This window comes from Oncorhynchus masou, chromosome 28, assembly GCF_036934945.1.
Source record: "Oncorhynchus masou masou isolate Uvic2021 chromosome 28, UVic_Omas_1.1, whole genome shotgun sequence".
NCBI lineage: Eukaryota > Metazoa > Chordata > Actinopteri > Salmoniformes > Salmonidae > Oncorhynchus > Oncorhynchus masou.
Genome location: NC_088239.1, coordinates 35,344,271 through 35,573,529, shown reverse-complemented (window position 1 = coordinate 35,573,529; position 229,259 = coordinate 35,344,271). Strand labels below are relative to the sequence as shown.

Sequence of the window (229,259 nt, the reverse complement as noted above, 5' to 3'; positions counted from 1 at the left end):
CTAACTACGAAGAATCAAGTGGCTTCTTGCTACATCTCACAATCATGGAGCCTTTTTCCAGAAGACTTCCTATTGAGGCTGAGATGCAGAAGAGTAAGAGGTTGTGTGCATGAATGAGATGTGAATCAAAACAACAATCATATGCCTCCTGATGGATTCATATTTAATGGACGGGAATGATCAAACATCCGTGAAGTTTCTCTCTGTCTACCTCTTCTGCTCTCTTTTACTATTCTCCCCTTCGAATACGAGCCAGGTGGAACTGCAATGGAAACTTGTTTACATCGCAATGGATGGACCGCTTAGTTCTAGGTTCTAGTTCTAGGAACCAACACTGACTTCCTCCAGAGCTGGTTTCTTCTTGGTCCTTCTAATGGAGAAAGGACATTACTCTCTCCATGAACTCGTGTGATACCTTCTCCGTTAGTGCTTTCGTCACTGCCGTGTGGAATGTGGGCCCTCGGCCCTTATTGTTTTAAGAGGAACATGTCCTAGGTTCAAGGGTCAGAGGTGAACTCGGGTATGATTTCAGGTGCTCGGGACAAACCTGACAACATTAATTACACAGAGACCAAAGGCCTAGATTCAATCAGATCAGGCATTAACCGGTGATAGTAGACACCAGCGTCGCTGATGTTTTGCCAGTGTCGGAGGTGTGACTGTCAAATCGATGAGCAACTGTTCTTGATCATCGTCATCAATCCACATCCGTCCCACTCGTGTTAGAAGTTCAGAATGAGAAAGTGTAGGCTATATAGAAATAATAACTCTCAAATTGAAAACATTATTAAACTAAAGAATAAGGGTTTCTATCAGCCTTATCAAGGTATAGATTTAATCTCACATTCCACTGTTCGAACTTGTAAACAAGGCTGCGTGGGATTTCTTATTTTTTTACCCCCAACTGTGATATCCAATTGGTAGTTACAATCTCGTCTCATCGCTCCCCAACTGTTCGAGAGTCGTGTGTCTTGCAAAACATGACCTGCCACGCTGCTTGCTTAACCCGGAAGCTCGCCGCAACAATGTGTCAGAAGAAACACCATCCAACTGACGACCGAAGTCAGCTAGCAAGCGCTCGAGCATGGTGAGCCGAGGAAATCCCCCGGCCAAACTCTAACTTGGACGTAGCTGAGCCAATTGTGCGCCGCCCCATCGTGGGTCACGGGCCGGCTGTAACGCAGCCTGGGATCGAACCAGAGGCTGTAGTGGTGCCTCAGCATTGCCTTAGACCACTGCTACACTCAGGAGGCACATGCGATTTCTCTCAATGTGACTTTGTGCAGCCAATGGCAATGTCCACTTTAGGTTTAATGCCAGGAGCCGCTTGTGAATTTGACGGCTCTAAATGCAGTTCCACCTCCGAGACCGCCAAAACAACCGCTATGCGGATGTCGGCTAAAGGGGTTCTGTTCAATCAGATCCGCAAGGTCCAACACATACACGATACAAAACATCCACGCTCACGTCAACCCAAGTTTGAAACAGCATTGCAGCTTGTCAGTGTTACAACTCAAAATGCTATCAACCCCAATCTACAGACTGTGGTGAGAGCAGATAAAAAGGAAAGCTCTATAACGCTGTTGGATGCATATTTCTCTTTAATCAGAGTTAACATGTACCACAGCCGTCACACTGACTACCTCGTGTCTCCCACCTCACAGGAGAGCAGCCTCTCATGGGGGAGATCGGTAGGGGGTAAGATCAAAGACATAACTTCCCCTCCCATTCCTAACGGGATCAGTCAGATAGAGTTTACACACACACACACACACACCACTAGAGGTACTGGGGTATGCCTGTTCTTGCTACAATGCCTCAAAGCACCCCTTTCAGAAAAGAGAACATGAACTCGAGTGTTTTCGGAAAGTAATGTTGCTCTCTGTGGTGTCCAATTTTGATGTCTCAATTTTAGCACCAACCAGTTGAGTTGGTCTCAGTAGTAAGCTTGGTTAAAAATTGAGAAGTGGTAATGTGACTCCCTAAACACTACCCAGGGGGTCCTGGTCTAGCAAAGCTGACCTCACTAGGGGAGCAGAGGGACCGATTTATGGGCTAGTAAAATGTGACCCGTACTGGACCACAGATGTCCTGGCCAACACTAAGGTAGAGGGGTCAAACCTGGGAAAACACCCAACTCTTGAACTGGACAAGCCTTCTGTCAACTATTCCTTTTCCGCTCTCTCGCTCAAGATCACGGTTTATATAATGGTGGATTATTGCCCTCACATTTGTCTCAAAACGTAATATCTGTGACACACCCATGTGGATGAGCAACGGGTTGGATTTTTGAATGTTTCTGTCATTGATTATCCAACCCAGGTCTTTGGTTTCTTGAAAAGATGTCTCATAACTGTACGTGTACGTCATACACACTGTAAAACAGAGATCGCATACCTTTACGAAGGCCACTGAGGGGTAAAATTTTCCCTCTGCTCTCCTCCACTGCTCTGGCCTGCTCTGCTCCCGCTTGGTCTTGTCATGTTTCAAAGCTGTCCGGCTCGCTCCTCTCCACACCCTCCCATATTACCCAGCTAATGAGCAGCAGGAGATACCAGGTAAATAATAGATGACGGGTGAAAGGCTGGAGAGTGCGAGAGCAATGGGAAGGCTGGATGGAGAGACAGATGGATGGGGAGAGAGAGACAGAGAGCGAGATGTAGAGAGGGATGGTGTGAGAGGCTGGTGAGAAAGAAATCAGTCTACCCAGTGTCTAAATGGAGAAAGAGAGAGAGCAATGAACACTGGAGGTACATTTAGACCAGTACAGTAGACACTAGTCCTCATCCTGTATCGGGGACACACTACCCCCCTATTGATGGATTGGATGTAAATGAATGAACAGCAAGTGCACACACACACATGCATGCACGCACGCACGCACACTGCCTATTCCATGTCACCGAAACAGGAATCCACCAATCCACTAAGGGAATCTCAGTGTACTCTGATCCAGATGGTCAAACTCCTAGTGCAACATAAGTACACACACACACACACACAGTCAGTTTAGGCGCCGTTCACCCCAGAGGGACTTCAACCATCTGCTCAGGGTCCTCAGAGTGAGACACATAACTCAATCTTGGCCCTGATCTGGCACTCACTTAACAGAGGGACTACAATGAGGCTACACAATGGACTACACCGGGGCTACACGAGATTACACAGCGGCTATACAAGGGGCTACACAGGAAAAGTTTATATTTCTGTCCAGCGCCATTCCTCCCTCCCTAGCTGTCCCATCCCTTTTCAGTCTCTCGACCACCATTTGTCCGGCTGTATTGAAAGCAGAGGTGACAGAGAGCATGTTTCCCAAGTCAGAGTCAAAAGCGCTCAGGGGGCTCTACGGAGATAACAGGATGCTAATGTCTCTCTGCCTTTAGGGAATAATGTATGCCTGAGTGGTAACCTACATTTACAGAGCAATCTTACAAATAAGGTTAATGAAATGAGCCTGCAGGAGGATGAAGGAGCGGACACACACACACACACACACACACACACACACACACACACACACACACACACACACACACACACACACACACACACACACACACACACACACACAGAGAGAGAGAGTTCTGTCTGCAATGGCACAAAACTAACAAGGTTAGCGTATAGCCATGTTTACCCAGATATGGGTGCATCTGAATCGGTAATATATTTATTAAGGATGCTACTGTATGGTTGGAGGGGTGTCCCTCTGCCCATCTTCACAATGAATTCAGAAAGTCTTTCTACTTTCGACTTTTTCAAAAATGTATCGCTTTTTTTCCCCTCCTCGTTAATCTACACACAATACCACATAAAGACAAAGCAATAACAGGTTTTTAGAAATGTTTGCACATTCATTTTAAAACTGAAATATCACAGTTACATGAGAATAGTATTCAGACCATTTACCTTTGGCAGCTATTACAGCCTTGGGTATGACCTGTATTCGGGGAGTTTCTCCCATTCTTCTCTGCAGATCCTCTTAAGCTCTGTCAGGTTGGATGGGACCCTTCCACAGTTCTGTGCCTCGACACAAACCTTTCTCGGAAGTCTACTGCACTGTCAACTGTGGGACATAATGTGTGCCTTTCGAAATCATGTCCAATCAATTGAATTTACCACAGATGGACTCCAATCAAGTTGTAGAAACATCTCAATGGTGATCAATGGAAACAGGATCCACCTGAGCTCAATTACAAGTCTCATAGCAAAGGGTCTGAATACTTATGTAAATAAGGTATTTCTGTTTAAAGCTTTTAATACATTTTCAACAATTTCTAAAAACCTGTTTTCACTTTCTCATTATGGGGTATTGTGTGTAGATTGATGAGGACAGTTTTTTTTATTTAATCCATTTTAAAATAAGGCTGTAACGTAACAAAATGTTGAACAAGTCAAGGGGTCTGGATACTTTCCGAATGCACTGAATGTAAAGTAAGTGTGTGTTTGTGTGCGTGTGCGTGTGCGTCTTTGATGGAGGAGCTCTGAGCAGAGTACGCTCCCTCACACACCCATCTTCCCCCTTATTCCTCTATAAACCCCCACCTGCAATTAAACAGACAAGCTGGGAAATTCCCCTGGCTGATTTGATAGGTTAATTAGCTCCTACATGAAGTAGGAGATGTGATGTGGTGTCGCTGAATAACGACGGTGATGGCAAGGATAAAGCTGGGAGGAGGAGGAGGTGGGATTCAGTATCATCCATTTATACACCCTCACCATTTAAATCTGTCATAATTCACTCTATCAATTTCACTAAGAGAAATGTGTGACAATATAACCATGCAGCTAGATATTAATGGATCAAACGCCACTGCACAAGTCTGACCGCTCTTTTCTGTGTGTGTGTGTGTGTGTGTGTGTGTGTGTGTGTGTGTGTGTGTGTGTGTGTGTGTGTGTGTGTGTGTGTGTGTGTGTGTGTGTGTGTGTGCGCGCGCTCGCACACATGTATGACTAATAAGTGATATTCCACACCTCCACCCCCTTCCACCTATCCCTCCCCCACGCGGGTGAGCTCTAACTGGGCTTCATACACCGTCTCTCCCTGGGGAGGAGCCTGGATCCGACCTAAGTAGTCAGAATCAATTAAACTCATCCGTTTTCTCTGCAGCGTTTGGATGAGACAAATTATTTTGGCTCAGTGAGCCTCTCTCTCTCTCCCTCCCTCCGTCCACACTCCCCTGACTGCACACCTCTCTACCCCTCCCTCCTAACACCCCTGGGGGCTTCCATGGCCCTCCTGTCAGTGCCCAGGAATAATTTCCCTCCTTTCACTGCTTTTGGGAGGAAAACGCAGAGGTGATGAATATACATGTAATGGAAGAGAAGATAGGGGGAGAGAGGGAAACAAGGAGGGTTCGCTGCTGCTTGCTTGCTCAGCACAGCAGAAAAGTGCACCAGAGGGAGAGGGAGGGATGGAGAGACAGTGAAAGAGGGTAGTCACTTTGGACCCCTGGACAGATCTGATCTGAGGTGGGTCTGGGGCTGTTGGGTATATTCTCTCTGCATCCCAAGTGGTACCCTATTCACAACATCTTATGTGGACATAGCAGTCACTCTCTGGTAATAATCCCCTCAACATACAGTACATTCCCCCGTGATGGCATAGATCCAAAACAGCTCTATATCTATCCTGCCTGCCTGGGTCCTACTGAATAGAAGATACTGTAATAGAACAGTGACCTATTACCTTACAGAGTGCTGCTTCTTACACAGGCCTGACATTACAACGCTTTTTTTATTTCCATCAACATAATCAATACAATGTTATGCTGCAGAGCAGAGAATGAGAGAGGGTGTGAGAGAGAGGGAAGGAGAGAGAGAGAGAGGAACTACTTTTCAGTATGCGCCTCTCAGTGTTGTGCTCAAGACCACCTACAGTAAAGCGAGGCCGAGTCAAAACCAAGACTCTAAAAATGCGAGTCCAATTCAAGACCATGATGGTAATTGTGTCAGATCGCCACCATAATAAGACTTCAAAATGTCCACTATTTCAGAAGAACATATGGATTCTTTAGACGTTCAGAATAAAATCTAAAGGCATGCTGGGAAATCCAAATCCAAATTGTCACAAACCATTATCACTCAAAATAATAGATATAAAGATAAAATATATTAACATTTCCCCCGGTCTCCCCTGTGTGAGTGTATGACTCTCAAAAAATCTCAGTCTCCCCTACTAGTGGAGAAAGGAAATTCCACCAAGCATTACAATGTTTGATGATATCTTTCAACAAAAGTAAAGGAAAGTAATGTTACACGGAACGTGTCTGGACAGGGGAGAAACAAAATGACAATAATGCTGACACGGGGATCTACCCGAGGAACAGACAGATATAAGAGGGGCAATCAATAAGGTAATGGAGTCCAATGAGCGCTGATGCGCAATGATGGGCAGCCTGGCGCCCTTGATCGCCAGAGAGTCGTGTACTACAACACTGCTCTTCATATTAAATGGCTGACAGGTTTTAACTGCTCACTGCCGCGCCTCGCTGTAGCAGGCCATTTATACACTTTGGGGGATGTTATACCATCTCACCAACCATGTTCCCGAGGGTGAGCGAGTGAGGGAGCACCTCTAAAACACATTGGAAGCTATTACAAATATGGAGTACTACTGGTTCTGGATAATATATTACACATACAGTACATTGGGGTTGTTGGAAGAAAGAAAAAGGGTAGTATTATGCACATCCTAAGCTACACTGAACAAAAATATAAACGCAACATGTAAAGTGCTGGTCCCATGTTTCATGAGCTGAAATAAAAGGTAACAGAAAAGTTCCATACGCACAGAAAGCTTATTTCTCTCAAAAGTTGTGCACAAATGTGTTTAAATCCCTGCTAGTAAGCATTTCTCCTTCGCAAAGATAATCCATCCATCTGAAGGGTGTGGCATATCAGTTTTGTCACACAACACAATGCCCCAGATGCCTCAAGTTTTTAGGGAGCAACTGGCATGCTGACTGCAGGAATGTCCACCAGAGCTGTTGCCAGATAATTGAATGTTCATTTCTCTACCATAAGCTGCCTCCAAAATTTTGTCAGAACGTTCAACCGGCCTCACATCTGCAGACCATGTGTAACCACGCTAGCCTAGGACCTCAACATCCGGCTTCTTCACCTGTGGGATCGTCTCTGACCAGTCCATCCGGACAGCTGATGAAACTGTGGGTTTGCACAACTTAAGTATTTCTGCAGAAATTGTCAGAAACCATCTCAGGGAAGCTCATCTGCGCGCTCGTCGTCCTTACAGGTTCTTGATCTGACCTGCAGTTTGGAGTTATAAATCAACTTCAGTGGGCAAATGCTCACCTTTGATAGCTACTATGTCATTTGGGCGAGTGGTTTGCTGATGTCAACTTTGTGAACAGAGTGCCCCATGGTGGCTTTGGGGTTCCAGTATGGGCAGGTTTTTATCAATGGCAATTTGAATGCACAAAGATAACATGACGAGATTCTGAGGCCCATGGTTTTGCCATTCATCCGCTGCCATCACCTCATGATTCAGCATGATAATGCATGCCCCCCATGTCGCAAGGATCTGTACACAATTTCTGGAAGCTGAAAATGTCCCAGTTCTTCCATAGTCTGCATACTCACCTGACATGTCACCCATTGAGCAAGTTTGGGATGCTCTGGATCGACGTGTACAACAGCATGTTCGAGTTCCCGCCGATATCCAGCAACTTCGCACAGCCGTTGAAGAGGAGTGGGAGAACATTCCACAGGCCACAATCAACAGCCTTATCAACTGTAATGAAGGAGATGTGTCGAACTGCATGAAGCAAATGATGGTCACACCAGATACTGACTGGTTTTCTGATCCATGACCCCTACCTTTTTTTTAAAGGTATCTGTGACTAACAGATGCATATCTGTATTCCCAGTCATGTGAAATCCATAGAGTAGGGCCTAATGCATTTATTTCAATTGACTGATTTCCTTATATGAACTGTAACTCAGTGAAACCTTTGAAATTGTCGTATTTTGCGTTTATATTTTTGTTCAGTGCATTATACTGTAAAGCTGGAGCGCTAGCCACCTGTTCAAATTCAATTAATATACACTGACAGCAACCCACACTGGAAGGGGAAAAAACAATAAGGCAGGTTGAGTCCCAGAAGGTTGGCAGCACCTTAATTAGGCAGTACGGGCTTGTGGTAATGGCTGGAGCGGAATTTGTGGAATGGTATCAAATACATCAAACACGTGGTTTCCATTCCATTGCTCCTTTCCAGGCGTTATTATGAGCCATCCTCCCCTCAGAAGCCTCCTTGTGGTCTGTATAATTTGCATCGATTCTGTTTAAAGCAACAGTCTGGGATCTGTGAATCTGTTCAATAGTCATTTCAATTATAGTGGTGCTTTGTTGTTTTTGGAATCACTCCTCCTCCTTCTCCGAGTAAACACCTGTTAGCAGCTTTATGAAGCACTGCTAGCTAATCACTCAGGGGAAACACACACACACACACAATAACCTCCCAGGGAAAATCACACATTAACATCTTACCGTTTCATCTGCCTGATAATCAGAGCCAAAAGCTTCAATAATACAACACAGAAACCAAGCAATGTTATGCAACACTGAGTGAGAGTCAGTCAGTCAGTCAACATGCCCACTCACTCACTACTGCGAGAGGGATTTCAAAAGCGTTATAATTGTGAAGTGTTTATTGGTGCGTTTGCCAAAGTGTTTTTTTTTTCTTTTCTGAAAGCGAGAAGAGTGACTGTGAGGTTACTTCTCCTCGTCTGACCTCCTACACAGTCCTGTGTAGTAACTGTGTTGTTAATATCCTGTGTGGTAACTGTGTTGCTAATGTCCTGGGTAGTCACTGTGTTGTTAATGACCTGTGCGTGGTGAGTCACTGGAACCACCATCGAAACTACCAACAACGCTGGCCAAACAGAAACCAGGCAGCAATATCAATGATTTAGTAATCAACTCACTTCCAATTCTGGCAGAGGTAGAATGGCTGACTGACAATAGGCAGTTGTGTTGAATGGTGATGCTGGCATATTAGGACCATAATGTAGCTACCTTCTTCCCAGAATAATAATTGAGTAGTAATGAATCTTCCATGTTATGAACATTTACATATTGTTAAGAAGCTTCATTACACTGCTATGAATGTGTGGGTGTTCTAGTGGTTGGGTTGTTCTCTGGTTAATGTGCTTCAAGGCAGATCAGATTAGAACTTGTGTGAGAGACTTTCTGGTTGCCTGGATGGAAAAACCCAGCCTACCGTACCAATCCATCACCTCAACACTAGGCCTCTCTGACACCAACGTTTGCGTGTGCACGTGTGTATGTGGGTTTGCGTGTGCACGTGTGTATGTGGGTTTGCGTGTGCACGTGTGTATGTGGGTTTGCGTGTGCACGTGTGTATGTGGGTTTGCGTGTGCACGTGTGTATGTGGGTTTGCGTGTGCACGTGTGTATGTGGGTTTGCGTGTGCACGTGTGTATGTGGGTTTGCGTGTGCACATGTGTATGTGGGTTTGCGTGTGCACGTGTGTATGTGGGTTTGCGTGTGCACGTGTGTATGTGGGTTTGCGTGTGCACGTGTGTATGTGGGTTTGCGTGTGCACGTGTGTATGTGGGTTTGCATGTGCACGTGTGTATGTGGGTTTGCGTGTGCACGTGTGTATGTGGGTTTGCGTGTGCACGTGTGTATGTGGGTTTGCGTGTGCACGTGTGTATGTGGGTTTGCGTGTGCACGTGTGTATGTGGGTTTGCGTGTGCACGTGTGTATGTGGGTTTGCGTGTGCACGTGTGTATGTGGGTTTGCATGTGCACGTGTGTGTGTGACGGCAACGTCCCTTGCTGCACTCTCTGCCTGCTTCCTGGAGCTTGGCAAGCTTTTCAGTGCTTCTCGGGACTGGGCTCACAGGATATGACCTATTGTTCGGAGACAATGTGAGAAATAATGTTCTCCGGCTAGAGACTCTTGGAAGCAGGCATGCTTTCTCCCCCCCCCATCCTGAAAGCTAGTTTTTTTGCATCACAGTGAGCAACGGGAGACGCCAAGAACTAGCACCTGCCAAGTAGAGGTGTCGGGTCAGCTCAGCGAAGGAGAGGAGAAGCGAAACAGTTCTTTTTACTGTTTTACTGCAGGCCCAGAGAGGCTGAATCCCTCAGGGAGCTGTGTGAAGATCACCACCTTTTAATACAACCGTACCTCCATACAAACACACCCTAACCCACTTCCAACCAGAAACTGACTTAACATCCTCCAAAACGCTTCAATGTCTCTCACCATTCATGGGAAGCTTAAGCGATGGAGAAGGAAGTTAAGGAATGAAGAAAATATCAGATTGATAGACTCTGTTATATCATTCATTAGTCCCTCTGGGTTTACAGTTTTTTATAATCACGTTGGCACTACTTTCAGAACCTTGATGTCATTTGAAGACACAAAACTCACAACCAATGATCAAAAGTGACATTTTTCAAAACTCTAACCCTTTTTCCAATTGCTTGGGCACAATACACATACAGCTAAGATCATTTGTTCATTTAGCTAAAATTGCCTGTTCAAAATAACACAACTTAACATCAAAATAACACAACTTAACATCACACATTACATCTGAGATGACTGTCTGTTCATTTCATTACAATGATCTAACGATCAATTGATACAACTGCTCAAAATGATAACTGTTGCATTACTCTTAATGCATAGTTTTACGGAAACTGACAAACAATATTCCATGTTTAGATCATGCAAGTTTCAGGATAACGAGATCCATTGACACCAATTACCGTGGACACCAATTAACATGGACCAATTGGACTACATTGTCTATCTATTGGACTACATTATCTACATCATTATCTACATCATCATACTTTATCAGACACTGTTTCTATGGTCCCATGTACCACTTTTCCAGACCATGTTTTCAGATTTGACATTACTGTACACTCTATTAGGTACACCTATCTAGTACTGGGTAGGACCCCCTTTTGCCTCCACAACAGCCTGAATTATTCACGGTGTTGTACGTTAAGAGATCTGCACACCACTGTTTTAAATGGCTGTTATTTGAGCATTTGTGGCCTTTCTGTTAGCTTGAATGAGTCTGGACATTCTCCTCTGACCTCTCTAACAAGGTGTTTTTGCCCACAGAACCGCCGCTAACTGAATGTTTTGTTTATCGCACCATTCTCTGTAAACTCTAGAGACCGTAATGTGTAAAAATCCCAGGAGGGCAGCTGTTTCTGAGTTGCTGGAACCACCATGTGTGGCACCAACAATTACATTTACATTTAAGTCATTTAGCAGACGCTCTTATCCAGAGCGACTTACAAATTGGTGAATTCCCCTTCTGACATCCAGTGGAACAGCCACTTTACAATAGTGCATCTAAATCATTTAAGGGGGGGGTGAGAAGGATTACTTATCCTATCCTAGGTATTCCTTGAAGAGGTGGGGTTTCAGGTGTCTCCGGAAGGTGGTGATTGACTCCGCTGTCCTGGCGTCGTGAGGGAGTTTGTTCCACCATTGGGGGCCAGAGCAGCGAACAGTTTTGACTGGGCTGAGCGGGAACTGTACTTCCTCAGTGGTAGGGAGGCGAGCAGGCCAGAGGTGGATGAACGCAGTGCCCTTGTTTGGGTGTAGGGCCTGATCAGAGCCTGGAGGTACTGCGGTGCCGTTCCCCTCACAGCTCCGTAGGCAAGCACCATGGTCTTGTAGCGGATGCGAGCTTCAACTGGAAGCCAGTGGAGAGAGCGGAGGAGCGGGGTGACGTGAGAGAACTTGGGAAGGTTGAACACCAGACGGGCTGCGGCGTTCTGGATGAGTTGTAGGGGTTTAATGGCACAGGCAGGGAGCCCAGCCAACAGTGAGTTGCAGTAATCCAGACGGGAGATGACAAGTGCCTGGATTAGGACCTGCGCCGCTTCCTGTGTGAGGCAGGGTCGTACTCTGCGGATGTTGTAGAGCATGAACCTACAGGAACGGGCCACCGCCATGATGTTGGTTGAGAACGACAGGGTGTTGTCCAGGATCACGCCAAGGTTCTTAGCGCTCTGGGAGGAGGACACAATGGAGTTGTCAACCGTGATGGCGAGATCATGGAACGGGCAGTCCTTCCCCGGGAGGAAGAGCAGCTCCGTCTTGCCGAGGTTCAGCTTGAGGTGGTGATCCGTCATCCACACTGATATGTCTGCCAGACATGCAGAGATGCGATTCGCCACCTGGTCATCAGAAGGGGGAAAGGAGAAGATTAATTGTGTGTCGTCTGCATAGCAATGATAGAAGAGACCATGTGAGGTTATGACAGAGCCAAGTGACTTGGTGTATAGCGAGAATAGGAGAGGGCCTAGAACAGAGCCCTGGGGGACACCAGTGGTGAGAGCGCGTGGCGAGGAGACAGATTCTCGCCACGCCACCTGGTAGGAGCAACCTGTCAGGTAGGACGCAATCCAAGCGTGGGCCGCGCGGGAGATGCCCAACTCGGAGAGGGTGGAGAGGAGGATCTGATGGTTCACAGTATCGAAGGCAGCCGATAGGTCTAGAAGGATGAGAGCAGAGGAGAGAGAGTTAGCTTTAGCAGTGCGGAGCGCCTCCGTGATACAGAGAAGAGCAGTCTCAGTTGAATGACTAGTCTTGAAACCTGACTGATTTGGATCAAGAAGGTCGTTCTGAGAGAGATAGCGGGAGAGCTGGCCAAGGACGGCACGTTCAAGAGTTTTGGAGAGAAAAGAAAGAAGGGATACTGGTCTGTAGTTGTTGACATCAGAGGGATCGAGTGTAGGTTTTTTCAGAAGGGGGTGCAACTCTCGCTCTCTTGAAGACGGAAGGGACGTAGCCAGTGGTCAGGGATGAGTTGATGAGCGAGGTGAGGTAAGGGAGAAGGTCTCCGGAAATGGTCTGGAGAAGAGAGGAGGGGATAGGGTCAAGCGGGCAGGTTGTTGGGCGGCCGGCCGTCACAAGAAGCGAGATTTCATCTGGAGAGAGAGGGGAGAAAGAGGTCAGAGCACAGGGTAGGGCAGTGTGAGCAGAACCAGCGGTGTCGTTTGACTTAGCAAACGAGGATCGGATGTCGTCGACCCTCTTTTCAAAATGGTTGACGGTCATCTGCAGAGAGGGAGGAGGGGGAGGGGGAGGAGGATTCAGGAGGGAGGAGAAGGTGGCAAAGAGCTTCCTAGGGTTAGAGGCAGATGCTTGGAATTTAGAGTGGTAGAAAGTGGCTTTAGCAGCAGAGACAGAGGAGGAAAATGTAGAGAGGAGGGAGTGAAAGGATGCCAGGTCCGCAGGGAGGCGAGTTTTCCTCCATTTCCGCTCGGTTGCCCGGAGCTCTGTTCTGTGAGCTCGCAATGAGTCGTCGAGCCACGGAGCGGGAGGGGAGGACCGAGCCGGCCTGGAGGATAGGGGACATAGAGAGTCAAAGGATGCAGAAAGGGAAGAGAGGAGGGTTGAGGAGGCAGAATCAGGAGATAGGTTGGAGAAGGTATGAGCAGAGGGAAGAGATGATAGGATGGAAGAGGAGAGAGTAGCGGGAGAGAGAGCGAAGGTTGGGACGGCGCGAAACCATCCGAGTAGGGGCAGTGTGGGAAGTGTTGGATGAGAGCGAGAGGGAAAAGGATACAAGGTAGTGGTCGGAGACTTGGAGGGAGTTGCAATGAGGTTAGTGGAAGAACAGCATCTAGTAAAGATGAGGTCGAGCGTATTGCCTGCCTTGTGAGTAGGGGGAAGGTGAGAGGGTGAGGTCAAAAGAGGAGAGGAGTGGAAAGAAGGAGGCAGAGAGGAATGAGTCAAAGGTAGACGTGGGGAGGTTAAAGTCGCCCAGGACTGTGAGAGGTGAGCCGTCCTCAGGAAAGGAGCTTATCAAGGCATCAAGCTCATTGATGAACTCTCCGAGGGAACCTGGAGGGCGATAAATGATAAGGATGTTAAGCTTGAAAGGGCTGGTAACTGTGACAGCATGGAATTCAAAGGAGGCGATAGACAGATGGGTAAGGGGAGAAAGAGAAATGACCACTTGGGAGAGATGAGGATCCCGGTGCCACCACCCCGCTGACCAGAAGCTCTCGGGTGTGCGAGAACACGTGGGCGGACGAAGAGAGGGCAGTAGGAGTAGCAGTGTTATCTGTGGTGATCCATGTTTCCGTCAGTGCCAAGAAGTCGAGGGACTGGAGGGAGGCATAGGCTGAGATGAACTCTGCCTTGTTGGCCGCTGATCGGCAGTTCCAGAGGCTACCGGAGACTTGGAACTCCACGTGGGTCGTGCGCGCTGGGACCACCAGATTAGGGTGGCCGCGGCCACGCGGTGTGGATCGTTTGTATGGTCTGTGCAGAGAGGAGAGAACAGGGATAGATAGACACATAGTTGACAGGCTACAGAAGAGGCTACGCTAATGCAAAGGAGATTGGAATGACAAGTGGACTACACGTCTCTAGTGTTCAGAAAGTTAAGCTTACGTAGCAAGAATCTTATTGACTAAAATGATTGAAATGATACAGTACTGCTGGAGTAGGCTAGCTGGGAGTGGCTGCGTTGTTGACACTACACTAATCAAGTCGTTCCGTCGAGTGTAATAGTTTCTACAGTGCTGCTATTCGGGGGCTAGCTGGCTAGCTAGCAGTGTTGATTACGTAACGTTACGTTAAGAGAACGACAATAGCTGGCTAGCTAACCTAGAAAATCGCTCTAGACTACACAATTGTCTTAGATACAAAGACGGCTATGTAGCTAGCTAGCTACGATCAAACAAACAAACAAGTTGTACTGTAATGAAGTGAAATGAAAATGTGATACTACCTGTGGAGCTAAGCGGAATGTTGGCCGGGTTGCTAGGTTCAATTCGGTAGACGTTGGCTAGCTGTTGGCTAGCTAGCTCGCAGTATCTCCTACGTTAAGGACGACAAATAGCTGGCTAGCTAACCTCGGTAAATTAAGATAATCACTCTAAGTCTACACACTCTAAACTACACAATTATCTTGGATACGAAGACAGCAAAGACAACTATGTAGCTAGCTAACACTACACTAATCGAGTCGTTCAGTTGAGTGTAATAGTTTCTACAGTGCTAGTGGACGTTAGCTAGCTGCTGGGCAGATAGCAGTGTAGACTACGTTAGGACAACGAAATACGATAATTACGCAATTATCTTTGATGCAAAGACGGCTATGTAGCTAGCTAAGAAGAAATTGCTAAGATTAGACAAATCAAACCGTTGTACTATAATGAAATGTAATGAAAAGTTATACTACCTGCGGACCGAAGTGTAGATGCGACCGCTCGCTCCAACCCGGAACCGGGTTGGAACAATCATACCACGGTCAAAGTTGCTTAGATTACGCATATTGCCCGTTCTAATGTTTGGTCGAACAACAACTAATGTTTTCTACTCTTTATACTCTATATGTTGAGTTGGAGGCAGCCACATGATTCGCTGTTCAAAGGAGCATGCTATTTGCATTAACACGCGGGTGTACCTAATAAAGTGTCCGGTAAGTGTATGTATGCAGGCCTTTGTAATTGCTTTTCCATACTGCCAACTCGTTACTGATGATTGATTTCACATTGTGGTGAACAACATAGCGATAACATGGAGCCGGCAGGTGATCCAGGTCACAGTAGAGGTCAAGCAGTGGGAGGAGGAAGATGAAGAAGACGTGGTGGTCAAAGGAATGGCAGGGGACAAGCCCCCCTTCTGAGAGGTAGTCGTGGGCCTCGTTTGAGAGGTGTGGGGGAACGTGTTAGAGGACAAGGCCACGGACCAAGACAGCGGCAGCAACAGCAGAGAGTGTCCAATGAAATCTGAGCAATAGTTGTAGACCATGTGGTAAATCATGACAATGACTGAGGCAGCTACAATGATTCAACCAAACCTCAGAAGATCAACCGTGGCCTCAATCATCAGAACTTTCCACAATGAGAACCGGTAAGTCTTCTGCATGCACTAAACATTAGGCTACTCTCAACTATCAAATGACTGTAAATATACAGTATATATATATATATATATATATATATATATATATATATATATATATATATATATAGCATGCCAATGTGTACCAGAGAGTAGGTGATTAAATGTGCTCTTACTGTAATTTTCCCTGCAGAATTGAGACTCGTCCTAATAGGGGAGACAGAGGCAAAATTCTGACTGACCAACAAGAGTGGGCTGTGGTCAATTTGGTTCGGGACAGAAATGATACTCGCCTAATAGAAATTCGGCAGCACATCTTGGACAATGACAACATGTTCAACAATGTGGAAGCCATAAGTTTGCCGACTATTGCACGCATGCTGAAAAGGCAACAGGTGTCTCCAAAACAGCGATACCGTGTGCCTTTTGAAAGAAATGCAGACAGAGTGAAGCTACTGCGGACTGAGTATGTCCAGGTATGTTCAGGTTCAAGATGCCTGTTGTGAAAAATCCCCCCAAAAATTCAACATCATTGTCTTTCCAAAATGTATTTTTAGAGGGTGATGGAGCTGGATGCTGACGAAAACCATCACAAAAAAAGAGGAACATTTTGTATGGCCAAGACAAGGAGGAGAGGTCGTAATTTAATTGGCAAGCAGGCAAACAGCATCATGTGTGCGGTTATATCGGGAAGATGGTTTGTTGGGACACAGACCTCGTGTTGGATCGTATAATGCAGCTCTCCTTGTAACCTTCCTTGATGAGCTAAATCAGGTCATTGTGTGGGATAATGTCAGGTTCCACCATGCTCAAATAGTGCAAGCATGTTTTCAGGCCCATCCACAATTTACCACCCTGTTCTTACCCCAATAATCTCCTTTCCTTAACCTGATTGAGGATTTTTTCTCCATATGGAGGTGGAAGGTATATGATAGGCGCCCTCACGAACAAGCCAAGCCACCCTTCTCCAGGCCATGGATGACATCAAGGCAGACCAGTGTCAGGCCCGAAGATTCCTCCCAAGATGTTTGGCTAATGAAAACATCCATTGTGATGTGGATGAGAACCTGTGGCCAAATCCACAAGACAGGATTGATGGAAATATAGAAGTACAGTAATCAACCCTTTTGTTTTGCTTTTTACACTAAGCCAGGTGAGTTTTTTTCTTTTTTGTAGTTAATTATTTTTGCTTTGATTCAAGGAAACTTATGTTGTGATTTTATTGTATTTCATCAATTCATTTCAGATTTTGTTCAATGAATCCACTGTGTCTGTAGTTGTCACGCCCTGGTCGTAATATATTGTGTTTGTCTTCATTTATTTGGTCAGGCCAGGGTGTGACATGGGTTTATTGTGGTGTGTTTTTGTCTTGGGGTTTTGTTGGGTGTTGGGTGTGTGGCTTAGTGGGGTTATCTAGCAAGGTCTATGGCTGTCTGGAGTGGTTCTCAATCAGAGGCAGGTGTTTATCGTTGTCTCTGATTGGGAACCATATTTAGGCAGCCATATTCTTTGAGTATTTCGTGGGTGATTGTTCCTGTCTCTGTGTTTGTAGTCACCAGATAGGCTGTATAGGTTTTCACGTTCCGTTTGTTGTTTTTGTATTGGTCGTTTTTCATCGTCATTAAACATGTCTCAAAAATACCACGCTGCATTTTGGTCCGCTTCTCCTTCACCAGACGAAAGCCGTGACAGTAGTATTCCCGCTTCTAGTCCTTTTACAGTTATGTATTTACGTGTAGTACCATAATGAAACATGTATCACATATTTTGTACTACAATATTTAATGATTGTGCCAACAACTACACAGTGAAACTATCAGAATCTTGTGTGGGGGTGATCTAATTTTTATTTATTTTATCTTTATTTAACTAGGCAAGTCAGTTAAGAACAAATTCTTATTTTCAATAACGGCCTAGGAACAGTGGGTTAACTGCCTGTTCATTGGCAGAATGACAGATTTGTACCTTGTCAGCTCGGATTTGAACTTGCAACGTTTCGGTTACTAGTCCAACACTCCATCCACTAAGCTACCCTGCCGCCCCAAATGAATGTTCCTATGGTATTTCATGATAAAGGAGTTATTTGAACCAATGATTCTGCAAGTGCAAGGTTTCTTTAAAGATATGAATGCACAACGCAATGTTTTGAACATTGGACAGCCTGTGTTATAAGTGATGACCGTTTTGAGGTTTGTGTCTAGAGTTTTGAAAAATGACCAAAAGGTTCTGAAATTAGTGCCGAGGATCAAATGTGAGTCTCTTTCTGATCTCATCCAACCCCTCACTCAACACTGAGATACGTGCTCTTATCTGCATCCAAATGATGAAACAACACTAAATGTGTGCTTGAGACATTGTTCCTGCTGCTCTGAACTGAACTTGACTGAAACACACTCCAACTGCAGACGTGTATGTGTATACACGTGTGTGTGTGTGTGTGTGTGTGTGTTTGCGTGCGTGCGTGGCCGCACAGTGTTTTCCATGACGAGGCGAGCTAGATCGTTAGTCAGAAAGTTGTTGAAACACTCCTCATTACTCCTGTTCAGAGGTATTGCCGTTGTGGTAACAGTCAGAGACGGTTTATTTGAATACATCACATGCCACAAACTCTCAAATAACCCTGTCTTAAAAACAAGTGATATTAGTGCCAAAAGAAATTGAACTGGATTTCAAGAGATTTTGTTGCCACTGATATCTTTCTCAAATACAGATATTAAAACCCTGTTTCTGAATATGCAACAACAACAAAAAATCTCCCCTGTGCCTGTCTCAGAGCCCCACCAGCACCATTCACCATGCAGGTTGTCCCTGAACCAGCAGGTTATTACTGTCATCACAAACTCCAACAAGTATACCTTGTGAAGGGATAATTGGTGTGACTCATCCACTGATGTCTGGAAGAAGGAGGGATTCGTATCCATTAATATATTCAGTCAGAAAACCAGGGGCTTTATTCTAGGATTTACACTTACTGGGTTATTGGGGGCTTAAACTCACGCATATGCCTTCAATTCAGATAGCATGTCTCCTCTTTGTGTGTCTAAAGACGGCGTGTTGTGTTTGGTTGTGTTGTGAGAATCCTCCTCAGGGAGCGTTGTCACAACACATTGAATCCCGAGCTATATAATTGTAAGAAAGGATGTACAGTCACCATTATGGGAGGGAAATCCATAGAAAGAAGGAGAACTTCCGTTAATGAAAGAATGTCATTCTGTCAGATTAGCTACAGGAATGAGGCTATGTGGATTAACAGCAGGGTAGAGGTATGTCGAGGACTTAAATGTACCTTAAAGCAACATGTTCTCCCTACATTCAATGAGTTTGATTACTAAAAGGTGAGTTGGAGAATCTCCTCAAACAGGGTTCCTCTGGCATTGGTGTCAAACCTATGGTAGTGCCTATGAGCGCCATCTACTGTTTATGTACATTGTCTGTCCTGTTCTCTGAGAGGCAACAAGCATGCCATTCATTGTACAGAGGTGGGTACAGCAGTTGAACATCAACCAAAGGCCAATCTGAATCTATTCCATGGCAGAATCAAGTTTCCAGTTCAATATTCTTCATCAATATTCTCCATCTCTCTGCTATGATGCTTCTGCTTATGAAGGCCACAAACAGAACAGAGCTGGAAAGAAGGGTTGGTATGGAACAGATTGTGTGTGTGTGTGTGTGTGTGTGTGTGTGTGTGTGTGTGTGTGTGTGTGTGTGTGTGTGTGTGTGTGTGTGTGTGTGTGTGTGTGTATGAACAGAGGTAGGTGGTAAACACAGTGCTCAGAGTGCAGTGGCCTCTTTCTCTTTCAGATGGCTTTCAGAACTCCAATGTAGTTATTGCTCTCCACAGCGCAGTACTATTTACACCTGATGCCAGGAAATGTACTCCACACTTTAAATATTTAATCAGTCCCTTCACCATGAAGCAAATGAGGCGTAGCTCGGAGGAAAGGCTGCAGAACACAAAGGGAGGAATTAAGGGGCTGACTTAGCTGCATTGGCACATGCACACACGCACGCACACACACACCAGTGTCGAGAGAGTTAAGTGTATCATTACCCTCTGATGATAGATTTATATGCTCTGTCTCATTTGGAGGGAGCCTCAGAAGTGTGTGTGTGTGTGTGTGTGTGTGTGTGTGTGTGTGTGTGTGTGTGTGCGTGCGCGCGCGCGTGCGTGCGTGCGTCACACCTGCCCAGGGTCACGGCCAGTCAGCCTAGGGGTCCTACAGGCTCAGCCATAACAGACAAGAAGGAATTCTCCCTCACACTTAGCCAGGTTGTCCAAGCTGTTTTCAGTTAAAGGGTTACATGATAGGCTTTTCTACTGAGGCGAAACTTGATGACATGGATGAGGCCACAATGAGGAGACTACAGATTGAGGGGCAAACTATGGACCGCGGGTTGGATCCGGCGGTCCGCGAGCCCATTCATTCTGGGGGGAGGGGATTGTTTTGGGTTAGAAAACACTCCAGGCCACTCTTGAATGTCTAAAACTAGATATAGAGTATGTAGAAATGATAATGGATGAATATATTTCCAAATAACTGCCCTTTGTGTCCAATTCTTCGCAAAAATCTGTCCCAAAAACCATGGCTCAAGGGCCAAAAAGTGTGCCCACCCTGCAACAGATGTTATGTGCAGCAGAGGAATGGGCAATGCCTGCAAATTGTGAGGTGAGATGTGTGTAAGAAATACATTAGGTATTTCGTCATATATTTGGTCACACTTCATATAGGGAAAATGACGAGTACCACTGTGCCTTGTACTGCCTGACTTTTGCTGGAACACCTCAGAGTATGTGTACTTCAATCTGATTTCACCCCCCCATGTGTGTACCGGAACACCTCAGAGTATGTGTACTTCAATCTGATATCACCCCCCCATGTGTGTACATTTAACATTTACATTTAAGTCATTTGGCAGACGCTCTTATCCAGAGCGACTTACAAATTGGTGAATTCACCTTATGACATCCAGTGTACCGGAACACCTCAGAGTATGTGTACTTCAATCTGATATCACCCCCCCATGTGTGTACCGGAACACCTCAGAGTATGTGTACTTCAATCTGATATCACCCCCCCCCCCATGTGTACCGGAACACCTCAGAGTATGTGTACTTCAATCTGATATCACCCCCCATGTGTGTACCGGAACACACCTCAGAGTATGTGTACTTCAATCTGATATCACCCCCATGTGTGTACCGGAACACCTCAGAGTATGTGATATCACCCCCATGTGTGTTCAATCTGATATCACCCCCCATGTGTGTAGTGATATCACCCCCATGTGTGTACCGGAACACCTCAGAGTATGTGTACTTCAATCTGATATCACCCCCCATGTGTGTACCGGAACACCTCAGAGTATGTGTACTTCAATCTGATATCACCCCCCATGTGTGTACCGGAACACCTCAGAGTATGTGTACTTCAATCTGATATCACCCCCCCATGTGTGTACCGGAACACCTCAGAGTATGTGTACTTCAATCTGATATCACCCCCCATGTGTGTACCGGAACACCTCAGAGTATGTGTACTTCAATCTGATATCACCCCCCATGTGTGTACCGTATGTGTAACACCTCAGAGTATGTGTACTTCAATCTGATATCACCCCCATGTGTGTGTACCGGAACACCTCAGAGTATGTGTACTTCAATCTGATATCACCCCCATGTGTGTACCGGATCACCTCAGAGTATGTGTACTTCAATCTGATATCACCCCCCCATGTGTGTACCGGAACACCTCAGAGTATGTGTACTTCAAGCTGATATCAACACAGATGACATCCTCACAGCTGATATAATCACAGCCAGTATCCTCAACATCATCATCATCATCATCATCATCACAGCTTCACTTCTCTGAAACGTGTGATCAGCTAGCTTCTATTTTCGGGTATTTCACATTTGGTTAGGTATATGTAATATTGTCTGGCTATGAGTCAGGCAGGAATGTCTGACAGTTTGAGCACAGGGCACCAGTCAGAGTGTTGCTGATTTTACTATACCTGAACACTCCTGGACAGGACAAAGATGAAGACAGGGAGAGATGGGAGGAGATGGAGAGGGGAGGAGAGAAGAGGAGGTGAGGGGAGAGGAGATGAATACGGCAACCTCACAGAGAATTGCCTTTAACAGGGAGAGGTGGGGTGGAAGGAGAAGAGAAGGAGGATGGGGTAAGGAGAAGGAAGGGAGTAAAGGAGGCAGAAGGAGAGGCAATGGGGAGAGAAAGGGGAGGAGGGAGTGACTCAGGCTTACTGTGACTGCCCATGCAGCCCCTGCTCTAGACCACACCACACACTCAGCACTTTTGTACAGATTAATATTTGAAAGGCTAAGTACGGTGGGAGAATGTTAACTGGGACTGATCAAAGTAATACTAGGACTTTAGAGAGAGAGAGAGAAAGAGGGGAGAAGTCATGACAACGCCGTAGAAAAGTTGAAATGTTGACGAAGAGTGAGTTTCGAGAACACAAGTTGAAAATCCTAATGGTTGAAAAAAAATAGATATATATTGGAAATCTGGACACCTTGGTTGTTCTGCACTGCAAAGACTATAAGCTTTAAAACAGATAACGCAGAAGAGAAAGTAGGAATGAGTAGCTAAAGACTATGGTTGAGTGTTGTAGGCCAGACTGTAGTGCTATTTCTGGTGTGAGGTGCACCTTTGAAACAGAATAAAAGGAAGGAAAGAAGTTGATATCTGGCGACAATTTCTGCTGTGAATCTTCTGGGGCAATTTAAGGGAGAAAGAAACAGCAGAGTGATGCAATCCCCAATGTCATCTTAACCATGCCACGACGCTTCTGGATCAGTTACCTGCTGCCGTAACAGAGAAGAAATACCGCTGATTGATGCTACTGGCCATTGGAGAGTCGAAGAGTTGGGTGAGAGAGAAGGAGAGAGAGAGAGAGAGAGAAAGAGAGCAAGAGACAGAGAGAGAGACAGAGAGAGAGACACAGAGAGAGAGAGACAGGGAGAGAGACAGAGAGAGAGAGAGAGAGAGAGAGAGAGAGACAGGGAGAGAGACAGAGAGAGAGAGACAGAGAGAGAGACAGAGAGACAGAGAGAGAGACAGGGAGAGAGACAGAGAGAGACAGGGAGAGAGACAGAGAGAGAGAGAGAGAGAGAGAGAGAGAGAGAGAGAGAGAGAGAGAGAGAGAGACAGAGGGAGAGAGAGAGAGAGAGAGACAGAGAGAGAGACAGAGAGAGAGAGAGAGACAGGGAGAGAGACAGAGAGAGAGAGAGAGAGAGACAGGGAGAGAGACAGAGAGAGAGAGAGAGAGAGAGAGACAGGGAGAGAGACAGAGAGAGAGAGAGACAGCGAGAGAGACAGAGAGAGAGACAGAGAGAGAGACAGAGAGAGAGAGACAGAGAGAGAGACAGAGAGAGAGAGAGACAGGGAGAGAGACAGAGAGAGACAGGGAATAGAGACAGAGAGAGAGAGAGAGAGAGGCAGGGAGAGAGACAGAGAGAGAGAGAGAGAGAGAGAGAGAGACAGAGAGAGAGACAGAGACAGAGAGAGAGAGAGACAGAGAGAGAGACAGAGAGAGAGACAGAGAGAGAGGTGGGGGGCTGTAGCAGAATGATGTGATGTCTCTCAGGAGTATCTTCCATCAGTCCTGTTAAAACCCCATAGAGATTGCCATGACAGCCCAGTTAGTGTGTGTCCCAAATAGCACCCTATACCCAATACAGTGGACTACTTCTGACCAGGATCCATTACTTTTGACCAGGGCTTGCACTTTACAGAGGATAGCATGTAATTTGGGACGCACCCTTCGAGAGCTGCTTAGCCTGATGCACTGTCACTCAGGACAGAGACAGGGCAATAAAGTCTCTCGTGATCTCCTTGAGGTCCTGTTATTGTTGTGATCAAGAGTTTTTCAGTGGGGAACGTGGGCCTCTCCAACATAAGCACCTTTAACACGTTGCACTGTTTTCTTTTCTGTTTTGTTTGCATTTTTGTTTGTGGTACTGTATGTCAGAGGGAAGAAAAGGCATCGCTCTTTACAGAAATACTGTATGATTCATGTTTCCTGCGCTTTGATCTGGGAGCTCTGTTTGAAAAGGCTGAGCCTCGGGATAAACTATTTCAGGTTGTCTAAACAATTTCCAATCACGGTTTCCATATTTAGGTTTTTGTAAAGAGGGAGAAAGGAAAAAGACTCACATGCGAGCGTGCTCTTTTCAAAGGAGAAGCAGGGGGAGGAAAACCTGATTCCATCCATTAAGGGTGAAAGCAGACATTGTGCAGAGTGAGATACATTGCCCTTGTTATTCTTTTCTGCATAACACACACACACCGAGGTTCAGGTTCATCGCATCCTCCTCTATCCCCTCACACACACAAACCTACAGACACGGACACACACGCACCTATGTACACATGCGACATATGCACACACGCATGCACACATACACACATCCAAACCATCTGCTCCATAGAATCAGCTTGCAGCCCTGATGGACCCCATAAAGAGGGGTGTAATTATGGCCTTAGTGTTGAACACAGGACAGCGGGCGTGGGGGGGGGGGGGGTTTCTCTCTCCTCCCCCTCTCAAACTCCTCCACCCATGCACACCCATGCACTCTGTTCTTTCAAGTTCCCAACCTTGAAATTATTCAATACAATGATCCATAAATGCAGTAGCCTATGTCATTCCTAGTAAGCTGTACATTTGATGGTGCCGTACGATATGTAACAACTGTTCAAAGTTTCTAGCATCCATTCAGTGAGCCACAACTGAAAGTGGACAGAATTCTCTCTCTACAATACAGTTTATGACATAATTGAGCTGTTCCTCCAGTATAATTCATCAGTGTCATAAAGGAGGGAGTGGACACCACATTCCACCATCCATGAAATATTAGGCAATATTATCTCTGTCAGCCTCTCCGTCCCTCTCCTCTCTGTCCCTCACCTCTCTGTCCCTCTCCTCTCCGTCCCTCTCCTCTCTGTCTCTCTCCTCTCTGTTTCTCCCCTCTCCGTCGCTCTCCTCTCTGTCTCTCTCCTCTCCGTCCCTCTCCTCTCCGTCCCTCTCCACTCCGTCTCTCTTCTCTCCATCCCTCTCCTCTCCGTCCCTCTCCTCTCCGTCTCTCTCCTCTCCGTCCCTCTCCTCTCCGTCCCTCTCCTCTCCTCTCCGTCTCTCTCCTCTCCGTCCCTCTCCTCTCCGTCCCTCTCCTCTCCGTCCCTTTCCTCACTGTCCCTCTCCTCTCCGTCCCTCTCCTCTCCGTCTCTCCTCTCCGTCCCTCTCCTCTCCGTCCCTCTCCTCTCCGTCTCTCTCCTCTCCGTCCCTCTCCTCTCCGTCTCTCTCCTCTCCGTCCCTTTCCTCACTGTCCCTCTCCGTCCCTCTCCTCTCCGTCTCTCGATCCCTCTTTCTCTGAATCTCTCCCTCTCGTTTCTCTCCTCTCCACCTCTCTATTCCACTTCACACAACCTCTCCCTCTCTCTCTCTCTGATTAAACAGGCATGATCATTACACAGGTGCTGGGGACAATAAAAGGCAACCCTAAAATGTGCATTTTTGTCACACAACATAATGCCACAGACGTCTCAAGTGTTGAGGGTGCATGCAATTGGGAAAGGGGGATACCTAACTGAATGCATTCAACTGAAATGTGTCTCCTGCATTTAACCCAACCCCTCTGAATCAGAGAGGTGCGAGGGGCTGCCATAATCGACATCCATGTCTTTGGCACCCGTGGAACAGTAGGTTAACTGCCTTGTCAGCAGCAGAATGACATATTTTTACCTTGGCAGCTCTGGGATTCGTTCCAGCAACCTTTCGGTTACTGGCACAATGCTCTAACCACTATGCTACAATTGGCATGCTGACTGCAGGAATGTCCAACCGAGCTGTTGACATATAATTAATTGTTAATTTCCCTACCATAAGCCGCCTCCAATGTTGTTTTAGAGAATTTGGCCAACCGGTCTCACAACTGTAGACCGCATATAACCACGCCAGCCCAGGACCACCACATCCGGTTTCTTCCCCTGCTGGATCATCTGAGACCAGCCATCCGGGCAGCTGATGAAACTGTGGTTTTGGACAACCAAAGAATTTCTGCACAAACTGTCAGAAACCGTCTCATGGAAGCTTGTCGTCTTCACCAGGGGCTTGACCTGTTTGCAGTTTGGCGGAGTAACCGACTTCAGTGGGCAAATGCTCCTCACCTTCGATGGCTACTTGCAGGCTGGAGAAGTGTGCTCTTCACAGATTAATCCCGGTTTCAACTGTACCAGGCAGATGGCAGACAGTGTGTATGGTGAGCAATTTGCTGATTTCAACTTTGTGAACAGAGTTCCCCATGGTGGCGGTGGGGTTATGGTGTAGGCAGGCATAAGCTACAGACAACAAAGAAAATTGCATTTTATCGATGGCAATTTAAATGCACAGTGATACTGTGACAAGATTCCGAGGCCCATTGTCGTGTCATTCATTCGCCATCACTTCATGTTTCATGGCCCCCATATAGCAGGGATCTGTACACAATTCCTGGAAGCTGAAAATGTACCAGTTCTTCCATGGTCTGCATACTCACCAGACATATCACCCATTGAGCATGTTTGGGATGCTCTCGATCGAGGTGTACAACAGCATGTTTGAGTTCCCGCCAATATCCAGCAACTTCGCACAACCATTGAAGAGGAATGGGACAACATTCCACAGGCCACAATAAACAGCCTGATTAACTGTGTGTGAAGGAGATCTGTCACACTGCATGAAGCAAATGGTGGTCACACCAGATACTGACTGGTTTTCTGAGCCATGCCCCTACCCATAGATTAGGGCCTAATTAATTTATTTCAATTGACTGATTTCCTTATGTGAACTGTAACTCAGTAAAACCTTTGAAATTGTTGCATGTTGTGTTTGTATTCTTGTTCAGTGTATATCTGTGCTAAATATGCAGCAGGTGGCTCCGAGCTGCAAAGCCGAGGAGGCCAAGGATCTGGTTTAGTCTCCCCCTCATCTCCTTCTCCGTCTCCTCCCTCCACATCCCCACGGACGCACATTAAACATGACATCAGACTCTCTTGACAGCCGTGCACAGCTGTGGCCCGAGTTAAACCAAACGCACACACTCTCCACATTGTACACAGTATGTGATAACCACGATTCTATAGCCCATGCATCACAGTCTAGAAGAATGTGCGTTATCAAGGGTATAAAGTGGATCATTATTTTAATACATTCCCGAAACTTGCATGGTCTTTTCTAGAAACAGTTATTGGTGTGAAATATGCTGTTATTCTTCTTGAGGGCTGTTTTCAGTTTTTCTGTGGAAGCAGTGAGAGATATGGACAGGTGTTGGCTTGGCTCCCCTCTCAAACCCCCAACGTCCTGCTAGGACAAAGAACAACTGGTGAGACACAGCACCTGTTTATAAACAAAGCTTGGAAACAACATCCCAACTTACGCCTGAGAGAGAGAGAGTCATAAAACAAAACAGCTACGGTATCCATGTTATGAAGGTTTGGTCTGTCCCAGTGCAAGAGAAGATTGATCCATTTTCACATGCATTCAGTCATACATCTTTCTGCTGTACGTTCAGCTGTGCTTTTGTGGACCCTCCCATACTCTAATCCAAAATTCCTTTGACTCAATGTAGAAAACAATTTTTTATAGTCTTTTAAGACATCATCAGACTCTACCACCTCTCTGGAAAGACAGCACCACAGAGACACCCAGTGGTGACACAACAGAACCCTGAGGAACCCCAATCCTATCCCAAGTCAACCAATCCATAAGCATCATGAAAGAGCTTGGACCACATGGCTAAATTCTCAGCATTCTTTACATTATAGGAGTATTGACACCATGTACTTCTATAGTATGTTTCCAGGTGGGTTTCAAACTTAATACTAACAATTCTTCGCTGATTTCCTGACCCTCTTGTCTCTTTTCCTTCCTTCTCCTCCCACTCCTTCTTCCTCCTCCATGTGGTCCCCCTCTTCCTCCTTCCTCCTCTTGTTGGGGTTGTGTCATGCTCTCTGCTCTTGATACGGATGACCCCTGAACTCTCCCCTGGTAAACATGCCTCAGACAGTTGAACTCTGACCCTTGCCTTTCTTAGCTCCTCTGGGAGGGGAAGGGTAGACACAAGGATGGGGGCGAGGCAGTAAAGAGGGAGGGAGAGTGGTTTCCTAAAGAATTCAGTGGTCCACTTTGCTGCAAGAGGCCTACCTCTCTCTCTCCTCCCTTATACACACCACCATCCATTTATATATAAATAATTTGCACATTTATCTAAGCATGTAGACCATGCACTAAGGCAGCACCTGTTGTTTTGGACCGTGACTTTATCTGTAGTTTCAGTCTTCCGCTCACTCTCCTTGCTGATAAAGCAGTAAGGCATTGCTAGATCTCAGCTATCTGTTGGTTTGGAGGACCTGAGCCCTAGGACCATGCCTCAGGACTACCTGACATGATGACTCCTTGCTGTCCCCAGTCCACCTGGCCGTGCTGCTGCTCCAGTTTCAACTGTTCTGCCTTATTATTATTTGACCATACAGGTCATGTATGAACATTTGAACATCTTGGCCATGTTCTGTTATAATCTCCACCCGGCACAGCCAGAAGAGGACTGGCCACCCCACATAGCCTGGTTCCTCTCTAGGTTTCCTCCTAGGTTTTGGCCTTTCCAGGGAGTTTTTCCTAGCCACCGTGCTTCTACACCTGCATTGCTTGCTGTTTGGGGTTTTAGGCTGGGTTTAGGCTGGTACAGCACTTTGAGATATCAGCTGATGTACGAAGGGCTATATAAATACATTTGATTTGGATTTGATATGGTTTTCCCTGGAGTAAGGCCAGTCTCTGTGGTTACACCTGTGTGTGTGTGTGTGTGTGTGTGTGTGTGTGTGTGTGTGTGTGTGTGTGTGTGTGTGTGTGTGTGTGTGTGTGTGTGTGTGTGTGTGTGTGTGTGTGTGTGTGTGTGTGTGTGTGTGTGTGTGTGTGTGTGTGTGTGTGCATCTCTATCTCTCTTGCTCTCAAATGGCTTTATTGGCATAGGAAAAACATGTTTACATTCCAAAACAAGTAAAATAGAAAATAGACAAAAGTGAAATTAACAATCAGAAATCTAATGTAAACATCAAACTCAAAATGTTTCAAAGGGGTGGAGACATTTCAAATGTTATATTATGGCATTGTTACAATGTGCAAATAGTTGAACATTTGTGGATCTGTGTAATCTCAGGGAAATATGTGTCTCTAATATGGTCATACATTTGGCAGGAGGGTTAGGACATTTCCACATAATTTGGTGGGCAGTGTTGCACATAAACTCCTCTCTCTCGGCAGCCTCTCTCAATAGCAAGGCTATGTTCACTGAGTCTGTACATAATCAAAGCCATTTTTCATTTTTGGTCAGTCACAGTGGTTAGATATTCTGCCACTGTGTCCTCTCTGTTTAGGGCCAAATAGCATGCCAGTTTGCTCAGTTTTTTTGGTTAATTCTTTCCAATGTGTCAAGTAATTATCTTTTTGTTTTCTCATGATTTGGTTGGGAATAATTGTGTTGCTGTCCTGGTACTTTGTGGGGTCTGTTTGTTTGGCCTATATGGGTGATGTTTTTTCTAGCCTGAATGATCTGAATCTTCCATGTCTGCGTTAACAACGACAACACACAGGTCATTCCATCATTGTATGATTTTTTTGTGTGCAAATGAACTCAAGCTTACAGACAATGTCTAATGTGATACAGCGAAGCACCTGAGTGAGTTCGGTGCTCAATTACACAGGTATGTTCCCGAAACGGATGACACAAACAACTGGATTCGTTATCCCTTTCATACCCTGCCTCCAGTCCACTTACCGATATCTGAACAAGAGAGCCTCATCGAAATTGCAACAACCGGTTCTGTGAAAATGTTATTTCTGGATTGGGCTGCACTCAGAGTATCCAGCCTTGGCAAATCGCACTGTTAAGACACGGATGCCCTTTGCAACCACGTACCTATGTGAGAGTGGATTCTCGGCCCTCGCTAGCATGAAAACTATATACAGGCACAGACTGTGTGTGGAAAATGATTTAAGACTGAGACTCTCTCCAATACAACCCAACATTGCAAAGTTATGTGCATCCTTTCAAGCACACCCTTCTCATTAACCTGTGGTGAGTTATTCACAATTTTCGATGAACAAATAAGGTTTTATATGTAAGATGGTTAAATAAAGAGCAAAATGATTGATTATTATTATATTATTATTTGTGCCCTGGTCCTATAAGAGCTCTTTGTCACTTCCCATGAGCCGGGTTGTGACAAAAACTCACACTCGTTCTTATGTTTAATAAATGTGTGTGTGTGTGGCAGGCTTACAATGATGGCAAAAGAAAAGAAAAACATTTCAGAGTGCGCTGACCCTGGTGCTAGAGGGAGTACGCAGCTGGAGGTTGAATGTTTGAAGGGTTATGGGACTATAAAAAGTTTGGGAACCACTGCTCTAGGGCAACGGTGTCTGGATGGAATTGTATTTATGGTTTTGACCACTGGACCTTTTTTGGAACACCATTAAATGTGTCTTACTGACATTCGCTGATAGGGCCCAGGTTTGATAGAGTCTGTGCAGAAGACCTAGTTGCTGCTATAGGCCCTCCTTGGTTGGGGACAGATGCACCAGATCTCTTTCTTTCTCTTCCTCATCAAGCAGAGTCATTAGGCCATGTGGGGCCTGTCCCGGTCACAGCGTCTATATGACCAGCCATAACTCCTGATCCTCACGGGACCCATAGCGGGATTAAGGGATTGGTTTGTTTCCATCACCTTTCCAGGCATCCTACCATATGTCACAACTGTGTATGTGCATTCATGTGGGCGTGCATGCACTTGTATGTGTGTGTGTGTGCATGTGTATTCTCCTGTGTCTGTTGAGTGTAACCTACCCCTGCTCTCCTGCTCCCTCAAAGTGTTCTGGTGGTCTTCTCTCTGTAAGGAGAGCAGGATGAGCCCTCATCCATCTGTGTGACACGGCAGATGGCACCAGATTGACAAATCAATTACAGCAGGCTGAGGCTCCACCTCAGAGATAGCCAGAGATAGCCTCCCCACTTACACCCCCTCCACCCTGGGCTACTGCGAGGGGATCATGCCCCCGACCCACTTTCTGACTCCAATAAACTGCTTTTGACCTGGGCCCATAGTGCACCACTTTTGACCAGAGCCCTAAGGGAATAGAGTCCCATTTGGGACAGTCCCAGGCTTTCAGCCGCTTTACATGGGCAAGGGGGGGGGGGGGTAGTGGGTGAGCAGAAAACAGGGTGTGCTATGAGGCTATATAGGCTGGCACCACATGAATCGCCTGGCGTCAATATGGGTGACTGACATGTAAATGCATGGAGAGCTAGAAGAACTGAACCAAACTGCAGTGGGGGTTGTGTTGTGTTGTATTGTGTATCCACCTGGCTACAACAGAAAGGATTTAGCTTACTCTGGAGAGCATTGCTGCCAGCTCTCTCTGATTATGTCCCGAATGGCACCAATATTTAGAGCACTATTTTTGGGGTTATCGGTCCAATGTAGTGCACTATATGGGGAACAGGATGCCATTTGGGATGCAGATTCTGTCTCTGTGGAGGAGGACGGAGGTTTGAGGAACTTAATCCGCGGAGAATAAAACAACACCACAGCCCGAGGCAGGCACTGAGAAACAAGCATCTGGATCAACTGACGAGAGATGATGGTTGAAAGGGGTTCTTCATTTCCCCCTAGTGCTGAGATTAAGACATTGCAGGGAGGAGGACCGATGATAAAAGGTGATTTCTCTGGTAGGTTTAAAGGAAGAAGGTGTGACCACATCAAGTTCTTTATCATTCACAGATAAACCTACTCCCAGGCCATATTGAGTGAGAATGAAGTAGTATTGCATTTTTCTTTCCATGCCCTTAGCAACATCCCTGAGCAAAGACACCGTCTCAGACCAGAAATGTCATGGCCTTTCTTTCCTTATTACTAGCTAATGTTAAGGTTTGGTGTGCATTCAAGGTAGAAACATTCCATTTGGGATGAGAATGAGGATGCTGAATATTTGATTCAGGGTGGATATAAACACCTCGTGGGTGATTTCATTGTGACAGATTCTAGAAGTATAGATCTACATTTAGTGAGTCCCCTCTCTCTCTCTCTCTGGGAAGGAGAGGTACCCAGAAAAATGTGTGGGTGTTTTAGCTCCTATATCCCTGGATTACGCAATCCCTACCTTCCTGATCCTACTCCCTCTACTATTCATCTCTCCATCCACCTCACAGCCAGCCAGTGACAGCAGCACTGATATCCCCAGGGAGAGATAAGACCACTGACAGCACAACAAAGAAGAATTCTACCTCTTACACTGGGCCCTTCTGGTGCTGCGCTGGGTCTCCACAAATTCAAATGTCATGTATAGGTTCAACTGGAGCCAAGGAGGATCAACATAATATACGATCGACCCACTTTGTCTGTGTGTTTCCCTGGCAGTGATGTAAAAGCAATTTATACCCATAAAAATATGAGCTAATTAAGTAAGATGTTGGCACGGAAGCAAAAAGGCAATGAGCTTATGAGAGAGCTGGCATGGCAAGCAGCGCGGCACTCTGCGGTCTCAGAGGAGAAGAGACCTACCTGTGGCTGAGAGAGAGAGAAATGGAGTGGGAGAGAAACAGAGAGAGGCAGGTTCGAGAGAGAAACAGAGAGAGGAATAGAGAGGATGGCAGGACGCAAGCTGAGGGAATTGAGAGAGAGTGCTTCTGCATTTGCTGGAATCAATATTGGCTTGAATCAAGGAGGGGCACAGAGGTCAGGGTAGATTGAAGTACAGTGCCAGGTGTAGCAGTTGTTGAAGTATTGAATTATTTTTAAATAGTTGATCTACTGAGGTTTGTTTGGGCTTTCTTTGAGGATCCTGGTTAGCTAAGAAACTCACGCACACACGCACACACACGCACACAAACACACACAATACAGGTTTATCTTAAACAGCATGTTCAAAATGCTCCTCAAGGCCTAATTAGTATTTAATTCACCATAGCCACTGACTCCATCAGGGGAATTCACGTGCTGTTAGCTAACAGGTGTTGCAAGTGTGCGTGCTTGCATGCGTGTCTGTGTGTGTGTGTATGTCTTAGCCAACATATTGTATATTGTAGCCAACGTTAATGAGGTTGTAAAACATCTCCTCGGGTCTCACAAATGAATCAGAACACCATGTTCTCCCTCAGTAATCGCCAGATAACACCTGTGCTAACATGGTACCTACATCTAACTTCAGATGGGTTTTGCTCTGTTCTCTAATGTTCCTCAGGTGTACCTAATTGCAGGTGACATGGATTTTTGTCAAAAGAAAATGTGACATTTTGTTGAATCCTGTCCTTATGATGGGTTTGTTTGCCAACCATCCCTGTTAAAAATGTGGGGGTAAAGAGGAAGAAAATAAATGGAGGGCATTGATTATATAACATGTATAAGCAGATTCCAATAGCAGATCCATAGTGTGGGGGCCGAATGCCTTAATGGCTTACCTTGCTTGTTCATATTTAGGTGATAAATCACGTGAAAAGGAAGTAGCAATAGTGTTGGGGTGAGTGGGATGTGAGTGGTTGTATATGTTATGTGTGCATGGTTGTAGTTTGTACATGTTGGGGATTGTTGAGTAAGTGTGTGTGAGGAGGGCCTAATGGCAACCTATTCCCTATATAGTGCACTACTTTTGAACAGATCCCTCTGGGATATCACATTGTATTTTTCACATGCTCCGAATACAACAGGTGCAGACTTTACTGTGAAATTATTACTTAAATGCCCTTTCCCAACAATGCAGGAGTTAAAAAGTATGGAAACTTTAAATAAAAAAGGAAATAGTAACACAATAAAACAACAATCACAATATTATATACATATACACACACACACAATGAGTAAGGGTACGAGGTAGGTTAGTTAATTTAGGTATGTACATGTAGGTAGGGGTGTGAAAAAAAAAAAAAGTGACTAGGCAATCAGGATAGATAATAAACAGGCTAGCAGCAGTGTGTGTGTGTGTGTATTTGTATTTGTGTTAGAGTGTCAATGTTGTATGTGTGAGTGTATGGGTAGATGCAGCCAGTCAATATGCTCTCAATGGTGCAGCTGTAGAACCTTTTCCCTCTCAGGAGGCTGAAATGATTTGGCTTGGGCCCTCAGATCCTCAAGAGACATTGTTGTGCCCTCTTCATGACTGTGTTGGTGTGTTTGGACCATGATAGCTCCTTAGTGATGTGGACACCGAGGACCTTGAAGCTCTCGATCCGCTCCACTACAACCCCGTTGATGAGAATGGGGGCATGCTCGCCCCTCCTTTTCCTGTAGTCCACGATCAGCTCCTTTGTCTTGCTGACATTGAGGGAGAGGTTGGTGTCCCGGCACCACACTGCCAGGTCTCTGACCAACTCCCTATAGGCTGTCTCATCATTGTCTGTGATCAGGCCTACCACCGTTATGTTGTCGGAAAACTTAATGATGGTGTTCGAGTCGTGCAATGCCACACAGTCGTGGATGAACAGGGAGCACAGGAGGGGAATAAGCACGCACCTGAGGGGCCCCCAAGCATTCTCAAGTAGGTGTTCCTTTTGTCCAGGTGGGAAAGGGCAGTGTGGAGTGCAATAGAGATTGCATCATCTGTGGATCTGTTGGGGTGGTATGCTAATTGGAGTAGGTCCAGGGTGTCTGGTATGATGGTGTTGATGTGAGCCTTTCAAAGCATTTAATAGCTACAGGTGTGAGTGTTATGGAGCGATTGCCATTTAGGCAGGTTACCTTGGCGTTCCTTGGCACAGGGACTGCTGGAAACATGTAGGTATTACAGACTGGGTCAAGGGTTGAAAATATCAGTGAAAATGTCATGCTCTGAGTACGTATCCTGGTAATCCATCTGGCTCTGTGGTCTTATAAATGTTAACCTGCTTAAAGGTCTTACGTCGGCTATGGAGAGCGTGAACACACAGTCGACCGGAACAGCTGGTGCTCTCATGCAAGGTTCGGAGTTGCTAGTCTCGAAGCAAACATAGAAGGGATTTAGCTCATCTGATAGGCTCGCATCACTTGGCACTTTACAGCTGGATTTCCCTTTTTTAATCAGTAATAGTTTGCAAGGCCTGCCACATCCGACCAGCATCAGAGCCAGTGTAGTAGGATTTGATCTTAGTCCTGTATTGCCTATTTGTTGGTTTGTTGGAGGGTGGAGCGGGATTTCTTATAAGCTTCCGGATTAGTGTACCACTCCTTGAAAGTGGCAGCTCTAGAGTTTGGCTCAGTTGTTTCCTGTAATCCATGGCTTCTAGTTGGGATATGTGCGTACGGTCACTGTGGGGACGATGTCGTCAATGCACATATTATTGAAAGCCGGTGACTGATGTGGTAGACTCCTCAATGCCATCGGATGAATCCAGGAACATATTCCAGTCTGTGCTAGCAAAACAGTAATGTAGCTTCCACTTCATCGAACCACCTCTGTATTGAGCACTGGTACTTCCTGTTTGAGAAGGATAGAGTTATGGTCAGATTTGCCAAATGGAGGGAGTGCTTTGTATGCGTCTATGTTTGGAGTAAAGGCTCTTTAGCCTCCAGTTGCAAAGGTGACATGCTGGTCGAAATGAGGTAAAACAAATTTCAGTTTTCCTGCATTAAAATCACCGGCCTCGAGGAGAATTGCCTCTAGGTGAGCATTTATTTGTTTACTTATGGCACTATACAGCTTTTTAAGTGCGGTCTTAGCGCCAGCATCGGTTTGTGGTGGTAAATAGACCGCTACGAAAAGTATAGCTGAAAACTCTCTTGGAAAATTGTTTAGCTTATCATGAGGTATTCTCACTCAGGCAAGCATAACAATCGAGAAGTCCTTAATATTAGAGATAGCTCATCAGCTGTTAACAAAACATTGCTAGATTGATATATTCTATGTCCTTGTTCAGGTTGTGTGTTTGTAAAGGTTCAGGTTGTGTGTTTGTGAGTGCTGGCAGGGTGAGGTGACGTGCGTACCATGGAGAAATGTTGAACAGCCCGAGGATGGTCCTCTGGACCTCTTGTGCTGTCTGGGTGTCTTTCTGCAGTGTGCGTGCGCGCATCTGCTCTGCTTGACTGTCTGCTAGTCTGAGAAGCCAGAATGTCTCTCTGCTTGTCATGGCCCTGGGGTTAGTGTAACAGTGTTAGTATGTGTGTGTTTCTAGTCCACCTCCTGTGATCAGAACCCCCTTCCTTTTGATGTCCATTTTAGTTGGACTCCCTCCTCCTCTTGCCTACATACCTGTTAATTTATGATCTGAGGTCTCAGGTCCGCTTATAAACTTGGCCCCTGCTCTGTTTTGATAAAAGGCGGACCACCTCTGATTTGGAAAACATGTCAGAAGGAGGTACCGGTAGATCCTATTGAATCATGTGCCCGTTTGAAACTAAACCACAGCACAGAGGCTGTTAAAAACTGGGGGAGAATAAAGGGCCCTGACCCCGTGAATTTCCAAATGAGACAAAAAATTAGCTCATTTCTATAACTAGCAGACCACAGTGAGTTAGGTTACAGTCCTGGTAGTTGTCCGAATTGGCACCCTATTCCCTACATAGTGCACTACTTTTGACCAGAGCCCTATTGGGACTGGTTAAAAGTAGTGCACTATATAAGGAACAGTGTGCCATTTGTGATGCAGACCCAAAGAGGCCCGTGAAGTGCACCATATGCTGCTGGTGTTTTTCTGTCAGGTCCTGTGTGATGCCAGAGCAGCCCCGGGTCTCTTTCTCTCACAGGGTCTGTTGGGTGGGAGCAGGTAATGTGAACAAGTCCATTATGAACCATGAATCTTTGACGTCACTTCTGTGTGATCTTTATGCAGAGGTAGGCTGTTAGTGTCAGGACAGGAGCAGAGGCTTTCAGTAAGTCTGTCAGTAACCCCTATAACAGTGTAGTGTAATGTGGGCTTCTACCTACTGCATTTTCACTCACATTTCCTCAGTTATTAATATGTTGGATTTTTCAGAAGGTGATTGATAGGCATTAGTTAGCATAATGTATTTCTGAGCTCAGAAGCAGATTGGTTTCCTCCCTCCTGTTCACTGACTTTCTTCAATAAGGAATAATTGTGTTTGATTTATACTTACTTTAAAAATGATGAATTTCAGGAATGACGGATGGCATGCTTTATGCATGTCAACCGTCCAAATTCCATGACATTTGTTTGACAAGAGCATAAAAATCACCATTTGCAAACTGAAGCAGGGGACATTTTATTTGACAGGTTAACTGCTTTAACAGACCAATATATAACAGCAAACAGAGGGCTGGTAGGACTTACTACGGCTGTATTTCCCTCCAGCTGGGCAAGTTATGTAGACAGTTACGAGGAGCGATATGCCACTGGCCCCCATGCATCCATCTCTGTAACATTAGTCCTGCATGGTGCTTGGAGAGAGAGAGATGGAGTCAGAGAGAGTCAGAAGAAAGAAAGAAAGAAAAAAAGAAAGAAAGAAAGAAAGAAAGAAAGAAAGAAAGAAAGAAAGAAAGAAAGAAAGAAAGAAAGAAAGAAAGAAAGAAAGAAAGAAAGAAAGAAAGAGAGAGAGGTGGGGAGCGAAAGAGAGTGAAAAAGCACGCGAGAGGGGGAGAAAAAGAGAGATAGGTGAATCACAGCATTGGCCTTCTGTCGGACGCTAATGACATTTCTGACGGTTCCTACAAGGCAGACAGGGTCTTCTTACCTGTTCACCAGCTCACTCTCACTGCAGAGGTACAGAACTGGAGTGATGAACACTAATCAAATCAAATTGTATTTGTCACATGCGCCGAATTCAACAGGTGTAGACCTTACAGTGAAATGCTTACGTACAAGCCATCAAACAATTCAGTTAAGAAAAATACCTAAAAAAATAAGACATAAAAGTAACAAATAATTAAACAGTAGCAGTAAAATAACAATAGCATGGTTATATACAGGGGGTACTGGTCAATGTGCGGGGAACCGGTTAGTCAATGTAATTGAGGAAATATATACGTGGGTAGAGTTATTAAAGTGACTTATGTATAGATAACAGAGTAGCAGCAGCATAAAGGGTGGGAGGGGACAATGCAAGTAGTCTGGGTCATCATTTGATTAGATGTTCAGTAGTCTTATGGCTTGGAAGCTGTTTAGAAGCCTCTTGGACCAAGACATGGCGCTCTGGTACCTCTTGCCGTGCGGAAGCAGAGAGAACAGTCTATACCTAGGGTGGCTGAAGCTGACAATTTTTAGGGCCTTCCTCTGACACCGCCTGGTATAGAGGTCCTGGATGGCAGGAAGCTTGATCTGAGGACCCATGCCAAATATTTTGAGTCTCCTGAGAAGAAATAGGTGGATGAAGGGCGATGGAGAGCTTTGTATGCGTATCTGTGTGTGGAGTGAAGGTGGTCAAGTTTTTTTCCTCTAGTTGCACATTTAACATGTTGATAGAAGTTAGGTAAAACGTATTTAAGTTTCCCTGCATTAAAGTCTCTGGCCACTAGGAGCACCGCCTCTGGATTAGCATTTTCCTGTTTGCTTATGGTGCTATACAGCTCATTGAGTGCGGTCTTAGTGCCAGCATCCGTCTGTGGTGGTATTTAAAAAATATATATGTATATATATATTTGACCTTTATTTAACTAGGCAAGTCAGTTAAGAACAAATTCTTATTTTCAATGACGGCCTAGGAACAGTGGGTTAACTGCCTGTTCAGGGACAGAACGACAGATTTGTATCTTGTTAGCTCGGGGTTTGAACTTGCAACCTTCTGGTTACTAGTCCAATGCTCTAACCACTAGGCTACCCTGCCGCCTCGCCCCACCCCTGCTGTATATAGACAGCTACAAAAAATACAAATGAAAACTCTCGGTAGGTATTGTGCTCTACAGCTTATCATGAGATACTCTACCTCAGGTGGGCAAAACCTCAAGACGTCCTTAGATATCATGCACTAGCTGTTGTTTACAAATGTATATAGACCACCACCTCTTGTCTTACCAGAGGCTGCTGTTCTATCCTGCCGATGCAGTGTATAATCCACCAACTGCATGTTATTCACGTGGTCGTTCAGCCACTACTCGGTGAAACATAAGATATTACAGTTTTTAATGTCCTGTTGGTAGGATATATGTGATCGTAGTTCGTACAATTTATTATCCAGCGATTGTACTGTACATTGGCCAGTAGTACGGATGGCAAGAGCAGATTAGCCACTCGTCGGCAGATCCTCACAAGGCACCGCCGATTTCTTTCCGCGATACCTCTTGCGTCATTTTCTCCTGCGAATGACGGGGCTGAGGGCCTGTTCAGGTGTCTGGAGTAAATCTCTCTCGTCCGACTCATTAAAGAGAAATACTTTGTGAGTAATTGCTGTTCTGATTTCCAGAAGCTCTTTCCAGCCATAAGAGACGGTAGCAGCAACTCAACGGTAGCAGCAATGTACAAAATAAGTTACAAATAATGCGGTTGGCTAAGAGCCCATGAAACGGCAGCCATCCTCTCCAGTGCCATCTTACACTATTCTGGCTGACATAGAGGCACCATGTTCAGGGTAGAGAAATAAGAGGGAAAGGGGGATACCTTGTCAGTTGTACAACTGAATGCCTTCAACTGAAACGTGTCTTCCGCATTTAACCCAACCCCTCTGAATCAGAGAGGTGCGGGGGGCTGCCTTTAATAGACATCCACGGCGCCCGGGAGCAGTGGGTTAGCTGCCTTGCTCAGGGGTAGAACGACAGATTTTTACCTTGTCAGCTCACGGATTCGATCCAGCAACCTTTCAGTTACTGGCCCAATGCTCTAACCACTAGGTGTGAGTCATTGTGTGTGAAGTATTGTGCATCAGAATTGCCTTTCAAATTAATCCTGGGCCAAGATCCATTAAATACTTAAGGTACTTGGAACTCACAAACATTTGTCTGTCTACAGTAGTCACATTGATTTAGTTCATACAGTAATTCAATGCCATTCCAATCTGACTATGCAGTCTGCAATGAGCTTATAGTCCATGAGCTAATAGAAAGTGGAATTTAAACCTATTTCCGTGATATTTGCAAGAGCCAGTGCACTCCACTTCAGGCTCTCCGCATGATCAAAGATTGAGTGAGCACTTACTAGTCTAATGTCTTTTGCAGGAAAACCCATTCACTTGAAGAAATAACTCATTTGCCGGAGTACCTCATTCAAAGCTATCCTTTTTGTAAATGTGCTGTCACAGACTGCAGCAGCAGGAGAGAGAAGTTGGAAGCGGGGTATTGTAGGAAGTGTTTGCAAGCATGGCAATGCTAAGTAAGCATGTAAGTATTCCAAATGTCATCCGGCTTGTCACCGTTATTAACGAGGTTCAAGCGGCAGTAGTGGATCATTTTCCATGGAAATTCAATGCATTTTAAATAGCAGGCAGCAGAACCATTCCAGGCACAGATTTACATAAGGTAATTGCAGAATGCTGAAAGTACCATAGTGGGGCTAGTGGCGTTAGATTTTGTTCGCTCTCTCCCTTCAGTAATACAATCAAGTCCATTAAGTAGGCAATAAATACAAGGCAGACTGTATCAGCACCCCCTGACAGATAATAGAAGCTCTCCTGATATCAATTTATTTACTGCCAGTAGGCAGGCAGTGCAGTTCCTCATAGGCCTAAGACAGTGTCTGGTAGGCCTATGCTATGACAAAGCATTGGTAGGTCTTTATTCTAACAGCATCATCATCCAGACCTGGGCTACTCTGGTAGGAACACGCCCAATACAGTCCCAACCCAGTTTACCGTCCTCTCCACTAGCCCTCTGCCTCCCATTCATCTCACACTTCAAGCGACGTTTCACATGATGTTCTCAAAAGATCAGCAACTGGCAGCCACACTGACACATTGATGGGGCACATAAAGATAGACTGTGGAGCTGGGACAGACAAATAAAATGGAGGAGATGGAGAGAGAGAGAGAGGTTGAGGAAGAAAGAGGGAGGGAAAAGCAGATTAAAGATTTTAGTGCAGACTGCTATCCTATACTCACCTCTATGAACATGCCAGAACGCACATTGTTTAATTATAATACCTTTAAGTTATTGTCCTACACTCATAATCTATGTTATGTTTTCCATACTCCAGTGGAATGAACAGAACTAGTTGGCCTGGGGTAATATTTAGCCTGCATGGGACAGGGAAGAGAAAGGGGATATCTAGTCAGTTGCACAACGGAATGCATTAAACCAAAATGTGTCTTCTGCATTCAACCCAACCCCTCTGAATCAAAGAAGTGCAGGGGGCAGTTTAACGGAGGGCAGGGCTTTAACCACCTTGCTGGCTCAAACCAGCATATTTCGGTTACTGGCCCAACACTCTTAACCGCTAGGCTACTCATGTCTACATGCCAAATGGCACCCTATTCCCTATGTAGTGAACTACATAGGGAATAGGGTAGTGAACTACATAGGGAATGGGGTGCCATTTGGGACACGGATTGTTTCTAACAGAAGACCTATAAAAGTATATGCATGACCTTGGTTGCAATTGAACACTTTGGAGATTATGGGGTAATGATCAGACCAAAGTTGAGGACACACCAGTTCACCTGACACAAGACTGAATCCAAGCATTACATTGTTGATTTTATGTGCATTTTACATTTGCTGTACTTTTCACAGCATTTGTCAATAACAAAATATGAAAATCCTCTGGATATATTCGGTAACATATGACTTATTCATTGAAATGTTGGTGTAGGTGCAAGATGAGAAAGGGTTTGAATGAGAGGTGTAACTGGTGTCTCCAAGTGGCCACACACCTCTCCAAACTGTGCACAGTTCCTTACACGTTTATTACTTTATTTTTTAGATCTACTAGCTTTGCCATTGAGGACCTGATGCAAACACACTTACCGTTTTTTATTTGGAACACAGCCCTGCTGTCACGTCTACTCCAGCTTCTCCCCTCTGGCGTTCGACTTCGCCGGTTTACTAACCACCGGTCCTGGGAACCATTACGCACACCTGGCTTTCATCATTACGTGCACCTGCACTTCATCATTAAGCACACCAGGACTCCATTACCTCACTTTTATACCTCCCCTTTATCTGGCACTTCCTTAGGTTCCTTCCCCAGGCAGTATTGTTTCTGTTGGTCATGTCTAGACACTACTCCTATGTTGTATCGTTCCATGTTATTTGTTATATTAAACTTACCACCTGCTTCTCGACTCCCAGTCTACATTACAGAATACTGCCTCACAAAGTGGAAGCAGCAGGAAATCACCCAGACGGTCGATGAGCAGGGATACCTACTTCGTCAAGACCACGACCAGCTGGTGCAACTGGGGACGGCTATGGAAGAAGTTTTTCGCAGTGTTTAACGTCTCAAACATACCTGAGGCGCGTTGCCTTCAACTAACGGAGGATACTCTACTACTAGTCGAGCCAGCCCATTCAGCAACCCGCCCAGGTCAGCGATGCCGTTTGGCTTCCTGCTACAGTGCTCCCTCTACTTTGCACACCAGATGGGAGCCCCCACCACTGTGAGGTCCAAGGCTGCCACAGTTATTTTTCTGCTGACTGGGCAGGTGTTGGATTGGGCCACGGCCAACTACGGCAGGAGGACCAGACAGCTGCCGAGTACTCGCTCACCTCTGTACGCTATTCAGAAGAGAACTGCGCATGTCATGTGATCTTCCATCTCCTGGGGCAGGTGTGAGTATCCTCTTCATCACTTTCTGACAAACCCTTTTTGGTGTCGATCGCACTAGTTGACTTCCCTCATGTACTGTTTCTAAAGCATTAGTGGATTCTGGTGCTGCGGGGAACTTTATTGACAAGACCCTTGCCGCCTCCCTCAACATCACCTCATACCCGCTCTCCTTTCCTTTCCCTGTTCAAGCCCTTGATTATCGGCCATTAGGTTCCGGGACCATCATACACATCACCAAAAAGGTGTCAGTGGAGGTGTTAAACCCCTTGATGGTAAATCTACAGGTCATGGTCTTATGGACATTTTTTTGCTTCGCTGTGCTACTCCCCAGATTGAAGTTCCACTGAGATACATATTTAATTGGTCACTGGAAAAGGGGGTGTTTGCAAATGTATGGAAGCATGCGAAACTGTGTCCTATTCCGGAAGACTGCAAAGAACCCATTACTCCTGCCAATTGTCGACCAATTAGTCTACTCCCTTACACTCAGTAAGATATTGAAGGGTATTGTGAGTAGACAAATATGGGAGTACATGGAAAATAATGATCTGATTACAGCCAATCAGCATGCTCATCGCAAAAACCATTCCACTACCACTGCATTGGTTGACATGACTGACCAGTGGCTCAATGCTATGGATAATGGCAAGTTTGTGGGTGTACTATTTTTAGATTTCGGTGCAACATTTCATTTAGTGGATCATGAAATGATTTTCACAACATTAATGCATTATGGTTTTAAGGAGGTAGCATTGCATTGGGTACAGTCATATCTAACTGACAGGAAACAGTCCACCTATATCAATGGTTCATTTTCTTCCCCTCATATGTTAAACTGTGGAATACCACAGGGCAGCTGCCTTGGGCCACTTCTTTATTTAATATATACCAATGACCTTCCCTAAACTCAAGCTACTATATTTGCAGATGATACTACAATTTATGCAGCAAGACAATCAGTTCAACAGGTACAGCAAGCTTTACAAGGAGATTTGGAGAATATCAGGGAGTGGGTTTGCCAAAACAAACTTGTTTTAAACACCAAGAAAACCAAAGTTATGTTGGTTTGTTACACTAGGAAAAGGCCAAAACAGCATGGGATAAAATGAAGTATGGGGGGAGTACAAATTGAAGAAGTGTTAGAACCAAACTATTGGGAGTGCAGCTAGACAACTGCTTATCATGGTTGTCTCAAATAACTAATCTATGTAAATCGCTCTGGATAAGAGCGTCTGCTAAATGACTTAAATGTAAATGTAAATGTATGTAAAAAAAAAAATATATATATATATTAAAACAGCATGCATAATCAGAAGGATAGCTAAATATTTACCAGGAAAAATTCTCCAGCAAATAACACAAGCTTTAATTGAGAGTCAGGTGAACTACTGTTCTGTGGTCTGGGGAAATGCATCATCAAGTGAAGTTAGGAGGTTGCAGAATGCATAGAACAAAGCAGCAAGGATTGTTTTAAGGTGGAGATATGGTTCTTCTGTTGCAGTCATGCGCAATGTTCTTGGTTGGTCATCAATCGACAAGATAATTGAAAAAAACATGCTTATTTTATTTCATAATATACATCATTTAAAACGGCCAAGTTCTATTCACAACGGTATTCAGTTGGTAAGAGACAGAAATTCTGTAAATACTAGGAATAGATTGTCCACCATCTATGCGTTATCCAGACAGGAAATAGGCAAAATAACATTTCGATTTAGAGCAATAAAGAAATGGAATAAATTAAGAGCAAACCAGAGAACTTTCAATATATGAATTTAAATATTATTTTAAAACGATTTAATTATAATACATAGAAATGTTGTGGGACAAAAGTAGATGAATAATCAATATTTTTCAGATTGAGTATTTATTGGGTGATTATGTTAGTATATTATGTATGTATGTAATAGTGTGTTATATGTGAAAATGTGTTCGTATTATAAATTGTATTTTAATGTTTAAGGACTCTTGGAAGATTAGTCCAAATGGGAACTAAAAGAGATCCAAATCAAAACCAAACCACTCACCCTGGAGTTCATCCATCAGAACATCCCCCAAATCGCCAGTGCGCCAGCTCACAAGGTCGGCCTCCCTTGACTTCAACCACACCATCTCATGGTCGATGATGAAAATCAGACTGGGCACCTGAATGCCGGAGGACCTACCCCCACATCGGTTTTAGAGTCCTGTGGTCGTCCATCTTCCCGGAGGTATACCCGGACCTGCGGGAGGTATTTTCCAAAACCTGCTCCATCGGTCTCCCTCATCGCCCCTGGGACTATGCCATCGACCTGCCTGCAGGCTCTGCGCCCCCACGCAGATGCATCCGTCACTCCCCTCCCTGGATTCGGTCTTATGTAGCAACATTTGAAACTGTTTTTACATGGGATAAAAGTAGACTCAAAGCTACAAAATGGAATATCATACACGCATGAGGAAGAATGGGAAAGTACTTCTACTTTGAAAGTTTATACACTTGTAAACTCACTTTTGAGAAAAGGGCCTATAAATGTCTTGGTACCTACTTGAGAGCTCCCTTTGTCTACACCCATTCAGCATTGTTCACATGCTCTAAACCCAGCCCCACCCATCTCTTTAAGGATTCACATGTGAGATCATGTGCTAAACAGTGAGTCGTGTAAAGATTAAGACTGAAAGTGGTAGTAGCCTACAATAAGGAAAAATTCCAGGTAAACAAAGTGTCCAGATTAAAATATTTGATGACGCTTACCCAGACACACTTGTCTAAATTGATGGGTCATGTGAAAAACGCTTTAACCCCCAGCCACATCCAGTGGTGGAAAAAGTATAAATAGTTTCCTTATTAAACCAGAGAGCACAATTATTTATTAGACAGCCAGGGGCACAATGTACTTAAGTATTAAGCAAACCAGATGGCACAATTTGATTGTTGTTATTGATGGAGAGCCAAGGGCATTTGTGTTTAGTGAGTCTGCCAGAGCAGAGGCAGTAGGGATGACATCTTGATAAGTGTGTGAATTGGACAATTTTCCTGTCAAAATGTAATGAGTACTTTCAGGTGTCAGGGAAAACTTATGGAGAAAAGTATATAGTAAAAGTATATAAAAAAAGTATATAAAAATATAAAGTAATGTACAGATAACACAAAACTACTTTACACCACTGCCCAAAATGCCTTCACACCAGTACATTAGGATACTTTATATACTGTTACCATGCACTTATCACATAGTAAGCCATACAACCCAAGTTGAAACCTGAGGCTATTTGTTTTGCACATGTACAATATATTAACAGATGCATGCACCATATTTGTGTGGTGGACACGTGGCATATCAATATTTTGCAAAGTGGATGGTCTCTACAGAAGGTGTAAAACGGTACAGCCAAATGGTTACTTGCAATAGTAGCAATGTCAGAAATAGATGGTCAATATAAATCAAATATATAGTCTGTACAAGAACGATATCAGTGATAGACGAGGCAGTTATATGCATACAATCAGAGGTAAAGGTGGTGCTTTTACAGGCAGACCATCTATGGGAGGAAGGATGTCAGCGCTGCGCAGCAGCTGAAACCTGGTCCCGACAGTCCAAACGCTCCTTGGAGAAAACTCCAGGCTTCAGAGCATCGAAGCTGTAAAACAGGGAACAACAACAAAAATCAGAAGATATTACAACCCTGCACAACATCAATTAACCTAGAGTCAGGTGTGTTCTACTGATTGATGCTGAAAGACAAATTCCAGATGCTAAAATATTATACAATAGATGCGAAATAGCACTCTGAGATGTCCCTACACAGTTCATAAAGGTAATGTTGGCTACTGTAGCTAGCCAGCCATCTAACGTCAACTGGCTAGCTAACAGCAAGCTTTAACTAGCTAAAGTTAACCAATAGGTTCAATGTTAGCTAGTTATAATTAGGCTATAACTAGCATTGCGAAATGGCATTCTGAGAAAACATCACTAAAGTTACACACACCTGATACACAAGTTATTGTTAACTAGCAAGCCAGCCAGTTAACCTCAGCTAACGTTGGCTAACTAACAGCGAGGTTTAACTTGGGATATTTTGTTTAGACATAGCAAATAATTTTACTATAATCCCAATCCATAGAGCAACAACACTAGCAATACAAACTGATAGTCATAGCAAGCTAAAGTTTCCCAAATTACGTTAGGTGTAATGTTAGTTAGCAAGTCAGCCATCGATCTCCAGCTGGCTAGTTTTAACAGCATGCTTTACCTTGCAATGAAAACAACTTTGACAAAATTAGTAACGTATGATATCTGAACCTGAAGCTAGATTCTTACCTGAATCTATAGATGATAGATGGCAGACTGCAACCCCTTTTATAAGACATGTGTTGTTTCCATTTAGTTTGCACAGCGTGTTTGGCCCGTTGTGTTCCACTGATTTCAAAACATATTATTTTTTAGAGTGAGTGAGGGTCAGCATTGGTCGTCCAGAAAGTAGTCCATCACAACTTTTTCCCATTGACCTTTGTCAATAGCGCCTGATAAATTCAGGGCAGCAATGTTATTGAGAGCAGTATAGAAACATATTTGCAGTTCTCCAAGGCTAACGTTATATCTTTGATAAAATAAAAAAATATACACTGCTCAAAAACATAAAGGGAACACTAAAATAACACATCCTAGATTTGAATGAATGAAATATTCTTATTAAATACTTTTTTCTTTACATAGTTGAATGTGCTGACAACAAAAGCACACAAAAATGATCAATGGATATCACATTTATCAACCCATGGAGGTCTGGATTTGGAGTCACACTCAAAATGAAAGAGGAAAACCACACTACAGGCTGATCCAACTTTGATGTAATGTCCTTAAAACAAATCAAAATGAGGCTCAGTAGTGTGTGTGGCCTCCACGTGCCTGTATGACCTCCCTACAACGCCTGGGCATGCTCCTGATGAGGTGGCGAATGGTCTCCTGAGGGATCTCCTCCCAGACCTGGACTAAAGCATCCGCCAACTCCTGGACAGTCTGTGGTGCAATGGAGCAAGAAATGATGTCCCAGATGTGCTCAATTGGATTCAGGTCTGGGGAACGGGCAGGTCAGCCATCAATGCCTTCCTCTTGCAGGAACTGCTGACACACTCCAGCCACATGAGGTCTAGCATTGTCTTTCATTAGGAGGAACCCAGGGCCAACCGCACCAGCATATGGTCTCACAAGGGTTCTGAGGATCTCATCTCGGTACCGAATGGCAGTCAGGCTACCTCTGGCGAGCACATGGAGGGCTGTGCGGCCCCTCAAAGAAATGCCACCCCACACCATGACTGACCCACCGCCAAACCGGTCATGCTGGAGGATGTTGCAGGCAGCAGAACGTTCTCCACGGCGTCTCCAGCCTGTCACATCTGTCACATGTGCTCAGTGTGAACCTGCTTTCATCTGTGAAGAGCACAGAGCGCCAGTGGCGAATTTGCCAATCTTGGTGTTCTCTGGCAAATGCCAAAGGTCCTGCACGGTGTTGGGCTGTAAGCACAACCCCCACTTGTGGACGTCGGGCCCTCATACCACCCTCATGGAGTCTGTTTCTGACTGTTTGAGCAGACACATGCACATTTGTGGCCTGCTGGAGGTCATTTTGCAGGGCTTTGGCAGTGCTCCTCCTGCTCCTCCTTGCACAAAGGCGGAGGTAGCGGTCCTGCTGCTGGGTTGTTGCCCTCCTACGGTCTCCTGATGTACTGGCCTGTCTCCTGGTAGCGCCTCCATGCTCTGGACACTACGCTGACAGACACGGCAAACCTTCTTGCCACATTGATGTGACATCCTGGATGAGCTGCACTACCTGGGCCACTTGTGTGGGTTGTAGACTCCATCTCATGCTACCACTAGAGTGAAAGCACTGCCAGCATTCAAAAGTGACCAAAACATCAGCCAGGAAGCATAGGAACTGAGAAGTGGTCTGTGGTTATCACCTGCAGAACCACTCCTTTATGTGTCTTGCTAAATGCCTATAATTTCCACCTGTTTGTCTATTCCATTTGCACAATAGCATGTGAAATTTATTGTCAATCAGTGTTGCTTCCTAAGTGGACAGTTTGATTTCACAGAAGTGTGATTGACTTGGAGTTACATTGTGTTGTTTAAGTGTTCCCTTTATTTTTTTTGAGCAGTGTATATATATATATATATATAAACTGCAGTAGAACGAGTTATCTAGGCATGTTGAGCAGCTCATTTTATAGACACAAGATGCAACACCGTAGACCAATCCAAACTCATCTCTCGGTATGACCAGCCCAGTTATTATCTCAGCCAATCATGGCTAGTGGGAAGGTTGCTGCCTTTCTCTGTGACGAAACCAACTAGGCTCGCAATTTAACAATTTTATTTGTATTTACAGATTACATAAAGGTTTGATATTAAGGCACATGAAAGTTCATATTATATTAAGGCTCCCCTGTGAAGAAGTGATGCACAACATACCGGAATCGGGTCACATCTACCCTCTGAAGGTGGCTGAAACCCAGGCCATGGCGGAGTACATCCATGAGGCGCTCCAACAAGGTTGCATCTCCGTGGCCAAGAAGAATGGAGGGTTACGCCCATGTATTGATTACAGAGGATTCAATGAAATCACCACCAAGTACCGTTACCCTCTCCAGTTGGTGCCGGCAGCCATCAAACAGCTCCCCAGGGCCAGTTTTTTTAACCAAGTTGGACCTCTGGAGTGTATACAATCTCATCCGCATCCGGGAGGGGGATGAATGGAAGACCGCTTAGCCAATGCTCCGTCAGTGTTCCAGGCATTCGTCAATGAGGTGTTCCGGGACATGCTACTCGGCTACCTTGAGAGGATCACATTGCTCACATCCGAGTAGGCCTGGAACGCTCACAGTCTAAACAACTGTTTGTCATGGCTGAGAAGTGCCAGTTCCATCAGGAGGCTCCTTGACTACCAAATCAGCGACCAAGGAGTGCAGATGGATGCCAAGGAGATAGATGCAGTCAGGTCATGGCCAGTCCCAACCACCATAAAGGGGTTACAATGTTATTTTGGGTTTGCCAACTTCTACCGCCATTACATCAGGAACTTCAGCTCCATCGCCTCACCTCTCTGCTCAAGGGTGGTCCCCATAGGCTGGTGTGGAGTCCAGCAGCTGACGAGGCCTTCAGTCTACCGAAGGGAAGTTTCATCTCAGGCCATTGCTCAAACACCCAGATGCCACAATATATGGTGGTGGACCCTTCAGAGGTGGGCGTGGGGGCAGTTCTGTATCAACGACAAGGTAATCCACCGAAATTGTATCTGTGTGCGTATTACTCTAAGAAACTGTCCCCTGCAGAGGACCTTTCAAGAAACTGTCGCCGGGCAGACTCCCTTTCAGTGTGTTCTGGGTTTTCAGCCAGCTCTGGCTCGGTGGACCCTGGACCAGACCGAAGCTCCAGCGGTTGATGAGTGGTTCAGGCGCGCAGAAGTGTGGAGCAAGGCTCCAGTGCGCCGTCCACCGTCAGAAGGAGCATGCAGACCACCACTGCAGTGAGACTCCCATGATCCATCCTGGGGATCGCGTCTGGCTCTCTACCAGGAACCTTCCACTCCGCCTGGCCTGCAAGAAGCTGAGCCCCCTGTTTGTGGGGTCATTCGAGGTTCTCCGGAGGGTCAACGAGGTGACGTATAGGTTACAGCTTCCCAGTGACTAACGTATCCCACATTCTTTTCATGTCTCCCTTCTCCCTTCTCTGGTCCCCTGGCTGCTGCTGTCCCCCACGACACCCTTCCAACCCCCCACCCCCCTGGACACCAAGGGAGCTCCCTCCTATGCCGTCAGATCCCTACTGGACTCCCGACGTGGTGGAGGTCGGCTCCAGTACCTGGTGGACTGGGAGAAGTACGGCCCAGAGGAGCGGTGTTGGGTTCAGGTGGAGGACATTCTGTATCCCAACATCATCCGTGATTTCCATCTTTGCTGCCTCTACACACCCACCCCTCTCCTCCAGTGTTCGACTTCGCAGGTTTACTAACCACCGGTCCGCTACATCATTAAGCACACCTGGACTCCATTACCTCCCCTTTATCTGGCACTCCCTTAGGTTCCTTTCCCAGGCAGTATTGTTTCTGTTGTTCATGTCTAGATGCTCCTCCTACATTGTATCGTTCCATGTTATTTGGTATCTTAAACTAACCACCTGCTTCTCGACTCCCAGCATCTACGTTACACCTGCGTTTCCACCACCAGACAATTAGTTATTTACACAATCAAAACAATTTCAACGTTAAGCCTCCTGAGTGGCGCAGTGGTCTAAGGCACTGCATGGCAGTGCTAGCTGTGCCACAATAGATTCTGGGTTCGAGTCCAGGCTCTATTTTAAATCGCAATCTGGGTCATGTGGGCATCATTTGAAAGCTTATTCTATTGCCAACATGCCTAGCTAAATTATAAAATACAATCTTACTTCAGATATTGTAATTTGGTGTGCATAGAATGTAGTCATGAGGGCATTCAAGTGCGTGGTCTGGAGCAAATTTTCTTCACAATATGACAAACAGGCTCATTTTGTTCAGGACAACCCTGCCCCAGGGTATAACACGTGTCATCCTTGTAACTGTGGATGAAACTGTGATCATAAACGTTGATACTGTAAATGAGGAGTTTCAAATATGGAAATGTGAAGTGCACATTTGGACTCCCGGGTGTGTGGTTTGCTTGTATGACATCAAAGTGGTATTTATTATAATCCTTAATGTCTCATCCTTCAGAACAGACTCGATTTACAGCATTTCCCTCACTCAGACAACAACAAATGTGCAAAAGTTGCCCAATTAGCGGGAGGAATGGGCGCATCATCTTGTAGCGCTCAGTGCGCAAGTTCAGCTGTCAAAACCCATACAGTGCTGCGAAGTGGAGAACCTGAGCTCTGACGTCATTTATAGCATTTTAATGTACAGCCACTTTATTCCAATTCAGGCGCTAAACAATGACAATATCTGCCATTTTCAACCCGTATACGGGATGACAGGGTCTGTGTGGAAAGGGCTACCCTTTGTGTCAACTGAAAGTGAAAAAGTTGAAGTCCATTCCATTTAGTTGTAGTTTTTTATTAGACATGTCACAAACAGCAGTTAGTCTGAAAAGTACATTCAAAATGTGCAGTTGACCATGCGTCAAAATCAAGATACACTTTCAAAACCATTTCCTCTTTTGTAACAATCTATGTATTTTGTCAACAATTTACAAAACCAGTGATATTTCACTCGTTGAACCAACCACTCACCATCAAAATATACATACTTCAATAAGGAAATATTTTTTTTAATGTAGGCTGCACAGAGGCTTTTTGCATTGTACCTTCCATCACCATAAACTTAAATTTAATACTATTTTCCAGTACCATGTTCTCTCCAGTCCCAGTCCCGTTGAGATTATCTTAGGTAAGGAGAGTGATTATGAAGTTGGAACAGAGGCTTGAACCTACATCCCAAATGGCACCCTAAATAGGGTGTTATTTGGGACATAATCAGTATTCATCTGAAATAGTCATGTTAAGACTGACTGCTATTCCCTGGCTTCTCCATCTCTTTTCCCAGTAACTCCAGAAGACGAGGGAAGAAAGGACAAAAGCAGGAAAGGGAGGAAGGTGGGGAAAAGAGGACATCTCCTTTCACTGAAAAGCCAACACCTTTACACTTATAATGAAGGCCTTTCACTAGCAGAGGCCTACCATACCAAGCATGTTAGACGAGTCAATAACACACATCTGTTCTTTATCTGTACACATTAGGGAAGATCTTATGGGCATCCCTATTCCCAGGCACCCTATTCCCTATATAGTGCACTCATTTTTTACCAGGGCCTATGCATAGGGAATAGGAAGCCATTTAGGATGCACCCAGTCTTCAGATATAGCAAGTTAATTTACTGTATTATCCCCCAAACACAGGTTTGTTTTGATGCTTCCCAAAACCAGTCATGTGACATACTGACTAACCACTATTGATGATTGCACTAGGGTCAAAGGGTAGATCTGGAAGAAGGGGCGGGGCTCCAATTCTAGCAAGGGAGGTAGGATATGTAGGGTGACCTGTTCACGTCCAAAATTGCACCCTATTCCCTGTAAATTGCCTTACTTTTGACTGGTCAAAGACTCTGGTCAAAAGTAGTTCATTATAAAGGGAAAGGAGTGCTAAAATGCAGTTCCCAGATCTGATTGTGGTGAATGTTTTCATTATAAAGTCGGGAAATATAGCTAATACACATGACTATGTCCAATCCAGTTGATCCAGGGGTCCCCTCCGAGAGACCCCATACATAATTTTGGGGTCCCGTCAGAGAGCCCCCATATTTAATACTGATTCTGTATCCACACCACTGAGGCTTTACATTGTACTTCACAAAATTCAGAGGTCAAGTCAACAGTCAATGTTCCACAACACTGAGAATATCCAGTTCATAGGTTCATCTTATTATTATTCCAACACAAAGCAATGAGAGTAGTCTTTATACAGACGACCAAGCATGGTCTATATTCTACCACATGGTAGTAGGATATGGGCTTCCATTGACTTGACAGAGGGAGATCAGACCACCCAGCCAGCCAGTTATTCAGTGGGTAGTTAGTTGTTTGAATGATCTGGATTGAGTTGTGCTTCCTGTGTTGTGATGTCATCAGAGAAAGCCGGAAGTCACTCCAGCGGTTTCTTTAACGCCACATCAATGTATCCCACAATCCTCTTCTTCTGTTTCACTCCAGTCCAAAACAATGTCTTATTCACCAAGCTCTTGTTGTATGTAGTATGTACTTAATACTGGCCATAGGAATCCAGTGTAGAACACAGTTATACCCTGTATACTCAAATCCACTGGATCACGTCACACACGGCGGAAGATCCATCCACGCCATTCACACTGCACTCCGTCCGTCGTCAATGCCATGCCAAGTCCTAGATCCAGCCAGCTCACCAACCAACAAACCAACCAACACTCTCCCCTGAAGCAACTGCACCGCCCTGCTACTCACAGCAGGAATGGCAACCAAAGTGAATGACATCTGTATTTATTTACATCATACTCATCTCCCTCAAAATGTTAAGTGCAAAGTCATTCACTAGTTTCCTTAATAAGATTAATAATCAAATGAACAATATTTACATTTTTGTTTTTCTTTCTTTAAATTGCTGGGTCCACAGCAACAATGTTTCAGTCACAAAAATAAGCGGTATTGGGTGAGTCCGACCAGTCATCAGACCATCCACTTCCACAGGAGTTTACCTCAGGTGTCGTTCTTAGGTGTTTATTTTCTACCTGCCGAATATGTTCTCATACTCCAGTAAGATGAGCTCAACAATCTGGTTCTGATAGACCATGTGAACAGCGATGTTACCCGTCTCCGTCTCAGGTCTGAGCAGGGTGGGGCCGAAAACGATCGCTACGCTCTGGGTCGTCATACGGTTGGCCTCCCCATGATCAATCACCCTGGAGAGAGACAGGAAGGCAAGAGGGGGAAAGAGTGGGATACAGTGACAGACTGCGAGCAGAAATCTGCCAGGCATTTCCAACACAAAGGCACATTTATTCCTTGAGGCCCCCATTGTTCGCCATATAATGATCATTATGCGCAAAACCCCCAATTTAGACAGGCCCACTGGGCTAAAGATGGACCAGAACCATCTGGCATTTTCCCGAACTGCCCTATGGTCAGTCCGTTTTGGTGAAATAGGCATATCATTTAGAAAACACATTATAGATGTTGGTTGGTCAACAAAGGGATCAGGTATACGCTGGAGACAAAAATGTATATAACATTTATTAAGTAAGCTACTGCTAGTATTCGAAAAACATAAGATGCAAAATACAATATTAAACAACGGCAGGTAATATCGCTGCTTTTAAATGGAAATCAAAATTCTTGCATACAGAAACGCTGCGCCACACAATAACATTATTCATTGGAAAACCCAATTAAATCCCCTTGTCTCATATACATAGGTAGCATCCCAAACGGCACCCTATTCCCCATATAGTGCACAACGTTTGACCAGGGCCCTGGTGAAAAGTAGAGCACTATGTAGGGAATAGGGTGTCATTTGGGATACACTTCCATATAGACAAAATGTCACACAATACATTCCCTAGAACAAACACCAGATCTAAAGGTATTGCATTATGGCAAACACAGGGCCATATAAATGCAAATAGTGTTTAGGCAAATGTCATTCTGAACATACTGTATGATATAGCCCCGAGCTCCAATTGGCTGAGAATCTACCCCGAACCCTACTTATAGGTCCCCTGGTCCTGTGTACCTCAGACATATCAATCTGAGAATAAGTCAACAAACTAAGATAGTAGTGAGGACTGACAGGCTACTGTAGGTTATTGACAGAAAAAGAGCAGACAAATAATATAGAGTCCCAAGCAAAAGGGACAATATGTTGTAAATAAACATAATATATTATTTTACCCAGAAGAAGGCACTGTATGCTCAAACGTTTGTGCTTTTAACTATTAAATCCATGGGAGCATATGCAACTTCTTACATTTTCTTCATAGGTACAGTGGGGCAAAAAAGTATTTAGTCAGCCACCAACTGTGCAAGTTCTCCACTTGAAAAGATGAGAGAGGCCTGTAATTTTCATCATAGGTACATTTAAAATATGACAGACAAAATGAGAAAAAAAAATCCTGAAAATCACATTGTAGGATTTTTAATGAATTTATTTGCAAATTATGGTGGAAAATAATTATTTGGTCACCTACAAACAAGCAAGATTTCTGGCACTCACAGACCTGTAACTTCTTCTTTAAGAGGCTCCTCTGTCCTCCACTCATTACCTGTATTAATGGCACCTGTTTGAACTTGTTATCAGTATAAAAGACACCTTTCCACAACCTCAAACAGTCACACTCCAAACTCCACTATGGCCAAGACCAAAGAGCTGTCAAAGAACACCAGAAACAAAATTGTAGACCTGCACCAGGCTGGGAAGACTGAATCTGCAATAGGTAAGCAGCTTGGTTTGAAGAAATCAACTGTGGGAGCAATTATTAGGAAATGGAAGACATACAAGACCTCCCTCGATCTGGGGCTCCATGTAAGATCTCACCCCGTGGGGTCAAAATGATCACATGAACGGTGAGCAAAAATCCCAGAACCACATGGGAGGGGGGGGGGACCTAGTGAATGACCTGCAGAGAGCTGGGACCAAAGTAACAAAGCCTACCATCAATAACACACTATGCTGCCAGGGACTCAAATCCTGCAGTGCTTGGGAGATTGGGACAATGTCATATGGTCAGATGAAACCAAAATGTAACTTTTTGGTAAAAACTCAACTCGTCGTGTTTGGAAGACAAAAAATGCTGAGTTGCATCCATACCTACTGTGAAGCATGGGGGTGGAAACATCATGCTTTGGGGCTGTTTTTCTGCAAAGGGACCAGGACGACTGATCCGTGTAAAGGAAAGAATGAATGGGGCCATGTATCGTGAGATTTTGAGTGAAAACCTCCTTCCATCAGCAAGGGCATTGAAGAGGAAACGTGCCTGGGTCTTTCAACATGACAATGATCCCAAACACACCGCCTGGGCAACGAAGGAGTGGCTTCGTAAGAAGCATTTCAAGATCCTGGAGGGGCCTAGCCAGTCTCCAGATCTCAACCCCATAGAAAGTCTTTGGAGGGAGTTGAAAGTCCGTGTTGCCCAGCAACAGCCCCAAAACATCACTGCTCTAGAGGAGATCTGCATGGAGGAATGGGCCAAAATACCAGCAACAGTGTGTGAAAACCTTGTGAAGACTTACAGAAAACGTTTCACTTCTGTCATTGCCAACAAAGGGTATATAACAAAGTATTGAGATAAACGTTTGTTATTGACCAAATACTTATTTTCCACCATAATGTGCAAATAAATTCATTAAAAATCCTACAATGTGATTTTCAGGATTTTTATTTCTCATTTTGTCTGTCATAGTTGAAGTGTACAATGAAAATTACAGGCCTCTCTCATTTTTTTAAGTGGGAGAACATGCACAATTGGTGGCTGACTAAATACTTTTTTGCCCCACTGTAAATAGGTAAAAATCCTTTTAAACTAGCCTGATCTCCACTTTTGTCTGGGCTTGATGTGAACAGCCAGTAATACACGCATTAGCCACTCTAGCATGGCAGTGAAAAATGGTGTTTCATAAAGAAAGTATGCAAGTCTAAAATGCAAGACTTATTAAAGACAAGAAATTGTCCTAAAAAATATATATACAGTGGGGAGAACAAGTATTAGATACACTGCCGAATTTGCATGTTTTCCTATTTACAAAGCATGTAGAGGTCTGTAATTTTTATCATAGGTACACTTCAACTGTGAGGGATCTAAAACAAAAATCCAGAAAATCACATTGTATGATTTTTAAGTAGCTCATTTGCATTTTATTGCATGACATTAGTATTTGATACATCAGAAAAGCAGAACTTAATATTTGGTACAGAAACCTTTGTTTGCAATTACAGAGATCATATGTTTCCTGTAGTTCTTGACCAAGTTTGCACACACTGCAGCAGTGATTTTGGCCCACTCCTCCATACATACCTTCTCCAGATCCTTCAGGTTTCGGGGCTGTCACTGGGCAATACGGACTTCAGCTCCCTCCAAAGATTTTCTATTGGGTTCAGGTCTGGAGACTGGCTAGGCCACTCCAGGACCTTGAGATGCTTCTTACGGAGCCACTCCTTAGTTGCCCTGGCTGTGTGTTTCGGGTCGTTGTCATGCTGGAAGACCCAGCCACGACCCATCTTCAATGCTCTTACTGAGGGAAGGACGTTGTTGGGCAAGATCTCGCTATACATGGCCCCATCCATCCTCCCCTCAATACAGTGCATTCGTCCTGTCCCCTTTGCAGAAAAGCATCCCCAAAGAATGATGTTTCCACCTCCATGCTTCACGGTTGGGTTGGTCTCACCCTTCTTCTTCCTCCAAACATGGCGAGTGGAGTTTAGACCAAAAGGCTCTATTTTTGTCTCATCAGACCACATGACTTTCTACCATTCCTCCTCTGGATCATCCAGATGGTCATTGGCAAACTTCAGATGGGCCTGGACATGCGCTGGCTTGAGCAGGGGGACCTTGCGTGCGCTGCAGGATTTTATTCCATGACAGCATAGTGTGTTACTAATGGTTTTCTTTGAGACTGTGGTCCCAGCTCTCTTGAGGTCATTGTCCAGGTCCTGCCGTGTAGTTCTGGGTTGATCCCTCACTTTCCTCATGACGATTGATGCCCCACAATGTGAGATCTTGCAAGGAGCCCCAGACCGAGGGTGGTTGACCGTCATCTTGAACTTTTTCCATTTTCTAATAATTGCGTCAACAGTTGTTGCCTTCTCACCAAGCTGCTTGCCTATTGTCCTGTAGCCCATCCCAGCCTTGTGCAGGTCTATAATTTTATCCCCGATGTCCTTACACAGCTCTCTGGGCTTGGCCATTGTGTAGAAGTTGGAGTCCGTTTGATTGAGTGTGGACAGGTGTCTTTTATACAGGTAACAAGTTCAAACAGGTGCAGTTAATACAGGTAATGAGTGGAGAACAGGAGGGCGTCTTAAAGAAAAACTAACAGGTCTGTGAGAGCTGGAATTCTTACTGGTTGGTAGGTGATCAAATACTTATGTCATGCAATAAAATGCAAATTAATTACTTAAAAATCATACAATGTGATTTTCTGGATTTTTGTTTTAGATTCCGTATCTCACAGTTGAATTGTATCTATGAAAAAATTACAGACCTCTACATGCTTTGTAAGTAGGAAAACCTGCAAATTGGCAGTGTATCAAATACCTGCTCCCCCCACTGTATATCAGTTTTACTTGAGGATCAAAATATTGCCCCTGGCACCATACAGGTTGCAAGATAGTTGGGAAGAGATTTTTGATGTGCCGATTCCGTGGCACATGGTTCATGAATGGATACGCAAACAACTCTTGATTCCAAAAAATGATTATACAAAATTCTTGGCACAAATAGAATGTTATGTATATTGTGCATATAACCATCTCAGCTCTGCAGATTTAGTTACAAATAGACAGAATCACTAGATCACTTATTTTGGTATTGCCCCTGAGAGTAGCTGAGGGGTGGGTTTAAAACCTCATGTTCTATAGTTGAAGTCGGAAGTTCACATACACCCTAGCCAAATACATTTAAACTCAGTTTATCACAATTCCTGACATTTAATCCTAGTAAAAAATCCCTGTCTTAGGTCAGTTAGGATCACCACTTCATTTTAAGGATGTGAAATGTCAGATTAATAGTAGAGAGAATTATTAATTTCAGCTTTTATTTATTTCATCACATTCCCAGTGGGTCAGAAGTTCACATACACTCAATTAGTATTTGGTAGCATTGCCTTTAAATGGTTTAACTTGGGTCAAACGTTTCAGGTAGCCTTCCACAATCTTCCCACAATAAGTTGGGTGAATTTTGGGCCATTCCTCCTGACAGAGCTGGTGTAACTGAGTCAGGTTTGTAGGCCTCCTTGCTCGCATACGCTTTTTCAGTTCTGCCCACAATCCTTTCAATAGGATTGAGGTCATGGCTTTGCGATGGCCACTGCAATACCTTGACTTTGTTGTCCATAGGCCATTTTGACGCAAATTGTCCCATTTGCGACCAAGCTTTAACTTTCTTGACTGATGTCTTGAGATGTTGCTTCAATATATCCACATCATTTTCCTCCCTCACAATGCCATCTATTTTTTAAGTGTACCAGTCCCTCCTGCAGCAAAGCACCACCACAACATGATGCTGCCAACCCATGCTTCACGGTTGGGATGGTGTTCTTCGGCTTGCAAGCGTCTCTCTTTCCTCCAAACATAATGGTCATTATTGTCAAATAGTTATATTCTTGTTATATCAGACCAGAGGACACTTCTCCAAAAGTCTTTGTCCCCATGTGCAGTTACAAAACGTAGTCTGGCTTTTTATGGCGGTTTTGGAGTAGTGGCTTCTTCCTTGCTGAGCGGCATTTCAGGTTATGTCGATATAGGGACTCGTTTTACTGTGGATATAAATACTTTTGTACCTGTTTCCTCCAGCATCTTCACAAGGTCCTTTGCTGTTGTTCTGGGATTGATTTGCACTTTTTGCACCAAAGTACGTTCATCTCTAGGAGACAGAACGAGTCTCTTTCCTGAGCGGAATGACGGCTGCGTGGTCCCATGGGGTTTATACTTGAGTACTGTTTGTACAGATGATAGTGGTACCTTCAGGCTTTTGGAAATTGTTCCCAAGGATGAACCAGATTTGTGGAGATCTACAATTTATTTTCTGAGGTCTTGGCTGATTTATTTACATTTTCACATGATGTCAAGCAAAGAGGCACTGAGTTTGAAGGTAGGCCTTGAAATACATCCACAGGTACACCTCCAATTGACTCGAATGATGTCAATTAGCCGACTTCAACTGTATCTAGATGTAATGTGTATAAAAATATCAAATTACTTGATTCTTGATTTGTAACAAGTGTAAAAATAAATTAAATAAAATGCCATGTGTGTAAAATGTGTGTAGAATGTACAAAACAAAGTTTATTTTTGTCCTCCGAAAAGAGGTGGATGGGCGAAAAAAAACGATGAATATTTTCCGTTTTCTTTCTCCCTCCTTCTCGCCTCCTTCTTAGGAGAAATTCAAAGCCTTTGCAGCCTGAATGGAAAATGCTTTATGTACGAACCAGTCACAGGGGGACTTGAGTGTATTACCGACTGTGCACATCAAGCCCAGACAATAGTGGAGATCCATAAAGCCCGCTAGCGGCTTCCCAGGCTACTCTTAAACAGACTAGCACAATGAATTATGATCTGGGTCTTGTCATCCATCAGCGAGTATTGACTTTAGCTTAGCAGAAATGTAGGATGCTTTTTGCTTACCTTCTGAGATGCTTGAAGAGGCATTGCATCGTGTCGTGATTCGGTTTTGGCAAATGCTTGATTAAGTCTTTTATCATATTCACCCGCTGCTTGTAGTCTGAGCATTCTGGAACATAGGGAAAAATGTAAAACCATTAGTTTCATTGCATATGTAGAAACACAGCATTTACATGATCCTGATTAGGGTTGCAAATGAAGGGTATATTACCGGAAACATTCTAAGTTTACCAGTAAACTATTAGAATTTCAGTAACTTTCAAGGATTTTATGTAATGTATCACAAGACATCTAGTGGCCCTTTTGGGTACTTCAGATTATCACAAGTGTCTGTAATTATCCCTGGCCCACTTTGTGGCCTTATCACATGTAAAATATATAAAATAATCAAAACAAGATTATTTTCAAATAAAAAATAGAATGACAAAGCTGTAAAAACCTATCCTAAATATAAACCATCAATTTAGTGAATACCTTCGGTGCTTAATATTAGAGTTTCAGCATGAAATAGCATTTATTTATTTAATGTCAATATGTCTTTGTTTTAAATGTTCCGGAGCCAAACTAGTGGCAGTTGTAAAAGAAAAAGTCAATAGTTGGAAGAGTTAATTGAAAATAATTCCATTGTTGATTATATGTTTTTTTAATTAATTAGACTATTTTCTCTTGAACCATATTGTTTATCCAATAGAAACTCATGGACAATATATACAAAGATATTTAAAAAATGAATATTATACTGTATATGAATAAATTAAATGACCAAAGTTACCATAGATTGCCATAAATTACCTGTTAATTACCAAAATTATAGAAGATTCCGGAATTTTGGTAAATTACCGTAGCTTTGCAACCCTAATCCTTAATTCTAATACATTTTTGTGAATTCAAATGAGAAGGGTGCCATCTTGTGGATACATTTAAAACAGCACACATTTGGAATCACCAAACCAAGTGGTACAGCATATGAAGTCAATTGTGTCTTAATAAGCATTGTCTTTAAAGCAAACCATCTAACCTTGATTTTACCTCTATAAATAGTAGCTCAGTAGACAGGCATATAATGTATACGTCATATAATTAGCAATTAGAATAGGAATTTGTCATTTAATAGGATCTCTATGGTATATGTGTTGTACAGTACAGTGTTTGTTATACAGCACAGTGAAGTCTAACAGTGTAGTCAAGTGTGTTACTACTCACTGATGGCGTTGATAAAGTCGTTGAAAGAGTCGTAGGTGAAAACAGGCTCAGGCAGCTCTCTGAATAACATCTTCAGGGCTCCTGTAGTGACGTGGATGTCTTCCCACTTACTGTCATCCAGCTCTACCTTCTCATCTGGAACACACACAAATAAGGTTCTCTTTTAGTACTATTCCATTGGTTCCATGGACAATTCCACTGGTTCCAAAAGAAAACTAAAACTATTTTTGCCATACCGTGATTGACAGCAAAGCGCAGCTTCTGTATCACAGCTAGGTTTCCACTCACTCTGTATATCCCATCTATACTCAGACCTGCAAAATAGAGGACAGGGTCAGAGACATAGAGGAGGGGGAAAGAGAACGATACAGAGACAGCATTATAACTGATTCAGTGCACATAATGGAAACAAAATGGCTAATTCTAAAAAGGCAGAGAGGTCATACCTGTGTTTTCCACGTGGTCGATGCACATGGTGACGAAAGTGGGCACCGAAGTGTTCTCCCTCTGACACAGGCTGCTCAGGCTGCAGCCAAACACCTGGTCTGTGGCGCAACACAAAGCAAGAGAAGTATATTTTAAATAACAAATAAAGAGAGAGACAGGCATGTCAAATGTCACCTTTATAGGAACTGGCTTGCAGTGAGGCCAGCCATACCTTTAATGTAGCCCTTGTCTCTGACGGCCTGGTAGGTGGGTCGGCGGGTTAGGAACTTCTTCAGCTTTACTCTGGTCTTCTTCTGGTCCGAGGAGTCCATACTCACGGATGTCTTCATCGCTGAAAACATACGGAGGGAAATGACTAAACAGGTATTAAGAGGGCATTTGGTGACAAAACCTTTTTAGATCACTGACACGCAAACATCTGCACACACGCAAGCGCGTCAGTGTTAATTCAGATTTAGTCTAGTCTTTGTCATTTTGACTAAAATATCATTATGTTGTAGTCACATTTTTGTTGTCATTGGAATAATGATTTAGTCTAGATATATTTCAGTTAACTAAATGTCCTTTCATTTTAGTCACATTTCAGTCACATCACATTTGTATTGCCTCATTAACCTATAGTAAACATAAATCACTGACTTCCATGTGCACAAACATAGCCTGGTCCTATGTTTCTATTCTCTTCCCAAAAACCTGCTCATTTTAGGGATTTTCTTTATTTGACAATTTTCTACATTGTGGAATTATGGTGAAGACTTCAAAACTGTGAAATAACACATATGGAATCATGTAGTAAACAAAAAAGTGTTAAATCAAAATATATTTTAGATTCTTCTTTTCTTTTCCAACAGTCTTGAAGGAGTTCCCACATATGCTGAGCACTTGTTGGCTGCTTTTCCTTCACTCTGCGGTCCAACTCATCCCAAACCATCTCAACTGGGTTGAGGTTGGGTGATTGTGGAGGCCAGGTTATCAGATGCAGCAGTCCATCACTCTTCTTCTTGGTCAAATTACACAGCCTGGAGGTGTGTTGGGTCATTGTCCTGTTGAAAAACAAATGATAGTCCCACTAAGCCCAAACCAGATGGGATGGTGTATCGCTGCAGCCGTGCTGGTTAAGTGTGCCTTGAATTCTAAATAAATCACTGACAATGTCACCAGCAAAGCACTCCCACACCATCACACCTCCTCCATGCTTCATGGTGGGAACCTCACATGCAGAGATAATCCGTTCACCTACTCTGCGTCTCACAAAGACATGGCGGTTGGAACCAAAAATCTCAAATTTGGACTCATCAGATGGAAGGACAGATTACCAGTCTAATGTCCATTGCTCTAACGTCCAAGTCTCCTCTTCTTATTGGTGTCCTTTAGTAGTGGTTTCTTTGCAGAAATTTGTCCATGAAGGCCTAATTCACACAGTCTCCTCTGAACAGTTGATGTTGAGATGTGTCTGTTACTTGAACTCTGAAGAATTTATTTGGGCTGCAATTTCTGAGGCTGGGAAACTAATGAACTTATACTCTGCAGCAGAGGTAACTTTGGGTCTTCCTTTTCCTTGGCGGTCCTCATGAGAGCCAGTTTCATCATAGTGCTGGATGGTTTTTGCCACTGCACTTTAAAAGTTCTTGAAATGTTCCATATTGACTGATCTTCATGTCTTGAAGAAATTATGGATTGTCGTTTCTCTTTGCTTATTTGAGCTGTTCTTGCCATAATATGGACGTGGTCTTTTACCAAATAGGGCTATCTTCTGTATACCACCCCTACCTTGTCACAACGCAACTGATTGGTTCAAACACATTCAGGAAAGAAATGACACAAATTCACATTCAACAAGGCACACTTGTTAATTGAAATGTATTCCATGTGACTACCTCATGAAGCTGGTTGAGAGAATGTGTGCAAAGCTGTAATCAAGGCAAAGGCTGGCTACTTTGAAGAATCTCAAACATATCTTTTGATTTGTTCAACACTTTTTGGTTACTACATGATTCCAGATGTGTTATTTCATAGTTTTGATAAAGAAAAACCCTTTGACTGGTACTGTATATAAGAATAATATTATCCATGCAAATTCCTAATTCAGCCTACATACATATTACACATTACATACAAAACAAACAGACACACACAATCAGAGAGAGAGAGACTAGATGGTGCCGCAAACTATTGGCAAAGTAGTATGGGTTGCACCTCCATCACTTGGTCAAGTCATTGTTATCAACATTCCACAGATGCCGCTGCCACATTGATGTCCAAAAGTAGAACAGGGGCTAATGACTGTTCCGTCCAGTGATGTAGTTGAGTCACTAAACCTTGAGTCCCCTGTGCTCGAGTCCAAGTTAGAATCACCAATGCTCAAGTCAGGAATCAAGTCACGAGTCCCAATGTCTGAAGTCCGCGTCCCAGTGCTCGAGTCCTGGTCCAACTGCTCAAGTCTGATTCACTAGGTCCACATTAACTCAAAATAAAGTTATTTACCCAGATGTGGCGTAGTGGCAAGAGGAATTTAGTCAAAATATTTTTAGCTCTCTTTTTCCTTTCTTTCTGTGCCACCAAATGTTTGCATATAGACTACTGGTAATGTTACCATGACCACATTCAGTTAAAAACATTCTTGAACGTTTCAGATAAAAATTCCATGAACAGAGCCAACATTATTCCTTATTCAACATATCAGAGAGACATGTTTGCTCTACATAGCCTATTTCTTTCTGAGCATTCCAAAACGTTGCAGCCTGCTGAACGCTCCCCAGGTTGTTAGTGCTTGGTAGCTAATGAGGTAATATGATTGAACAAGGTGTAGCCTAAACAATGGTTAACGGTCAGGTCCGCAAGTAGCCTAGTTTTAGAACGGCCTGGGATATGCTTTATGAATGTAAAAATCCGCCAGTGCATGATAGAAAGAAAAAACCTTTGCGCCATGGGTCATGTCTTTGCAACAATAGCCTAAGGGCTATAATCAAGCCATTTTCTCTGAGGAAAAGAGGTGGAAATGGGAAATTAAGTGGGAAAAGTGAGAGGGTTCAAAGACAGCCTACATTTCCAGAGCCTACTCAAGGGAGAGAAAAACATAGCTAGACTGTTGTTTTACCATTTAAACTCAATGCTGCTATTGTTTTTAATTTTGTTAAGCAGCTTGTGTTCCTTAACCAGGCACAGGGTAGCTAACTAGAAGGCTGGTAGTGACTGGTTAGCTACAGGGAAGCAAGAGAGTTGCATGCGCAATCTCTAAAAACTATTGTCCAGTCCATTTAGTAGTCACAATTGTGTCTCATCTCGTTTTAGTCAACTGAAATGAAAATACATTTTTGTTTGGTTACAGTTCTTTCTGGGTCTATTATGAATTTATGAATAGTTCAGTCACTTTTTGTTGACAAAACTAACACTGACGCATGAGCGCGACACACATAGTGTGTACATAGTGTATTTAGTCAAGGAACCTCTGTTTTTCTTGGAGTCTCTGTGGTCTTTCTCCTTGTCTTGTTTTTCTGCACCAGGGGACTCAGGCATGTCCTCCTCTAAGGCTTCATCTGACTCCCATGCCTGTCCACACACACAAACACCACAAGTTATTCAAATCAGCCTGGATCACCTCTGCCGTGAAAGGAAGTGGTACTGAACAGAATACAGATAAATGCATACATTTCAGAAGCCTCTCGTTGTGGATGTTGACAAACCTGACTTGTACTTTACAGAGGTGTGGTACCGTAACTACTATGTTGAGAACTGAGATATGAGCGGTCCACTCACATGTGTACTGATGGTGTCTGTCAGGACTCGGAACCAGTCGTTGATGACGCTGTCGATCTCTGATTGGATCAGCAGCTCTGTCCCCTGGCGGGTCTTCAGCTCAATGACGTGCTTCTTGCTGGACTTATCCTTCGAGGCCCAATCAACTGACCCCCCTCTGAGATCCACAGTGAATTCCGGCTTCGACTGGTTACCCCCAAACTTCTACAAGGAAATCAACATTCAGACAATCAAATCAGATGAGAGCTGGTTTTCCAGCTCAAGGATAGTAATAGTGGTAAATCTTTCATGAGTACTTTTCCCACCGTTATAATTACAAGTTGCATTAAAAACAACAAAAGCAGTGTTAGGCTACAAGTTAGTTATAGTTATACATGAGTTATTAAGTGCTAGATTTACTTGAAGATAAACACAGATGATCATATTCACACCACTGTGTTACAAGCTGTATTATTGTGAAGTTAAATTGTTATCATATTTATCACATTTTTAAAAGCACTGTATTATTGTATGCATTTTTACACCACCTTTATTTAGGAAACAGCTCCTCTATTTTCTTTTTCATATATTGTTTTAAAAATAGAAACTCAATCATGTATTCTTCATTCTTTGGAACACTCTTTTAGTTTTTACAAACATCCTCTCTCAGGCAAACTGGGGCAACCAATCAAGACGATTCTATATTCTTATCATGATAGCAGGAAAAATAATCCAGAGTGAGCGCATGCCTGAAACTCAAAGTTCCCTCCCACCCCCTTGGTCACCCAATCAGATGAGGTTATGAGCAGCAGGCAGGGGATAGGACAATGTGAGGATGATGGACAGGCATAGGGACAGGCAGAGGGACATATGGGAGACATGCACAGGGACATAGGAGACATACAGTGGCAGCCTTGGAACGCTCATGGACAGAGTGGACATAGGAGACAGCTGGGCGAGGCTTGACCGAACGCTTCCAGTTGGCCAGCAGAGTGAGCAGCAGCTCAGGGATGGAGCCACTACGGTAGTAGGACTTTGGATGAGGAGAGGAAAGGAGGAAGGAGAGGAAGAGGTAAGAGGGAGGGAAGGATGGCAAATGAGAAATAAAGAGTCACAGACTGATGAAAGAGCAAATAGGAAGAGGTATGGTGTACTACTACTAAATGGAGATAGCCAGCCAGCCAAGTAGTTCTTAGGCACAACTACCACCCTCCTTTTGAGGTAAAAAGAATCCTGCAGGTTATTGAAAAAGTAGGGGAGGCAATTTGCTCAAATTTATTTATTTTTTAATCCAAAAATGTACTTCAACTGTACAAACTCTGCCACATTCCATCACCCAAGATGGTTCCTAACAAGGAGGCTGATGGGATACATACCCAGCTGGTGCCACTCCCCTGTCCTTTAGCGAAGAGCAGCGAGGAGCCCTGTAGCACCGTCCACGACGATGTCCAGTTCTTTCTGTTTGAACCATTTCACAACACAACCATCAACCACTTCACAACACAACCCTTTATTAACCATCAACCAAGTCAGAACACAACTATTTATCAACCACGTCCCAACCATTTATCAACCATCAGTCTGTCCATTATTTCAACAAAGAATCAATAAAAAAATATGTATTCATTGTTTTGTTTGTATGATTCTGTATTATCCTCCAATTTCCTCATAAGAGAATGATAACATTTTCTAATCTACAAGATCTTTATAATGTATGTTCTCTACCTGACTTTTTTGCCATTCTCAGTTATTTTGGTGACGTTGAGAACTCCACACTTCTCAGAGGGCTGTGGAGGGAGATAAACAGGAGACAAACATAGTCAGACCCAGGTAGTACAAACACACCACGCACTTACTGCAAATAAATATGAAATCTAAGCAAGCCTAAATATCGTATTTTATAATAATTCACTGAAAATGTTGTTGTTTTTTCGTACCAAGCTAATTTATCTAATGTCATTGGCAGATCATTTTGCTTATTTTAACATAAATTACTTTTATTAAATATTTGTTATCTTATTTCAAGATATTTTTTGTCTCAAGGTAAAATATCTTGAAATAAGAATAAAATAAACGTATTAACAATTTTTGTAGGTTGTTTTTATTCAACTAGGCAAGTCAGTTAGAACTTAAGAACAAACTCTTATTTACAATGACGGCCTACCCCGGCCCTATCCGCTCAATCACGGCCGGATGTGATACAGCCTGGATTCGAACCAGGGACTGTTGTGACACCTCTTGCACTGAGATGCAGTGCCTTAGCTTCTTGGTGACAGGGGGGCAGTATTGAGTAGCTTGGATGAATAAGGTGCCCAGAGTAAACTGCCTGCTAATCTGTCCCAGATGCTAATATAAGCATATTATTAGTAGTATTGGATGGAAAACACTCTAAAGTTTCTAAAACTGTTTGAATGATGTCTGTGAGTATAACAGAACTCATATGGCAGGCGAAAACCTGAGAAAAATCCAACCAGGAAGTGGGAAATCTGAGGCTTGTAGTTTTTTAAACAGATTGCCATAGGCTCTGAGACGCGGTCATGAGAGAGTTAGCTCTCGTTCCATTGCTTTTCTACAGACAATGGAATTCTCCGGTTGGAACCTTATTGATGATTTATGTTAAAAACATCCTAAAGATTGATTCTATACTTAGTTTGACAATTTTCTATGGGCTGTAACGGAACTTTTAAAACTTTTTGCACAACGTTCGGCTGGACCTGAATGCGCGTTTGGATTTGTTTACCAAACGCCCTAATAAAAGAAGCTATTTGGACATAATGATGGACCTAACAAACATTTATTCTTGGGGGTGCATTCTGATGAAGATCATCAAAGGTAAGTTAATATTTATAATGCTATTTATGACTAATGTTGACTACCCAATACGGCGGATATCTTTTTGGCTGCTTTGTTGTCTGAAAGCTGTACTCAGATTATTGCATGGTTTGCTTTTTTCCGTAAAGTGTTTTTGAAAACTGACACAGCGGTTGCATTAAGGAGAAGTATATCTCTAATTCCATGTATAACAGTTGTATTTTCATCAACATTTATAATGAGTATTTCTGTAAATAGATGTGGCTCTCTGCACAATCACTGCATGTTTTAAAATTACTGAACGTAACGCGGCAATGTAAAAAAAATTTTTTTTATATAAATATGCACTTTAACGAACAAAACATACATGTATTGTGTAACATGAAGTCCTATGAGTGTCATCTGATGAAGATCAGTGATCTTAGTGATTCATTTTCTCTCTATTTGTGCTTTTTGTGACTCCTCTCTTTGGCTGGAAAAAAATGTCTGTGTTTTTCTGTGAGTTGGTGGTGACATAACAATCGTTTGTGGTGCTTTCGCTGTAAAGCATTTTTGAAATCAGACACTGTGGCTAGATTAACGAGAATTTTATCTTTAAAATGGTGTAAAATGGCCTCCCGGGTGGCGCAGTGGTTTACGGCACTGCATCGCAGCACTAGCTGTGCCACCAGAGACTCTGGGTTCGCGCCCAGGCTCTGTCGCAGCCGGCCACAACAGGGAGGTCCGTGGGGCGACGCACAGCGTCGTCTGGGTTAGGGAGGGTTTGGCCGGTAGGGATATCCTTGTCTCATCACGCACCAGCGACTCCAGGCGCAGTGTGTGCTAACCAAGGTAGCCAGTTTGGAGGCGTGCTGTGTTAAGAAGCAGGTTTGGTTGGGTTGTGTTTTGGAGGACGCATGGCTTTCGGCCTTCGTCTCTCCCGAGCCGGTACCTGAGTTGTAGCGATGAGACAAGATAGTAATTACTAACAACAATTGTATACCATGAAATTGCGGAGAAAAACGGGGTAATATTTTTAAAAATGGTGTAAAATACTGGAGTCATTTTAATTATGAGATTTTTGTTGTTTTGAATTTGGCGCCCTGCACTTTCACTGGCTGTTGGCGAGGTGGGACGCTATCTTCCCACATATCCCAGAGAGGTTGGACCGCTGCGCCACCTGGGAGCCCAATTCTGCCAATGACGTTAAAGAATTTAGCTTGGTTTAAAAAAATTACATATACACTGCTCAAAAAAGGGAACACTAAAATAACTCATCCTAGATCTGAATGAATGAAATATTCTTATTAAATACTTTCTTCTTTAAATAGTTTAATGTGCTGACAACAAAATCACACAAAATGTATCAATAGAAATCAAATTTATCAACCCATGGAGGTCTGGATTTGGAGTCACTCAAAATTAAAGTGGAAAACCACACTACAGGCTGATCCAACTTTGATGTAATGTCCTTAAAACAAGTCAAAATGAGGCTCAGTAGTGTGTGTGGCCTCCACGTGCCTGTATGACCTCCCTACAATGCCTGTGCATGCTCCTGATGAGGTGGCGGATGGTCTCCTGAGTGATCTCCTCCCAGACCTGAACTAAAGCATCCGCCAACTCCTGGACAGTCTGTGGTGCAACGTGGCGTTGGTGGATGGAGCGAGACATGATGTCCCAGATGTGCTCAATTGGATTCAGGTCTGGAGAACGGGCGGGCCAGTCCATAGCATCAATGCCTTCCTCTTGTAGGAACTGCTGACACACTCCAGCCACATGAGGACTAACATTGTCTTGCATTAGGAGGAACCCAGGGCCAACCGCACCAGCATATGGTCTCACAAGGGGTCTGAGGATCTCATCTTGGTACCTAATGGCAGTCAGGCTACCTCTGGCGAGCACATGGAGGGCTGTGCGGCCCCCCCTTGAAATGCCACCCCACACCATGACTGACCCACCGCCAAACCGGTTATGCTGGAGGATGTTGCAGGCAGCAGAACGTTCTCCATGGCGTCTCCAGACTCTGTCACATGTGCTCAGTGTGAACCTGCTTTCATCTGTGAAGAGCACAGGGCGCCAGTGGCGAATTTGCCAATCTTGGTGTTCTCTGGCAAATGCCAAATGTCCTGCACGGTGTTGGGCTGTGGACGTCGGGCCCTCATACCACCCTCATGGAGTCTGTTTCTGACCGTTTGAGCAGACACATGCACATTTGTGGCCTGCCGGAGGTCATTTTGCAGGGCTCTGGCAGTGCTCCTCCTTGCACAAAGGCGGAGGTAGCGGTCCTGCTGCTGGGTTGTTGCCCTCCTACGGCCTCCTCCACGTCTCCTGATGTACTGGCTTGTCTCCTGGTAGCGCCTCCATGCTCTGGAAACTACGCTGACAGACACAGCAAACCTTCTTGCCACAGCTCACATTGATGTGCCATCCTGGATGAGCTGCACTACCTGAGCCACTTGTGTGGGTTGTAGACTCCGTCTCATGCTACCACTAGAGTGAAAGCACCGCCAGCATTAAAAAGTGACCAAAACATCAGCCAGGAAGCATAGGAACTGAGAAGTAGTCTGTGGTTATCACGTGCAGAACCACTCCTTTATTGGGGATGTCTTGCTAATTGCCTATAATTTCCATTTGCACAACAGCATGTGAAATTTATTGTCAATCAGTGTTGCTTCCTAAGCAGACAGTTTGATTTCACATAAGTGTGATTGACTTGGAGTTACATTGTGTTGTTTTAAGTGTTCCCTTTATTTTTTTGAGCAGTGTATATACACACAAAAATTATAACACTTAAGTGAATTATCACTTATATTTAGGCTTACTTACATTTCGCCACACACACACACACACACACACACACACACACACACACACACACACACACACACACACACACACACACACACACACACACACACACACACACACACACACACACACACACACACACACACACACACACACACACACACACACACACACACGAGCAGGGGAGAGGAAAAACAGCCAGCGGCAGGTGAGATACAGAAAAAGAGTAACAACATAATAAGGCCTTAATTTAAGCACACACTAACACAATCATACACTGAGTGTACAAAACATTAGGAACACCTTCCTCATATTGAGTTGCAGCCCCTTTTGTCATCAGAACATCCTCAATTCGTTGGGGCATGGACTCTACAAGGTGTCGATGGCGTTCCACAGTCGTGCCAAATTAGCTGAATGTCCTTTAGGTAGTGGACCATTCTTGATACACAAGGGAAATTGTTGAGCGTTGAAAAACCCAGCAGCGTTGCCGTTCTTGGCACACTCAAACCGGTGCACCTGGCACCTACTACCATACCCCATTCAAAGGCAATTCAATCTTTTGTCTTGCCCATTCACCCTCTGAATGGCACACATACACAATCCATGTCTCAATTGTCTTTAACCTGTCTCCTACCCTTCATCTACACTGATTGAAGTGGATTTAACAAGTGAGAGGGACCATAGCTTTCACTGGATTCACCTGGTCAGTCTGTCATGGAAATAGTGTTCCTAATGTTTTGTACACTCAGTGTATGTACTCACACACACAAAAAGTGCTCGAGGAAATGGGGTAGGGAAAGGGGTGACAGACGTCATTCCTTGTACCAGCAGTAGAGGGTGGTATGACACAGACACAAACTACTGATTCAGTGGTCCCAAAAGGTGAAAGACATTACCCTAACAGAGAAACATTCACCATAAACTAAACTATTGGACAGTAGAATGGACTTTGGCTATGGTAGCAGATAGGAGAAACAGAAAGGACAAATGCAGGAGAGAAAGAAATATGGATGCAGAGGATAGAGGATGATGGGTAAAAGCAACGCATAGAGAAAGAGGCGATTGATGTTGCATGTTGTGGAGCGAAAGCCAGGGAATACTGACGATTGATGGGTGCTTGGGAGATGAGGGGCAGGAGTCAAAGTCAGGAGAACTCAGCTTGGGGACTGTAGGCCCACACTCCTACACAATGATACAGACAAAATGATAAAGAACAAGGTCAACATGATGATGATGTAAGCTAGAGAAGATAAGCAGAAGGTTATGTTTAGATTTATGGTTAGTTAGTCAGGAAGAGAAAATTAATCAAGGATCTGGAGAAAAAAAATCCTTCATCGTACTTGGGTACTTAAGGCGGGGTATCTGACTTTCAAATTGCCAAAGGATTTCTAACTAGTTATGCCAATACAACTACTGTTGGTTATTGTGAAGTGGTCATGTCAACTAATAAGGAAAGAGGTTTGTTTGTTTAAAGGCTTTGTTGCACATTCAGATAATAGTCCAATGTATTCTCTAAAATATTTGGTTTGACACACACAGACAGAGAACAACAGAGCACATTTGATTGAGTAAGGGAAATTGAATTTTGTGAAAACCTCATACTCTGCATTTCTGGTTTAAATCAGCAATAGGTAGGTATCTTATCCTTTCCGGTCTGGATTGGTGGAGGCATGGTAAGGGGGAGGCGTGAGAGTGGGGGATACTAACGTTACATCGGAAAAGAGAGTGACAAACTTTCCCCATGTGATGGCCAGAGCCAAAATGCCTGAGTTTTTTTTTAAAGAACTGTAAAGGAAATAAGTTCAAATACTAAGGCTGCATCTGATTCACTTATCCAGGTACAATTGAATCAATGGACTAGTCCCAAAGAGAATGCTTTGAAAGCATGGTTTAGCCTATCGCGTGTGACTTGGATTTGTCAATGAGAGGAGTAGCTAGTGGATTACCTCGTATGGCTCTTATCCTCTTCACACCCACACAGAATTAATATAACTCACTGAGACCCAAGCAAGGCCAAGAGCATGCAAAGTGACAAAATACTGCCCAGACTGACCACCTGTTGTGCTGACCAGACAAACTACTGACCAGATGGCTAAGAAAGGGTTCAAGAACACTGTTACAGAGCAGCGTCAAACTTATTTACAGCATCAAAACAAGTGGTAACTGGTGACAAAACCATTCAATTCAGTCAATTCATTGAAAAGCATTGACATTTCAGTTTACTTCTGTATTTGACTAAATGAAAGTGGAATTGACCAAAACCCTAGTGGTGACAGGAGTAAACACTGCCTGCATGTAAACAGAGTTGCCGATAGAACTGGAATGTAGGATACACACAGACAGAGCATGTGGTCTTACAGTACCTTGTCGTTGAGGTCTAGTACGTAGGTGCTGTGTCTCCACTTGGTCAGGACAATGGGGTCTGACAGTTTCCTCTCCAGGCTACGACTCTTGGGGGGATCACCTGGCTGAGGGGACACATTGTACTGGATGGAGGGAGCAAGGGAGTGAGAGGGAGGGTGAGAGAAAGGGAGCGAGAAAAAGAGAGCGAAGGGGAGGGCAGTGAAGAAAGTCAGAGGAGGGGAGAGAGAAAGAGGGTGGGCGAGGGTGACAGAAAGAGGTCCAGGTTTAACTCGTTATCCACTGATAACAACACCAACAGAGTAAAGGTCCTAGAAGAGGCGTGGCTTGGGGATGTATCCAGTATCTCTTCTTCATACCTCTCCTCTGATGGCCCAGCGTATCATCAGTCACCCATCAGTAGGATCCCTTTCAGACAGAAGGCGCCCCCCACTGGTGTCTTCTTCCAGGGTTGCTAAAGGATACCACCACACCCAGTCTATCTACTTGTCTGTCTGCCTGCATCCCTGCGTGTGTCCACTCAGCCCGTCAGTTGGCCAGCCAAATGAAAGCTAATGCCTATTCTCTACTCGTCTGATCTCCGCTTAACCAACAAGATTACAGGAGAGAAACTAGCCACTACGTCACTTTCAGGTACATTAGGACACAACCTCTGCTCCATCAATGGACTACAGGTGTCCAGACCAGTTAAGGTGAAAAGACAGAGACTGATGACTAGATCACAGAGGAGGAAATAGACTGACGCACCAAGGAGTGTGCTACAAGGTAGTGGTGTCATACGAGGCAAAACCAAAATCAATTGCATATTCCTAGCATCCGCTCTCATCACCTCTTTCTCAAAACCCATAAAATGAGAAAGCCAGAGGTCCCTCCCCTCTGGCTTTATCCTCCAATGGGTTTTGAGGAGGCGAGGAGAAAGGACGCGAGGAGTATGCAATTGAGATTCTCCCCAATTGGATGATCACTAGTAGAAGTAATTCTGTGACAAATCCTCATTTACACTCGAGTACAATTTTTCTTAGTCGTGCATTTATGTCAATGATTCAATATATGTGGAAGTTTGCCCATACAAATGTGCCCATACAAATAAATTAAAGACATTAAAATCTGTTGACTTACTTTGGGTAGTTCCCATTCAGACCTGGAGCCGTCTGAGCTGTAGTAGTACGGCCTCCCCTGCTCGTCCACGTGCTTTATCCACTACAAACAAACTCGAATGAGCACTGAACACAGTTTCATAATTCATATGGACAATAATACACCGTAAAAATACAGAGCAATGGGTTATCGATGATGACCGGAAAACCGATTATAGATGGTAGAAAGTTTCAAATAAAGAAGTAAAGAAATGTTCTCTCGATCAAGTAAGAGAAATCAACAACCCAAAATCCCCACAGTCAGTCCTCCCAATGGTATGTGTAGGATAACGCACGGTATTAAATAGAGCCATGACTACATGGAGCTCTCTGCAACACCAAATAACTCAAGCTAGCAATAAAACCAGTTTTTTTTACGATAAAAGAACACCACACAAAGGGGACTGTGAAGAGACACAGCCATTATTTATAGTACCAGTCAAAAGTTTGGACACACCTACTCATTCAAGGGATTTTCTTTATTTTTTACTATTTTCTACATTGTAGAATAATAGTGAAGGGATCAAAACTATGAAATAACACATATGGAATCATGTAGTAACCAAAAAATCTAAATATATTTTTCAAAGTAGCCACCCTTTGCCTTGATGACAGCTTTGCACACTCTTGGAATTCTCTTAACCAGCTTCATGAGGAATGAAGTCTTGAAGGAGTTCCCACATATGCTGAGGACTTGTTGGCTGCTTTTCCTTCACTCTGCGGTCAAACCCAGCCCAAACCAATTAGGTTGAGGTCGGGTAATTGTGGAGGCCAGGTCATCTGACGCAGCACTCCATCACTCCCCTTTGTCAAATAGCCTTAAACAGCCTGGAGTTGTGTTATGGGTCATTGTCCTGTTGAAAAACAAACGATAGTCCCACTAAGCCCAAACCAGATGGGATGGTGTTTCGCTGCAGAATGCTGTGGTAGCCATGATGGTTAAGTGTGCCTTGAATTCTAAATAAATCACAGACCATGTCACCAGCAAAGCACCCACACACCATACCATCTCCTTCTCCATGCTTCACGGTGGGAACCACACATGCGGAGATGATCCGTTAACCTACTCTGCGTCTCACAAAGACACAGAGGTTGGAATCAAAAATCTTACATTTGGACTCATTAGACCAAAGGACAGATTTCCACCGGTGTAATGTTCATTGCTCGTGTTTCTTGGCCTAAGCAAGTCTCTTCTTATTATTGATGTCCTTTAGTATTGGTTTCTTTGCAGAAATTCAGGCCCCGAGTGGCACAATGTTCTAAGACACTGCTTCTCAGTGCAAGAGGTGTCACTACAGTCCGTGGTTCAAATCCAAGCTGCATCATATCCTGCAGTGATTGGGAGTCCCATAGGGCGGCGCACAATTGGCCCAGCGTTGGCCGGGGTAGGCCGTCATTGTAAATAAGAATTTGTTCTGAACTGACTTGCCTGGTTAAAAAAAATAAAAATACAATTTGACTATGAAGACCTGTTTCACACAGTCTCCTCTGAACAGTTGATGAAGAGATACAGTGCCTTGCAAAAGTATTCAGCCCCCTTGAACTTCGCGACCTTTTGCTACATTTCAGGCTTCAAACATAACGATATAAAATTGTATTTTTTTGTGAAGAATCAACAAGTGGGACACAATCATGAAGTGGAACGAAATTTATTGGATATTTCAAACTTTTTAAAAAAATCAAAAACTGAAAAATTGGGCGTGCAAAATTATTCAGCCCCCTTAAGTTAATACTTTGTAGCGCCACCTTTTGCTGTGATTACAGCTGTAAGTCGCTTGGGGTATGTCTCTATCAGTTTTGCACATCGAGAGACTGACATTTTTTCCCATTCCTCCTTGCAAAACAGCTCGACCTCAGTGAGGTTGGATGGAGAGCATTTGTGAACAGCAGTTTTCAGTTCTTTCCACAGATTCTCGATTGGATTCAGGTCTGGACTTTGACTTGGCCATTCTAACCATTCTATTTTTGAACCATTCCATTGTAGATTTTGCTTTATGTTTTGGATCATTGTCTTGTTGGAAGACAAATCTCCGTCCCAGTCTCAGGTCTTTTGCAGACTCCATCAGGTTCTTCCAGAATGGTCCTGTATTTGGCTCCATCCATCTTCCCTTCAATTTTAACCATCTTCCCTGTCCCTGCTGAAGAAAAGCAGGCCCAAACCATGATGCTGCCACCACCATGTTTGACAGTGGGAATGGTGTGGTCAGGGTGATGAGCTGTGTTGCTTTTACGCCAAACATAACGTTTTGCATTGTTGCCAAAAAGTTCAATTTTTGGTTTCATCTGACCAGAGCACCTTCTTCCACATGTTTGGTGTGTTCCCAGGTGGCTTGTGGCAATCTTTAAACAACACTTTTTATGGATATCTTTAAGAAATGGCTTTCTTCTTGCCACTCTTCCATAAAGGCCAGATTTGTGCAATATACGACTGATTGTTGTCCTATGGACAGAGTCTCCCACCTCAGTTGTAGATCTCTGCAGTTCATCCAGAGTGATCATGGGCCTCTTGGATGCATCTCTGATCAGTCTTCTCCTTGTATGAGCTGAAAGTTTAGAGGGACGGCCAGGTCTTGGTAGATTTGCAGTGGTCTGATACTCCTTCCATTTCAATATTATCGCTTGCACAGTGCGCCTTGGGATGTTTAAAGCTTGGTAAATCTTTTTGTATCCAAATCCGGCTTTAAACTTCTTCACAACAGTATCTCGGACCTGCCTGATGTGTTCCTTGTTCTTCATGATGCTCTCTGCGCTTTTAACGGACCTCTGAGACTATCACAGTGCAGGTGCATTTATACGGAGACTTGATTACACACAGGTGGATTGTATTTATCATCATTAGTCATTTAGGTCAACATTGGATCATTCAGAGATCCTCACTGAACTTCTGGAGAGAGTTTGCTGCACTGAAAGTAAAGGGGCTGAATAATTTTGCACGCCCAATTTTTCAGTTTTTGATTTGTTAAAAAACGTTTGAAATATCCAATAAATGTCGTTCCACTTCATGATTGTGTCCCACTTGTTGTTGATTCTTCACAAAAAAATACAGCTTTATATCTTTATGTTTGAAGCCTGAAATGTGGCAAAAGGTCGCAAAGTTCAAGGGGGCCGAATACTTTCGCAAGGCACTGTATGTATGTACTTGGACTGTGTGAAGCATTTATTTGGGCTGCAATCTGAGGTGCAGTTAACTCTAATGAACGTATCTCTGGGTCTTCCTTTCCTGTGGAGGTCCTCACGAGAGCCAGTTTAATCATAGTCCTTGATGGTGCGACTGCACTTGAAAATGTTCAAAGTTCTTTCAATTTTCTGGATTGACTGACCTTCATGTCTTAAAGTAATAATGGACTGTCATTCCTTTTTGCTTATTTGAGCTGTTCTTGCCATAATATGGACTTGGTCTTTTACCAATTAGGGCTATCTTCTGTATACACCCCTACTTTGTCACAACACAACTGATTTTGCTCAAACGTATTAAGAAGGAAAGAAATTCCACAAATTAACAAGGCACATCTGTAAATTGAAATGAATTCCAGGTGTAAGAATGTTTTAAGATAATAAACAACGCAGAGGACTAGAGGTCAATAGGGAATTATCAATCAATAGAAATTGTGGTTTTCAGTTCAACATCTGGTTAGAATCTGTGTAGGAGTTTCAGTCCTTGACTCATAGCTACCTGTGGCAAGATCTCATTGTTCTGAATCGTCTATCCATTGAGCCTGAAACAGGATACTTGTTATTTGGCCATTGGCACAATTTTACTGCAAGGAATTGTAATTGGTCAACCACAGACTAGGTTGGAGGGTTATAAATTACATCTTGTCATTTTGTTCTGTGGAGAATCACTGAGGACAGGGAAGAATGAACATCTACGTTCCAGCATAACATCTATGATGTGTTCTCTTTGAATAAACCTATTTTTCTCACCCTGATTTGCTTTGGAGTCTGTGTTATTGAAGAAAAACATCAACTGCTAACACAGGTGACTACGTCATGAAGCTGGTTGAGAGAATGACAAGAGTGTGCAAAGCTGTCATTAAGGCAAAGGGTGGCTACTTTGAATAATCTCAAATATAACATACAGTTGAAGTCAGAAGTTTACATACACTTAGGTTGGAATCTTTAAAACTCGTTTTTCAACCACTCCACAAATTTCTTGTTAACAAACTATCATTTTGGCAAGGCGGTTGGGACATCTACATTGTGCAAGTCATTTTTCCAACAATTGTTTACAGACAGATTATTTCACTTATAATACACTGTAACAGAATTCCAGTGGGTTAGATGTTTACATACACTAACTTGACTGTGCCTTTAAACAGTTTGAAAAATTCCAGAAAATAATGGCATGGCTTTAGAATCTTCTGATAAGCTAATTGATATAATTTGAGTCAATTGGGGGTGTACCTGTAGATGTATTTCAGGGTCTACCTTCCAACTCAGAGCCTCTTTGCTTGACATGATGGGAAAATCAAAATAAATCAGCCAAGACCTCAAAAAACAATATGTAGACCTCCACAAGTCTGGGTCATCCTTGGGAGCAATTTCCAAACGCCTGAAGGCACCACGTTCATCTGTACAAAAAAAATAGTACGCAAGTATAAACACCATGGGACCACGTAGCCGCCATACTGCTCAGGAAGGAGAAGCGTTCTGTGTCCTAGAGATAAACGTACTTTGGTGCGAAAAGAGCAAATCAATCCCAGAACAAAAGCAAAGGACCGTGTGAAGATGCTGGAGGAAACAGGTACAAAAGTATCTATATCCATTAGTAAAACATGTCCAATATTGGCATAACCGGAAAGGCCGCTCAGCAAGGAAGAAGCCACTGCTCCAAAACCACCATTAAAAAGACAGACTCCGGTCTGCAACTGTACATGGGGACAAAGATCGTACTTTTTGGACAAATGCCCTCTGGTTTGATGAAACAAAAATAGAACTGTTTGGACATAATGACCATTGTTATGTTTGGAGGAAAAAGGGGGAGGCTTGCAAGCTGATGAACACCATCCCAACCTTGAAGCACGGGGGTGGCAGCATCATGTTGTGGGGGTTCTTCTTGCAGGACGGACTGCTGCACTTCACAAAATAGATGGCATCATGAGGGATGAAAATGATGTGGATATATTGAAGCAACATCTCAAGACATCAGTCAGGAAGTTAAAGCTTGGTCGCAAATGGGTCTTCCAAATGGACAATGACCCCAAGCATATTTCCAAAGTTGTGGCAAAATGGCTTAATAAGGACATCAAAGTCAAGGTATTGGAGTTGCCATCACAAAGCCCTGACCTCAATCCTATAGAACATTTGTGGGCAGAACTGAAAAAGTGTGTGCGAGCAAAGAGGCCTACAAACCTGACTCAGTTACACCAGCTCTGTCAGGAGGAATGGGCCAAAATTCACCCAACTTATTGTTGGAAGCTTGTGGAAGGCTAACCAAAACGTTTGACCCAAGTTAAACAATTTAAAGGCAATGCTACCAAATACTAATTGAGTGTATGTAAACTTCTGACCCACTGGGAATGTGATGAAAGAAATAAAAGCTGAAATAATATTTTTTTTATTTTACCTTTATTTAACTAGGCAAGTCAGTTAAGAACAAATTCTTATTTTCAATGACGGCCAAGGAACAGTGGGTTAACTGCCTTGTTAAGGGGCAGAACGAGAGAAATCACTCTACTATTATTCTGACATTTCACATTCTTAAAATGAATTGGTAATCGTAACTAACCTAAAACAGGGAATTTTTAAATGTCGGGAAAGGTGAAAAACGGAGTTTAAATGTATTTGGCTAAGGTGTATGTAAACTTCTGACTTCAACTGTATCTTTTGATATGTTTAACACTTGTTTGGTTACTACATTATTGCATTTGTGTTATTTCACAGTTTTGATGTCTTCACTATTATTCTACAATGTATAAAAATAAGGAAAAACTCTGGAATGAGTAGGTGTGTCGAAACGTTTGACTGGTACTGTATATATTGTATTGTAATTTGCACTGTACTATGTTTTAGACTTTGTGTGTATGTACTGATATGTAGACTGTGTGTGATGTCTTAAATGTATGCATTTCAGTCATTGGCTAATAATGTCCTTTACTATGTATTATGCCATGTTTCATGTGGACCTCAGGAAGAGGAGCTGATGCTTTTGCAGCGGCTAATGGGGATCCTTATAAATACCAAATACCCTCCCCCATTAACCCATGATAACAACCTTAGCCCTGGAAGGAGTGACAGAGAAATGGAGAGAGTGAAACCAACAGAGGAGAGGAGAGCCCCAGTACCTTCTCATGAGTATGTTCACAGACATAGAGGGTGTGTCCGTGTACATCCAGTTCCTCTGACCAGCCTCTAGGGGGAGATCCATACTGACTGTCTGACTGACTGGAGTACGTGCTGCTGTGACAGTTCTCCTCGGAAGACAGGGGCTGCATGGGGGGGAGAGAGACCATTGTGATTTTGGGAGTACAGAGAGGTTTTTTCAGAGTCAAATGTAGATCGATTGATTGATTGAAAGGGGGATACCTACTCAGTTGTCCAACTGAATGTATTCAACTGAAATGTGTCTTCCGCATTTAACCCAACCCCTCTGAATCAGAGAGGTGTGGGGGGCTGCCTTAATTGACAATCACGTCTTCGGCGCACAGGGAACAGTGGGTTAACTGCCTTACTCAGGGGCAGAATGACATATTTTTACCTTGTCAGCTCTGGGATTCAATCCAGCAACCTTCCGGTTACTGGCCCGACGCTCAATTGCTCATTCTGCCTCTAGAATAGTAAGTAGTGAATGATCAATGATGCAGCTGTAGAGTGGGCAAGTATCTATAATAACAACCTTAATTAAAAAAGGAAAATGCCCAACCACCACAAAAAATGCAACAGCTCCCAGGAAAAGGAGACATTGGTCAACTATGGATATTTGTGTTTATTTCCCAGCATTTCATGTGGCAAGTTGGAAACAAAGTACTCAATCTGATAGTTCCTCCCTGGTTGAAATACATAACCACCTCATGGGGGCAGTGTTGTAAGCACTAACACTACATGAAATCCAAACTAAGAACACTCTTACGGACTTCGGTCTCATTTTACTACCTTACCAGGAAATATTTCCACTCATCAAAATAACACCAACTTGCTTCCCTGCCCTCAGTTACCACAACACACTTTTACAGTTATGTGGTAATCGACTATTCCTCTATATGCCTCTAGAAATACAGTACTTAATGCTTCCCATGGTAATATACAGTGCCTTGCGAAAGTATTCGGCCCCCTTGAACTTTGCAACCTTTTGCCACATTTCAGGCTTCAAACATAAAGATATTAAACTGTATTTTTTTGTGAAGAATCAACAACAAGTGGGACACAATCATGAAGTGGAACGACATTTATTGGATATTTCAAACTTTTTTAACAAATCAAAAACTGAAAAATTGGGCATGCAAAATTTTTCAGCCCCTTTACTTTCAGTGCAGCAAACTCTCTCCAGAAGTTCAGTGAGGATCTCTGAATGATCCAATGTTGACCTAAATGACTAATGATGATAAATATAATCCACCTGTGTGTAATCATGTCTCTGTATAAATGCACCTGCACTGTGATAGTCTCAGAGGTCCGTTAAAAGCGCAGAGAGCATCATGAAGAACAAGGAACACACCAGGCAGGTCCGAGATACTGTTGTGAAGAAGTTTAAAGCCGAATTTGGATACAAAAGATTTCCCAAGCTTTAAACATCCCAAGGAGCACTGTGCAAGCGATAATATTGAAATGGAAGGAGTATCAGACCACTGCAAATCTACCAAGACCTGGCCGTCCCTCTAAACTTTCAGCTCATACAAGGAGAAGACTGATCAGAGATGCAGCCAAGAGGCCCATGATCACTCTGGATGAACTGCAGAGATCTACAGCTGAGGTGGGAGATTCTGTCCATAGGACAACAATCAGTCGTATATTGCACAAATCTGGCCTTTATGGAAGAGTGGCAAGAAGAAAGCCATTTCTTAAAGATATCCATAAAAAGTGTTGTTTAAAGTTTGCCACAAGCCACCTGGGAGACACACCAAACATGTGGAAGAAGGTGCTCTGGTCAGATGAAACCAAAATTGAACTTTTTGGCAACAATGCAAAACGTTATGTTTGGCGTAAAAGCAACACAGCTCATCACCATGAACACACCATCCCCACTGTCAAACATGGTGGTGGCAGCATCATGGTTTGGGCCTGCTTTTCTTCAGCAGGGACAGGGAAGATGGTTAAAATTGATGGGAAGATGGATGGAGCCAAATACAGGACCATTCTCCTGATGGAGTCTGCAAAAGACCTGAGACTGGGACGGAGATTTGTCTTCCAACAAGACAATGATCCAAAACATAAAGCAAAATCTACAATGGAATGGTTCAAAAATAAACATATCCATGTGTTAGGATGGCCCAAGTCAAAGTCCAGACCTGAATCCAATCGAGAATCTGTGGAAAGAACTGAAAACTGCTGTTCACAAATGCTCTCCATCCAACCTCACTGAGTTCGAGCTGTTTTGCAAGGAGGAATGGGAAAAAATTTCAGTCTCTCGATGTGCAAAACTGATAGAGACATAGCCCAAGCGACTTACAGCTGTAATCGCAGCAAAAGGTGGCGCTACAAAGTATTAACTTAAGGGGGCTGAATAATTTTGCACGCCCAATTTTTCAGTTTTTGATTTGTTAAAAAAGTTTGAAATATCCAATAAATGTCGTTCCACTTCATGATTGTGTCCCACTTGTTGTTGATTCTTCACAAAAAAATACAGTTTTATATCTATGTTTGAAGCCTGAAATGTGGCAAAAGGTCGCAAAGTTCAAGGGGGCCGAATAATTTCGCAAGGCACTGTAGATGTAAACTACTGCCATGCAGAGTAGATACAGGATGCGTTTCAAATGGCATCCTATTCCCTATTTAGTGCACTACTTTTAAAACGTCCCTGGTCAAAAGTCGTGCTCTAAATAAGGAATAGGGTGCCCTTTTGGACGTACACCCTCTTTGCTTCAGTCAGCCATGGCATTACATCTGATGAATCATACATATTTGGTCTAACTGGTACTTAAATATAGTACAGCTACAGCCTGAAACCTACTTCAGTCCTGGCCTGGTTTCATTTAACACAGTCACACTCTCACCTGTTACAGAAACACAGGGAGAGAGATGTAATAGGATCTGGACTACCACTGGGCCAGGCCAGACCAGTCACCAGACCACTACCTTGACCCTCAACACCTGAACCCGGGACCCACAGCCAACTTTCAGAGCAGTTGGTTGATTTCAATATTGAATTTTAAAAGCTTGTTATGAAATGAAGTGCACACAAATATAGACCATATGAATAAAGGCTTGCTAAAGTGCCAAAATTCAGCATTTTGACATGTCCCTCCGTCAACCTTTTGTAAATTCTAGGGAGATTTCAACCCACTTAATCCAAATCTCTCCAAGTTTCACCATTATTGTAAAAGCCTAGTCATTTTGCTGCTTTGACAAAGTCATTACTGAAGATTATTATTTATATTGATGTGATTAGTGATGCATTTACGTATGTACATCATTTTAAAGCCAACCCTGTTATTGCAAACAACTTACCCCTTTAAAATAATGGACCATTAAACCAAGTTAAATTATTCACAGCAGGTGACATCGTTTGGGTCTTCTGAACAGCATGGTGGAAAAGGAAGTAAGTCTTCTCTCTTTTTTTGGCCTACAGTACAGTGCCCTCAGAAAGTATTTACACCCCTTGACTTTTGCCACATTTTGTTGAGTTACAGCCTGAAATGAAGATTGATATTTTGTGACACTGGCCTACACACAAAACCCCATAATGTCAAAGTGGAATCATGTTTTTAGAAATGTTTTTTTTTTAAATTAATTTAAAATGAAAAGTTGAAATGTCTTGAGTCAATTTGTATTTAACCCCTTTTTATGGCAAACTTAAATAAGTTCAGGAGTCAAGATTTGATTTAAAAGTCACATAATAAGTTGCATGGACTCACTATGTGTGCAATTATAGTGTTTAAAATTATTTTTTAATGACTACCCCATCTCTGTACCCAACAGATACAATTATCTGTAAGGTCCCTCAGTTGAGCAGTGAATTTCAAACACCAGGGAGGTTTTCCAAAGCCTTGCAAAGAAGGGCACCTATTGGTAGAAGGTACAAAAAAAAGAAGCAGACATTGAATATCACTTTGAGCATGGTGAAGTTATTAATTAAACTTGGTGTATCAATACACCCATTCACTACAAAGATACAGGCGTCCTTCCTAACTCAGTTGCTGGAGAGGAAGGAAACCGCTCAGGGATTTCACCATGAGACCAATGGTGACTTTAAAACAGTTACAGAGTTTAATGACTGTGATAGGAGAAAACTGATGATGGATCAACTTAGTAGTTACTCTACAATACTTATCTAAATTAAAGTGTAAAAAAGGAAGCCTTTACAGAATAAATATTTTCCAAAACGGCAAAAAAGTAAATCTGCAAAAAATGTGGCAAAGATATTAACTTTATGTCTTGAACACATAGCGTTATGTTAGGGGGAAATCCAACAAAACACATCACTGAGAACCACTTTTCATATTTTCAATAATGGTGGTGGCTGCATCATGTTATGTGTATGCTTGTCATTGGCAAGGACCAGGGAGTTTTTCTTAGGATAAAATTAAACAATAGAGCTGAGCGCAGGCAAAATCCTAGAGGAAAATCTGGTTCAGTCTGCTTTCCACCAGACACTAGGAGACAAATTCACATTTCAGCAGGACTATAACCTAAAAGACAAGGCCAAATATACACTGGAGTTGCTTACCAAGATGACATTGAATGTTCCGGAGTGGCTTAGTTACAGTTTTGACTTAAATCTGCCTACAAAATCTGTTAGCAAGACCTGAAAATGGCTGTGTGGGAATGATCAACAACCAACTTGAAAGAGCTTAAAGAACTTTAAAAAGAATAATGTGCAAATATTGTACAATTCAGGTGTGCAAAGCTCTTAGAGACTTACCCGGAAAGACTCACAGCTGTAATCGATGCCAAAGGTGATTCTAACATGTATTGACTCAGCAGGTTAAATACTTATGTAATGAAGATGTTTTTTTCTTCTTCATTTTTTATTTTAATTGTATTTTTTACTAATGTTTAGATTTTTATTGTGTCGATCATTGACTTTTTTTACAATTAAATCCATTTTAATCCCACCGTGTAACAACAAAATGTGGAACAAGTCACTTTCTGGCACTGTAGGCACTGTATTTATAATTGTTTAATCATCTTTGACTGATGTGGACGAGCTCAACATGTCAACCCTGTTTTCTCAATTAATGTTATGAACATTTTTATTTGACACAACTTACATTATGTGTGGAACATATGTATAATCCTTAATTTCATGAACACCAGGTGATGACATGCGCTTCACCACATGAGGAGTAATGTTCGATCGTCACCTAAAACCTCAACTCTGTTAGCATCAACCCTGTTCGTAACTTTATCAGTTTGATATTAAACTGTATGAGTTTACTGAACAAGGGATACTTGATCAATGAGAAAATGTTGGATTTCTCATGCTTATAAATAATAATTAGTTTACATACAGTAAGTGTCCGTAACATGGTTGACTGACAGTGTGGTACAAGTGCAGATAAAATGCTCTTAGTTCAAAAGACTTTATTGCCTGAGATGGGAAAAGGTGTTTTTCCGTAGGCTAAACATATCCTCCATTCAATTGAATGTTAGTTTAATGTTCATATCTTAAAAGTTTGCATGTACAAAAGGCACCTATTGCGTGGAACGACCCAGATGTTGACACAATAGGATACAGATAGATTAGGTAGACTGTAAATCAGTGGCAGGGGTCAACATGCTGGGTTAAACTTCCTCAGTTGGATCCAAACCAAACTATTTCCCCCTCTTTACTTACAGCTCAGCTTCTGCTCTGACTGCATCTACAACATGCCAGTCAATGGAATACGGATCTGTTTCGTTGGGGTTCACAGGGAGTGTGTTACCTACCTCCATCTCTCCCATGCCATGGGGGTCTCCCCGACTACTACTGGTACTGCCACTAGCATCCCTTGCACGGGGCGGTTTCCACGTGCGCTCCCCGGTGGCTCTGTTATAGTAGAAATGTCTACCGGTGAGGTCCTTGTGGGTCTCCCAGTCCCCAAGGATGTGCAGTGGGGTGCTGGAGGGGAGGGTGGGCAGGCTGGACTGGGAGATCTTCAACTCCTGGAGGTTGGTGTAGATAGGGGACTCGGGCCGGCCTTGCCCTATCGGAGACGTCGTCTGTAGAGGGGGGAGAGAGAGAGAGGGGAGAGGTTAGTTTCTTGTGAAAAACTAACAGAGTAGCATGGCCAGCATGCACTGACCAGAGAGGTTACATTTATGGGGAACTATGGAGGTACATTACAGAGCAGAGAAAGAGAGGGCAGTTTTAGATGAGGGATACAGAATAAATAGAGAGAAGGAGAGGTTAACCCTGAGATAACTACAGAGTACAGAAAGAGGAAGGAGGGGAGAGGGTAGATTCAGAGCACAGACACAGTGATGTAGTCTGCACGGCAAGGCAGGAAGGAGAAGGAGGATGGGTAGGTTTGGCAATCAGACACGTGGTAAGGATGGACGTTGCAACATGCTGTATCCATCTGTTTCTAGCCCAGTGTCAAAACGAAATATGCTGCATGGTATCCTATATACTTCAACTGTTGTCAAGCTAACATTTTTCTGAGGCCGGTCAAATACGTTATTTTGTGGCAAAATCCATACAAACACTGTGCAGCAACATGACTTTTTCATCACATTCAAAATAAAAACATTAGAATAAGATTCAATATTTAGCATTATTGGACATTGATTGCCCATAACTGGGTTAAATACAATGCTCACATTAGGAGATAATGATTTATAGAAGAGAAAGCAGAGGATAATGATCATAGGAACTGGAAATGAAGGGGTGTTGAAAAGAGGAAGTGTTTAGACAGATAGGAAACCCTCCTAGTGCTCTGGGTCGTATCACTCAAGTAGCCAAGAGTCTGCAGTGATATCAACTGTCAATCTCTAAACCAAAGTACCCACTGATAACGGAGTGGAGACAAACAAACCTCTCAGCCAGCAAGTTCTACAAAAAGTTCTAACCTGGAATTTAGAAAGTTTAAACAATAACGAAATTGTAAGTCGCTCTGGATAAGAGCGTCTGCTAAATGACTTAAATGTAAATGTAAATGCAAGGGGATTCCAGGCTACAAAACTCTAAAAACTACATCAGACGGTAAAAATTGGACACACAAATTATAGTTGATGATATTGTCAAGACAAGAAACAAAAAGACAGCATGTTGCATAACAGTGCTGGGTGACCCTGTATTTTGAAATAAACATGCAGAAAGCAAAATCTCCAAAACGTGCAGAAAGCAAAATGCCTGTGTATTTAGTGTGAGCGGGAAACAGAGTTGGTTTTGTAAACAGTTTAAAATGCCACTCTGTCTGGCCCATACATCAAACACAGTCAGCGAGTTTCGGTTTCCATGACTATGGAGAATCCAAATGTACCACTGCAGAAAAATATTTTGATTTTGGAGTTCGATCATGAGGTGGAGGTACAGTAGTGGTAGCCAGACTGTTGTCTCTGTTTTGAGCCCAGGGTCAAACTAACATTGTGCAAAGTGGTATTCAGAAGTCGTCGCTAGACCTCGACAGAAAACCACCTGTAAACTTGAGCTGCATTTGATTTAGTATGTACTGTACAATGGAACCAATAGAATAATCCCAAAAGTGGAAACTCCAAGTTAAATCAAGTACACCTCAAATACATACAATAGGCCAACAGACTATCACAGCTTATTGTGAAATAGACACTAATTATGTATTCAAAATAAATTTGTGACAGGCACACGAAAAAGTATTACATGATTTTCATAACAACGCATTTCATGTTTATTACACAATTTTCTTTCTTCATAACACATTCGTGAGTGGGAAAGCTGCCGTTACTGTCAACATCACTCGCCAACGTACAATCATTGGACATTAAATTAGACGAGGTACAATGATGATTATCTTACCAACAGGACATCAAAAACTGTCACATCTTATGTTTCACGGAATCGTGGCTGAATGATGACATGGATATTCAGCTAGCAGGATATACGCTGCAACGGCAAGATAGAACAGTACACTCTGGTAAGACGGGGGTTGATCTGTGTATATTTGTAAACAACAGCTGGTGCACAAAATCGAAGGAAGTCTCTAGATTTTGCTCGCCTGAAGTAGGGTATCTTATGATAAACTGTAGACCACACTATTTACCAAGAGAGTTATCATCTATACTTTTTGTGGCTGTTTATTTACCACCACAGACAGATGCTGGCACTAAGACCGCACTCAGTAAGGAAATAAGCAAACAAGAAACCGCTCACTGAGAGGCGGCGCTCCTAGTGGCCGGAGACTTTAATGCAGGGAAACTTAAATCAGTTCTACCTACTTTATATCAACATGTTTTATGTGCATCCAGAGGGGGAAAAATTCTAGATCACCTGTACTCCACACACAGAGACGCGTACAAAGCTCTCCCTTGCCCTCCATTTGGCAAATCTGACCACAATTCTATCCTCCTGATTCCTGCTTACAAGCAAAAACGAAAGCAGGAAGCACCAGTGACTCGATCTATAAAAAAGTGGTCAGATGAAGCAGAGGCTAAACTACAGGACTGTTTTGCTATCACAGACGAACATGTTCTGGGATTCTTCCGATTGCATTGAGGAGTACACCACATCAGTCACTGGCTTTATCAATAAGTGCATCGAGGACGTCGTCCCCACAGTGACTGTACGTACATACCCCAACCAGAAGCCATGGATTACAGGCAACAATCACTAAAGGGTAGAGCTGCCGCTTTCAAGGTTTGGAACTCTACCCGGAAGCTTTTAAGAAATCCTGCGATGCCCTCCGACGAACCATCAAACAGGCAAAGAGCCAATACAGGGCTAAGACTGAATCGTACTACACCGGCTCCAACGCTCATCTTACGTGGCAGAGCTTGCAAACTATTACAGACTACAAAGGGAAGCACCTTGACACGAGCCTACCAGACGAGTTAAATCACTTCTATGCTCGTTTTGAGGCAAGCAACACTGAGGCATGCATGAGAGCATCAGCTGTTCTGGACGACTGTGTGATCACACTCTCCGCAGCCGACATGAGTAAGGTCAATATTCACAGGGCTGCGGGGCCAGACGGATTACCAGGACGTGTGCTCTGGGCATGTGTTGACCAACTGGCAGGTGTTTTCACTGACATTTTCAACACAACCCTGATTAAGTCTGTAATACCAACATGTTTCAAACAGACCATCATAGTCCCTAGCCCACTAAGGCTACCTGCCTAAATGACTACAGACCCAAAGCACTCACATCCGTAGCCATGAAGTGCTTTGAAAGGCTGGTAATGGCTCACAACACCATTATCCCAGAAACCCTAGACCCACTCCAATTTGAATACCACCCAAACAGATCCACAGATGACGCAATCTATTGCACTCCACACTGCCCTTTCCCACCTGGACAAAAGGGACACCTACATGAGAATACTATTCATTGGCTGTAGCTCAGCGTTCAACACCATAGTACCCCCAAAGCTCATCACTAAGCCAAGGATCCTGGGACTAAACACCTCCCTCTGCAACTGGATCCTGGACTTCCTGACGGCCTGCCCCAGCTGGTGAGGTTAGGTAGCAATACATCTGCCACGCTGATCCTCAACACTGGAGCCACTCAGGGGTGCGTGCTCAGTCCCCTCCTGTACTCCCTGTTCCCCCATGACTGCATGACTGCATGGCCAGGCACAACCACAACACCATCATTAAGTTTGTAGACGACACAACAATGAAGAGACAGCCTGTAGGAAGGAGGTCAGAGACCTGGCCAGGTGGTGCCAGATTAACACCTATCCCTAAATGTAACCAAGACTAAGAAAGATGATTGTGGACTACAGGAAGAGGACCGAGCACGCCCCCATTCTCATTGACAGGGCTGTAGTGGAGCAGGTTGAGAGCTTCAAGTTCCTTGGTCTCTACAACACCAACAAACTAGAATGGTCCAAACACACCAAGACAGTTGCGAAGATGGCACGACAAAGCCTATTCCCCCTCAGGAAACGAAAAGATTTGGCATGGGTCCTTAGATGCTCAAAAGGTTCTACAGCTGCAACATCGAGAGCATCCTGACTGGTTGCGTCACTGCCTGGTACGACAACTGCTTGGCCTCCAACCGCAAGGCATTACAGATGGTAGTGTGTACGACCCAGTACATCACTGGGGCTAAGCTGCCTGCCATCCAGGACCTCTATACCAGGCAGTGTTAGAGGAAGTCCCTAAAAATTGTCAAAGACCCCAGTCACCCCAGTCATAGACTGTTCTCTCTACTACCGCATGGCAAGAGGTATCGGAGCATGAAGTCTAGGACCAAAAGGCTTCTCAACAGCTTTCACCTCCAAGCCATAAGACTCCTGAACAGGTAATCGGACTATCTGCATTGTGTCCCGCCACCCACCACCCGCCAACCCCTCTTTTACGCTACTGCTACTCTCTGTTTATCATATATGCAGTCACTTTAACCATACCTACATGTACATACTACCTCAACTAGTCTGACTAACCGGTGCCTGTTTATAGCCTCGCTAATGTATATAGCCTCACAACTGTTATTTTTCACTGTTGTTTTTTATTTCTTTACTATTGTTCAACTAATACCTATTTTTCCTTAAACATTGCACTGTTGGCTAGGGCCGGTAAGTAAGCACTGTTGTATTCGGCGAACGTGACAAATAAACTTCAATTTGATTTAAATTCCAAGTCATGGCTAATGTTAGCTATGCTAGCTAGATGGCTAACCAGTAGCTATGCTAGAGGTTAAGGTTAGGGGTTAAGGTTAGGGGTTAAGGTTAGGGGTTAAGGTTAGGGGTTAAGGTTAGGGGTTAAGGTTAGGGGTTAAGGTTAGGTGTAGGGTTTAAGATTAGGGCTAGTTAACATGCTAGCTAAGTAGTTAAAGGGTTAGGAGTTAGGTTAAAGGGTTAGGATTGGGATTAGGGTAAGAGTTACTTAACATGCTAAGTAGTTGAAAAGTAGTAAGTAGTTGCAACGTAGCTAGTTAGAAAAATTATAAAGCTATCCATGATGAGATTCGAACACATTCACATTATACACCCACCTATCCTCCCCGACCAACCTCCCTCCCTCCAATCGTTTCTGTCTCAAGTAACCTACTGTCTTTATCTGTAATTGAAATGCACCGTATGCAAAAATCGTGTACTGGTCATGAAAAAAAAGTATGTTTTCTTGTGCATGTCACAAGTTTCCAATAAGCAATTTGTGTCTATTTCACAATAATCTGTGATACTGGGTTGAATAGGCCTATATATTTGGACCCAGGTCTGCACCTGGCCTTTGCTGATTCACCATATAGCTCTCAGTGCCATAGGCTGTCTGCCTAGTTCTGTATTCTCTGTGTATGGAAGACAAGACAAGCGGAGCCGGGCAGGTGAGGAATTCTAGAGGAAATGGAACAGAACGGGGGGGGGCAGTTTAAGTAAAACACCAGACAGTACAGCCAGACAGACATTCTCTAGCGTGGAAACAGATGGGGATTCCTGCTGGGCCTGGAATAACAGTAATATACTCCAAAATAATGATTTAATATCCTGTAGAGCTGTGTTGGAATAGAGTGAAGTTTGCAGTGCGTGTGAGTGTCTGTTTGCGTGTGTGTGTGTGTGTGCAGCAGGAAAGGCCCTGTTGTTTATCTATTGTTATCAAGTGTTCTGACTGTGGCTTTAGTAAAAGACATGGGTAGCTGGGAGTGAATACACTGAAGGCGGCTCTTTAGGCAAAATGTCTGTGTATGATTCTAGTGAAGTACTGTACGGTGAAAATGATTTACAAATCGAAAAATGAGTCTTTTGTGTAGGGACCTACTATATTTTCTACAGCTGGGTGTCAATCACAGAGCCCTAAGGCTCAGATAATAGTAAGGCAACGTTTACATGGAAGCTCAGCTGTCAATGGCCAAACTCAGCAGAGGAACTGAGAATTAGAATTGATGTGATCTGTTATAAATGACAAGAAGAGCGTATGTAAATCTGACAAAAGTGATATGCTCAAAGGAAAGGTTAGACGGTCAAAATGAATGGCAATAGTGTAGTGTTTCCTGAGAAGGCAATTGTTTTAGTGCTCACTGGCATCTATCATATCATTGTGATTTCTATAAGCAGTGTATTGCTCTCCTCCTCAACATTTTGAGTTCATATGATCCAGTCCACATCAGCAGGGAATGACTCCAGAAATGTACTTAACAGTACACACACACTGAGAAGAGGTTTCTTTCTAGTGCCTTAAAGCTTAGCAGTAAACTCAGAAATAGACTGACTACAGTGAGAGCCAAGAGAAACGAGGTGCCCTCATTTGCTAAATGGGATGGACTGTATGAAATAAGAGTTAAACAAAGTGTTGTTTTGACGTTTTTAGCTCATAGAAGGTCCCCTACACAGTGCTGACAAATGCCATTTAAGACAAGACAAGTCAAGAAGAAACTTTACGAAGCAACAGCCTATTTAGTTTACTTATAAACAGGCAAACATTTTCAACATACATTTTAAAGAATGAGCTGAAAGTATATATATCAAGTACAAGTATCACCTACTATGTCACTACTAAGTCAAACTAAAGACCTCCCACATTGTCAGATAGCTATATCTGCTTCAGTCCGTCACCTTATATCCCGGGCTGCAGACAAACACCTCATCATCCTCCTCTTCCTCTGTCCTGCTGTAGCCTTTAAACGTACTGAAGCGGCTCATGGTTGATGGATTGCAGCGTTAGATATCCCAAAAAAGTGATCCCCTGGGCTATCCCTCTCTTTTCCTGGACTACTCCTCTCTTCTTATCTGTCGGTCCCTATCCCACTCTTTCTCTATTTCAGTCTCTCTCTATCAGTCTATTCCGAAAGGTAGAGAGAAACTTGAGATACTGGCTATGGGGCAGAGAGCCACAGGAAATAAGATATCACTCCCCCTGCCATACGAATATACATGATCGCACGCACGCACGCGCGCGCACACACACACACAACAGGAAGTGCTAGTGAGAGTTCCCTCCCCCAGGGTTTTCTCTGTCACAGACAGCGATTGTGTTTGTGTTTCTGTACGCACACACGCATGTGTATGCCTGTGTGTGTGCCTCTGTGTCTGTGTGTGTGTGTGTGTGTGTGTGTGTGCATGCATGCTTGCTCCTCTGTCTTTGTGTATGGGTGCGTCTGTGTGTGTGTGTGTCTGCGTGTGACCCTGACCGCATGTGCATGGTGTTTCTGTGTAAAGTCAAACGGGGTCTCTATACCCTGACGTTGGGTCACAATGAGCCCAGAGCAGTCACAATGTTGAGTGTTGACAGATGAACTAGCCGTAAGGGGAGTGCTAAGGACAGACAGGGGGTGTGAGCCATGCATAGATCCTATATTTATACTTCTCTATACATTCACAAAACGGTAATAGAAACAACATGTGCAGCAGTGAGATCAAGAGACTGATCACCATCCATAGAGCTGCCATTGCCCAGTTAGCCCAGCATTATCTCCTCTATAGAGCTACTACTAGTAGTTCAGCCCATTAAGAGAGAAACTTGACAAAGTTCAGTCAGTTAACCTGAAGTAGCCGAACTGTTCAGTCCCTGGTGTTTAGTAAGATTATGCCCCCTAGTGATGGGATCAAGGCAACTACAATAATTGATGAACACCAAACATCAGAATCTCTATCATCTATGAGGAAGACAATCCACTAATTTCCTTAAGAACCGCATTCAAGGTAGCCAAGCCAAGTGTCACTGTTGTGTTCTGCATGTGGACTACCAGTCAAAAGGTTTAGAACACCTACTCATTCAAGGGTTTTGCTTATTATTATTTATTTTTTTACAATGTTCTATATTGTAGAATAATAGTGAAGACATCAAAACTCTGAAATAACACATATTGAATCATGTAGTAAACAAAAGTGTTAAACTAATCAAAATATATTTTATATGTGAGATTCTTCAAATAGCCACCCTTTGCCTTGATGACAGCTTTGCACACTCTTGGAATTATCTCAAACAGCTTCAATTAAGGTGTGCCTTGTTAAAAGTTAATTTGTGGAATTTCTTTCCTTGTTAATGCATTTGAGTCAATCAGTTGTGTTGAGACAGGGTAGGGGTAGTATACAGAAGATAGCCCTATTTGGTAAAAGACTAAGTCCATATTATGGCAAGAACAGCTCAAACAAGGAAGGAGAAACGAAAGTCCATCATCACTTTAAGAAATGAAGGTCAGTCAATGCAGAAAATTTCAAGAACTTTGAAAGTTTCTTCAAGCGCAGTCGCAGAAACCATCAAGCGCTATGATGAAACTGGCCCTCATGAGGACCGCCACAGGAATGGAAGACCCAGAATTGCCTCTGCTGCAGAGGATAAGTTCATTAGAGTTACCAGTCTCAGAAATTGCAGCCTAAATAAATGCTTCACAGAATTCAAGTGTCACACATCTCAACATCAACTGTTCAGAGACTGTATGAACTAGGCCTTCACGGTCGACTTGCTGCAAAGAAACCACTACTAAAGGACACCAATAACAAGAAGTTATTGGAGTCTAAACCGGAAATTTTCGGTTCCAACCTCCATGTCTTTGTGAGACGCAGTGTGGGTGAACGGATGATCTCTGCATGTTATTTCCCACCATAAAGCATGGAGGAGAAGGTGTTATGATGTGGGGGTGCTTTGCTGGTGACACTGTCTGTGATTTATTTAGAATACAAGGCACACTTAACCTGTTGGAACTCTAGGGGCGCAATTTCATTTTTGGATGAAAAACGTTCCCGTTTTAAACAAGATATTTTGTCACAAAAAGATGCTCGACTATGCATATAATTGCTACTGTTCGAAAGAAAACACTCTGACGTGTCCAGAAATACAAAGATCTTCTCTGTGCGTGCCCTTTAACGTGAGCTTCAGGCAAAACCAAGATGAGATGGCATCCAGGAAATGACAAGGATTTTTGAGGCTCTGTTTGTCATGATCTCCTTATATGGCTGTGAACGCAAGAGGAATGAGTCTGCCCTTTCTGTCGTTTCCCCAAGGTGTCTGCAGCATTGTGACGTATTTGTAGGCAGATCATTGGAAGATTGACCATAAGAGACCACATTTACCACGTGTCTGCCCGGTGTCCTGCGCCGAAATTGGTGCGCAAAAGTCACCTGCCAGTATTTTTCCAAACAATACAGAGAGTAAAGCAAGCTTCCACGAACTGCATGTCAATGAAGAGATATGTGAAAAAACACCTTGAGGACTGATTCCAAACAACGTTTGCCATGTTTCGGTCGATATTATGTAGTTAATCTGGAAAAAGTTTTACGTTGTAGGTGACTGCATTTTCGGTTCGTTTCAGTAGCCAGGCGCAATGTAGAAAACGGAACGATTTCTCCTACACACAGACGCTTTCAGGAAACACTGCGCATTTGGTGTGTAACTGAGAGTCTCCTCATTGAAAACATCAGAAGCTCTTCAAAGGTAAATGATTTTATTTATTTGGTTATCTGGTTTTTGTGAAAATGTTATTCAAAATGCATTGCTAGCTTTGCATACTCTTATTAGTCAATTTCTATGGTTCAAAAGCATATTTTGAAAATCTGAGATGACAGTGTTGTTAAGAAAAGGCTAAGCTTGAGAGCAGATGCATTATTTTCATTTTATTTGCGATTTTCAGAAATCGTTAACATTACATTATGCTAATGAGCTTCAGGCTATAACTGTATACAGGGTTTTTTCATAGCCAAACGTTTTGTCAAAAATAATATTTTTTTGAAAAACACATTTGCTATTTTGAAAACATCTGTTAATGATTTTATTTATTTGGTTATCTGTGTTGTTAAGAAAAAATGCTATGCTAATACTCTTACACAAATTAGTCTTTCTATGGTTCAAAAGCATATTTTGAAAATCAAACAGTGTTGTTAAGAAAAGGCATTAGAGCAAACGCATTTTTTAATTTTATTTGCGATTTTCAGAAATCGTTAACGTTGAAGCTCTTCAAAGTTAATGATTTTATTTATTTGGTTATCTGGCTTATGTCAATTTCTATGGTTCAAAAGCATATTTTGAAAATCTAATGAGCCTGAGGCTTTAGTCACGATCCCGGATCTGGGATGGGGAGTTTCAAGAAGTTAACCAGCACGGCAACCACTGCATTCCGCAGTGACACGCCATCCCATCTGGTTTGGACTTGGGGACTATCATTTTTTTTCAACAGGACAATGACCCAATACACCTCCAGGCTGTGTAAGGGCTATTTGACTAAGGAGAGTGATGGTGCTGCGTCAGATGACCTGGCCTCCACAATCCCCGACCTCAACCCAATTGAGATGGTTTGGGATGAGTTGGAATGCAGAGAGAAGGAAAAGCAGCCAACAAGTGCTCATCTTATGTGGGAACCCCTTCAAGACTGTTATAAAAGCATTCCAGTTGAAGCTGGTTGAGAGAATGCCAGGAGTATACAAAGCTGTCATCAATGAAATGGGTGGCTTTTTGAAGAATATAAAATATAAAATCTATTTTGATTTGTTGAATACTTTTTTGGTTACTACATACTTCCATATGTGTTATTTCATAGTTTGTCTTCACAATTGTTCTACAAAATAGTACAAATAAAGAAAAACCTTTGACTGGTAGTGTACATATTCAGAGTTAGCTTCTCTAACAGCTTATTTGAGAACTGGCTCCCTCCAAGCTAGATTAATATAGAATGTATGAGATGTGTCAGACAGCAGGTGTAGAAATAGAATGGGGTCCATGGCAGTAAGGTAATTACTGCTCAGGGGACCTGGTTGGGGGGGATACTATAAACTGGAACGGTGGGTTGACTGTTGGAGAGTTGAGCTATTGAATGCAGAGTGGTCTTGCCTTGCCTGTCCACCAGCCCAGGCAGACCCTGATAAATGAGTTCTCCACTCAGGGTGAGTAACAGTAACGGCCCAGAAGCAGATTAGAATGCATTACGCATCCCTGTAGCAGACTGTGGTTGCATTCCAAATGGTACCCTATTCCTTTTACAATGCACGACTTTTGAGCAGGTCCTTTGGTGCTCTGGTCAAAAGTAGTGCACTATGTGGGGAATATCCATTTGTGACTTTAGCTAGGTGCACCTGCAAGGAGATACGGGGATAATTAAATAATTCTGAGTTAGGGGGTTAATTGAGAATTTGGCAGAGGTTAAACATAGGTAATTGCCTTGCATGTTGCAATATGGTACACTACACGACTAAAAGTATGTGGACACCTGCTTGTCAAACACCGCATTCCAAAATCATGGATATTAATATTGAGTTGGTCCCCCCTCTGCAGCTATAACAGCTTCCACTCTTCTGGGAAGGCTTTCCACTAGATGTTGGAACATTGCTGCAAGGACTTGCTTATATTCAGCCACGAGAGCATTACTGAGGTTGGGCACTGATTAGGCCTAATCCCAAAAGGTGTTCGATGGGGTTGCCGTAAGGGCTCTGTGCAGACCAGTCAAGTTCTTCCACACCGATCTCGACAAACCATTTCTGTATAGACCGCACTTTGTGCACGAGGGCATTGTCATGCTGAAACAGGAAAGGGACTTCCCCAAACTGTTGTCACGAAGTTGGAAGCACAGAATCATCTAGAACCTCATTGTATGCTGTAGAGTTAAGATTTCCCTTCACTGGAACTAAGGGGCCGAGCCCGAAACATGAAAAACAGCCCCAGACCATTATTCCTAATCCACCAAACATTATAGTTGCCACTATGCATTCAGAAAGTTAGCATTCTCCAGGCATCCGCCAAACCCAGATTAGTCCGTCGGACTGCCAGATTGTGAAGCGTGATGCATCATCCCAGAGAAGGCGTTTCCACTGCTACAGAGTCCAATAGCGGCGAGCTTTACACCACTCCAGCCATGGTGATGCTAGGCTTGTGTGCGGCTGCACAGCCATGGAAACCCATTTCATGAAGCTCCCGGCGAACAGTTCTTGTTCTGACATTGCTTCGAGGCAGTGTTGCAACTGAGGAGTGATGATTTTTACATGCTTTAGCACTCGACAGTCCCGTTCTGTGAGCTTGTGTGGCCTACCACTTTCTGGCTGAGCCGTTATTATTCCTAGACGTTTCTACTTCACAATAACAGCACTTACAGTTGACCAGGGCAGCTCTAGCAGGGCAGAAATATGACAAACTGACTTGTTGGAAAGGTGGCATCCTATGACAGCGCCACGTTGAAAGTCACTAAGCCATTCAGTAAGGCCATTCTACTGTCAATGTATGTCTATGGAGATTGCATGGCTGTGTGCTCGATTTTATACACCTGTCAACATCGGGTGTAGCTGAAATGGCCGAATCCACTAACTTGAAGGGGTGTCCACATACTTTTGTATATATAGTGTATATGGAGTTGTGATATGGTAGTCTATATGTAGTTAGGGGCGATATCTGCCTAATGAAGACAACTGTGATTTTTGATGAGGTAGAGCATGATGTCAGTATACTTACTCTATCCATTTCCTTTCTCCCTCCCTCTCTTGCCATATCTCTTTTTCTCCCTCTCTGTTTCTCTCTCCATCTCTCTCCCCGTCCTTTACAGCAGAAACTGTGTGCTATGTAAGCTGTAAATCTCACTGGCATGTCGTGCGGGTGGAAGGGCAGAGAGCAGTAAGAGACCATCTTGCAGTTTCTCTGTGACCACTAGGTGTCTCCCTCAGGCCTACAGGGGGGAGGGGGGTTCTATCACTGGCAGGCTGAACACATGGCATCCCACTCTAACACATTCCTTCCTCTCTGTTGCACATCATCCATCAACACCACCACTGCACTGCTTCCGGGCTGCATCCCCCCAAGCTCCCATCCCTCAACATAACACTCCAGTCACCCCATATAGATGTCTACTCACAGAAACAAACGTGACCTGGACACACACACCGATCAACAAAGAGTCCATTCCATTTTAATATCCAGATACTTTCTCTTAGGGATGGAGTGTATCAATGAATATCACTGTTTTAGTGTTTATAGTGGAACCCCATAAGCCACATTGGATGTTCAGTGTGTACTGAAGTCAGTCGCAAAGGTACAGCTAATGTAATGCAGGGCCAGCTCAGCATGTTGTCTTACTGTGACCAGGTTACACAAGAGTTAAAGGAATAGTTCGCTCAAACCACAAAATGACCCATTGTTTTTTTTTACCCTGTAAGCAGTCTATGGACAAGGTATGACAGCAATACATGCTTTAGTTTTGTGCACGTATTTCGAAAGTATCTAAAACGGATTGTGATGCTCAACGATGTCACTTAAAGATGATTTGTGCATGGGTTGAGAGAAGGGGGCTGCTGACTTGCTCCTCGCTTTGTGGCCATGACGACGCACACACACACACACACACACACACACAGTAGTAAATCACATGGATGAGTAGAGCACGGTTTGATGGATGATGCAGAGAAGGAGGGTGCAACCCCTCTCTCTCCTTCTGCACCTCGTCCTCTCTACACATTGATCCAATCTTCTCTCTGCTAATTGCACATCCATCCACTCCCTCTCTTGTTGCTTCCTTCTCCTCCATCAGCTCTTTTTTCCCCCCAATCCATCCATCCATAAAATGATCAGCCAACGCCCCTCTGTTCTGCACCTTTTCCCATGCTGCTGGACACACACACACACAGAGAGGACTAAAGGGAGGCCTGGAGGGCGGTATGGTGCCATATGACCAGATTAGCCTACATTTCCACCTCACTGGGTATCAGTCAGACCACATTCACTCATCAACCCCATCATCACATCTGTGACATTTCGCATGACACCGCAACGCCTCCTCCTCAATCTCCAGCTCTCTCTTTGAATCTCCCCCCACACACACACAGACAACTTTCCTCCTTTTTCCATAGCAACAGTGAACTCCTTTGTGTACCTCTGAAGGTACCTTATGTGTACCTTCTGACCTTTTTGTAAACGAGAATACAACACTGTACCGTAACCATACTCTTATTTTTGAGAATGTGTGACTATAAATGGTGTAAAAAACATTAGGAACACCCCCCCCCTCCCCCTTGATGTCTTACTCCCTCCCTATGTCTACCCAGGTCAAAAGTAGTGCACTGTGTAGGGATTAGGCTGTGATTTGGGATTGTAGCCTACTGATCCATTTAACCATGGGGTCTAAACCGCACTCTTGTCTGTCCGATCATTGGGTTTATCTTTCAATTGTTTTTTATTTTATTTGTATCATTATTGTTTCACTTCACTTCTCAAAAATCATGCAGTGCAACATTAATGAAGGATGGAGGGAGGAATGAAGGGAACCAACATGTGGTGAGGAAGGAGGAGAGGAAGAAGGCTGGAGGAACGCCTGGAGTGGTATCCCCCCATTCTGTCCTTGCTGATCTGTGCTCATGTTCATTGGGAACATTGGGCTGCTAGCGAGAGGATTAACTCAAATCAAAATTTTATTTGTCACATGCGCCGAATACAACAGGCCTTACAGTGACATTTTTACTTACCTAGAGCAGGGGATCAGACTGGTCAGACTCATATCTGGGACAACCCGCCCATGCTAGTTTATACACACAAAATGGAACAGTTTATATTTGGCATGAGTTGTGAAAGCAAACACTTGATGGATGAGCAGAGAGAACAGAATTGACAAATAAAAATCTCTCTCTCAAAGTGTGAGAGTCTCTTTCTCTCTCTCTCTCACACACACACACACACACACACACACACACACACACACGTATGTGACCCAACTCGCTGGAAAAAACACATGAATTTCACATGCTCTCATGTGAAATAACTGTAACATGGGATGCAACATTTCAACATGTGATACCATAAAACGGCACGTGACAACATTTGAGCACATGTGAAAACCCAAGTGTCAAAGGTCATTGAGAATATTTGACCTTAAAAAGCATAATTGACATTGCTTCAACTTAAACAGTCAGGTATCCTGCAGGTTTGATCTAGTTTCTGGTTTGTTCCAGGAACATCCCCAGGAATGCTTTTGGGCATTGTGTCATGGTCCCCTGAATTACTTGGGACTAAACCTCTCTTGAGATTTGAAATTCACAAAATCTTGGTTGCTAGCTAGGTATGTGAAGTTCCTGCTGCACCACCAGGTCTGTGGCCCTAATGGAGGCTATACATTCGGTATATTGCCAAGAATACATTTTTGCACTTTGCCTAAAGTATACAGAACAACTTGGTGTTATAAAATGATAATATTCTGTATTCAGTTCATCTGAAACAAATATTGTACTATTTTGTACTGGGACCACACTTGGGACTTTAATTGACACACGCAAACCGATGCACCTGGCACCTACTACCATACCCCTTTCAAAGGCACTTAAATCTTTTGACTTTCCCATTCACCCTTTGAACGGCACTCATACACAATCCATGTCTCAATTGTCTCAAGGCTTAAAAAAAGGTTCTTTAACCCGCCCCCCCTCCCTTCATCTACACTGATTGAAGTGGTTATAACAGGTGTCATCAACAAGGGATCATAGCTTTCACCTGGATTCACCTTGTCAATCTAGGTCATGGAAAGAGCAGGTGTTCCTAATGTTTTGTACACTCAGTGGGTGTTGTTGGTCACAAATAAGTATCTGGTGGCACTGCTGAGACGAATGCACTCCAGACCAAAAGGTTGCAAGTTCAAATCCAGAGAGCATTAATGTCAAGTGTCCCTGAGCACTGCAAGGTGTTGTCAGAAAAATCGCACAATTATTGACATGATTATGGGTAACTTTAAGCAGTGCAGAAATGTATTCTTGCCAATACATCTGTGGACGATCTCGGTCATGGCCACAGACCTGGTGGCATCGCAGGAAATTCAGATGCTGTCATTCCCCTTATGGAAAAACCACATGATATGAAAACTTTCTTTTGGAACACTTCACATGTGAAAACATGTGGTTTTGAAAGACTTCACTTAACATGTTTTCACATGTGAAAAATCAAATTTCTTCACCTGTTTTAAAGGAACACTTCACATGTGACATTTCACTTGTGAAAACATGTTTTTGGAACATTTCACATTGTGGCATTCCCATACACATTCATTACCTATAACGCATCTCTGCACTTAGCAAAAAAAGAGTGCCATCTGCATGGCTATTTTAGTTATTCGGACAATTATTTCACCACTGATTTAATTTACTTATTTGAGGGTTTTCTGTAAAGTTGTCTAATGTTGGTTGTGAATATTATTCTGTTTCAATGTGACTCCTGAATCACTTTGATACAGAATTGTTTTTCTTGAGTTTATTTTTGACAAAGCTGAGATTCCCTTTGAAGTCCAAAGTGTAAGAATACAAGTGAAATCGGTTATTAACACAGGTGTGGTGACATAGCAGAAAGATCGGAATTCCATGAACCAAGAGGTTGTGAGTTCAAATCCCAGGTGAATAATAATTACTGTATAAATAAACAATTTAGTCATGTACATTAAAAACACTATGTTAAAAGGACTGTTTATTATAACAACTTATTTTTGTTCCAAAATTAGTTTTTCCACAGTTCTGTGCTCTGTGTTTGTATGTGCTAGCAAAAGTTCATTTTCTTGCGCCGGTGGATGCTCTTGAAATTCTGGGAATAGGGTGCCATTTACCACCTTTTGAGTCTTATTGTGAAGGACTTCTCAGTGTCTCTTAGGTTAGTGGACAAGGCCTTGGAGGTCTGGAGGACTGAAGGAGCAGCTGTCTGGTTAGATTTGGGAGCCAAGTGAGAGTGGGATATCAGTGTGTGTGTGGCTGAGGTCAAAGGGTATGTATCCATCCCCAGCTGGGGCCATACTACTACCCTGACCCCTGACCCCCAGGACCCTGTACTCTCTCCAGGATCTGCTCTCCCACCCCTCCTTCAATACTCTCTGAACCAGGGTTGTATTCATTTGGGAACAACGTAGCAAAACCTTTTGCAACAGAAAACTAATATTAGCATTTTTTATGGACAAGTTCAGATAGTCCCTTCCTGTTCAGTTTGTTTTCGTTTGTTTGTGTCTAATGAAAACGGCCTAGGAAATGGTGATCTACCCTGCATCATCTGAAGACAGACCCTTAATAAGGCCCGTCAGAGAGACCAACTGTCACGGCCATTAAAAGAACTGGACCACGGTGCAGCGTGTATGTGTACATTTTCTCTTTTATTTGAAATGACGCTGACAAAACAATAAACAATACAAAACAAACCGTAAAGCTTCAGGCTATGTGCCACAAACACAGGTGGGAAAAAGGGTGCCTAAGTATGGTTCCCAATCAGAGACAACGATAGACAGCTGTCCCTGATTGAGAACCATACCTGGCCAAAACATAGAAATAGAAAATCATAGAAACACAAAACATAGAATGCCCACCACAACTCGCACCCTGACCAAACCAAAATAGAGACATAAAAAGGATCTCTAAGGTCAGGGCGTGACACCAACAGATACATACAGTACAGCGATACACGCACCAGTATCTGTTACTCAGGCACAGACACCAACTAAGCTATCAGGAATATGTGATAGATTAAGGTTAAATTCCTGAAAGGGACAGAAGGGAAAGGCTAATAAATAGCTGCTGGCTCAAAGAGTTGGATGACCTGCCAAAACCATAACAGGATCAATTTGTTTTGATTTTGTAATTCCAGCAGCGGTGACACTGGCTTCTTTGTTTCTGATAAGAGGAGAGAACAATGGGAACTGACGGTACTGGGACAAATAATACAATTTCTTTAATGGAGTTAGTTAGTAGCCAAAGATTTCCTTCTCTTAAGAACGCTTTCCCTGCACCTCAAGTATCTTTGTACAGAGTAGGTCTGCGGTTCAATCGGCACATTACACTCAGAACCAGATTGGAGAAGCTAACGCTGAGGAATTCACACCTAGGCCACATGTAAACATTCAGAACGAGAATCTGAACTCTGGATGGCCCATACAATACTTTATTAGGTCATTGTCCCAAATGGCAGCCTATTCCCTATATAGTGCACTACTTTTGAGCAGGGCCCATAGAGCTCTGGTCAAAAGTAGTGCACTATGTAGGGAACAGCCTATGTGTGCCAACAGAACACCGTAATCTTACCCACTCAGTCCAGATATAGCTAGTGCAACCGAATTCTTTAAGCCTTGAAATTTCTCCCGTCGCTCTTTATTTTTTATTTAACAACATGGAGGAGGAAAGCCTTCAGCTGGAATTACCAGCATTCCTCCCAGTCAGGGCAGGCAGACAGCTGACAGCTAAGCCACTAGCTAATGGGTAATCTATACTTAATGCCTTTGCTGTGATTGGTTCAGGATATTGACACGGTTTGAGTCCGGCCAATCTGGTGGGTTTGGAGTGACATGGCTTGTTCAGGTTTATGTAAAGGTATCAGATCCCCCATTGGTCAAAATTCTCCATGGTGGCTAGAGTTTCCCCTACTTCTTACTACTACTTCTGCTAAATCAGTGTTCTCTACTACCCCACTCCTCAATGTTGCTAGGCACTCATGCTGGACCATGGTACCTGGCCCTGAAGAGACAAAAAGTTGGGGTGGTCAGCTAGCCATCATCCAACTTTCACCCAGAGTGAATACATGTTTCAGACCTAGTAGACTGGAGTCTAAAGAACACTTTGGTAAAGGAAAGGATCCACCACACACATTCAATGCACATCACAGGAGGCTGGTGGCACCTTAATTGGGGAGGATGGGCTCTTGGTAATGGCCGAAGCGGAATCAGTGGAACGGTATCAAATACATCAAACACATGGTTTCCATTTACTCCGTTCCAGCCATTATTATGAGCCGTCCTCCCCAAGTAAAAGGACAGAACAAGGACAGCCACAGTTCCAGCCTGGCTGTATTATTATTAACGATATCTGCTGCTGGCATCTGACCCTGGTTTACTCTGTTATAAATATCCTCACTCAACTTCTCTCTTAATCAAACCTGTTTATGGACACACACATACAGTACACACAATCTTCTGTGGTAATCTAGCCTGTTTATGGAGACCCACAGAGAGGAAAGACACTCCAAAGGAGTTTGAGAGAGAAGAGTGAGGCAGGTGAAGAGCCCTATTTTCCCCAACTCCTCCCCAAGAACACACCACCAAAACCCTAATGATGTCTGACAGCATCTCTCTCAGTCATAATAACGGCTAATGGAACATAGAACATTGTGGTTCATTATAGAACAAAACTTGCCATCTTTGAAGTTCATTGAAAAATATTGAAATAGAATTTGCTTAAGCTGGCCAGCAAGCCGCCCCCTCATTTTAACTGTGACAATTGAAAACATTGTTCTCATTCAAAAATATGTATCATGTATCCATCCTCATGTCATACAAACTTATGATTCAGAAGAGCTACTGTAGCCCCTAGTTAACTATAGCCTGCTAATCCAGACGTTAACCACAGCCACCTAACTCAAGCATCCTTTCCATTTTCTGGCACAGTTAGACAAGTCTTTACATGTAACAATGTGCTACCGATCCGGTTCATCCTAAAATAAATAAATAAATAAAAAATATATATATAAAAAATCGGTCCTGTGGCCCTAGTCAGTTCAGCACATACATACAGAACGGAGCGGAAGGAATCCCGGCACGTCCACATATCTTCCACACCCACACTTGTGCTCGCATATTCCCAGTGCACGGTAATATACAAAACACAGCCGTCGAGGAGCCACAATCAATTTATTATTGTCTATCTGTGAAGGTATCCATGGACCTCGTCCATGCATAGTGTGAATACCTTTAATTTAAATGCTTGACGACAGTCAACAGTGTGATGATTCCCAATATGATGAAACCCTTAGCCCCTATAATACATCAGGTTTAAGGCCAAGAATGAGTGGGGGGGGGGGGGGATTCAGATGGCAACTAATGCTTCTCATCAGAATGGTCTGAACGTTCAGTCCTCTGACTAAAGTGTTATCCATGAAACAAATACAAACATATGACATGCTACTGTAACAGGGTAGATTATGGTTCCACTTGCCTCTAAAGAAAGGTGAATTTAATGTTCAAGCATTCTTATTGCTTGGTTCAACTCTGATGACAATAAGGCGTGTTGTGATTGGCACCACTTGCAGATAGGGAGAGATCGCGAACGTCAGGTCTTCCCAACATGAAAATGTGATGCAAGTGGTAGGTCACGTTCTGAATACTGTTTTCTATTTTACAATGTGTACAAGTTTGCTGCACATTACTGATTTATACATGTGTGGGTATATGGTACCTGTTAGGGAAGAGGGGCTTTCTGGAATGTGCTCAGTATATGATTGCTGTAAATAAGTGTGTTAGCTAGCATGCACCGATGTAATGGTCACATAAGCCCACTGCTAACACAGTTGTCTTCATGCTACAGATTTTGTCATCGACAGCCATCAATATCGGTAAGCCCTGTACAACTAACGTGCTGTTTCCTATTTAACAACAGCAACAGAAATAAATGATGCTCAACTGGGACCACTGGCTGATGTGATTTATTTGGACAAAACACAATGCAAGGAGAGTACGATTTACATCTGTTACACTACAACAGAATTCCTGTCTTTGACCAAGCCAAACAGCGATCCAAGAGATTAAATGTAAACACACACTGATATCATGACTTCCTTTACACCCGAGCCAAGATCATTACGTTGTGTGTATCTGTTTGGACAAATTGTACTATGAGATAAAGCTCAGATTATTTTCAGTTAAACATCAAGCATGTCTCAACAAATTGCAGGAATTTGGTTGTGCCGGTGTCTCTTGTTGTATGTATCAATTACGCTGTATACCGTGATCTCTCTGCATTAAGAGATTTGCCTCTGTGTAGCACAACATTGAGTTCTGATATTACTGCCCCCATGACTCCCCATGTTTATTGTTGTCGGCTTGGTTGAGGCAGTAGCCAAACTGTACCCCGAGGATGTGTAGCATACCCGTGAGGCCTAACTCAATGACTCTCCCTGTACTGTTTCAGTGTCAGATGTGGTTTCCCAAACAAAACACAGATCCGGTTTCTAAAACAGCTTCCACCGCCAGCGTGGTCAATCACCCAACCAGGGCAACCGAACCTCCACTCTACTCATTACAGGTCTACATCCAGCCAGATTTCTTGCCATGTAAACAAACAATCAAAAGAGGCAAAGTGGTAAATGCTGGGTAAATGGACCATTCTTTCACAGAGATTCTGCTAGTACTGTCCCTACTAGTTGCTGCTAAAGAATGGCAGTTTTTTATTCAACGGAGACATCTGATGAGAGTTGCTCTGAGTATTATTCCCAAAATGCTGGGCCTGAGTTTTGACAGATCAGAAGGGGTACTGTGAAGCTGGATGGCAGGGGACCAGGGGTGCAGTCAGAGTAGACACTGAGGGAGTGATGAGGGAACGGTGGCAGTGTGGCAATAGGGCAGAGGTCTATTGATTCGTGTGGCACATCAACTACGGTCCGGAGAACAACGGCTCTTGGTACAGAGGAGACTATGGCCATTCAGCCCTTACCACCAGGCCTAGAGGAACAGCTGACCATTACAAGAGAGAGGAGAGAGATGGAGGGGAGATACTGAGGGAGGGGAGGGGTATTGTTACAGGAGAGGTGTCAGGAGAAAGTGTCACAAATCCATTCAGTCATTCTGTTCCTCATTGGAGAAAATAGAGGGGCTGGGCAGGGGTGAGGTCAGTATGACTCAGCCACAGTAGGTGATCTACTAGTTTTCATTGACAGCTACTAGGACCAGGGGGCAAACACAACATGCCTTTTGTATGGAGACGCATCTACAGATCATTTAATCTAATTGAATTCCCATAGCAGGTGTGTCAGTGTGGAGGATAGGAAATGGAAACTCCGTGAGGGAAAAACACTCAAAAACACTACACCATTAATATAGATAAAATGGGAATAAATACGTATTCAAAACAAGAGTCTTATGAATGAGCACAGACGCACCACCGCGAGCCATGGGCATTTCACATTACGCAACAACATATATGTCCAGTGAGCTAATGGAAGTGCATTGTGCCCCCAGGTAAAGTGAAGGTCATTGTTCTCTTCCACTCTCTTTGTATCATCCACGGATTCCTTTAGAAGTTGAGAAGGATCACGACAATACATTGCACTATACAGCTACCCCCCCCGGGAAAACACCCGTCACTGAACAACACAACACAACCCTATAGGTGTGCAATTGCTAGCCCTGTAGCCCTATCTGCTGGTAAAGATTCTTCAACATGGCAAGAACAATCAGGTAATTATCGCTCGTTCACCTCGACCAACTAAGCCCCAATGGAGGAGAAATGTGTACATTGCATACAGAGGTACAGCTGAATGCATAGAGTAGGTACTCACAATGTAATGTGGAGTCCTCAGGTAGGAGAACATGGTTCCGAACAGGTAACCGGGCCTGCACCGGGTCTATGTCCAATGCAGCGGCTCTGTTTCGTACAGTCCAGTAACAGTAGTCCAGTCCCTGTCAGACCTGCATGCTACCAGCGTGTTGTACTGTTCCAGAGAATGACGGCCACTGATTAAAGGATCTTAAGATTTCGATTTAGAGCCACGGTGTTCTCTTTAAATAGGAGCTCTCATTAGCAGAATGACCTCAGTCACCACAGGGTGTTATGTAAGAAAGAGAGAAAGAGAATCAGAGAAGGGAGTCGAGAAAGAGCGAGAAAGAGAGAGAGACCGAGAGACTGAACGGGTGGCCATACTGTGCGCAGCCAGGAGGCCACAAAAGGTCAGAGGTTATGACCCCTGAGTGGTCAAAGTTACTGGTTCACACGCTCCAGTTACACAGACAGGCATTTTATCACCTGTACACAACCACATGCTCCTCCTAATCTAACTCCAAAAGGCCTAATCTCAGGGTGTTGTCGGACATGCTGCTAATGTTACGCTGGTCTCTTATAATCTTGTCAATTCAACGTTTGGTGAACAACTTTGATAAACCATTGCAGCTCTCTCAAAATGCACCATTGGGTGTGTCCACAATCATAAAAAAATAGCCATCACAAAAATAAGTTATTAATTGCACTCCTTTTCTATCCCTTTCTGACAAATAACATCCAGAAACGGCAATTATCAAATTTGGCTGGAAATCCATAGTGGTTTTATGTGGATGAAGCTTATCAAGAACAGCATTGGAATTGACAGCTGTGCACTGACAGCTGTGCACCAGCCTTTGAAGACAAAAGCAAGTGGCTGAACTTTGACACCCATTTAAATAGATTATCTGTCCAGAAAAAACACCAACATCAGTCAGTCAACTTTCCGACTGTAACACTTGCCATTCCCAAATCCTATCCCTGTCCATCTCTGGAATGTTGGTCACATATTCCCACGTTCCGGAGAGGTGCAGACATTGAGACCGCCTTTACACACACACACACACACACTTCATCTAGCCTTAGCAAATATACCACGACTAATGGCTGTTCTTATGCACTACGCATCGCGGAGTGAATGGATACAGCCCTTAGCTGTAATATATTGGCCATATACCACAAACCCCCAAGGTACCTTATTACTATTATAAACTGGTTCAAAGTGTAATTAGAGCAGTAAAAATACATGTTTTGTCATACCCGTGGTATACAGTCTGACATATCACGGCTGTCAGCTAAATCAGCATTCAGGACTCGAACCCCCTAATTTATAAAAAAGAACACACCAAACCACCAGTCAACCTTTTAACCAGAACATAATGTGATTTGACAGCTAGAGTTCATGTTTGACAGACAGCATATTGTGTTTCAATCCAGTGGGGGATTCACCCAGGCTTCCATGACACCCACATCAAAGCTATTGAAACATCAATACTGTACAGCAAAAATGAAAGCCATTATAAGAGTGCTAAAAAGGTAATAATATAGTCATTATGTCTGATTCAGGTTGGTTGGGGAAGTCCTATTAAAACACATATCTTCTCTCAGGAGATGTCTGAATACCAGGCCAGGGCGATGCCCACCCCACACCCTCTGTTGAACAGGGCAGGACAAGGCTTAATTCACAAAGGGTTATACTCCTCTCCTCCTCCTTACCCGCCAGGCAGGGTGCGTCTCTGTCAGTATACCAGCAGCCACACCTCTATGTTGACCCAGTGTTAGGCTGAGGATATGTCAATACTGGCCAACATCAAGCAAAGTGTCAGAGTAGAAGTGAGTAGACCTACATGCATTCAGTTTTGAAGTGGCAAATTTACAAACACCCCCACACACCCTCCTCATAGTGCTATAGGATCCCTCAGGAAGGGTATGTATGGCAACGGCTCCTCCAAACTGACTGAATAATTCACAGCTCTCTGGTTGGTAGTTACCCTCTCCGAGTACATCCCCACAGTGCAGGCTGGATCCCCATTAGATTTTGGACTTGGCCACACTGAGGTTTAGTATCTGAAGAAAAAATGCAATGATTGATTGAGCCAATGACTTTCCTATGGGGTTCATACTTTGAGAGACAACGGAGGGTACATAGGCGCCCAGTAAGACCTGGGCTGGCCTGGTTCCATACTGTATATGCTGTAGCCAACTCTCCTGTCGTTGTTTTGTTGACAGTATTGGGACTAGGCTAAGCCTGGTTATTTTTAACATGAGAGAGACGCCACGAAGGGACATAGCAACATCCGAAACCCCAAACCGCCAGTGTGGGCACAGTCTTCTTTCAACCAGACACACTCAGGAAGTGATACAGAATTGATGTCTAGAGTTGTGTAGAGGCGCTCTGGTTAAAGCTGTTTTCTGTAACATGGGCTAGTTAGCATATGTAGTTCTAAAAAAGAAGACAAGCAAAAAAGGAGGAATGGCAGAGAGAACCTTATTCTGATACAGTGGGGCAAAAAAAGTATTTTGTCAGCCAACAATTGTGCAAGTTCTCCCACTTAAAAAGATGAGAGGCCTGTAATTTTCATCATAGGTACGCTTCAACTATGACAGACAAAATGACTTCTTCTTTAAGAGGCTCCCCTGTCCTCCACTCGTTACCTGTATTAATGGCACCTGTTTGAACTTGTTATCAGTAAAAAAGACACCTTTTCTTCAAACCAAGCTGCTTACCTATTGCAGATTCAGTCTTCCCAGCCTGGTGCATGTCTACAATTTTGTTTCTGGTGTCCTTTGACAGCTCTTTGGTCTTGGCCATAGTGGAGTTTGGAGTGTGACTGTTTGAGGTTGTGGACAGGTGTCTTTTATACTGATAACAAGTTCAAACAGGTGCCATTAATACAGGTAACGAGTGGAGGACAGATGAGCCTCTTAAAGAAGAAGTTACAGGTCTGTGAGAGCCAAAAATCTTGCTTGTTTGTAGGTGACCAAATACTTATTTTCCACCATAATTTGCAAATAAATTCCTTAAAAATCCTACAATGTGATTTTCTGGATTTTTTTTCTCATTTTGTCTGTCATAGTTGAAGTGCACCTATGATGAAAATTACAGGCCTCACTCATCTTTTTAAGTGGGAGAACTTGCACAATTGGTGGCTGACTAAAAACTGTTTTGACCCACTGTAAGTGATGTTACACAACCAACAGGGTGTTAAAAAAGCACTGTCCTTCCACTTTACCAGTTCAACACTGACATGAACAAACTATCAAACAGCCGAGGAGGATAATTGGATAACACAATGGCCTTGAAAAGGTTATTTTACAACATTCACAAGCCAGGGCAATGGCATTTAGACTAGATATCACTTGTCTGTGAATGGGGAAGGATTTTTATTTTTTTATTTTACCTTTATTTAACTCGGCAAGTCAGTTAATTAAGAACAAATTCTTATTTTCAATGAAGGCCTTGGAACAGTGGGTTAACTGCATAATTCAGGGGCAGAACGACAGATTTTTACATTGTCGGCTCGGATGGAGAGATGGAGGCCTGACATAGCGAGAAGGGAATGAGGATAGGGGAGAGGATTGATAGACAGAGTGCGGATTGGGAGACGACAGGGAGACAGTGTAACAGTAGAACTAAAGCCACATATCTGCTTTTGGAGCAGTTGATAATTTAATTAACATGGTGGAGGGATGGAGGGTGAGAGGGATAGGGAGTGATGGAAGGATGTGCCAGTGTGAATCCAAGACACAGCAGGGTTTAGGATCTCTCATTTGTACTATCTCCCTTCAGGCTGTAGAAATGAGATTTTCAGGAAACCCGAAAAGGACAAAAACAACCCAGTACGATAACAGAACCCAATCTAATTCCATCCTGTCATCTTTGGTGGAATTGATATAATGGGAATGTGAAAATAGTCTACTAACACAACACATGAGGTGTACTAACTGAAAACTGATGGATGTTCCTTGATAATGGTTTCTCAACTGAAACATGATGCTTTATGAAACATTGTAGATTTGCCTATAGTTCTAGGGATTCTACGTCATGGTGAGAGGCATAGGAATAAGCCTTGAGGGAGAATGGACTCCCTATTAGAGGTCGACCGATTAATCGGAATGGACGATTAATTAGGGCCGATTTCAAGTTTTCATAACAATCGGTAATCAGTATTTTTGGACACCGATTTGCCGATAAAAAAATATATATATATATATATATTTGTTTTTACACCTTTATTTAACTAGGCAAGTCAGTTAAGAACACATTCTTATTTTCAATGACGGCCTAGGAACGGTGGGCTAACTGCCTTGTTCAGGGGAAGAAGGACAGATTTTTACCTTGTCAGTTCGGGGATTCGTTTTTGCAACCTTCCGGTTACTAGTCCAACGCTCTAGCCACCTGTCTTACATTGCACTCCACGAGGAGCCTGCATGGCAGGCTGACAACCTGTTACGCGAGGGCAGCAAGAAGCCAAGGTAAGTTGTTAGCTAGCATTAAACTTATCTTATAAAAAACAATCAATCTTAACATAATCACTAGTTAACTACACATGGTTGATGATATTACTAGTTTATCTAGCGTGTCCTGCGTTGCATATAATCGATGTGGTGCCTGTTAATTTCTCACTGAATCACAGCCTGCTTCGACAAACGGGTGATGATTTAACAAGCGCATTTGCAAAAAAAGCACTGTCGTTGCACCAATGTACCTAACCATAAACATCAAAGCCTTTCTCTAAAATCGATACACAAGTATATATTTTTAAACCTGCATATTTAGTTAATATTGCCTGCTAACATGAATTTCTTATAACAAGGGAAATTGTGTCATTTCTCTTGGATTACGTGCAAGCAGTCAGGGTATAAGCAGCAGTTTGGGCCGCCTGGCTCATTGCGAACTGTGTGAAGTCCATTTATTCCTAACATATATTTAGACTTAGGGATGCCATCCGTTAGATGAAATACGGAACGGTTTCGTATTTCACTGAAAGTATAAACGTTTTGTTTTCAAAATGGTCGTTTCCAGATTCAACCATTTTAATGACCAAAGGCTCATATTTCTGTGTGTTATTATGTTCTAATTAAGTCTATGATTTGATAGAGCAGTCTGACTGAGCGATGGTAGGCACCAGCAGGCTCGTAAGCATTCATTCAAACAGCACGTTCGTGCGTTTTGCCAACAGCTCTTCGCTGTGCTTCAAGCATTGAGCTGTTTATGACTTCAAGTCTATCAACTCCCGAGATTAGGCTGGTGTAACCGATGTGAAATGGCTAGCTAGTTAGCGGGGTGCACGCTAATAGCGTTTCAAACGTCACTCGCTCTGAGACTTGGGGTGGTTGTTCCCCTTGCTCTGCATGGGTAACGCTGCTTCGAGGTTGGCTGTTGTCGATGTGTTCCTGGTTCGAGCCCAGGCAGGGGCGAGGAGAGGGATGGAAGCTATACTGTTGCACTGGCAATACTAAAGTGCCTATAAGAACATTCAATAATCAAAAGGTATATGAAATACAAATCGTATAGAGATAAATAGTCCTTTAATTCCTATAACTACAACCTAAAACTTCTTACCTGGGAATATTGAAGACTCATGTTAAAAGGAACCACTACCTTTCATATGTTCTCATGTTCTGAGCAAGGAACTTACATGGCACATATTGCACTTTCACATTCTTCTCCAACACTTTGTTTTTGCATTATTTAAACCAAATTGTTGTTTCATTATTTATTTGAGGCTAAATAGATTTTATTGATGTAATTATATTAAGTTAAAATAAGTGTTCATTCAGTAATGTTGTAATTGTCATTATTACAAATAAATTACAAATAAATTTTAAAAATCTGCCGATTAATCGGTATCGGCTTTTTTTGGTCCTTCAATAATTGGTATCGACGTTGAAAAATCATAATTGGTCGACCTCTACTCCCTACCCTGTCCTTGATTGCCAGTCTTTGATCTGTTCCAGTCTGTCCCTGGCTGCTACAACGTTACCGGTCCCTAACATGACCCAGGGTGGCTGTGTGTGAGACAGGGATGTGCATTGTGGTATGGAGGGAAGAACATTGTGTTGCTCATCTGGGCCATACAGTTATCCCATGGCCCAGCCGCCACCAATCCTCTATCCATCGTTTCCTCCCTCCTTCCAGCCATCCATCCCTCCACGCAGAGCGAGAGGAGAGAGAGAGAGAGAGAGGAGAGAGTTCCAGTATAAGCCCACCACTGTAAGGCCATTGTTCTGCTGTGTGAAGTCCCGGGCCAGACCAGAGCAGTGTTGCCCTGTCATCTATAGTACTGTGCTGCAACACACACCACACACGCCCTTCCTGTCACACAGAAAACAAACAATAACATGACCACATGCTGAACCCCGTAGCCTTGATAAGACCCTCTACTGTTACTCTACTCTCCATCCATAGCCTCAATCCTCACAAGCACTTAGTGGATGTATCTCCAATGGCACCACATTCCTGTTATAGTGCGCACTATAAAGGGAATTTTGTGCCATTTGGGGCACATCCAATGACACAAAGCTCATGCACAGATCAATACACTGATCACATTTTGGACATTCAAACATTTAGATCTAGATGGACAAGGCCAGGACGTTTATAGAAAAGGTACAGGTTATTTATTTACTTTATTTACTGTAACCTTTCTAAACTGATAGACAAACACACAACCATTCTTCAACTATCTGACATACAGTACACACACACATACGTGAGCACGTACCCACACAAACACTTTTTCCACCTCACAAAGACGCTTTTCCCTCACACTTCTCCTCCAAACATCTCTCACTCTCCCTCTCTCGTCCTCTAAGTGACCTGTGTGTGAGTGGTCCTGGGTGGATAATTGATCAACACAGAGAGCCTTTCTGTATGGACCAATTAAATGTCCACTGGCCAGGCAGGCATGTCCTGCCACATCAGCTAGAATGGCTCCTTTTGTCCGAATCGGCCCAATACCGCGGCACGTTCAGACAGATCCAAATCTCTGGGCCAAGTACCATCCCACAATACATTGGGAACCAGTTTCCAAATGGAAAGATATCCCCTATTTAGGGCCCATAGGGCTCTGGTCAAAAGTTGTATATAGGGCAGGGTTCCCAAACTGGCGGTCCGTGGGCCGAATTTTGCCTGTGGTTGATTTTAGTTAGCACCCCAAGTTTGCTGAGCAAATTTTTGTGGGGGAGATAAACCACTAAAAACACCCGCAAATCAGCTTCAAATTATTTTATTTTTGACTTGGTTCCAAATTTTTCTGATGCATAATAGAGAGGTATATGTGACTGTACACAAATGTAAGCAAGGTTTGAAATTATTGTTTTAGTCAATTATTATATATTTTTGGGCTTCTTGCGGTCAATTTGCAGTCAACAAATTCTTTGTAATTATGTTTCGGCCCCGTGACCATCCGCTCAAGAAAGGAATTCAGTCCACGGCTGAATCTATTTGATGATCCCTGGTATAGGGAATAGGGTCCCATTTGAGATACAGACTTGGTGCCCGATGGGGCAGGTACTAGGTCACCTGCCTACTTGTCATCTTGGACCAGAGACCTCCAGGGAAGTGTAGAGAGAGATGACTTTAGAGACGTAGTGACAGTAAATCTGAGATATTTCCTGTCTAGGACCAGGGTCTGAGAAGCAGCCAGCCAGCATAGTTCCACTGTTTCCCCACTGTAGGGAGGGGTTGGCAAAGGACAGGGGCTAGCTGGGTGGAATGCCACCAGCCATTGGAGTTCCACTGTTCTCAACTGTAGCTTGGCAGAATGATAACCAACTGAAGTCAGCCTGTGTTGCCCATTTAGCAAGCTCGTTCTTTTCAGTTGTTCCATTTCAGGGTTCACACCCTTTGAGGGAATGCGTCAAATGTCTTTATAGGAACATGCTAATTATTGTAACGTGCCACAAACAAACAATTTCCTGTCCCCACTCTGTCTCATCTGAATATGTAGTCATGGTTTCAGCTCCCACGCATTCACATCAATGGAGGCTCTTAATACCCTAGGAATTCACTGGCTGGCCAGTGAGCTTCTCTATTGGCTACCAGGAGGGCCTCCACATCACCCCCCGGCCAAGAAAAAGAGTGATTAACCGCCTTTCAATTAAAGTCAGGGGTTTGAGTGAAGAGACAAGAGAGGGAGAGGAAGGAAGAAAATTAATAAAATAGTGCTGTACGTGTGAGTGAAGTAATTCAATGACGACATGGAAGTCAGGAAGACTGATATGTAGCCAGGAGACCTCTAATGCCTTCTCTCTGACTAAAATAAACATTTACAGATGGGCAAGTTGCTGGCATGCGAAAGACTGGGGGCTTTGGAGAAGAGAGGGAAGAGGTGAACGTACAGAAAGAAGAGCGGAGAGATTTATATATTATATATTATATTATTATGGAGCAAACAAATCTGAAATCACAGACATTGTCAAGATGAGAAATACTAAAACATGATTCAAAAACTCAAAGGAGATGTACTGGAGGAGACAAAGAGAGGTGGATGGTGGGGGTCAGGGACCATTTCCCTATTTAGTGCCATTTGGGATAAGGTGCCATTTGGGACACATTGTCTGATGAGATGAGGAATATTAAAATGTGTCTATAAACTCATGGGAATTTACCGAAGGGGACTAAAAGAGAGGCGAGAGGAGGGGCTTGGGGGAGGCAGGGAGCTACACAACCCTACCGATTAATCCAGCTCTGGTGCATCTATGTACCCACTGTTAGAGATGTAAGAATATTGGATCCAGGGTACAAGGAGGGGTGTGGTGGTTGGGGTGTCTGTCTGGGCTACGTCCTAGCACAGTGCAGCAGACGTGTAAGCCCCTGTTGCCTGAACCTCACCACCCAGTAATACACTCTTTAGTAGATTACAACACTCCCTCCCTAGTCTCACCAGCCCTAATCCACACAAACAAAGCCCCCAGACCTGAGTTCCCAACCAGTAACACATACACACAGAGGACTCTGTCTCACACACACACACACAAACACAGAACTGCTCTTATGAAGAATCAATCAAATAGTCTAATCAGAGAAAATAAGTGAGGACAGTGTAATCTCTGAAAGATTTAGGCTACTGCAATAATGAGGTCAAGACACCCACAGAGTCCTTCAAATATTTATTGTGATGAGCAGAGGGAGAGATGGAGACTGAGAAAGAGAACAAGAGTGAGAACGAGAGCGAAAGAGAGAGAGAACAACAGCCTACAGCCTACGTGTCACGTTCTGACCTTTGTTCTTTTGTTATGTCTTTGTTTTAGTATGGTCAGGGCGTGAGTTGGGTCGGTTGTCTATGTTAGTTATTCTATGATTTGCTATTTCTGTATTTGGCCTGGTATGGTTCTCAATCAGAGGCAGCTGTCAATCGTTGTCCCTGATTGAGAACCATATTTAGGGAGCCTGTTTTCTATTGTGTTTTGTGGGTGATTGTTTTCTGTTGTGTGTCTGCACCAGCCAGAACTGTTTTCGGTCGTGTCGCTTTGTTATTTTCGTGTTCATTTTAATAAATATGGACACATACCACGCTGCACCTTGGTCCTCACCTTCTTCCACCAACAATGGCTGTTACACTACGAGAACAATGAGACTGAGGTAATTATGTTTTAATCATGCCATTAATTAACAATTAGGTTAATAATTATGTTCATTCAAATGATGATAACTGATGTGGCTAATGTCAGTAGAATCAACAAATCACAGCACATATTGATGGGTACACTTCCAACTTTTACTTTCTGCTTTGCTCCTCGCAATGGCTGGCAGTCCCCCCCCCCCATTACGACATCATTGACTTGAATGGGGACGCCTGTTCTATCCATTCTATTTCTATGGTAGCACATGCAGTCATTAGCGGAGGAGATGAGAAAATGTGCGTAAAAAAAACACACACACAAATAAATACACAAACTATATATATATGTGTGTGTGTATATATGTATATGTATGTGTATATATGTATGTCGGAAGTTTACATGCACTTAGGTTGGAGTCATTAACTCTTCCTTTTTCCTGAAACATAACAATGGTCATTATGGCCAAACAGTTCTATTTTTGTTTCATCAGACCAGAGGACATTTCTCCAAAAAGTACAATCTTTGTCCCATGTGCAGTTTCAAACCATAGTCTGGCTTTTTCATGCCGGTTTTGGAGCAGTGGCTTCTTCCTTGCTGAGCGGCCTTTCAGGTTATGTCAATATAGAACTCGTTTTACTGTGGATATAGACACTTGTGTACTGTTTCCTCCAACATCTTCACAAGGTCCTTTGCTATTGTTCTGGGATTGATTTGAACTTTTCGCACCAAAGTACGTTCATCTCTAGAAGACAGAACATGTCTCCTTCCTAAGCGGTATCACGGCTGCGTGGCCCCATGGTGTTTATACTTGCGTACTATTGTTTGTACAGATGAACGTGGTACCTTCAGGCGTTTGGAAATTGCTCCCAAGGATGAACCAGACTTCTGGAGGTCTCCAGATTTTTTTTCTGAGGTCTTGGTGGATTTCTTTTGATTTTCCCATGATGTCAAGTGAAGAGGCACTGAGTTTGAAGGTAGGCCTTGAAATACATCCACAGCTACACCTCAAATTGCCTCAAATGATGTCAATTAGCCTAACAGAAGCTTCTAAAGCCATGACATCCTTTTCTGGAATTGACCAAGCTGTTTAAAAGGCAGTCAACTTAGTGTAAAACTATATATACATTTATTTGTATGTGTGTGTATATACACACATAAATAAAAAATAATCAAATAAATAAATATATATACATAAAAAAATATAACCATATATAGTGCCTTGCGAAAGTATTCGCCCCCTTGAACTTTGCGACCTTTTGCCACATTTCAGGCTTCAAACATAAAGATATAAAACTGTATTTTTTGTGTGAAGAATCAACAAGTGGGACACAATCATGAAGTGGAACGACATTTATTGATATTTCAAACTTTTTAACAAATCAAAAACTGAAATTGAAAATATTTTAAGTTAATACAAATTACAGCTGTTTTTAATCAGTTTTGCACATCGAGAGACTGAAATTTTTTCCCATTCCTCCTTGAAAACAGCTTCTGAGGTTGGATGGAGAGCATTTGAACAGCAGTTCAGTTCTTTCCACAGATTCTCGATTGGTTCAGGTCTGGACTTTGACTTGGCCATTCTAACACCTGGATATGTTTATTTTTGAACCATTCCATTGTAGATTTTGCTTTATGTTTTGGATCATTGTCTTGTTGGAAGACAAATCTCCGTCCCAGTCTCAGGTCTTTTGCAGACTCCATCAGGTTTTCTTCCAGAATGGTCCTGTATTTGGCTCCACCCATCTTCCCATCAATTTTAACCATCTTCCCTGTCCCTGCTGAAGGAAAGCAGGCCCAAACCATGAAGCTGCCACCACCATGTTTGACAGTGGGTATGGTATGTTCAGGGTGATGAGCTCTGTTGCTTTTACGCCAAACATAACGTTTTGCATTGTTGCCAAAAAGTTCAATTTTGGTCTCATCTGAGCAGAGCACCTTCTTCCACATGTTTGGTGTGTCTCCCAGGTGGCTTGTGGCAAACTTTAAACAACACTTTTTATGGATATCTTTAAGAAATGGCTTTCTTCTTGACACTCTTCCATAAAGCCCAGATTTGTGCAATATACGACTGATTGTTGTCCTATGGACAGAGTCTCCCACCTCAGCTGTAGATCTCTGCAGTTCATCCCAGAGTGATAATGGGCCTCTTGGCTGCATCTCTGATCAGTCTTCTCCTTGTATGAGCTGAAAGTTTAGAGGGACGGCCAGGTCTTGGTAGATTTGCAGTGGTCTGATACTCCCTCCATTTAAATATTATCGCTTGCACAGTGCTCCTTGGGATGTTTAAAGCTTGGGAAATCTTTTTGTATCCAAATCCGGCTTTAAACTTCTTCACAACAGTTTCTCGGACCTGCCTGGTGTGTTCCTTGTTCTTCATGATGCTCTCTGCGCTTTTAACAGACCTCTGAGACTATCACAGTGCAGGTGCATTTATACGGAGACTTGATTACACAGGTGGATTGTATTTATCATTAGTCATTTAGGTCAACATTGGATCATTCAGAGATCCTCACTGAACTTCTGGAGAGTTTGCTGCACTGAAAGTAAAGGGGCTGAATAATTTTGCACACCCAATTTTTCAGTTTTTGATTTGTTAAAAAAGTTTGAAATATCCAATAAATGTCGTTCCACTTCATGATTGTGTCCCACGTGTTGTTGCTTCTTCACAAAAAAATACAGTTTTATATCTTTATGTTTGAAGCCTGAAATGTGGCAAAAGGTCGCAAAGTTCAAGGGGGGCGAATACTTTCGCAAGGCACTGCATATATACACATTTGTTGGGTTGCATCTGGCCAGTCCATCAAGTATGTGATTGTGGCACAGCCACTGATAGTTGCAGTGTTTGGTGATTAGTCTTGCACTAACTATGGTGGGTTGGTTTCAAAACCACACATATTATAGGCACCAAATGGCACCCTATTCCCCATATACTGAACTATGGGTCCTGGTCAAAAGTGGTGCACAATATTTGGGTGCAATTTGGGACACAGACATATTCACAGCAGCTAATCACTTTTCTTCATAAATCCTAACCCTAATATTGGTTGAGTGTCTAGATTGTACAGTAGGGACAGTAGCCTATTTATCCAATGGTTGAAAATAAAGTTGACTTTTCTAATAAGCATTTTAGTGCTGTAGAAAAACACTGACAAAATAAATTAAATTGTTGACAAGCCCAGGCTTAACTCTCTAAGTAATAATGAAAGTGCCAGTCAGCCAATAGAAAGAGGAAGCACACTCAGTATGTTTTCTCTGTCCTTCAGCACAGACCAAACTGACCTGCTAAATAATGGCCTTGTGCAAGGACCATGCACAGCAAGAGTGTGTGAATCGCACCAACACACCAGCCTAAAGGAAGGACCTTGGATTGTTTACAATTTCAATACTCATAACAGACTCTGTGAAGCTTTCATCACACACAAACAATAGCACATTCTTAAACCCATCTAACATCAGCGTAGCATACAAACACACATCACACAGCATTATGGATGTTTCATCAACATACAATACAAAGCTAGTAGTGCATAATGAAGGCTCCTACTAATACTAGTAGTGCATAAGGAGGCTCCTACAATTACTAGTAGTGCATAAGCAGCCACCTACACACATCACACAGCATTATGGATGTTTCATCAACATACAATACAAAGCTAGTAGTGCGAAGCAGCCTCCTACCATTTACTAGTAGTGCATAAGAAGCCTCCTACCATTACTAGTGGTGCATAAGGAGCCTCCTACCATTACTAGTAGTGCATAAGCAGCCACCTACCATTACTAGTAGTGCACGAGTAGACAGCTGTTAGTCTGGCCGTTATGATTAAACCTCTTAATCCGTCTGACATCCGTTACCATGGGAATATCCATTTCATTAATGGCCACTTGCAGGGAGCCAGGGCAGTAGGGGGGTGACTCTCCTCCAATCAAAGACAAGGACACTGGTAGCCTGTGGCCTTGCATTTCATGGTCAAAATAAGTGCACCACATAGGGAATAGGGTGCTATTTGGGACGCACTCAGGGACAGACAAACCATAGCTCCCTCCTTCCTCTTCCCCTGTATTGACAAGTTGTTCTGGGAGTTACTCTGAAGCCTCCAAGGTTCCCCAAGGTTTATTGACAGAGCATTCCCAAAGGTCACAGAGATGTGTGTGTGTGAGGGAATATGTGTGTGTGTGTATGCATGCTCACGCAGGCACTCAGATGCACAAGTTAGTTTTTGCCCCCCCCCCACCTCCCCTGCTCAGCACCAGCCTCATTTGGTAAGTTATTTAGGTGCGGTACTGTTCTGTTAGCCTACATTTGGATTGTTGAGCCAGCTAGGTGCTGTTTGAAAGCTTGTTGGTACACAGCGAAACTAAAAGAAGGTACTGAAATATTTGACTGTGACCCTACAAGCCTTTTGTTCATGCAATGCAACATCTCTCTCTTCAGCAACAGTACAGTGGCTTGTTGTGGAAAGTTCTAAGAACAAAGGACTGAGTCTCTGGAAATTCACATCACCAGCAGAGCGGAGCGCCCATCGCCTGTCACGAGACCACAGAGCCGCTGAGCAGCAGACCCACAGACACCTCCCAGTCTAAACACATGACAGGTACAGCACATACAGGCTTCATGACAGGTCCACAGAACATAAACATGAAAGAAAATCAAATGCTATAGGTTGAACAGAGATCATGGTTCACCCACACCTTGAACCTTCACACCTTTGCATAGCAGTGTATTGTAGACACAGAATGGCACTTGATCCAGCCAGATATTTTGAGTTCATCATTACTTTCAATCTTTTTCTTTTTTTGCATTAATGAATCAATTATACAATCAATTTGACTTGTTTTTACTAATCTAACTACATAACATAATGGTAATGATTTATTTGAATGGTAAATCTCTATTGATAAACTGGGTAAATCAAGATGTAGCCTATAAGCAGGCCTATTCTGTAGTGTAGGCCTATAGAGGGGTGTCCACATCACTCAGGAATTAACATGGTCTGAACACACCAACACATTCGTGAAGAAGACAACGCCTGTCCCTGTAAAGAGGTTGAAGAGATTTGGGATGGGCCCTCAGACCCTTAAAAAGCTCCACAGCTGCACCATTGAGAGCATCTTGACTGGCTGCATCACCTCTTGGTATGGCAACTGCTAGACATCCGAACTCAAGGCGCTACAGAGGGTAGTGCATACTGCCCAGTAAATCACTGGGGCCAAGCTCACTGCAATCCAGTGCCTCTATACCAGGAGGTGTCAGAAGGCCTTAAAAGTTGTCAGACTCCAGCCACCCAAGCTATATACTGTTCTCTCTGCTACTGCACGGCAAGTAGTGCCGATTCACCAAGTCTGGAACTAATAGGAGCTTGACTCATCACATACACTGCTGCTACTACTTATCATCTATCTTGTTGCCTAGTCGCTTTACCTCTACCTACATTTACATATCTACCTCAATTACCTCGTACCCCTGCACATTGACTCAGTACTGGTACCCACTGTATCTAGCCAAGTTATCGTTACTCATTGTGTATATATTCCTTATTATCATTCAATTTTTTTTTCTCTCCATTGTTGGGAAGAAGTAAGCATTTCACTGTTAGTCTACACCTGTAGTTTATGAAACGTGACAAATAAAATGTGATTTACTCACAATACAGCTGCATGCATATTCAATAGGAATCTTTGCATGCATTGAGTTATTGAGATTGTTTTGGCTGATTTCAGTTTCACTTCCATTTGGGACTTATTTTATTGTACTGATCAACAATATTTGCATGGAAGAAGCACTTCTTTAATAAAACTTCCTGTTGTCTCTAAGACTCGTGACGTTACTCACACACCGTCAGTTTGAGATTTGAGCAAAGATCTTTACTGGGAGAGAAGTGATATGGGGGAGACCAAGTGAATTAATAAAGTTTTTGGTAACAATCAGCTATGAAATCAGCAATATTTTGTTATGTTTTGCATATTATCACAAAGGTACTAGGGTAGGGAATTTGTTAGCTTCAGCTGTAAACTAGCAAGCAAAATTAGCCTAAAAATCTGGAAGATACCAGTATCTTCTTGCAAAGTGTTATAGTAATGGACATTGTTTTGCGAACAGTAATTAACAGATTCTACATGCCGTGTGTCATTATTCAAGTGTTAACCTCTGTGCAGCATAAGTGGTGATGCAGCCCAGACCCCCAGTGAGTCCTCAGGACAGGCTCTAGCTAGCAATGAGTAAGTGAAGCAGGCACGGTGCACTCGTGCTATAAGGGGACAATCTGCAGACTGAGACATTTGACAGAAGTACCGAAAGTAAAACATTCTAATACCGACCCGTTTTCATGATCTAGTATCGGGGAAAAAGTAGCAAGGTTTTGGTGTATTGTGCAACAATAATCTTGTTGTTACAAATGGCACCCTAGTCTTTATGTAGTACAATACTTTTGACTAGGGACCATATGGAATTGGGTGCAATTTGGGACACATTCTGAGTTAATCACCAGATATAATTCACATTATCCATGGCCTGGGGTTATGCAAAGTTTGGTAAATTACGGTAAACTTTCCCTCTTTTATGCAACCACGCTTCCCAAAAATATTAAGCTTCAAAGATGCCTACAGAAAGAATGGGGTGTCAGCTATGACATGACACCTCGAGTTAGAAAGAAAATCTATTTGGTTATTTAATTACAGTATGTGAAGTGGATTTACACCCGGTAACGGAATTATGGTAATGGAATTACCTCATGGGTCCCTGATCTGTACTTTACAGAAATGCATAATTATGGATATGAATAAATTTCTCTTCCTGGAGATGCATCCTGAATAGGTACACAAATGTATTATCTAATATCCTTATTTAGCATATTTGGGTATTATTCTACACACTGGCTATTATTGTAATGAGCTTCGGCCCAAAAAAGACCAGATTTGGTTGGTCCGGCCCAGACCAAATCTGAAACAATCATAAATGTCTGTTTCACAAGTTTGGACTTGACAGCACAGTAGAGCACAGTAGAGTTCAGTAGATATGTTCAGTACATTAGGGTACAATACATTATACTGTACTCTAGTGTGCTCTATTGTAATGAACTCAGCTCCTGTACTCTACCATACTGTGCTGTCCAAACTTGTGAAACAAAGATGTCTGTGATAGGTTCAGATTTGAAATACTGAAAGAGATTGTCCCGACTGTTTTTACAGAAAGAGGGGGGGGGAACAGCTATGAGCTGAACAACAGTATGCCAGGGGAAGGGAGGACAGTAGCAGGTGACCCAACTGTGGGGTTTATGACTACAACATAAGTGTTGATATTAGTTGGCAACGGTCTTCACCTTAACATGTTTTGATGCATTTCTAATACCTTTTTTAATACATTTTCTGGTAGATGTTCCATCTGTTTGACCAGTTATTCCTAATTTTTAGGATGGAAAATGGTTGAACAATGGCCTTACATTTCTTGGTCCTTTTAGATATAAATGCGCAGACAGACAGAGCGAGACAGAGAGCGAGCTTATTCTCACTGAATAAAATGTGGCTGTAATTTGAGGAATCAGAAGACATGGCCAGCAATACCACAGCACCTCTCACTTGCCACACAATAGCTGACAAGACATTTTATCCCCGGCCGGCCAGGTCAGGAACCCAATCTCTGAATGACTCTCCTAAATCCTGACATCAATATAATATGCTGGTACTGGTGCACTCCCGTAAAAAAGAATAATACATTGCTTTTACTTATAAACAACTTGATTGTCCATTGCAACAGATGTGTATTTTTGCAGTCTGTTCTTTAATTCCCGACCCACTTGTAGCCTATTTGTTGGGACCAATATCCCTTTGATGTAAAGCCTCCTCCAGGCAGCATCTCGAGTCTACCAGTAGCATGTCCAATGATCCAGTACAGTGGGCATCCAAGAGAAAAACTACTAACAGCTGTTCAAATGGTTCCAGACAGTCTAGGTTATGCAACTGGGTCCTGAGAGACGGGAGCCTGAAGCATCCACTCATACAGTTACACACCAACTACCCTCTGCTCCAGACCACCGCCAAAGAGCGGGTCGGTTTCTCACACCATCCCTAAAGAGTAAACACACACTAAAAATGGACCGGTGGCTGTCAAATCTTCACAGATAAGTGAAACTCTAGTCTCACTTCGGGATGCTTTCCTAACGCCACAACAACAGAAGCAGCAAGCAAGGTTTCAGCAGCGATACCAAGGCAAGGCAGTGGTTGACTTTGACCGCTAGCTAGTTTACACACAATAGTCTCAGCTAGTTTAATCAGGTGTGTGGGAGGTAGAGGAAGGGAAGGAAGGCAGGGGGGAAAGAGGGAAGAGGAAAAGCGATTAGAGACAAAAGCAGGGATGACTCTTTCACTCATTCCCTCGTTCTGATGCTGCTTGCCTGGTTACATGATGTCCGAGAGAGTCTGAACAACACTAGTCAGCCCAGCGCGAGAGCGAGCAAGTGAGCACGAGAGAGAGAGAAAATGTGATAAAAAGAGAGAGGGAGAGAGTGATGGGTGAATCATAGCATTAACCTTCTGTTGGACTCGAATGGCATTACCGACGGTTCCTACGTGGCAGACAGGGTCTTCTTACCTGTTCACCAGCTCACTCTCACTGCATAGGTACAGAACAGGACTGACCAACTGCATAGGAACAGGAGTGATCAACACTATTCTGCCTGAAATAGAGGCACCATGTTCAGGGTAGAGAAATAAGTGGCGCAGTGTGTGACATATTGTGCATCTGAATTACCTTTCAAATTTATCCTGGGCCAAGATCCATCATATACTTAAAGGAGTAGTTCACTATTTTACAACTTGATGTTAAATGGTTCTCCACTCTGAAAATATTAACATGTTCTTCGCATAGAGTAACTCTGACAACATTCTATCGATATCATTCATCATCACCAGAAAGAGAAAAAGAGGGGTGGGTAGAGATGAGGAGAAGAAGAGAGAAGCAGAGAGAGAAAGAGAGAGAAAGAGAAGCCAAGAGAGAGAGCTCTAGACTTTGATGTACTATTTGCTCAGGTTAAATATTGGATTAGAGTGAGCTCTGCTGCTTCACTTCAGAGGGATGAGCAGGGCTTCATTGAATTACCCATGCACTGGACCCACCACCAGGCCTGTACTGTATGTGTACGTTTGTGTGTGTACTGTGGCAGGAATGACAAGTATGCACTGGAAAACAAGCAAAGGCCTACTTCGTCTGGGAAGTAGTTAAGACTCTCAGCACAACTCAGCTAACAGACTAGAGAGCAAAGTATAAGAGCCTTCCACTATAAAACACCAAGAAAACGCAGCCTGCTTTCAGCCAGATCATCACAACAGTAATTACTATATTTTTTGCTCCTTCTGACTGTAGAAAACGATCAACTGTGAATATGAAACACGAACAGTCTGTTTAATGTTACGCAAAGCCAGCCCAAACGTGAGCTGTGTCTGTGTCTGTCAGCCCCTGTTAAAGATTCCCAACCTTTGCTCCAGCTCTCTTCTTGCACAAACGTGTAAACAACTGCCTAACTGACTGAGGTAAACGTGTAGGCCCAACTAACTCAAAAGGGCATTGCGCACAAAAGTGAGATAAGAGAAAGACTCAGACAGCACAGCGCTAGCAAGCGGTCTTCCTTACCCTTCCTCACATGACGTCACTGTAATGTTTCTCTTTCCAGTCATTCATAGATGGCCAGTAAATAAGTAATTGGTTCACAGCTAGTTCACAGACCCACTAATCAGATTCACCAAAACAGGAAAAAACAACCATGTCTGTATCTGTCCGGCCTTCTGTCTCTGCCTGGGTTCACTAGGGTAGCATCCCAAATGGCACCCTATTCCCTATGAGGCTCAGGTCAATAGTAGTACACTAGTATACGGAATAGGGTGCCATCTAGGATGCCACCCTAGTCTTTTATCCCACTGGGAGGGTAAAGATCTATACCATAGCCTCTCACTGCATATGCCTAGGCCTCTGTGGATGCGTCCCAAATGGCAGCCTATTCCCAATGTACAAAATGGCACCCTATTTGCATTCCAAATGGCACCCTATTCCCTATGCAGTGCACTACCTTTGACCAGAGCACTAGACCCTGGTCAAAAGTTCACTATATAGAGAATAGGGTGCTATTTGAGATGCAACCAAAGTTCACTCTTCATAGCACTTACATCCCATAGGGCTCCGGTCAAAAGTAGTGCACTTAAAGAGAATAGGGTGCCATTTGGGGCTTAATATCAGATGAGAGCGCAGCTACCAGATTAACACAGCATACATAACGGTAGACATGGGAATTCATAGATCTGACCTTGGGTCAGCTCAGACCAGCTGTTCCTTTTCCACGGATTTACTCCTGTATACAGTTTCATACCAGTTATGTCATGTACACTATTTGTGGTCCTGAGTGAAGCCGAGGCTATACGATAGAAGTGGTGTTGCCTCTTTCTATTGGGAGATGCTGTCATAAAGACATGCAATATGGGGGTAATTTTCAGGGGTGATATACATGCTTCTAAATATGGTCCCTTTACTATCCCAATATTAGATACACATTGTGGTGCACCTGGCGGGGTCCGGAGGTACTGCAGGGGTCTGCGGCCAGAACAAAGATATAATGCAACATGTAGCAATTTCAACAATTTTACTGAGTTACAGTTCATATAAGGAAATCAGTCTGTTGATTGTGGCCTGTGGAATGTTGTCCCTCCCCTCTTCAATGGCTGTGCGAAGTTGCTGGATATTGGAACACGCTGTCGTACACGTCAATGCAGCGCATCCCAAACATGCTCAATGGGTGACGTGTCTGGTGAGTATGCAGGCTATGGAAGAACAGGGACATTTTCAGCTTTCAGGAATTGTGTACAGATCTTTGAAAAATGGGGCCATACTGAAACATGAGGTGATGGCGGCAGATGAATGGCACGACAATGGGCCTCAGGATCTCTTCAAGGTATCTCTGTGTATTCAAATTGCCATAGAGAACATGCAATTGTGTTTGTTGCCCGTAGTTTATGCCTGCCCATACCATATCCCCACCTCCATCACTACACCATAAGTGGTCTGCAGAGGCCAGTTGGACGTACTGCCAAATTTTCTAAAACGACGTTTGGTAGAGAAATTAACATTAAATTCTCTGACAACAGCTCTGGTGGACATCACAACTTGAGACATCTGTGGCATTGTTTTGAGTGACAAAACTGCACACTTTAGAGTGGCTTTTAATTGTCCCCAGCACAAGGTGCACTTGTGTAATGATCATGCTGTTTAATCAGCCACACCTGACAGGTGGATGGATTATCTTGGCAAAGGAGAAATGCTTACTAACAGGGATGTAAACACATTTGTGCACATGTAACAGGGTTGGTTATCTTTCCACTTTCCTCTAAAGAAATTTGTATTTAAAATTTCAAGCACTCTAATTGGTCGGTTCAATTCCGATGACAATAAGGTGTGTTATTGGCCACGCTTGCAGATAAGGAGAGATTACGAACGTCAGGTCTCCCCAGTATGAAAATATAATGCAAGGGGTAGGTCACGGTCTGAATACTGTATTCTGTTTTTATATTTTACAATGTGTACAAGTTTGCTAAACATACCTGATTTATACATGTGTGGGTATATGGTACCTGTTAGGGAATGAGGGGCTTTCTGGAATGTGCTTGGTATATGATTTCTGTATATAAGTGTTTTAGCTAGCATGCACCGATGAAATGGTCACATAAGCTCACTGCTAACACATTGTTTTCATGCATACACATTTCACCGTCGACAGCCATCAACATCATTAAGCCCTGCACAACTAGCGTGATGTTTCCTATTTAATCACAGATAATAAATAACGCTCAACTGGGACCACTGGCTGGGGTGATTTATTTGACCTAAACATAACGCAAGGAGAGTATGATTAACATCTCTTACACACACAATAATAGAAATACACTTTTTGGGCACATAGAACAATTCTGGGATCTTTTATTTCAGCTCATGAAGCATGGGACCAACACTTTGCATGTTGCGTTTATATTTTTTGTCAGTGTATATACACTACATGACCAAAAGTATGTGGACACCTGCTCGACGACCATCTCGTTCCAAAATCATGGGCATTCATGTTTCACCCCTCTGCTGCTATAATAGCCTCCACTCTTCTGTGAAGGCTTTCCACTAGCTGTTGAAACATTGCTGAGAGGACTTGGGACGTCCTTCCATTCAGCCACAAGAGCATTAGTGAGATCTGGCACTGATGTTGGGCGATTAGGCCTGGCTCGGTGTTCCAATTGATCCTAAAGGTGTTCGATTGGGGTTGAGGTCGGGGCTCTGTGCATCTAGAATGTCATTGTATGCTGTAGCGTTAAGATTTCCCTTCACTGGAACGAAGGGGACTAGCCCTAACCATGAAAAACAGCCGCTGACCATTATCCCTCCTCCATCTAACTTTACAGTTGGCACTATGCATTCGGCAGGTAGTGTTCTCCTGGCATTCGCAAAACCCAGATTAGTCCGTCGGACTGCCAGATGGTGAAGCGTGATTCATTACTCCAGAGAACGTGTTTCCACTGCTCCAGAGTCCAATGGCGGCGAGCTTTACGCTACTGCAGACGACGCTTGGCATTGTGCATGGTGATCTTAAGCTTTTGTGCGGCTGCTCGGCCATGGAAATCCATATCATGAAGCTCCCAACAAACAGTTATAGTGCTGAGGTTGCTTCCAGGGGAAGTTTGGAACTCGGTAGTGAGTGTTGCAAGTGAGGACAGACAATTTGTACGCGCTACAGTACGCAGCAGTCCCATTCTGTGAGCTTGTGCGGCCTCCCACTTTATATATACACACACACCATTTTTTTACATTTCAGTTTTATGAATATTTCTAATAACATATTAAACAACATTTTGGCCAATGGTACCATGGAATAAGTTTAGAGAGTGTATTTACAGTGTAATCAGGGTCCGATGCGATGGCCTGCTGGTCCTGGGCCAGGAAATCAATAGTCAGGCCAGTAGATCTCTCCAGTCACTGGCCCAACCAGCCCAGTAACTTCAGTAAATGCTTGCGATTCAGTTCAACATTTAGATTCCCGGTCATCGTCTAGTATTGAAAACCATAGAAGACTACATTCAGAAAATTCATGCTGTTTGTATTTAAGCATATGATTGGCCATTCATTCAAGCACCACCACGCTCCTACGAGCCACAATTTCTCAAGCAGTACATGGGTTGATGCCTTCACACAGCACACGCAAACTGTAAAACTGTCTAGAGCAAAAATAGTCTATTCGCTTGCTGAGCTTATATATTTTATGGATAGGATCCTTCAATAGTGAAAATACTAGCAATATGCTGGTTCCTGTTGAGTCTGCTAAAAGAAAGCTACAAAAAGACACCTAACATTTGTCTTGACTAGCCCATACCAGCCAATTCGATATCTTGTTTGGAACAAAGAACGTCTAGGGGCAGCGTCCTATTTTGAGATGTAGAATTATTTATTTATTCTCAAAATTGACTTCATTTAGAAACAAAAATTAATGTAATTAATACAATGCAATTCTAAAGATTAGAGTAATGACTTGCTGTAACGGAATTCCTCTTCATCAGAGGAGGAGTAGCAAGGATCAGACCAATGTGTAGCGTGGTAAGTGTCCATAATGATATATTTAATAAATCAACAGAACAAAATAACAAAAGTACAAACAAACAACCGAAACAGTCCCGTATGGTGAAAACACTAACACAGGATACAAGCCCCCACAAAAAACACAATAGAAAACAGGCTACCTAAATATGGCTCCCAATCAGAGACAACGACTGACACCTGCCTCTGATTGAGAACAAAACATAGAAAACAACATTGAAATGCCCACCCCAACTCACGTCCTGACCAACTAAAATAAAGACCTAACAAAAAACTAAGTGCCCCCCCCCCAAAGGTGTGGACTCCGGCCGCAAAACCTGAAGGAGGGTCTCACGGTGGCGGCTCTGGCGCGGGACGTGGACCCCACGCCACCATAGTCTTTTCTCCGCCTCGGGACAGACGGGAGACTCTGGCAGCTCGGGACAGACGGGAGACTCCGGCAGCTCGGGACAGACGGGAGACACCGGCAGCTCGGGACAGGCCGGAGCACCTGCAGGAAGGAGATTGAGAGACAGCCTGGTGCGGGGGGCTGCCACCGGAGGCCTGGTGCGTGGAGGAGGCACCGGATAGACCGGACCGTGGAGGCGCACTGGAGGTCTCGAGCACCGAGCCTGCACAACCCTACCTGGCTAGATACTCCCTGTAGCCAGGCCAGTGCGGCGAGGTGGAATAGACCGCACTGGGCTGTGCTGGCATACCGGGGACACCATGCGTAGGGCTGGTGCCATGTACCCCGGCCCGAGGAGACGCATTGGAGAACAGATGCGTGGAGCCGGCTTCATGGCACCTGGCTCGATGCCCACTCTAGCCCGACCGATACGAGGCGCTGCGATGTAACGCACCGGGCTATGCATGGTCTGGGAGGCTCACAGGGACAACTCAATCATGAACATAAATGCACTGTATTTAAGCTTTAAAACTGTAAAGTTCTTTCTGCCCCATGACAAAATGTGTAGAATTGCAGGAAATGAGCATAAAAATTGATTTATTTTCTCCGATGCCAAGAGGTGGGTGTGTTCTTTCCCAGGACTAAAGAATTGATTGGTCCGGCCATGCACTGCCGAAGTCATAGTAAAACTCCACGTATGGTATTTTTTTTAAATCAAACTCGAGCTGTGTTCTGATCATGAGGTCAGCGATGAATTTGCTGTCATAAAAGGGGTCCCCGGCCACAAAAAGCTTGAGAACCCCTACATTAGAGCATCTAGCAGAATAGTCCAATCATAAAAGTCCGACTACGGAGTAAGATAGTGGTCACGTTTAGCCATTGTACAGCTCACACCTCTCATGCCTTGTTCACATTACCCACAAGTACCCTGTTATGTTAAACCGAATGTCATGTATTTCATACTTTTACATTTTTCAAACTTTGAGGCGTCTTTAGTCCAGCCAGAGTCCATCAATGGGAAGTTACCAAACCACAGAAAATGAAAATATTGAAGGCTTTATGGGATAGCTAGCAACTTGTAAACAATTCCAACAAGTGAGTACAATTTTAATAGTAAATGTTAAATAATGCACATTGGCTGTTAAGCCCATTATATTATGACTGTTGCCTCCCATTTAAGTTTGACTTTTTTTCATCTATACACTCCTTACATTTTAGCTTCAAGAGAAAAGCACATAGTTAGTGCTAGCTAAAGCTAACAACGTCGTCATCAAGTAACGTTAGCCTATCAAAAATATACGATTACCCCTCTAATTAGAATGTAAAAGTACAGTAGGCCTACCTTACAACAAACCTTGCTTAATTTTTATTTATATCATGCAAATCATTAGTAAAAGTAAATTGGTAAAAGCAAAGTATGACTGAAACCGTGGGTATTATTCACCGGGAGTTGAGATGTACTATATGGAAGACTATTCCCACCACCCAAAAATAAAATATATATAGATCTCACACATACAGTTGAAGTCAGAAGTCTACATACACCTTAGCCAAATACATTTAAACTCAGTTTTTCAAAATTCCTGACATTTAATCCTAGTAAAAAAAGTCCTTGTCTTAGGTCAGTTAGGATCACCACTTTATTTTAAGAATATGAAATGTTAGAATAATAGTAGAGAGAATGATTTATTTAAGCTTTCATTTCTATCATCACATTCCCAGTGGGTCAGAAGTGTACATACACTCAAATAGTATTTGGTAGTATTGCCTTTAAATTGTTTAAATTGGGTCAAACGTGTCGGATAGCCTTCAACAAGCCTCCTACAATAAGTTGGGTGAATTTTGGCCCATTCCTCCTGACAGAGCTGATGTAACTGAGTCAGGTTTGTAGGGCTCCTTGCTCGCACACGCTTTTTCAGTTCTGCCCCAAAAAATTCCATAGGATTGAGGACAGGGCTTTGTGATGGCCACTCCAATGCCTTGACTTTGTTGTCCATAGGCCATTTTGCCACAACTTTGGAAGTATGCTTGGTGGCCTGGGGCGGCAGGGTAGCCTAGTGGTTAGAGCGTTGGACTAGTAACCGAAAGGTTGCAAGTTCAAATCCCCGAGCTGACAAGGTACAAATCTGTCGTTCTGCCCCTGAACAGGCAGTTAACTCACTGTTCCTAGGCCATCATTGAAAATAATAATTTGTTCTTAACTGACTTGCCTAGTAAAATAAATCGACCATTTGCGGCCAAGCTTTAACTTTCTGACTGATGTCTTAAGATGTTGCTTCAATATATCCACATCACTTTCATTCCACATGATGACATATATTTTATGAAGTGCACGAGTCCCTCCTGCAGCAAAGCACCCCCACAGCATGATGCTGCCACCCCCGTGATTCACGTTTGGGATGGTGTTCAACAGCTTGCAAGCCTCCCCCTTTTTCCTCCAAACATAACATCATCATTATGGCCAAACAGTTTTATTTTTGTTTCATCAGACCAGAGGTCAATTCTCCAAAAAGTACAATCTTGGTCCCCATGTGCAGTTGCAAACCATAGTATGTCTTTATGAGATTTTATGAACAAAAGAGCAAAACTATTTATATTTTTCAATTATCATGTCACCAGAATAAGACCCTAGATATTTATTGGAAAGCTCATCACCTTGCACTTTCACCCACCCTGTGAAATTCATCACCATTTATATGTCAACAAACTGCATGCTTTCCCGACGAGTCGTAGTGGGAAGGTCACACAACGTTTCATCGCGTGATTCCTAGTGTACTTCGATATGATGGTCATTATATCAATATTTGCGCATTAAAACGTTTCCAACGACATTATTCGCATAATTCATTTTACCCACACAAAAATCTCTCACCTTGTCTAGTGTATTTTGTGTTGACGACATTTGGAAAATGTGTTTCCATCATGCCTGTCATGACATGTTTAATTCAACATGTACTTTACTCACATAAAAAAGGTTGGATGGAAATCTGGTTAGAATAGTTTGTGCTTACTGTGACTGCTGTGATATTTGCGGTCAAATTGAGCTGCGGAACAAGAATGTTGTGTTGCTAGCCACAATGAAAGTTAAGGCCATAATGTGAATTGAAAAAGAATCCAGAATCTCCTTCATATCTCGTAGTAGGGCGAGCGAGCAAGGACATGAGGGTGGCATACATCGTGTAAAAAAACGGAAATACCAGTCCATACAGATGCCAGGCCAGGGTCTTGAGAAGTAAGGAAATGGGCTTATTTGGCCAATCTTTTAATAAGAGCATAGGGGCTATGCTTCTAGAAGGGGGGGGGGGGGTATCTACGTGGGATTCAGAGGTCACATTGCCAATGAACCCAAGCTGTGTATCAGCCAGAGAAATGTAGGCCACTCCATCCTATAGCTACTAGCCAGACAGATCCCTACAGAGAAGGGAATTATACAGGCAGGGAGAATATGGTAACACACAGAGGTTTACCATCATTCACTGTACAGATCAAATCAATGTAGCTAGGCTAGGGAGACCAGCTGGCACCAGACTACAGGCTTGTCACTGTCAAATCCACACACACACACACACACACACACACCCTGATTCTCTCTCTTATGGACCGAGAAGGATACAGGCAAGGGGAGGTTAGATGGGATTGGTAGAAAAAGGAGAAGCGGAGAACAGAGAAAAAGAGCCTTCTAATAACTTACTGTCTCGGCTCATACTGAAAGTGCTTTGTTTAGCACATATACACAGATTTTTTTCTGTAACCCTGCAATGACACAGGAAATCGAAGTGTTGGTTGGTTGGCTGCACTGCAGGGCCAATCACATGCATAGCAACTGACCAGATAGGAAAGACTAAAGACCACAAAGTGAAAAGGAGCAGGTTTCACCTGACCAGACAGTGAACAATCTCTGCAGTTCACTGGAAGAGCCAACCTTCGGTGGGCTATTCATACACTCCGTTGGCGCTACAGTCTGTCAGAAACATTCAACTAAAACCCTTTGATGCACATGAAAATGACATGGGCGAATGTGTACGATTATGGTCGCCAATTTGACAAGCATAAAGTTAATTCTGGTGAGTGACACACAGAAGATAATTTAGCATGTTTTTGTTCAACAACAATTTTAACCATGGTCCGCCCCGCCATGGTCCACCATGTTCCACCATAAGTTCTATTCTCCCTCTTTTCCAACGCAAACACATGACTCTCTCTCATAAACACCATTCTCACACTCGTCCTCACACAAACACAGGTCCCGCGGCCAGTGGGGCGACAGAGCAGAGCAGACTGATCCTCAGCTGATATGACCTAGTTTCTATTCAAGCCCAGTCCCTCAGCTGCCTCCTGCTCCACAAAGAGCCTTCACAATCTACTCTATGCCTGAATTGAGGAAAAAAAACAATATCCAGTTGTATTTATTATGGATCCCCATTAGCTGCTGCTAAAGTAGCAGCTAATTAAGCGAAATTAAGGCAGGTTATACAATTTTAAAAACATTACAATACATTCACAACACACTGTATGCCCTCAGGCCCTACTCCACCAATACCACATATCTACAGTACTAAATCCATGTGTATGTATAGTGCGTATGTGTGTGCTAATGTTTGTGTTGCTTCACAGTCCCCGCTGTCCCATAAGGTGTCTTTTTATATATATTTTTTACATCTAAATTGTACTGCTTGCATCAGTTACTTGATGTGGAATAGAGTTCCATGTAGTCATGGCTCTATGTAGTACTATGTACCTCCCATAGACTGTCCTGGACTTGGGGACTGTGAAGAGACTAGAGGTCGACCGATTAATCAGAATGGACGATTAATTAGGGCCGATTTCAAGGTTCATAACAATCGGAAATCGGAATTTTTGGGGGCCTTTATTTAACTAGGTAAGACAGTTAAGAAGACATTTTTATTTTCAATGACGGCCTAGGAACGGTGGGTTAACTGCCTTGTTCAGGGGCAGAGCTACAGATTTTTACCTTGTCAGCTCAGGGATTCAATCTTGCAACCTTACGGTTAACTAGTCCAACGCTCTAACCACCTGCCTCACGAGGAGCCTGCCTGTTACGCAAATGCAGTAAGAAGCCAAGGTAAGTTGCTAGCTAGCATTAAACTTATCTTATAAAAATCTATCAATCATAATCACTAGTTATAACTACACATGGTTGATGGGGCCACAGTGTCTCCTGACCCCTCATGTCGCAGCCTCCAGTATTTATGCTGCAGTAGTTTGTGTCGGGGGGCTAGGGTCAGTTTGTTATATCTGGAGTACTTCTCCTGTCTTATCCAGTGTCCTGTGTGAATTTAAGCATGCTCTCTCTAATTCTCTCTTTCTCTCTCTCAGAGGACCTGAGCCCTAGGACCATGCCTCAGGACTACCTGGCATGATGACTCCTTGCTGTCCCCAGTCCACCTGGCCGTGCTGCTGCTCCAGTTTCAACTGTTCTGCCTGCGGCTATGGAATCCTGACCTGTCCCAGACCTATTATCTGACCATGCTGGTCATGTATGAACATTTGAACATTTTGGCCATGTTCTGTTATAATCTCCACCCGGCACAGCCAGAAGAGGACTGGCCACCCCTCATAGCCTGGTTCCTCTCTAGGTTTCTTCCTAGGTTTTGGCCTTTCTGGGGAGTTTTTCCTAGCCACCGAGCTTCTACACCTGCATTGCTGCTGTTTAGGGTTTTAGGCTGGGTTTCTGTACAGCACTTTGAGATATCAGCTGATGTACAAAGGGCTATATAAATAAATTTGATGATATTACTAGTTTACCTAGCATGTCCTGCGTTGCATATAATCGATGCGGTGCGCATTCGCGTAAAAGGACCGTCGTTGCTCCAACGTGTACCTAACCATAAACATCAATGCCTTTCTTAAAATCAACACACAGAAGTATATATTTTTAAACCTGCATATTTAGCTGAAAGAAATCCAGGTTAGCAGGCAATATTAACCAGGTGAAATTGTGTCACTTCTCTTGCATTCGTTGCATGCTGAGTCAGTGTATATGCAACAGTTTGGGCCACCTAATTTGCCATAATTTTACGTAAAATACGGAACGGTTCCGTAATTCACTGAAAGATTAAACATTTTATTTTCAAAATGATAGTTTCCAGATTCTACCATATTAATGACCTAAGGCTCATATTTCTGCGTGTTATTATGTTATAATTAAGTCTATGATTTGATATTAGATTTGATATTGATATTAGAGCAGTCTGACTGAGCGGTGGTAGGCAGCAGCAGGCTCGTAAGCATTCATTCAAATTCAAACAGCACTTTCGTGCGTTTTGCCAGCAGCTCTTCGCAATACTTCAAGCATTGCACTGTTTATGACTTCAAGCCTATCAACTCCCAATATTAGGCTGGTGTAACCAATGTGAAATGGCTAGCTAGTTAGCAGGGTGCGCGTGAATAGCGTTTCAAACGTCACTCGCTCTGAGACTTGGAGTAGTTGTTCCCCTTGCTCTGCATGGGTAACGCTGCTTCGAGGGTGGCTGTTGTCGATATGTTCATGGTTCGAGCGCAGGTAGCAGCGAGGAGACGGATGGAAGCTATACTGTTACACTGGCAATACTAAAGTGCCTATAAGAACATCCAATAGTCAAAGGTATATGAAATACAAATCGTATAGAGAAATAGTCCTATAATAACCACAACCAAAAACTTCTTACCTGGGAACATTTAAGACTCATGTTAAATGTAACCACCGGCTTTCATATGTTCTCATGTTATGAGCAAGGAACTTAAACGTTAGCTTTCTTACATGGCACATATTGCACGTGTACTGTCTTCTCCAACACTTTGTGTTTGCATTATTTAAACCAAATTGAACATGTTTCATTATTTATTTGAGGCTAAATTGATTTTATTGATGTATTATATTAAGTTAAAATAAGTGTTAATTCAGTATTGTTGTAATTGTAATTATTACAAATAAATAAATAAAAAAGGTATTAAGGTATTATATATATATAAATAAATTATTTAATAGAAATCGTCCGATTAATCGGTATCGGCTTTTTTTGGTCCTCCATTAATCGGTATCGGCGTTGAAACATCGTAGCTGTGTGCCAGTAGTTTAGACTGATAGCTCGGTGCATTCGACGTGTCAATACCTCTCAAAAATACAAGTAGTGATGAAGTCAATCTCTCCTCCACTTTCAACCAGGAGAGATTGACATGCATATTATTAATACTAGCTCTCTGTGTACATCCAAGGGCCAGCCGTGCTGCCCTGTTCTGAACCAATTGCAATTTTCCTAAGTCCTTTATTGTGGCACCTGACCACACGCCTGAACAGTAATCAAGGTGCGACAAAACTAGGGTCTGTAGGACCTGCCTTGTTGATAGTGTTGTTAAGAAGGCAGAGCATCGCCATTCCTTTCTGTAGAGCGTAGAACACCACCTCCTTCACAGGAGCGACTCGTCTTGTCATTTTATTCACAGGTCCATTAATTTTCACCTCAGATGGGAGGATGGGCCACTCCTGATGATGATGAGTCATAAGGGTGGGAGGAGGAGTGCTGCATGATTAAATCTCAAGAGGGGAAGGAAATTAGGGTTTCAGTGCTGTGAGGTCTTTCAAAAATACTTTAAGTACTACTTAAGTAGTTATTTTGGGTATCTGTACTTAAGTATATTTTAGCAATTATATTCACTTTTGATACTTAAGTATATTTAAAACCAAATACTTTTAGACATACTGAAGTAGTATTTTACTGGGTGACTTTTACTTGAGTCATTTTCTATCTTTTACTTTTTTCACCACTGAGTAACATACATGCTGTTGCTGAGGATGACACTTGACTCTCGTAGTCCTCTGCTCTAGACTTGGAGGCTCAAAGAGCCATTGACAGCGACCTGTTAGTTCAAAGTATGGTTCAGGCTCCAAAGTCATCCGTGCTCTATTTCACAGTTGAAGTTGGCCCCACGAAACTGACCTTATCAGCAACCACATCCAAAACCTGCCTGATGGACCAACATGTCTCTCCAGTATATCTCCCTCTCCTACAAATCACACTCAATTAGAAGACCCTACATTTTACCAGCGGTGCTATGAACACCCTCAACACATACAGAGGAGAAACATCCACCCTCCCAAAAAACAAATCTGTACCACGGCTTGCTGAACAGAACAGAAACGGATTCCCTAGATCCAAGGGTAATGGTGTTTTTTTTTGTATAATAAGCACCTGCAGCAACTGTTGCTGCTCTTGTCAAATCTGGCAAAAAGTATTCAACGCAATGGGGTGGAATAAAGCCACATTCTCCACAGGGGGCTGATGAGTGAAGGCAGCTCTGCAGGAGACCGTGGAAGACAGATGTTCCATCACTCAACATCTACTCTGACAGGAGGGAGAGAGAGAGATGGGAAGGACACTCACACGCTAGTGTCTTCCTGCTAGCCAGGGAAATAGATTTTTTTTTAAAGGATGATGATAGAGAAAGGGTTGTAATAATCACTTCCCTTTTAAGAACAGCAGCATCATACTGTCTCTTACCTGCATGTGTTCAGTAGAGCTGCTGCTCAGGTCATCTCCAGACTCCGAGTCGTTCTGGAGCTTCTCTGACCCCTCCCCCGGGGAGTCCCCAGGAGAGGAGAGAGTCCGGTCCGAGTCATGGCTCTTGCTGTGGTTTATATGGTGGTTGTTGGGGGCCCTGGGAGGCGGAGAGTCTGCCCGCATATGCGGTAACTTGGAGCTGTTGCTGTGGTGATGGTTCTTGTTGTTGTGTAGGAGCACCAGATCGGCTACGCCAGGGGGCTTGCTGTGCCGTGGGCTTTCCGGGTTCTGGTTGGCATCCTTGGGCAGAGAAGGTGGTGTGACGTGCCCCCAAGAGGGCGAGGGCGTGGAGGTGGGCGACGGACTCCCAAAACTAGACATCTCCTGAGGTAGCCTGTTGTTGAGGTTCTCGTTGGACGCGCTACAGATATCCAGAACTGTAGGCTTTACGTGGATCGTCCCACCCATACCGTCCAACACGAGGGTCTTTGGTGGGGGCATGAGCGCCCGGCGCACCTCCCTGACGTACTGCGCTGGGACATAGAAGGCTTTCATCCCCTCTTCCTTCCGTACCTGCCACCAGTCCTCATTGGTCTTCCTGACCAGCATGTAGCACTCCCCCTGCCTGATGGAGATCATCTTATCTTTGGCCTTGTACTCATAGTCATACTCCACCTCCACGAACACCTGGCCCGGTGCGAGGATGGGCAGATCAACCCCACCGCTGCCAAGCCCCTCACTGTCAGCCATGATGGTGTTGACCACCCCTTCAACCTCTGACCTTTAGGTGGTGTTCAGAATCAGAAGGTTGGGGGGGATCGACATCTCTCACTGGGCTCCCCTAGACTTCAGGAAGAGAGGGAATAGGGAAAGGTTTCAGTTAGGTTTTTAAGCATTTGACTGCATTATTTGTTGGTTATATTTGCCTACCACCAAAGGTTATTTTTGTTTAAGGTTGAGCGTGATGGTACCTTCTTTCAACACAGACCAAGGCATTAATTTCTACCTTCATCCCATTCAGACAAACCTGAAACTTGCAAAAAGACAGTAATTTTACAGCCCTCTGTCTGAATGGCAATTACACACAAACAGACAGTACTACTCACCACACCAACACTTGCCTTTAAATTCTGCTTCATTACAAGTTTCTTTCAACAGACAATACGAGGGTTGACAGGTAGCCAGGTGGGTAGGAGTGTTGGACCAGTAACCAAAAGGTTGATGGATCAAATCCCCAAGGTAAAAATCTGTCGTTCTGCCCCTGAGCAAGGCAGTTAACCCACTGTTCCCCAGGTGCCAAAATATTGATTAAGGCAGCCCTCTGCACCTCTCTGATTCAGAGGGGTTTGTGTTAAATGTGGAAGGCACATTTCAGTTGAATGCATTCAGTTGTACAACTGACTAGGTATCCCCCTTTCCCTAGCATGATGTCAACAAGCTATTTCCAGACATGTCAGTAAATGAGGATCTTCCAGGAACAATTCATTTTCAAAAACAACAAAGTCCACAGGATCAGAAACAGTATGACTGGATAGGAAATCCAGTGTTAACACGATTATCCAACCTCACAGGAACACAGGTGAGGACAGCCTGACCCCCACCCACACACACAGCCTGTCAGACTGCCTCCACTGCAATCTGACATCCTGAAACACAGGCAGGAGAAAGCAGGTGCTTTTCCGAGGCATGACTGTATGCCTGTATCTATAAGAAGGATGTCCCTCTCATCTACAGATTCATGAACACACAGATTGAGCCACTGCTGAAGAGTGAACAACAGACTCCCATCAATAATAGAGATATGGTAGTTACAGTAAATCTGAGAGTGAGTGTGAGTGACAGAGACTAGGCTATACCACAGAATTGTGAGTGATGGCTATGATTTATGAGAGCATCTTGACTGGCAGCATCACCGCTTGGTATCCCTGCCACCAGGACCTATATACCAGGTGGTGTGAGATGAAGGCCTTAAAAATGGTCAAAGACTTCAGCCAACCAAGTCACAGACTGTTCTCTCTGCTACCACGTGGCAAGCGATGCCGATGTATCAAGTCTGATACCAACAGGACCCTGAACAGCTTCTACCCCCAAGCCATAACTGCTAAATAGTTAGTTAAATAGTTAACCAAAGAGCTACCTGGACTATATGAATTGACACATCACATACACTGCTGCTACTGTTTGCTATCTGTCATTTTATTCCTAGTTACAGTATTTGTACACCTCTACCTCAATGACCTCATACCCCTGCACATCAACTTTGTACTAGTACCCCTTGTATATAACCAAGTTATCCATCATTACATGTTTTACTTTTCTATTATTTATCCATGTTCTTTCTCTCTGCACTGTTGGGAAGGGCCCAAAAGTAAGCATTTACTGTTAGTCCACACCTGTTGTTTATGAAGCATGTGATTAATAACATTTGATTTGGTGATGTATTTTGATTGCCCTCTCTCATACAGCCTACAATAGGGAATTCTTCATGCTTACCTTGATGTTCAGTTCACCCGTATGCTATGCACCAACAAGATCTAATGTATCTGCTTATTGTGATGCACTCTTCATCCACAGCTAAACACACAATAAATGGATTGCTATGTAGAGCAATATTTATTCTTAGTATTATTATAAAGAATAACTAATTACACATACTGGGTGACCTGTCATACGGTCCGGGGATGAAGGATGGATTACTATTATATCATCTGTGCTTTGTTGGCCACACAAGCATTAAAATACCGTGAGATTCTACATGCCTTTGTCCCAGTGTGGTTCTATTCGAAACAGATGTCGCCACGATTGTTAACTAGTAACTAACCTAACTATTTTCCTAACCTTAAAGTAATTATTCTAACATGTTAAGTTAATTACCCAAACCATGGTTGCCTAGGGTTTTGTTGCCTTATAGGGGAAATCTGTGTGTGTGTGGGGGGGGTTCCCGAGGGAGTCCCTCGGCCAAAGGAGTTCCATGACTCTTGAAATACAACAATGGAGTTGAATCCATATTCAGTTTCATCAAAAGATCCCAACGAGACAAGAAAGGCTCATTTGCTCACAATGTATAAAGACTTATTTTTCTACTGTATTATTGACTGTATGTTTGTTTTACTCCATGTGTAACTCTGTGTTGTTGTATGTGTCGCACTGCTTTGCTTTATCTTGGCCGGGTTGCAATTGTACATGAGAACTTGTTCTCAACTTGCCTTTCTGGTTAAATAGAGGTGAAATAAAAAATTCCCGAACCACGAAGATGTAATATCACAGTATTTATAGGCTACCTGTTATGAATCATTTTCATAACAATGATCTATGCTAAGAAAGCATTGTGAAGCACAGAAATGAAGCCAATAGGCTTATCACGTGAAAACGAAAGGATGGACAACCAAAACAATATTAGCACTCTCCTATGCCACGAGTTCGTTGTAGTCCAAATATCAAATAGAATTCCGCACGTTTATAGAAATAGCCAAATTACACCATAACAGCAGCATAGGTTTAAATCCTCCGTTATGAAATTCGAGGTCGAAGAAACTAAAAAAGTAGGCAGTTGTTTCGCAACAACGTACTGCAACAAAGTAACTTTGGAAGTAGCCAATAGCTAGTATCTGCGGTTTTGCGTTTAAAAATAACGGATGGCCAGACAAATTATATGTAGCCTACACACCTTGTGAATGGTTTCTTCTTTATCTCCAAAGGATAAGCTAGTCAACGGCGGTTGTTTTCGGCGGAACTTTTCCTCCAGATATGTCAATGTTCTAAACTGCTAAATATATAGTAGGCTGGCATTCGATATTCAACCATACCATCCATCCCCTGCCTCGTTTCCACCCAGTTGTGGTGCTATCGCTTGTGAGCGCTGCGTTGGTGTATTCTTCTCCCATCCGCCTGTCTGTCTGTCTACCAAGTATGATGGATGATACCCCTAGTTTGCCCTCTCGTGGTCCATAGTCTCACCGTTCTCAGTTGCAGTGCTGCTGCACCAGTTTCAATTTGGCAGCCACTGGATTTATTTTTAAGAAATTCAATCATTGCTCTTAATTGTGCAAAAAGGTTATTTGTTCCAAATTACAGTTTCATTTGTAACCAATGTGGTTTCTTGGTTTAGCCTATAGGCTACTATATCCCGTTTAAAGTGCTGGGGTTGATATCTATGATATATTTATGTTGTAAAGGCAAATATAATTGTCTGGTGATCTTCAAGACTGAGCTCCATAAAGAGCTCATATTGATGAATAATTTACCATCTCAGTTTCTTGAGTCACCCACCATCTGTTACTGTCCAAATCTGTGACAGACATTTCAAGAATGCCCCCACAAATATCTAATGATTGAATTATAGATTATGGGGGATTTAGGATTTGCAATATTAGAATGCCTTTCTTTCTTAGACCTGGTACAGCTGACCGAGTAAAACAAATACTGAAAACACAAGACCAAAATGTACAATCATTTGAATTTCACTCGTCAGATGCCGTTATTCTCGTATTTAGGGCTCCCGAGTGGCGCAGAGGCCTAAAAGCACTGAACCTCAGTGCTAGAGGCGTCGCTACGAACCCTGGTTCGATGCCGGGCTATATCACAACAGGCCGTGATCGGGAGTTCCAAAGAGCCGCGCACAATTGGCCCAGCGTCGTCCGGGTTAGGGGAGGATTTGACCGGGTTAGGCCGTCATTGTAAACTACTGACTTGCCTCGTTAAATTAAAAAAAATGTGACAGTACCAAAGCGTGCTCTGCTGGTATGAATGGGCCAGTGCATCCAACAGCCCATTGAATGAAAGTAACCTACTGGTAGGAATGGGCAATCCTTTTTTCTCTCACATATACTGTTTTTATCAAAGGTGTAGTGACTCATGTGAGATATGGATCCCATATGCGAGTTATTAAAACTCCATTCACAAAAGGGGAACGCTCATTTTTAACAGAAAGCAGGTTAATCAACTTGACACTGTTCTCTAACGGAACCCAACCAGGGTGCGTCATAGTGCATAAATGTATTTTGTCCCCCACACCAAACCCGATCATAACACGAAGGTTAAAATATCAAAACAAACTCTGAACCAATTCCATTCATTTGGAGACAGGTCGAAAAGCATTAAACATGTATGGCAATTAAGCTAGCTGGCTTGCACTTGCTAGCTAATTTGTCCTTTTTAGCTAGGTAAATTGTCCTGGGATATGAACACTGATTTGTTATTTTACCTGAGATGCACAAGGTCCTACACTCCGCCAATTAATCCACACAAAACAGTCAACTGAATTGTTTCGAGTCATCTCTCCTATTTCCAGGCTTTTTCTTCTCTTAACTTTATATTACGATTGGCAACTTTCATAAATTAGGTGCATTACAGCCACTGACCTGAATTTTATATAGATATCAAAATGTATTTTGCGATGCGAGCGGTGTAGTCAGCCTGTAAGATTTGCGGATTTTCCTGTTCACGTCAGTTCTCAATTCATGCACCTTGGAGAGCGTACCTTCCCTGATGAAATAAACGTTGACCATAATAAATGAGTAAGTAGTGCACTTCTCTATGAGACTATTGGTTTCATCTCCAGGGTAAAAACTTGGGAACCAAGGCTACAGAAAGCACTTGATAATGCTATGGTACACTGCAATGCATCAATTTCCCTAGGGTTATTATATATATAAAAAAATACACACCATTTATCATAAAGACAACGCCAACCATTCTAACAAGACCATGAGTCCAGACAATCATTTGATTTACAACCCAAAGACAGAACTCCAGCTATGCTTCACTTGTTTTATTATTTTTGTTGCAGAAAAGGAACAGAAATGGCATTTAATAGCTCCTTAAGGGAAGGTTACAGTTATAATCCAGGATACATTTAAAAAGTGCTTTAGGTTAAATCTCAACTTCAAAGATTACATCCTGATAATGATAAATGACAAACCAAAAGTCAGGAGACTTTCAATAACAATGGTAAACAAAAAAAAAACATAATTTAGGAAGTAAAAAACAAATAGTCTAAACCTCATACCCTTCCTACAGCCAGCACAGCAGTAAATAACTCATAGATGGCATCCATCTACTGTAGTACAGGAATGACAGAGTTATGAAGACTGACTACTTGGATAAGACACAGGCTCTGTTCCTATATCTGCATTAGCATACCACTTAGAATGTAATCTCATTCACTAGACACTTCCTCCCAATGCGAAATTAGGAGGAGACAAGGTTACTTAGAATGAAGCAATGCAGTGTAGCCGCACATCCGAATTCTCCACCCCAAGCAAGCCTGGCCTCGTTAGCCTGTGCAGAGTTGTCAGAATATGAAAAAGTTGAATAGTCGGTGACTCATGTTGACAGATTTGGGCACACAGGCAAAGAAAAAAGTTGAAAAATAAAGGAAAAACAGAAAATCCATCCAATGTATGCCCAAACTATCAACTATGCATAGGCAGTAGGCACAGAAACAAAATTTGCACACATCAAAATAAACAATAAACTCATGATTGGTCGAACTCAAGTGTGGAGGTAAATATTTCATGGCCCCTTGTCTCTCAAACAATTCCACAAAGACCAATGGAAAATCAAGTCATCCCATTTCTTTAATTTCGTTGCAGGACATTTGTGTAAACGTCATCTTCCAGGTAGAGCATTTTCATTTAATAGATGCAGTGGAGGGATAGCTGGCACAATGCCAAAAAATCTTCAACTTGTGAAGTGCATCAGGAACTCAGACCTGATCAGTCAACCATTTAGAACCATATTTTTGTGGTCCAAGAAGCAACCCTTCCACTGATATTCTTTTCTCTTCATTGATAGGACACATGGGTGTGGCATTTTCGCAGTTTTTCCCAAATGGCATACAAGTCACTTGCATATTTACATATGCTAATATTGATATACATAGCTAACGAACCTAGCAGTTCGACCATTATAATTTCATCATACAGTATATCAACATTGACTGGATATCGTGGACATAGGTATGATATTGAAGCAGCTTAATTTTCTAATACATGACAAAATTGACTTTTTTTGCATTTGTCTGCCATTCTTCAGTTCTTTAAAAACTGGACGACTCACATGGCACCCTATTCCCCATTTAGTGCACTACCTTTGACTAGACTCTGGTCAAAACTAGTTCACTATAAAAGTGAATAGGGTGACACTTTTTTTGTCAATCACTGGTGCATGGTCCTGAAGATGTGCTCTACTGCAGCATTTTAGCCCCCAAAGAAACAAATGTCCAAGTGAAGAGAAAACAGTTCAGTGCTCATTCTAACTGTACAATAGAGGCCAGTAGTGCATTTTTACACCTTTAAACTTTAAAATAAGTTTTTTGATCTAGACAGGAGGGATACTTTGATGATATACTGTACATAAAAATCAGGCTAGGATGCTTCTCAACGGATTCCAACCTTTTAGTGTGTTATTTGTTTTTAGAGAACCTGCGACGACATACATTTAAACTTGGCACAATGCAGACTCAAATCTTTTAGGACATTAATGGACAAATTGCTGTGCGATAGATAAAATGGAAGCGCTACGCATTGTTAATTACATGTTCATTTCGCCAGGCGCCAAGATTGCACCATTTATTTTATTTTGTTTGTTCTCTGTCCGTGTTCTCTTTTGTTTTGTAAAGGAAACCAATTTCATTCATACATGAAAACAAAAATAATAATGAAAAAGAACTGTACAGCCTGTGTCTATTTCTTACATATATATATATATATATCTTATACATATATAAATAAACGTTGATACTGGAAGAATTGTCCCATGTGACAGTTCTGTCAAGTGGAATGCCAGCTCCTGTGGGTGATCTTTGTATCTTCATCTGACTGTGATTATGTTTATCTTCTTCAGAAGCTGACGGAAAGAGACAGAAGACAAAATAAGTGGAGAAAAATAATTACTGAGCTCTACTGCCATCTCTGGCTTGTCTATGAAACAAGGTCATGTTCAGTAGGGCACACCGAAGTAGAAACGTTTTGCAACAGAACATTGATATCTGTGTCCTAATTGGACAAATTCAGACAGTGCCTTCCGGTTTCAAAATGTTTTCTCCAGTCCGAACAGAACTCCCTGAAATGTATTAGGTTGGCTCAGTACACAGAGGCCTTGGAAGAATTTCAATTGAAAACTCTTCGTGTCCTCTCTCCTTGCCTCCTTTTCAAAACCTATTGGTTGAGAAAGTCAGTGGTCCCTCGCCTTTGACCTTCTCTTCCAATGGGTTTTTTTGATGGAGGCGAGAGGAGTATGCAATTGAGAAAAGGCCCTTGACTTACTTCTTATCCACTCATTGCTTGGCCCCTCCTCCTCTGATGCCAGTGGGCTGGCTGTTGAAGAACCCTGTCCGGTTGACATTGGGGTGGGTGGGAGACGCCACAGGGGGCTGGCCAGGCCGAATGGGTTTGGCTGGGGAGGTCAGAGGCACAGCACTGGTTACATACCATCAAAGGAACACTAATGGTGTCATTATTTAGCTAAATTACCAAATGTACAAATGCTATGCATTTACATGTACCAGTATTACAGACCAATAAAAGCATCAGTCCTAGATTATATCAGGCAAAACAGAGGACAGATTTCTCTGAATAAGAAGCTAGCATTTAACCTTTAAAACAGTGTGTGAATATGTACACCACATGACTAGAAGTATGTGGACACCAGCTCGACAAACAGCTCATTCCAAAATCATGGGCATTAATATGGAGTTTGTCGCCCCTTTGCTGCTATAACAGTCTCCACTCTTCTGGGAAGGCTTTCCACGAGATGTTGGAACATTGCTGAGGGGACTTGCTTCCATTCAAACCACAAGAGCATTAGTGAGGTCGGGAACTGATGTTGGGCGATTAGGCCATGCTCGCAGTCGGCGTTCCAGAATCGCCTAGAATGTCATTGTATGCTGTAGAGTTAAGATTTCCCTTCACTGAAACTAGCCCCAACTATGAAAAACAGCCCCAGACTGTTATTCCTCCTCCACCTAACTTCACAGTTGGCATTATGCATTGGGGCAGATGGGACATTCTCCTGGCATCCGCCAAACCCAGATTTGTCCGTCGGACTGCCAGATGAGGAACCGTGATTTATCACTCCAGAGAACGCGTTTCCACTGCTCCAGAGTCTAATGGCGGCAAGCTTTACACCACTCCAGCCGACGCTTGGCATTGCGCATGGTGATGTTAGGCTTGTGCGGCTGCTCGGACATGGAAACCCATATCCCGACAAACAGTTATTGTGCTGATGTTGTTTCCAGAGGCAGTTTGGATCGCGGTAGCGAGCGTGGCAACTGAGGACAGACGATTACTAAGCCCAATGCGCTCCAGCACTCTGCGTTCCCGTTCTGTGAGCTTGTGTGGTCTACCACTTCATGGATGAGCCGTTGTTGCCTCAAGACATTTCCACTTCACAATAACAGCACTTCTAGCCATGGAGATTGCATGGCTGGTGTGCTCAATTTTATACACCCTCAACGGGGAATCACTGATCTGGTTGTGTGGGTGTTTTACAGGGTGAAACACTAATGTGACGGAAACAATCAGTTACGTCAACTCGTAACTATGCACACATATGCAGGCATAGACACAATCGCACACATGAATTCACACACACTATATATACACAAAAGTATGTGGACACCACTTCAAATTAGTGTATTTCACCGTAAATAGCCAAATACACTAATTTGAATGGGTGGCCACATACTTTTGTATATATAGTTGTGTGTGTGCGAATTCATGTGTGTGATTTTATGCATGCATGTGTGTGTGTTCCTCACCGATCTGAGCAGAGTGGCCCCTCCTGGCCATGTTCTTGGCCCTGACGGCCTCTTTGATGCGGTCCACCTCCTGCTGGTAGCGTTTACGGTCGCGTGCGGCGTTCTCTTTGGCCTCCTTTAGGGCTGACTCCAGGGCCTTGACCCGCTCAGCCGTAGCACGCAGACGCTTCTCCAGTTTAGGAAGCTCACAGCGCAGATCCGCATTATCACGCACCAGCTAGAGGAAGAAGAACAAGAGGAGAGAGAGCGAGATGCCGTAACTAATTTATTCTTTCAGTCACATTAGTTGTCCCTTGTATCTTTTCAATTTGTGAAGAATATTTGTATTGACAGAAGAGTACATGTATCTTGGGAATAATTTGGCATGTCTGTGTCTTCTATGGTCTGTACTGGCTTACTGACTTTAGTAAACCACACCATTCAATCACAGCAGGATACTTCTCTGCCATGGGAGCACTAACATATGTATTAAGGTGCATTTGTTTACCTGTTTGTGGACCTTTGTAAGCTGTTCCAGGTTGTTCTCCAGAAAGGAGATCTTCTGTTTCTGAGCAGCACTGCCCCCTGTATCATCTGAGTCCATCTCAGCGCTCTGCAGAAAACATACATTATTACAGAACATTTACTTTTATTACACTTGTCATTCGCTCTGCATTTACGACACACACACACACTCACATTTTCAGTGAAAGGCACCATTAAAGCCAAGTTTGAGTTAAATAACCATTGAGAAACAGTAATTAACATACCTAATTGTACTTTTCACAGACCCATACACTTTCAATGTGGAATTGTGGTATGAAAACAACAAGCGTAGAAGAAAAAAAATCATATTTGTGATGCAACAGAGCTGATAAGAGACGGGGTATGACTTAAAGGAGAAATCTGCATTTTAAACAATAAAAGCATAACCAGCCACTGTTTTGTTAAAAAGCAAAGGATAGGGCTGGAGAAATGGAACCACTCAAATTCATAGACCACGCTATGGATACAAGGACTGACCGTCCTTGATATCAAAATTATACTTCTAACCATGTGGAGGCTATACTGTGGTTGTTCACTGGGGGGGTGCAGCTCTCCCTCTTCAAGTTAAAAGCTTGTAAAAAGCAAACACTGTTGTACCTTCTTGACTCTGGTTGCCAGGTCCTGAACAAACAGTTTTCTGAGGTTGTGGAGTGTCTGGAGCTCCTTAGCCACAGTCTCCTCCAGTCCCTTCAGATCTTGTCTGGCCTGCTCTCTCCTGTCCTGCATCACCCTGTAAAACACACACACAGATCAGTGATTCTGCATTGCCACATCACAGCTTTTCATATGCTTGCAGACATTGGTGATTAGTTTATTCTAATTTATCAGGGCTAATCATTTAAGAACAAATGATAGTGTGTGAATATAGATGATGTATGTACGATGGCAACTGGGTAAGGCATCTGGATGGGTGGTTACGTACGTGAGCTCGTGCAGCTTGCGGCTCTTGTCCTGGTCGGTGGATTTGAGTTTCTCGTGCTCCACCCGCAGACGCTCCTGTTCCAGCATGATCTTCTGGTTCAGACTGGAGAGAGAGAGAGAGAGAGAGCGACAAATAGAGATAGTGAGACAGAGCCAGCAACTAACTAACAAATAGTTGTTGCATATGTCGTGCGTGTGATGGGCCTCATGGAATTGTGTGTCTGTCTGCGCATGCGTGCGCTGAGTGTGTGTGTTATGTGTTCCCATACTCCTGGAGCTCAGTGATGAGTTTCTCCTTGTTGTCCAGCTCATCTCTCAGGCTGCTGATCTGTTTCTGATGGGCCTCGCGGTGAGACTGGATCTGATGCTCAACCGCCTCCTAGCAACAAACACATACAACTAGTTACCAACAAATACATTAGAAAGGAGTACCAACACAAAATATGGTATTTTAAGCAGAAACATTTATAGATGTCAACGTTAACAAAAGATATATATTGAGTGTATTTGGCACATACAGGAAATCAAACATACAATAATGGAGAATATTTTACACAAATATACAAATGATCACCAACACAAAACAGTTATATAATCGAAAAGAATAGCCTGTCCAGAGAAATCCACTGTTGGTCATACCTTGACTTCGGTGGCAGTTTGGACCTCATTTTCCTTCTCCATAGCCTGAACTTTCTCTGCAAGGGGAGAAACATGAGATGGGTGTCAGCCACCTTTTCACCAGTAGATGGTGGAAGACTGTTGAAAAGCTAGGTGTCAAATGTGTCCATGGTTTTGTAGAAATAACATCTCAAAATACACATTTCAATAAGGAATGTGTGATGTGCCTTGTTGGGGAAAGGTCTTCGAAGCAAATGAGGGATGGGATCTTCCTGTTTGAATAGGATAAATAAAAAATGTTGTAGTCACCCTGAGCGCTGATCTTGACTAGTTCCTCATTCAAAGAGTCTACGTTCTCCTCCAGCTGTCTTTTCTTCTGCTCCACGTTCTGAAGGTACTCTGTCAGGGACTTGATCTTAGCCTCGTGCTGAGGGGGAATTAAAATGGAGCAAAGCATTGAACCAGGGTTGGAGTCGATTCCATTGAATTCAAGTAATAAACTGTAATCCGGATCACAATGTTCCTCATTGCTTTTAATTCACTGAATTGAAATAAAAATCGACCAAGAGAAGTGACTACATTTTGATTTGAACGACAGCCACCCCATGACACCTTCTCTCAAGCCCTCTATCCCAGGTGACGATGCTTACCTGCGAGATGCGAAGCTGACAGGAGGCCAGCTCCTTCTCGTTCTCGTCCATCTTCTCGTTGCTCTCGGCCTGAGTGCTCTCCAGCTGCTTGCTGCGTTTCACCATGGTCTTCACCTCTGACTTCATCTTACTGATGTACAGACGTGCCACCGTAAACTCCTCGTCTATCAGACCACTGCCCTCTTGTTGCTGGAGAAGGGGGGGGGGGGGGGTTGTAAAGGCACAAATGTAAGACTCAAATGTCATTGCGCAAAAGCAAAAGACATGCATCAGATATAGTGTACCCAGAGCATAGTTAAGGATGAAGTTACTAATGTTTGGGATGAGGTTAATTGGTACATACAGTACACGAGCCACAAACTTCCACTCTTCAGGATTCCCCAAAAAGTACCCCAATACTGGGCTTCCCTTCCACAATTGGCTGGCATGGCGAGGAATGATGCTACCTTGATGTCATTGCTGCCCACAGCGATGCCGATCTCAGCCAGATCTTTGAGCAGCGATGACATCATCTCAGTGACCCTCTTCTTCTGGTGGTTGGTCATCTCCTTCAGCTTCTGCAGCTCAGAGTCGATGGACACCAGGATACTCTGAAGACGACAACAAAGGACAGGTTCAGTTCCAGACACTTTTGGTTTTCATCCTCCCTTTCTAATCCTGGACTGAATTACACCTGGAACACTAGCTGAGTGAACAGCAAATCAGTGAAAACCAGCAGGCTTTCTTACATAGTGTCAGTAGTTGGCATAAGTACATCATAGGATTTTACATTCCTAAAGTCTCTTGGTGAGTTTAGATTATGAATGACTTGTTCTCCTCTCGCCAATTTCTGGTTGAAGGTAGAGAGGAAGGCAAGACATTTTAAAAAAGGTAGACCTATTGGAAAATGGCTTCCTTCTCACCGATTTCTGGTTAAGCTCCTCGCTGAGAGCCTCAAACTCCTTAGTCTTGTCCTCCACCTCCTGGCTTTTCTGGTCATAGTTAACAGCCAGCTCCTCCAGGGCCTGCAGCACCTCCTTCACCTCCTCCTTAGACGCCTCATTTTCGGACTGCAGACGGTTCAGCTCTACCTGCAGGTTGTCGTGGTCGCGACGTGATGAGGCCAGCAGCTGGAGAAGGAACACAAATTCAAAGACAGAGCTATGGATACAAGGACTGACCATTCAAGAATATGTATAGTTCTAACAACGTAATTATTCACCTTCACATTGTTTACAAACAAAGGAATAAAAAAATAAGAAAAACTTAGTTTGGGTTCTGATGGGGTAAGAGTCAAACTAAGCATGTATAAATTATATTTTTCAAGGTGTAGCAACTGAATGGATAGATGTATCCCAGGACACCTCTTCGCTCATCTCCATCTTATCTATGTGAGCTAGCTAGCCAAAACCCTGAGTGTTGGCGATGAACCTCATACTAGTCTCTAAGGATCTGAATCACAACATCACAGTGGATGAGTCCTAAATGGTACCCTATTCCCCAAATAATGCACTACTTCGGACCTATGAGCCCTATGGGCCCACAGGAGGTAGGTGGCACCTTAATCAGGGAGGACGGGCTCATGGTAATGGTTGGAGCAGAATGGGTGGAATGATATCAAATACGCCAAACAAATGGTTTCCGGACAACTGTGTGATCATGCTCGCCGTAGACGATGTGTGCAAGCCCTTTAAACAGGTCAACCTTCACAAGGCCAGACGAATTACCAGGACGTGTGATCCGAACAAGCGCGGACCAACTGGCAAGTGTGGTCGGTGACATTCTCAACCTCTCCCTGATTGAGTCTGTAACACCTCCATGTTTCAAGCAGACCACCATAGTCTGTGCCCAAGAAAGCGAAGGTAACTTGCTTAAATGATTACCGCCTCGTAGCACTCACGTCAGTAGCCATGAAGTGCTTGAAATGTTGGTCATGACTCACATCAACATCATTATCCCGGAAACCCTAGACCCACTCTAATTCACATACCACCCCAACATATCCACAGATGATGCAATCACACTCCACACTGCCCTTTCCCACCTGGACAAACACCTTGGTTAGAATGCTGTACATTGACAACAGCTCAGAGTTCAAAACCATAGTGCCCACAAAGCTCATCACTAAGCTAAGGACCCTGGGACTAAACACATCCCTCTGCAACTGGATCCTGGACTTCCTGATGGGCAGCCCTTTCAAGGGTGTGTGCTTAGTCCACTCCTGTACTCCATGTTCACCCACGACTGCATGGGCAAGCACAACTCCAAAACCATCATTAAGTTTGCTCTCGACAACAGTGGTAGGCCTGATCACCGAAAACGATGAGACCTGGCAGTGTGAGCAAGACAAAGAAGTTGATCGTGGACTACAGGAAAAGGAGGGACGAACAGGCCCCCATTAATATTGACGGTATGTAGTGGAGCAGGTCGAAAGTTTTAAAGTTCTCTGTGCCCAAATCACCAACAAACTATCATGGTCCAAACACATCAAGATAGTTGTGAAAAGGGCAGGGCAGGGCAGGGCAAACCCCCCCCCAATATTTGGCATGGGTCCTCAGATCCTCAAAAGCTTCTACAGCTGCACCACCGAGGGCATCCTGAACGGTAGCATCACTGCCTGCTATGGCAACTGCTCGGCATGAGACCAATATGCACTATAAAGTGTAATGCGTACGGCGTAGTACATCACTGGGGCCAGGCTTCCTGCCATCCAGGACCAACAGTTGAAGTCGGAAGTTTTACATACACCTAGGTCATTAAAACTCGTTTTCAACCACTCCACAAATTTCTTGTTAACAAACTATAGTTTTGGCAAGTCGGTTAGGACTTCTACTTTGTGTATGACATGAGTCATTTTTCCAACAATTGTTTACAGACAGATTATTTCACTTATACTTCACTGTATCACAATTCCAGTGTGTCAGAAGTTTACATACGGTAAGTTGACTGTGCCTTTAAACAGCTTTGAAAATTCCAGAAAATGATGTCATGGCTTTAGAAGCTTCTGACAGGCTAATTGACATCATTTGAGCCAATTGGAGGTGTACCTGTGGATGCATTTCAAGGCCTACCTTCAAACTTCGTGCCTCTTTGCTTAACATCATGGGAAAATCAAAAGAAATCAGCAAAGACTTGAGCGGAAAAAAATGGTAGAACTCCACAAGTCTGGTTCATCCTTCATCCAAATGCCTGAAGGCACCACGTTCATATGTACAAACAATAGTATGCAAGTATAAACACCATGGGACCACACAGCCGTCATACCGCTCAGGAAGGAGACCCGTTCTGTCTCCTAGAGATGAACATACTTTGGTGTGAAAAGTGCAAATCAATCCCAGAACAGCAAAGGTGCTGGAGGAAACAGGTACAAAAGTATCTATATCCACAGTAAAACGAGTCCTATAATCGACATAACCTGAGAGGCTGCTCAGCAAGGAAGTAGCCACTGCTCCAAAACCGCCATAAAAAAGCCAGACTACGGTTTGCAACTGCACATGGGGATGGAGAAATGTCCTCTGGTCTGATGAAACAAAAATAGAACTGTTTGGCCATAATGACCATTGTTATGTTTGGAGGAAAAAGGGGGAGGCTTGAAAGCCGAAGAATACCATCCCAACCGTGAAGCATGGGAGTGGCAGCATCATGTTGTGAGGGTGCTTTGCTGCAGGAGGGACTGGTGCACTTCACAAAATAGATGGCATCATGAGGTAGGAAAATTATGTGGATATATCTCAAGACATCAGTCAGGAAGTTAAAGCTTGGTCGCAAATGGGTCCTCCAAATGGACAATGACCCAAAGCATGACAAAATGACTTAAGGACAACAAAGTCAAGGTATTAGAGTGGCCATCACAAAGCCCCGACGTCAATCCTATGGAAAATTTGTGGGCAGAACTGAAAAGGCGTGTGTGAGCAAGGAGGCCTACAAACCGGACTCCATTACACCAGCTCTGTATGGAGGAATGGGCCAAAATTCACCCAACTTATTGTGGGAAGCTTGTGGAAGGCTACCGGAAACATTTGACCCAAATTACACAATTTAAAGGCAATGCTACCAAATACTATTTGAGTGTATGTAAACTTCTGACCCACTGGGAATTTGATGAAAGAAATGAAAGCTGAAATATATCACTATATTATTCTGACATTTCACATTCTTAAAATAAAGTGGTGATCCTAACTGACCTAAGACGGGACATTTTTACAAGGATTAAATGTCAGGAATAGTGAAAAACTGAGTTTAAATGTATTTGGCTTCCGACTTCAACTGTATATACTAGGGAGTGTCAGAGGAAGTCCCCCAAAAAATTGTCTTAGACTCCAGTCACCCAAGTCATAGACCGTTCTCTCTGCTACCGCACGGCAAGCTGTGCCGGAGCGCCAAGTCTAGGTCCAAAAGGCTCCTTAACAGCTTCTACACCCAAGCCATAAGACTGCTGAACAATTAATAATACCTTGACTAACACATTGAATTTGTACTGGTATATAAACTTATTATTATTTTATTTGGTTACTTTTTATTACATGTTTTACTTTAGTTTACTTAGTAAATATTTTAACTTTATTTACTGTAGTGCATTCTTGGTTAAGGGCTTGTAAGTAAGCATTTCACTGCAAGGTCTACACCTGTTGTATTCGGCGCATGTTACAAATAACATTTGATTTGTTTGAGTCCATTTATTCTGGCCATTAATATGAGCCATCCTCCCCTCAGCAGCCTCCTGTGCTATGGGTCCTGGTCAAAAGTAGTGCACCATTTGGGACACATTCACTATCTGATTTAAATCTGTACCTTTGAAGAAGAGAACTACAGGCTGACCAACTTATCACAGCCTCTCTTTAGTCTGATGAGGAAGTTCATTAAACTTTCACCAGCGTAAAACTAAAGTGGGCGCATCAGGTCAGGGTTACAGGACAAATCAGTAGTATGCAAACATAATCAAATATCCCCACTTTGCCTAGGTAATTGATTGATACGGTTTCTTCTCTGGCTAAGTCTAATGAGGGGGGAAAGGTGAAGCTCTCGCTTGTTAAAAGCTAACCTGCGATTGTGTTCAGTAGGGAGAAAACTTTTGAAACAGGTAGGTGGGAGGTACTTTCAATTGCAGAACATTATGCTATTTTGTGCCCTACTGAACAAGAGCCACACCTGTTATTAATTCCCTACTCAGAATATTCATCTGTAATTAAAATCCAGCCTACCGAAAGCTGAGATGAGAGTGTTAGATTCTACCCAGGCTGAGTGGTGCCTCTTTAACCCTGCTGTGTCCCGGGCTAACCGTCAGCTAACAGTCTGAACCCTCAGACGGGCCTGTACAGGCAGACTGATGGCATTGTTAACAGAGCAGGAGGGCTGGAGGGACGCGGCGTGCGTATATGCGTTTGTGGTAGCAAGGGGTCTCACCTCTTCCTGGTCCAGCATCTGCTGCTTTAGTTTCTCTGCCAGCTGGCTCTGCTGGTTGATCTCATCATCCTGATGGAGAGAAGAGAGAGAGGGGGGGAGTGTTAATACCAAAGTGTTCTCATCTCAAATCATCAGCAAAACATATTTTAAAGGTAGACTCAGCATTATGGCGTTGCCACGAGCAGGACCACAGATATTGCAACGAGCACAATGAAAGACTTCGCTCTCACACAGTATCTGCGCATGTGCACAGGTTCGCTTATCGCTGCTACAACGTAGTAGCTACGGGAACAAAACAGCAGAGAAGTTGAGCCTTGCACTTCAACGATCTTAGTTCCTGCGGAAATTGTGCATCTACGTCATCGCACTGAATCTACCATTAAATGACTACCTCATGGAAATCTTTCTGGCACCTCAGTGTACAAGGTCACTGTCTAGATCGAATCTAGCAAGTTTCCATGTGGCTCTGCTACCTCACCTTATCATCCAGCTGCTTGTAGAGTTTAGACAGCTCAGCCTCACACTTCTCCTTCTCTGCGTCGGTCAGTTTAACCCCTGGAATGTTGGGTGAGGGGGCCATCTTCTCATTGTTCACCACGTTGTCTAGAGCCTGGACCTCAGCGTTAGCCTTCTCCTTGTCAAACTGCTCCTCCACCGGCACACTCTCACCTATAGGGGTAGCACAGAGGGAGGGAAAGAGGAAGGGAGGGAGCCATGGAGAGAAGGATGGAGACAGACAGGGTTAGAAACAAAAGTAAGATTCTGTGGTATCTACGCAACATGTAGACTATTTCCTGGTTTGTCGTCATTAGTGCACACCGTAGCAAACTATTTTGCAATGGAAACAGTTTACTCTAAACACGGTTTACATTGCAGAACTTTTGCTACGGTGTGCAGTACACTAATGAATTACAACCCTGTTCAATCCTAAAATACAGACATGAGCGTGATTCATGGAATTATCAGTAATCTTTGAACACTAACTAAATATTGATTTATGGTTTCCATATTGTTCTCTCATACCATTTCTCCAGCGGTTGAGTTCGTTCTCCAGCCAGGTGACGGTGCCCCTCAGGGTTGTGTTCTTCACCTTCTCTCTTTCATACTTTTTCTTCCACTGTTCTGCCGTCAGCTCCACATTCAGACACACTGTGTTCTTAATGGTCTTAGCTCTGTCACACACATACACAACAGTTAACTTTCTGATGTCACAAAATAAAGTGTCACCTTTGAGAGTGGGTGTGGCACTGGCAACCACCCATAAAGCGGATTAGCTGACATCAAGAAAACAATACGGGCAATTCAAATGGGGCAGAAGTCCGTGTGTTATGATTCTGGATGGCCAGAAAGCTAGCAACAATGACAAGAAGCTGCCATGTGGGGAATCGTAGGTGGCTTGTTTCAGCTAGTTTTGTCTTGTTCTTGAAACCATTTCTGATGTTATATCTACTCTAATATGGCTAAAATTCACTGTAATTATGTATTTGAGAGACAAGTGCCCATTATGCCAATGTATTTATGTTTTCAATAAAAACTGTGGACAAAATAGTTTATATTTCAACAATCCAAGCCAACCCCATCTGTTTTACCCCATAGTTGCACACGCATCGGTTTTGTTGCCAAAACAACCAACCCTCCTATAAAGCATAAACTGTGTAGACTGTAGCATATTCTGACCATAACAGCCATTGCTAACAATGTACCAACATTCAATTGCCATTTACAAAACTTACAACCCAATGGTGGTTCTTGGTCATATACAGCAGTGGTTCTCAATCTGGGGTTACAAGTACCCCTGGAGGTATGAGGACTATTCAAAAAGGATTATTGGGAAGATTAATAAAATGTTGGCTAAACATAGGTCTAGTAGTTGCAATCGGTTAAGGGGTACAGAGCTAAAAGGTGATTGGGGATGACCCGGGGGTTGAGAAAACCCACTAATATATAGTTAAGTACAGGGGCTGAGACGGGTTGTGGGTCGTTTACAGTCCAGGGGCGGAGAGTGTCCTGTACGTACCGCTGTCCGAACATCAGTGTGGACTTTGTCTCAGCCTCGTTGTAGGCGGAGGGTGAGGCACAGATGACCATGGTGGTCCTACAGTTGCCACCCAGAGAGTCCTGCAGGATACGGGTCATCTTACTGTCTCTGTAAGGGACATAGGTCTGGAGAAAGGAGGGGAGAGGGACTTGAGCTTCAATCTAAAAACACTCATCACTTTGTTCCGGAGAATAATACTGAAAACCTGGGCTGAACTCTGTAATAAAAGAGTAAATTGTACCATGTACAGGTACTGAAAATCTAGATTACAAGGGTTTAGACATATGCATGTATGACTTGTGCATGAGACACTCCTTTGATTCCTCCCATATTTTATCATTCGTTCCTAACTTGAAAATATCCTCATTAGAAAAATATGCTGATATTCTCTCTTTTGTTAGAACAGCTGTTTGTTGACACTTCGTCACAAATGACACCCTATTCCCCATATAGTGTACTACTTTTGACCAGAGTTTGGTTAAGAAGAAATTGACTATTTAGGGAATAGGGTGTCATTTACAGTCATTCTCCCCAGCCCAGAGGGAGCAGAGTGGTATTATGTTATCTCACCGAGCCTTCGGCAAGGGCAGAGATGACGTTGCCCAGCGCAGACAGGGATTTGTTGATGTTTTTAGCTTCTTCCAGCACCGCTCCCTCAGCTCCAGTTTTACCCACCTAGACACACAATTTTTAAGAGATCACAATCCAACACACAAGCCCTCATGACAACACTGGTACAAGACTATCACAGGGCATTACATCACCCAAAATTCTAAGAAACAGCATCTGTCCCAAATGGCACCCTATTCTTGATTTAGTGCACTATTCTTATGAAAATGTAGTGCATTATATAGGAAAAAGGGAGCCATTTGGTTGGGTTCCATATCGAACTCAGAAATCTTAAAGATAAAGAACACTACAAATATTAATTTGAAACAAAAAAAGATAATGAAAAAGGGAAATGAAGCATGTGAAAGGCTTTGCTTGAGTTTAGTCCTATCCTTTGGATTATGATCAGATTACTGCTGTTGTCGTGTGAGTAAGGAGTAACAACATATATGTGCTAAATAGGGTTGAATGGCAGGTACCTGGTTATCGAGATTTACTGCCCAACACACTTTTCCAGGACAAATAACTGCGAGACACCAGTAAATAATAAATGTATATATAAACTGTATATCTGTATATTACTGTATATAAACAGCATGACGTGAAATGGAACTTAAATGATATGCTATGACTAAATCTTGCCAACAGTCTTCTTTTCTTGCAGTCTTCTCTCGGCATGATCAATAATCAACGCTCATGCGGGGAGTTTCTCCCATTCTTCTCTGCAGTTCCTCTAAAGGGGCGGCAGGGTAGCCTAGTGGTTAGAGTGTTGGACCAGTAACCAGAAGGTTGCAAGTTCAAACCCCCGAGCTGACAAGGTACGAATCTGTCGTTCTGCCCCTGAACAGGTAGTTAACCCACTGTTCCTAGGCCGTCATTGGAAATAAGAATTTGTTCTTAACTGACTTGCCTAACGGTAAAATAAAAAAATTAAATTAAATAAAAAAAAGCTCTGTCAGGTTGGATGGGGAGGGTCGCTGCACAGCGAATTTTCAAGTCTCTCCAGAGATGTTTGATGGGGTTCAAGTCCAGGACCTGGCTGGGCCACTCAAGGACATTCAGAGACATGTCCCGAAGCTACTCCTGCATTATCTTGACTGTGTGCTTAGGGTTGTTGTCCTGTTGGATGTTGTTGTCCTGTCCCCAGTCTAAGGGCCTGAGCACTCCGGAGCAGGCTTTCATCAAGGATCTCTGTACTTTGCTCTGTTCATCTTTCCTTCGATACTGACTAGTCATCAGGTCCCTGCCACTGAAAAACATCCCCACAGCATGATGCTGCCACCACGCTTCTCCAGACGTGACGAATCTTGTTTCTTAGAGTCCTTTAGGTGCCTTTTGGCAAACTCCAAGGAGGCTGTCATGTTCCTTTTACTGAGTAGTGTATTCCGTCTAGACACTATAACATAACGCCATGATTGGTAGAGTGCTGCAGAGACGGTTGTCTTTCTGGAAGTTTCTCAAATCTCCACAGAGAAATTCTGGAGCTCTGTCAGAGTGACCATCGGGTTCTTGGTCACCTCCCTGACCAAGGCCCTTCTCCCCGATTGCTCAGTTTGGCCAGGCAGCCAGCTCTATGAAGAGTCTTGATGGTTCCAAACATAGTCCATTTAAGAACGATGGAAGCCACTGTTCTTGGGGACCTTCAACGCTGCAGAAGTGTGTTGGTACCCTTCCCCAGATCTGTGCCTCCTGTCTCAGAGCTCTAGGAACAATTCATTCAACCTCATGGCTTGGTTTTTGCTCTGACATGCACTGTCAACTGTGGAACCTTAAATATATATACACACACAGGTGTGCGCCTTTCCAAATCCTGTCCAATCAATTGAATATACCACAGGTGGTCTCCAATCAAGTTGTAGAAACATCAAGAATGATCAATGGAAACAGGATGCACCAGAGATCAATTTCGAGTGTCATAGCAAAGGGTCTGAATACTTATATAAATAAAGGTATTTCATTTTTCATTCAGTATAAATTTACACACTTTTTTTTCGCTTTGTCAGTATGAGGTAGTGTGTAGATTGATGAGGGAAAAAACAATTGATTCAATTTTAGAATAAGGCTGTAAAGTAACAAAGTGTGGATAAAGTCAAGGGGTCTGAATACTTTCCAAACTCTCCGGTAAAACAACTTATTTTCAAGATGAAACATTTGTAAAATACCGGGAAAATATTTAGCCGTTTCCGAGCCAGAACTGCTCATAGAACAGGATCTGATCTCCTATTTCTGTACTGTGAGGCAGGCAGCTTGAGATACTATCCATTTGTGGCAGACTAGCTAGTTATGACCAAATGTTCAGATCAATAGCTGCCTGCTAGGCCATATCTACAGTAGGAGAAAGCAGGCATTGTGCAAAAGTGAATGTGTTGAACTTGAACACCAAGATGGAGACAAAGGGAGGAACCAGAGGAAAAGTATACGGAGGAAGAAAAGGCTTATGCTCCATCCCCATTTTCCACAAGTGTACACCTGCACTCTCCTCGTCATGCATTTAAAAGGATTGGTATAAGCACTGGCTGGACTGAGTTACCACCATTGTAAAAATCCATGCCCGGATTGGGCAATTGCACACTTCTGGAAAATGGTGAATCAACAAAACGCAGACACAGAAAGACAGAAAGGATGGAGACATACTTTTTCGCTACCGGCCAGATCGACAAGGTAGAGCTTGCCGCTGAGTTTCTGCTCTGTAGCAGTGTTCTCCTGCTTCACGTTGATCTGGAAGATACTGTGACTTCTGGAGCTGTGCTCATTCATGTCTATAAAAACACATACGTTAACACAATATAACAAATATATTGCTAACAGAAACAAAGAACTTGATGGCCATGATTCTGTGAGGAATCTAATGAATTAATGCGTATTTATAAAAGTCTACATTAAGAACATCTTTGATTGCTAGCATCATTGTCATAATATTTCACTTTCAGTTGAAAGGACTGCTCAGTAATGTTTTATTTTCTAGAGAAAACTAGCTTAGTACAAGTACTACTGTGTATATTAACTTGTGTCTACAGATTTTCATGATTCCTGGTCAGAAAAACACCTGGTCCTAATTATGTAACGGATGTGTAATTGCATCCTAAATGGCACCCTGTTCACTAAATAGTGGATTACTTTTGACCACACCCCTATGGACCCTGGTCAAAAATAGTCACTATAAAGAGAAAAAGGTGTCATTTAGGACGTGGCTTGGTAGATCAGGAGATGCAGGCTGAGGATCATAATGAACCCATGAGTAGCAGGCGGGACTGAAACGGTCCCAGTGTTGGACTGACTCACTTGTGACGGCCACGTGTCGGTTGGATTTGCCCTCGTCAATAGTATCCATGACCTCCTCGGGGCTGCAAACAAAGCGCTCGGTACACCCCTGGGGACACAAGGAACCAAGGAACCACTGTGATTTAACATGGTAGACAAAGAGACGATTATGATGAAAAACTTAGATAACATTCACATTAAAGTCGCGGATAATCAGGAAGTTATATCGGTATTGTAAAGTGCTTTGACTTTCTCCAACCCACAAATAAGATGCATCCGAAGTAGTACTATTTCCTATATAAAGTGCACTACTTTTGACCAGCGTCCACAAATCCAGAAGTAGTGCACAACAAAGGGAATAGGGTATCATTTGAGACGCACACATCTACAGATGTCTTACCATTTCATCCACCTGACCAACCAACCGTTTCATGGATCCATCTATGGTACCATTTACCAGTGCATTCAGAAAGTATTCAGACCCCTTGACTTTTTCCACATTAGGTTACAGCCTTATTCTAAAATGGATAACATTAATTTATCCTCAATCCACACACACAATACCACAAAATAACAAAGTGACATGTTTAGACATTTTTGCAAATGTATAAAAAACAAAAATACATTATTTACATAACTATTCAGACCCTTTGCTATGAGACTCGAAATTGAGCTCCGGTGCATCCTGTTTCCATTGACTTTACTTCAGATGTTTCTACAACTTGGAGTCCACCTGTGGCAAATTCAATTCATTTTTGGAAAGGCAGGCACACACGTCTAGATATTGTTCCAGTTCATAGAGCAAAATCCAAGACACGTGATCGAAGGAATTGCCCGTAAAGCTCAGACAGGATTGTGTCGAGGCACAGATCTGGAGAAGGGTACCAAACAATAATGTCTGCAGTACTTTAGGTCCCCAAGTGGTCTTCATCATTATTAAAAGGAAATAAGTTAAGACATTTCCTAGAGATGGCCGCCCGGCCAAAATGCGCAATCGCGGGAGAAGGGCCTTGGTCACTCTGACAGAGCTCCAGACTTCCTATGTGGAGATAGTTGTCCTTCTGGAAGGTTCTCCCATCTCTGCAGCACTCCACCAAATCAGGCCTTTATGGTAGAGTGGCCAGATGGAAGCCACTCCTTAGTAAAAAAAAAAGGCACATGACAGCCGACTTGGAGTTTGCCAAAAGGCACCTAAAGACTCTTAAGACCATAAGAAACAAGATTGTCTGGTCAAATTAAATCAAGATAGAAAGCTTTTACCTGAATGCCAAGTGTCACGTCTGGAAGATACCTGGTACTATCCCTACGGTGAAGCATGGTTGTGGCAGCATCAGGCTGTGAGGATGTTTTTCAGCATTAGGGACTGGGAGACTGAGGTTGAAGCAAAGATGAATGAAGCAAAGTACAGAGAGATCCTTGACGAAAACCTGCTCAAGAGTGCTCAGGACCTCAGACAGGGGCAAAGGTTGACCTTCCAACAAGACAACGACCCTAAGAACACAGCCGAGACACCGCAGGAGTGGCTTCGGGACATGTCTCGAGTGGCCCAGCCAGAGCACGGACTTGAACCCGATCTAACATCCCTGGAGAGGCCTGAAAATAGCTGTGCAGCAACGCTCCACATCCAACCTGACAGAGCCTGAGAGGATCTGCAGAGAAGAATGGGAGAAACTCCCCAAATATAGGTGTGCCAAGCTTGTAGCATCATACCCAAGAAGACTCGAGGCAGGTAAATCGCTGCCAAATGTGCTTGAACAAAGTACTAAGCAAAGGGTTTGAAAACTTATGTAAATGTACAAAAAAATTCTAAATACCTGTTGTTTTTGCTCTGTCATTATGGATAGTGTGGAAGTAGATTGATGAGGGAACAAAACAATTTAATACATTTTAGAATAAGGCTGTAACGTAACAAAATGAGGAAAGTCAGGGGTCTGAATATTTTCCAAATGCATTGTTGATGTGTTTGGTTCACTTGACCATAAATAAGAGACTTACCTTGACATAGGGCACCCTGTTTTTATCCTCATGTACAGACAGGTTGTTCTTTGTTACTGCAGAGGGGGGAAAAACACATTTTATTATTATTACATTACTTATGATGTTGATCACAATATTAACAAGGAATCGTCAACAGGCAGGTTAAAAGCACAAAGCAGCCACTAAATATTTTATTATTTTCATCTGAATGCTGCAGGTTATAAGTACACTGTCAAGACAGAAACAACTCAATTGAAGTACAGTTGAAGTCGTAAGTTGAAATAAACTGAGGTTAAAAGTATTTGGCTAAGGTATATCACAATTCTTGACATTTAATCCTAGTAAAAATTCAATAAGTTTACATACACTCAATTAGCATTTGGTAGCATTGCCTTTAAATTGTTTAAATTGCTTGGGTCAAACATTTTGGTTAGCCTTCCACAAGCTTCCCGTAATAAGTTGGGTGAATTTTGACTCATTCTTCCTGACAGAGCTGGTGTAACCGAGTCAGGTTTGTAGGCCTCCTTGCTCTAACACAGTTTTTCAGTTCTGCCCACAAATTTTCTATAGGATTGACATCAGGGCTTTGTGATGGCCACTCCAATAGCTTGACTTTGTTGTCCTTATTAAGCCATTTTGCCACAACTTTGGAAGTATGCTTGGATCACTGTCCATTTGGAAGACCCGTTTGCGACCAAGCTTTAACTTCCTGACTGATGTCGCTTCAATATATCCACATAATTTTCCTGCCTCTTGATGCCATCTATTTTGTGAAGTGCACCAGTCCCTCCTGCAGCAAAGCACCCCCACAACATGATGCTGCCACCCCCGTGCTTCACGGTTGAGATGGTGTTCTTCGGCTTGCAAGCTTCCCCCTTCTTCCTCCAAACATAACGGTCATTAGGGCCAAACAGTTCTATTTGTTTCAACAGACCAGAGGACATTTCTCCAAAAAGTACGATCTTTGTCCCCATGTGCAGTTGCAAACAGTAGTCTGGCTTTTTTATGGCAGTTTTGGAGCAGTGGCTTCTTCCTTGCTGCGAGGCCTTTCAGGTTACCTCGATATAGGACTCGTTTTACTGTGGATAAAGATACTTTTGTACCCGTTTCCTCCACATCTTCACAGGGTCCTTTGCTGTTGTTCTGGGATTGATTTGCACTTTTCGCACCAAAGTACATTCATCTCTAGGAGACAGAACATGTGTACACAAAACTTGTGTACTATTGTTTGTACAGATGAACGTGGTACCTTCAGGCGTTTGGAAATTGCTCCCAAGAATAAACCAGACTTGGAGGTCTACCATTTGTTTTCGCTCAGGTCTTAGCTGATTTCTTTTGATTTTCCCATGATATCAAGCAAAGAGGCACTGCTTTTGAAGGTAGGCCTTGAAATACATCCACAGGTACACCTCCAATTCACTCAAATGATGTCAATTAGCTTATCAGAAGCTTCTAAAGCCATTACATCCTTATCTAGAATTTTCCAAGCTGTTTAAAAGGCACAGTCAACTTAGTGCATCTAAACTTCTGACCCACTAGAATTGTGAAACAGTGAAATAATCTGTAAACAATTGTTGGAAAAATTACCTGTGTCATGCACAAAGTAGATGTCCTAACAGACTTGCGAAAACTATAATTTGTTAATCCTCTTGGTGTTAGGGGGCAGTATTTTCGTTTTTGGGGAAAAAAACGTTCCCATTTTAAACGGGATATTTTGTCAAGAAAAGATGCTAGAATATACATATAATTGACTGCTTTGGATAGAAAACACTAACATTTCCAAAACTGTAAAGACATTGTCTGTGAGTATAACAGAACTGATGTTGCAGGCGAAAGCCTGAGAAAAATCCAATCCGGAAGTGCCCCAGGTTTTGAAAGCGCTGCGTTCCAATGACTCCCTATTCAGCTGTGAATGTACCATCAACGAGCTTACGCTTTCTACGTATTCCCCAAGGTGTCTACAGCATTGTGACGTTGTTTTACGCATTTCCGTTGAAGAATAGCCGTAGGCAGCCACATTGTGTAAGTGGTCACATGGTGGCTCCGAGAGAGATTCTCGCGTAAAATACAGAGGTAGCCATTATTCCAATCAGTCCTAGAGAAAAACTAAAAACGAGAAAAACGAAAAATTGTCCCGACTGATATATTATCGAATAGATATTAGAAAAACACCTTGAGGATGGATTCTAAACAACGTTTGGTGACCGCAATTTCCGGGCGATTTCTCAGCCAAGCGTGAAGAACAAACAGAGCTATTTCGCCTACAAAAATAATCTTTTGGGGGAAAAAAATGAGCTTGGGCTGTCTACCTGGGAGTCTCGTGAGTGATAACATCCAAAGTTCAAAGGTAAACGATTTAATTTGATTGCTTTTCTGATTTCCGTGACAAGTTTGCTTGCTGCTAGCAAGGCATAATGCTATGCTAGGCTATGATAAACTTACACAAATGCTTGTCTAGTGTTGGCTGTAAAGCATATTTTGAAAATCTGAGATGACAGGGTGATTAACAAAAGGCTAAGCTGTGTTCCAATATATTTCACTTGTGATTTTCATGAATAGGAATATTTTCTAGGATGATTTATGTCCGTTGTGTTATGCTAATTAGTGTCAGATGATGATAACGGTCCCGTTCACGGGCTGGGCGTCACTACAGGTTAACAAGAAATTTATGGTGTGGTTGAAAAACGAGTTTTAATGACTCCAACATAAGCGTATGCAAACTTCCGACATCAACGGTATGTATGTATGTATGTGAGGGGGAGTAATTACCCAACAGGCGATGTCTGTGTCCCAAATGGCATCCTATTCCCTATACAGTGCACACATTTTCACCAGAGCCCTACCCATCCTGGTGAAAAGTAATGGACTATATGAAATAGCGCGCCATTTGGGACACTCCCTAAATCTCCAGAATGGTCAAATGAGGACGCTTGCTGTGTCGTAACATACAGTACATACCATCCAGTAGGTCCTTGATCCTGTCCAGGTAAATTTCAAAATATGAAACCTGCAACAGAGAGTCCTCGGATTAGAAACAATCTAGCTGGGCAGTGTTTTTGATTTGGTTATGTAGCTGATGTGGAATAGCTAGCTAGTTAGTAGATTCACAGGGCGCGTTCTGTCTTGAGGTACATTTATTCCCCTTTTTATTTGGCAACCGAATCACTTGAGGCCAACTATGTGGTTGAAGTGCTCCATACCTTGATATGGAACTCCAAGTTCTCGTCCATTGAGTAGATGTAGTTGAAGATGTCCTGGACTATTCTGGGAATGATCCCCATACCATCCGGGTCATGGAGGCTACCCTTTACAGGACAAAGACAGGTTTCCATCAAACATAGAAAGAACAGTTGACAGCAGGGTTCGGGGTCAAAATGTTATTTAAATTCCAATTCAATGCAGGAAATAACCTGAAATTCCAATTTTACTCAACTTCTTTGAGAGCATTTTAGGAATTTAAATTTTACTTCATTGACAATTTAAATGGAATTGACCCCAATCCCAGTTGAAATCATTTGACCAAACCCATTAAGATAGAAGCATGTATATTTTATAGGCCTCGCTCTGCCTCACCTCCATGGTGTGTGTTTTTCCAGACGATGTCTGCCCAAAGGCAAATATAGTCCCGTTGTAGCCCTCAAGGACATCTGTGTATGTAGCAAAAGACATTGAGAACTTAAAACAATTACTTTAAAACTGCCTAGAAGTTTTGCACTGGTAGGATAGTGCCACAGGATAGTACCTTTAACAATCTTTTGAGCAGAGGCTTTGTACATCTGCTCCTGTGTCGTATTGGACCCGAACACTCGGTCAAACATGAACGGTTTACCCTGTAAGACAAGAGGGAAAGTCAAATCAGCAACAAAGAACACTTAGGCCTCTCAAAAACAACAAGGTGATGGGTATCCAAAACATAATTACTGTAACTTGCACTAATGTTGACATTTACTTAGGGCTGAGTAGTATACTGTATTTTACTATAACACACACAGGTATTGATGCAAGGACCGGTTTGTGTTTCTATATGACCTTTTATAACAGTTTTAAGACTGACCACATTAAGTCAACTGGTCAATTGTTTGGTCGTTTTTTTTTATTACTTGAGTAGTGGCAAATATATATTTTTTAATGTTATTGCACACGAGACACCTGTCTGATTCATGCCTGTCTGAGTGAACTACTCCATTGCAAAGACGGCACACCAGTAGTACATTAACGTTTCTTTCTGATTGTTTTAACTTACCATCATCACTGTGGCACGTCTCAAAGTAATTTTTTTCTTCACCACAAACAGCAAGTAAACAAAAGTCTATTTTTATATCCATTGAGAATGACAATAGTTCAACCCATTGAAAAAAATTGTTGCAGCGCTCTACCTATCAATAACCACTCAGCATGAGGGTGGGTAATGCTCTATTCTGGTGGAAACAGCATAAAAAAGGCCTACATGATTACTTTGTATCCCTTAGCCTACAGCTGCATCTGTCAGGAGCTCACTGGCGCAGGAAACTGAGGGCCCAGAATATCTTATACGTTGTAATTTTGCTAACATGAGCTTCGGGCCTGACTAAGTTTAAATAGTTGAAACAATGTTTCAAGTTCCTCGCAGACAGGCCATGTGTAGCAAATATGATTTTGGATATTCATTTTTTACATTTTATTTTAAAATCGGGATATTTTCCACAACGCAATGTTTTTATTTGTTGGCTTTATGTAGGCTACTTTTACATATAGGCAATGGCAATAAAAGTTTAGAAGTGTCATTTTCATTTAGATAGTATTTTGATTAACCACATGACATTCATTGAGAAATATTTGATTATAAATTAAAATGACTGTTCCACAAAAATGTGCATTTGAAAATCAGTAGAAGTGGTACGATAACTTGGCACTCCGAATTGAATAAGTTGATGAACCCTGGTGTAGTCTATTACCGGCAACTTCAGGAGCATAATGGAAGAACCTGCAAAAGACAGCAGCAAGAGGGGGGGGGGAAATCAGACAAGCTCAGTATTCAAACACCGCGTGTTGATATATGGAAAAATACATACAAATTTAGACCAACAAAAAATATTTTTGCTGGGGACGGCCCTACGGTATTTCAATGTTTGGTTTGTTAAATGTGATAACACTTGGCAGAGTGGCGTATGTCCATTTTTGTTTTTGCTACTTGAAGAATCACTCTCCCCTCTTCTCCTACTTCCAACACTGCCCTGTCACTCAGGGAGAGCAGTTGTTGTGTGACCACGGAGTTACGAGCACTTGCCGACAAGTTGCCTTTCACAAGATGCGGGTCACAGCGATGCTGCTTTCTACTTTGCTTCTTAACCTCTTGGACTTAAGGGGCGCTATTTCACATTTTTTGGATGAAAAACGTTCTCGTTTTAAACAAGATATTTCGTCACGAAAAGATGCTCGACTATGCATATAATTGACAGCTTTGGAAAGACACTGACATTTCCAAAACGGCAAAGAGATTGTCTGTGAGTGCCACAGAACTGATGTTACAGGCAAACCCAGATAAAAATCCAACCAGGAGGTGCAGCATTTTTTTAAACCGCCTCATGCCAATGACTCCTTATATGGCTGTGAATGAGCTACGAATGAGCTTATGTTTTCCACGTATTCCACAAGGTGTCTACAGCATTGTGACGTCTTTTTATGCATTTCCATTGAAGAATGGCTGTAAGTGACCACATGCCATATATGGTCCCATGGTGTCTCCCGCAGAAAACCTTGCGTAAAATACTGAGGTAGCCATTTTTACAATCGCTTCTTATGAGAAACCAACTGCCTCGGCGGATATATTATCGAATATATTTGTTAAAAACACCTTGAGGATGGATCCTTAACCATGTTTGCCGTGTTTGTCAATATTATGTAGCTAATTTTGAAAAAAGTTTGGCGTTATAGTTGAAGTATTTTTCGGTCGATTTCTCAGCCAAGCATGGTGAAGAAACGGGAGCTTTTCCGCCTACAAAAATAATTAATTTTGGGAAAAAAGGAACATTTGCTATCTAACTGGGAGTCTAAATGATTTAACTTGGTTGCTTTTCTTATTTTCGTGAAAATGTTGCCTGCTGCCAGCAGAGCCTATCATAGCATTATGCCATGATAAACGTACACAAACGCTTGTCTAGCGTTGGCTGTAACACATATTTTGAAAATCTGAGATGACAGTGCTGTTAACAAAAGGCTAAGCTTGTGTTTGAATATATTTATTTCATTTGCGATTTTCATGAATAGGAAAAGTTGCGTTATGCTAATGCACTTGAGGCTATGGTTACGCTCCCGGATACGGGTTTGCTCATCGCAAGAGGTTAATATAAATCCACAAGCATATAGTGTATCTTACTGTCTGCAAACTGCAAGTTTATCTTCACAGGTTGTGGCTAAAATAAGTTGTGTTAGACACTAAAGCTAATTGCTATTTAGCTGGCTAGCTAGTTCACCAACTGTACAAGAGTCAAAAAACGTAGCTAGCTAATACAGCCTGAAACCAGTGCTTGTGTATGCTTAAATAAGAACGTTGGAACAATATCCTATAAAATCAGAGGGATAGGCGAAGCCTGGGTGGGTTAGCTACAGAATTAGAGTCTCCTGGTTAACACTGACCGACACTTTGGTTCCTACCCGGTCATGTCAAACAATGTAGTCAAAGTGCTGTCCACTATATTCTAACAATAGAAATTTGAACATAATTATATTTCTATGTTCCAATAGTTCACATAAGTCCTTTGTTCTAAATCGCAATTCAAAATTGCAATTTGACCTAGATTTATATGATGCAGTGTGGAAATTATATAACGAGGGCAGGAAATGCAGAATTTCATTAAAATGCTACATTTGGAGGGGGGGGGGTTTGAAGTTGGATTGAACCGTATAAAAAGGCGCTTGCACACTAGTTTCGGTTTGCTCCTAGCATTACTTGGCTAGGTCGAAGCGAATGCATGTGCATCGCATACTCCCTTAAAAGACTGCATGAAAAACAAGGACAAACCATAATATTGCCGCTCGATACGCCGTAGCACCAGTTCTTCAAACATGAGTCAGAATAGTCTGAAGATAAATCAAGAAATCTGTCATTAATTTGACATTTTTGCCAAGGTCTTAGTCGCAGAATTTTACATCCAACTAAGCTGTTCGGTGCAGTATTTCTCAAGTGTAAACTTGCATGAAAAATTTGTCTCTTGTTGATGACAAACACCTCATTGAATAATCCCTAGTAGTAGTAGTAGTAGTAGTAGTAGTAGTAATAGAGTTTACCAATCACCGACGAAGGGGCTTAGACTTGGGTTACCAAACTGACTTGTCTCAAGAAAATATGTGAGCAAATAGCCCCGAAAAAACCTCATATGTGCGGACTGGCAGGCCACGTTTTGACTGGGAAACCTTAAGACGGGAGAAAGTCCCATTGAAATCACTTAGAATGTATGCGTTGCCACAATAGGGACATGCACTACTCAAAGGATTTTATTACTTTTATTCTAAAACAAAAAAACGGTCAAAATACTGTCATTCATTTTTGCCTTATCTCCCTACATTTTCTTGAGCCCTTTTATCTGAGGTTGCATAGGCCTACTGATACAGCCTAGCTCATTATACAAGGTGTGTAGACTGTATAGGCCCAATAGACAGGTCTATATATTAGACACCGGACCTCCATTTTAATACTTTACCATTATTCTAGAATGAACAAATCAACCAACAAGTTAAAAAACAGGTACAGTGCATTCGGAAAGTATTCAGAACCACATTTTGTTATGTTACAGCCTTATTCTAAAATGGATTACATTTGGGGATTTTCCTCATAAATCTACACAATACCCTATAATGAGCAAAAACATTTTTGTAAATGTAATTATTATTTTTTTAAACAGAATTCCTGCATGGAATTCTGGGGTGCGTGCTGATCAAGCTCTGACAATTTTGGACTAAATTAAACTTTGAGTAATAAGTACATATTTGACCTAAATCGGACTGGCAATGACTAAGGATAAATATTCAAGTGAAAGATGGTAATCGAAGATAATCCGCTATGTTCACCGTCTTTAAGTCGATCACCGAGCCCAACTCCACCACGTGGTAGAGGACGCCATCACAGCCATAACAGTGATGGGAGGTTCATCTCTCATGGCAGAATTTAAGTTATTTTGATGAGAAACAACCGGCAAAATGCAAATCTCTATTGATGGCATGAAGACTACTCAAAGGAGAAATTATAAACGGATGACCCATATTGAGAAGAATGAGGAACATGACAAAAAGTGAATACAACAATACCAAGCTATTAGCTACCTGATGGGCCAGGTATAGGAATTGCAAAAGGGAGAATTGTTGGAAGACTTTTCACGTAATATTATTATAATTTTTGGGATCGAAACCAATACAGAAAGGGGGCAGAAAATGTCTACATTTGTGGACAGGATTCTGAGGGAGATCTTGGAAATCGATACTGCAGCACCTTTGGTCTTAGAGGGGGCCCACAGAACTGCACCTGCAGCCCAGAGCACGCCCGGAGCGAAGGGCAGATGCCAGCGCTGTCATCCTGCGCCTTCTCAACAAAACAGGATATAATGCAGCTGTCGAGAACCAAGGGACAACTATTCTACAAAGACAAACGCATATCTATCTTCAATGACTATTCTGCAGAGCTATTGCGGAAGAGAAAAGATTACGACATGATCAAGAAAGAACTGGCAGCCCAAAACATCATATCCTCTGATGTTCCCTGCGAAGCTGCAGGTCACACGTGAGAGCAAAACGCACATCTTGGATTCTGTACATGATGCCGAGTCCTTCCTGCACTCCATTGGAATTACAACACCTTCCAGATCAAAGGACAGGGTCTGGAAAAATATACCAACTATGTGGCAAATTGTTGGGCCCAGAAGGAGTGAGCGAGAAGGCCCCAAGACCTAAGAAGTAGCTTAAACCTACCGCGGAACACTGTCCAGTCCACTTTGACGACTGAAGCAACACTTTCTCCTTAAGGACTTGAAACTACCTGGATTTATGCTCATAATTGGGATCTTACTGCTGGACTAATTAATCCATATTTGACCTACAGTTTGTTGGGATTAAGTAATTATTCAATCTGGAAAACACAGAACAGCCTGCTTTCCTCATTCCCACTTTCTCTTTTAGTAGGCTTCAGAGTACAGATTTTCAATGTTTTACGTTGTTTTATGGCAATTACATATATGCTACCCAAGTGTGGGTTAGTCAAAATATTAGAATAATATGTGCTGATCCTTTATGTATTTATACAAGGCTTTTGGAAGACTTTTCATTTCCAGCATTTACCCCTTACTGTTTAGGACAGCCTGCTTTAGGAGGAGAGACAGTTAAGCCTACCCACGTATGCTGGAATTATTTATCATGTTCTGCATTCTGTTTTCTTTTTCCTAATATTATTTGAGTTGGGAGAGCCTATTAAAATGTTAAGGGCTCCTTCCCTTTGTTTCTTATATATTTTTTGCATACAGGCTACTCTTTAAAATGTTAGGTCGTTGAAGTTTAAGCAGTGAACCTTTGTGGGGTACACGAGGAAATTCTAGGTCTTGTGGCATATTTTAGTTCAACTATCCCCATTTCAATAGAATTGCCACCCTCTGGATGCACAGTGCATTCTTCCATCACATGAGCAGTGCACTCTTCCATCACATGTACAGATGATTCTCAAGACCTTGCACACTAATGAGATGTTATTGAGCCCACACTACTATACTGTCTGAGCCAAGGATAACATGCTTTCGAGTAAGTTTCGAACAATACTGGGTGGGGTGAATATATTTTATACGACATCCATGATTTTTTGGTAACTAGTAAATAGTAGCCTACAGCAAAGTGTGTTTAAATCAATTCTAACTTGTTCATTTCTGCTAGTTAGTTTGCTACCGTGTGGGTTTTAGCTTGCTTAACCCTTCTGAGGAGTGTTAATTCACCTGTTTCCATATGATTCATTTTAAAACATCTTAAAAAGGAAGTTGTTTAATCTAACTGCTTAACTATTTATCTGTACATGGAATAGTATTATTTTTTGTTTTTTTACTCAAAAAAATAAATAAAGGAAAATGCCACGGTCACTATCTGATGTGTGGAGACATTTCACTGCAGCTAAGGTAGAAGGAAAAGCTGTGTACATTTGCAAATACTGTGACAAATCATATGTGAAGAATGCAAAAAAAGATGCAGAATCATCTGGCCAAGTGTGTCAAGTGTCCTCAGCGCTCACAATAAGCAACCACTGACAAAAGTCCCTCTACCTCTATTCAAGGTGAAAATTATGAATCACACACCCTATCGACATGGTCCTCCTGGAATCAGAAGTTTGACTCAATGGAGGAACATAGTCAGAGAAATGCTGATAAATGTCTTGCTCGAGCTGTGTATGCAACGAGTTGACCTTTGATGCTCACAGGCAATGTGTATTGGAAGAGATATCTGAATGTCCTTCATCTAGCATACACCCCTCCAACCATACATGCTCTATCTACCCTTTTGCTGGATGCAGAGTTCAGAGTTCAAGTGAATGTCAAGCAAATCCTAGAGAAAGCAAAACTGCATGGCAATCTCCGATGGGTGGTCAAATGTTCGTGGGCAAGGAATACATCTCCACCAGTATTCTGCAAGAGCACAGACACACCGGCCTCTATATTGCAGATAAGCTGAAGGCAGTCAATGCCCTTGGACCACAGAAGGTACTTGCACTGGTGACAGAAAATGCTGTGAACATGAAGGCTGCTTGCTCTAAAGTGGAGGAGTCCCACCCTCACATCACACCCATTGGCTGTGCTGCTCATGCATTGAATCTGCTTAAGGACATCATGGCACTGAAAACAATGGATACACTCTACAGGAGAGCCAATGAAATGGTTAGGTGTGTGAAGGGTCATCAAGTTATAGCAGCAATCTACCTCACCAAGCAAAGTGAGAAGAATAAGAGCACCACATTGAAGCTGCCCAGCAACACCCGTTGGGGTGATGTTGTCATCATGTTTGACAGTCTCCTGGAGGGGAAGGAATCTCTCCAAGAAATGGCCATATCACAGTCTGCCAATATGGACAGCCCATCAAGAGGACCCTGGATGATATATTTTGAGAAAGAGTGGTAAGCAGCCTGTAACCACTAACAGTAGTCATTGCACGGATTGAGGGAGACAATGCCATCCTGTCTGATGTTCAGACTCTGCTTTCAGATGTAACAGAATAAATCTGTTGCTCCAAGCAGAGGAAACTGCAGTTATGAAATACATCAAAAAGGGTGAAGAGTTCTGCCTGAAGCCCATACACGCCGCAGCGTACATGTTGGATGCCAAGTATGCTGGCAAGAGCATCCTGTCTGGTGCAGAGATCAACAAGGCCAATGGGGTCACTACCGTGTCTCACCACCTTGGCCTGGATGAGGGCAAGGTTCTTCACAGTCGGGGGAAGAACACTATTTTTTTAAATATTCTTTTTACCTTTATTTAAACTAGGCAAGTCCGTTAAGAACAAATTCTTATTTTCAATGACGGCCTAGGAACAGTGGGTTAACTGCCTGTTCAGGGGCAGAACGACAGATTTGTACCTTGTCAGCTCGGGGATTTGAACTTGCAACCTTTCGGTTACTAGTCCAACGCTCTAACCACTAGGCTACCCTGCCGCCCCACTTCCAATCAAGGGCTTTGGGATGGAGATGCAATATGGCATTTGTTCCAAAATATCTCATCAGCCACCTGGTGGAAGGAACTTTGTGGATCCGAGGTTCTATCCCGCTGCCTTCATCATCCTCCAAATCTCACCAACATCAGCCGCCTCAGGCGGTCCTTGTTTGGGAACACACACACCAAAGCATGCAACAGGCCGACCAATACAAGGGTTGAAAAATTGGTGCCCATACAGGCAAATTTAAGGCTTTTTGAGCCTGACAACGAGCCATGCTCAACAAGGTTGGAAAGTAACAGTGAAGATGAGGCCTAAGAGTCTGATGTTCAAGAGGTGGACATTGAGGAGGTCCAGGGAGAAGACATGGAAGCCTGAGAGGAAGACAACCAAAGCTTTAGTTTCTGGACTATAATTTTACAGATGCATGTTGAAAACGGTTTTGGGAGATGCGATGTATCATTGGGGATCATTCAATATTCCCTTTTTATTGTTCAGTGGAATCATCCCATTTGGCAAACTGTCACAAGTGGGCGGGCATGTGCCTTTTACTGAGGAGTGGCTTCCATCTGGTCACTCAACCATAAAGGCCTGATTGGTGGAGTGCTGCAAAGACGGTTGTCCTTCTGAAAGATTCTCACATTTCAGAAGAAATCTGGAGCTCTGGCAGTGTGACCACTGGGTTCTTGGTCCCATCCCTGACCAAGGCCCTTCTCCCTATATTGCTCAGTTTGGCCAGCGGCCAGCTCTAGGAAGAGTCTTCGTGGTTCCAAACTTATTCTATTTAAGAATTATGTTCTTGGGGACTGTCAACGTTGCATAAATGTTAAGTACCCTTCCCCAGGTCTGTGCCTCGACACAATCCTAACTCAAAGCTCCTTCGCCCTCATGGCTTGGTTTTTGCTCTGACATGCACTGTCAACTGTGGGTCCTTGTATAGACAGGACATGATTTGGAAAGGCACACAAACACCTATCAATTGAATTTACCAAAAGTGGACACCAATCAAGTTGTAGAAACATCAAGGATGACCAATAGACACAGAATGCAACAGAACTCAAAGTTTCATAGCAAATGGTCTGAACACTTATGTAAATGAGGGATGGTTTTCATTTGCAATAAATTTGCAAAAACATCTAAAAAAACATGTTTGCTTTGTCATTATGGGGTATTGTGTATAGATTTGGGGGGGGGGGGGTATCAATTTTAGAATAAGGCTGTAATGTAACAAAAGTTGGAAAAAGTGAAGGGGTCTGAATACTTCCCAAATGCACTGTATTCAAACAGGCACAAGAGATGCCATTAGACATCCACCAGGTCAACGAGAAACACAGCGGTATACCTTATTCACCACCAAACCAACTCAGTCCAAACATTACAAACATAGCCTTTCATAATTAGGTTTGTGTCCACTAATGGACTAGCCTATATTGGAAGTAGACTCATTGTATAAACCTAGGCCAACTCCCAAAAGGCACCCTATTTCCATGTAGAGTGCACTACTTTTGACAGGCCCTGGTCAAAAGTATAGGAGGCCATTTGGGACAATCCCATGGGCCTTTCTCTTCTCATTGTGACAGTAATGGCCAGAGACAGCTAGGAAACATCAGCATCCTCCCTCTGTTTCTGTAAGATGCTAAAGCATTTACTTACTGACAACAGATCAGCAGAGCACATCAGGCTGTTCATCTGACAGCATCAGCCAAAATAAATCACTATAGATAAGAGGGAGTTTTTTTCCATTTACAATGACACAGCATCCCCTATAACATTGCATGGGCGGGACATCTGGAGTAGCTGAAACAGAATCAAAACCTATGGAAGCGGTCCTTTTGTTTATACCATCTAACAGCATACAATTGAGGTTATTTTGGTGCAAAGCCAGTTGTGTTGCTGACATTAATATCTCTCTGAAGGATTGATGGAGTAGTATCTAAATGATTCACTACAGTACATGCATCTCAACCCCTGGTAATAGGCTGTGACTAGGCTACCTAGATCAAAAATCTGTCCGAGTCCTTATTCTCCAACCTTTTCCCCAAAGTGTGCACTTGCACTATCTTGCATGGATTAACAACGATGGGAATTCCCTCCAGTCAATGCTTTAACCAATCCAAGACTTAAATCCATTTAGGAAAGTGGGCAAGTACAAACTTCAGAAGGGTGGAGAATGAGGACAGTTTTAGGGTTGTGCTGCTGAGCACTTCCAAAATGCTTCTGCTGCCTTGACAATGATCATATGTCTGTCAGCTCAGCCAAAATGCTAGCCAAAGACTAGTCATCGGCATTCTATTAGGAAACCTTCCTTGGTTTTTGTCTCCCAAATGGCACCCTACTCCCTATGTAGTACGCTACTTTGTCAGGGTTCGAGACTGCGACCAAAACATTTGGCATTGACTTGGCAGTGCGGCACACATTATATTGGTCATAGGGTGCCAGCGATTTTGTTGTTGTGGTTGCTGGTCACAGTTTCTGGTTTAGATTATTATTATTTTTAATCAATAGTTATTCAAACAGCAATGGGTATGCAACGGGCATGCAAACCAGGTATTCCAAAAGCTTGTTACGAAGTCTTTGCAATGCACAATTTAGTCATCATGTGCTGAAAGAACATTTCGAAAGGCTTTCCAAAAAAACCTTCGCAATTAAATGTTGACTGCAAAGTAGGCCTACCTGGTATTTGTAAATGCCCCTTAATTAGCATAGTAAAAGGTTAGGGTATAAAAGTAAACAAAAAACTAAATCAAGAAAATCTATTTAGTAAACTGAAATTAAATAATGAAACCCTTTTGAAAAACTTAAATGTATTTGACTCCAAAGATAACTACACTGAACAAAAATAAACATGTAAAGTTTGTCCCATGTTTCATGAGCCAAAATTAAATATCCCAGAAATATTCCACACAAAGCTTATTTCTCTCACATTTTCTCCACAAATTTGTTTATATCCCTGTTAGTGAGCATCCTTTGCCAAGACAATCGATCCACCTGACAGTTGTGGCATATCAAGAAGCACGGATCATTACAAAGGTCCACCTTGTGCTGGGAAAATAAAAGGGCACTCTAAAATGTGCAGTTTTATCACAACACCACAGATGTCTCAAGCTTTGAGGGAGCATGCAATTGGCATGCTGACTGCAAGAATGTCCACCAGAGCTGTTGCCAGAGAATTTAATGTCCATAAACCACCTCCAACTTTATTTTAGTGTATTTGGCAGTACGTCCAACTGGCTTCACCAACTCAGACCACATGTATGGTGTCGTGTGGGCGAGCGGTCTGCGGATGTCACCATTGAATAGTGCTCCCCATATGGTGGCGGCGGGATTATGTATGGGCAGGCATAAACTACGGACAACAAGCACAATTGCATTTTATCTGTGTCAATTTGAATGCAGAAATCCCGAAGCCCATCGTCGTCCCATTCATCCGACGCCATCACCTCTTGTTTCAGCATGATAATGCACAGGCCCCATGTTTCAAGAATATGTACACAATTCCTGGAAGCTAAAAATGTCCCAGTTCTTCCATGTCCTGCATACTCAGACATGTCACCCATTGAGCATGTTTGGTATGCTCTGGATCAACGTGTACAACACCGTGTTCCAGTTCTCGCCAACAACACGGCCAGGCACGACTCCAACACCATCATTAAGTTTGCCGATGACAACAGCGGTAGGCCTGATCACCGACAACGATGAGACAGCCTATAGGGAGGTGGTCAGAGACCTGACCGTGTGGTGCAAGGACAACAACCTCTCCCTCAACGTGATCAAGACAAAGGAGATGATTGTGGACAACAGGAAAAGGAGGACCAAGCACGCCCCCATTCTCATCGATGGGGCTGTAGTGGAGCAAGTTGAGAGCGTCAAGTTCCTTGGCATCCACATCAACAAACTAACATGGTCCAAGCACACGAATACAGTCGTGAAGAGGGCACTACAAAACCTCTTCCCCCTCAGGAGACTGAAAAGATTTGGCATGGCTCCTCAAAAGGTTCTACAGCTGCACAATCTAGAGCATCCTGACATATTGAGTCACTGCCTGGTAAGGCAACTGCTCGACCTCTGACCCCAAGGCACTACAGAGGGTAGTGCATCCAGGACCTACAGTGCATTGCGAAAGTATTCGGCCCCCTTGAACTTTGCGACCTTTTGCCACATTTCAGGCTTCAAACATAAAGATATAAAACTGTATTTCTTTGTGAAGAAGCAACAACACGTGGGACACAATCATGAAGTGGAACGACATTTATTGGATATTTCAAACTTTTTTAACATATCAAAAACTGAAAAATTGGGCGTGCAAAATTATTCAGCCCCTTTACTTTCAGTGCAGCAAACTCTCCAGAAGTTCAGTGAGGATCTCTGAATGATCCAATGTTGACCTAAATGACTAATGATAAATACAATCCACCTGTGTAATCAAGTCTCCGTATAAATGCACCTGCACTGTGATAGTCTCTGTCCATAGGAGACTCTGTCCATAGGACAACAATCAGTCGTATATTGCACATATCTGGCCTTTATGGAAGAGTGGCAAGAAGAAAGCCATTTCATAAAGATATCCATAAAAAGTGTTGTTTAAAGTTTGCCACAAGCCACCTGGGAGACACACCAAACATGTGGAAGAAGGTGCTCTGGTCAGATGAAACCAAAATTGAACTTTTTGGCAATAATGCAAAACGTTATGTTTGGCGTAAAAGCAACACAGCTCATCACCCTGACCACACCATCCCCACTGTCAAACATGGTGGTGGCAGCATCATGGTTTGGGCCTGCTTTTCTTCAGCAGGGACAGGGAAGATGGTTAAAATTGATGGAGCCAAATACAGGACCATTCTGAAAGAAAACCTGATGGAGTCTGCAAAAGACCTGAGACTGGGACGGAGATTTGTCTTCCAACAAGACAATGATCCAAAACATAAAGCAAAATCTACAATGGAATGGTTCAAAAATAAACATATCCAGGTGTTAGAATGGCCCTGTCAAAGTCCAGACCTGTATCCAATCGAGAATCTGTGGAAAGAACTGAAAACTGCTGTTCACAAATGCTCTCCATCCAACCTCACTGAGCTCGAGCTGTTTTGCAAGGAGGAATGGGAAAAAATGTCAGTCTCTCGATGTGCAAAACTGATAGAGACATACCCCAAGCGACTTACAGCTGTAATCGCAGCAAAAGGTGGCGCTACAAAGTATTAACTTAAGGGGGCTGAATAATTTTGCACGCCCAATTTTTCAGTTTTTGATTTGTTAAAAAAGTTTGAAATATCCAATAAATGTCGTTCCACTTCATGATTGTGTGCCACTTGTTGTTGATTCGTCACAAAAAAATACAGTTTTATATCTTTATGTTTGAAGCCTGAAATGTGGCAAAAGGATACTTTCGCAAGGCACTGTATATACCAGACGGTGTCAGAGGAAGGCCCTAAAAATTATCAAAGACACAAACTACCGTAGTCTACATGTACATATTACCGACACCAATGCCCCCGCAAATTGACTCTGTACCGTTACCCTGTGTACAGCCCCGCTATTGTTATTTAAACTTTGATAATCTTAATTTTTCTTTTAGGCACTTCTGTAAAACTGCATTGTTGGTTAAGGGCTTGAGAGCATTTCACTGTAAGGACTACCTGTTGTATGTGGCGCATGTGACAAATAAAATGTGATTGGATTTGAAAAGCATTCCTCATGAAGCTGGTTGATAGAATGCCAAGAATGTGCAAAGCTGCCATCTCTGCAAAGGGTGGCTACCTTGAAGAATCTAAGATATTGGTTTACACTTTTTTGGTTACTACATAATTCCATGTGTTTAATTTACTAGTATTCTACAACAGAATATAGTAAAAATAAAGAAAAACCCTTGAATGAGTAGGTGTCCTAACTTTTGACCGATACTGTAAATGCAATCAATCAATTCAATGCTTCAAATAGGCCTAGCTTGTGCATTACTAGCTATTTGGGGAGGGGGAAGTCCTTTCACCATATATTTTTTTCCACCAGTTCCAACACTATTCTTTTTAAATCCAAGTCAAATTGACTTAATTTCAATTTAAGAGTGATGCACCGACATAACATCTTCGGCCGATATTTTCCTTGACGAAAAGCCTTATACTGATATTTTAAAAAATTGCGGACTTTTAAGCATTCTAGTACAGTTAAATAGTTACCACACACATGGACACAGCGGTCTAAGGCACTGTATCTCAGTGCAAGAGGCGTCACTACAGTCCCTGGTTCGAGTCCAGGCTGTATCAACTCATTTGTTCAGTCATTTCATTCTTGAACAGGATTTCTATGAAACGCCATTTGGGTCTTTGCGTGTCAAAAAATATACATCAAATAACACCCATTTTGCTAGCTAACTATACAGCTAGGTGTCATCTAAAATAAATTACTGTCTTATAAATTAGGGTTATTTGATTAACGGTGTTCGGACCCATCCATGCCACAATAAGGCCACAATAGCGGACTTTGCGGTTAGCCTTCAAAATAAAAGGCATAACTCTATGTCTTCATTTGCATTTCTGTCAATGAGATACTTTTATTTTGAAGGCAAACAGCAAATTCCACTATTGTGCCTAATCCTTATTGTGACTAGCTTCACAACACATAACCCGGTGCGGTCGAGCCGCACTAGCCAGATGAAGCTCGCTGGCTGCTTATAAACATTAGCTTTGGGCAACAGAGTGAAGTTGCTGACTAACCATTCTTTTTCATTAACTGAAGTTCAATTTCAATAGGTGATCAACAAGTGGCAACCTAGTTAATACTTAAAAGGATTCCTAAATCATTGCTAAGAATAATGAACATGAATGCAGTTTCTACTGGTCATTGTTTTCAGGCTGGTTGTATTGGTGCAAGGTACCAAACTAGCTATCCCAGAAGTTGCGGTCGAACAAATAATGTTGTATTACCAACGTGACATTGTAAACACATCGTTCATGACCGATGTTTGCAGACTTTCTTGTACAGCTTTGACAGTGCTACTGATAGTAATGTTGGTGCTTGGCTTGCACGTGAAAATTCAGAACACACAACATTCTATAACAGAACTGTTATTCGATATGTCAAATTAAAAGCTTATTTAACGGGTCAAAAAGTGTTATTTCACGTGCATCTTTAAAACGCAAAAAACCCAAAGGGCATTACATAGTATGTTGTGAAGCTAATAGCAGTGAAGCTATATAACTAACTTCGGTAGGGCAACATCTGAACAATAGCACACTTGATAACATTAGTGTGTAATGGTGCTCGACCAGTCGCAAAAACCAACATCACCCACGACAGAGAACGGTTGATTGTCAAGGGCAATGAATTCCATTATCTTGGCGTTATGGATTTCGCCTTTGAGTTGTTTTACTGAAATGTTCTTCCTCTATCAAATGACTGCTTGACTGCTCGATCCACACAGCAGACAGTGGGCTTGGTTAGGAATAATGTGTTGCAGGAAACGCAACATTTTACATGGCGTCATTATATTATACACAGTTGAAGTCGGAAGTTAAGATACACTTAGGATGGAGTCATTAAAACTCGTTTTTCAACCACTCCACAAATTTATTGTTAAAACAAACTATAGTTTTGGCAAGTCGGTTAAGACATCTACTTTGTGCATAACAAGTTATATTTCACTGTATCACAATTCCAGTGGGTCAGAAGTTAACATACACTAAGTTGACTGCCTTTAAACAGATTGGAAAATTGCAGAAAATTATGTCATGGCTTTAGAAGCTTCTGATATGCTAATTGACATCATTTGAGTCAATTGGAGGTGTACCTGTGGATGCATTTCAGGGTCTACCTTCAAACTCAGTGCCTCTTTGCTTGACACCATAGGAAAATCTAAAGAAAATCAGCCAAAACCTCAGGGGAAAAAATGGAGAGTCTGGTTCATCCTTGGGAGCAATTTCCAAACGCCTGAAGGCACCACGTTCATCTGTACAAACAATAGTATAAACATGGGATGAAGCAGCCGTCATACCGCTCAGGAAGGAGACGCGTTCTGTCTCCTAGAGATGAATGTACTTTGGTACGAAAAGTGCAAATCAATCACAGAACAGCAAAGGACCTTGTGAAGATGCTGGAGGAAACAGGTACAGAGGTCGACCGATTAATTGAGGCCGGTTTCAAGTTTTCATAATCGGAAATTGATTTTTTTTTTTTTACACCTTTATTTAATCTTTATTTAACTAGGCAAGTCAGTTAAAGGACACATTCTTAATTTCAATGACGGCCTAGGAACGGTGGGTTAACTGCCTCGTTCAGGGACAGAAAGACAGATTTTCACCTTGTCAGCTTGGGGGATCCACAAGGAGACTGCCTGTTAAGCAAATGCAGTAAGCCAATGTAAGTTGCCAACTATCATTAAACTTATCTTATAATAAAACAATCAATCATAATCACTAGTTAACTCCACATGGTTGATGATATCACTAGATATTATCTAGCGTGTCCTGTGTTGCATATAATCTGACTGAGCATACAAGTATCTAAGTATCTGACTGAGCGGTGGTAGGCAGAAGCAGGTGCGTAAACATTCATTCAAACAGCACTTTCGTGTGTTTTGACAGCAGCTCTTCATTGTGCGTCAAGCATTGCACTGTTTATGACTTCAAACCTATCAACTCCCGAGATGAGGCTGGTGTGACCGACGTGAAATGGCTGGCTAGTTAGCGCGCGCTAATAGCGTTTCAAACTTCACACGCTCTGAGCCTTGGGGTGGTTGTTTCCCTTGCTTTGCATGTGTAACGCTGCTTCGATGTGGTGGCTGTTGTCGTTGTGTTGCTGGTTCGAGCTCAGGGAGGAGCGAGACGGAGGCCATACTGTTACACTGGCAATACTAAAGTGCCTATAAGAATATCCAACATCCAATAGTCGAAGGTTAATGAAATAAAATGGTAGAAGGAAATAGTCCTATAATAATAACTACAACCTAAAACTTCTTACCTTAAGTTAAAATAAGTGTTAATTCAGTATTGTTGTAATTGTCATTATTACAAATACGTTTTTGTATTTTTTTAATTTTTTATTTTTTATATATAAATCGGCCGATTAATCGGTATCGGCTTTTTGTTCCTCCAATAATCGGTATCGGGTGTTGAAAAATCATAATCAGTCGACCTCTAAATCGACGTAACCTGAAAGGCTGCTCAGCAAGGAAGAAGCCACTGCTCCAAAACAGCCATAAAAAAGCCAGACTACAGTTTGCAACTGCACATGGGGACAAAGATCGTACTGTTTGGAAAAATGTCCTCTGGTCTGATGAAACAAAAATAGAACTGTTTGGCCATATTGACCACCGTTATATTTGGAGGAAAAAGGGGGAGGCTTGCAAGCCGAAGAACACCATCCCAACCATGAAGCACGGGGGTGGCAGCATCATGTTGTGAGGGTGCTTTGCTGCAGGAGTGAGTGGTGCACTTCACAAAATAGATGGCATCATGAGGGGGGAAATTATTTGGATATATTGAAGCAACATCTCAAGATATCAGTCAGGAAGTTAAAGCTTGGTTGCAAATGGGTCTTCCAAATGGACAATGACCCCAAGCATACTTCCAAAGTTGTGGCAAAATGGCAACAAAGTCAAGGTATTGGAGTGGCCATCACAAAGCCCTGACCTCAATCCTATAGAACATTTTTGGGCAGAACTGAAAAAGTGTGTGAGCAAGGAGGCCTCCAAACCTGTCAGTTACACCAGCTCTGTCAGGAGGAATGGGCCAAAATTCACCCAACTTATTGTGGGAAGCTTGTGGAAGGCTCCCCGAAACGTTTGACCCAGGTTCATTAATTTAAAGGCAATGCTACCAAATACTAATTGAGTGCATGTAAACTTCTGACCCACTGGGAATGTGATAAAGAAATTAAATCTGAAATAAATCATTCTACGACTATTCTGACATTTCAGATTCTTAAAATAAAGTGGTGATCCACTTCCAAAATACATTTAGAAATCTGTGTTATTCAATTATTGCACCCACACCACTTGCGCACGCCAACGAGCATATGCGTTGCCAAGGGCTAAAATAGAAATTAGATATATTTCTGATGCAGATCGCGGTGCAAGTCCTGCCTCTCACATCTCCTCATTAGTTTATAGAAGCAGGTACCCACGTGCCATCTCATTGGTTATACCCACGTGGGTAACTGAAAGACGATCAAGGTCAGTGACGGTAATGCATCCAATTTATGAAAGTTGCCAATCGCAATATAAAGTCAAGAGAAGAACCTGGAAGGAGGACATGACTAGAAAAGATTCGATTGACCATTTATTATGTGGATTAATTGGCGAAGTAGAGGACCTTGTGCATTTCAGGTAAAATAACAAACCTGTGTTTATATCCCAGGACAAATGGCAAAGGGTCTGAATACTTAGGTAAAATGTATGGTTTTTTTTTATACATTTGCAAACATTTCTAAAAACCTGTTTTTGCTTTGTTATTATGGCGTAGTGTGTATATTGATGAGGGGGGAAAAGATTTAATCCATTTTAGAAAATGGCTGTAACGTAACAAAATGTGGATAAGGTCAAGGGGTCTGAATACTTTTCGAATGCATGCACTAAGCGTGGTGAGCTTCTATTAAAATAAATCTAGACAAAGAAAAGTTCAAAGTCCTCACTGCCTACTCAAATTACATGATATTCATCCCCATAAAAACACCACACCCCTAATCCATCCAACTGTTCCCAGTAATAGTTTAAGTTATTCGTGACAGGGGGCAGTATTGAGTAGCTTGGATGAATAAGGTGCCCAGAGTAAACTGCCTGCTACTCTGTCCCAGATGCTAAAAAAAATGCATATTATTAGTAGTACTGGATAGAAAACACTGAAGTTTCTAAAACTGTTTGAATGATGTCGGTGAGTATAACAGAACTCATACGGCAAGCGAAAACCTGAGAAAAATCCAACCAGGAAGTGGGAAATCTGAGGTTTGTAGTTTTTCAACTCTTTGCCATTCCAAGTGTAAATCTTGCACTTCCTAAGGCTTCCACTAGATGTCAGTCCTTAGAACGTTGTTTCAGGCTTCTACTGTGAAGTGGGGGCGAATGAAAGCTGATTGAGCCAGGTGTCTGGCAGAGTGCCACAGGCTCTGAGGCGTAGTCACGAGAGAGTTAGCTCTCGTTCCATTGCTTTTCAACAGACAATGGAATTCTCCAGTTGGAACATTTATGATAAAACATCCTAAAGATTGTTTCTACGGGCTGTAATAACTTTTTGTCCAAAGTTCGGACCTGAACGCGCATTTGGATTTGTTTATCAAACACGCTAACAAAAGAAGCTATTTGGACATAAATGATTAACATTATCGAACAAATCAAACATTTATCGTGAAACTGGGATTCCTGGGAGTGCATTCTGATGAAGATCAAAGGTAAGTGAATATTTATGTTGCTATTTCTGACTAATGTTGACTACACAATATGGCAGATATCTTTTTGGCTGCTTTGTTGTCTGAACGCTGTAAAGTTTTTTTGAAATCTGATACAGTGGTTGCATTAAGGAGAAGTAGATCTCTAATTCCATGCATAACTTGTATTTTCATCAACATTTATGATGAGTATTTCTGTGAATTGATGTAGCATCTTTGAAATCAGACACTGTGGCTGGATTAACGAGAATTGTATCTTTAAAATGGTGTAAAATACTTGTATGCTTGAGGAATTTTTTAAATATTTTTTATTTATTTGAATTTGACCCATTTTTCTCCCCAATTTCGCTACTATCTTGTCTCGCCGCTACAACTCACATACGGGCTCGGGAGAGACGAAGGTTGAAAGTCATGCGTCCTCCGATACACAACACAACCAAGCCGCACTGCTTCTTAACACAGCACCAGCCAAGCCAGAAGCCAGCCGCACCAACGTGTCGGAGGAAACACTGTGCACCTGGCAACCTTGGTTAGCGCGTACTGCTCCCGGCCCGCCACAGGAGTCGCTGGTGCGCGATGAGACAAGGATTTCCTTACAGGCCAAACCCTCCCTAACGCCAATTGTGCGTCGCCCCACGGACCTCCCGGTTGCGGCCGGTTATGACAGAGCCTGGGCGCGACCCCAGAGTCTCTGGTGACACAGCTGGCGCCGCAGTACAGCGCCCTTAACCACTGCGCCACCCGGGAGGCCCTGCTTGAGGAATTTTTATGAGATTTTTGTTGTTTTTAATTTGGCGCCCTGCACTTTCACTGGCTGTTGGCAAGGTGGGACTCTACCGTCCCACATATCCCAGAGATGTTAAAAGAGAATGTGTCTCTCTCATTAGGTACGAATGTGGTGGGACATGGGTTGTGTCCTTCACCCCATTTCTTATACAGTGAACTACTTTTGACATATGTTATATAACCATGCTGGCACTGTTCTCTCCCTTTTTCATGTCCCGACAATGAGTTGAGTAGCTGTGATTGTTTTATCGGATTTATTTAGCATAGACTACAGCCAGACAGCCTGTGAGTTGAGTCAATAAATCGTCAATTCGAGAACTGTTGGACATTCTTTCAATTTTGATCTAGGTCATTACAATATGTTATACTTGGGGCCAAAAGTTTTCCTCCAAACTACATCATGACATAACAAATATGCTCATTTATGAGTAATCCTCCATTAACTATCCAGTAATCATGACCAGATGCCACACCCTTGGATTCTACATTTGCTGTTGCTATGGTGCAAGGACGTCTTCCTTCAGTGTCTACCTCCATTCATCCACATCTCTTTGGGAATACAAAAAAAACTGCACGTGACAAATACAACTTGACTTGTTATACTTGACTGTTTATCATTCAGGAAAGGAACGTAATTCGGCTACAGCATTGAGGGAAGTGTTTGGAAGTCCATAAAGTTTGTCCCAACTGTAATGGTTTCTGTCATTTACCTTTGACAAGGCCAAGGGGCGAGGGAGTGTAGTGAGCACTGAGCAGATGTGCACACCTGACTCCTAATCCTCTATCATAGTACCGCACCCCAAATTGTTAGAAGAATAACTTGCACCAAGGAATTGGGCCTGGCGAAAACATTCCCCATTCAATACGCCCAACAAGTGACAGCTGTCAATGAGGCAATGGCATATGCGAGGTGGATATCCTTAGCTAGCTAGTAACTATCTAGTATTTCAATACCGCTCTTTAGGACTGGTAACTAACATTAACTTAACTAGCTAGCTACAACCACACCAATAGGCTAACTAGTTACAGTAGACATCTTCGCCATCCCCTACCAAGCTAGCTAACGTTATCGTTAGCTACCCAGCTATACTTCTTTGTGTCCATGTCAATGAATAAAGTAGGCCGTGGACTTTGCTAACGTTAGGTTAGCTAGCTCTAGCTAATTAGCCAACAAGACAAAAAGTAACTAACGTTACCTAGCCTGGTTAACGTTCATTCAGCCGGCTAGCTGACACAATGGTATTGCTGCCGTCAAATGTGTTGTTACTCATTAGATGGCATTTGAATGTGAGATATGAATCAATGTCTGGCTAGCTATTATGCGAACGAAGGAGTGAACCAGAAAGTGCCCTTGTCCTTGGCTGGTGTGCCTTTTAGCTAGCTAGCTGGCCCAAGCATCATGTGATATGCTTAGTTTAGTTAGCCTAGCTAGCATTACAAGGGGGGGCAGTTTTCGTAGACCAATGTTTTCCGTGTTTGAATGTCAACTTACCGAGATAGACACTTGATCCTCCCCTGTAAACTTTGGTATGTATTTATCCCCTCTTGCCACCTCTGAACTGTTCAATGGTCTAAAACGGCACATCACTTTGATGGTGCACTCGGCCGGGTCCGCCATCTTCGCCGCTGATGGAAAGTCACAACTGACAAGAGCCGGGTCGCTCTATGCCTATCGGAGGCAAACAGATGCCGCACCCGTGAATGCTGGTTGAGTTAGGTCAATCTCTTCCCTCTTCAGAAAACGCAGCAAGTTGACTATTCATCAGAAATGTACATTTAAAAGGACATCCATTCAAAAAGTGGAAGTCATGTTGACGCACCGGCTGCACAGTACTGTACTCTGGACTTGGAATAGGGAGGGACCCCTATGTCTGCTATGCTATGCTATGGAACGCTGTTTGTATGCGGCTGTGAATAACTCACTGACGTCACCTCTGTAGACGACTTCTTCTTCTTCGATGGGGCGGATGGCATCCAATAATTGTCGCATTACCGCCAGCTACTCGACTGGAGTAAAACTCCCTTTATTCCTTGCTTAAATTATTATTATTTTTAAATACCCTACCATCTATCACTACACTCACAAAATAAATAAAACATACAATGATTTAAAAAATAACACATCCCTACACCACTATTTTAATCTATTTAATCCTACCTCAGGCCAACAACCTGAAAGGATGGGAAACCACTACTTATCACAGCCTGTAACTCTTCTGATGTCAAATCTCGCAACCCCAAAAATCTCTGCAGCTGCCACCACAAACTCCATTTTCTGTGACTTATGTTCTATCCCTGCAGTATAGTACAGTACAATCCAATCTCACTGAAACATATACAGTTATAGTCGGAAGTTTACAGACATAGAGTCATTAAAACTCGTTTTTCAACCACTCCACAAATTTCTTGTTAACAAACTATAGTTTTGGCAAGTCGGTTAGGACTTCTACTTTGTGCATGACACAAGTCATTTTTCCAACAATTGTTCACAGACAGATTATTTCACTTATAATTCATTGTATCACAATTCCAGTGGGTCAGAAGTTTACATACACTAAATTGACTGTTCTTTTAAACAGCTTAGAAAATTCCATGGCATAGAAGCTTCTGATAGGCTAATTGACATAATTTGAGTCATTTGAAGGGGTACCTGTGGATGTATTTCAAGGTCAACCTTCAAACTCAATGCCTCTTTGCTTGACATTATGGGAAAATCAAAGGAAATTAGCCAAGACCTCAGAAAAAAATTGGAGACCTCCACAACTCTGGTTCATCCTTGGGAGCAATTTCCAAACGCCTGAAGGTACCACGTTCATCTGTAGAAACAATAGTACACAAGTATAAACACCTTGGGACCATGCAGACGTCATACAGCTCAGGAAAGAGACACGTTCTGTCTCCTAGAGGTGAACGTACTTTGGTGTGAAAAGTGCAAATTAATCCCAGAACAACAGCAAAGGATCTTGTGAAGATGCTGGAGGAAACAGGTACAAAAGTATCTATAATCACAGTAAAACGAGTCCTATATCGACATATCTTGAAAGGCCGCTCATGGGCACCCCTACAATTAACACTACTTTCTACAATTCTACACATTCCTTTGTCTTGTGCCCTTCTGCACACTTCTCACACCTAGGAACCTCCATCCTACACACTACTGCCACATGCCCATAAGTGTAATGTATTCTGCACAAAAGGTTGTACAGGATAACTTCTATATCACTTTGTCATGCAAAGACTCAACATCAAAACTCAAAAGAATAGACAATGTGTGTTTCACCACACCCGTCACACCAAACGACGAGTATCACAAACACAGGGAATCTTCCACTTCATTTGGCTATTTTCACATTTACCGCTACCCCAGTAATCCCTCCTTTCAATGGCGCCCTTTTCTTGAGAGCAAAACAATTCACATCTCTTGCCCCCATTCATTTAACATACAGCGCCTGCTTCCTCTGACCAGCAGAAATACAAACAATTATCACAAGACCACTTCTGGTTAACCTCACTGATTCCACAGGACCCAACTCTATTTTAACCCACTCTGAAACCACAAATGGATGAGCCAAAAGGTAAGGGTCAACCTTTTCCAAAAACTTCGCCCCTACTGTCCAACTCATCTTTATTCTGACCCTCAGTGCAAGCCTTGGGCTCCGAGAACTTCACCACACCTACCACCTCTGATACTTCGCCCTCATTTGCTTCCATTTCTCTTTCTGTCTTCAACTCACTCTGCTAACATTCTTCATTAACAAAACACTTCCCTTTTTTACAAAAGATTTCACAGACTCAAGCTCACGCTCTTCCTCCCCCTCTTTTTCTTTGACCCCCTCTGCCTCTCCTTTTCCCTCCACTCCTCCTCCCTATTCCAAGTATAAGTCTCCTTGAGTTAAAACTGCACTTCTCCTGACATACATCTTGTTCTTGCCTTGTCAAGGGACGCCATTTAACCGGCTGTCACAATCTCCGTACAATCAGCACGAACCCCTCGGGATGTTTCTGTGGGTTCTATGGCGGACTACAACCCAAAAATGTGTATTACCGCCACCAACAGGATGAACATTTTATCTGTTCATCTTTCCCTTATGCCACAGTTTGTACATCTCAGAAACCACATTTGTTTAAGCAAGTCAGCCATATCAGCTATGTTTTTTTTAAAATGCATTAAATGAGGCTGAGTTAACTGTTTCGATGCCAGACAAGGTTCCGCTGATAGCCAGGTGTAGTGGTGGTAAGGAGTCACTCCATGGTGCTGAAAAGAAAGCTCTGCTGTTGGCACAGTTGTATGTAGGCCTTAACAGTTTGTGGGCACTGTTTGTCACCATTAGTGCCATTAATGTATTTTTTAGTGTTGGGCTGTGTAGTGGTTTTTCTGGCATGCATAAAAATACATTATTGCGTTTGCCCCACCAAGATTTACATGCCACTGCCATGTCTCCCTTCTCCCCTCTTGTTGTAAACAAAACAGGCAGGGTTTGGGTAGCTTCGCTAATCGCTATGGCAGGGGTTCCCAAACCTCTTTGGCCCACGACTTCATTTTGATATCTGAAAATTCAGTCAATGTTTACTTTTTTAATTGGGGCTATGGCAGTCAATTGCAAAACATTTTAACTGTATTTCTGACTGTATTCTCAACTCACCATCTATCAGAACTCAGGATAAGACCCACATGCAGACAGCTAGAATCACAGATGTTTATTGACCCAAACAGGGGTCCGTAATCCAGTCAATAAGGTACAGCAGGCAGGCTCGGGGTCAGGGCAGGCAGAGGTTAGTAATTGGGCCAGTCAGGCAGGTACAGAACAGCAGGCAGGCTCGGGGTCAGGGCAGGTAGAATGGTCAGAACTGGGAAACAGAAACTTGAGAAAGCAGGAAGACGGGAAAGCACGCTGGTAAGACCTGACAAGACGAACTGGCAACAGAAAAACAGAGAACACAGGTATAAATACACAAGGGATAATGGGGAAGATAGGCAACACCTGGAAGGGGGCAGAGACAAGCACAAAGACAGGTGAAACCGATCAGGGTGTGACGTCATCATATACTTTTAATGTGGGGCTATGACAGTCAATTGCAAATTGGTTTTGCATATCTCTTTGTTCTGCGCTAAGCTCTTTTGCCGCCAGTTGCTCTCAGTGTATCCATTATAGCTCAGTGGTGTATCATACAATGTTCCCATATGGCAGAGGGAGGGAGACACATCCATAACTAGAGTGAAGAGGCCTGCCTACAGTCTCATGATAGATGGAGCCCCATCTGTGCAAAAGCCCACCATTCGATCCCAAGGAATCTGTTTTTCGTCAATATAGCCACACAGCACACTGAACATCGCCTGTGATGTTTCATGCTTGGGTATCGTGAGACAACAATATGTCCTCGTGAATAGCACCCCCCAACATGTAGCAAACAAAAGTCATTGCATGGGCGTCTCGGCCCTCACAGCTAACGTCCATTTAGAGAGCATAAGTTGGGGAGTTTTTGAGTTGTCCAGTAAGTTGCTTCTTGATTGCTATAGCATCAATTCTTCACAGTTTAATCTGATAAAGGTATTGATGTGAGTTTCTGTGCCTCTGCCTCCCCACACATTATTTTCACCATATCAATTGTGTTCGGTAATATCAAAGTCTCTTCAATAGTGTGTGATTTCATCGCGTAGGGGGCTTAGCCAATCACCATGGGAATGATTCAAGTGCAATGGTCAAGTGCAGCCTTTTCCTCAAGATCTAAGGACACTCTCTGGTACTTTTAGATTTGAATAATTTTCCTTTAGATTTTTAAGGTTAACCACATTTACAATGATTTTGAGAGACAAAGATTATATTATAATGTATATATAAACACAGTATATATTTTTTTGACCAAGATTTTGGAAATTCTTTCGTGACCTCATTTTCACATCAAATGACCACACAGGGGGTCACGAACCCTAGTTTGGGAACCGCTGCACTACGAAGTACAGCACAGCTAGCTATGACAAGGCAGAGGATTGAAAAGGCATATGCTTGTTGGGCAAGTCAGCAGAAGGTAGGCGGGAGGTAGCCTAGCAGTTAGAGCATTGGGCCAGTAACCGAAAGATCTCTGTGTCCAATACCACGCCGATAAGGTGAAAAATCTGTTGATGTGCCCTTGGGAAAGGTACTTAACCCTAATTTGGTCCAGGGGTGATGTACTACAATGGCTGACCCTCTAAAACAACATGTTTCACTGCACATATGTGACAATAAAACTATTATAATGAATTTTTGGGTTATGACCACTTGCCTGAAAATGTAAATTAGCTATTTACATACAGAAATTCCATATACAGTAGGCTATTGCCTGCCTTTCACCTACACATAAAGGAGGAATCAGAAAGATCAGTTCTGAAATTCTTAGTATTGTGGTTGTTGTCATTAAAACAAATTGCAGAACAGACTCAAATCAAATCCAAATCAAATGGTATTGGTCACATACACATGTTTAGCAGATGTTAATGCGAGTGTAGCAAAATGCTTGTGCTTCTAGTTCCGACCATGCAGTAATATCTATCAAGTAATCTAACAATTTCACAACAACTACCTTTTACACACAAGTGTAAAGGAATGAATAAGAATATGTATGTATAAATATATGGATGAGTGATGGCCAAACAGCATAGGCAGCATGCAGTAGATGGTATAGAGAACAGTATATACATATGAGATGAGTAATGTAGGGTATATAAACATTATATAAAGTAGCATTGTTTAAAGTGACTATTAACACGTTTATCACATCCAATTTTTAATTATTAAAGTGGCTAGAGATTTGAGTCAGTATGTTGGCAGCAGCCACTCAATATTAGTGATGGCTGTTTAACAGTTTAAACAGTTTAACTGTTTAACAGGCTTTGAGATAGAAGCTGTTTTTCAGTCTCTCTGTCCCAGCTTTGGTGCACCTGTACTGACCTCGCCTTCTGGATGATAGCGGGGTGAACAGGCAGTGGCTCGGGTGGTTGTTGTCCTTGATGATCTTTCGGCCTTCCTGTGACATCGGGTGGTGTAGGTGTCCTGGAGGGCTGGTAGTTTGCCCCCGATGATGCGTTGTGCAGACCTCACTACCCTCTGGAGAGCCTTGCGGTTGTGGATGGAGCAGTTGCCGTACCAGGCGGTGATACAGCCCGACAGGATTCTCTCGATTGTGCATCTGTAAAAGTTTGTGAGTGTTTTTGGTGACAAGCCAAATTTCTTCAGCATTCTGAGGTTGAAGAGGCGCTGTTGCGCCTTCTTCACTACGCTGTCTGTGTGGGTGGACCATTTAACTTTGTCCGTAATGTGTACGCCGAGAACTTAACACTTTCCACCTTCTCCACTACTGTCCCGTCAATGTGTATAGGGGGGTGCTTCCTCTGCTGTTTCCTGAAGTCCACGATCATCTCCTTTGTTTTGTTGACATTGAGTGTGAGGTTGTTTCCTGACACCACACTCCAAGGGCCCTCACCTCCTCCCTGTAGGCCGTCTCGTCGTTGTTGGTAATCAAGCCTACCACTGTAGTGTCGTCTGCAAACTTGATGATTGAGTTGGAGGCGTGCATGGCCATGCAGTCATGGGTGAACATGGAGTACAGGAGAGGGCTGAGAATGCACCCTTGTGGGGCCTCAGTGTTGAGGATCAGCGGGGTGGAGATGTTGTTTCCTACCCTCACCACCTGGGGGCGGACCGTCAGAAAGTCCAGGACCCAGTTGCACAGGGCGGGGTCGAGACCCAGGGTCTCAAGCTTAATGATGCGTTTGGAGGGCACTATGGTGTTAAATGCTGAGCTATAGTCGATGAACAGCATTCTTATCAACTTGCCCGACTGCAATAAATGCCATAAATGTTCTGACATTCGCTTAAAAATTGGGAGGAACGAGAAAGGTCAGCTTTAGACTACTGGAATTCTTTGCAGTTTGGTCCTTTTCACTTAAAAAAAAGGATGAAAATGTTTGCACTCTGGATTAGAGAGTCTACTAATGACTAAAATGTAATGCATTCCTTCTGCAACGGAATTGAATGATCAAAGATGAATACAGAGTTTAATGGTAAAAAATCTAAACAATTCCACTTCTCCAAACTGTCATAGATGTAACCATTCCCAGTTGGTCCTTTACCCAGCTTGAAACAATGTATGGGTCAGCCAAAAAGCAGGAATCCACTATTTTTTGCTATTTTGATAGGTGAGGCTTATTTGATCGAATAGAAGTTTCATAATGCTTACGTGGTTACACTATGTTTGACCAGGGCCAATGGTCAAAAGCAGCGCACTCACTATATAGGGAATAAGGTACCATTGGCGACACATCCGGAACATAATCAGAACTGATTATGTGAAATAAATAAACTGAACAAGTGGTCTCCAGGTAGACAGTGCATCCCAAATGACACCATATTCCCTATATAAATCTGGGCAAAAGTAGTGCACTACATAGGGAATATGGTGCCATTTGGGATGTATACCATATTTCTTGGAGAAAGCTGCTGCCTGCTGCAACAGAGGGGGTTCAGGGGTGTAGGAGATCAGGAGATTCCACTTTGGGGATGTTTGACATCACTTTGAGAAATTGAAAGGTTTTTAGTCTGTTCTCTGCTTTGTGATAGAATGATATAAAATCCAGTTAAACCATGGCAATAATATTTCCAACACATAAACCAAAACCAGTACATGGTGGATGCTATAGTCCTCCACTGTTGGTGGATGGGATGAGTTTACCCTTTCTGTAAAGTCTTCATTCATGTTCATTCTTTCCTCGTCGATTTATCAAACACTGCCACCTGGTGGTTAGGATCAGTCTTTCAATGAGGAATGGTTTTAAGATTGAGGGCCACGGCTATCAGCTTTTCAGATGAAACATAAACCTGCTATGAAATGATGACATTCTTATGTAGATTTTTAACTTATACGCACGCCCATACGCAGGGACACGCAAACATACAAACGCTCTAGAATGAAAGCGTACCCAAACACGGTTCAGCCCAGCTTGTACCAAAACACACTCACTCACTCACTCACTCACTCACTCACTCTGAGAATGCCGTCCTGTCCATCTCCCAACAGAACAGCCTCTTAATTATGTAGGTCTCTGCTGCTGCCAATTAGCGTAGCAGTCCCACTGGTCTTAATTATACAAACTACACTGATAATGACTACAACACAAACACACGCTGTCATTAGACTGGCTGCACACAAACACTCCATTTTAATTCATACTGTCACTGTGCATGTAATTGAAAAAAACATGATGTTATACACAATTGCTGGAAAATAGAGCAGATTCTTAGTATTGAATTCACACTATGTTCTGAAGATTAAAAAGGATTATTCATCTAGGTATGGTAGACAGTCACCTTGCTATTCATATGAGCTATTCATAAAATAAAAGATGGTATGGAGATGTTCTAGACATTTATCTAAAGCGGTTTTTCATGAAGGTGTGGAGTACTTAGATAAGTAGCTGTGTGAAAAGTAATACATTTTTGGGGGGACCACTAGATGGCAGATGGAGCTCTTGTCTGAAAATGGATAGGTTTAGATAGTCTGGTTGTTACCGAACTCAAAATCCTGCTGACTTCATAATCTGGAAAAGCTGTTTCGATGTTGTCGGCACGATGCGTTGATAATGAGGGCTGTACTTTACTGGTTGGTTCTCCTATGTGTCTTTCTCACTCAAACCCCCACAGGCACAGCCACACACACAGTTCCCTGTGTTGTTTTTGTGTTATTGTGAACGAGCAAACTCTTTCTACTGACACACTGGACTAATCATTCTTGTAGTACGTTGACGACAATATTATCAATGGAACCATTGGAATTTATGGCTCAATTATTCTCATACTTTGAAATCAGGTTGTGAGAAAATGTCTTCTGTTGGATTATTTTGTTGACGAGAGGCAAACCTTCTTATTCTGCCAGCCCTTTTAAACACACACCACCAAACTATGTTTGGCTAAAATCAATCAGTGCTTTAACCTCTTTGACTGGGGTCATACAATTTCCTCTATAACCCCACCCTCTCTGCCTGGGTCTACAGTAATTACCAGGCCATTTACTGAGAGATGTTCATGCCACACTCTGTCACACTAATCATTTCTGAGCTAAGGGAGTGATGAAAAAGCAATTCAGTGACAAAAGCGAGCCCCCAGGTGTGCGGTTGATGGAGATAACAGGAATTGTCTGTGTGCGCGTGCGTTACACTGACTCCTTTCCTTGATTATACATGTACACGGGGCTGGACATCACACACACATTCACTCCCAGAAGGATGGATATAGGATACAAAAAGATGAGGGCCAATTCAGGATTATCCAGGGCCACACTCCAGTGTTAATACCACATTCAATCACATTGATTCAAGATGCAATTTGAAGGTTGTTACAATTTGTTCCCGAGGCAAACAGAAAGGAAGGAATATACTGTAGCAAGGAAAAACATCAACTGAGTCTGAAATAAATGTAATGTTTGTTTCCCCTGTAATTCCGCCATTCATTCATGATGCCCATTTATTCTCTGCTTCCTTCGACATGCCCCCCATTAAATTCCCTTAAAGCAATACAGTGGCTTGTAAAAAAGTACTTTTTTTTTTAACTCATTCTCACATTTCACTCTTTCTGTTCCTTTTTTTCAATAAGTGAAAAAGAAACATTCACTCCAAATGACATCTTTTATTTTATTTTTTATCAAAGACATTGTTTTGATGCAAGAACATGATATCAGTTTAAATGTTACTCTGCTATAATACGATACAGATCCTTATTTTTTTTTAAAGCGGAACACATTACACTACAGGGGAGAAAGATGATGTTATTCTCCATTTCAGTTTTCCTCGTTATTATTTCACATATAATCCCAAAGGCTGGCAACAACAAAAAAAGCTCCGGCACACAAAAGGGCTAAACCACTTTGATCCAGAAGACTGATTAAATATAACTACACTTGTTTCTAAACAAGCTTTGATGTGAAGACTATGATAACAGCACCACTGCAATATGGGACACACGACTCCAGACTCACGAACCAAGCAATCTACATATTCTGGACAAGATGCTTTTGGATTGGTTCACCATTTTTAATTTCCTCCATTGAGAAATATGAGATGTAACCAATAAAGTGAATAGTTAATTTATTTCAGATAAACACTCAATCTCAGGATGGATCAATAATAATCAACCTAAAATCAAAACAAGGATTGGGGATCCACACTAATTTGCCTAGTTACTTATTGCCATTAGGAACTATGTAAAACGAGACTATAACATCTATGGGATTGTGTGCTCTGTCTTTGAATGTGACTCAATCCATGAACAGGCACCCTGTTATTCATGTTATCCTGTTACCTATCCGCGAGAAACTGTGACTTTACATATCCATTATTTGTTCAATTGTTGCCATGAGGTTATGTTGTTAGGGTGGGACTAGGGAACCAGATTGATAATTTGTCTATCTTATGTTCTGAATGGGATAACCAGGGGTAATCTGGTAAAAGGTTGATCTCTGTGCAGAGGTTGATCTCTGTGCAGATCTGGTCATTGGAAACTAGTGTTGGTCAGGGCCTGATTAGTGCTAGTCCCCTAGTATAGTTTAGTGCAGTTAGCTTAAGATATCTCCAGATTAGGGCTAAAATGTTTGTTAAAACATTATTCAACGGAATAAAATGTTACTTACTCAGAGGTTAAACATGGACAATACAACAAGCACTGTGCAGGCAGAGGAGATTGTTGTTTTCCACAAATGCTAGAACTGAATAGACAAAAATAACTATTGTTATTAATAGAAAAGGCTCCTGATAGCTTCACCAATAACTTGGTTAAATATCAGACATGATTTATTGTGATACTTTCATTCAGTCCCCTCACTCTTCTCATGTCGCGAGTGTTACTTCATCCTAGTACATGGAAAATAATTATCTGATTACAGCCAACAGCATGCTTATCGCAAAAACCATTCCACTACCACTGCATTGGTTGACATGACTGACCAGTGGCTCAATTCTATGGATAATGGCAAATTTGTAGGTGTACTATTTTTATATTTCGGTGCAGCATTTGATTTAGTGGATCATGAAATAATTTTGACAAAATTAATGCATTATGGTTTTAAGGAGGTAGCATTGAAATGGGTACAGTCATATCTAACTGACAGGAAACAGTCCACCTATATCAATGGTTCATTTTTTCCCCTCAAGTGTTAAACTGTGGAATACCGCAGGGCAGCTGCCTTGGGCCACTTCTTTATTTAATATATACCAATGACCTTCCCTATGCCTTAGTTGAAACTCAAGCCACTATATTTGCAGATGATACTACAATTTATGCAGCAAGACAATCAGTTCAACAGGTACAGCAGGCTTTACAAGGAGATTTGGAGAATATCAGGAAGTGGGTTTGCCAAAACAAACTTGTTTTAAACACCAAGAAAACCAAAGTTATGTTGGTCTGTTCAACGAGGAAAAGGCCAAAACAGCATGGGATACAATTAAGTATGGGAGGAGTACAAATTGAAGAAGTGGCAGAAATCAAACTATTGGGAGTTCAGCTAGACAACTGCTTATCATGGTTGTCTCAAATAACTAATCTATGTAAAACAAAATGTTAAAACAGCATGCTTAGTCAGAAGGATAGCTAAATATTTACCAGGAAAAATTCTCCAGCAAATAACACAAGCTTTAATTGAGAGTCAGGTGAACTACTGTTCGTTGGTCTGGGGAAATGCATCATCAAGTGAAGTTAGGAGGCTGCAGAATGCACAGAATAAAGCAGCAAGGATTGTTTTAAGGTGGAAATATGGTTCTTCTGTTGCAGTCATGCGCAGTGTTCTTGGTTGGTCATCAATCGACAAGATAATTGAAAAAAACATGCTTATTTTATTTCATAATATACATCATTTAAAACGGCCAAGTTCTATTCACAACGGTATTCAGTTGGTAAGAGACAGACATTCCGTAAATACCAGGAATAGATTGTCCACCATCTATGCGTTATCCAGAAAGAAAAGAGAAATAGGTAAAAGAACATTTCGATTTAGAGCAATAAAGAAATGGAGTAAATTAACTGAGCAAATTAGAAACCTTTCAATATACACATTTAAACATTATTTTAAAACAATTTAAATATAATACATAGAAATGTTGTGGGACTATAGTAGATGAAGAATCAATATTTTTTTAGATTGAGTATTTATTGGGTCATTATGCTAGTATATTATGTATGTTTGTAATAGTGTGTTATATGTGAAAATGTGTTTGTATTATAAATTCTATTTTAATGTTTAAGGACTCTTGAAAGATTAGTCCAAATGGTCACTAAAAGAGATCCAAATCAAATCAAATCAAATCCTAGGGCACGCCAAACACCCAAACCAAAGCAAGGGACGATTAGGGACTGTGATACCTGCTCATGAATACATTTCAGATGGGATATGTCCCAAATGGCAGCTTAGGTAACACTTTATTTGAATAGTCCATCTTTAGATGCTCTAGAGACAATCAGTAACATTTCAACTATCTACTAACCTTAGCTCTAACCCTAACCTTAACCGTTATCCTAATCCTAAACTTAACCCTTAACCTAACCCTAACCGTAACCATAGCAAGCAGGTGCATCTAGATCTACAAGATGGAAAATCCAGACTATCCAAATAAAGTGTGTGAAAACCTTGTGAAGACTTACAGAAAACGTTTGACCTCTGTCATTGCCAACAAAGGGTATATAACGAAGTATTGAGATAAACTTTTGTTATTGACCAAATACTCATTTTCCACCATAATTTGCAAATAAATTCATTAAAAATCCTACAATGTGGTTCTCTGGATTTTTTTTCCTCATTTTTGTCTGTCATGGTTGAAGTGTACCTATGATGAAAATTACAGGCCTCTCTAATCTTTTTAAGTGGGAGAACTTGCACAATTGGTGGCTGACTAAATACTTTTTTGCCCCACTGTATAAAACATTATGTGGACACCCCTTATATGGGGGTGGAAATCCATTTCATGAAGCTCCCGACAAACAGTTATTGTGCTGATGCAGTTTGAAACTCGATAGTGAGTATTGCAACCGAGGACAGATTATTTTTATGCGCTACGCGCTTCAGCACGCAGCGGTCCTGTTCTGTGAGCTTGTGTGACCTACCATGTTGTTTCTCCAAGACATTTCCACTTCACAATAACAGCGCTTACAGTTGACCGGGGCAGGTCTAGCAGGGCAGAAATTTTACGAATTGACTTGCTGGAAAGGTGGCATCCAATGACGGTGCCACGTTGAACGTCACTGAGCTCTTCAGCGAGGCCATTCTACTACCAATGTTTGTCTGTGGAGATTGCATGGCGGTGTGCTCGGTTTTATACACCCGTCAGCAACGTGTGTGGCTGAAATGCCTGAATACCTACTGTGAAGCATGGGGGTGAAAACATCATGCTTTGGGGCTGTTTTTCTGCAAAGGGACCAGGACGACTGATCCGTGTAAAGGAAAGAATGAATGGGGCCATGTATCATGAGATTTTGAGTGAAAACCTCCTTCCATCAGCAAAGGCATTGAAGATGAAACGTGGCTGGGTCTTTCAGCATGACAATGATCCCAAACACACCGCCCAGGCAACGAAGAAGGGGCTTCGTAAGAAGCATTTCAAGGTCCTGGAGTGGCCTAGCCAGTCTCCTGATCTCAACCCCATAGAAAATCTTTGGAGGGAGTTGAAAGTCCGTGTTGCCCAGCAACAGCCCCAAAACATCACTGGTCTAGATGAGATCTGCATGGAGGAATGAGCCAAAATACCAGCAACAGTGTGTGAAAACCTTGTGAAGACTTAGAGAAAACGTTTGACCTCTATCATTGCCAACAAAGGGTATATAACAAAGTATTGAGATAAACTTTTGTTATTGACTAAATACTTATTTTCCACCATAATTTGCAAATAAATTCATTAAGAATCCTACAATGTGCGCCGCCCTATGGAACTCAAAAATCACGGCCGGTTGTGATACAGCCTGGAATTGAACCAGGGTGTCTATAGTGATGCCTCAAGCACTGAGATGCAGTGCATTAGACCGCTGCGCCTTAGACTGCTGCGCCACTCGGGACATCAGCATGATCACAGTTTGCCAGTGAACTGAATCAGTCCAATTTGCATGTCAGGTCGCCTACGGAGTCAAAGATTGTGTCCCAAATGGTACCATATTCCCTTTATAGTGCATTACTTTTGACCAGAGCCCTATGGGCCCTCACAAAAAGTAGTGCACTATATAGGGAATAGGTTGCCATTTGGGTTTTACACAAAGGTTCCACAGCAAATAAGCAATGAACTGAGAGTAGTGGGAGAGAGGAGAGTTGAATGAAAAGCCCACCACACACAATGGATAGGAAGTCAGCTGTTTGCGATTTGAAGGGGTGAGGGTAGGGATTAGGTGAGTGTGAGATGCACTAGCTGGCTGTGTGTGTGTGTGTGTGTGTGTGTGTGTGTGTGTGTGTGTGTGTGTGTGTGTGTGTGTGTGTGTGTGTGTGTGTGTGTGTGTGTGTGTGTGTGTGTGTGTGTTGGAGGAGGGATTCTCCCCCAGGACTGGAGGCAATCCTAATCCACGTCATTAACCACACACACTAGAGCGATCATTAGATAGACACACACAGCTCGTTTGTATATGCCTATTTGCATACCATACACAGTCTGATGAACAAACAGTCACACACAGTGGGAAAACACACAGGCATTCATTAATTCTAACACACAAATATATCAATGCTTGCATCATGTATACATAACAAATAAAACAGCCTATTTTTTATTATAATGCACTTACTATACCAAACACTAGGAACACCTTCCTAATATTAATTCCCCCTTTGCCCTCAGAACTCTACAAGGTGTCGAAAGAGTTCCACAGGGATGCTCTGGCTCATGTAGCCCGGCCAGAGCTCCTGTGCTACCACCGAAGCATACTCCTGGGCTACAATATCAGGACCCACGACCGGTCTATCGATGTCACCGCATGAAGAGGCATAAACAGACTCACCCCTTGCTATCTGCTTGTTTGCTAATTCGGCCTGCTAACTGCTAGCTTGCTCAGCCCCTGTCTGCTAACTGCTAGCTTGTTTAGCCCCGGCTTACTAACTGTTAGCTTGTTAGCACAGGCTTGCTAACTGTCTGAATCGCCGTGTCCCCAGCCAAATCAAATCAAATCAAATTTTATTTGTCACATACACATGGTTAGCAGATGTTAATGCGAGTGTAGCGAAATGCTTGTGCTTCTAGTTCCGACAATGCAGTAATAACCAACAAGTAATCTAACTAACAATTCCTAAACTACTGTCTCATACACAGTGTAAGGGGATAAAGAATATGTACATAAGGATATATGAATGAGTGATGGTACAGAGCAGCATAGGCAAGATACAGTAGATGGTATCGAGTACAGTATATACATATGAGATGAGTATGTAAACAAAGTGGCATAGTTAAAGTGGCTAGTGATACATGTATTACATAAGAATGCAGTCGATGATATAGAGTACAGTATATACGTATGCATATGAGATGAATAATGTAGGGTAAGTAACATTATATAAGGTAGCATTGTTTAAAGTGGCTAGTGACCAGCCCAACCACTCACTGGACCCATATTTACTTTCAATCTCTTTTCGATTTTTAATTCGATTATACCTCCCGGTAACCTGCCTCACCCAATATGATACGGAATCTGCTGTTATTTTTAATTTTTAGAACACATTCAAGAACCTCCAGAAGCTAACTAGCTACAAGCTATTTAGCCATGTTTAGCCACTGCTAGCGGCTTTACCTTCTGCACCTTCTGCTTCCCTGCCCCATCCACCGCTGCCCCCTGGACACTGATCACCTGGCTACATAGCTGATGCATGCTGGACTGTCCATTAATCACGGTACTCCGTTCTGCTTGTTTATGTTTTATCTGTCGGCCCCAGCCGCACTCAGTCTCTGTGTGTAGTTAATCCGACCCTCCTTGCCTAGTCAACGCCATTTTACCTGCTGTTGTTGTGCTAGCTGATTAGCTGTTGTTGTCTCACCTACTGTTTTAGCTAGCTCTCCCAATTCAACACATGTGATTACTGTATGCTTCCCTATATGTCTCTCTCAAATGTCAATATGCCTTGTATACTGTTGTTCAGGTTAGTTATCATTGTTTTAGTTTACAATGGAGCCCCTAGTTCCACTCTTCATACCCCTGGCACTCCCTTTGTCCCACCTCCCACACATGCGGTGACTTCACTCATTACAACCAGCATGTCCAGAGATGCAACCTCTCTCATCATCACCCAGTGCCTGGGCTTACCTCCGCTGTACCCGCATCCCACCATACCCCTGTCTGCACATTATGCCCTGAATATATTCTACCATGCCCAGAAATCTGCCCCTTTTATTCTCTGTCCCCACCGCTCTAGGCAACCAGTTTTGATAGCCTTTAGCCGCACCCTCATACTACTCCTCCTCTGTTCCGCGGGTGATGTGGAGGTAAACCCAGGCCCTGCATGTCCCCAGGCACCCTAATTTGTTGACTTCTTCTTGACTTCTTCAAAAAAGCCTTGGTTTCATGCATGTCAACATCAGAAGCCTCCTCCCTAAGTTTGTTTTACTCACTGCTTTAGCACACTCTGCTAACCCTGATGTCCTTGCCGTGTCTGAATCCTGGCTCAGGAAGACCAGCAAAAATTCTGAGATTTCCATACCCAACTATAACATTTTCCGTCAAGATAGAACTGCCAAAGGGGGAGGAGTTGCAGTCTACTGCAGAGAGAGCCTGCAAAGTAATGTCATACTTTCCAGGTCCATACCCAAACAGTTCGAACTACTAATCTTAAAAATTACTCTCTCCAGAAATAAGTCTCTCACTGTTGCCGCCTGCTACCGACCTCCCTCAGCTCCCAGCTGTGCCCTGGACACCATTTGTGAATTGATCGCCCCCCATCTAGCTTCAGAGTTTGTTCTGTTAGGTGACCTAAACTGGGATATGCTTAACACCCCGGCAGTCCTACAATCTAAACTAGATGCCATCAATCTCACACAAATCATCAAGGAACCCACCGGATACAACCCTAAATCTCTAAACAAGGGCACCCTCATAGATGTCATCCTGACCAACTGGCCCTCCAAATACACCTCCGCCGTCTTCAACCAGGATCTCAGCGATCACTGCCTCATTGCCTGTATCCGCTACGGAGCCGCAGTCAAAAGACCACCCCTCATCACTGTCAAACGCTCCCTAAAACACTTCTGCGAGCAGGCCTTTCTAATCGACCTGGCCCGGGTATCCTGGAAGGAAATTGACCTCATCCCGTCAGTTGAGGATGCCTGGTTATTCTTTAAAGGTAAATTCCTCACCATTTTAGATAAGCATGCTCTGTTCAAAAAATGCAGAACTAAGAACAGATATAGCCCTTGGTTCACTCCAGACCTGACTGCCCTCGACCAGCACAAAAACATCCTGTGGCGGACTGCAATAGCATCGAATAGTCCCCGTGATATGCAACTGTTCAGGGAAGTCAGGAACCAATACACTCAGTCAGTCAGGAAAGCTAAGGCCAGTTTCTTCAGGCAGAAATTTGCATCCTGTAGCTCGAACTCCAAAAAGTTCTGGGACACTGTGAAGTCCATTGAGAACAAGAGCACCTCCTCCCAGCTGCCCACTGCACTGAGGCTAGGTAACACGGTCACCACCGATAAATCCATGATTATCGAAAACTTCAACAAGCATTTCTCAACGGCTGGCCATGCCTTCCGCCTGGCTACTCCAACCTCGGCCAACAGATCCACCCCCCCGCAGCTACTCGCCCAAGCCTCTCCAGGTTCTCCTTTACCCAAATCCAGATAGCAGATGTTCTGAAAGAGCTGCAAAACCTGGACCCGTACAAATCAGCTGGGCTTGACAATCTGGATCCTCTATTTCTGAAACTATCCATCGCCATTGTCGCAACCCCTATTACCAGCCTGTTCAACCTCTCTTTCATATCGTCTGAGATCCCCAAGGATTGGAAAGCTGCCGCAGTCATCCCCCTCTTCAAAGGGGGAGACACCCTGGACCCAAACTGTTACAGACCTATATCCATCCTGCCCTGCCTATCTAAGGTCTTCGAAAGCCAAGTCAACAAACAGGTCACTGACCATCTCGAATCACACCGTACCTTCTCCGCTGTGCAATCTGGTTTCCGAGCCGGTCACGGGTGCACCTCAGCCACGCTCAAGGTACTAAACGATATCATAACGGCCATCGATAAAAGACAGTACTGTGCAGCCGTCTTCATCGACCTTGCCAAGGCTTTCGACTCTGTCAATCACCATATTCTTATCGGCAGACTCAGTAGCCTTGGTTTCTCTGATGACTGCCTTGCCTGGTTCACCAACTACTTTGCAGACAGAGTGCAGTGTGTCGAATCGGAGGACATGCTGTCCGGTCCTCTGGCAGTCTCTATGGGGGTGCCACAGGGTTCAATTCTCGGGCCGACTCTTTTCTCTGTATATATCAATGATGTTGCTCTTGCTGCAGGCGATTCCCTGATCCACCTCTACGCAAACGACACCATTCTATATACTTCCTGCCCGTCCTTGGACACTGTGCTATCTAACCTCCAAACAAGCTTCAATGCCATACAACACTCCTTCCGTGGCCTCCAACTGCTCTCAAACGCTAGTAAAACCAAATGTATGCTTTTCAACCGTTCGCTGCCTGCACCTGCACGCCTGACTAGTATCACCACCCTGGATGGTTCCGACCTTGAATATGTGGACATCTATAAGTACCTAGGTGTCTGGCTTGACTGTAAACTCTCCTTCCAGACTCATATCAAACATCTCCAATCGAAAATCAAATCCAGAATCGGCTTTCTATTCCGCAACAAAGCCTCCTTCACTCATGCCGCCAAACTTACCCTAGTAAAACTGACTATCCTACCGATCCTCGACTTCGGTGACGTCATCTACAAAATAGCTTCCAACACTCTACTCAGCAAACTGGATGCAGTTTATCACAGTGCCATCCGTTTTGTCACTAAAGCACCTTATACCACCCACCACTGCGACTTGTATGCTCTAGTCGGCTGGCCCTCGCTCCATATTCGTCGCCAGACCCACTGGTTCCAGGTCATCTACAAGTCCATGCTAGGTAAAGCTCCGCCTTATCTCAGTTCACTGGTCACGATGGCAACACCCACCCGTAGCACGCGCTCCAGCAGGTGTATCTCACTGATCATCCCTAAAGCCAACACCTCATTTGGCCGCCTTTAGTTCCAGTTTTCTGCTGCCTGTGACTGGAACGAATTGCAGAAATCGCTGAAGTTGGAGACTTTTATCTCCCTCACCAACTTCAAACATCTGCTATCTGAGCAGCTAACCGATCGCTGCAGCTGTACATAGTCTTATCGGTAAATAGCCCACCCAATTATACCTACCTCATCTCCATACTGTTTTTATTTATTTACTTTTCTACTCTTTTGCACATCAATATCTCTACCTGTACATGACCATTTGATCATTTATCACTCCAGTGTTAATCTGCAAAATTGTAATTATTTGCCTACCTCCTCATGCCTTTTGCACACAATGTATATAGACCCTTTTTTTCTACTGTGTTATTGACTTGTTTATTGTTTACTCCATGTGTAACTCTGTGTTGTCTGTTCACACTGCTATGCTTTATCTTGGCCAGGTCGCAGTTGCAAATGAGAACTTGTTCTCAACTAGCCTACCTGGTTAAATAAAGGTGAAATAAAAAAAAAAAAATAAAAATGTAGACTCCAATGCTTCGTACAGTTGTGTTAAGTTGGTTGGATGTCCTTTAGGTGGTGTACCATTCTTCATACACACGGCAAACTGTTAAACGTGAGAAACGCAGCAGCATTGCAGTTCTTGACACAAACCAGTGCACTTGGTACCAACTATCATACCCCGTTCAAAGGCACTTAAATATTTCCCATTCACCCTCTGAATGGCATACATACACAATCCATGTCTCAATTGTCTCAAGGCTTTAAAAATCCTTCTTTAACCTTTCTCCTCCCCTTCATCTACACTGATTGAAGTGGATTTAACAAGTGACATCAATAAGGGATCATAGCTTTCACCTGGATTCACCTGGTCAGTCTATGCAATGGAAAGAGCAGGTGTTCTTATGTTTTGTATACTCAGTGTATATTCATAGCTGCCAGTAACTGTCTGTAAAGATGCATAAGAAATAGAGGAAATAGAATGGAATGTTGCGAAGGAATAGAATAGAATGTTGAGTAAAGCCAGAAAGGTTTAGTGACACAGCAATAGGCTCTATATGGGACACACACTCCTCAGATCCTGTGCCAAACTGTGTGGGTGTAACACACACACACAAAACCTTTGTGTTACAATCTATAAATATTGTTTCTGTGTAAATCTTTAAGCGGTTTGGCAGAATTCATACTTTTGACATAAGCTGCCTATTTATTTTTGCTGTCTTTTCCATGTTGGCAAAAAACAGCAATAACAAACTGCTTCGTAGATATAACAGTTTAATTGAATAGTAACTCAGATTTTTTTATCATCCATTTAGCTCTCTGATGGTTAGAAGACGTTGGACCGATACAACCAAGCAGAACAATGCAACCTTTGTAACCTAAATAATCAACGTGTATCCATGGACTACAGACCAGGTGGTCCATGTTGACACGTGGCTGCCTATCTAGCCACACACCATGCCCCAGATCTGTGTGTGCTAATGGCTCTCTCTTCCCTGCATCATGACACATACCATGGTCCACCACTTTCTAAATGACACCCTATTTCCTATTTAGTGCCGATACCATAGGTCAAAAGTAGTGCGAATAGGGTGTCTTTTGGGACACATATTATATCAGGTGTCCAGAGTTTAGGTTGAGCCCAAGTAGTCTGATGTATGTACAGTATATACAGTAACATACAGTGGGATTAGTTACAGTGCCTTCATAAAGTATTCACACTCCTTGACTTTTTCCACATTTTGTTGTGTTTCATCCTGAAAAAAAGCCTGAGTAAAAATATGCTTAACAAGTCACAATACGTTGCATGGACTCACTCAGTGTGCAATAATAGTGTCTAACATGATTTTTGAATTGACTACCTCATCTCTGTACCCCACACATTCAATTATCTGTAAGGCCCCTTAGTCGAGTAGTGAATTTCAAGCACAGATTAAACCACAAAGACAGTGAAGGTTTTCCAATGCTTCGGAAAGAAGAGCACCTATTGGTAGATGGGTAAAAAAAAAAACATTGAATATCCCTTTGAGCATGGTGAAGTTATTAATTACACTTTGGATGGTGTATCAATATACCCAGTCACTACAAAGATACAGGCGTCCTTCCTAACTCAGTTGCCAGAGAGGAAGGAAACCCTAGTGATTTCACCACGAAGCCAATGGTGACTTTCAAACAATTACAGAGTTTAATGGCTGTGATGGATCAACAACACTGCAGTTACTCCACAATACTAACCTAAATGACAGTGTGGAAAGAAGGAAGCCTCTACAGAATACAAATACTCCAAAATGTGCATCCTGTTTGCAACAAGGCACTTAAGTAACACTGCTCCAAAAATTGTCAAGGAATGTACTTTATGTCCTGAATACAAATCGCTATGTTTGGGGAAATTCCACCACTGAGTACCACTCTTCATATTTTCAAGAATGGTCGTGGCGGCAAGAGTGTTGACAGAATTGTTGGTGCCCATGAAAAAAACCTGCCGGGCCCCTAACATAGAAATCAGAATGTTTCAGATTAAAATAACGTACTGAACAGTAAGTTTAATTAAATGTACTAACTATAAGCTTCTGCTGCTCTCTACTACAATTGTGCAGATTCTAGTTTCCACCCTCATCATTTTCCTATATTAACAGTATTGCAAATATTCACAAAAGCTCTCTGTGTCATGAGATTTTTATGATGCTTTATTATAAATAACTACACAATTGGTGACTTATTTTTAATATATGGTATTGTAGTCAGTTTTAATGGAGAAATGACCAATGATCCATGTTTCAGATGAAATTATTGATTACCAACTCTTATGAACAAGGCTAAACCTCTTCTGCCCTATGTATAATTCTTAAATATATGCCTAAATAACATCCCCAAAATAATACAAAATCCAGAACTATGTGGACTGCAGGCATAAATGTGGTACCTGCAGAGAACAAGCATCTGTGAAACTGCAACTGTAGTGTCAAGATCTTATGTGAGCATTCCTGAGTAAGTTCAACAGGAGATAAACAGTGTCACATCCGCAATCCTTTCTAGAAGTGCTCTGTTTTTATACATTCCTGACTGGATTTGTTTCTGCAGCTGACTGTCTATACCTGTAGCTGTTGTTACGGTATGCTGCAGATTTTTTTTCCATTTCCAGTAACAGTTCTTGTGAGACACACCATCCTCATGCTCTGGTAGTGTGTCATACATTCTCTGCCATTTCACTGATGATATCTTATAGCCATCCTTACTATTCAGAGAACTGGGTGATGGTTTACTTTGCTCATGAGAAGAAATAACACATGGAATGCAATATAATGCCTTTACACTCTTACTATAAATAAGCCTGTCTCTCCGCACCTTTGCACTTCCATTTGCTGACTTACTGTACTGTAAATAGTTGGGGAACAGCTTGCCTTCTGAGTCTGGGGGCATGACTCTTTTACAGTTCTCCTCACCACACCTGTTGGCTAGTCTGCAAACAATAGCTTCTCTTTCATGGTCTTGTACTTTCTCTGGCCACAGTGCTGGATAATCTAAAACCTCATCTTCCTCACTTTGAATCTGTCCATACTCTTCCTTTCCCTTATTACTTGCTTGTTCAATCTCTTCTGTCACTCCTTCACTGGCACTGCTGCTACTCCTTAACTCCTCTTCCTCCTTCCTGCTCTCCTCTGCATCAGAGTCTGTCTGACAGCTTTTTGCTGAGGTTCTGCCTACCTGGATCATTCTAGGCACTAGGAAGTGGGTAAACAAAGGGAATGTTAGGGTTAATGTTCTCTCCGACAAAGGTTACTATACTAAAAATCTACTACTGAAAGAAAAAAAGTTTTAATAGTATACATATCAAATAGGATACGTATTTAAGTGTGTCTAAGTCATCATGTGCCTAACTTTACAAGTTAAAAATGGTCTAGTTATGCTGCTGCTACAAAACAACTGCCTCACCTCCAAGATCCACTGTTTCAACTTCATGTAGTAGACACACGTTGGGATGATTGGATAGAGAAGCCTGATCTGATTATGGATATACGTTTTAATTTTCCATCACAGATTTTTAAAACACCTTTAAAATTATAAACAAATAATTCTCTAAACATTTAGGGGGCCCTACCAGGCTAGGGCTCCATGAATCATTCATGTTTTCCCCACCTTAATGATGCCCTTGGGTGGGGGGGGGGGGGAGAAATAGAGCTAAGCACAGGCAAAATCTGAGAGAAAACCTGGTTCAGACCTCCTTCCAACAGACACTGGGAGACAAATTCACCTTTCAGCAGGACAATTACTTAAAACACAAGACCAAATATACACTGGAGTTACTTACCAAGATGACATTTAATGTTCTTTAGTGGCCTAGTTACAGTTTTGAGTTAAATTGGCTTAGAAATCTACAGCAAGACTAGAAAATGGCTGTGTAGCAATTATCAACAACTAATTTGACAGAGCTTGAAGAATTTTTTTAAAGAATAATGTGCAAATATTGTACAATCCAGGAGTGCAAAGCTCTTAGAGACTTACCCAGAAATACTCACAGCTGTAATCACTGCCAAATGTGATTCTAACATGTATTGACTCAGTGGTGTGAAAACGTATGTAAATGAGATATTTCTCTATTTCATGAAAAACAAAATGCAAACAAATTCTAAAAACATGTTTTCAATTTGTCATTATGGGGGTATTGCATGGAGATGGGTGAGAAAAAAAGCTAAAAGCATTTTGAATTCAGTCAAAAAACAACCAAATGTGGAATAAGTCAAGGGGTATGAATACTTTCTGTATACACTGTATATTATTGTTACAGTATGTAAGGACTCTTGAACAGGAGGACAAAAGGTGATGCAAAGCACTTCTACAATATTTGTCTACGTAGGCAAAAAAAACACAGCAAAGACAGCAGATAAACCATTGCAATCACGGTAATTATGTTCAAACTGCATTCTGTATTTCAAGATGAAGTACCATCGATTGACCATTGACGGGAAGAATGTATGTCCTTGTAGAAAATTGCTTTTCAAAATGTTCCAGTTTTTAAAATATTTTATCCAAAGATGAGGAAGGAAAGTGGATTTACCAGAAATGATGTTTTACTGCCAGTCTCAGAAAAAAGGAAGTAGATGCCATCTCTAGTAGCCTAGTGGAGATGGTATCGAGCTTAGATGCTAGATAATGGCCACATGCAGGTAGCATTTTATGAACAGGGAGACAAACAACTTCAAAAACCACTGTTGGGAGGAAGTAGCCTACCTGGCATATATAGAGATGTTTTTGGCTTTAAACTGAACCGTAAAAAGCCCTCTTTTGTTTGTCTGGATCAGAGCTTCAAATGCAGCAGAGAGAGAGCGCAGGAGAGAGGACATACCATCCCCCTTAAAGCCACTGAAGCCTGTTCTGAGAGGGGCCCTCTTTGGTGGGTGGTAGAGGGAAGGGAGGGATGTAGCTAGGAAGGAGAGGCAGGTGCTGAGGAACAGTGACTCTGTTGTGGGTCCTCTCAGTCTCTCTACTCTCATCCCTCTCTCCATCTCTCACTCCCTCCATCACCAGGAAACAGGTGTGTGTGAATCCCTGCCTCCCTGCCTGTGAACTCTCTGCCTCTATCCCTCCATCTCCCCCCCCCTCTCTCTCTCTCTCTCTCTATTATATTCTCATCTTCAAGGTCTCTTTCTGTCACACACAAATTCTCTCTCTCTCATCATCTTCAAGGTCTCTTTCTGTCACACACAAATTCTGAATCCCCTGAGTCTATCAGACCCTGGACTATAAAGGAGACAGGGTGCCATTTGGGACGCCCACACTCCTTTATCACCTGAACATGAGCTCATCAACCCCTTGGAACCCTGCGTGCGTGACAACAGCGTCAATGTGACATCGTCATAACAACATCGTCAAAGTTAATGTGTTCTGATAGGAGCCATAAAAGTCAATTAAGCAGCAATCAACTTCCATTTGGGTTGGCGTTGATGACTAGCACATGGCGATAATGCTGAATTTATTCATTCATGCTGCTCTGCTGAGGTCACCACACCACAGAGGCAGAGTACAATCCACCAATAATAACATGAACACATTTCTAATTTAAGGCGTAATGTTATCATTTCAGTGTGTCAATGTGAAGTAGGCCTAGGATGCGTCCTAAATGGCACCCCATTCCCTATATAGTGCATGATATAAGGAAAAGGGTGCTGTCAGGACCCGGTTACGAACCTGGGTCTCCGGAGTGAGAAACAGTCACTTAACCAACTGAGCCACGAATAGTCAGCAGAACCCAGAAGATGAGGCAGACACAGCAGTACTTAAGACGGTGTATTTAATAAAGTAAAAAGGAGAAGTCCTTCAATACAAAAATGGAAAATCCAAAAGGTGGTAGGAATAGCACAAAAAAGCCTCAAGAGATACTCAAAAACAAAAACAGAATTCCACAAGAGCATCCACCGGAATCGACAAGAAAACACAGAACACTAGGGCTGGGTGCTAACATACAAACACAGAGCCCAGAACTGAGGGAAACTAAGGGTTTAAATACAATCAGGGGCAACGAGGCACAGGTGCAAATAATAATGGGGAACAAGGGAAAAAACATAAGGTCAAAAAGCACAATGGGGGCATCTAGTGACCAAAACCTGGAACAACCCTGGCCAAATCCTGACAGAATCCCTCCCCCCTAGGAACGGCTCCTGACGTTCCTACCAGCTCTCTCAGGGTGGAGGGCACTGAACTGACGAATGAGGTCAGGGTCCAGGATGTCTTTGGCAGGAACCCAGGAGCGCTCCTCGGGACCGTAGCCTTCCCAGTCCACCAGATACTGCCAGGACCGCTGCACCCGGCGGGAATCCAGTATCCGATGGACGGTATAAGCCGGCTGGCCTCCAATGACACGAGGCGGAGGGGGAGGTCTGTCTGCCGGGACAAGGGGAGAAAAAACAACAGGTTTTAACAATGAAATGTGAAATGTGGGATTAATCTTAAGGGATCTGGGTAAGTGTAGGCGATAAGAAACTGGGTTAACTCTCCTGGCAACCTTGAAGGGACCGATGTATTTTTGGGACAGCTTGCGAGACTCCACCCGTAGAGGTAAGTCTCTTGTGGAGAGCCAGACTCTCTGGCCGGGGCGCAGGGTAGGCCCGGGACGGCGACGTCTGTTGGCTTGTTGTTGGTACCTCTGTGAGGAACGCATAAGATTAAGACGGGTCTTCCTCCACATAAGCCGACAGCGTCTGACGAACTTCAAGGCTGAAGGCACTCTGACTTCTGCCTCCTGGTCCGGGAACAATGGAGGAGCATAGCCAAACTGACACTCGTGGGACATACCAGTGGAGGAGGAGCGCAAGGTGTTGTGCGCGTATTCGGCCCAAACAATAAAGGATGACCATGTGGACGGGTTGTCACGAGTCATACATCGGAGGGTGGTTTCCAGCTCTTGATTCATCCTCTCTGTTTGGCCGTTGGACTCCGGATGGTACCCTGAAGATAGACTGGCAGAAGCCCCCATGAGTTGGCAGAAGGCCTTCCAAAACCTTGAGGCGAACTGGGGACCTCTGTCAGAAATCATATCTTGAGGAATGCCGAAGACTCGGAACACATGATTAATTACCAACTCAGCCGTTTCCTTGGCAGAAGGTAACTTAGTCAGAGGGACGAACCTGGCCGCCTTTGAAAACCTGTCAATTATGACTAGGATAGTAGTATTGCCATGGGATGGAGGAAGTCCAGTAATAGAGTCCAATGAGATATGGGACCAGGGTCTGTGGGGAACAGGTAAAGGGTGAAGGAGTCCTTGAGGGCGGAGGTGAGAAGATTTGCCCTGGCAGCACACGGGACAGGCATTGACGAAAGTGGCAACGTCTTCTCTTATGGCAGGCCACCAGAACTTACGCTGGATGAACTCCAAGGTGCGACCTACGCCCGGATGACAGGTGAGGCGAGAGGAGTGCCCCCACAGAAGGACCTGAGTCCTCACTGCCTTGAGGACAAACAACCGATTGGCAGGACCTCCTTTCGGGTCCGGTTCGCTAGCTTGAGCACGTCTCACGGTATCCTCAACTTGCCACGAGATCGGAGCCACAATCTTAGCAGCAGGAAGGACAGGCATGTCCGTGTCATCTCGAATGGCAGGAGCGTAGACTCGGGACAGGGCATCCGGTTTGAGATTCTTCGACCCGGGCCGATAGGTGAGGATAAACTGGAATCGATTGAAGAAAAGAGACCATCTAGCTTGTCTAGAGTTCAACCGCTTCGCCTGCTGGATATACTCCAGATTTTTGTGGTCCGTAAGCACTTGAAACGGGTAAGAAGCCCCCTCGAGCCAGTGTCTCCATTCCTTCAATGCCATCTTAACCGCTAGGAGTTCACGATCCTCCACATCGTAGTTCCTCTCAGTCGGGGTAAGCCGGTGTGAGAAGAAAGCGCACGGATGAAGCTTCTTGTCTTCACCCCTCTGAGACAGGACAGCTCCAACACCAACCTCTGATGCGTCTACCTCCACCACAAATGGTTCATCCGTAGTCGGTAGTATCAGGATGGGAGCAGAGAGAACGCGCTGCTTGAGTCCTTGGAAGGCCGTCTCAGCTTCTCTTCCCCACAAAAACCTTGCATTGCCACCCTTGGTTAAAGCTGAGAGAGGGGCTGCCACCAAGCTGAAGTTCTTGATGAACTTGCGGTAAAAGTTTGTGAAGCCCAGGAAACGCTGAACTTCCTTAACGGATTTGGGGGTGGGCCAATCCGCTACCGCCCTACCTTCCTGGGGTCCATTTGGACTCGACCGGGTTCCACTACAAATACCAGGAATTGTACTCGGGATGAATGGAATTCACATTTTTCCGGCTTAACGTACAGATGGCTGTCTAGGAGGCGTTTGAGTACTTGTCTGACATGCTTAGTGTGTTCTTGAAGGGAGCTCGAAAAGATGAGGATGTCATCCAAGTAAACGAACACAAATATGTTAAGCATATCCCTAAGCACATCGTTTATGAGCGCTTGGAACACCGCTGGGGCGTTGGTCAGGCCGAAGGGCATCACCAAGTATTCAAAGTGACCAGTAGGCGTGTTGAAAGCGGTCTTCCACTCGTCACCAGGTCTGATCCGCACAAGATGGTATGCGTTCCGCAGGTCAAGCTTAGTGAAAACAACTGCTTCCTGGAGCAGCTCGAAGGCTGTGGCCATAAGGGGTAGCGGGTAACGGTTACGGACGGTTATGGCATTGAGTCCCCGGTAGTCGATGCAAGGACGTAATCCACCGTCTTTCTTGGCCACAAAGAAAAACCCTGCTCCCGCCGGGAGGTGGATGGACGCATGAGGCCTGCTTCCAGAGCGTCCTTGATGTAGGTATCCATAGCAGCTCGTTCGGGTGGAGATAGGGAAAAGATCCGACCCCTGGGGGGCAAGTGCCCGGAAACAGGTCGATGGGGCAATCGTAAAGTCTATGGGGTGGTAGCATGGTGGCCCTCTGTTTGCTAAACACCAGTTTGAGGTCATGGTAACACTCGGGAACTCGGGTCAGGTCGATGGATTCTAAAGACTCGGGAGTAGAACTCGGGAATTCTGGAAAATACAAGTAGCTTGGCACGTAGGACCCCACTGCTTGATAGTGCCCACAGACCAGTCGATGTGAGGGTTATGGCTGTGAAGCCAGGGGTATCCAAGGACGAGAGGGAACTCGGAACAGGAGATCAAATGAAAGTTCATCAATTCCTGGTGTTGTGAAACTGAAAGATGCAAGGAGGTAGTGACATGAGTGACAAGTCCAGATCCCAAAGGGCTTCCATCCAATGTAGTGACCCTCATGGGTTCACTTAGAGGTTCAGAGGGAACGCCATTCTCCTTCGCCCAGACACCATCCATGAAGTTACCTGCGGCTCCAGAGTCTACCAAGGCTTGAAGGTGAAGCTTGTGGTTGTCCCAGGAGAGGGTGACTGGAATGAGCAGACGGGAGTTGGACGGATGGGAGGAGGTTATGTTTCCCGTTACAGTTCCCCCGGTCTGTACGGGACAGAGCGTTTCCCTGGAGCCCGGGACACGTGGAACGGAAATGGCCCGGTTTGCCGCAATATAGACAGCGTCGCTCCCTCATCCGGCGGTCTCTCTCAGCCTGGGAGATGCGTCCAATCTGCATGGGTTCCGATGGAGCCAGCGAGGATAAAGGTGGGGACTCGGAGCTGGGACTGATAGGGGCTAGAGGTCTACGGTTGAGTTCTCTCTCTCAGACGCTGGTCAATGCGTGAGGCCAACTTGATCAGGGACTCGAGATTGTCCGGTGGTTCCCGAGTGGCCAGTTCATCTTGGATAGTGTCGGAAAGGCCTTTCAGAAAACACACCGTGAGCGCCTCGTTGTTCCAGCCACTTGCTGCTGCCACCGTGCGGAACTGGATGGCATAGTCCGTCACGCTGCGCCAACCTTGGTGGAGAGTCAGGAGCTCTTTGGCTGAGTCAGAACCACTGCTTGGGCCTTGAAACACTCGTTTGAATTCCTCAGCAAAGGCAGAGTAGCTGGCACAGCAGGAACTATGGGCATCCCACACAGCAGTAGCCCAGGCCAGGGCTTTTTCCGACAGCAGGGTGATGATATAAGCGATCTTAGACCGGTCGGTGGGAAACGACCAGGGTTGTAGCTCAAAGGAGAGAGAACATTGGGTGAGAAACCCTTTACAAGTACTTGGATCACCTGAGAACCGTCGGGGAGGTGGAAGACGAGGTTCAGCCAGGGGGTTAACTGCCATGGGTACGTGAATCTGAGGTACTGGGACGGGAACTGTTGCCGGGGTAAGACGATCAGATATTTGCTTAATGGAAGTCAGCATCTCCGACAGAAGATGAGAATGTCTAGCCATTAAGGCCTCTTGCTGAACCAGGGCGGCTTCGTGGCGTTGGACAGTCTCCTGGTGGTGGGACAGCATGGCAAAAAGGTCCTGGGAACTGCCTGCCTCTGGGTTCATTTATGGCTCTGTGTTTCTGTCAGGACCCGGTTACGAACCTGGGTCTCCGGAGTGAGAAACAGTCACTTAACCAACTGAGCCACGAATAGTCAGCAGAACCCAGAAGATGAGGCAGACACAGCAGTACTTAAGACGGTGTATTTAATAAAGTAAAAAGGAGAAGTCCTTCAATACAAAAATGGAAAATCCAAAAGGTGGTAGGAATAGCACAAAAAAGCCTCAAGAGATACTCAAAAACAAAAACAGAATTCCACAAGAGCATCCACCGGAATCGACAAGAAAACACAGAACACTAGGGCTGGGTGCTAACATACAAACACAGAGCCCAGAACTGAGGGAAACTAAGGGTTTAAATACAATCAGGGGAAACGAGGCACAGGTGCAAATAATAATGGGGAACAAGGGAAAAAACATAAGGTCAAAAAGCACAATGGGGGCATCTAGTGACCAAAACCCGGAACAACCCTGGCCAAATCCTGACAGGTGCCATTTGGGATGCCCCCCTAATCTTTGATCCCCACCCTCACATTGCCTTTGACTGTTGGATGGATCAATCATAGATAGACGCAAGGCTGAGCTGTCTATTGACACAGATAATGTGACAATTGGCTGCTCTCATTACATAATGTGTTAAGCTATGTTCATACTGTTGGTAAAACAATCATACATCCCAAATAGCACCTTATTCCCAATGTAGTGCACTACTTTTGACCAGGGCCCATATGGATCTGGCCAAAAGTAGTGCATGGGCCCTGGTCAAAAGTAGTGCACTACATTGGGAATAAGGTGCTATTTGGGATGCAGTCCATGTCTTCATAATTGGTGGAACAGGTGTCGCTGTATACAATCCTAAGCGTCCATTCTCCGACGGACTCAAATGCAATGTATTTTTCATTTGTCTTTTATTGTTGACACACTGTCACTCTGAAGCCTTGCTGCTTAGCAACAGAAGCCTGCCGGCTGCTGTTTTTCAAACTTTTGTCAGGGAAAGACCATCCTCTTCCTGTCCCCTGGGATAGATGGAAAGGTCACATCACTCATACACTAGTCTATCCACAGAATATGTACTCAAATACCTGTCTGTCTGTTGGCACAAAACATCCATTTTGGGACAATGGGAAAAGCATCCATACATCCATGTAACCTGACACTGATATCCTCACTGAATATCGCTCTGTTTCACTATTGTTTGAGTGTGTCCCAAATGTCACTCTATTCTGCCATTTGGGACACATGTTTTACTTTGCAGAGTGTCCCAGTGTCTATTGGACTTCCGATCTAAGAGTCCTCCTCTGAACCAGTTTTTAAACGATCCTTTCCCAAAGGAAAATAACATGACAATAAATATACTTTATTAATCCCGGAAGGGAAATTGGTAACATTTTACTTAACTTAACTTTATGTTTGGCTACAACAGAAAAGTATTAAATAAATATAATAAACCCTAACATCTTTAGAAAAGGCATCTAATTTGACATTTCAGAGACGAGAGTTTCAGTCCTCCATCGTCACCATATTGTGATTCCTCTCACCCAACACACAGCTCATACATTCATGCATTTTCCCAGACGAAGCAATCAGGACCAGGATGGTTTTCGGTCCCTTTGACTTTCCTAAATGTAACGGTTTATCAATAAAGCAGCTAATTTAAAGCAGGCCGAACACACACTACAGAAGCCCAGTGTGAATGTGAAACTGCTAGTCATTCTGAACAGCCATTTTCCATTAAAGGCATTATTGATGGAGGAGTGCACATAAAATGTTATAATAATTCTAGGGCTTTGGTGCCAAGTGATAAGCGGCGTGATAGATAAAATGATGAAATGGGTGTGCCTCCCAATTAGCTCCCTATTCCCTTTAGAGTGCGCTACTTTTGACATAGGCTCTGGTCAAATGTAGTGCACTATATAGAGAATATGGGTGCCATTTGAGATGCGACAGGGGAGTTGGCCTGAGGGGGATGTGTTGTGAGAGGCTGTACAGTACAATACTGGAGGCTGTTATTCAATCACACAACTAACCAACCATCCGCCTCTCTCCCAGTCAGTAAGTACCTCTTCTGAAGTGACAGGACAGCATCACCCCTCTCTGCTTCACGGGAGAGCTGTCTGACTGCCTAAATGACTGACACACACACACTGATTACAAAGCTACTTATTGTACCATAAACTCTATCTGTACATTCAGTACCAGTCCCACTCATATAACTCTCTGCTGCTCTATACATAGTACTGTATCAAACCCTCCTTACTAATTTCTAAGAAAACTGAATCAGAAAAGTATGGATCTTGAAGATGAAGGTAAAACGTTGCTGTGGCAACTGCGGACACAGAGTTGAAACTGAAAGACACAGGAATTAAATTGCTATCCCTAACTATTGCTTGCAAGAATAATCAAGCATGTGCAATCTTCCTCACTAGTACAAAATGATTGGAAAATTGCTAATCTAATCATCCAGAAAGTATCAAGATGGAGAAACAATTTATTATTGCCTATTATACATGTGCCTCTGATTGTTCTTCCGAGGCCCCTACATACCACCTAACTTACCTCTATCTATCTCTCTGTCCCCCTCTCTCTGTCTCTCTCACAAACGCACGCACTCGCTCGCACACACACACACACACACACACACACACACACACACACACACACACACACACACACACACACACACACACACACACACACACACACACACACACACACACACACACACACACACACACACCACCTACATACCTTACCTCATCCAGGACCTCTACACCAACCAACGCCACCAACCCCTCTTTTACGCTACTGCTACTCTCTGTTCATCATATATGCATAGTCACTTTAACCATATCTACTGTACATGTACATACCACCTCAATCAGCCTGGCTAACCGGTGTCTGCATGTAGCCTCGCTACTTTTATAGCCTCGTTACTGTTATTTTTCACTGTCTTTTTACTGTTGTTTTTATTTCTTTACTTACCTATTGTTCACCTAATACCTTTTTTATACTATTGGTTAGAGCCTGTAAGTAAGCATTTCACTGTAAGGTCTACTACACCTGTTGTGTTCGGCGCACGTGACAAATAAACTTTGATTTGATCATTCTGTCCTATGGTTTGTGTCCCCAGGGCAGCACAGACTGACTAATGTCCTGTGTCACTGCAGCCCATCTTCATCAGGTTCACATGACACTGAGAAAACTCAGTGGCTCACAAATGCACAAACACACGTGTGCAGAAATACCCAGTTTAGATTCGAAAACATTTTCAGCTTGCAGATAAAACATCTATACACATACGGAAACACAAACATACACATACATTACTGATTGAGCTCTCTTGCTGGAATAAACAGTACTAGAAAAATATCCAACAGTGAACACTCTTAGACCGGCCAATAAAAACCCAGTGTTCCTGTTAAAAACCCAATGTTACTGATAACTCTGTAAAAGGCTGCCATAAGTGTTTTCTCCTCTTGAGCAGAGTAACACTCATGGTACCAAGCAAAGAGAATGGCCTCTCTCTATATTGAGTGCAATTTTCTCTCAAGGATGGCACAAGCACAATAGCACCTGCTAGCTGCTACATCTAGCCTGGCTGGCCCCAAACTCCTCACGTGGAGGAGAATCAAGTTTGTTTCAGCCAAGCAAAGGTGAGTGGGTGTTGCAGAGTAGACATCCAGTGAAAAGGACCACAACTGTGTCCATGGTGACAACAGGGGAGAGTAGTTTTGGCTCTGAATTATTCTGTAGCTACGTAACAAGTGGCACCCGTTTCCCTATAGAGTGCACTCCTTTTGACCAGAGCCCTATGGACCCCGGTCAAAAGTAGTGCACTACAAAGGGAAAAGAGTGCCATTTTTGACATAACCACAGATTCATTCAGGGCCAAAACTACTCACCGCTCATACCGTTGGAACGCAGATTCTGTTTACCACGGCATCATGTTCACAGCTTCAAACAATGCACAATGCATGTCAAGGTGAAGACAGAACCAGCTTGAAATCAGACCGGAGTCTGACTACATCACCTCACTAGAATGAAATAGGATTTTATCGCAAATGGCCCCTATTCCATTTATAGTGCATTACTTTTGACCAGGGTCCAAGAGGTTTTTATGTTCCTCCATCTCTCTCAGCATCTACCCTACTGAGACAGGAATCATAATTCATCCTTGAGTAACACGATAATATCAAGACAGGAAAGGCTATCTCTCTCCAGATGTAAAATTATATTATAAAAGAGGGACCACAGATGTTTCCATTGCATTGACAGGGAAGTCATATCATAGAAAGCGCCATGGTATGAATCAATAACGTCCTGACTCCTTCTCAGACTACTCTCCACCTATTGGCCAGGGTGAGGGGGGACAGAGAGAGAGAGAGGGGGCCGAGAGTGGGACAGCGAGGGGGTAGAGAGAAAGATGAAAAGAGGGGGAGAAAAAGAGAGAGGGGTCAAAACTGCTTGGCCATCAGCCCTTCCAATCCCCTACTCTGAATGCTAAACCCATGCCAAGGAGAGAGGGAGTTTTATATTTAAGCTGTTTGTCGTCGAAGAGTTAATGTAAAGCAAGTAGTAATTCTACCATGTGCTTCATGGATGTATGTTGACAGCACAGCATTGTCATGGTGAATCTTCCCTGGGAGCAGTGTGTGTGTGTGTGTGTGTTGCTGGGAGGGTAGGTCACGTGTGGCTCAGTTGGTAGTGCATGGCGCTTGCAACATCAGAGTTGAGGGGTTCCATTCCCGTGGGGGACCAGTATGAAAATGTAAGCACTCTAGTGTAAGTTGTTTTAAGAGCGTCTGCTAAATGTTTGTGTGTGTGCTGTTTTTTTATCTTCACACATGAGCGTGGAGCAGCCGAGCGCCCTGTATTGTGTTGGAGGTATGGCCTGTGTGCCAAATCGCACCCAAAACAGTGCACTATATAGGGGGTTACAGGTTACCATTTGGGACACTACGCAGTAAGTTCATCATTGATTCCACACAAGCGGAGCGGACCCCCTCAGCCCAGCCAAGGTAATTCAGTCCCTCTTTAACCACGTCATTACAATGTTCTTAGGGCACGTCCCAAATGGCACCCTATTCCCTACATAGTGCACTACTTTTGAACAGGCCTTGAGAGCAACTAATTGTCAGTGTGAACTGGAGCGACATGACACAACTTCCGAAAAAAGCTGAGCAGACAAAACGCAAACTGCAGAGGACATTTTACTTAATCAAAGGAGTTCCAGTCTGCCGTGAAGCATTTATTCACGTATACGGGTCAGTCTAACGTTAGCTTCATGTACATATATGATTCATATCTCATTTTGTTAGAAAGTTGTTTGCATTGCTAGTTAATGCCTACTGTTAGCTAGTTAGCCACTTAACTAGCTAGCTAATGTTAAGTTGCTTGGTATCCAATCCAGCTAATGTTATAAATCGTATCTAATTTTGTCAGAAATCCATTTGTATTGCTAGTTAAAGGCTAGCTAGCCAACCTTAAACCTTGAAGACTTCTACTTACACCACACTACCTTAACCATTCAGTTTAGCTCATGGCCTCATGTGAATACTTAGAGATGGGTGGGGGTAAGGCTTAATGGGCGTACTACAAAAAGAGCTAGAGAGCAAGTGTGGAATAACAAGTTGTCCTATTCAAATAAACAGAACTTTCACAAGTTTCCCCCAACTGCAGTGTATGATATACCATTTGAAGCTCTGAGTCCGTCATTTTATAAAATGTACAAAAAAAGCCCATTTATAAATGGTACACAAGACTCAATTGGGAAAGGTAGTCACAAATGACATGTTAACAAAGACTTAAAAGTGAAGACATAATTGAGGCGCAGCGGTGGAGGGTTTTCTCCTTAAAAGCAATCGTGCCGCAAATAGAATTCGAATTCAGTCACCATGTGGATCACACCCAGTGGTGGAAAAAGTACTCAATTGTCATACTAAAAGTAAAGATGCCTTTATAGAAAATGAAGTGAAAGTCACCCAGTAAAATACTACTCAAGTAAAAGTTCTAAAGTATCAAAAATGTACATAATTGCTAAAAAAGTATCAAAGTAAAAGTAAGTATCAAAAGTAAAAGTATAAATCTTGGCCTCCTGGGTGGCGCAGTGGTCTAGGGCTGTGCCACCAGACTCTGGGTTTGCGCCCAGGCTCTGTTGCAGCCAGCTGTGACCGGGATGTCCATGGGGCGACGCACAATTGGCTGAGTGTCGTCCGGGTTAGGCCGGTAGGGATATCCTTGTCTCAAAGTGCACTAGCAACTCCTGTGGCGGGCCGGGCGCAGTGCGTGCTAACCAGGTCACCAAGTGCACGGTGTTTCCTCCGACACATTGGTGCGGCTGGCTTCCAGGTTGGATGCGCACGAGCCGCACTGTGTTAAGAAGCAGTGTAGCTTGGTTGGGTAGTGTTTTGGTGGACATATGGCTTTCGACCTGCGTCTCTCCCAAGCCTGTACGGGAGTTGTAGTGATGAGACAAGATAGTAACTACTAACAGACGGTACAATTGTCTTTTTTTTACAGATGGGCACACTCAAAAATACACAATTTACAAACAAAGCATGTGGACACCTGTTCGTCTAACATCTCATTACAAAATCATGTGCATTAATATGGAGTTTGTCCCCCCTTTGCTGCTCCACTCTTCTGTGAAGGCTTTCTTCAAGATGTTGAGACTTGCTTCCATTCAGCCACCAGAGCATTAGTGAGGTTGGGCACTGATGTTGGGCGATTTGGCCTGGCTCACAGTTGATATTCCAATTCATCCCAAAGGGTTCGATGGGGTTGGGGGTCAGGGCTCTGAGCAGGCCAGTCAAGTTCTTCCACACAGATCGATGGAACCCATTTCTGTATGTGTGCACAGGGGCATTGTCATGCTAAAACAGGAAAGGGCTTTCCCCGAACGGTTGCCACGAAGTTGGAAGCACAGAATTGTCTAGAATGTCATTGTATGCTCTAGCCCAAACCATGAACAGCAGCCCCAGACAATTATTCCTCATCCACCAAACTTTAGTTGGCACTACGCATTCGGGCAGGTAGTGTTCTCCTGGCATTCGCCAAACCCAGATTCATCCTTTGGTGAAGCTGATTCATCACTCCAGAAAACGCTTTTCCACTGCTCCAGAGTCCAATGGCGGCGAACTTTACAACACTCCAGCCGATGCTTGGCATTGCACATCGTGTTCTTAGGCTGCTCGGCCATGGAAACCCAGCTCATGACAGTTATTGTGCTGAAGTTGCTTCCAGGGTCGTTCGGAACTTGGTCGTGAGTATTGCAA

General features: G+C 43.1%; 2 protein-coding genes across 5 annotated transcripts; both read right to left on the bottom strand.

The window, feature by feature from the left end:
- Positions 1 to 51,592: 51,592 nt before the first annotated feature.
- Positions 51,593 to 145,220, bottom strand: LOC135517534 (rho GTPase-activating protein 12-like). 4 transcript variants are annotated; one of them, XM_064941926.1, is made up of 18 exons: positions 144,998 to 145,219; positions 141,331 to 142,176; positions 86,923 to 87,195; positions 81,183 to 81,326; positions 74,882 to 74,962; positions 73,765 to 73,887; positions 72,506 to 72,583; positions 67,529 to 67,590; positions 67,180 to 67,261; positions 66,708 to 66,836; positions 65,825 to 66,028; positions 65,515 to 65,617; positions 62,280 to 62,399; positions 62,068 to 62,166; positions 61,858 to 61,935; positions 61,622 to 61,756; positions 60,422 to 60,527; positions 51,593 to 53,987 (listed from the first exon to the last, which is right to left on the bottom strand). In XM_064941926.1, exons 2-18 carry the CDS (start codon positions 142,078 to 142,080, stop codon positions 53,813 to 53,815), a joined length of 2,742 nt encoding a protein of 913 aa, XP_064797998.1. In that variant the 5' UTR covers positions 142,081 to 142,176; positions 144,998 to 145,219; the 3' UTR covers positions 51,593 to 53,812. The 4 variants fall into 4 exon arrangements, with proteins under 4 accessions (XP_064797998.1, XP_064797999.1, XP_064798000.1 ...); XM_064941927.1 differs by having other exon boundaries at positions 141,331 to 142,171; XM_064941928.1 differs by lacking the exon at positions 72,506 to 72,583 and having other exon boundaries at positions 144,998 to 145,220.
- Positions 145,221 to 147,079: 1,859 nt separating this feature from the next.
- LOC135517532 (kinesin-1 heavy chain) lies at positions 147,080 to 192,785 on the bottom strand. Its single transcript, XM_064941925.1, has 25 exons — positions 192,366 to 192,785; positions 170,814 to 170,901; positions 170,645 to 170,718; positions 170,272 to 170,376; positions 170,030 to 170,078; positions 167,090 to 167,145; positions 165,116 to 165,203; positions 164,468 to 164,592; positions 161,795 to 161,899; positions 161,204 to 161,349; positions 160,210 to 160,358; positions 159,665 to 159,855; positions 159,187 to 159,255; positions 154,707 to 154,913; positions 154,251 to 154,394; positions 153,805 to 153,993; positions 153,464 to 153,581; positions 153,176 to 153,231; positions 152,806 to 152,915; positions 152,538 to 152,639; positions 152,213 to 152,345; positions 151,578 to 151,682; positions 151,091 to 151,307; positions 149,598 to 149,727; positions 147,080 to 149,178 (listed from the first exon to the last, which is right to left on the bottom strand). Exons 1-24 carry the CDS (start codon positions 192,489 to 192,491, stop codon positions 149,609 to 149,611), a joined length of 2,871 nt encoding a protein of 956 aa, XP_064797997.1. The 5' UTR covers positions 192,492 to 192,785; the 3' UTR covers positions 147,080 to 149,178; positions 149,598 to 149,608.
- Between the last annotated feature and the right edge of the window lie 36,474 nt (positions 192,786 to 229,259).

What these genes read in the sequence shown, in the direction of transcription:
- LOC135517534 (XM_064941926.1), bottom strand. Translation starts at nt 142,080, where the DNA reads ATGGCTGACAGTGAGGGGCTTGGCAGCGGTGGGGTTGATCTGCCCATC. An exon ending in CGACCACGTGGAAAACACAG is followed by an intron (nt 61,936 to 62,067) that starts GTATGACCTCTC and finishes TCTATTTTGCAG; the next exon opens with GTCTGAGTATAGATGGGATA. An exon ending in CTCTTCAAGCATCTCAGAAG is followed by an intron (nt 53,988 to 60,421) that starts GTAAGCAAAAAG and finishes GTCTCTCTCCAG; the next exon opens with GGTGATTGATCATGGGGAGG.
- LOC135517532 (XM_064941925.1), bottom strand. Translation starts at nt 192,491, where the DNA reads ATGGCGGACCCGGCCGAGTGCACCATCAAAGTGATGTGCCGTTTTAGA. An exon ending in GATCAAGGACCTACTGGATG is followed by an intron (nt 167,146 to 170,029) that starts GTATGTACTGTA and finishes CCCCCTCTGCAG; the next exon opens with TAACAAAGAACAACCTGTCT. An exon ending in ACAGGGTGCCCTATGTCAAG is followed by an intron (nt 165,204 to 167,089) that starts GTAAGTCTCTTA and finishes TTGTGTCCCCAG; the next exon opens with GGGTGTACCGAGCGCTTTGT.